General features: G+C 36.0%; 6 protein-coding genes and 2 long non-coding RNA genes across 18 annotated transcripts; 5 read left to right on the plus strand and 3 right to left on the minus strand.

Moving 5' to 3' along the window:
* Nucleotides 1–7705: 7705 nt before the first annotated feature.
* Nucleotides 7706–20526, plus strand: LOC106061789 (monocarboxylate transporter 13-like). The gene is made up of 7 exons (XM_056012772.1): nt 7706–7898; nt 10966–11195; nt 12726–12869; nt 13047–13781; nt 13916–13966; nt 14981–15176; nt 16051–20526. The coding sequence occupies exons 2-7, from the start codon at nt 10973–10975 to the stop codon at nt 16073–16075; spliced, it is 1374 nt and encodes a 457-aa protein (XP_055868747.1). The 5' UTR covers nt 7706–7898; nt 10966–10972; the 3' UTR covers nt 16076–20526.
* A 989-nt stretch (nt 20527–21515) lies between these two features.
* LOC106061788 (activating signal cointegrator 1 complex subunit 1-like) lies at nt 21516–41927 on the minus strand. 5 transcript variants are annotated; one of them, XM_056012773.1, is made up of 9 exons: nt 39846–39907; nt 36582–36726; nt 35333–35480; nt 31028–31240; nt 29670–29848; nt 29047–29183; nt 23313–23432; nt 22031–22223; nt 21516–21705 (listed from the first exon to the last, which is right to left on the minus strand). In XM_056012773.1, exons 3-9 carry the CDS (start codon nt 35442–35444, stop codon nt 21589–21591), a joined length of 1071 nt encoding a protein of 356 aa, XP_055868748.1. In that variant the 5' UTR covers nt 35445–35480; nt 36582–36726; nt 39846–39907; the 3' UTR covers nt 21516–21588. The 5 variants fall into 5 exon arrangements, with proteins under 5 accessions (XP_055868748.1, XP_055868749.1, XP_055868751.1 ...); XM_056012774.1 differs by lacking the exon at nt 39846–39907 and adding an exon at nt 38353–38724; XM_056012776.1 differs by lacking the exons at nt 36582–36726; nt 39846–39907 and adding an exon at nt 41713–41927.
* Nucleotides 41928–42225: 298 nt separating this feature from the next.
* LOC106061787 (uncharacterized) lies at nt 42226–76549 on the plus strand. Of its 2 annotated transcripts, none has more exons than XM_013219988.2 (16): nt 42226–42397; nt 55767–55861; nt 56207–56299; nt 57552–57680; nt 57791–57867; nt 58323–58405; nt 58867–62480; nt 62947–63346; nt 63545–63621; nt 63960–64064; nt 64278–64357; nt 65396–65447; nt 65865–66228; nt 66650–66845; nt 68103–68254; nt 68498–76549. In XM_013219988.2, the coding sequence occupies exons 1-16, from the start codon at nt 42250–42252 to the stop codon at nt 73258–73260; spliced, it is 10428 nt and encodes a 3475-aa protein (XP_013075442.2). In that variant the 5' UTR covers nt 42226–42249; the 3' UTR covers nt 73261–76549. The 2 variants fall into 2 exon arrangements, with proteins under 2 accessions (XP_013075442.2, XP_013075443.2); XM_013219989.2 differs by having other exon boundaries at nt 65865–66213.
* Nucleotides 76550–80916: 4367 nt separating this feature from the next.
* LOC106061786 (mannose-P-dolichol utilization defect 1 protein-like) lies at nt 80917–94228 on the minus strand. 2 transcript variants are annotated; one of them, XM_013219987.2, is made up of 5 exons: nt 94091–94228; nt 85066–85131; nt 84750–84882; nt 83432–83636; nt 80917–82625 (listed from the first exon to the last, which is right to left on the minus strand). In XM_013219987.2, exons 1-5 carry the CDS (start codon nt 94146–94148, stop codon nt 82383–82385), a joined length of 705 nt encoding a protein of 234 aa, XP_013075441.2. In that variant the 5' UTR covers nt 94149–94228; the 3' UTR covers nt 80917–82382. The 2 variants fall into 2 exon arrangements, with proteins under 2 accessions (XP_013075441.2, XP_013075439.2); XM_013219985.2 differs by lacking the exon at nt 94091–94228 and adding an exon at nt 86491–86881.
* A 4387-nt stretch (nt 94229–98615) lies between these two features.
* On the plus strand, nt 98616–129979 carry LOC106061785 (sodium-coupled monocarboxylate transporter 1-like). The gene is made up of 17 exons (XM_013219984.2): nt 98616–99010; nt 112719–112939; nt 113455–113523; nt 114345–114396; nt 114876–114943; nt 115503–115583; nt 116540–116613; nt 119582–119719; nt 121055–121190; nt 121552–121640; nt 122092–122207; nt 123899–123969; nt 124337–124423; nt 125343–125590; nt 125858–125958; nt 128269–128402; nt 129702–129979. The coding sequence occupies exons 1-17, from the start codon at nt 98893–98895 to the stop codon at nt 129837–129839; spliced, it is 1941 nt and encodes a 646-aa protein (XP_013075438.2). The 5' UTR covers nt 98616–98892; the 3' UTR covers nt 129840–129979.
* A 7589-nt stretch (nt 129980–137568) lies between these two features.
* Nucleotides 137569–204963, plus strand: LOC106061783 (peroxisomal ATPase PEX1-like). 5 transcript variants are annotated; one of them, XM_056011853.1, is made up of 27 exons: nt 137569–137753; nt 138618–138788; nt 151734–151883; nt 152390–152473; nt 154150–154264; nt 155006–155155; nt 156239–156398; nt 158381–158404; nt 161179–161217; nt 165525–166120; nt 166531–166664; nt 167707–167830; nt 168365–168572; nt 170047–170279; nt 174022–174192; nt 174918–175072; nt 175441–175618; nt 176470–176648; nt 177535–177669; nt 178066–178130; nt 179019–179078; nt 179204–179286; nt 181210–181313; nt 182111–182738; nt 183673–183806; nt 186984–187168; nt 204086–204963. In XM_056011853.1, exons 2-27 carry the CDS (start codon nt 138681–138683, stop codon nt 204168–204170), a joined length of 4287 nt encoding a protein of 1428 aa, XP_055867828.1. In that variant the 5' UTR covers nt 137569–137753; nt 138618–138680; the 3' UTR covers nt 204171–204963. The 5 variants fall into 5 exon arrangements, with proteins under 5 accessions (XP_055867828.1, XP_055867832.1, XP_055867831.1 ...); XM_056011854.1 differs by lacking the exon at nt 137569–137753 and adding an exon at nt 138287–138442; XM_056011857.1 differs by lacking the exon at nt 161179–161217.
* LOC129923051 (uncharacterized) lies at nt 141792–149856 on the plus strand. Its single transcript, XR_008774975.1, has 2 exons — nt 141792–144036; nt 149364–149856. It is a non-coding gene; the product is annotated as an uncharacterized LOC129923051 (long non-coding RNA).
* A 7095-nt stretch (nt 204964–212058) lies between the features above and the next one.
* On the minus strand, nt 212059–224790 carry LOC129923196 (uncharacterized). The gene is made up of 3 exons (XR_008775127.1): nt 224650–224790; nt 213631–213758; nt 212059–212952 (listed from the first exon to the last, which is right to left on the minus strand). It is a non-coding gene; the product is annotated as an uncharacterized LOC129923196 (long non-coding RNA).
* Nucleotides 224791–288358: the final 63568 nt, after the last annotated feature.

Genomic DNA, 288358 nt, shown 5'->3' on the forward strand with positions numbered 1-288358 from the left:
AAAAACACACACAAAACTACTTGCCCCAGACCTATGTCTGGGCAAGAAACGCCGAATCGACGATAAAAAAGAGGAGGTCCCAAAAAGCTGTGCCACCTAGCCATCATTTCTGGTGGTTAGATGCACAGAGGAGGGAAAAAGCCTGACCAAGTTGAGCCCTTTTATTATCTATAAGGGACTCAAGTCAGTAGTGGGAGAGCCCAAGAGTGTGTCTAAGCTACACAAAACAATGGAACTCCTTGTAGAAGTAGACAGCAAGACACACTCTGATGGGCTTTTAAGATGCAGAAGACTCTGTGATCTCCAAGTGGAAGTCATGCCACACAAGAGTCTGAACACCAGCAGAGGTGTAATCAGCTCTAGGGACCTACTGGAATGTTCCGAGAAGGAAATAGTGGAGGGCATTGAAGGAGTCACCCATGCCCGGCGCATTACCAGGCGCAGGGAGGGTGAGGAGGTCAAAACCGCCACTATTATCCTCACATTCGGAACTAGGACACCGCCAGAGTATGTGAAGGCAGGATACCTACGAGTTCCAGTGAGGCCCTACATACCTAACCCCATGAGGTGCTTCAAGTGCCAGGGTTATGGACACGGCGCGGCAGTCTGCAAGAGGAACACTGTGTGTGCCAGATGTGCTGGAGAGGGTCATGAGGACAAGTGCTGCACAGCCCAGTTCAAATGCCCAAACTGTCAAGCTGGCCACTCAGCCTACTCCAAGGACTGCCCTGTGTGGAAACAGGAGGTTGCCGTGCAGGAGTACAAGGCAAGAAACGGATGTACCTTTAGCCAGGCGAAATCGGCTGTACTGGCCCTACCCAAGGGCCAATTCGGCTTGACAAAGACCTACGCCCAGGCTGTTGCTAAGAAAGGAAGATCCATAGCCACACAGACGGACACATTGACCCCACCACCCCCTCCTCCTCCCCCAACTCAGAAGAAAACACCGCCAAAGAACACATATCTGAAGAAACAAGAAAGCCCTGTTGTCATGCTAAAGAACAGGTTCTCTGTGCTCGCTGATGAGAGCATGGAGACTGAGCAGCATGTCAAAACCAATACTCCGGGAGAACCCGGAGACATCATGTCTGACACAGGTTCTCCTCAGAGAACCCAGCCAGACACCCCAACCTCTACCGAGTTAGAGGTTGACCAACTCCCTAAGGGGAGAAATCAAAGCGGAGAGGATGCCCGAGGTGAGAGAGGAGGAAATAACCTCCGCTCTAACCAGAGGGATCTCCCCTCTCCAGAGAGAAAGACTTCCCCCAAAAGGGGGTTGTCCTCCTCTCCATCCAAACCCAAGAATAAAAATACCAAGGTCACTGGAATAAAGGGAAACCCCTCCGGGGGCCTCCCAAGGCCAAATAGCTCCAAGTAGGTCATCTAGAATAAGCCATGGATTCCAGAATTGTACAGTGGAATTGTAGAGGCCTCAAGGCCAATTACGAGGAAATGCAGCTACTGATGGACTCTGAGACTCCTGTAGCTGTCTGCTTACAGGAAACATTTCTGAAAGATTGCATCAGCTTCCGAAGCTACCGTGCTTACACCAAGAATGTTGAGGATGCAGAGAGAGCATCAGGTGGAGTCTGTATCCTTGTGAAGGATAGCATCCCCCATGAGAGGGTAGAACTACAGACCACACTACAGGCCGTAGCAGCTAGGATAACCCTTCACAAGGTTATCACTTGCTGCAGCCTGTATCTACCACCAGGCGCTCCATTAAACCGAACAGACATGGAGGACCTATTGAAACAACTCCCCCGGCCTTATTTAATCCTTGGGGATTTCAATGCCCATAACACCATGTGGGGATCCAACAATACCGACACAAGAGGTCGTATGCTGGAGGATATCTTCCTCCAACATGATTTATGCATACTTAATGATGCATCACCGACCTACTTGCACCCAGGAACTGGATCATTCACATGCATTGACCTCACCGTATGCGTCCCCGGACTTCTGGACGATTTTAAATGGTCAGTTAGCAATGATCTACGGGGAAGTGATCACTTCCCAATCATCATTACTAACAATCTCCCTTCATTGGGACGACCTCAGCGGTGGAAACTGAATAAGGCCGATTGGGAACAATTCCAAAAAAGATGCTCTGAGGATATCACAGAAAATATCCTCCATGAACAGAACCCAGCTGATACCTTTGCTAGCAAGCTACTAAGTATAGCCAGGAAAGTTGTACCCCTAACCTCTGCAAATCCAAAACGGCCTAGCAAACCATGGTTTGACACAGCTTGCAAAAGTGCTATTGGTGATAGGAAAAAACGACTGGCTGCATTTATAAAGAATCCTTCCCAGGAAAACCTAAAGCTATTCAGGATAGCTAGAGCAAAGGCTAGACAAACCATACGGTCAGCCAAAAGGAATTCCTGGAGAAGTTTTGTCGGCAGTCTGGATGCCAAAACTTCTGCTAGAGCGGTTTGGAAGGCAGTAAGGCGAATCAAAGGGAAAGAATCAAATGCAATAGGGCATTTGAAAAACCAAGGACGAACTGTCACGTCCCCCAGAGAAATAGCTGACTGCCTTGCATCCTCAATAGCAGAAAAATCATCCACTGCACACTACACGCCAGAGTTCCAAAAAGTCAAAACCAGGGAGGAAAGACACCCCATTGATTTCAGGTCAGAGAACAATGAAGACTAGAACAAACCGTTCTCGCTTGAGGAACTGAGGGAATCGCTGGACAAGTCACATGACACAGCGCCTGGAGAAGACGAAATCCATTACCAGTTCCCCAAGCACCTTCCCGAACCCTCATTGGCAGTCCTACTAGGGGTCTATAACTGTGTGTGGCAAACAGGCGCTTTCCCAAACAGCTGGAGGAAAGCCACAGTTATACCGATACCTAAACCGGGAAGAGACGGCTCTGACCCAGCTAACTATCGACCAATAGCACTAACAAGCTGCATCTGCAAAACCATGGAAAGAATGATTAACAGTAGGCTGGTCTGGTACCTGGAAAGGAATAAAGTGATCTCAAACTACCAGTGCGGATTCCGGCAGGGGCGGACAACAACTGACCACCTGGTAAGGCTGGAAGCTTATATTAGAAATGCATTACTCAGAAGAGAACATCTAGTAGCTGTATTCTTCGATATAGAAAAGGCCTATGACACAACCTGGAAACATGGCATTCTACGTGACCTGGCGCTTATGGGGCTTAAGGGACACCTCCCCCGTTTTGTGGAGGAATTCCTGAAAGATCGAAAATTTCAGGTCCGAGTGGGCAACTCCGCTTCTGACACTCATGACCAGGAAATGGGTGTACCCCAGGGCAGCATTCTGTCAGTCACCCTGTTCAACATTAAAATAAATAGCATCATAAATGCGCTGTCCCCTGGCATAGAGTGCTCTTTGTATGTTGATGACTTTGTCATTCTTACTTATGGGAAAAACATGAACACCTTAGAAAGAAAATTACAGTTATGCTTAAACAAAATTCAGGGTTGGGCAAACTATAATGATTTCAAATTCTCAGACTCCAAAACAGTTAGTATGCATTTTTGTAATCTAAGGGGACTCCACCCAGACCCTGAACTATTTATACACAAAAAGAAGATCCCTGTCGTGAAAACTACAAAATTTTTAGGCCTCACCTTAGATTCCAAATTTAATTTTCTCCCCCACATTAAGGAACTTAAGAAGAAATGCCAAAAGTCATTAAACATACTAAGAGTACTCAGCCATACGGACTGGGGAGCTGACAGAGATACCTTGCTGCTGCTCTATCGGAGTCTAATTCGATCCAAGCTAGACTACGGATCCATAATATATGGAGCAGCAAGGAAGTCGTACCTAAAAATACTGGAACCAATACAAAATGCTGCCCTGCGTCTCTGTCTCGGCGCGTTTCGTACATCACCTATCCCAAGTCTCCATGTGGAGGCTGGAGAACTCCCCATGGATATAAGAATGAAAAAGCTTGCAATGCAGTATATAGTCAAGCTAAAATCCAACCCCACGAACCCTGCTTTTGACTCCATATTTAACCCCACAGAGGTAGAATTATACAATCGAAGGCCTAACGTCATACAGCCGTTGGGCCTTCGAATGAAAGAACCCATCCAAAATTTAACCCCACCCATTGACCAAATCTCTAAAATAGAAACCCCTCAGAATCCTCCTTGGCTAATGAATAAACCCAAATTAAATTTATCCCTCCTTAATTTCAAAAAAGAAAATACAGACCCAAGCATACTACAAGTCCACTTTAGGGAACTGCAGGAGAGCTACGGAGATTGTGGCACCATCTACACAGACGGATCCAAAATGGAGGGAAAGGTCGCGTGTGCCTGCTCCTTTCGGAACAAAACAATCTCCCGTAGACTCCCCGATGGCTGCTCCATCTTTACGGCCGAATTGCACGCAATATTGCTTGCACTTATGGCCGTAAAAGCATCAGAAAGGAGTAAATTTATAATCTGCTCCGACTCCAAATCTGCATTGCAAGCTTTGGGGCGGATGAAGACTGACATCCCATTGGTACATAAGAGCCTGAAGCTGTTGGACCAAATAACAGCCGACCGTAGGGATGTCACCTTCATCTGGGTCCCCTCCCATGTTGGCATTGAGGGAAACGAAGCCGCAGACAGAGAAGCAAAGAGAGCCCTAAATCATGCGGTGTCAGGAACCCAAATTCCCTACTCGGACCTGAGACAAAGTATTGCCTCTGCCACCTATCGAGAGTGGCAGAACCGATGGGAGGCTGAGACTCACAGTAAACTCAGGCAGATTGTGGCGGATGTCAGGTGGCGGCCCACATCTAAGGGTCTGACAAGGCGTGGTAGCACAACCATGTCCAGACTTAGGATTGGCCACACCTACATCACGCACTCTTTTGTACTGAAGAGAGAGGAGCCCCCACTTTGCGAGTACTGTGACTCTCGCCTCACCGTGGAACATATCCTCGTTGATTGCCCCAGATACCAGGATGTCAGGGCGAAATATTTTAGAGCCACTAATCTAAAAACACTATTTAATAATGTCGACCCTGGGAAGGTACTGGGCTTTATTCGGGAAGTGGGGCTATCTACGAAGATCTGATTTCTGAATTTGTGAACATGCACTATTTACATTAGATTTTTACCAAATATTTAAATTTTTACTACCTTTACTATTTTAACTGTGAATAGACCTTGATTTTAATTATATGACTGTATAGAATCTGGCCCTTGTTGTTTAGAGAGAGAGTGGTCCTTGAGGGACTGCAGGCACGACATGGCCTAAATTGTGCCGATGTGCCTCAAATCAACAAATCAAATCAAATCAAATCATTGATGACTGTAGTTTGCTTTAGATTTCATATTAAAAAGGGAAGTTTTATTGTCAAAACCATCTGTTTGGGGGGGGGGGGTAAAATAAAAAATCAGTTGTTTTTTTAAACAAACTCAAAACCCCCTTAACTACGCTCTTAGAACTTTAAGTGTAATTTGTTTTGTTTTTCTATTGAAGAGATGGTTTTTAGCTTCAAACCCAGCTGGAGAGGGGGGGGGCTTAAACTCAAAACCAGCTGGAGGGGTTGCCTGGTCATGCGGTTTGAGCTCTGGACTGTCGTTTGGATTTATTGATGGTCCCAGGTTCAAACCCTGCCCGCTTCCATTCCCCGTCGTCCTGCAGGAGGTTTGGACTAGGAAGTAAACTATCTTCAACTCTGAAGGAACATCATCCGGAACATGTAAAACATTCCCAAACAAACATTCCCAAACTTAGAGCCATCTGGAGGATGGGAGTTTAAACTAGGGATTCAAGCAGATGCAAATTCGTTACATCTTTTGTTTCCCAGTCTCCTATCCTAATTAATTTTAAAATACAACGAAACCAAGGTAGGGTAAGACGTTCCGTGGGTTTAGGGGTAGACAGACCGTCTATGGAATGGACGTACCGCAGTGAATGAGTTAAGACACTCGGAACTAGAGGTAAGGTCCTCCGCATTTTACTTCCTACCACATTGGCCGTAAAACGTCTCATTGAAGAACGGTGTGAGAGTTGTTTAGAGTCTTTCTTCCATCCTTTTCTGTTTTCAACCTCAACCTCAATACTATATAATCTGTAGAGGGATTTTAAACTCAAAACCATCTGGAGGGTTTTTAAGCTTAAAGCTCGTAAGCTCTTGGCTACGCTCAAACAATCTGGTGAATGATGTATGCTTTAGTATTATGTTGAAGAGGGGGTTTTATCATAAAGAAATGTTGGTGGAGATTGTCGTTTGCATTATTCTTTTGTTTTGTTTTATAGAAAATGAGGTCTAGCTGCAAAATTTAACCCACCTTGGCTGCGCTCGGGCAAGTGATGGTTTAATATTAATATCTCACCTAAAATAATCAAAATCAAAGCAAAAAATCTATCACAAAATTCCACTCCCCGTGGGGGGGGGGGGTAGTCGAACCCCCAAGACCCCCCCCCCCAAAAAAAAAACAACAACAACTAATACGCCCATGGTGTAGGTACTTATATCACTGCAAGTGTGCTTCTAGTGGCCTGCTGGTCTACAAACTCCTGATTTTCCTCAGGTTTGACTCAAGTTTATAACAATTATAGGCCTATTATATATATATATATATATATATAGACTATATAAAGACCTATACATGCGGCCAGCTACATCTACCAGTGGCATAATGTCTTAATTTTACGCATGAATCCCTGACGCTTCTTTAGAAGGTATTGTTTGTTTGTTATAAAAGTTTAAGAACATCGTGATGAAGTCGAAGTGCATACTATATACGACAAGGAAGCCATCCTTTCTATTTCAGCAACGCACATTATAAACTATTGACCTTTAGAACTTATGAGTCTTTCCTGTGTTTGTTTTTAGATACTGGTAGATGGTAACTACTGTCAATTCGATGTTTTGTTGCTTTACATATGCTTATATGTGTTTTTTTCAGATTTGAAGATAATTAAATAACAGCAGTGGTGTAGCTATGGTGGGGGTGGGGAGGGGGGAGAATTTGAAAATATTACGCAAAATCCAGGGGCCCCCAAAGAGGTCAAGCCACCCCCCCCCCGGGCTCCAAATGATGGCAAATTCCTAGCTACGCCACTGTATAATAGCCCAAACCTCCAGAAGGACGACGGAGATTGAAATTGTCTAGTGAGCCTCTATTGCAATCAGCTTTGATTAGGACTGCATCGTCTGGGATGGGTTTATCTTTTTTTTTTTTTTTGCAATGACCAATTAAGCATAAGGGGTCCATACATTTTTTTTAAAATCTAGATATAGTATATATAGATATAGATAATATAAAGATGGATGGCTGCCTGGTCGTGCGGTTTGCTCGCTGGACTGTCGTTCGGATTTATCGACGGTCGAGGGTTCAAACCCTGCCCGCTCCCATCCCCCGTCGTCCTGCGGGAGGTTTGGACTAGGAAGTAAACTATCTTCAACTCTGAAGGAACATCCGAATTATGTAAAACAAACAACAAAACATTTTAGTTTAGTTGTTCATGCTAATTGGATAATTAAACTATGCTAAGATTGGTTTTCTTGGCCGATCCAGGCAACCTGTTCCAATACATCTAGAATACAAGAGAGATCTATTCTAGACAGACGAGTTATAATCTAGACAAGAATCTAGATTTTATCTAGCCCACGAGAGCAAGTCATGAATCAGAGAATTAATATATGGACGAACTAGGTTAATGATGAGGGTCATTTGAATCACTCACTTGGATATCCGTTTTTTTTTTTTTGAAGGGTCAGAAGTCACAATTATAAACAAGGATTAAAATGGCTGTTTACGTTACCTAATAATTTTTTAAATAAGCTGATTAATACATCTGTATCTCTATATATTCTAAAAGTGTTTACTTTCCCTCCTTTATTCCATGATATATTGATATTCTAGATCTACTTTAGTCTTTATGATATCTGACTGGTAAGTTACTAAGGTAGTAAGTAACAGTTGAAGTTTGAAGTTGAGGTAGTAACTCATGACATGTAATTCATGTATAAGTCAAATATTATAATTATAGTATAGTTAAGTATAGTATTGAAGTAAGCTAAGCCTGGCTAAGTCATACTAAGTCTAAGTAACTTAGACTTAGACTATACTAGTATACTACTATAGACTTAGCTTAGTAAGTTATTAGTATAATTAGTCTATTATTAGTTAAGTAAGTAAGTTAGTAAGCTAAATAAAGCTTAGTTTTACTAAGAGTAAGTCTTAGTACTGTAAGTTAACTAAGAATACTAAGACCTAAGATTTATCATAATTTATCATATGATTTATGAATGATTTACTGATTACTTGTAAGTTGTTTGAATAAATATTGTTATTGTTGGTCAGTTGAACAGATGTTGGTAAATGGTAATCATAATAAATAAATAATGGATATTAATTAAAATATTAATATTAAATAATAAATTCATAATGTTATTTTAATGTAGATCTAGTCATGCAGATCTAAATGTTAGATCTAGACTTTATTAATACAATTAATAGTATTAATAGTATTAATTTTGTAGACTAAGATCTACATCTAGATTATTCTAGATTCTGGATCTAGAGTCTACTCTAGACATATTATTCTATATTACTATATTTAACTATAAATCAAATGATATAAATATAGATCTATAGTCTATATTATATTCTAAGTCTAAGTAAATTTAATAAGTTATTTAGAATTTAGATCACAGTAATAATAACAATATCTATTCAGTCTATTCTATAATAATCTAAATCCTATTTCTAGATCTAGACGTAGAGTCCAGAGCAGGGGCAGACTGGCTATATGGGCAAAGGGGCAGACTGGCTATATGGGCAAACGGGCAAATGCCCAGTGGGCCGGTCTGGTCGCGATTTAAGAAAATTTTTTTTTTAATGCAGACAACTTAAAAAAAAAGTGACAGCAGCAAGACACAAAGGCCCGAACACGTTTTCTTGTTTTTTTAAAATTATTATTATTACAATTAATTTTTTTTAATTCAACAAGAATATCAAGAAAAATACACTATACACTGTACGTATTGTCATTTGCAAAACGTTAGACTGTACTTTCTGCTATGCACGAGCGGCATAGACTGCTTTGATGTCTTCGAGGCTGTGTTTGGCCTAATCATTTTACTGGTCGGCATGGACCTTTGATGGCGCTCCCATTTTTTTTTTGCTCCTTCCCTCCCCCGTATTCTGATGGTTCCATTGTCAGTTAACGAAAAAGAGGGATGAGAGAGGTTAAGTTAGAAAACATTGATATAACGCAGCAAAAAAAAATAGGCGCTACAATTAGCTCTTTAACAATACTTAGGCCTAATAGAAATTAACTTGAACACATACACACAGCCACAATATTGCAAACCGCCCAACTTATTCACAGCTCAATATGGGTATAAAGTTCTACTTTCTGGGATTTGAAAAGAAATAGTAAGTTTTTTTTGTTATTTTTAAAAACTGTATCTGTGGCATTTTACGTCTCGAGAGACGATCTTTTCCCTTTGCAACTTCTTGTGTGACTAAAGAGGCCAATCCTTGATACACAGCTGCGATCGCAGGTTGGGCATATGTGATCACCAGGCGCCGTTGCATTATCACCCTTCTTTCTGCTTCTGTAGTGTATGGCATCTGCAATCCGAGACCCTTCCTTTATGCTCTCTCTCCGTGTAGATCTATTCAGTGCTACTTTTTCCCCAGCTGCTAGTGTCGAGTTTGAAGAGCTTCATATCGTGTTTGCATACATCCGTACAACGTAAAAGTTGGCGACAAGCGGCTCTCCTGCCTTCTATTAGATTGCCATACAGAATGTCTTGTGGAAGTCGACCTACTGGCATTCTACGAACGTGGCCAAGTCAGCCAAGGCATCTGCTGCTGATAACAGAGCGGATGTCCTGGCATCCTGCTCTTTGTAGCACTTCCTCATTGGTTATCCTATCTTGCCACCTTATTTTAAAGATCCACCTTAAGCGTCAGAGGTGGAAGACATTCAGCTTTTTTTCCTGCCAGTAAGTTGACCAAGTTTCACTTCCGTATAGCAAGGTGCTCAACACACAGGTCCAGTAGACTAGGGCTTTAGTATTGTTAGTCAGCAATGTGTTGCCCCACACTCTTTTCTGCAACCGTGACATGGTAGCCATTGCTTTGGCTATCCTGTTGTTAATGTCTTTATCCAGTAGAGTGTTGTTGGATATGATGGAGCCAAAATAGCAAAAGTGATCCACAATTTCTAGTGGTTGGCCATTAAGAATTTATATAAGTAACTAAATATTTACACAAATTGCATAACTTGGGGAGTTAACAGCGCTCCCCCGGACTCCCTACCTATCCCTTGGCGGTGTGTACTGTCTTTCCACTAATTATAGGAAGAGAGTACTCTAGGCTAGAAAAAACGTTTGAAAAAATAAAAGATCAGAATGTAATGAAGATTAAATACATATACACACACACTAATATATATTATATATATATAAATTGCGGAGTGGGCTAAAAAAATCCCCTCCCACCGAAAATATATGACAGGCCATTTGTGGGCCGGTTTATATGATAATGCCCGGGCCGATTTTGATACCCAGTCCGCTGTTTTATTTTTAAATTTTGTACTAGACACTGATTGCTTTTTGTTTTGGTCATAGTTCTCATTAGGTTACATTTACTATTATTTATTAAATCCTTTTCAATTGAGGTACTAAGTTTACTTGTTGATTAAACTGATATGAAAATTATGTAATGGTGGAAAACAATATTTTATTAAGGATTTATGGAAAGAGGTTATAGACGTGGTTAGAAGATCTGGAATAGGCAATTGATAATGTTTACTTTTTAGAAGAAAAACAAATGTTTTATGTTTTTTTTTGGCTAAACTGTTTAGAATCATTTAACCTAAGCATGTATTTTTTTTCTAAATAATGCTCATTACTTATGAATGCAGTCCTTTCAGTTTTCACTAATTTGTATTTTAGAAATTGCCTCATTTTTTGAACTAGTTTTTTTTTTCTTATCTATCACCTAGTGCCTGAATGTTTGTGGTCACAACTCTAAAGCCATCATTGCCAATGGCGCGCCGAGATAGCGCTTGGCGCTGGGTGGTGGTGGGAGCAGCGTTTCTAACACAGTTTATTGTGTGCGGCATCACATACAGCTTGGGGGTCTTCCATGTTGTTTTTAAGGATATATTTTATGAGAGTCACTTTGATACTTCATGGATTGGATCCATTCTGCTCTATGTCACGGCTTTGTCATGTAAGTACTTAGTTACAATTAAACTGTAAAATAAGTTTAAGGCTTTATTAAATAAGTAATTTAATGCTATATATATATAGACACTTCCTTTCACAAAGCTAAGGCTCAGTCATTTTCATAAGTATTTGTTTAATAATATAATATCTAACAAGTGTAATATTCCAATCACACTTTAAAATTCTGTCACAAAAATTTAATAGAACCTCTTAATGAAAACATTTTATTATTATAACCGAACAAAGCTCTTCAATTTTTGTGTAACTTGTTTGCAGATTATCATTGATCCATGCCAACGTATCATGATGACTTAGATTATTTTCTGAAGCATTTGTACTATGTACTTTTGTGTGTTGCACCAGCAGGCAGCAGTTGTGTTTTTTCAATCTGTTTAAAACTTTTTTAGATTAATTGTCATTTTAGCTGTCGTGTTTGTAATGTTATTACAGCGCCTTGAGCCTACATTTTGTTTGTTAACAGAACTGTATAAATAAATTACTATTATTCACAGCCGCCTTATTTTCTCAGCTGTGTTAGGAAAAGCTGAAATAAAAGTAAAAAACAAAAAGACATATTGCTGGATATGCTGTATACAATTTGATTATAAGAGCATGTTTGCCTGGTCTGTGTTTGAACCCAATGTTGGATATTATCAGCCATAGCATTTTTGTTGTTCACAAGGAAAGCTAATGTCTTTAACTGTATAAAACTCTGATAAGTCTATTCAAAAAATTAATTCTAACTGTAAGCCACATCTGAAACATTACATTATAAATGAATTACATTATTTATTCTTATCTAATAGATATATATCAATAATTGTAAGATTATTTCATAATACACTGTCTAGTTTGCTTCTAAAGTTTCTTTTCAAACTCTTTTCAAAAGATTAAGACTAGACAAAAGATAATCTATCTAGATTCTATTATTCCATAATCTATAATCTATCTATATTATAATCTATCCAGAGTCCATCTATAGTATCTAGATAGTGTAGTGATTCAGGAATTTCTGAAGTGACATGTTGATAGATTAATAACATAACTTGAATTAGCTAGGAGATGAAATCAATGGGCAAGAGAGAGATGCTTGTTACTTGATAGAGTTAGGACATGTTTTTGCAAGGAAGTACTTAGTCAACATTGGACTGTTTCCCTTCATTGGAATTAAAGGATTTGTCAACATTGGACTGTTTCCCTTCATTGGAATTAAAGGATTTGTCAACATTGGACTGTTTCCCTTCATTGGAATTAAAGGATTTATTTATCTTCACCACCTTACATAAAAACAAATTATTATCATAGTATTTGTGTTTTTGAAAGTTAAAAAATTTAGTTATAAAAAACACTTTATGTTCCTTTGAGACCCAAATATTTACAGGACAGGTCATTTAGAGGTAATATGACTAAACATAACAAGAAAAACATAATAAATACTTTAAAAAAAAACACTTCCCATATATTTGAAAGTTTGTTTACATTTGAGAAAATGTAAGCTTATTTATGAAGAATATCTAACTTTCTTGCTCTATAGGCATTATGTTTCGCTTCATAACCAGCTACTGGGGAAGCCGGATTAGTGTCATATTAGGTGGCCTGCTTGCCTCAGCAGGCTTGGGGCTCTGTATGCTTGCCCAGGAACTGTTTCATCTCTACCTCTGCTTTGGACTTCTTACTGGTTAGTTGAAAGTCATTTCTCTATACTATATATTTTTGTCATGTTTTATTACTGTTTGTGTATAATTTATGCATATTTTTTTCTAGCATTGTAACAGTCCTATTGACATGAAAACAAAATGTTTTAACCAAATTAATACAAGTTCTTAATTCCTATATACTTTTTTTTTGTGTTCAGGATTAGGCTTTGGTTTGGCCTGCTCCCCTTCCATTGTGGCAGTAGAACAATACTTCATCCATGGCAGATTCCAAGCTTTAAGTATCGTTGTTGCTGGAATTGGAGCAGGAATCATAACTTTTCCAGTTCTCATTAGGCATTTGCTTGTCCATTTTGCTTGGCGAGGGACAATGCTGATTCTTTCAGGCATTGCTCTTAACCTATGTGTCTGTGGAATGGTTATGACACCACTGAAGTTTGACAAAGAGATAAAGCTGATGCCCTTGCTGTCATGCACTGCTCTAAGACACCCCTTGTTTCATGGCATGTGCTTTGCAAACCTGTTTTGGAGCTTTGGTTCAACAGTCATATACATGTATTTGCCATCCTATGCCATGGCTCAAGGATCATCTTTTGAGGCAGCTATATTTCTTGTCTCCTGCATTGGGATGTCCAGCTTTGCCAGCCGTATGATATTTGCGTTCATGGGACCAAACAGTACACTTGATGAAGTGACCTCTGCTTTATGCCCTATTGGGTTGGGCATTGTGGTGACAGGCATCTCCCCTCTGCTTTTTGAGGACTACACTGGCCAGATTGGCTACACCTTGCTTTTTGGCTTCTACAGTGGTTTCTGGACCACATTTCTGTCTCAGGCATCTAGAGAGCTGTTGGGACCAGAATACATTGCTGTAGGAAATGGCTATTTGTCCTTTATGATAGCTCTAGGAGCACTTTTAGGTGGACCTCTAACAGGTGACTTTAACAACACTAGCTCATAAATATTATTTAAACTTTATGCTTGAAACATTTATTTTTTTGAAGCAGACATTATGCTTTGTGTAGAAATCATTGGAAGCTCAATGTTTAGTCTTTTTTTGTTTTCACAGGCTTACTGCTGCAACATGAAAATGATTTTAAGTATGCCTTCTATCTTGCTGGTTTGTATACATTTTTTTTTACTCTTCTTTACCAATAGTTTCTAATGCACAAATCCTAACATTAGATGCAAATGTAAAGATTTGTAGTAGCCATTTATAATGTATTAACCCTTTCCTCCATGGGCACTGTTAGAGAGAATCAATTCCATAATCTAATTGTACATTGGAAAAAAAATTTATTTGAAATTAAATTTTCTCAATAAAACTTGTAAAAGTTAATTAAAAAGTGCAATGTTATGTCTGTAAAAATACAAACCCAGTAATCCACAACATTTTGGACAGATGTATTGCTTGTTAAAACACTTTCATGCATATTTTGTTCAAATTCAAATTTCATCCTTGAATATCATTTTCATTGTTAGAATTCTCATTCACTTGGTCAAAAATAGCCATTATAATCAATATTTTACATTGATGTATTACTCAACCTCTTCATTAAAAAAACAAAACAATACAAAAATTAAAATGCCAAAAGAAGCAGCTTGGAAAAAAATATGGTATTGTCACCAATACAAGCAATAACCATGATAAAAGGGGAAATGTGTTTAGTTGATAGCTGCTGTGATATTTATTTAGGATTTCAGTTGCAAAGAAAACTACAACCTTTGATCTATACCATTTCTTTTAGCTGCCCCAATACTTTTAGTTGCACTCATCTGGGAAAAATCACCATTAAAAATTTGATTTCACCTTCTTGAAATAGGTGCCATGGCTGCTTTTGGTCTTTTATGATTTAAATACAGACATAAACTATTGATGTAAAAAATGGAATTCTAAACAATTAAGTTAGGAATTTTAAATACCAATAGGGTTTACCAAATACAGGTAAAGGGAACCTGTGTAGCTTCATACAAAATACAAACTTTTTTTTTAAAACCTTGGCCTTGTAATGTTTGCTTAATTATGTTAATAAAAGAAAAAATGAAGTTTAAATTATAAAGATATTTTTTAGAAAACATTTTTTTAATTCTCCTAAATATAATAATTGACTAAAAATTGTTTTTTTTTTTCTAGGTGCCTGTTTATTGTGGAGCTCAGTTGTCATGGTGCTTTTCAAACTGAAGCGTTGCACAGCCAGACTTGATGCAGCATTCTACCCTGATGACACAAATGATACCATGAAGAATACAGAGCATAAAGTACCATTGATTCTGGATGAGATGGTTACCAAGGATGGCAAAACTTATTTTTTGGAAAAAGGCATTGTTATGTAATGATTTTATTTTATTTTTTTTTATTTTAATATTATAATTTAATAGTTTTTTTTTTTTTTTTCTTTGGCTCTGGGCTCAACACACATCATTATAACCATCTTTTTCCTTGCAAGGAATTGAGAACAATAGCTTCATTCAGCTATCAGTTTTCTGTAGTTGGGCATGTCTCTGAGAAAGATGGAATAGAAATCTATCAGTCAAGATGAAGCAAAAGGGCTAAATCTTTTCATTATCTCATTCTTTAGTCATAATTTAACATGATAATTTTAGTTAATAAAATAAATATTTTTTAGTTGCTAGTAAATAATAGATGTAATTTAAGAAATATAAAATGAAGTTCATTGGTGAGAAAGTATTTTTATATTGTGGGTCTGCACATTTGCTACCATGATAGCACAACATATATATATGTATAATTGTTTGTTTTTAAACAGGGTATACCTGATCAATTTATTTCTAAGACTACAGTACATAAATGTTCTAAAGTTGCAGTTATTACACTGACATGTAAGGCTTCAATTTTTGCACAAAAAAAAATACTTCAGAAATAAAAAAATTAAAACAAATTAACTCTTGTAATTAATGAGGGTAGATATAGTTTGTAAGATTTTTTAATATGATACAATAAAAGCAAAATTTTAATAATAGATGTATGTTACTAATGAATTGAAAGTGCTTGTTTTTTTTTTACTAAAAAGAACTGGGGTACTGAAAATAAAAATTTAAGGCTTCCCTTCCTTACTCTCAGAACAAATTGCTGCTCCATGATCCCGTAGTTGAAAAATATACTTATCATTTATCATAATGTGTTGACATAGATTCAAGTTGTCTTTGGTGATCTCTTGATAAATGTTTCTTTTTATTCCTCAGTGACAATGTGATTACTTGTGTTTGAGACAGGAGCCTGCACTGCTAAGTATTATTTCATACATACATATATTGTTTTGAATCACATACTATTGATACTACCAGCTTTTGAGGATATGCCTATTAAATCAGAAAAAGTCTTATAACTTAGTTGCATTTCAGGTTTGAATTGACCAGTAAATTTGTAATGAAGTTTGTTATGATGTAAAAAAAATTGAAAAACAAATAGTCAAAAAAGTTATTTTAATTCCAACTGCTTTAATGTTCATATCTGTCACTTGCCAAACATTTTTGTCTGTTCAAATGGCTGGTATAAATAGACATTTTTATTGTAAAAAATAATTCATCAAGCTTTTAATTTTCTTTGTGATATAAGTAAGCTTGTGAGATCATTTTTAACAGTTATATATAAAGTCTGTTACTTTCTAAGTTCATGATTTCTAGTCACCACCAAGTTGTCAACTTTCTTGGTTTTATTATTTTTTTCATGATTGTGTTTATTTAAAAGAGATTATTCTTCATTCTAAACTTGTCTTTATAATCATGCTCAAAGTATAGCATTTAATATGCACTTGTAGCTTTTCAGTTTTATAGAGTCTTATTTGTAAATATTTGTTCTAATACTAAATGCATTTCCTGGGAGCAAGATGTAAGGAACTAGAATTATTTCTAATGTTTGTTTCAGTACATTTTTTTTGTCAGTAGCCTCTAAGTTGGAGTAGTGTTTTGGGAAGTACTGAGTGTGCATAGCCTAAAGATTGATATTATGAGCATGCAACTATATTAACTTAATTGAAAATGTTTATGTAAACATAATTGTAAACGTTTTTGTAAACATCATTGTATAAGTTTATGTACACATCATTGTACATGCTCAACATAGTTTTAAAAAGAATGTATCACAAACTAAGTTTTTTGTTTGTTATAGGGTTATAATGAGGGCATGTGTTATTGATTGTAACCTACAAGCTCTGTGTGCCCTTCAAGTCTTCGATTATAGCTGTATGCACTAATGATGTTGCTAATGTGTAGTGCATGGTACTACATGTAAACTTCATTGGTTAACTTGAGTTTCGCTGTCTACTTTACTTTCAACCCTATTAGCTTATTAGTCAAGCACCCCCTTCAATATTCAACATTTTCGCCCCAGAAAACATTTTATTTTATACAACTCAGCACCAGAAGCCTTAACAACTCCATTTTTCTCATTACTTTTGACACACTAAATATCAAGAATATAACTCCCCTATAATTGAGCTTGCTTAGATTTTAAATGCAACAATGTTGTCTTCTGAAAATATAGACTAGTGCAAACATTTTTTTTTTGTCCTCTTTATTCTGTAGTTTAATGTTCTAAAAATATAAACTATCGCTGACTCTTAAAATGCCAACTTTTATTTTGTCTTGTTTATCCTGTAAATGTAAAGTAAAGTATCCCTTTCAGACCTTGCGATCTATAGGGCAGATTATTTAAAGGTCATCTGTTTCTGTGTTCCACAGTTAATGAGTGTCATGTGGCCAGTACAACAACCAACCACCTTTACTTTTTCCCAACTAAGCTGGGTGAACTCAGAGGCTCCCTAAATATCTACAAAATAAAATCCCAGTCTTCACTAGGATTTGAACTCGTTTTACCACTCAGCCATAGTGCCTCTATTTATCCTATAGATTAGAATTATTGTCTTTTTTTTTTACATAATTATTTCTAGTGTTACTGATTAACATTTAAATGCTTTTGTTTTTGTGTTGAAACGGTAATATAAAGCATTTCAGTATTGTCATTTAATAAAATATCAAAACATTTATAAATATGTACAGATACAGTATCTTCGGGAAATTAATTTTGCTCTAGTTTGCATTCAGTACTCTTGTATATTTAAGAATAACTTTTCATGAATTATACTTCTACATTATTGTTACCACTTTATAATAAGCACTAGAAGCAAATTTTAAAAAATTATCAGATGTAATATTTAAAGAAACATGTTTTTAAAATTTACTATATACATTTAATACATTTTGTCCTTTTTCTTTTATTACATAAGATGACAAAATTATAATTATGATTGCTATCATTTTTAGTGTATTTTTTATAATTAGCAATTAAGTATTTTAAGAAAGCTTTTTTTTTTTTTTTCACATTCGAGTGCCTTTTAAAACAGATTTAGTGTTAATGATAACTATTTAATTGAGTTTTGCCTTTTTTTTTAGTTGTTTTTATAACCAAAAATGGTATATGTCATTTCTGTTTTCCTTGACATTGTTAATAGTTTTTGTTGGGCACTGAGGGTTGTAAATATTCACAGATCATATTTATGACATGCATTATGTCCCCATTTTACAGTAGAATTGTGGTGACAAAATCTTCATGTTAAGTAGAGAAATGAGTCAAAGAAACATAAATATGCCCCCCCACCCCAATAAAACAACTCATAAAGAAAAAAAAACAACTCATACAATTAAAAGTAAACTTACAACAACAGTCACTCAACGGCCACAAGATTAAATAATTTACTAAAGTATATCACACCTCATTAATCATATTTTAACTGTGTTTATGTATACAAAAGTTTTATGTAATATTTGTATGTTAAACCTATTAATCACAGTTTATGAAGTTCATTGTATATTCTTTAAATACGTGTAGAAAGCTTAATCTAGTTAAGTCAACTATTGCATTTTTTGTCATTTTTACACATGTATCAATAATGAAATGTTTGAAAATGTTTATTTTTCGGAGCCAAACATCTCCGTTTCTCTTCATAGAGATTCCAAATGGTTTCACTTCTTATTTTAAAGTTTGGTTTAAGAGCTGTACATGTCATATCATAAATCTTGTTTACTGCTCTTCTTTATATTTTAGACATTATGTAACGGCTGTGACTATTGTCAACTAACTTCTCTGTAATTTTGAAACTTTGTCACCACTTAATGTTGAGATCAGAGGCATAGTCTACAGCAGTATCAGATACGTAGTTCTTGTTTTTAATTTGAAAGGCTCAGATAATATCTACTTACCATTGCCATAAGTAAAAATATGCAGCCAAAAGACTTGAACACATTGGAACAAGGCTGACTGTGGTCCTTTGTTTCCTCATAACTTAAAAGTGTTTAGTTTGTAGAAACATGTAGCAAGGTGGCTGACAAAACATCTTTTGTTTTTCATTGGCTGTTACTAATTTCTTGTTTTTTCTTTTTTTTTCTAAAGTTTTAATCTGTCATGATTAAGTTTTCTTTTCCTAAAAACTTGTTTTAATATTTATTTCTACATTTTTAAAATGTTTATTTAAATAATAATTTATTTATAAATAGTTATGAGTTAAGCTCCTGTAATTTTATCAGAAAAAAGATTGTGTGTAAATACAGTTAGAGTGTTTTATCAGAATTGAAGGTACTGCTTTGACTAGTTTTTCACTCCAATATGTAGCTTATTTTTTTTGTATGATAAATGTGCATGGAAAAAAGATTCAGCTCTAGAGGAGTCTATTAAAAAGTTTGTCTAGATAAATTGGTTGGGTTTAATGAAATAAGGGTTAGCCTAAATATAAAACACAACCTATGGTAGCAATCAAACTTGTATACATGATACATATTGGTATGCTCAAAATGATGTCAATTTATTCCCTTGTTATAGCATTGTGAATGAAAAATAGAGGACACAAAGAAATTAAACTCATTGCTATTTTGTTGTAAAGTTAAAATTTCTACCCAAAATCATTAAGTGTTCTCATATTTCATTGTTATTATATGTTATCACCCTGTATGGTACTAGTGACTAGTTAAGATAGTGATATAAATCCATGTGAATTTTTATTAAGATTTTGCTGTGCAACACAGAAAATGTTTTTGAATAATTTTGGAGTAAAAAAAAGACGAAACAAGTTTATTGTAATACACACAGAGTTGGCAACTAAACAGTCTGTACATTTTTTTTTATGTTTCCAGCTCAAAAGTAGTTAAGCAGTTTTTTCATTGAACTAGATCTACTTGTCTTAAGATAAGCTAATTTAACTTCTGTCTCCAAGCCACTGTGCAATTTAACCTATTCCAGTAATATACATTTATGAAAAAAAACATTCAAAGTAAGCAGAGTGAAAAATGTTGTATGCATGCATGAAATAATTGTCCAGGTCTTCCAAATTGTAATGATTTTTATGATTATCAGCAGTAGCTAAGATATTTCAGTTTCTAGAAAAGGTTTTTAATTTTTTACATGCTTGATTTTGTTTATATTGTAAGAAATAGTATGTTCATTTTTTCTTTGCTTCTTACTTTACTTCCATTTCTTTCCTAGAACAAATGTAAGGATTTTATTTACTTCTTGTCAACAGTTAATGCTTCTATGTACTATATAAATCAAGTCTTTCATATTGGCATCACAGTTCAATACAGCTTCAAGAAACATTAACAAAAATTCAGTTTTCAGATTTTTGTTTTGTAACTATCATCCTACAAATAAAACATTCTTTTGAAAATCACTACCCCCCCTTTTTTTTTCCTTTATGCTGTTTCCCTTAGGCATTTAAGGAATCAAGGATTAAATGTCTGCTGATTTATTGAGAGAAAAAAAAACAAAATAAAAGTCTTTTAGATTTTAAAAAATATGTTCTTTCTGCACATTGAAAATAGTTAACTCTATGATTGGAAAAAAAAATCCAGCAACATATATAGTTATAAAAAGGTTACTGTGCTAGTATCCAGAACTTTGGAGTGGGGGGGGGGGGTGATTTTGTGTCAAACCATAACCCTATGCATATAGCATCTGTATATATATGTGTGTGTGTAAGAATAAAAAAAAGCAGTGTTTCTCAACCTTCAGCGAAAAAAAACAAAAAAAGAAGTAATGTTGAGGCCCTTTCTCTTGATAGCTTGGAATTCTACTTGCGCCAAAAGCGTTTTGTTCCATTTTTCACTACAGAAAGGCATTTTCCTAAAATCTACAACTCATTATTCACCAGTGGGGTGATTTTGTTTCAAACCCTAACCTTATGCATATAGGTGCATATAGCATATGTATATATATATGTGTGTGTGTGTGTGTATAAAAATAAAAAAAGCAGTGTTTCTCAACCTTCGGCGAAAAAAAAAACAAAAAAAAAGTCATCTTGAGGCCTTTCTCTTGATAGCTTGGAATTCTTCTTGTGCCAAAAGCATTTTCTTGCATTCGTCACTGCAGAAACGCATTCTCCTGACATCTACAGCTCATTATTCATCCTATTAAAAAAGGACCCTTTAAATAATGTTTTACTTGAGAAATTTAATATGAATTTATAGGCCCTTACTACATTGCAAATGTAACTATTTTGAAGATACCCTACATATTTAGATTAAGGCTTTGGAATGCCCCTTCCGCCCCCCCAGCCAGTGCTGTGTTATCCTATTTTTTGATTAGGCTTATTGAAAGGTTATAAAACTGAACATAGTTGAAACAAGTGTTTGTCATTTAATAAATAAAAACAACACATAGCAATAGTTTAGTTTTATTACAATTTTAAAATAACATGCAACAAATTTGTTGCAGCTGATGATAACAAATATAAATTATGGTAACTCTATAATAGAGGCACTTTCATAATATCCAGATTTACTGGTAGTGTGGCGCTGAGATAGGTGTATGCTGTCAACACATAATGGTCCAAAATCAAAATCTTTGAATGTCTATAAAAAAAAAAAGATTCAAATATCTTGTCAAGGAATAAGATCATAAAGCTGTTTCTCTTGCCTGTGATTAATAATCTCATTTAACTATAAGAGGTAAAATGATTACACAATAACAATTACACAATCACATAGTGTAAGAATTTTTCTGATGATTTTAGAAATATAAAAAAACATTACTGAACATCTATCACAAAACTAACTACCAGATCTATTTATTACCATGTTAAATAACTCCCCCTTTTCACACTAATCAAAGCTAAGTATCTCAAAATGGCTTATACACTAAACGAAAAGAGTACAAGAAAAATGTAGGTCAAAGTACCCTAAGCATTCCACTGGCATCAAAAGATTCCCTAAATTTTGTCCCTGGCCTTGCAGCATCGAAAATTCCAGTGGGGTCTTTCCTCATCAGTGTATTGAGGACAGTCACATGAAGCTTAACTCTGTCATACTCTTTCTTCATTAAACCAGAATTGCATAGTTTTTCTGCTATGTAATCCACAATAGTTTGTAACCTGTGAATGTAAGCAGGTAATAGCTTTAAACATTTAAATGTTTTTAGAAGTGGTTTAAAAAAGTCATCACTAGATAGTAGTAAATAAGTGAAATAAAACAAAATCATTTTAATAATCATAAGGAGAGAGGTGGACCCTGATTTTTACATATCTTGCTCCTTATAAAGTGAAAAGTTCCCTTTTCAGAACTTGTGATCTATAGGGAAGGTCTACAGGTCATCTGTTTCTGTGGCCAGCAGTAAATGAGCGTGTCATGTGGCCAGCACAATTATTTCCTCTGCACTATTTTATAGCTATATAGTAATTTCGAGACTAACTCTGAAGATAAAAAAAATTGTAGACATTTGGACAACCTTGACCTGTTTTATTAGTTACTTAAAGACATCATAAATGTAACATATATGTGAACTCCTTGGCAAATTACTTCACACATATGGAAGCATATAAAATGACCTAATGTTTATTATTTTAAAAACAATTAAGAAAATTTGAACTTTATAACTTTACAAACTTTGATACTGTGTACCAGCAAATTTAAGCAACTCAGTACATGACTATATCTTTTAAGTCCAGCAAAGTGACTCTGTATCAAAGGTTTATTAAAGTATATCTAAATGAGGTCTTTATGGATCTTCTGTATCACCATTTTTTTTTTTGTTCATCTGGTCAGATTGGATGCAGAAAAGCATATTATAGAATAGAACATGCTAACAAGGTTATCAAGAAAGGCGATGCAGATGGTGTCTGAATGAACTCATATTTCCAAACAACTTAAAGACAGAGTTCAATTTCGACAGAAAGATATGGAGCTGGCTTAAAAATTAGGCATGTAAATAATATCTTCAAAAAGCTCTGAATGAAGAAAAGCCTGATTGCGGCACAACCACAGAGTTGAACAGATTAACAACTTGTTATAAAGATAATGTTTAAAAAAATTGCTTGCATGAGATAACATGCCACTCTTTAGTAGTTACCATCTATAGACCTTAAATTAAAAGGCTAGATACAATACTATTAATTAGTATAATACAAAAAATGTACACTTATAAGTCATCTACTTTTAAAAGTCCACATACATAAATTTACTACCTTTTACATGCTTCTCCTTTTTGAACCTTGGCATAAAGGACATCAACCTCAGTGGGGTCATCATTCATATACTCAAGCCCACAAATCTGTACTGTCAGACTTTTGTCTTGTAGTGTGGGTCTGAAGAAAATATCCATTTTAGAGATGTAATGTAATGGTCAGTGTGACATTCAGGTTTCAATATTAAAGTTGTGGGACATTTTAAAAATGTTCAGTTAAAAATACATGTGACTATTGCTAAGCAAAGCAAATGGATAAAAAACAGTGAATAATATTAGTGACATTAACTTTCATTTGAACTTAAGGCAGAGATGCCTACATCACGAAATGGAAATGTGTATTCCTAGACCTGGAAATGAGTATGTTGTGGGGCAAATGTGTATTTTTTTTTAATATAAAAAAATTTACTCCCAAATAATAGAAATCCATTAAATTTAAAGCATGTAGCATCCTGAAATGGAAATGTGTATTTTGTGGGGCAAATGTATATTTCTTTAAATAAAAAAAAAAATTACTCCCAAATAACAGAAATCCATAAATTGAAAGCAAGAAAGCATCCACGAAATGCTCTGTGGCATTTTACGTCTCGCGAGACGATCTTTTCCCTTTGCAACTTCTTGTGTGACTAAAGAGGCCAATCCTTGATACACAGCTGCGATCACAGGTTGGGCATATAAAATCACCAGGCGCCATTGCATTTTCACCCTTCTTTCTGCTTCTGTTGTGTATGACATCTGCAATCTGTGACCCTTCCTTTATGCTCTCTCTCCATGTGGATCTGTCCAGTGCCACCTCTTCCCAGTTGCCAGTGTCGATTTTGAAGAGCTTCATGTCGCGTTTGCATACATCCGTATAACGTAAAAGTGGGCGACCAGCGGCTCTCCTGCCTTCAATTAGATCGCCATACAGGATGTCCTGTGGAAGTCGACCTACTGGCATTCTACGAACGTGGCCAAGCCAGCCAAGGCGTCTGCTGCTGATAACAGAGCGGATGTCCTGGCATCCTGCTCTATGTAGCACTTCCTCATTTGTTATCTTATCTTGCCACCTTATTTTAAAGATCCGCCTTAGGCATCGGAGGTGGAAGACATTCAGCTTTTTTTCCTGCCATGAGTAGGTTGACCATGTTTCACTTCCGTACAGCAAGGTGCTCAACACACAGGTCCGGTAGACTAGGGCTTTAGTCCTGCTAGTCAGCAATATGTTGTCCCAGACTCTTTTCTGCAACCGTGACATGGTGGCCATTGCCTTGGCTATCCTGTTGTTTATGTCTTTATCCAGTAGAGTGTTGTTGGATATGATGGAGCCAAGGTAACACGAAATGCATCAATCCTAAAAGAAGACTTGTTAGAATATCAATAAGGAGATAAAAGAAACATTGACATATAGCACTGCAATATGCACTAAATGTAAAGTGCAATTAGCCAAAAATAAAGTGCTATAATGCTGGTGACAAGTCCATGAAGTCCTTTATTTTCACCAACTATAACATTAGCATTATCTTAAGTTCTCCAAGGAATGACATTCTCTTTAAACTGTTTATTTAACAGATTTAAGATATTTTTTACATGTACCCTTGTTCATTTTGGCACTAAATCTTATCTTATATAATACAGACGTTACTTCAAAAAAGAAGATGATTACGTCCTACGCGTCATGCATTTAGTCATGCATATTAACCAATGACTTAAATTCTGCCAAGTCACTGGTTTTCCTGGCTAGCTCAGGCAACCCATTCCATGCTCTAATAGCACTAGGGAAGAAGGAGTATTTGTACAAATTTGTCCTAGCATATGGGACGAGGAATGTGCCTTTATCTTTGTGTCTTTCAGAGTATTTTATTAAATTTTGTTTTTGTATTTGAAGATTATGGTTCAGTGTTTTATGTATTATTGCTACTTTACTTTTGAGCCTTCTGTCCTGAAGGCTTTCTAAATTTAGTGATTTTACTAAAGGTGTTACTCTAGTCAAATGTGAATATTCGTTTGTTATGAATCGCACTGCTCTATTTTGTGTCTGTTCTAGTTTCTTAATGTTTTCTTGAGTTGAGGGGTCCCAAACAGAGGATGCATATTCTATTATTGGCCTAACCAAGGTTAAATAACATTTTAGTTTTATGTTCTTATTTGATTTATAGAAATTTCTTTTAATAAATCCTAATGCTTTGTTTGATTTTTTTGTAGTTTCATCAATATGTGGATTCCATGACAGTTTTTCATTTATTATAACACCTAGGTATTTTGCGTTTTTAGTCTGTGTTACTGGTTTGCCATGAATAAGATAAGTGGAATTAATTTGTTTTAGTTTTTTTGTTACTCTTAACAACTGACATTTTTCTGGGTGGAAAGACATGCTCCAATTTGATTCCCATTTCTGTAATTCATCTAATTCTCTTTGTAAAATATCTGTGTCTTGTGTTGTTTTTATTGTTCTGTATATTATGCAATCGTCTGCAAATAATCTGACTTTTGTTCCTGAACTAATGAAATTTGGTAAATCATTTATGTAAATTAAAAATAGTAGTGGACCCAAGACTGTTCCTTGAGGTACACCTGAGTTTACTGTTATCGGTGTTGATTTAGAGCCATTTATTATTACAGTTTGTTCTCTCCCTATCAGAAAGTCTTTAATCCACTGATGCAGTGGACCATTAATGCCGAAATATTTTAATTTTTAAAGCAAACTATGGTGGTGAACTTTGTCAAAAGCCTTAGAAAAATCTAGTAAGATAGCATCTATTTGTTCACTATTATCTAAACCTTTTGAAAAATCATCAATTAGTCCTATTAGTTGTGTTTCACATGATCTATATTTCCTAAAGCCATGTTGGTATGGTGTGAGGACATTATGTTTGTCTAAGTGGTTTATGATGTTGCTACATATTATGTGTTCTAGGATTTTACATGTGATGCTGGTAAGTGATACTGGTCTGTAGTTTCCTGGGTCAGATTTTTCTCCTTTTTTAAATAGGGGGGTGACATTAGCTTCTTTCCAGTCCTTTGGTACTCTGCCCTGGTTAAGTGAAGCCTGAAAGAGTATTTTGAACACTGGGGCTAGCTCATTACTTAGTTCTTTGAGTAATCTAGCTGGAATACCATCAGGTCCAGAAGCTTTATTTGGTTTGGTGTTGGCTAATAGTTTTTGAATTCCATTTTCTTGTACTACTATATCTTCTATGTTGTCTACTTGGTTCAAATTCAGTAATATGTCTTTGTCTCCTGGGGCTGAGAATGCTGATGCAAAGTATTTGTTTAGAATGTTTGCTTTAGTTTCATTATCATTATGTATTATGTTATGTTCATCTTTTAATGGCGCTACGCCTGTTGTTTCCATTTTCTTAGACTTAATGTATGACCATAGGTTTTTGTTGTTGTCTTTAGATATTACATTGTTTATGTATTCACTCTGCAGCTGTCTGCTTACTTTTTGGGTTAAGTGTTTAATTTTTATATACTTTTTGTAAACTCTTTCTGCATTAGTTTCTTTAAATTTTCTATATAGGTTTTCCTTCTGTTTACAAAGCTTCTTTAGTCTATTATTAAACCAGCATTTATTTATTTTGTTTGATGTGTATTTAGTTGGTATTTGATTTTCTATAATGCTTTTAAGATGGTTTTTAATGAAATTCCAGAGGTCATCGACTGGTTGGTTAATGTCTTTTTCTAATAAGAATGTTTGTTGAAAGTTTAATGCAGCTTGGTGTAGTTGTGTTAGGTTACATTTATTCCAGAGTAAGATTTTTCTTTTGGGTTTTATATTGGCTACTGCTTTTATCTGACTGTGTATTTTTATGATCTCATGGTCTGATAGACCAGGGATAATATCATAATCAACTACTAATCCAGGTCTGTTGGTTAAGAAGAGATCTAATGTGTTGTTTAATCTAGTTGGCTTTTTAATGATTTGATCTAAACTTAGGTTGTGTAAAGTTTCTATGAAAAGCTCATTTATGTCCTTAAGGTTTTGGTGTTTATCTATGGTTAGTGTTTTCCAATTTATATCAGGTAGGTTGAAATCACCCATAATCCAAAAAACTGCATTTTTATTTGTCTCTTTAAGTGTCGTAATCTGATTACATAGTTCCTGCATGTATTCTAAACTAGAATTTGGTGGTCTGTAAATGCTGCCTATTATTAGGGATGTTGAGGTGGTATTAATTTTACAAAATGTTGATTCTATATTTTTTGAGTTAGGTAAGGTAATTTCTTCTGCTATAAGAGTGTTTTTTTATTGCTAAAAGAACTCCTCCATGATTATCAGCCCTATCTTTTCTAAAAATTTCATAATTACTATTGAAAATTTCTGCATTATAAATTTCAGGATGTAGCCAAGTTTCTGTGCCTGCAATTATGTCTGGTTTCTCACATTCTAATAAAATTTCTAAATCTGCTGTTTTGTTCCTAATGCTTTGAAAATTTATTATTAAGGTTTTAAGGTATTTTGGTGTTACTTCTTTAGTAGGTTTGTTTAGTGAGGCTGTTGTATTAATTTTAGTAGATTTAGGTTTAACAGGAGTGGATCTGAATAGTGGTTGGTGAGTTTGGTTTGGGATGGTGTTTAGGATGTTGTATGGGTTAGAAGTGTCTGCATCAAAGGAATCAAACAGTCCTGATGTAAACTGAGGTAACCCACACGGTACACAGTGCCATGATGCATCTTTGTTGCCTAAGGCATAATACACAGGTGTATTCATATGGAGACATGATGCATGGTACCATTCATCGCAGGTGTCACATTGAATGGCTTTCTGTTTCATGGTGCATACTTTTTTGCAGATGTTGCATCTATCTTTAGATCTAGGCCCTGGATTTGACTCTACATCTCCTGCTATTAATATTAACAGTGATAGGTATTTATTTCTGCTGTGTCTGATTGAGAACTTCCATTTGTGATGGGTAATCTTCTTTAATGTTATGGATGTGTATGTTAGGTTATTTTTTAAGTTGCTTTGATCTAAAGTGTGATGATTGATTATGACTGTTGTTTCTTTTTTAAGTTTAGTGTTGACTAAGGTAGATCTGGTTCTGTGTTCAACTAGTATGTATTTAGTAATTATTAGGATAAATAGCCAGAGCAATTTCATGATGACTGTTGTTGATTTTAGTTTTTAAAGGGGTCTAGTCTAAATCTAGTTTAAGGTTTACAATGCCTAATTTATGTCTAAATCTAAATTGAAAGCTAATTTACAATGACAAATCAAATGAAATGGTTTATTAAATTCAAAATATGGACCTAGACTAGATCTAATTCTAGATCAATATATTTATGTGTATAATTAACTATATAGAATATTACTATTAGTTATTATTAGTAGTATTAGTAGATGATTAGTAGATCTAAAGCCTTAATTAAAGTCTAAGTCTAACACTAAAACTAGACTAGACTGACTTGACTAGAATCTAGGTCTAGATCTAGTCCTAAGGGCTAAGCTAAGAGTTGTTAATTTGAATTAATTAGTGGAAAAAAAATGCTGAATTAAGTTAAATATATAATTTAAAGATATTAGTTTATTAGTTAAATAGCTTTTTTAATGAATTTGGTTTGATTTTAATACAACAAAACGAAAAATTTAACTCATCTCTATAACAGTAAACAGGGAGCAGCCATCTTGCCAAGAGCGCGTAACTCATAAATAAGCGAGATGCGTAGTAGGCATCTGTTGTAAGGCCTAATAATTAACCAGCAACCACTTTATCTCAAAATGATCACAACCAATTGAAAAAGGGTGACTTACTTTATTATTTCTTGGTCACAATCCAGTAACAAGTTGGTGGCTCTCCTTATGTCAGCATCACTGAGAAGCACAAGAGTCCCTAGGGTCAAGTGAAGCCTTTTAGGATTCTGAAATAGACTTGCATCAAACCCCCTGTCCTGGAGAAAAACAAATTTGGTTGCTTGTCAAGTTGGCCACTTGGCTCAAGTTTATTTCATTGTTTGACATCTACTGCTCCTAGGAAGGCTAAGATGAGCCCAATATCATTTTCTATTTAACTAATGTTTTCAGGCAAAATATGTGCAACTGCTTTTTATAAATGACATTACTTATATAAAGGTAATAAGGAATGAAATGCTGTCATTACATTCCAGTACACATAGCCTGATAATTAAAAACAGTGATACCCATCTGCAACCTGTTTCCCACTTATCAAAGAGGCAATAATGTACTGCCCTTGAGACAACACTAATGAGACCCTTGTGGTTGTAAGCTACGTACTTAAAGATAGATTTTTTAAAATTTCTAATGTCCAGCTAATTTTTTCCTTTTTAATGTCAAAGAATTTAATTTATTTAACTAATAATTTTTTTTTTATCGTATTGTTATTTTTAAGCAAGATATCAAAGTGTAAAATTCTTTACCCCACTGAATTTTTCTAACACTTCGGCTTTGAAATCTTCAAATCTCTTACAAATGTGTTCTGTGCAGACAGGAATAGACAAAAAATGTGTAAACGGCTGTCGTTGGCGTACAGAGTCCACTAAAACATCAATCCTTGTCTTGGCAGATATAACTCCTTTTCTGTCAGTGCCGTTGATAACTATTCAGGTTAAAATAAATAAATTAAATTTGGCTGTTAAAAAAAAGAAAGATTTGCACATCCAAATGTTGAACACTTTTTCACCTACAATCATGTTGCTCTATACTTCTCAATGTTGTAAGATTGTTAGTAAAATGCTCATCAAATTCTGGTGGTCTTAGGAATTTTCCCATAAACATGTCACCCAGTTCTAAATGCATATATACCTAGTGTCAGCTTGGAAAATAAAACTCCAATATTATTTCTTTTTTTTACAAGTCAATTCTATATAAAAGTAAAAAATTGCCCCTAAAGATTGCTTGGGAAAAGAATACTACTTTTTTTTTTCAATTCTTACAGTCTTACACACACATATCTACAATATATAACTTAAAGTCCTGATGACAGACAATCATTAGTTCTCCCATTTGCAGTGGAAAGATAAAATACAAAAAAATTTACCTATTATTACTTATATAATTAACTTGCACCTGGAACAACTAAGCCATTTTCAAGATCAAAACTGCAGCAACTAAATTTACCAAAAATTATATATAATATATTTCATTCATATTTATGTGGTACAGCATTTGGTATATATAAATCAGGAATCTCAATGTTATGGTGTGCTTGTGAGTTTAGAAAACAATGTAAAGTTAAACTTGGAGACAGAAATTATGAGAAACTGTTATAACAGACAGCAAGAGGATGATGGTGTTTTAAATTTAATTTTTTAACCATGTAGCATGTTATTAATGAGATTTGTTATAATCAAAGGTTAGATTGATATTAATAAATGAAAGTTATTCAGAATTTGTCATTCAACAAAAAAACATATTTCCCTAATGTGAGAACGGGTAAGTTATTTAGTGTTTTGGGTGAGCTATTTTGCGTTATTTTCTTATTTTCATGTTCCTTCAATAAGACTATAGTTTAAATCCAGGCGTAGATGTTTGATTTGAAATTCCAGGTTGTCCATGAGTCCACCCAGCACTTACGGGTACCTGATGTTAACAAGGGAAATTTAAGATTGTTGGTAATTATAATAGCCTTTAACTCAATGGCCGAAGAGCATAGAAACAGATAAACATACAGGGACTGAAAGAAACAGAATAATTGTGCAAATACATTTTAATAACATTTGTGAGCGAGACAAAATCTATTACTAAAATATTAATGCATGAATGGATTGTTGCTTACCAACTGTTTCATGTGTATCTCCCATTTTAGGAATCAGTATCTGTGTGTGGGTTTCTGTCTCTAGACGCCTTTTGGTTTCTCCTTTTTTCCCAATGATAAACTTATAAAAGAAGTTCGGGACTTCTAGTGACAGACTCAGCCCTCTCTTTGTCTCCACAATCTCTAGCGAGCTGTCACACAGCTCATCTCTATCCAGACAATCAGTGATGGGACCTTCATGAGAAAATAATACCAGTAAGAGGAATTTAGCAAACAATGTTTACATAAATTACATGCTCATAACAATTACAATACATTTCATATTTTAAAAAAATATGACAGCTTGTGAAATGAACATGTGGAATTTGCTTTAATGTAGTGGGAAGCGTGGTCGAGAGGCTAAGTACGCTTGAACTTGGCTTGGTTTAGCTATCTATGAAGGGCGCTTGAGGTTTGACACCTGACTTGAGCAAAGTTGTGTTTACTGAGCGCCTAAAGGCAACACGAAAACCTTCTCCTAGATTCCCCCCCCCCCCCTCCTGCACAAATGAGATTGGACCATAGCGCTCTGAGCAAGCTATTAGCATGAAAGTAGCGGCAGTAGCTCTATATAAAAACTATAATTTAAATTTATTTTAATTATTTATTTAATGTTTTAAATTGTTTGAATAAACATGGTTGGGTGGTCATTTGGTATGTGCTCTGGAATGTTTTATTGATGGTCCATTCCTTGCCATCCGAAAAGGCTTAGTCTAATTGTTCCCTCAGTTTCAATGACACAATTTCAAGCCTGCAATAGTTTAAAATGTGTTTGATGATTGTCTCGTTATATTGTCTGCTCATAGTTGTGACATATTTAGTGAACCCCAAATTGCATTATGAATTGAGTGATTTAGTACTCACAATCACCTTTTGCTGAGGTAAACTTACATGTTATTCAGTCAGTAGTCAGTATTGGAAATATTCTAAAACAATATTTGAGTTCAAACCCCATATATACCCACTACCATACTACAGATTTGAACTAGGCCATAATAATCTTTATTTCTGAAAAATGTCCAAAACTTAAAACTCATAAAATAAAACAAACTAAATATATGACCACATAAAGAATTGAATAATGAATTGATTACATCCTCCATTTGACTTTAAATCTACATTAATATTTACTTCAATATGAATATTATGTATGTTAAATAGTTTTGTTTTTTTTTCCTTCAAAATGGTTAGAATAAAACTAATCTGTTTACTGTTATGTGTGCATGTTAGTGTAAATGTGAAATGGTGCGAATGTGTGTTGAAAGGAGAGAGGAGAACCAAAATGGAGAAATAGAAACGAAATGGTGTTCTAGTGTTCATGGAAATTAAATGAGTTATAAAAGATGACGTTGTTGTTTTAGTGTTTTAATGTACTGTTCAAAGAGTCTCATCTTAAAAAGGAACGTAACAAGTGGCGCCCAACGTAAAGGTAAAACCTACGTATTTCTTTATATACAGTTGATCTCCTGTCAACAGACAGTAGAGATATTAAAGTCTAGATCTAGAAACAGAATATTATTCAATTCGATTAGTAGTAATAGAAAATGGCGGACAAGGCTGAGGTAGCAGCGTTGAAAGAAGAAGGGAGGTTATTGGAGCTTGAAGGGGCAGAACTAAGAAAATACGTACAAGAAAGGTTGATGGAGAGGGAGAGATTAGCAATAGAAAGGGAAAAAGAAAAGGAGAGATTAGACATGGAGGACAAAAGAGAAAAGGAAAGATTAGACAAGGAAGACAAAAGAGAAAGAGAAAAGTTAACTATGAAGGAAAAAAAAGAAAATGAAAAGTTAGCTATGAAGGAAAAGAAAGAAAACAAAAAGATTGCCATTGAAAGGGAAAAGAAAAACGAATTAGTTGCCATTGAAAGAGAGAGATTGGCGTTTGAAAAAGAGACAGCGGAGAAAAAAGTTGAAAACAGACCAAGGAAAAGATAGTGATAAAAGAAAGAGTGACACTACAGGGATTAAACTGGCAAAATATAAAGGCTTGATATTCAACGAAGACAAAATGGACATTGACATTTTTCTGAAAACGTTCAAAATAGAAATGAGAGAACTGGAATACCCTGAAGACAAATGGACATTCTGGACAGAATGAGCACACATTTCGATAACTGGATAGAAACCGCTGAGGTAGAAAAAACCTTTGACAGTCTAAAGACATTTCTCATGCTGGACAAAGTGATTTACGAGTGTCAGGAGGAATTAAAAATATTTCTGTTGGAGAGGAAACCGAAATCCATAGAAGACATAGTAAGACTGATAAGGGCTTATAAATTGGCACATCCCGAGAACAAATTATCTGGAGGCAATGATATAGAAGAAATAGTTGCCCTTAACAGAACATGTGAGACACAGAATAACTCTCACAAAACAAGGGAGACATAGGATAGACATTATAGAGGTGGTACATATGAAAGACAATATGATAGCCGCAACGGAAGATATCAAGGAAACAGACAGGAAAGAAAGGACTGGGAGAAAGGTAGAATAGAGCAAGGCTTATCATTGTCATCTGATAATGGAACATTGGAGATTTTTCAGACACTCATAGGAAACAAGGCAGCCAAGACCATCAGGGATACAGGGAGCACTATTATTGGAGTCAATAAGAATTTAGAGGAAAACCATGAATATACAGGTGAATCTAGGAAGTGTGTTATGTTTAATGGGAATATTGTACAATTACAGATTGCTAAAGTAAGTATAGACACACCATATTTTAAGGGGACAGTGGAAGCTTGTGTTGTAGAGCAGGGTGAGATAGATTTAATTATTGGGAACATTCATGGGGTGAAAATATGTTCAGTAAGGGAGATTGAGAATTGGAAGAGATATTATGGGATAAAGTCTACTCGAGGTAGAAAGGGGGATGTGGAAGAAGACATAAGATCCCATATATCAGATGACATGGGTGGCAGAGAGCATGAGAAGAAAGAATTAACAGATAAGGTAGAAAGCAATGCAAATGGAAGGAATCCAAATCAAAGTAAAGTAAGATAATCAGTGGTACAGGGAAAGCGATTTAAACCCACATAGTGACATACAAATCCATACATCTTATGCTTTAATTGTGGGAGAAGGGGGCATACTAGAAGACAGTGTCAACAGTTAAGCAGAGTTAAGGAATTAAGGTACAATAGTGGAGAGGTGTATATGAGAAAAGAGAGTGATATTAGCAGGCTAGTAAACAATACAGCTAGATCATTATGTAGTGGGATCACAATGGGACATCATTGCAAAGAAGGGAAGCGGAAAGGATGGCATGTCAATAATGTTAGAATGATAAAGATATGATTAGAAAAGGTGGGAATGATAGAAACAAATTATTGTTCTATTCTACAATGAATAAATATATGTGTGATGAATTGGATATTGTTGTTACATATTCATGTAGGTTAAGGCTACTGCTTTATAGAAGTTTAGTAAAGGCTACATAGAAAATGTAAAAGAGTATAAGTAGTAGAAAGTAGATACATAGATTTTGTACAATTTATTTATTTTTGTGTGATTTTGTTTGATTAAAATTATTATATTAAAATTACATTTGTAAGAAAATTATCGAAATGGTGTGGTAGAAATACATAAAAAGAAACGTCAAGACTAGAATCATTATAAAGGCCTGATAATACTAAGAGGTAAATAGCATTGGGTTAAATCTATAGTATTAGGAGTATTGTGAGTCATATTGTTGGGGATACAATATGCATGGAGCAAGGTGGACTTTGTTTGTGAACTATTTGATTGCGGCTGGAATGAGGGTGTTTTGTACAGGCATGAAATTATGAGTGGGGAGTTGTATTAATGAAATGTGATACAATTTTATTTAGCAAATCATTGATAGATATATGTTGACAGTAGTTGTGTCAATTGCTCATAATAGCAGTTATTAATGTGATGAATATAACTGTTTACTTGTTATAGAATTGTATTGGTATTAACATGACATTGTGTATGATTTTGTTTGGTTATTACATTATGGTTCTGTATGTTACAGAGAATTTAGAATTTTTTAAACTTGGAATAGTCTGATAATATATTCAGTGATTTGTATTTTGGACGTTCGATGTACATCGAACTTGTTGAACAAAGGGGGTGTTACGTGCGCATGTTAGTGTAAATGTGAAATGGTGCGAATGTGTGTTGAAAGGAGGAGAACCAAAATGGAGAAATAGAAACAAAATAGTGTTTTAGTGTTCATGGAAATTAAATGAGTTATAAACGATGACGTTGTTGTTTTAGTGTACTGTTCAAAGAGTCTCATCTTAAAAAGGAACGTAACATTTACCTTCAGAATACAGTTGTTCATCTTCAGGATTATAACTCTCACTCTCTTTAAGATAATTTTTCCTGTAAAGCCTGTTGCCGATTTGTAAAATGGTTGGTTTCAGAACATCCATATCAGGTGCTCAATTGTAAAAACCCATTTCAAATCACTGTGAACAAACAAATATTTTGAATATATAATATTTATATTATTATACTGTCATCCTGGAACCTACCAGAAAAATAAGGCAGTGGGAGTGGCAGGAATGATGAACCTTGAATAGAAGTTTTTGCAAAGAGATAAGAGACTCCTGGAAACTCTGGTAACACTCATCAAGAAAAGATTGTAACCATATCTAGCATTAGCAGTCCAGATAGAATAGAAGTAGATCTCCAAATATCTCATATCAAAAGTGAACCATGCTCTTATTGCTGCCTTCAAAGAAATCATAACAGTGCAGGAGGCAGAAATTACATTTCTTAGATCACGGCAGAAAAAAACCCAAGTCATTGCTTGAGTTCTGCCACAGACTATTTCAGGAATTCTCAATAGCCATCAGACAGGATCAAAGGGTAAAATGTTTTAAAGAAGAGATATTGAGAGATCAATTTACCTATGGAGTCAGTGATCTGTACCTTTGTAGGAAACTGTTTAAGGTTATAGCACAAAACTCCAAGATAACTTTTCATGCACTGATGAACTATGCCTTCAAGGGGAGAACCAGAGTAGAGATACATCTCGAGACCAAGAGCATTTGTCTGATGGTCTCTTAGCACAGGTATCAAAGTTGAAGGAACAAATTAAAGAGTTTAAAAATTCTAGGTAATACAGGCTGCCAAGACAAGATAATCTCAAGTGACCATCACAGTCAATGCAGACCTAGACCAACACACATGCAGAAGAAACAGCCACCAAACCAAAACTGACCAACAGCAACACAAGGGCATGTGTTGGCTAGGATGAAGAGATGGTTTTTCCCATAAACCACTCTATACCCATTGCTGGGGAATGGACATGTACTGCGTTGAAGTCTGCAAATCACCACAACACATATAGCTGGGATTTCATCTATTTGCAATAGTGAATCCATTGCCAGCCAACCAAGAAGTGCAACAAACCGATGAGCAACAAGTCAATGTAATTTAAACAACTTCACTTCAAGCATACCCTATATCGAGAAATAAAAGTAACTTCAAGGCTTGTCAATCACACCAGGTATGACAGATTTTGCAAGCCAGATAAATTAAAAAGAAACTATAAACAGCTTTACCTGCAACAAATATGATTTCATTCACCACTCTCTACCACACTACCTACAGCTTCTCAGACATCATGGATCGAGAAAGATCTTAGTATTAAATAGAAACCAAGCAGGCCACCCTGCATAACCAAATTATTCAGCATGTGTGTCATTCCTGAAGATGAGAAGATGATTATACTGATAAGAAACAGAAGTATTAATTCTTGGAAGCATGGCTGAACACCTTGTTTCAAGCTACTGGCAACTCTCATCACTGCATGTTGCCTGATCTTCTTCTTCGCAAGTATGAACAGTGATTTGCTTCCCTTTTGAGCTTGTTGCTGGCATCATTACTTGCTGTATGTGACGATTGTAATAGATTATTATTAAATTCACCATGCTGACACCAGTAAAAAAAAGACCTTTTCAGCAGTGAAAAACTGATTTAACTTTATAAGGTCTGAATAATATGATAGTTAATAGAATATATTAAATATAGATTATGAATATACTAAATATAGATTATGAATATAATATACTAAATATAGATTATATAATTCTACAAAGTAATAATGTTTTAAGACATAAATGTATAAGTAATTTAAATTTGTTACTTTTTTCATACTCTAGGCCTAGTGGCTTACTAGATCTATTTTATCACTAATATTAGATCTAATACTGATAATGTCATTATTTTAAAAGCTGAAAGTAAATAAAAAAAAAAAAAACTGGCCAGGAATGCAGATTTTATCCTTAAAATGCTGACGTTAAAAGCTGAAATTACCTTAACTGGCGTTCAAAATTAATTGTCAATATTTTATTGTCTAAGAATAATAAAATAGTAGATCTACTACATCTAGATCAATGTCTAGATTACCTAATCTAGATTAGTTATTCATCGAATGTCATTGTTTACATGCATTTTCGCTACCGTAAAAATATTTTACAAAAATATTACTAGCCAAATACAATATTAACAATACTAGTCAACCGGCGGAGTAGCATACGCCGCTATTTTGCGCCTGCAACCTATGTGACCGCAGTGGGACCCGCACTTTCATAGGACCCGCTCTAATTCAAGGTGTATAAATTTTTAAATTAAACCATTTTATAACTTAAAAGAGATTTCCTGCGCCCTCTTGTTGATTTACCAGGAGCTCCTGGAAATCTCCCGAAATCACAAAATATACACACAAAAAAAGTCCTTAAAATATACGGAAATATATTTGGACAAAAATTTTCATTTTGGGGTGTCATTCAATATCGAAAACGCCAATCTAACGCGCGGCATTATGCATCAGCCATAATTGTGCAATCTGGTGAAAGAAGCTTCTTGCGCCTCAAACAAATGAAGAATTACTTGAGGTCAACCATTCTCAAAGATAGATTGAAACATTTGGTAATTCTTGCTATTGAGCGTGATCTATGTAGGAAACAGAATTATTATGATATACTCTATGACTTTGCTACACGCAAGGTTCATAAAGTTAAGAATGGATTAAATGCATAGACGAATTTACTTTCTAATACAAACTCTTAAATTTCACTTATTATCCACTTCCCTACCCAAACTTGGCCCCACAATAGTTAAGCCTGGCCCTGCTATTTACATATATATATCTCAACGTCGTTCTTGAAACTTCCATTGTGTCTAAATGTTTAGAAAAATTGGTTAAAATGTTTCTTCTGAATGATCTTTGTAATAAGTTAGACCCTTTACAATTTGCTTACCAAAAGGGTAAAGGTGTAGACGATGCCATCCTAAATATTTTAAACTGTGTCTACAAACATCTGGACTTACCGAACACTTATGTAAGATTGTTCTTTATTGATTTCTCATCAGCTTTCAACACTATACAACTTCATTTACTCATTGAAAAGATGAAAGCGTTGCAGATTAGTCCATACATAATACTATGGGCTAATGAATTTTTGACCCAGAGAGCTCAGAGGGTTAGGGTAAACAATGTTATATCTAATGAACGCATAGTTAACACAGGGGCGCCCCAGGAGGCTGTGACATCGCCATTGTGGTTCATTTTGTACACCAATGATTTTCAATCCGATAGTTCTTGTTGCTCCTTCACAAAATTCGCTGATGATGCGGCTCTTCTTGCCCTGCTGTCTCAGAGAGCTCAGACGTAAATGAGTATTTCAAAGAAATAGAACACATTGAAAAATACTGTAAAGATAATTTTTTATTATTAAATGTAAAAAAAAACAAAGAAATGATAATAGATTTTCGAAGGGACAAGAAGCCTCAAGAAGGAAAATGATATTGTTTCTGTAGCTGGAGAGACTATTGAAATTGTGCAAACCTTTAAATACCTTGGTACTATCCTAGACAATAAACTAAATTTTACTGCAAATACTGATTATATCAGCAAAAAAGGGCAGCAAAGATTACGATTACTAAGAAAACTGTCCTCGTTTAATGTTAGCGAAAAGGCATTGGCTATGTTTTATCACGCTCACATCTGCAATATTTTAAGTTTCAATTTCACTGCCTGGTATGGCAATCTGAGCATTAAAAATAAAAATAAACTTTATAGAATCCTAAATGCTGCTGGCAAAATTATTGGCAAAAAACAAACCCCATTTGGGCAGTTGTTTGAGACAAACATCTATTAAAAAGGTAACAAGATCCTCGAAATAAAGAATCACCCTTTGTGTCAGGATTTTGTGATTTTACCATCACAAAAGAGATACAAGACACCGATAGCAAAGACAAACAGACACAAACACTCTTTTGTTCCCCTGGCAATCAAATCATTAAATAAGAACAATCTGGTATCTATAAACTTTGTCACATGTAAATTATGAGTGAGTCTGGTGTGAATGTACACTTTGGTTTCTTATAGTAGTTATAGTTATAATGTCAATGTTTTTTGTTTGGTGTAATGCACAAATTGTAAGACAAATTTCCTTACGGCTTACGGATAATAAAGATTATTATTAGTATTATATATAGATCTAGATTATGATAATTATCGATCTTGAATTTTAGACCTACTCTAATTAATCTAGATCTAAGATTCTAGATCTAAATCTAATCTAATAAATCTAATTATAATGTAATTTCTTGAAAATTATTATTATTAACAGTATGAAACAAAATATTAAAAATTCATCATTGTAATTTTTTTTTTTTCATCTAGAAATATAGATCTAAATTAAATCTACAGAACAGTGATTAGATCTACAGTTTGAGTCAATTTAGATCTAGACATCTATATCTAGATCTATCTTATGCCATGGCCATAGCCTACAATACACTACAGTACTACTACTTACATAGTGTAACTAAGACGACTAAGTGACTAGAGTTAGACTTTAGACTAAGACTAGTAGATCTAGATCTATAGGAAAGGCCCATCAGCGAAATGGCATATAAAGCGAACACCTCCCCGTAATTTTTATCCATTCTTATTTATTTCAAAAGTAACTGCAGAACTAAGAAAATGGTATTACAAAGAGTCAATTTTTATACATTTCCCACATAGTCACTTTCGTTTTCCCTCATAAAATAAAGCATAGCTGAAGGTCAAAGTTGACATGTATGGAAATTTCATTCTCAAAACGTTTCCGGATAAACGAGAATAGGTCCGAACTTATGGCGATTTTAAAGCACCAATGGACATCGGCCGAAATAAAATTGCATATTATACTTATAAATTGATGAGGAAATAGTTAGCTAGAATAGCTAAGGCTATTCATTCCGTTGAAAAATAAATATTATGGGGTGTTCGCTCAAAATGACCCTTTTAACTGAAAACCTATTCAGCGAAACCCCTATTATATAAGCTTAAAAAGCCATTAATAATAATTTAGTTACTGATTTAGTCTGTTTTCTTTTTGTCTTATCTATTGTTATTGTTTGTAAACTGAAATATTAAAATAATAGGCATATTTTTAACCTTAACCCAATGTCTTGGATTTCGAAGATTAAGGATGAGTGCATCACTACGTGTTTCGCATGACTACGCCCAGTTGCGACCAGCATATTTTCCCGCATTTTCTTTCCGTCTAAAATGTTTGACTCGCAGCTCTCCAACAGTCTCAGAGGTCATTTGCTGGCAGTTACTTTCCTCTATGCCAGTGATCTTAACAGCGCTTATACGGGGGGGGGGGGGGGGGCTCTGTTTTGCCGTCCTCCTTTTTTTTTAACTGGCTGGTTAACATCTTGTTACTAATTAATGATATTAATATGTGTATAAATGTTTAAAAGAAGTGCAGAATTCATTTTCACAGGGTTCCCCCACCATTCTGAGATTAGTATTATTAGGAGATTTCCAAGAGTTTTCCAGGAGAAAATATTCGATTTCAGGATCGGAAAAACGCGAACTATATATTTAGTAATAAATATAAGAGTTACCATATAATATAGATGTATAAAATTACAAGATCTCTCCTGAGCCTTTCGTCTCCATGCCCGAAACCCAAGCTGTTGTAGATCTGTCTCCATAACACCATCAATCCATCGCATTCAGGATCTGCCTTTGGGTCAATCAGCTTGTGTGTGTGTGTGTGGGGGGGTGAGATCGAGTTGATGGTGATTAAGTGCACTAAACAAAAGTTCTTTTAAAAAGAATAGTTGCAGTAACGAGAGTTTATGAAATGGAGAGTAGTACGACGTGGACTAGCCTATAGGAAGGTGGCGAGATAGAATTTTGTAGTTTCTTTCTTTCTTTTAAAAAAAAATAGATCGCAAGTTTCGTAGGCTATATATAGACATCAGTTACAAGCAGAGAAAGGAGATGTGGAGCACGAGAAAAGTGAAAACAAATTTAGGCCTAATGCCACAAGGAGGACAATAATTATAATGCTTCATGGAAGAAGTTAGATGATAGAACTAATTGAAGCATAATTTCCTATATTTTAACATGCTATTTCGCTATTTTTTACGGCCTTTCGCTCATTATGACTCCCGCGAAAATTGCGTTCGCTGATTAGGTCTGACCCCTACCGCAAGTTGACTTGATTTATAAATTTAATAGCTGATATGGAAAAAATAATCAAATTTAGTTTTATCGCCCAATAGCTGAGGAGTCCGCAGATGTTTTCATTTTTATTATAAGTTTAACCATTGCGGAGTTATAAATTCTAAACTAAACTGGGACAAAAGCGTTCGCCATTGGTCCTTTCCCATAGATCTAGTTACTTTATCAATGAAAAGCTCAATCATCGATGTGATGCTAAATTTATAATGCAGCGTAAAATGCATACAATGTAACAATCAAATACAATGCATGTTTTAATATTTTAAAGTTCAATTTTTCAAAATATATAGATATTCTAGATCTCTAGTCTATCAACAGTCTAGATTTATATGAAGCTTATGATAATAAAAAATGAATAATAATTAATTCATGCTCCTGTATAAACAAAATATAGAATAGTTCTACTCTTAGTTTTAAATAAATAAAAATGACTATCTGGCTAACAATGTTCTATTATTAGCATAATTGAACGCTCGCGCTGCCAAATGTATTATTTTGAAGATATTATACATAAAAATAGTAATAGCGCATTAAAAATTCAAACAAGAAAGAAATTGAAAGCATTTAGACAAGCCTTTTCCAAAACATTTTGATTGCTTGAATTTTTAAAAAGATAATTAGACTCTAGGTCTGTAAAACATTCACGACGATCTTATTAATTGTTGTGAGAGTTGGCAATATTAAAAGCACTAATAAACATGGCGTCAGTAGGAGAAGGCGACTGTCACAAAGACCCAAATTTTGCAGTTATTTGTTCCTTCTTTGACAAATACAGCTCTTCTTTAGGACTTCCAGAAATAAGCTATACAGAATTGCAAAAATATTTAGAGGATACAGATAGTGATGGTAAGATTTCATACATAACGACAAAATTGTTACATAATCATAATGATAGAGAAGTCAAAATCGATGCTCAACTTCAACAAATTTTATATTTTTAAACTTTTATTTTAAATTGAAATTACAATGCTTTTTAGTTTTTTTTTTTTATCTTTCTAGACTCTAGGTCAGTCTAAGACATAGTCACTGTGTCACATAGCATAGACTCGACTGATTCTAGAATAATCTAGAGATAATTGAGTATAAAAAATAAAAGATCTCACTTTTTCAAGCTAGATCTAGATCTATTCTAGAGTTGAGTAACTTACGTTTATGATTTTATCGAACAAGTTAAGCTCATTCGCCGACATTTTTTATGTTTGAATTTGTGTATCTCCGTAAAAATTAGACCTAGAAAAAAACTGATTGTATCTGTGAACTCCTCATCCATTTTTCTTAAAAAGTAGACATGTTTTATTCTATTACTACTCATAGTAGCTATGCGAAATTCCCGGATGTTGACAGTTTTACAATTGCGGGAAACCTGAGCGGCCATTTTTAATTTTTTTTTACTTTGAAAATTAGTGACAATGACTTTTTGCTTAATTAGTAAATAAAAAATGTTATTTAGGAATCCATATCGATTTTTTAGGTTTAAAATATACATTTTTAAATTAAAAAACTAAAAGAAAAAAAAAATAATAATTTAATGTAAATTTTTTTGGGGTTGAACTTGAGTGATAAAAATAGTTATTATTTGCAGAACTATTACAAGACTCGTATTGCTTCATTTACAAAAAAATATTGTATTTCGTGTAGATAATCCATTTTAACATAGTTCTAAATCATCTACATTGCTTTGTATGTCCAAGGTTTTTTTTTTCTCTTCATTTATGTGAGGTACCCAAAGTTCATTAATGTTAATATGGCGGCCAATGGGACTGACCTTGAATTTTTGCATTTACGTACACATCTTTGAATGAACAAATTGACACATTTTGTTCTATCATTATTTTTGTGTGTAGTATATGCATTTTTCTGTTACTTCTACATAAGATTTGAAATCTCTAGGCCCAAGGATTTTTAATAATAGCATTTCTGTCCTGCATGTAGTATCTACATTGCGAAAACAAAATAAGTTTCTAATTACAGTCACGTGACTACAGTGCACTAATTTGGCCTATTTTTTACTGTAGTCAGGTGTAAACAATAAAACATCTTCGTAATGAAAATGTTCTCTGGAATTCTAGATCTAGATTATAAGTATAGATTCTTCAGCCAGATCTACCTTAAGTGATAAGTAATAATCTATTGATTGCTCAAATGACTGCACAAATGTAGATTATAGATCTAATTTGTAGACTAATTAAATTTTAATTTATAAATCATAAATTGACATAGATCTAGATCTAATTAAATCTAATTATAATCATAGCTAGATGATAACTTCTTTTAACTAGATCTAGACTCTAGATCTAGATTAAAATTATAATAAATATAGAAAATAATTATAATTAATAGAATCTAAGAATCATATAGATAGAATGCCTTTCTTGCCTTGGGCCTTAGACTTATGACTTTTACTAAGTTATACTTAACTTATGGGCTTGGCCTTGAAAATACTAGGCCTAGATACTAGATCTAGAATAGATTCTAGATGAGTAGAGTCTAAGTGTAGACATTGTAGATATAAGTATAAGATATACTAGGTCTAGATCTGGTATCTTAGATCTAGATTAGATTGACTAGATTTATGAAGTTTTGAAATCAGATCTATTACTGGATCTAGACTTAGACTTAAGTTACAGTCAGTTACTGAGGACTGAGTGAGTTAGACTATTCTAAACAAGCTTTAGAAGACTTTAGCATCTAAAGTGACTAAAGAGCCTGCCTTTAGCCTTAGTGTAGACAGACTGTTGACTTTAAGTAACTATTCTAGACAAGCTTATGCTTAAGCTTAGACTTGACTTAGCCTTAGCCCTTGGGCAGGTCTTCGAGTAAAAATACTTTAATTTTTAATACTAAACTTTAGACTTTAGATCTAACTAGTCTTGTTTAGAAAGATAGATAGCAGATAGATAATATGCTAATTTAGATGGATTGAAAATAATCATCTAGATCTAGTAATGATATGCCTAATAAATATATCTAGATGTATTAAAAAGATAAGACTGTAATAAATCTAGTCCTAGAGTTAAGAGTAATTTATATAATCATAAAATAATTATTATCTATAAAAATCTTAGTCTAAAATAGTCTAAATTTACTATTTTTCTAGTTCTAGTCTTGTCACTATATTCTATGATCTATTTAGACTCAGTAGATACTCTAAAAAGTAAAAAAATAAAGTTTTCCCTTCAGACCTTGCGATCTATGGGGCAGATGATGTTACGGTCATCTGTTTCTTTGGCTAACGGTTAACAAGCAGGGTGTTATGTGACCAACTGCCTTTATTTTACCCAACTAAAGTCAGGTACCCATTAGAGTTGGGTGGACTCAAGGGCGTCCTAAAAATCCCGAAATTCAAAATCCCAGTCTTCATCTGGATTTGAACCCAGGACCTCAGGTTCGGAACCCAAGTGCTTAACCATTCAACCGCAGTGCCCCAGTATTTACTCTACTGTGATTTAAAAAAATAATCATTCAATGTGCAGATGTCTATCCTAGACTTTATAGATAGAAATATAGGAATAGGCAGTCTATATCCAGCTGTAAATCTAGATGCATATATATATATATATATATATATATATATATATATATATATATATATATATATATATATATATATATATATATATATATATATATATATATATATATATATATATATATATATATATAATACACACAGACACGCTCATGCTACACAGATTAATTTCTGTTTATAAATATTGTTAATCTTCAATAAATCAATCAGTAACAGAGTTTAAAACAATAAGGTATATAAAGGAAAAAAAAATAATACCAGCAAATATAGGTATGTTTCGTAAAATGTTCAGCAATACAAGCTATTTACAAGACACTTAGATATCCAGCCTCGGACGAATATCAAATTTTACTATCTGGTCATATCAGGCTCTGGCCGAATATCAAATAGTACTATTCGGTGCACCATTAATATATATATATATATATATGTGTATATATATATATATATATATATATGTTTGTGTGCTACTGTCCAAGTCTCCTTCGTCAGTTCATGTGTTGTTCTATATAGCTTTGTTTTAGTTTACTCTTCAGTTTTCATTTATTTCTTAATACATATATAAAATTGAATAAATTAAGAAAATAAAAAGAAAAAAAACAAATCCCTTTTCAGATCTTGTGGTCTGTATGGCATGTGATGTATAAAACTAATTTCTGTGTCCAGCGCAACGACCAACTGTCTTTACTATTCCCCAACTAATGTCAGGTACACATTAGAGCTGGTTGGACTCATAGGTGCCCAAAGATACCAAAATTAAAAGTCCCAGTCTTCTCCAGGATTTAAACCTCAGGGGCCCTGGTTTTGGAAGCCAAGCTCAACCCTTAACCCTAACCCTTATCACTCAACCACCGCACCTTTACAAATTACTAATGCTTTAGCCAAAATGCATTTAAGATGATGAGATTTTAAAAAAATTACTTAAAACTTAGCTCAGGAGCTTACCCAACTCATGAAAAAGCAATAATTTAATGGTTTAAAGTGTGTCGTAAAGCATGACTATTACTATCATTCTAGATCTATCATACTATTATATTTTCAAGCCAGAAATGAGTTATATCTTGTTTGGTAATTTATAATAAAAGATTCGTATATAGAAATAAATTTCAATTTATATATTTGCGTAACCTAGTAATATGTAGCTTCATTATATATCATATTAACCCATCATCATATCCAGTGCCTTAATTACAAACTCATTATTTATCCCTCATCAATTACATCAACCTTCTTCAATACATTGCTTATACTTTCATCAAAAATAATAATCAATTGAATGTCTTCTGATTCACTTATAAGTTGGTGAGTGGGGCAACTTCCTCAGGTCCAGAGCATAAGGGGGGACCCGTGATAGAAGATTCCCTTGTTTCTCAATCATTTTTATGATGATTAAAGGCCACTAAATAATATTAGCACACTGGGGCAAAATCTTACAAGCTGCAAATTTATTACAAAACAGTACATAATGTAGTCAAGCAGCCAACAGTACACTAGCTACGTAAGGTACTATATTTTAGATGTTTGTAATAAAAAGGCTGACAGTATAGAGGGGGTTGAGCCAATAAGTGTGATCTGGAACAGTATATATAGTTTACGCTTACTGCTTCTTGGCCCATATATGGCACTGGCCTGGGGCAATAAGGTCATTCATTATTATATATCTTCAAATTTACATTTACACACACACAAAAATTAAACAAATTAATAAAATATATTTAAAAAGAAGTAAAAAAAACAAAACATCCTAAGCTTTTTTTTTTTAATTGGTTTTTTAGCTATCTGATAATAAACATTAAAGAAATGAAATATGTTTTTGTTCTATTTTCAGAAAACATTATCCTATGTTAACGCATCAAAAAATATGCTTTTTTTTTAAAGCTGTTTCACCTACAACAATAAACTATATATATTATTGTTTGGTAAATAACAATTGCTTCAATAATCTACAATTTAAACAAATAAAATAAAGCAAAATAAATATTTAATTGCAAAACAAAGCATTAAGATAATACCGGATAGTTAAGAAAATTAGAAAAAAAATTAATATAAATAAAATATTATACAACAAATGCTTTTAGTAGGCACATCCTATGCTTTTTTTTTTATATATATATATTTAGCTATGTAATAAAAATTAGCGAAAAGTTACGCATTTTTGTTCAATTTTCAGAAAACCTCATATAGTATGAACAAAAATGCGTTAAAAAAAAAAAATAAAATTAACTTCTTGAGCGTATAGATATAATCTATATATCATTGGAAAGCTCAGAACAAGTGCTTCCATAATGTATTATAAAGAATTTAAAAATCTAAAAATAAAATAATATTTTATTACAAAAATAAATTATAATAATGTCATTTTTAGTTGATTAAAAAAAGAAAAAAAAAAATCTGCAAATAAATTTTATAAAACAATTGGATAACTTAATTAAGCACATCCTAAGCTTTAATTTGATATATAGTTTTTATCAAAGTGATGAAAATTAGCGAAATGACATACACTTTAGTTCGATTTTTCAGAAAGTCTCACTTCCTGGGATTCCATTGCTTCAATGTATAAGTGAAAACGCGTCAAATTTTACAACATTTTTTTATCAATTGGACCTATATTAACATTCTATACCTCGTTGGAAAGCTCAGAACAAGATCTTTAATAATTTACTATTAAAATTAAAAAAATAAAATTTCACAAATTTTTATCACATAGCTACTCATAGTCATAGTATAGTTAAACTTATATTTAATGTTAAAGTGGGTCAGGTTGATGATTTCAAAAGCTTAAATTATCGAACACTTATTTACCTTTATCTTATCTTATCGAACATATTAAGAACTTATCAAACACACGAGAGGCGGAAAACAGATTTTCTATTGAAAATGCATTTTTGAAGTTCATTATTCATTTTCTCCATATATACAACACCTGTGGTATATTTCCTTTTACTGATGGGTAGACCTATGTTTGTGGAAGCTTCTTGAGCAATATTTTTTTGAAATTCGTTTTTATAAGAAATTTGTGCATTAGTGAATGTCATGAAGTATGCAAAAAAAGACACACAGGATTTACTTTTGGATTTATGTGCTCCCCTTTGAAAAGGTAAGAAACATATAAACCTATATCATTACTATGAAATAATGCATGCTTACTGTTTAGAAATGATTGTTCTAAATGATAGAGAAAAAAGAAAAGAAATTAAGTTGTTAGTTTATCTTAAAAATAAAAAAAAAATAGCCTCGATGCCATTTCATAATTTGTGCGTCGTGAAACTATGCATACAATTTTATAAAAATATCATTTAAATGGTACCAATTTTAATTTCAAAACACGTTTATTTTTATTTCAGCAATCATAGTGTTTTATTTTTTATTTTTTTGGTGTATAAAAAAAATAAAGTTTTTTAAAAAAACATGTTTTTTTAAAAGCCCATCGGAAGTGTGTCGGGACAGTTTGACCTCATCAATTTTTTTCATCGTGCTTAATTTTTTATTCATTCTCGCGGAATAAGTGGAACCGACAACATCTATTAAGCCTTATCATAGACTGAAACTATAACAGACCATTTTTTTAAATAATATCAACTGCTTAGGTAAATATTTTACATTTCACTACGAGTGTCGTTTGTTTTCATTTCAAATAACATCATGACTCGGGAAATGCGTCCTTTTTTTTGCGCTGCCAGCGTGCGCGGATTTAGACTAGATCTAGACTAAGATAAAGATTTTAGATCTGGATCTTTGTTTAAATATAATTCATAGTAATTTGTTATAGACTTAGATCTACATCTTAACGTGAAAAGGTCTAGAGATCTAAATATAGTCACTTCTAGTTCTAGTAGTAGTACTAGTCGTAGCTAAGACTAAGTAGTAGATAGTGAAGTAGCGATGTACACACGCGTGGATCAGACTAGATCTAGATCCAGTCTAGTCTCTAGACTAAATTCACTAAATGTAGATCTAAAATTGTATATATCTGTGTCTAAATATAATAATATAATTCATAATAACTTATAGATTTAGGAAATCTGAGATGATTTAGAGCTAAATCTAGTCATTTCTAGTAGATAGTCAAGTAGCGATGCACACACGCGTGGATCAGACTAGATCTAGATCTAGTCTAGTCTCTAGATTAAATGTAGATCTAAAATTGTATATATCTGTGTCTAAATATAATAATATAATTCATAATAACTTATAGATTTAGGAAATCTGAGATGATTTAGAGCTAAATCTAGTCATTTCTAGTAGATAGTCAAGTAGCGATGCACACACGCGTGGATCAGACTAGATCTAGATCTAGTCTAGTCTCTAGATTAAATGTAGATCTAAAATTGTATATCTGTGTCTAAATATAATAATATAATTCATAATAACTTATAGACTTAGGAAATCTGAGATGATTTAGAGCTAAATCTAGTCATTTCTAGTAGATAGTCAAGTGGCGATGTACACGCGTGGATCTAGAATCTAGACTTGCTAGATCTAAGTCTAAGTCTAAATGTAGATTAGATCTAAGATTTTATAATAGATTCTATGTCTAAATATAATTCATAGTAACTTATATAATTAGGACTAGAGTCTATATCAGTAGATTTTAACGTGGAAAAATTCTTTTAGATGATTTAGATCTAAATCAAGTCATTTCTAGTAGATTTAAGTAGATAGTCAAGTAGCGATGTACACGGGCCACACGCTTGGATCAAGACCCTAGCCTAAGTCTAAATATATCTCTACATCTAAATATTATTCATAGACTTAAAACTAGATTTTAACATTGAAAAAATATGAGATCTAATTTATTCTAAATCTAGTCATTTCTAGATCTAGATCTAGTAACTGCGATGTACACGTGTAGATCTAGAATCTTGTCTAAGTCTAAATGTAGATTAAATCTAAGATTTTATATCTAAATATAATTCATAGGAGCTTATAAACTTAGGGCTTAATTAGATCTCTAAATCTAGAATTCTAGATCTACATCTTAAACTACTTAAAGTGGAAAAAATCTAGATCTAGTCGATTATACTATAGAGAAGAGATTCAAGTAGGTAGGATACTTGGTAGTTCTAGATTAATAGATCTAGATGATAGAGCTAGAATGTAGATATATCGGCAAAAACACTTTTTTTTTCCTTTTAAAGATCTAAATCTAGGCATAAATCTAATAGATTACTAGATCTAGAAAGATTAAATAATTTTGTAAAAACTATTAGCTGTGTAGGATAGAGACTAAATATAGATCTACTTATGGTTTATGGACATAGTTAAAAATAACAACAAACACATAGAATCTATAAACCAAATAAAAGTTGTTTTTATTTCTTTTCTCAGCAACAATTACAACAAATACAAAAATTGAGATCATATGAGATAGTAAACAGAATACATCATGTACTATGCAAAACCTATTATTAGGACTAAACTAATATCTATAAGCCTAGACTAGAGTCAGAGTATAGTAGTCTAGACCTAGATCTAAAAATTGATCAAGAACTAGAAGAGATCTAAATCTTGATAATATTTCATTTAATATAAGATCTTTTCTAGTCTAAAATTATACATCTATAAACTTTATCTAAAATTGATATTAGTTTGTTAAAACATGAAGATATAAGAAAAAAAAAAAAGACTTTTTATGGTAGGGTGGGGCGAGGGGGGAGGGCTAATTTATTAGTTATAAATATTTTTAAAAATTGTTTGTTTGTTTTTTCAAATGGTCTATAAATATACTTTACTTTGTGACATAGTTTTCTGCTAATAATATTGTGAATTTGTAAAATTCATGGAATATTGGACATACCCTCTGTGAATGATGGATTTTTCATTATTAGGGGTAAGTGTGTTTGATCTCATTTTTTATGGTCTAATACTTGTCTGATGATAATGAATGAACCATATTTGGATTCCTCTGTTCTTGGGCATTAAAACTGATATATAATATGTCAAAACTGATACTGGTTTTGTTTTTCAGGATGATTATAAAGTATCATTTGCAACCATTTTTTTTTACGGAGGAGGTGGGGTCTGGGGAGGCTAATTAATAGGCATAAATGTTTTAAGAAACTAGTTTTTATTGTTTTTTTCAAATGTTCTATAAAAATATTTTACTTTGTGACACATTTTTCTGTTAATAATACTGTGAATTTGTGAAATTCATGGATTTTTAGACATATCTTCTGTGAGTGATGAATTTTTCATTATTAGGGGTAAGTGTGTTTGACCTCATTTTTTCAAGTTAAATAATTGTCTGTTGCTTCTGATTTTATTTTTTTTTGAATTCCTCTATTCTTGGGCAATAAAATTGATATATAATATGTCAATAATAGCTAATTTGAAATTAGTCAAAAAAATGGTCCTAAAAGTAGAATGTTGAAAGCTCAATCTGTTTTCCGCCGAGAAGTATGCACAGTATGGTGTTTTAAAAGTGTTATAATCTTAAAATTTTGTGAAAAGTATGGTGTTTCAAAAGTGTTATTATATAATCTATATTTTTTTTATTTATATCATTTTCTTTTTACGCCATGTCAAGACAGACAGATTTTAGTCATTTTCACATGGTCCACATCGAAGGAATCTATCACTGATCAGCTCTGCTTAGAAACTGACGGTTCTAAGCCCAGTAACGCATTACCGTAGTACTTATTTAGGTCTAAGCTATTTTGAGACATATATAATAAGGCCATTAATAAATTAAATCCAGATATTATTTATTTGAGGGAGAACCTAATAAGCTTTGGTAGCCAATAGATAATCCCGCCCTCCCCAAGTTTACTTGGTTGACCTAAAAACAAAACATACGGTACGCGGCCCTACGTAACTAGCCGCCGATCTAGCACGCTCAGTGTATGTAACAGCCCAAAAGTCAGTGCTAGATATTTTTCGATCTGGGCGGGGAAGGGGGGGTGCTGAAAAGCTTGGTAGCTTGCGAGCTGTGTTACCTATAGATGTAGATAGATCCGCCCTCCCTAAACCACCTGGTTGACCAAAAAAACCCACAGTATTTTAGAGCACGCTTAGTATTTGTCACACACACACAAACAACATATCTATATATCTATCACGCCTAGTGTTTGTGACCTAATTAGCGGCTTGACCGTAGGTACTCAAATGATGGCTCCTCCCCCTTTCCCCTCAAGATTGTTCTTACTACAACTTTAACAATGTTTTGGGGCTGTGTTGGTGGCCTGGTTTACACCTGTGTGTTGGGCTATCACTGACCATTTTTTTGTTGTTGTATTTTAGTCTGGTGGCTGCGTTTGGATTAAGTCTTGAAATTTACGTTGTTACTTTGCACTGAAAACGTGTGAATGTTGGAGAGTGGAATTGCGTAAGAAGAAAGCGCGGGTAAGGGGGTGTAGGCAGAATAAGAGAGTGGTTAAATGTGTTATTATTATTATTTTGAGTATTTGTGATGTTTCAAAGGAGTGTCTTTGTATGTATTTGAGGCTGACGTCACATTTTAATGGTCGATCAATTATTGATGATCTCTTGATACAGTGTCTTGACTGTTTCTCTCCCCCCCCCCCCCCTTTTTTTTTTTTACCTATCAAAGACATTTTTATTTCAAAATACCATATCTACATTCTATACCTCCCCCTTAGCCCTTTCGTTTTATTAATATCTCTTCACATCAAGCACATGCTCTAGGTATTTCTTTATAACACATAATTCAGAAGTTAATAGAATGGGGCATCTGAAAAAAAAAACACAACTGGATATATTCTAAATTCATTGTTCCTGTGTTATAATGTTATATTCTAAATTCATTAATCATGTGATATCACAACAATGATAATAGCATCAAACTATATGTGTCATAAAATCAAGCTTTTAAAATGGGTACAATTAGTGCACTTAGTGCAAAAATAAACATCAAAGGGATATAACCCAAAGAAGACAAAATATTTAAATTATATATTTTTTAATTGTTATTTTTTTAAATGATGTAATGCAAAGTACAGGGTACAAAGTATCAGCTTTTTGTGGTTTACCATAAATGTGCTATATTTTTCTAAGTAAATAGATTTACATCGATATGCACTAATTGTACCCATTTTAAAAGCTTGATTTTATGACACATATAGTTTGACGCTATTATCATCGTTGTGATATCATAGGTTCAATGAATTTAGAATATAACACAGGAACAATGAATTTAGAATATATCCAGTTGTTTATAGAGTTTAGTTAGTAAGTTAGTAATTAGATCTAGTAAGCTCTTAAAAAATATTAAAATGGAACACTGTCAAAATCTGATTCATCATCATCATTCATGGAACACATCACTTTATTTGTTGTGTAGAAATAATTCATTTACTTTATGTTTGGAGCAAAAATCATTTTAGCACTGTGCATGTCCAATTTTAGATAAGTTCCTGATTTTTTTTCCATTTCTACAAAGCAGATTACAGTTTTTATTGTTTTAAGATTAGATTGTGATTAGATGGTATACCTTTAAGATTCTCTGTAACCATGTATGTAATACTATTATGTTTACCTTCTCAGGAAACTCACACTCATGTAAGTGTAAGGGATAAGGACTAGATTATGAGCCTGTTTGATCATATGATGATGGGCAAATCAAAATAAGCTTCCATTCACCTATACATAGAGACAATCCAATCACATTTACACTGTTAGCTGTTAATACAAATAAGAAAAGGAGGTGTTCAGCAAGATAATGAATTTAACTCATTCTTGTTCCCCAGACATGGCAATATTGTTATAAGAAATATTATTGGGGTTATTTAATCCATCATTCGTTCAATGAGTAATCATGTCCTACATCGAGATATCTTTATGAATGAAAGAAAAAAGTGTGGCCTTGAATTTGAAGCCAGATACCATGCCCACTAGAGGTGATCACACCAGGTGATTTGGCTACCTTAAAGTCCATAAAGATTTGTGTTTCTTTTTTAAAAGATGAAATTACCTGCCTTTAAAATTAAAGGAGTCCAAAGTCTGGGTTTGTTGCACACCTTGTTTCTAAAAGAAAAAGCCCAGACTGTCACAGTATATAAATATGGAAATTGAAGTTAAATTACAGCAGTGTTTTCCAAACTGTTAGAGAAAAGGTTTGGGAAACACTGGCCTACACTCCCTATCCCAGCTTCCGAAAGAATCAAATACTGTTTTAGTGTTGGACATACACATCAAAAGGATATAGCTCAAAGAAGAAGACATTTTTAAAAATTTATATTTTTCAAAATAATGTAATGCAAAATATAGATATAAATTATGTGAGACAGCTACTTGTAGTTTACCGTAAAACAGAGATATATTTGCCTCTTCCAACCTTATGTTCACTGCTCTGAGGTTCTCCATGAAGTGTTGCAAAATATAGATATAAATTATGTGAGACAGCTACTGGTAGTTTACCGTAAAACATAGATCTATTTGCCTATTCCAACCTTATGTTCACTGCTCTGAGGTCCTCCATGAAGTGTGGCGCCAAGTTATACAAGGATATCCCATTTTGTGCTTTCCTCATATTGGTCTCCATGTCATTGCAACTCATGGTATGCATTTAATAATTAATTCTGCTTGAGGACATGTCCTGCAAACCTCATGTGATGCTCATTCACAACCTAATTAAATAGTTGAGTCCCGTTTCTGCATAGGATTTCTTTGTTTTAGACCTGACTCCTAAATTACATCTTGGCCTGCTGAGCCAAATTTAGTCTTTTCTCAATTTTGGCAAATGACTTACGTGCCTTGCATGCATATGTTGCTGATTGATGACGATTGTGTTAACTAGGTGTTTTTTTTTTCTCAAGTCCAATAGCTTGGCTTGTCCAAGTAGGCCGGGGCCTTAGGAAAATTGATTGTCCCTGCCTATCCTATTCGGCATGCTAGGTCATGGTATCTAGATTTATAGTTATTTTTTAATTATATGCCATTATTGCAACAAATAATATAATTGTTTCATTAAAGATTCAATCAAAACATTGAGTAAATATCATCATAAAAATAATATTTATGAAGTTTTAAATCATTGATATTTAAAGAAAGAAGCAATTTCAAAATGAACTGTGAATGAAAAATAATGCAGCCATCAATAATCATTGTGTGAGTACTGTGACTCTTATCTCAATGTGGAGCATATCCTCCTTGATTGCCACAGATATCAGGATATTAGAGGGAAATATTTTGGAGCAGACAACTTAAAAACACTGTTTGGTTATTTCAACCCTTGGAAAATACTGGGCTTAATCTGGGTGGTGGGGTTGACAACAAAAATTTGATTTGAGATAGGGTAAAGTAATTGTTAATATACATTTTCAACAGATTTTTATTGGATTATATAAATTTTTACTTTTTAAGCTATGACTGGACCTTTTTTTTTTAAATAACTTAGCTGTTTAACATTTAGATCTTGAGCCATAAACAGAAAGTAACCCTTGAGGGTTTATGGGCACAACATGGCCTAAATTGGGCTGATGGGCCAAAAAAGCAAAATATCAAATATATTGTATTATCAAAAATTAGACTGGGTCCACATCTTTACCATAATTACCACCATGAAGATAATGTGTAAATCAAAAGAAATTTATCTATTTTTCAAATAAATACGCACTTTTAAGCCATTTTATGCATTATTTTTAGAACTTAGTTAGATTGGAATAAGACAAAATTCTTGTCTACCTCAAAAATCAAACTAAATATATGTATTAATAAATGTATTTTCAGTCTCCAATGTGTTAATTGATATTCATGTGAGATTATTGAGAAGGATTGGGAAATCTTCTGTGACTCCAGAACGCTTTGAAAAGAACATTATTAAGGTATTTCACTGCTAATTGCTATAAGTAATTCTATAAATAAAGTGTTCTGACACTGAAAATTAAATGTAGATCACAAGGTGAGGATGGGTTGTTGCCATTTCCATTTACTTTACCATTTAAGATTTTTTTATTTAGACTTATTATGAAGCATGGCTACATATAATTTATAAATTATATATTTTTTTTTAGCATATTGCTGTCATTTATTTTTTATATAAATGATACACTCAAAAGTGATAGAAAATTTAAAATTAAATTTAATTGATATATATAAATTAAAAGTAGTAAATTACATTTTATTGTGATACCTTGAAACAAACAATTATTAACATTTCATCCCTTCAGTTTATTCATCATTATTCTGAATTTGATGCATGGGAAGTTGAGAGTTATGGATACAAACATGCAAAGCTGGATACAAAGCTTCGAATTCTTAAGGTAAGATTATAATAAAATCTCTTATGAACTGTATTTATTTTTTTGTTTTATTATTGAAACCAAAATAAAATTATTTATTTAGTTATATTAAGAACTAAAAGTCAGATGACTTAACCCAGTGAGAGAACATAAATCTACTTGGCTAAGTTTCAGCTCTTATGTAATTAGTAGTCTGTATTTTATTATGATCAGATAAAGATAAGAATCTAATTTTAAAAAATCTGTTAATGTATCAAATTAATTTAGATGCATTTTTCTTTCAGATGTAGCCTACTAACAATTGTTAGAGTTACAAGCTCAATGTTGTTTTTTTTTAATAATTGTATTCTGTTCTTTTATTATTTTTCTCTTTAATTATTTTGGACCATTATGGAAATAACACACGATTTAAAAAAAAAAATTATCAGTTGTTAAGCTATCATGTTTTTGTTTTTTTAGTGAAATAATAATCTAAGACTCAGTCTCCAAAAAAAAAATGTAGGCCTTAAGTGTGTACTGCTGATTGTAAAGTATATTTCTTATCTCACAGCCTCACACCCCTGATCTAAAAAAATATTGCATTTATTGATTTTTTCCTCAAACATTTAGATTGAGACAGTTGAGGTTTTGAAGTTGGTTATTAAATTGAAAATTCATATATGTGGGCAAGAAAGAGATCTAAGTTATATGAACTGGATTTCATTAAGTTTGAGAAAATTGCCATTGAGAATTTTTTTTTTTTTTTAGAGTGGGAGCTTTTACTTGCTGACATTTGGCTATTATGACATGTAACCTATCATTCTAAAACTCTATACTGAGAAAAACAATTAATCAAATACGCTTAATTTCTTTTAAAAAAAATGTTCCCAGAAAATATATTTGATACAATTAAAGTATTAGATAAACTTATATTATTTCATCCAGACAAATGAAAATGTGGTTTGAATACAATGTGTTTTTCTTCAATATCTTTACAATGGACAAATAATATACAGTTAGGACAGTGCAGTGATGGATAACTTAGACTTATGTAAAGATTATAACTAATAGCTTACATGAACCAAAAATGCAGTCAGTAGCTCTTTTATACTTCTGGAAAACAAGGAATATCCTTGCAAATATGGAATTCGACTGACTTGATATCCATTTAATTTTTACTTAACTCTTAGGCCTACTCTATGTTGCTCTTATGTCTAATATGATTCTGTTATGCTCATTTTGCATTCTAAATTAATTTTTCCAAAGATATTAAACTAAATTATTTTGTCCAAAGAACCTTCTGGAGAGTCAGTTTGATTACAATGTCAAGTTCAAAGAGAAAGTTAATGAAAGTAGTGCCGAGGACATGCGCTTTCTACCCATTGGCAGAGATAAAGAGGGTCAAGCTTATTGGTATTTTTTGGTAAGGAGTAATGACTAGCCTTATCAGTGTGGGAAATACATTTCACTTTGTTGTTATTAGCAGCAATATTAGTTAACAAAAATTTACAATAAAATAATACTATGTTCCAGGATAAAGACATGAACTTACTGGTGTACAAAGAAGAGCAGGATGATGATGCTGCCAATACTTGGCAGCTTGTTTGTAGGTGAGTTGACACTATTCATGTTTTTGAATTCTTTACATTTTGAATGGAATAGTTTTATTATTTTTTTTATATCATAACCCTTAAATGTTTGAAATATTCAGTGATTGATCTTTCTCAACAAAACTGCCTTGTGGAATTAAGGTGTACTTTAAAAATATATCACCTTGGAAAAGTCTTAATGTGTTGAATTGAAAGAGTATCATTTAACTTAGCACTGAATACAAATCCAGTTAATTAATATCATTTTGAAGCTGAATTCAAATATTTAATGACACATCTTTGAAAAACTGTAAATGTTCTCTTAAACTAGGGCTCCTAATTTTCTCTTCGTTAGTGAGTCCATATTAGCTGTGTTTCAAGTTTCCCAAGTTTATAAAAGCCTAATTATGAAATAAGTTATTTCTGAATATAACAGAAATTTTCCATGTTAATAAGCATTGATGTTTATTTTTCAGTGACAGACAAGATCTAGCAAAGCTGGTAAACTCTTTACAAAATGACAATCGTAGTCAAGAAGAAAAGGATAAACTTAGTACAGGTATGTACACTGTATTTTATCCATTGCATATCAAAATTTGACTTTGCAATCAATTCTCTGCTAGAACTTTATTTGACCCATTGAGAACTCTTATTTCTTACTAATGCTAGTTAGAATCAAGGAGTTCATTTAAAGAAAAGAAAGAACTTTTATCTCCATAATTATTTTCCACGTCCATTTGTACATTTTACCCTGTTTTGATAAAACTTCACTAACATGTTTGTTTAAAATCAGAAAACATTACTTTTGGTGTAGAATTAAAAGGGAATCCATGCTCTTTTTATAAAACACAAAATTAATTGAATTTAGTGGGGTTAAATCAACGATGATATCTTTAATTAGGAGAGAAAGAGTTAATATCAATTTTCACTCCCTTCATAATGTTTTTTATCCACCATATATTTGTTACACTATCATCTGAAAAATGAATGCTTTATTTTATTCATATTTTCTTATTGCAGCTGATTCTCCAAGCAGCAAAGAGGGCAGCCATGAAAAAGACATAGATAGGAAAGAATCTATTATAAAAGTTGAAGAGAATGGTTGCTCAGAAAGTACAATTCCAGTAGACAGTAAAGAAAGATTCATTGAAATAAAGATACATAAATGTGACTCAATAGATGCTTATAAACAAGAAAATCCAGAACCTAAGACAGTAGTTATGAAGAAAGAAGTGGAGGATATAGTTGTTAAAGCAAGTCCAAACAAAGCTAAGAAAACTACGAAAAAAACACGTGAGAGAAATGGAACTGCCAATAAAGGTGAGGCTAGTCTGACAGGTGCCAGTGATGTCCTTGGTCAAAGTCAAAATACTTCCTCTGTTAAGGATAGTGCAAATGGACCAAAGACAGTATGTGAATTGAAAATCTTGAATGAAGTGATAGACTTAAAGGAAACGAATGAAAAGCAAGAAGTTACTAGCTGTCTCTCGATAGCAGAGGAATGTAGTGGCTCACTTTTATTGCTGCCATCCAACCAAGAAGCAGTTTTAGAAAAAGTTGATTCATCAGTCGCTGAAACTCCTTGTGCTGTAAAGGAAGTCACAGACATTAGAAATGAGACGCAGAAACCTCTAGCTACTCATAGTCCTGAAGATTTAAGCATATTTTCTAAGTGTTTAGAAAAAGATAAGGGGGACAATCTTTCATTAAATGAGACAAGCAGCAGTTCAGTCTTATGTGAAGATTCATCAGTGTCAGGCCAGATAAGTGAACAAGTACTAGATCTGTCTACAAGTGTAAATACACCTAAAATTGTCAGGGAACAAATTTCTGACAGTCAGTGCTTAAGTAAACTTGACGAAACATCAGTTGAAATAAAAATTTCTGAGGTGACTGCTGGAAGCTGTAACAATGATGACTGTACCACTTTATGCAATGAAATGGGTAAGATAGATTTTACAACCAAAAGTAAACAAATTACACTTCCAGAGACAGGAGTGGATGAATCAGTCAGAGAAGTCAGTCCATCTACAGCCCTACCCAGAACTGATCAGACCTCCTCAGAAGCAGAAACTAACACTGATTCTATGTCTGCTAAAGAGGAACCTAGTTCTCAATCAAAACTCTGTAAAACTATCCCTGTTAACATGCTAGCAGCCAATGAAGTAATATGCCCTCATACTAACAAAGATCCTCCTGATAAACAAGATGATACAGAAAACATGAACAATCATGAAAAGCTAAGTCAGGACAAAAATGACGTGGATTCAGTGCTTGTAAATATTAGTGATAAATCTTGTAAAAGCAATATTGAAACCCAGCAGTTAACCGTATGTATAGATAAAGAATCTGATAGTAATAAAATAGATGAACATTTGACTGGTGAAATGAGAGAAGAAAAAAGGAATTTAAATGTAAGTGGTACTAAAATAGTTTCAGATGAAGAAGGAAAATTGGCCACTGATGTATCAAGTGATAAAACTAGTAATATTAATGAGGATAATAAAGTAAAATTCTCTGATAAGCCTAATGAAACCTCTGACATCCATGATAAAAAATCTGAAGAATTATCTCCTGAAAAAAGTACAGAAATATGTGCTATTAAATGCAGCAAACATTCTGAGACCTGTGTCTCTGTTGAAGGGAACCCAGTTGAGCTCCATGCTGTAGAGAATGATAATTCTCCAGAAAAAAATTCTGATGACGCATTAGTGCCAGAGAAGTTGAAAGAAACTTGTGTTATTTCTGGCAAAATGCCCACTGAATCTGAAGAATTTAAACCAGTTGAAACACCTGATTTAGAAAAAAATAAAACTACTGAAGTAGTTCCCTCAGAAAATGTATCTGCTGAGGTGTCTGCTAGGGAAGAAAAGATATCTACTGATGTTTTTGTTTCTGAAGAAAACAAAAGTACCCAATTTTATCTTCTAAATGCATCTGTTCCTGAAGGAAACATTTCTGAAATTCCTACAAAAAATATAGCGGCTGAGACATCTGTTGCAGAATCTATTGATGACTCTGTTCCCAAAGAAAATGTATCCACTGATGCATCAGTTGCTGAAGAAAATAAATCATCTGAAGTTTCTGATCCCAAAGTTATTGTTTCTTCTGATGCATTAGGCGCGGAAGAAAGCAAATCTACTGAAGCTTTTGTTCCTAAAGAAAATCTATCTACTGATACATCAGTTGAAAAAGAAAATAAATCTACAGCTTGGGCTTTTGACAAAGATGTATCAACAGATACAGTAGTTTCTGATGACAATAAATCTATTGAAGCTTTTGTTTCTGAAGAAAATAAATCGACTGAAGCTTCTGTTTCTGAAGAAATTAAATCTACTGAAGCTTCTGTTTCTGAAGAAAATAAATTGACTGAAGCTTCTGTTTCTGAAGAAATTAAATCTACTGAAGCTTCTGTTTCTGAAGAAAATAAATTGACTGAAGCTTCTATCTCTGAAGAGACTAATTGTACTGAAGTTTCTGTTTCTGAAGAAAATAAATCAATTGAAGCTTCTGCTGTTTCTGAAGAAAATAAATCTTCTGAAGTTTGCATTTCTAAAGAAAAAAAATCTATTGAAGCTTCTGTTTCTGAAGATAAAAAGTCCAGTGAAGCTCTCATTTCTGAAGAAAATAAATCTACAGAAACTGCTATTTCTGGAGAAAATAAATCTACTGAAGCTTCTGTTTCCGTAGAAAATAAATCTATGGAAACTGATGTTTCTCTAGAAAATAAAGCTACTGAAGCTTCTGTCTCCAGAGAAAATAAATCTATGAAAACTGATGTTTCTGAAGAAATTAATTCTACTGAAACTTCTGTTTCTAAAGAAAATAAATGTAATGAAGCTTCTATTTTTAAAGAAAGAAAATCTGTGCAAGATTCAGTTCCCAAAGAAACTGTTGAATTAAGTAAAACAATTGAGTGTTCAACTTCCGAACAAAAGGAAGCTAATGCCAATGTCACTTTTACAGGTAGTGATAAAATTATTGACATCAATAGCTCAACTGCATTAAATTTATCCAAAGCTATATCCAATAATACAAGTAATACTCCTGACACTATAGCAAAAGTAGATGATTCTATAATTGTTAAGAGTGAGAATAATTCTCAACTGGAACCAGAGGAATCTGCTTGTGAACATGAACCTCTCTCTCAAAAACAGGTCAGTAAATCAAGAACTAGAAAACCAAAGGTCTCTAATAAAAAGAATACACTTGTAGATGGGACTTTACTAGAAACGAAGACAAATGAGACATTTACCCAAGAATCCCAACAAATGGCAGGGGGGGAATTACAGAAATCTTCAGGTAATGAGCCTCACCGCAATCTCAAAAGAGCTGCCCCTGAGCCAGGTAGTGATGACTTTGTTGATTCTGAACCGAATGGGAAAAAGGCAAAGCAGGCTGTAAAGAACCAGAAATCTAGGCGTGGACGCAATGCTGCTGCCAGAGGCCTCGCTGCCAAAGTAGCTGCTGGTGATACAGAGAGTGATGACAGTGAGATCCCATTGTCTGAAATAAGAAGCAGAGGCCAACTGAAAGCTGCACGATCTAAGGCTGGCAATGCAAAGACTGTTGGTAACAATAAGGGTCAAGAAAATGATGTAGAAGAAAATGCTGCTAATGCCAAGCGAGCAAAGGTAAGAAACGCCTGAAGTCGTTAAATATGCTTGTTGTTTTATATTAGAAATGAGTACTGATAAATGAACCAGTGCATTCTAGTTTTAACATCTTATTAAATTTATTGGAATAATCCTGCAGTAGTTTTATGTTATTAGTTTGTTATTATTATTAGGATACTGATAATTTTAAAGAAAAAAGATTTTATTTATGTATTATGCATTTTGGATTATAATAGATGAAAATTATAGAAGAGAATAAGTTAGAATTTTTTTCATATTTTAAAAGATATCTAAGAGAATTTTTTTCATATTTTAAAAGATATCTAAGGTGAATTATTGTAGAAAAGTTTAAATATTTTTGCAAGAGTTAAGAGCTATTTTAACAAAACTGTTTAAACAATGTAATTCATATTTACTTATATCATTATATTTACTTTTACATTATTTTTATATTAATATGAAGCGTTTTTTTTTTGTTTCTAAGAAAAAAAAACCTGGCTCCAGCAGTGAGCCAGTCACTGAAGAGGAAGTCACTCCTGCTAAGAAAGGTCGAAATCTAGCTCAATCATCTGCAGCTAAGAAGAAAGCAACCAAAGTAGCACAAAGTAATAAAGCTGCTAAGAAAAATGAACCCAAAACTTTAGCCAAGGATAATGAGGAAGAGAGTGGTGGGCGTCGTCGCAGCCTGAGAGTCCAACAGTTAAAGGCTAGGAGACCTCCAACACCTAGCTCACCAAGTGAAGTTTCAGAAGATGAAGATGAAACTGAAGGAGAAAACTTGGACAAGGATTTCTTTGACTCATCATTCACCCCTGAAGAGGAGTCAGGAGATGAAGAATTTAAGCCCAAAGGGAGAAATTTTCAGAGGCAAGCTGCAAGAACAGGTAGTCTTTTTTTTTCCCCTTCTTTCATCTCTGTGTAAATGTGCCACAATTATGTGAAAGAATATATTGTATGCTAAAGGATATTGGACATGAAATGTTTAAAAAAAAAAACAGTCACCTAGACTTTGTTTGCACTGAAGCATGCTTCTATGTACTATCAATTATTTTCGTTTCTAGCATTTCCCTCTAATTCCACAGAGCATGTGAATGATGAAGAGGTAGTCAATGATGACACACCCTGTGTGAAGTGTGGAAAATATAATCATCCTGAAATGGTAAATTTTTACTTTTTTTTTTTTTTTGAGTTTACATTTTTTTGGTTGCTAAGTAAAAAAAAAGAAAAGAGACTTCACATTTTTAAAAGGCTTTGAGATTAGAACTCTTTATTACCTTGCAGGGGCTTTTGGCCAAAATGTTCATTGTTAGAAGAACATAAAGCTGCATTGAAAATACATATTGCATGATCATATTTTAATGGGATGCCTCTAAAAACGATGCCTAAATTCAAACTACAGGTTTTGGGTGAAAAGAACTCTTTAGGCAGTGTAGAGAACAGGGTAGTGGCAGCACTATGGTTAATAAATGCTTACATGCTTCACTTCCTTCTCGTTAGATTCTCCTATGTGATAAATGTGATGCCGGTTACCATACTGCTTGTCTGAGACCTCCACTCATGCTTATACCAGATGGGGATTGGTTTTGTCCACCATGTGAACATGTATGTATAGAGAAGTTTAGAATTTTGTTCCTGATATTTATTATATATTTATCTCACTTATATTGTATTATAAGGAGGTTTACAACATTTTTTTCCAACTTTCTTACACATAAAAGCATCTATTTGATTTGTCTAGGAAATACATTTTTTTGTTGTGTATGCTGTCTATCTCAAAGTGTAAGGAACTAATTGATATTGTTATTGTCTCTGTAGTTGATGTTGATCACCAAACTCCTTGAGTGTTTACAAGCCTTGGATAATGCCATGAAAAAGAAGGACAGATTAAGTAAAAGGTATTTATTTTCTTAGCATATTAATGATTTTTTTAAGCACACCATACATATATGAAATGCCAACTTTGAAGTCAGTATATTTATGTTTATATATAGTACTAGCCTGACATTGCCTGTGTTTACTAATCTAGTGGATTGGATTTAGATGTATGTTAAACTCAGCTAATGATCCTTTCAAGTTTTTTCTCTTTTGCTACAAAAATAAAATTAGTTTTGCGAAAATGGGTTTACCCGAAACCGATACATACATATCTATTAAAAACGAAAAGAGCGATAGCTTTGTTAAATGAATGGGATTATAAAGTAAACAATTAAACGAAATAATTTTAAGTATGCGATTCATGAATGAATATAGGCCTATCTCAATTTGATCAAAATATGAAATGAATGGACTATAATTAGTATGTTCATGTGTTAAAGTATAAAACTATCTGTGCGAAGAGAAGTTATATCATATTAGAGTTTTACACCTAGGCATGGTATTGTCTAGGGTATGAATGTTCGTCAGGAAATCTGTAGTCACAGATATAAGGAACTAATTTATGTAAAGAAAATGGTTTTGAAGCACAAATTTGAAGGTTAATTTTATTATATAATGAAATCAATGGACCTTCCTTTATATTTTCATCTGTCAAAGTAAAAAACTATCTGGGTAAAGTGTATTTCTTAAAATTAGATTTAGATCTAAATCCTTTCGATCTTTTCTCATGTCAACATTGTAAACATGGCCTAGATCCATAAATACTATAGCTTTAATAGAGTCGGACAACTTTATTTTTTTTAGGGTCTTTGTTTGTTTTAGGGCTACAATACATACAATATGGTCTAAGTTAGTACCCAAGGAACATTCCTGCCAAGTTTTATCAAGATCAAGTGGTTTTGATTTCTATTATTCACATACAAACATACGCCTTACTTTATACTTTATAGTATAGATATTTTAAGAAAATCCTTTAAACATTTTTTTTGGTTTACAAATTTTAAAAGTGAATAAAAATTGAAAAGATTTTGACCTATAACAATTTTTTTTTTTTACAGGCAGGAAAGATTGGCATTTGTTGGTATTAACATAAGCAATATTCTACATGGGGTAAGTATTTGTAATCGTAGTAGACCTTACAATAATGCTAGTTTTTACTAAACTAGGCAAGCACAAAGTTGACTCTGAACAATTATTTTCTTGTATATATAAACATTTGGGTTCTGTAGCATACTTTACAGGCATCATCTAATTTAACAGATTTGCTTTCTATTAGTGAAAAAATCAACAACATAAATCTTTCTTCATGATGTTGACATGAATTAATTCTGTTTATATTATGATCTGCTTTGATATAGAAATGTTTTAGCGTAAGCACAAAGTTACCAATTTAAAGTTTTATTTTAGTAGTTAGTCTCTGTTTACTAATATATATGATTAAATACTATAATTTATATAAATAATAGGATTTCATATATTTATTAAGGCATCAAGTGAAAACAATGCAATTTAAAAACTGAATTTCAGGATCGCAAATCTTATACCCAGGATAAGAAGTTAAAAGAAGATCAACAATGTCAAGAAAATGAAGAAAGTGATACCCAAGAGGATTCTCAAAGCTCATCATCTGAATCTGAGTCACCTAAGAGAACCTTCAGATCCGAGCGACTGGCGCTTAGGCAAGCGCAAAAAAGGTCCAGACATGAGAAACATAAGCAGCGCAGATCCAGGCATCCTCAGAGCCCTGACGGTGAAGTTCTAACCAAACGCACATGTCGGTTGAGAAATGCTGTCAGCTACCAGTTTAAAGAGTTTGATGAGTTGATAAGCAATGCCATTGAAGACGACAAACCCTGCAAACGAGAGAAGCCTCCAGGTCAGTATGTTACATGTATGTTATTTTCTATCCTTGGTTTCTTTTAATGTAATGGTATTTGTTTTTTTTAGACACATGTCTAGCTACAACCTAGTGAATAATCAAAGTCTTTAAAACTCATGTATAGATTGGTAATTAATTATTAGTTTATCAGAAAATCTTTTAAAATTTGATTTAGAAAATGAGAATGTTAGAGTAATTTTGATTTTGGAAATTATTAAAGCTGTATAATGTGAAATACAAATTTATTCTTATTATAAATTAGAGAAATATGTATTTGTAAACCCAAATGATAGTAAAATATTCAACATGTATTGTATTATAATAATATTTATTTTAAAAGCTTCAAACATGGTTCTTGTGTGTTGTCAATGTGTGTTTCAAAATGTCCAACCTAAATGATGTGAATTGCATAGATTTGTTGCTTTGTTCTCAGGTATAAGAAGAGGCAAAGATATGTCCAACATACTTGGTGCCTCTGATGAAGAGGATGAGAAAATTCGCCTACGTGATGGAGATACTGGGCCCCCCCCACCAGTTTTGAAGAAAAGAACCAAACGTAAGCTGACTAAACTGGACAGTGATGAGGAACCTGATGAAGATGATGACAGTGAAGAGTTCAAACTCTCAGAGTAAGTATGTTTAAAAAAACACATTTGTATGACCTTCATGTCATAGAACTGATGAAGTGACCTTATTCTTTGTTATTATGTGTAAAACAGGATACTTTTAATTGGTATCACTTTTATAGCACAGTTTTGTGGATTGCCCTGAAATTCTCAGTCATCTGATTTTTCAGAATAATTTTAAGACCCAGTCTTGTTATAGCAGCTTTTCTCTACTGGGGTCTAGGGGGGTGCCTTGAAATCCTGACAAGGGTCAAAGGTGGTTATTATTGTTTTTTTTTTAATGATAAAAATTCAGTTCTATTGGCATTGTTTTTATAAATAAATACCTATGTTTAAAAAAAAATTAAATTACTAAATGACAATGTCATTTTCTATAGAATTGACTTAAATCATTTTAATATGCCTCTGAGTTTTTCTGATGTGAACATTATCTCATAATAAAGTGATGAATTATGAAGTTCTGTGTCACGGTCAAAATAGTTCACTAAATGTACCTTATTGTACTTGAAAGAATGAATACAGTGCATGAAAATATAGTAAACATGAGTCAGGTATGACCAGAAGTAAGTTTGTTTGAGAGATTGAGAGTTTTGTTTGTTTGTAAAATGTTTTACATGTTTCGGATGTTCCTTCAGAGTTGTAGATAAGTTACTTGCTAGAGTGGGCAGGGTTTGAACCCTGGACCATTGATAGGTCCGGGCGACAGTCCAGCACGCAAACTGCACGACCAGGCATCCATCCGTGTTTTAGTGAGTTGGAAAATTTTAGTCACAAGTATGTGGTCAAGAGAAGTTTGTTAAAGAATTTTAGTTGAACAGTTGACAGTAGTTAGTCAAGGTTGAAATGTTTTAGTCGAAGAAGTAAGTTGAGCCTTAGTTGGAGTTGAAATTATTATTTGAAGTTTGTAAGTTGAAATGATTAGTTTTATATGAACTGAAGTAGTGAACTTAGTGTGATATGAAAGTATTTTCAGTGAAACATTGAAACTTATTATATTCATCAACATCTTCATGAAAAATGGATTTTAATAAACTTCATATTTATTATGTTCTACAAGCTATCTACTTTATTTACATTTTGCAAGTAGTTCCTGTAATTGTCAGTACTGTGATGCTGCTTATGAATGGCAAACCTATGAGAAATAAGCTTATGAGCATCCAGCAAAATTAATGTAATGATTGATATTCACTTATATCATATACATACTGTTAGCATGTTTTTAAGTATTGGAAACATTTATATTTTTAAACATGTTTATAGTGAGGAAGACAGTTCAGAAGCAAGTGATGCTGAGGAAGAAGAGGATGATGCCAGCTCTACCAACTTGGACTCTGGAGATTGGAAACCAAAGAAAACCTGGTACAATAGCAACTCCCCTTCACATAGACCTAAGAGGAAAGCTAAAAGTTTTGGTAAGTGCTGGAAAATGTGTTTCTTTTGTGATGACTACAAAATGACTCCAGTACTTTACATTAAATGTTATTTTTACATGAAGGGTTTAAATTTTAATACCTTATGTTAATCATTTATAATGCATGCCTCTTAATTTTTTATGGTCTCTTAAAGAGCACTTAATTTTGATAGTAAACTTATGGTTTAGTCTTCTGTAGAAGGAAAAAAAAAAGATGTTAATAGATATTTTGATTATATTTCAGTGGTGGATGATGATGATTATGAGAGTGATGAACGCTGCAACAAAAGACGGTCTACTAGGAACTCTAATCGAGGTCGCGTTCATTACAATGTCTGGGACTCTGAGGATGAGGAAACAGAAATAGAGCAGAGCACCTCAGATTTTTGTTCTGATGACTCTGACTCATTCAGTGGCAAGAAAAAGAAACAGAAAGCCAAATCTGCAACTGCGAAAAAGAAAGGAAAAGTCAAAGAAGAGGAAGGAAGTGATTCACAGTCAGATAGTTCAATAGCTCGAAGAAGAAAACTCCTCAGAAAGCTGGTGAAGAAAAGAAGGAAAGATACCAGTGAGAGCCCTGACTCTGAAATTGAATCCCAAAAGAAAAATGAAAAAAGCTCAAAGAAAAAAACAAAAAAATCCAGTTCTGAAGACACTGATTATAGTGCCACAGAAGATTCAGATTCAGGGGAGTCCCCTAAATTTAAAAAGAAAAATGTTTTGAGATCTTCAGATGAAGATACCGACAAAACTGTTGACGAGGATGCTGAAAAGTCTTTTCCTCTTAAAGAGGAACAAAAACCTGTTGAGGCTGAGCTGGAAACTGTACCAGTTAAGAAGAAACCGTCTCTTGAGGTTCCTATAACTGAAGCACTTACAATAGAAGTTCCCACCAAAGAAGCCCCTGCTGAAGAAACTCTCAAAAAAGAAGAAATCCAACCAAAGCCTGAAGTTGTGCCAAAAAGTAAGCCTAGAATTGGTCCAAAGTCTAAGATGAGACAAATGAAGGGGAAGAAGAGAAACGAGCAGCAAGAGCCAGGGAATGCTCCTGTTGCATCAGAGGATAATGTGCCTGACAAAGTTAGAAAAGTGAGCGATGAGGAGGCCGAGCGCACAGAAGAGATGAAATTCGCAAAGGCCAGCACAGTAAAAAAGCCTCCTGCTCGCCGTCAAAGAGGCAAAAGTAAAGAATGCTTATCTGAGCCTGGGCAACTAGAAATTAAACCACAAGCTCTTGTTGATAAAAATTCTGACAACTTACTGGTGGAGCCAGAACGACAAGTCACCAAGAAAAAGAAGGTTCCCAACTTTTTAGATGTTCCTTCAGGAGGAGAGGACAGTGATGACCAAAAATCAAATAAATCCCAGAAATTGTCTTCTGATAGTACAGAAAAGGATACCTCGAAAGTTGACTTGGCTAATGTCAGCACGGTTCCCCAGGCCCCTGTTGAATTACATTCTAATTATGGTGGCTACCCTTATCCAGGTCAGACAAGTCACCCACACCCCATGCAGTTTGCACCCAATCCTGCTCATTATCACCCATCACACTCTCCAGAAGATATGTCTTCATTCTCACACGAGCATCCACCACCTCATTCTGGACAACCACACTCTTCACACCAGAGGCCGATGATAGGACCCTCCCGACAGCCTCCTCCTCGCTTTGATCACCCCCACTTCCCCCCTTCCCATGTTAGCATGAATCCCATGCATCAGATTGGGTCCCCCATGAGACATCCTATGTATCCTCCTGGTGCTAACACTAACCCTGCTTATCACTTCCAGCCTGGAATGAACCAAGGATATCCAACTCAGGAGCCTGGTGAGGTTATCAGTCAAGCACACAAGCCAATGGCTCACTCTAATTACTCTCAACATAAACCACCTCCTCCTCCAGGAGTTATGGCCCACTCATCCATGCAACAGAATGCTAGCTTCCACATGCAACAGCCAAATGATATACCTACTGGTTACATGCAAAATTATAGTTCAAATAGAATGCCACTCCCCAAAGAAACTGCATCTCAAGGTAGGCGTGAAATGGTGCCAGGGAATGCAAGAGAGATGGGCCCTGGAAATATCAGGGAGATGGGCCCAGGAAAAGTAAGAGAAATGGCTCCTGCACCCAGAGAAACTGGATCAGGAAATGCAAGAGATATGGGCCCTGGAAATATCAGGGAGATGGGTCCAGGAAAAGTAAGAGAAATGGCACCTGGTCATAGAGAAATTGGACCAGGAAATGCAAGAGATATGGGCCATGGAAATATCAGGGAGATGGGCCCAGGAAATGTAAGAGAAATGGCACCTGGTCATAGAGAAATTGGACCAGGAAATGCAAGAGATATGGGCCATGGAAATATCAGGGAGATGGGCCCAGGAAATGTAAGAGAAATGGTTCCTGGACATAGAGACATTGGACCAGGAAATGAAAGAGTCATTGGCCCTGGAAGTGCTAGACCTGAAAGAGAAATAGGCCCAAGTGGTGCTAGAGATATTCATTCTGGTTCTCTTAGAGATCTGGGCCCTGGAGAATCCAGAGACATGGGCCCAAGTGGTCCTAGGGATATTGTTCCTAGTAGTGCCAGAGACATGGCTCATGGGGGTCATAGAGAGATGGGTCCTGGTGGACTCAGGGAGATGAGCCAAGGAGGTCCAAGGGAGATGAGCCAAGGTGGTCCAAGAGAGATGGGTCAAGGAGGTCCAAGGGAGATGGGCCCTGGCAGTTTAAGAGAGATGGGACATCCATATTATGGTATACAAACACCTTATCACAGCATGCATCAGCATTATCCAGGTCACTACCAAGGTGGAATATCAGGTCACCAAATGTCTTCACCACTAAATAGCATGGGTCAGATGACCAAAAATCTTGGCCATGAACATAGTATGCCTCAATCTTTTTCACATATGCCCAGTACAGATGGAAGCAGAGAACAACATTCTACTATGGTTTCTCCTCACAAAGTAGAAACAGAACAAAAGCAGCGATACACTCCAGAAAAATCAGAAATGAATAATGTTAAAAAAAATGAAGGGAAAGAAGGGAAGCGTTCCAAAGCTCAAAACAAATCCAAACCTAGAATGAAAGTCACTAGCCCTCCGATGGGTGCTACGGAACCAACTGCAGCTGTTACCAAATCATCTAAGTCTGGCATGGGAGATCAAGAGGGAGTCACAGATGAAAAAGATGTACATAGATCAGTCCCTATGGGTGATGCAAATCTCAGTGTACAGCCAGGTGTAGCAGGGTATAAATCACTGGAACAGGCTTATGGTGGCCCAGGGCATATGCCACCATATCCAATTCCTTACACTGCACACAGCCAGCCTCACTCTTTATCGATGGCCCATCCACCCAAGCATGCCTCTTTCATGCCACCAAGCGCTCATATGCCTCCAAACCATGCTCCAACATCAGGTTCATCACCTTTTAAACCTGAAATGGGACAGGTCAGTGCTGACATCAAGCCCAACATTGTTGACAACAAAGGTGAAATTTCAAAACAGACATTATCCCCAACTGATCAAAAGCCAAATGTGACCTATACCACCAACCCACCACAAAACCAAGTTAAAGGTCCCACTGAGCCTACCTCGAATCAGGTCAACCCAGCAACCATGCCATATCCACAGAGATATGCCGGGCCACCAAATGTTCAGGGCCCCAACCAAATCCCAGCTCATGGGCATTATCATTATCCTGGGCCCTATTATCAATCATATGGTCATCCACCAGGTCAGGCTATGCACCCCCCAAACACCTGGCCTCAGAATATGCCGCCATATGGACCTAGGATGGGATCACCAAATGCCTATCCCTATAGTGTACATTCAGAGGCCATGAATCAAGGCTATAATATCATGACAAAAAATGCCCCACCTAGTACCAAAGAGACAACTGCCTCTAACCCAAATACCACTAAAATGAACCCAGAAGCAATGAATGCACAGTTTTCCAAATCACTTAGGCAGTCTAATTCTGGAAATGAAACAGACCACTCTACTACAGAAAAAATGGATAGTCAGAACCCTCAGAATGCAAACAAATCAAGTGAAACCAAACCACCTGTTGAGGGTGAGCTAGCCAAAGATCCACCAAAAGATCCACAGCATCAAGTACCACACACAGCAGCTCAGCTACCTCATAGGCCAGTGCCATCTCATTCTAGCTCATCTTCCAAGAGCTCAGATGTTTTATCCTCAAGTCAAGCGGAATCCCTTTCCACCTCTGCACCATCTGGTCCAAAACAGCTTCATCATTTAACAACGGCAGTTAGCACTGCTGCCATGAACAGCTGGGCCGAATCCATGCATTATCAACAACAACATGGTGTGAGCTCCTGGCCAGGGATGAATGACCCTAACCAGATTAGAATGATGCAGTCTTATGCAGCTTCAGGCATGATGGGTGGCCCTCACTATCCTCCTAAATTTCATCAGCAGCATGTTCATGGTAATGTTCATCCAGATCAAAAAATGGGCCACTCTGATGGGAGGCTGATGGGTCCTAATGATGGTAGACCTATTGGCCCTACTGAGAGCAGGCCTATGGGCCCTGGTCCTTATTTGTCCCAAGGTTATCAAGGATTTGAAGGTGGCTACCCGCCTTCCAATTCATTATCTCAGTCTCAAGGTCAAGACTATTCTCGGTCTTCTCAAAGGCCTGATTTGAATAGTAAGCAAACTTTGAAACCACAAGAAGATTCCCTCAATCTCAGCCTTGACCAAAGCCAGTCAGGAGATGATCTTGCAGCTGAATCAAATGCCGCATCAAAACCTAAACGTGCTAAAACACAGAAAAAGTCTGCTAAGGATGGCAGTGGTTCCGGAAGGGTTAGATCTGCTAAAGGGCGTGGAAGAGGCAGGGGGGGATTTATGATTGACAATCTCCTGCAGGCTCGTGGCATTGAAGGGGAAGAGGAAGGTGAGGACAGCGGGGAGATGAAAGACATTGTTAGCTATGTGACCACCGATGAATATTTTAAGCAACAGACAAGTTCTTAGTTCAGTTTTTGGATGCTTAGAAGAAAATGTGTCTAACCAGTTTTATCACTGGTCCTTGTGTTTAAGGATTTGCTATTCTACTGAATTTGTGTCCATATACCATTGTGTACATAATTTTTGTCACAGAAACATATACATTTATATTATTACATAATAGAAAAAATGTTTATTTTTACTGTTTCTGCTCATGAGTAAATTTGAAGTATTATTAATGTTACCTGAACATTGATATCCCTGTCTTCTTATTCTAGTATATATATATATATATATATATATATCCATAAGTTTTCTGTGTAACAAGGCTAGTTTAGTTTGCTACCCTTGACTCAATTTAAAGTTTTGAGACTCAAATGGGAGCATTTTAGTCTAATTGTAGCACAATGAATCCATGTATTATAGTTTTACTCAACAAAGTTGATGGTTGTTTATGTGTGTGTATTGATTAATAACACTAGAACAGAGAATAATGTCTACAATGATTTATACTTTAATGTCAAATTTTTTGCTAGTCATAATTTGTCATTTTGCATATTTGTAAAATGTCAGTAACCATAAGTTTGCATTTTTAGTGTTGATTTGTGTGTAGAAGTTGCTTGTAGAAGTTCAAAACTTGACTTTGAATAAATCAGTCGTACTTAAACAGGGATGTAGTGTTTTTTTTTAATAGCATTAAATAAAGTAAAAATAAATACTCTTGTCAGTTTAAAATTATTTTTGTTTTCACTTTGAAATATTCTACTTCTATAGAAAATGAAATTGAATGTATACTGAACAAAATGTTATATACTGTATTTATTATTGCCAAAGTAATTTTTTTTTTGGTAATATACTTTGGGAAAATGTTATTTACCAAAGTGACTGGTTAAGAACTGTAATTACTGAGGCCTTTTTAAAATAAAGGTTAAGGATGGGTGTAGTACATGACTAGGCAGACCCACATCTAATGCTGACAAAACTGTTGTCCACCGGGGGTCTGCTTAAATTCTCTTTTTGACATCTACACTTGCCATCGGTCAACCTTGTTGTATCTCTGTGTTGATCTGAATAGACCAACCTTTTGTGGACTCCTGAGTGTAGTTATGGCCATGGTGATTGTTTTGTTTTTTTTAACTCTTCTGGAAGCCAATGGGGTAGTTTACCAAGTCACCATTATAAAATTATATTGTCTGGTGAAATTGTTTTTGAACTAATTTTATGTTACAAAAGCATTTTCTATCTGTATTTAAATGCTGGTCTGTGTGCTGGGTGACAGGAATAATTTGGAAAAACATTGAATTGATAATTTTATTGTTAATAAATATTTGAATCATATTGTTTTAAAAGCAGATGAGTTTTTACTAAATATGTGTGCCCTCTATCTGTAAATAGATTTTATAATAATATTTTGTGTTTGTTTTTTGGAAACTCTTCTACAATGTAATTATTATTATTTTCTGCTAGATGAGATCCTATTGGTCTGAAATAAAGTACAAATTTATTTGTTGTATTTAAATTCCTTTCCCCTCTTCTTTATAAATAACTTTCTGTTGAAATGGATTTAGGCAGGACCTATCTTTAAGTTATCTTGCTTAGTGCTAGATGCACAGTTGAACTTTGTCAAGCTACTCTACCTGAATAGCCTGTTATTTTCATGATTTTCTAGAATCCAGACTGATAGCTATCTATGATTAATAAAATATGTTATCAAACATCAGGTATTACAAACAAATTAGATGATCTAGTGAAATTGGATACAATTAAGTTTGATAGTAGATGTCATTTTAAGATTTAAAAAAAAATCTTGAAGAACTAATTAGATGAACGAAAAACAACTTGATGTTGTAATTTTCCTTTGTACCTGTATACAGTATTTGTCTTACTTGTGTCTCACTGTAACTTGATTATGACAAAATAACTTGCTTATTAAATGAATTATTTGATTGGGACATTAAATAGTAATCAACTTTTTGATTTTGGAAAGCATCATTACTTTGGACCTCCATTGTTGAGAAATCATTTCAAGTGATTGAACAAATACTTACATAGATTAATTGACCTAAGTTTATCAGTTTAGGCACACACACAAAAATATTAGGTTTATACAATAATTACACATAGAATACAAAAATATCCAATTATTCTACTTCAGTGGTATATTTCAGAATTAATGCCCATTTCTCAAAAATATTTGATCAAATATATATGGATAAATAGATTTTTTTCTCTCACCTTTCTGAAATATATTACTGTACCAAAATATTTATCTTAAAAAAAATTGTATATTGCAAAGAGTAAATGAACTCTTAAACTCTATTTTATTGATTGAATAATTTACAATTTGGAAAGAGGTTGGCCAAAATGATACATTGAATGCTGAGATGATGTGAACAAAAATCCTCCTTAAAGCTGTGAAGATGTATTCCATTCAACCAGAATTGAATCTATCTGAGAGCATACCCCATTGATAACCAATAAAGTTGTTTTTTTTTTATTAAATATTAAATTATGTATAGAAATGTGGACTGTGAGTAGGGAATGGTTTCAGATCTTTATATTTGAATTTATTCCTTTGGTTTCAATTTATGTTTGGTTGTGCTCGCCCAGTCCATTCTTTTTCTACATTAAGTTTGTACATATTGTACATAGAACAGTTGGTCATTACTCTGATAATTACAAAAAGCTATTGTTTTTTTTTTTTTTTGAAGTATTGACTCATAATTTGAAGTTGTGCAAATTTATCATTTTAATTTATCTCATTTCTACGTCCATACAAAATGTAAATAATGACATTTTAGTAAATTTGATTTGTATCTCAATGTCCTAGTTTAAAGAGTTATGTTTATCTCACATTTGGATGTTTTGGGGGTTTGCAAAGATTAGATTATAAAAAGAAAGTATATATTTTTATTTTAATACATGTACATAACTTGATGTTTTATTATTTTTTGTTTATATACTGTAAATGTAATGAGGATTGCACATCAATCTTTATGATTTGACATGTTCTTGCAAGAACATTTTATTTAAAAAAATAAGAAACCTAAAAAACAAACTTAGTGGTCCAATGTATTACTCTCCTGCTAAGAATCACACAAAAAGAAACCCCCTTATGTGGGTTAATTTTTGTATAGACACATTAATAAGAGCCTCTGATCCAATGTACAGTTTTATTTTGCCCTCTTCAATGTTGTCATTAAAATGCTTTTTAGAAACTTATTTCTAAAAGAAAACCAAACTTTGTAAATAAAATGGATAACTTAGATACTTGCTGTTGTTGTCTTGTATATCCAAATAAAATACAGTCCTTCAATCTACAAGAGTTGATAGTCTCATGTCTTAGGTAGAAGTAATAATGAACGTAGCATATATTTATGTTAGAGAGCTGGAAGACTAAGCTTTGAGGTTGAACAATTTGAGGTATTTATTGTGACTGAAGGGCATTGGATTATCTACACAATGCTCATATTACCACAGAAATCCACTTATTTTAAAAGAGTTTCAAAGAAAGATCTTAACTTATCAAGTGTTTGTTTTAATATAAAGTTCTCATTCACTGTTCAAAAACATATACACAAACCCATATGCTAAAACATACGGGTATTTCAAAAACAGCTATATATATATATATATAAGGGGAAAAAATACTAATTGGCCACACAGTGAAAACCCTGGTTTGATCATTTGAAAATATATATAATTATCTCAGAAATGTTATTAGACTTATTTTTTTTTTACAATACCTAGACTCTTTATCTATTCAAGTCAAAACTTCATAGAGGGTGGTTGGGCAGAAACTGAACTCTGATTTCAAAAACGGATTTAATGATTTTTTCTAGAAATGTAACAGTGAATACTAGCTTGTTGGCCAGTGGCGTAGCATCCATGGCGCGAAGGGGTTCAATGAACCCGGGCCCACGACCATTTAGGTGAAACTACCATGGGCTAGGGCCCTTCTATGCAACATAAGCTCTAGCTTAGGGCTTCCAAGAAGTATTTAGTAGTTACATACAATATCTGGACTAATATGGGGCCCCATATCTCAAAAGACTCTAAGGCATTTTCAAATCTAAATACGACACAGCATGACGCATGGGGGTTTCTTATCGCCTTGTCCATTGACTAATGACCAATTGTGGCCTACCCTACAATGCAATTTTGTAAAAAAGTTGGCTAAAAATTAAAAACTTTCCTTAAAATATTGAACGTCATATCAAACTTTATATTAACTTGTGTTTCAGCTAGAGTCAGTGTAAGGAACTGCTTCCATCAGGTTGATTGTAATTTGGTGACGGCGGGTTGGTGGTGACGTTTGGGTCCCAAACTCTCATTCTTTCTTATGTTTTCCCTCTAGGTTTATATTAAACGTTGATAGTATGACCTTTTTTGTTTTCTGCTTTATTTTAAAGTATGGATTTTTTTTCTCTATTACCATAAATCTAGTTTTAGACTTAAAATAGGTATTAAACAAGAAAAAGAAACATCCTATTCTGTTTGTTGCTTATAGAAACATTAAAGATGTTGACTTTTAACTACTTATCGTGACTGTATTGGGGAGGAGGTTTATAAAAAAAAAAATATTCTAAGATATAGTGACAATTACATTTATCGTGAAATAGTGTCTTTCACTTGAATGGCTGCTTGTCGTCTGGTAGGCCTATGTGCTATAGGCCTAGACTGTCATTCGGATGGTCTCGGGTTTATACCCTGACACAGCATCAATGTTGTTTGTTTTCCAACCGAATCGTCAAAAAAAAAAAAAGATAGGCCTACTAATGACTTCACTTCATCAACAAGCCTGCCTAACAAAATGACAACACGACTGAGAACGGTAAATGATGTAAACAAGGAGCACATTGAAGAAGTTGACAGTTACTGACTGAAAGTAATTCATCGCATAGTGAATGTTAGTTTTAACTGAAGCATGCAACAACCTTTCATTTAGTGGAGTATCGTTTAGGTGAAATAAGTAACAACGACAATGTCTTAGAAGAAGGCCTACATACATTCTTAAGAAAAAAATATATAAGCTTCGTCCCACAGATTCAAAACGAGATATTTATACCTCTTGGGCTATGCAATTTAGCAAAACACCTAGAGGAGATCCAATCTGTGGAATTTTTCTCTATCATGGTTGACAGCAGACAAAGAAAATTAAATTTTATTAACCTAGCATTATTTTCTGACATTGTTTTGTGAACTTCGAGGACGAACTACCCAAAGAAATAGCAACCAGAGAGTCAATTGTATGTTTTTATATTTGCGAGAACCAGAAGTCTGCAAGACTGACTGAACAAATGCTCTAAGTAATAAAATCGCACAAATTTTCATACGATACCAAGGTAATGATGTTTTTTTTCAATATGAGCGAACAGTACAATAGCCTCAGTGGCGTAGCTAGGGATTTTGGGGCCCGGAAGGCTTGACCTCTTTAGGGGCCCTTGTATTTTATCTTATCTTATATAATACAGACGTTACTTCAAAAAAGAAGATGATTACGTCCTTCGCGTCATGCATTTAGTCATGCGTATTAACCAATGACTTAAATTCTGCCAAGTCACTGGTTTTCCTGGCTAGCTCAGGCAACCCATTCCATGCTCTAATAGCACTAGGGAAGAAGGAGCATTTGTACAAATTTGTCCTAGCATATGGAATGAGGAACGTGCCTTTGCTTTATCTTTGTGTCTGAGTATTTTATTATTATATTTTGACATGCAACATCCTGACATTAGATAAAGGCATTTGATATTTAATGTAAAACAATTTTCGGAAACTCATTTGGGAGACCCCTCAATAGGGGGTCCGGGGGGATTTTCAAATTTGGACCCCCTTCCCCCACCCTAGCTACGCCACTGAATAGCCTCCATGTATTGTTTCAACAAAAGCAGCCACTTGCGCAGTATGTTCACTTTGCCAAACAATACTTAAACATAGGGCTGTGTTTAAGAACTTGCATTGGGATATCTTTTAGTAAATGTACTGATACATACAAACTACTGGATTTCTTTGTCACACAAAATATGTCATACGGGGGGGGGGGGGGGGCATCAACATATTCTTCAACCTAGGCCCACTAGTACCTTGCTACGCCACTGTTGTTGGTCACATGGGGAAAACTCTAGTTTGGCCATTATAATTTTTCAAAGCAATGCCCCTGGCCTAATGGGAAGCATCGTTTGTACAAGGAGATGATGGTGTCAAAAACACCGGATATCTGGTTTGAGCTCAATTTTGTTTTTAAATTAATTTGTTAAAATTATTTATTTTAATTTACAAAATGGAGGTATTTGTCTTTTTAAAAATTGTATTTAAAAATGTTGTTCTTGTTTCAACACAGCTTAAGGAATTACAGCACGTGACTCCAGCATGTGACTCAAGTGTTACTTTGTATTCAGTAAAAAAAAAAAGTTGAATAAATACTTAGATGTAGGCCCTACATGAACATTTTGCGCAGGAAAGTTTCAAACCCCATTCGCTAGCTAAATCATGAACTGGACTGTTAATAGAAGAACCTGATTGTGCAAAGCTCACTGGAAAGACTTCATGCAACTATGCAGCATTACAAGAATTAGGCTTGTCTTCGAGTCCTGAGATTAATGAGGAATGCAGTATTTCCTGTGGATACGTAGCCCCAGCTGTGACCTACATATTTTACCACATCCAGCCCAGGCATACCCATTGTCGGGAAGCATTACAAGAAATGAGATATTATAGATCATCATCAGTTTCATAAAGATCAAAGTTATTTTTTTATAAATAAATAAATTATTTTTTTTAAGTTACTTGTTACTATTTAATTATTGTGTTCTTGGTTTTATGCACACAAAAATGAAAAGGAATGGATGGTTTAAATGTTGTTCCTTGCATTACTTACAAGCACATTAAAAAAATTACAGCCAACCCTAACCCAAAACCTGTTCTGTGTAACCCTTTCACCATTTTCATTCAACAAAGCTGTTTCAATTTGTTTAGAGAAGTAACTTTCAGTTATTTAAATCATTTCATTAACATCTGGATTATTAATAGAATTAACAATTCTACTAACTATTTGTTAATATAAATGCAACATTTTAAAGGGACGTGCCTAGTCACATTTATAGGTTTAGACTGCTCTAAAAAATGCCCGACATTCTTTGTGGAAAGTAAATGTGGATGGTTTAAAAGTTATTATTGCTACAAAAACTGTGTTAAGCTTCATATCACTCTGTCCATAAGATCATTACAATTCCAACTTGACTTTCACAGTGAGACCAGAACAAAAACTTGACAATAGGAATATATCATGGTACCCCAGTTTACATGACTCTAGGACCTTTTGAACACTTTACAATTAGTATTGAATGACTCTTTGATAATATGCAGCTTGCACCATACCTACAAATTTCAGCTTAGAATACCCTGGACGGTACTTTAAGGATATATGTAAAGTACAGTTCCCCTTTCAGACCTTGCAATCTATAGGTCATCTGTTTCTGTGGCCCATGATTTCCCCAAATAATGTAAGGTACCCATTAGAGCTGGGTGGACTCAGAGGCGCCCAAAGAACCCAAAATTAATAATCACAGTCTTCACCAGGATTTCAACCTAGAACCCGGTTCAGAAGCCAATTGCTTTACCGCTCAGCTACAGTAACCTTATATAATGTGTAATAATTTAGAATAATTATTTAAAAAATATATATATCTTTTTAACAAATTTTAATTTGTATGATTTTGTTTCCAGTCAACAATTCCTAAAATCTATGTCATGATCAATTCAAATAAACATGAATCACAAACATAAAACAAAGTTGTAAAAAAAAAAATAACATACAAAGTTAACCAGAATCTCTATTAATGTTAACAAGCAAAGAACTGAACTAGATGCACATGTAATGGTATAGCTCTGAAAGAACTAGTGAAAGTTTGTTTCAACTTATTGAAACAGGAATTATTAGTACCAGTATATTTAAATTTTTATATTTCCAGTAATGTAACACAAACTAAATTTATAAAAAGAAAGCATAATTTAAATACAGTTGATCCAATTATGATGACAACAGTTAACAAAGGTTTCTTGATGACTTATAGCCCTCACCTATTTGTACATTTTTAAATAACTACTATTGAATCTAATTACAGGATGGTTTTCTGGGTTTAAACTGCATTTTTGAAAGAATCATTAATTATCCATAAAGTGAAAAACAAATAACAATCTTTAACTTATGTAAAAATGTCAGTTTTAATATGAATACGGTGTCAGGTAACAGTAAAACTAATATTAAATGTCCAAATGAAACAGGAGAAAAAATTAATACATACATTTATTCAGTGTTTGCACCTTTAAGAAATCAGTTGGGTTTGTTTTGTTCATTATTTGTTACATTAAAAAAATAACAGCAATATGACACATGTACAGTTTCTTTCAAAGCAAGTGATCATAACTATTGAAGACCCATGAATATGTGTCATAGTGCCAGAGATGTAAGCCCATGGTGGCCAAAATGCTAAATTTGAATTCTAGCCAAAGCTTTTTAACTTTTTAATAATTCACAAATGTTGACAACAGTGATGGGAGACTATTGAGCCTTATTTAGCTGTCTGATCTCAAGAAGTCTGCATGGTTGTGTGGTATGCGCTATGGTCAGTGGTCTGATGATCCAAAGATCAAACCCTTCCTGTCATCTGCAGGAGGTTTGAGCTAGGATTTAATAATCTTTATCTTTAATTTTGAAGGAACATGTAATACAAAACAATACTTTTCAGTATAGTAGAATAATTAACCATTATTCTCCCTAAGTCATTTTTTAGAAAATCTTTCAAAAGTGTGGGTAACAAATTTGATTGAAGTTTGGCTCATAGAAGAAATTGATTGAATGCACTCATATGACCATGTATATGTTAATTTTGATGTGGTTGTAAGTTCTTGGCTATATTAAAATAGACAATAATATGATATGACAAAGACATTAACAATAATAAAAACCAACAAAGCAATACATTTGAGTATATATTTTTTTAAAATCTGGAAGGTTTTACAATAATTTAAAGAAGATGCATATGATATATACAATCACTATTAAAATAATTACATGCTAATTAAAAGGATATAATTTATAACTGATGGTAAAATTTGATATTAAAAATATCTGGAATGGTTCTGTATCACTAGGAACTTTTCTTACTCTGTTCTTGTGGACTAGGTGTGGTATTCCAATAATAAATCATCTGGGCAGCAATAACGCCATTGAACAGAGTGGCCACACAATAGGTGATGACAACAAACATGTCACCAGTTTCTTGGACTGAGGTGAAGATCCTAGCTATAGAACCCAGAAACAAGAGATAAACTGTTATAACAGAAAGCTGTCCAGTGCTGCCATTGTTGTAGTTGGATACTGCTTGAATCATCTGAAATAAATTTATATTCCTTTTTTTTAAAAAGTGATTACTCAATAAATGTTTGTACTAATGACTATCATTGACTAAACAACTTTTTTCAAAAAGTAAGTAAAGTAATTGGTACAGGTATGGAGGAGTGGTGAAGGAAATGGTGAAGTACTTGGCTTTCAAACTAAGGGGTGTCAAGTGAAGACTGAAATTTTGAAGCTGAGATTTTTAGGATGCCCATGAAACTCTAATGGATATCTGACATACACTGGAGCAGTAAAGGTGGTTGGTTATGGTTGGTTGTTGTACTGGCAATGTGACAGTCTTGTTAATTCAGCCATAGAAACAGATGAGGTTTACTGCCTTTACATCATAGATAGCAAGTACTGAGAGGGGTACCTTTACTTTCTCTTTTATTGGTGCAGACATGATATTGTAAAGTTCCCACTTTCAGACCTTATGTCTATAGGGCAGATGATGTAAAGGTCATCTGTTTCTGTGGCCTACGGTTAACGAGGCATGGTAAAGAGGAAACAAAAATTAGAGATTCTTAGTTATAAACTTTTCCCATTTGCTGCATAAAAAAATTACTGTTTAAACCCAGCATGTAATGTAAAGTTTATTTTAGTGGCCATTGCTTAACAAGGGTGACATGTGGCATGCTTACCAACAAACTTTACTTATCACTATAAATGAATTTTCTATTTTAGAAAAATCTCCACTGACCACTCAGTTTTAAATGATCTCTAATGTATGAAATACATACATACTATATGTTGGTTCATGTGATAACTAAATCTTAAGTGGAACTTGTCACTTCTACTTACTTTACTAAAAGAAACCAAGACTATATTTGCTCCTTGTAAAACAACCAACAAGCTCATGGGAGCAGAAGGTGATAAAAGAAATGCAAGGGTTCCTGCATAAACTGCCACATAGACTAAACCCTTTGTTAGCTGATTAGAAAATGCCAGCACAAGGAATGCAATGATACTGGTTTGTATTGCCAAAAATATTGATTCTCCATACGATCTATAAGAAAAAAAGATATTGACATGATTTTTTATTTCACTTTATGCCCACACCTTAAATATTTTCTGGTAACATAGCTCCTGTTTTAAGACAAGAGAAAGCAAAATTATCTGAGATGATAAATAAAAAAAAAATGTGGCAAATACAAATAAAGACAAAACAAAAAAATCTATGTTGCATTCCCTTTTTGAAAAATACCAATGTCCTTTGTCTAAAATTATATCTTCAGATATAAGCACTAGCTCTCGATAGCTCCTCATGGCTGTTAAGCTCTGAGTCTCAAGATTTGAAGCAAGAAGAGTGGCCAGGGCGAAAGAGCGCCGAACCAACAAAAGTTGAGAGAAGCAGGTCTATCTGCAACTGACCTAACCCACGCATGTGGCTGACTTTTTAAAGTGAGGATTGGACTTTACAGCCATCTTTGAGTCCATAGGAAATGAAAAATGTGCTCATCTTCGACCATGAAGGAGGAACTTATATATATTCAAATGAATGATAAAACCACTTGAGCAAGCCAACCAATAGGACACAAAGCATTGTACTAAATTAACTTTGAAAATTGTATATATCTAACTAAAACTGCATGACTAACCCACTATTCTCCCATGTACACCTATTTATTTTCTATATTGTTTCCAGAATTCTCCAATTATTCTTATGCTTTTTATTTATTTTCTCATTTAATCAAAATGTTAGTGCCTTAATCTTAAACTTTGCATTATTTTTTTTTTTTTACCTATCAGAGATTCTTAACCTGACTTTGTGCAGACTATTCTCAAAACAATGGTTTATGAATTAATGTTTTGCTGAATCCAGACTGCATGCAACCAAATCATCTGCTAGAACAAATGCTCAGTTTATTACAGTAAGTTTCTTATGGTGGCAGTAGTTTTTAAATTGATTCATCTGTGATTGATATTAATAACTTTACACATATTAAGCAACTATATAAGTATTCTTAGGCACGTTGAAAAGACATTTTAAAATAACCTTTAACTTTTTATACTTGAAATAATAAAAACAAACTTTAAAGAAATGTATTATTAACTTAATAATGCCTTCAATATAGAATGTTAGTCTGCATTAAATAGAAATTTCAGATAAATAACTCACGAGAAGGGAAAGTTATGTCCTTTTCCATAAGCCCAAGTAGCTGAGATGGCAACTAACTCAAATGTCACGCTTGGTAAGCTGATCCCTTCACCACTCTTAGCCTTTAAAATCTTGATTAGTTGGGGCACTTTCACTGTGATAATAACAAAAGTTAGTTGATAAATATACATTTCATTGTGAGGCTTCTTTCAATAGTCAAATATTGAAATACATCTTATTTTTCAAGTTTTTTATACTTGACATTAAATTTAAGTAAAATTAAATTAAAATAATAAATAAAAATGAGATTCAAAAAATAAAAAGACAATATACAAACCAATACATGAACCACAGATGATAGCATATCCAAGGCATTTGCTTATCAGAATCTTTGCACACAGAACTGTGACAACAAGAAAAAAAATTTTAACACATGGGCTAAAAGTGTTTGCCAACATGATATGAGTGTTTGCTAACATGAAATAAGTGTTTGCCATCATGATATTATAAGTGTTTGCTAGCATGAAATAAGTGTTAGCCATCATGATATGAGTGCTTGCTAACATGAAATAAGTGTTTGCCATCATGATATGAGTGTTTGAAAAAAAAAAGACATGAAATAATTGAATCAAGATTCAATGTCAATGATCATGACATGATGTCATTATGAATTATGACATTGAATGATTTGAAATCATCATTATCATATACATTTATTTTCATGATATTATGATCATAATCATGATGATTGGGGTCATTTGAGCCAAGAAATTTAGTTCAGCTCAGAAATATATTCAAATTAAATAACAGAGTCTACCAGAATTTTATTTTTAGGGTCTTAGATCTAGTCTTAGAATTAGATCTAGATTTGGTTGCACCTGACTAGACACTAGTCTATTCATGATTCAAAGACTATTGTCAATGTAAGAATGTTACAGTGTGTAGACTGTAACTGTAGAGATCTCAAGTCAAGAGTGTCTAGCTGCTAGCTCTAGACTCTAGTCAAGTGACTAGTCTATCTATATGGTCTGAAACACACACCTATAGATCTATTAGATGTAACAATAGGTCTGTCTCACTGTCTGTAGTCTGAAAGTTATGTCTAAAAGATAATAGATCTACATCTAAAAAAATAATAATCCATGATTAATGAGGATAGAAGTGAAAATATCAAACAAGAATAATGAGTAGGCCTAGAGGTACTAGATGAAAACAAATGACAAGATTGAAACCCAACGAAAGTCCTGCATATCTTGGAATAACATGAAATGATGAATAAAAAATCTGAATTCATATATAATTATAGATGCATCTAATTTGAATATATTTCTGAGCTGAACTAAATTTCTTGGCTCATATTATCTTTTAGACATAACTTTCCAACTACAGACAGTGAGACAGACCAATTGTTACATAGATCTATTCTATAGGTGTGTGTTTCCGACCATATCTTATTTTAACATCTTCGAAGGACGACAGGGGTTAACGCGCCAGCGTTATACCATAGACATCTAGCTAAACAAATCATTCATACTATTCATACATTCATAGTACTCAAGTATGCCTGTTCATAGTAATAGTATCATCTATTTTATTGAAAAAGTGTCAGCAGTTGGCAAAACTGAACATCAAAATCATTGACTTTGACATATCATAGAAAATAGTACATATATTTACATATTAATTATTTAATATTATGAGAATGATAATCTGTTGTTAATGATTAATCATCATAAATGATTGATAATGAAATGAGAAATACCGTGCAAAAAATTCAGCTTAATGAAAAATTCCTCGTAGCATTCGCCTGGTGCAATTAATTTTAGCCAAGTTGCTAAGAACGATGGGATTATTGTACTATTAGTTGACATTTCTAGATTTAGGTCTATATAATTGTTAACCAATGTAATCTAGAGCTAGATTAGATCTAGATCTAGACTAGATTAGAGTAGACTATCTCAGTAGCAAGACTACCTTCTTGGATTGCCTACTTTCGTTTTTATACGTATACAGTATACAGTTAATTTTTTTAACAACCAAAAGATGCCAACTCTGAATTAGATCTAGTCTACAGACACTGTAACATAACAGAGCTGTTAGATCTAATATACCCTAATATAGATCTAGATAGATCTATTATCTTTTAGACATAACTTTCAGACTACAGACAGTGAGACAGACCTATTGTTACATAGATCTATAGGTGTGTGTTTCAGACCATATCTTATTTTAACATCTTGGAAGGACGACAGGGGTTAACGCGCCGGCGGCCACGGTTCGAACCAGTGATAATAACTGATAACTGATAACGAACGTGACTTAAGTCCGATCCAAAGCCAGGATGCATCTATAATTATATGAATTCAAATTTTTCATTCATGTTATTCCAAGATATGCAGGACTTTAGTTAGGTTTCAATCTTGTCATTTGTTTTCATCTAGTAGGCCCTACCTCTAGGCCTACTCATTATTCTTGTTTGATATTTTCACTTCTATCCTCATTAATCATGGATTATTATTATTTTTTTTTACTATGCATTCAAGCATGGTAAAGAAACATCAACTTGCAAAGAAATCTTAGTGGAATTGAAAATAACGCTAGAAGAAAATACGACTTTGATTCTTAAACTCAAGATTTTAGCTTATTGAAATATATATAGATATCGATCTACGTGATATATATATATATATATAGACCTATATATTGCCCACACGAGCAATAAAAACAAATTATAGAAGTTATAGAGCGATTGTTTTTCTTCAATAATGAACCACTGACCCCGATCGCCTAGCAGCGACCAGGTACCAAACTAAAACAAAATTATAATCGACTATAATTTTAATTCTTTGTATTTGTAGCTGTAGAGATTGTGTAATAAAAACACTGGACTTATCGATTTTCGACACTGATGCAGCCCGTGAGATTCGTTTCGTAAATTTCTATGATCTCTTAACAGACAATAGGCAGCAAAGTATAGTGTTATTAGGCCTACTGTGTCCTACGCCGAAGCATACAGTGTCGACAATGAAGAAGACAACAAAGTATAGTGTTATCACTGTGTCCTACCCCGAATGGTAGAAGTTCTTCATATCGTGCTTGTCAGCAAATTCCTGTATTGTTTCCACTTTCTTGCTAATCCAGGTATTTTGCATTTGGCGTAGCTGTTTTGCACATTTTTGCGGATGTTAGTGAATGCATCTTTAGTGGACTGGGACTTTGGGTTGTTCAGACACAATTTGTGGAGCTTGTGCTTTTCGTCTAATAGTTTTCTGATCTCAGTACTGTTTTCATCAAACCAGTCCTGATGCTTTCTCTCCATAGGACCGAGTATGTTTAATGCTTTGCTATAGGCATTCGACACTGTTAGCAGAGAAGTACTCTGGAAGATCATGTCAAAGTATGGCTGTCCACAAAAATTCATAACCATGGTGAGAATATTTCATGATGGCATGAAGGCTCGTGTCCAAGAAAGTGGAGAACCATCAGAGCCCTTCGAAGTATCAAACGGGGTAAAACAAGGCTGTGTCCTAGCACCTACACTGTTCAGTATCATGTTCTCCGCTATGCTGACAGATGCATTCACAAATAGAGAAAACAACGGGATAAATATATCATACAGATTTGATGGTGGCCTATTCAACCCGAGGCGGCTTAAAGCAAAAACAAAAACAAACGCAGCAGAAATCAGAGACTTGCTATTTGCTGTCGACTGTGCCCTAAATGCCTGCTCTGAAAACGATCTGCAGAGCATCGTCAGTGACTTCTCAAGTGCATGCTCAGACTTTGGCCTTACCATCAATACGAACAAAACTGAAGTCTTATATCTACCTGCTCCTGGGAAAGCCTACTCGGATCCAAGCATTACTATAAATGGACAAGATATAAACGCATAGGACAAATTCACATATCTTGGCAGCACACTCTCCAGAAATGGAAAAATCGATAGTGAAATCGACCTGCGTATCGCCAAGGCCAGTGCATCCTACGGCAGACTGTCTACAAATGTCTGGAACAGACGTGGTATCACCACAAACACCAAGCTAGGGGTCTATAGAGCCGTCATCCTCCCTACATTGCTCTATGCCTCAGAAACATGGACAGTGTACAGTAAACATGCAAAGAAACTAAACCACTTCCACAGGACATGTCTGAGAAAAATACTAAATGTCAAATGGCAAGACAAAATACCAGATACAGAAGTCCTTCGAAGAGCGTGTCTGCAAAGCATCCACACAATCCTGATGCAGTCCCAGCTGCGATGGGCAGGTCACGTCTACAGAATGGAAGACCACCGCATCCCTAAACGACTCTTGTATGGCCAAGGAAAGCGCTCGCTAGGTGGTCAAAGAAAGCGCTTCAGGGACACCCTCAAATCTTCTCTGAAGGCGTTCAGCATAGACCCAAGCACCTGGGAGACAGAGGCACATGACAGAGCATCATGGCCTCGCGCTGTGAGAACTGGCGCACAGGTTGCTGAGGAAAAAAGAACAACGCTGGCAGAAGAAAAAACGCCAGAAAAGAAAAGCAAGGCGACACTAGCTCCAGCTGGAATAACCTGCCCAGTGTGCGGCCGAACATTCCGGGCTCACATAGGTCTCACCAGCCACATGAGGAGGCATAAAACCCCAGTGCAAAGCCCTCAGCCCCCTGGATGACAATGTGGTCATCATCGAACCACGATGGACGAACTATATATATATACCCCGAAGCATACAGTGTTGACATTAAAGAAGACAACAAAGTTTAGTGTTATCACTGTGTCCTACCCCGAAGCATACAGTATTGACATTGAAGAAGACAACAAACTATAGTGTTATTACTGTGTCTTACCCCTCAGCATACAGTGTTGACATTGAAGAAGACAGCAAAGTATAGTGTTATCACTGTGTCCTACCCCGCAGCATAGTGTTATCACTGTGTCCTACCCCGCAGCATAAAGTGTTGGCATTGAAGAAGACAGCAAAGTATAGTGTTATCACTGTGTCCTACCCCGCAGCATACAGTGTCGACATTGAAGAAGACAGCAAAGTATAGTGTTATCACTGTGTCCTACCCCGCAGCATAGTGTTATCATTGTGTCCTACCCCGCAGCATAAAGTGTTGGCATTGAAGAAGACAGCAAAGTATAGTGTTATCACTGTGTCCTACCCCGCAGCATACAGTGTCGACATTGAAGAAGACAGCAAAGTATAGTGTTATCATTGTGTCCTACCCCGAAGCATACAGTGTTGACATTGAAGAAGACAACAAACTATAGTGTTATCACTGTGTCTTACCCCGCAGCATACAGTGTTGACATTGAAGAAGACAGCAAAGTATAGTGTTATCTCTGTGTCTTACCCCGCAGCATACAGTGTTGACATTGAAGAAGACAGCAAAGTATAGTGTTATCACTGTGTCCTACCCCGCAGCATACAGTGTTGACATTGAAGAAGACAACAAAGTATAGTGTTATCACTGTGTCCTACCCCGCAGCATACAGTGTTGACATTGAAGAAGACAGCAACGTATAGTGTTATCACTGTGTCCTACCCCGCAGCATACAGTGTTGACATTGAAGAAGACAGCAAAGTATAGTGTTATCACTGTGTCCTACCCCGCAGCATAGTGTTATCACTGTGTCCTACCCCGCAGCATAAAGTGTTGGCATTGAAGAAGACAGCAAAGTATAGTGTTATCACTGTGTCCTACCCCGCAGCATACAGTGTCGACATTGAAGAAGACAGCAAAGTATAGTGTTATCACTGTGTCCTACCCCGAAGCATACAATGTTGACATTGAAGAAGACAACAAACTATAGTGTTATCACTGTGTCCTACCCCGCAGCATACAGTGTTGACATTGAAGAAGACAGCAAAGTATAGTGTTATCACTGTGTCCTACCCCGCAGCATAGTGTTATCACTGTGTCCTACCCCGCAGCATAAAGTGTTGGCATTGAAGAAGACAGCAAAGTATAGTGTTATCACTGTGTCCTACCCCGCAGCATACAGTGTCGACATTGAAGAAGACAGCAAAGTATAGTGTTATCACTGTGTCCTACCCCGCAGCATAGTGTTATCATTGTGTCCTACCCCGCAGCATAAAGTGTTGGCATTGAAGAAGACAGCAAAGTATAGTGTTATCACTGTGTCCTACCCCGCAGCATACAGTGTCGACATTGAAGAAGACAGCAAAGTATAGTGTTATCATTGTGTCCTACCCCGAAGCATACAGTGTTGACATTGAAGAAGACAACAAACTATAGTGTTATCACTGTGTCTTACCCCGCAGCATACAGTGTTGACATTGAAGAAGACAGCAAAGTATAGTGTTATCTCTGTGTCTTACCCCGCAGCATACAGTGTTGACATTGAAGAAGACAGCAAAGTATAGTGTTATCACTGTGTCCTACCCCGCAGCATACAGTGTTGACATTGAAGAAGACAACAAAGTATAGTGTTATCACTGTGTCCTACCCCGCAGCATACAGTGTTGACATTGAAGAAGACAGCAACGTATAGTGTTATCACTGTGTCCTACCCCGCAGCATACAGTGTTGACATTGAAGAAGACAGCAAAGTATAGTGTTATCACTGTGTCCTACCCCGCAGCATAGTGTTATCACTGTGTCCTACCCCGCAGCATAAAGTGTTGGCATTGAAGAAGACAGCAAAGTATAGTGTTATCACTGTGTCCTACCCCGCAGCATACAGTGTCGACATTGAAGAAGACAGCAAAGTATAGTGTTATCACTGTGTCCTACCCCGAAGCATACAATGTTGACATTGAAGAAGACAACAAACTATAGTGTTATCACTGTGTCCTACCCCGCAGCATACAGTGTTGACATTGAAGAAGACAGCAAAGTATAGTGTTATCACTGTGTCTTACCCCGCAGCATACAGTGTTGACATTGAAGAAGACAGCAAAGTATAGTGTTATCACTGTGTCCTACCCCGCAGCATACAGTGTCGACATTGAAGAAGACAACAAAGTATAGTGTTATCACTGTGTCCTACCCCGCAGCATACAGTGTTGACATTGAAGAAGACAGCAACGTATAGTGTTATCACTGTGTCCTACCCCGCAGCATACAGTGTTGACATTGAAGAAGACAGCAAAGTATAGTGTTATCACTGTGTCCTACCCCGCAGCATACAGTGTTGACATTGAAGAAGACAGCAAAGTATAGTGTTATCACTGTGTCCTACCCCGCAGCATACAGTGTTGACATTGAAGAAGACAGCAAAGTATAGTGTTATCAATGTGTCTTACCCCGCAGCATACAGTGTTGACATTGAAGAAGACAGCAAAGTATAGTGTTATCTCTGTGTCCTACCCCGCAGCATACAGTGTTGACATTGAAGAAGACAACAAAGTATAGAGTTATCACTGTGTCCTATCCCGCAGCATATAGTGTTGACATTGAAGAAGACAACAAAGTTTAGCTCACGTCTAGGATTTATGAAGGCGCTGTGCTCAAGGCAGACAATGTAATTATGATGTCCTGTTAATAAATACCTGTCCTCGTTGAGTTGCCTTCCCGAGAGTTATGACAGTAGGAAATCCGTCATTCCATCGAAATAGTCTGTCATTTTCAAGCAAAGTCAAACTTGAAAATAATTTATCTATTTCCAACTTTGCACATGCATTCTATACTATTTCGTGTAGAAAGATGCTAAATAGCTTAATTAATTTGTTTGGTTTACGCGTTTCCGATATTCTTTTAGATTTGCAGATAATTACATTCTAGCCCAAACCTCCTGCAGGACGGCAGGAGATGGCGACCGGAAAGGATTCAAACCATTGTGACCATTGAAGTACAATCCAGCGCGCATACCACATGACCGGGTAGCCTTTGTAGCCTAAATAGTAGCCTATATAATTTCTACACTAGAATAGTTTTCATCAATGTTCTTCGAGTTAAGGAGAGTTTTTGTTTCTTTTAACTTCAATGTAGAGGCTATATTGCCATGTACAGTATAAGGAAATCCAGGCGCTCTAAAAAAAAGTGAAATAAAATTGGTCATAAAAATGCCCATTTATAAATGTGCATACAACTGAGATTAAGAAAGTTGCTTTTGTTTTACCAGTCCATAACACCGTCAGCGCTACCTCTAGTTATAATTTATCTGTGGCATTTTACGTCTCGAGAGATAATCTTTTCCCTTTGCAACTTCTTGTGTGACTAAAGAGGCCAATCCTTGATACACAGCTGCGGTCGCAGGTTGGGCATATGTAATCACCAGGCGCAGTTGCATTTTTACCCTTCTTCCTGCTTCTGTTGTGTATGGCATCTGCTATCCGAGACCCTTCCTTTATGCTTTCTTTCCATGTGGCATTCTACGAACGTGGCCAAGCCAGCCAAGGCGTCTGCTGCTGACAACAGAGAGAATGTCCTGGCACCCTGCTCTTATACTAATAAAGAAAATGGGTGACTTTATTAGTCAAGGTCATAGGCCCATTGATAACAGTAATTTGTAACTGGTAGATCTAGATCTAATGCATTGCCGTTGCCCATTACAGTGAACCCAAACTACGGGATATGCCCGACATCCGGTCCCCGAAACATCTAAACTTTTCCCGACAGTTCACACTAAAGCCGCACCATGGGGTTAATATGTCGTCATCATCTAGTCCAGAGATTATGCAAGAACAAAATACATAGGGCATAGTAATAGCATAATGTGATTTCTCCAATTGCATTAAAACAAACATATGCATTTAAACGAAAATTCATATGCTGTCAGTGGCGTAGCATCCATGGCGCAAAGGGGTTCAATGAACCCTGGCCCACGACAATTAGGGGCCCACGGTCTCTGGTGTAGCATCAGTGGTGTGAAAGGGTTCAATGCGCTTGAGTCAATGACTCAAGACCAATACTGGCCCACAAGAGAATTGGGGGATGACAACAAAGTGAAAAAAAAGCACTTATGTTAAAACCGATCTAAAAAAAATAGAATCTAAAAAGATCCTTGAAAATGTCCAATATATTTTCAACTAAAGTTTGGATAGTTTTAATGCAAGGATCACTATAAGCCTGCACCCCCCCCCCCCTTTTTTTCTATCAAAATCTGGAGAGAAAAATCACCTATGCATTTTTAATAAAAGTACACACCACCTTTTAAAATGAATAAATTCTATAAAATGTACAGTCGAAAGGTCTAAAATCATGAAGGAGCAACTTCTTGTTAGTAGGCTACTTTCAATACAATTTTTACTATAGGAATTGTCAGAATGTTAGATCTAGCCCTACTAAGTTTAACTAAGAAAGACTTATATCTGGATTATATAGATTTTAGATCAATGTAAACATTTCATTTACAACGATTGCAATAGGTCAAATATCAATCTATAGCGACAAATGTTTAAAAAGTTTACCTGATGGACACTCAACACTGCCTAACCAATTGGTTCGTATTCGTGATAGGATGGACATATGGGATTAGAAAATCTTATAATGGATTAAAATAATTATAATAGACAATGTAAGAAATGTTCTTTAAAAATGTGGACTCTTATTTGTAATTGATTCTTAAACAAGAAAAACATTAAAAAATACCTACTTTATACAAATTATAGAGTTTATTATTTTTCTTAATAACAAATGAATATTACATAGAAAAATGGAACATTTTTTACCCCACCCACTCCCTCCTTTCCGAGAAAGAACCCTGGTTAAGCGAATGTAAATACATATACTAAACATCTTCTTTTTTGAAGTAACGTCTGTATTATATAAGATAAGATAAGATAAGATTATAATTTTCTTTTAGATCTAGATTTAGAACACGATGCGAAAAAATGTTCCTGAACATTAATTTATTAAGTTCCATGATTAAAACATGCTTGAATGAATGCGGAAATACCAAAAAAAACAACAACAACAAAAAAAAAAAAAAACAACTAATTTCTCCAATGCTTAATAATTATGCTAATTTTCATTTTGGGGGGGGGGTGGCGTTCAAGAGATTGAGTAGCCTTTGGTGACGTGATGACTCGTGAACTTTATTTTACAAAATAAAAACATTATCTCACTACATCGGGTGCACCTTCTCAAAGCTAGCCTCCCATGAATCACATTCTTCTTTCTGTCTTTGTATTTCCAATCCTCAAACACAAGCATATCAAGCATGAGGTAGCCCACGTTATGGTGTTCCATACAATCATTAAGGTAAGATGGTCTCTGGTTTCTTATTGTGTTCCATACAATCATTAAGGTAAGATGGTCTCTGGTTTCTTATTGTGTTCCATACAATCATTAAGGTAAGATGGTCTCTGGTTTCTTATTGTGTTCCATACAATCATTAAGGTAAGATGGTCTCTGGTTTCTTATTGTGTTCCATACAATCATTAAGGTAAGATGGTCTCTGGTTTCTTTTTTTTTTTTTCAATTAAAGCATTTATTCAATATAATTTTAGAAGAAACAATCAGTTCACAAGTTTGACAAATTTAACACTTAAAAAAAGGATCACATTTTCAAAAAATAGATATGCTATATGAATATGGGTTACATATCAGTTGATATAATAAATAAAGCTTGTTTTCGAGTCCGAAGAGTAATGAGAAGTGCATTATTTCACGTGGTCCCTGCTGCAACCTACATATTTTGCCACACCAGCGCAGACATAACCATTGTCAGCCGGTGGTCGATTTCTATTATCCTTTCGCTGTCAACGTCTGTCCTCGGCAGTAGATTTTCTTTTGATCTCAAATATGTATTTCGCGGCCTTTGTAAGTGATTTCCAGCTGTCTCGTTCCGAAGCCGCCAGATATAATGTCAATAGGTGTGACTGGCAACACTATTGCAGACTCCTTGGCCCACCAAGGAGGGTAGATTCCACCCACGGAACAGGCTGTACGTTTTCACCAAGCTCTGGCTATAATAAAAAACAAAACAGAAATGGAAAAGTGGTTTTAGTGCTTGGACAAGTTCCAAAAAGCCCGCGGAGTCTATGGCCAAATTTCGATTCACGGTGCCCCCGCTGCGGGGAAGAAGAGGAAACCATGCCTCATATTCTATTTGACTGCCCCCAGACTTGGTGATCTCCATCTCGACAGGTCTGGGAAACCAAACGTTCTCGACCTGTATGGTGACGTGTACGCACTACGCAAGACAGCAGGGTTTCTGTCCAGGGCTTTTGCAAGAGAGGATTTGAGCCTCTCAAGCCCTCACTCAAATGGAGTTTGATGATGATGATTGTCAATAGTGGTCAAAACTTGGACACGTATCTTGAAAACGGCTCCAACAATATTCCAAAAAAAAAGTGACAGTTGATATAGGTCTATATTGTTGGGAAAAGATTTACAAGCTCGTTGACCACCCCTGGGAAAACTCTACTTGACCGTTATAATTTTTCAAAGTAAAAAAAGAAAAAAAATTAATTTGGCTAGAAAACAAGAAAATATTTTTATTGAACGGACTATACCGGTATTTTATAAAAATTATATAGTTCTTTTAAAAAAGCGCTTCATTTAAAAAACAACGTTTTTGAAGTTATTATAGATACCCTTGTATTCAAATAGAGACGAACCCAACTTTAACACTGTCAACTATTTGTATTCCAATAGAGACGAAACCAACTTTAACACTGTCAACTATTTTTATTCCAAGTAGCCCAAACATGTACTTCGTAATTCACATAGCCTATATATTTTTTGTTCAGCGCCATTATGTTTATTTACCCCGTGTCGCCTTCAATATGTGAGGCTGTTCTTATGAAATTACAAAATAAGCCACGTCCATTTTTATAATTGGCAACGTCAATGGAGACGCACGCACCTTTGCAATATCACTATTTCAACAAACACAGTTCTTTGGTCGTGCTTGCGAAGATGTACAGAAACACGTAACTTGCAGCAAATAAAAAAAAATCCTAAAGTCTCTGTTTAAATACCAATCATGTGATGTATGCTTGGCTAAGCTGCCTAAAATAAGAAACAATACATTTAGCAATAATAATCATTAACAAAAAAGAAGAAAAAGCCGCAAAAATCATTGACATCGCCGCACCGCTATCTAATAATATAAGGAAAAACTGAAATTAAAAAACAAAGAAATAAGAGAATTTAACTCTTGGAGATTAAGCTACTATGGAAGTTATCAAAAATAACAAAATACTCTGTTGATATATCAGCCGAGGAGATTATGACAACTGACCTCGTTTCTAATGACATCAATGCAAAATAAATTTAAAACAACAAAGAACATATTCGGATGGCGGAGGAACTCCTCAATACTGTGAAGAGACAAAGGCTGAGCTGGTTTGGTGATATTGTAAGACATGACTCATTGTTAAAAGTCATCCTTCAAGGTACAGTGGAGAGAGCACGAAGAAAAGGCTGGCTGGACAACGTACAAGAATGGACCGGCCTTTCCCTTCATATCCTGCTAAAAGCATCTGCTGACCGAGAAAAGTGGAGGAATTCGGTTATGTGATCTGTCACATTACCCCTACGACTAAAATCAAGGGACAGATGAGAGAGATTGTTAGGATCAAATCTTTTATAAACCATTATCTTATCTTATCTTATCTTATAAATTTCCGATGTTCCATTCAAAAGGGTAGTTAAATACGTCCCATGTGTATACGTGTGTTAATCTAGTCGTGCACATGAATTTTAATCTAAATCTCTTGTATGTCATTACATTTCCAAGCAAACTATTCAATGACATAATGGAACCAGGGAAAAGGGGGCACTTGTACGAAATTGTCCTAGCATATGGAATAAGAAATATGCCCTTATCTTTTATCTTTATGTCTTTCCGAGCACTTGTTGTTCTGCATTTGCAAGTAATGGTTCAGTGTTTAAGGTATTAATGGTACTTTACATTTTAGTCTGTACTTAAGTGTCACTATAGTCTAATTGGAATAATTCATTTGTTTAAATCTCACAATTCTATTTTGAGTCTGTTCTAGTCACTTAATGTGTTCTTGAGTTGAGGGGTCCCAAGCTTCTATCCACTCCCTGTGTCTGACACAAAGCTAGAACACATTATTTCTCCCAGTTCTCATTCTCAGATCAAGCTGAAACTTTGCACAATTACTTATTGTCAAAGACAACACACGAATCAATAAAAAAAATTAACCAAATAGTTAATTAATTAGTAGTAATTAATCAATTTTGTTTGTTATCAAAAAAGGAAATAATTATTATAGTATTGTGATATATGGTTTTAAAATGTGGATTTTTTCCCCTTAGATAAGTTTTTTCTTTTCTAAAGTATCATTAAAAATATTTTTCTTGTTTTTGAAATCATAGTGCATCATACGCACTGAGTTTTGTGTGTTTGCCATATATTTCCTTGCATTGAACACTTGCTAGAAAAAAACTTACGAGGCAGATTTGCCCGTGAAACCCTACCAATTGTACACAACAAACTTATAGAAAAAAACTCGACCAATTGTTGCCTACATGGAAGACTTGCCAGAAAAATTTGATAAATCTCCTAAGACTTTACATGGCGAGAAAATGTTTACTCTGAATATCTATTGGCAAGACATTTGTAATAACACGTATCAGTTGAGGTGGGGGCAGACGTACAGTAAAGGCGATGAAAAGTTCTCAGATTCCCAGTTATAAGCTAAGATTCTTTAGCGCATTACGGAATTGATCGTTGCAATATATAATAACTCTGGAAATAGGGTTCAAACCCAGTTAGTAGCAAAAGCCTACATCCCACGACTTGGCAGCCGTCTGAATAGTTTGTTTTTTTAAAGTAGGCCTACTTTTTCGTAAAATGTCTAAGCTAACATGTAGATGAACAAAATAACCTACTCAATGAAACAAGTCCTATGTATGCCAAGGTACGCATCACAAATTACAGACGGCATAACACTATTACTTATCACTTTAGACATAATTCGACACGTTCCAAAAACTCAATTAAAGAGCTTAATTTCTTAACTGGTTTCTTTTGCATTGTCATCCCACGAGCCTTCAGATGGGAGCTTTTAGTATTGTAAACGTGTTTCTAGTCTCTAACGAGGTTACGTTACTATGCTATTCAAGAAGAGCTGATTTATTATACACGTTTACTGATATAGTTAAACGCGCTATAAAACGTGAAGTCTGTATGTAATATGTGTGCACATTTCTGAAAGTCAACGCTTTTGTTTACAGTTATAAATTAAATGTCGTTTTAATAATAAACTTGACTAGGACAAAAATCTAAAATAAAATGGTTCAGCATCATTTCCATGTGGCTGATTTTGTGGTGTTTGCCTTGACTATCGTGATATCTGTCGGCATTGGTATTTACTATGCTTTCTCTGGCGGACGTCAGAAAACCACATCAGGTAATTTTCTAGCTTTTAATATTTGCGTGGGGGGGGGGGCACTGTGCTAACTATGAGCATTGTGATATAACAATAATTACACAACAAACATCGTGAATCACAATTCAATGGACAAAAATAGCTTTTTTTTTCTCCATAAAACACTTTTAAAAACAAACACACTCACGTCATTCTCTTTAAAGACATGATAAAATAAACATGCTTAATTTGGCTAACACATCTAGCGAGAAAACCTTTTTGCGCTAGATGTGGACTTACTTAGGACTTCGGCGCATTGGGCGGCAAGCTGTCTCCACTAAGATCTGTCATTGGCAATGTCTGAAGCCTCCTACCACCTGGTGTCCACTTTTCTGAGGTCCTCCATGAAAGTGTAGCGCCAAGTTTTACGAGGAAGTTCCTGTTTGCGCTTTCCTCCTATTGGTTTGAGTAGTTCATTTTGTCGGAGAACATGTTCCGCAAACCTCATGCGACGCTCTGTCACAACCTCATTAAGTGTTCGACTCCCAGTTTGGCATATGATTTCCTTGTTTGAGACACGATCTGTGCAACTGACTCCCAAAATCCATCTCAACCATTTTTGTTGAGCCACATTTAGTCTTTTCTCAATTTGGCAGATGACTTCCATGTCTCACATGCATATATTGCTGTTGAGATGACGATTCTGTTAAGAAGGTGTATTTTTGTCTCAAGTCCAATGGCTTGTCCAAATAGGCTGCAGCCTTTGGAAAATGCTCCCTGCCTTTCATATTCGGCACGCTACATCATGGTAGACAACCCCATCGTTTGTTACGATGCTGCCATGGTATGTGAACTAGTTCAAATCTTCAAGCTTTAACTCGCCAAGTCTGACGGGGGCATCCTTTGCCTTATATCTGAATCGCAAAATTTTCAGTCTTATCCAAGTTTTTGCGGAGGCCAATTTTGGGTGCCTCTCTGTCTAGGCTCTCCGTCATTTCTTGAATGCATTTATTTGTAGCCCCGAGTAGTGCAACCTCATCGGCGAAGTCCAAGTCCGTCATTCGGTTTTGTTCACGCCATGGAATACCAAAGGCAGTCTGGTTCATTGCTCTCCTCATTATGCAGTCGATGGCTATGAGGAAGGTAGATAAGATGCACCCCTGTCTCAGACCTGCTAAAAAACTAGGTTTTTCTTCTTCTGTTTTAATGCAGCAACTAGATTGACTGTATAGGTGGAAGATAATAATAATTAAAAAATCTGATTTATATAACTTAATATAACCGCTGTTTTAACTAACATAATGCAATCTCAAGAGTTAAATTTGTTTTTGTTTTTTTAAAAACCTCGCTTATATTGTTTCCTTTTCAGTTATATTTTTTTCTATATTTCTGTAAACACATGATCAAAGTTATAAGGCTTTAATCTACTCTTCTGGTCTTACAACTTTTACGGGTCTGCTATCGAGGTAAAAACAAGCAAAAAAAGAAAAACTAAAAAAAAAAAGCTTATCTAAGGAAAAGAAACGCTAATTCTGAAGATTATTATTATTATATCCTTTGTATACTACCTTCATGTTTATAGCATGCTCAGAGCGCTTTTGGTCCAATCTCTTTTGTGGACCAGTTGGGGGGGGGGAGGGGGTATCTAGGAGTTGGTTTTCCGTGCTGCCTTAGGCGCTCAGTAAACACAACTCTGCCCGAGTCGGGTGTCGAACCTCGAGCCCCCTTCATAGGTAGCCAAGCCAAGTTCAAGCGTACTTGGCCCCTCGACCACGCTTCCCAGGGTTTAGCTCCCTTTCATTATACAAAACAAAATTAATTAATTAGGACTAATTGATTCACTTATTGGTTATATTTTTTATTGATTGGTGTATGGTCATCGACTATGAATAATTGTGTAAAATTTCAACTTGATTTGAGAATAGGAAGTGGGAGAAAAAAACATTACAAAACGTAATACGGGGACTAAATCCATATTTACATCCACATCTTTCATTAAGTAGTATTTATTCCTCTTATTTTGAAATCAAACAAAATAATCAATCATCAATAAGTAAGTAGCTAATTGGTTAATATTTTGATTGATTCATCTCTTGTCAGTTACACTGAATAATTGTGTAAACTTTCAACTTGTTCCGAGAATGGGGAGCGGGAGAAAAAACTTTTTTTTACCAGACAGACAGACATACAGATAACAGACAGACAGAGTGAGTTGATATAAGCTTTGTAATAAAAGTTGATGAGTCTGAATTTGAATTCATGCCTCACCAATGAAAGGCCGACGTTTTGTGCCACCGAGCTATTTAAATACTTATATAAAAAATAGGTTCTATTAGTCTATTGTTACTTTACAATTTTTACCGAAAGATATAATTCTCTAAATTATCTGTATATATGATTCTCTACGTCGCCCAACCATGCGGGACACCACGCACGCACACTATGATTGGACAGGCTACATACGGCTCTATATTGGGATATTATATAAATATTTCATTGCAAATCGGTTCAGAGGAAGGCAAAATAATTTAATTGCTACTGTCAGAATCACCTATTGTAATCAATAGTAACAGTTATAGTTATTATACCATTTGCCGGTTAAACTAATTTCCAGATGAACCATTTGGTGGATACATTTATTTGCCGGATAAACTAATTTCCAGATGAACCATTTGGTGGGTAAATTTATTTGCCGAGTGAACACATGTTCAGATGAGCCATTTATCGGGTGAAATAGTTTTCAGATGAACCATTTTGCTGGTGACTTAATATTTAGATAAACCTTTTGTTCAGTGATTTAATTTCCAGGTGAACCATTCATTCAAGTAAACTAGTATTCAGATGAACCATTTGTCATGAACGAATAGTCGTTGAACCAGTTGTCTATGAACCATTGTTCGTGACCCAGTTTTCACCCCCCCCCCCGTACCCTATTTTCAGACACTGAATCCGACATGATCAGATAATCGTCGTCTATCAACATTGATATCAACTCACTCTGTCTGCCGGGTCAAAAGTTTGTACACGTTAGTTCTCCCACACCCAATATCTGATCAAGCTAAATTTTGGCACAAGTATCTCTTTGACCTAACAAAACAAGAATCAATAAAAAAGTTAATTAACTATTGATAATTAATTATTTACTTAATTATTTTGTTTGGTATAGAACAAGGGAAAGAAATTGTACTGACTAATGTAGTGGTATATGCTAAATAAGTCTCCTTTAAACTATGTAAAAAGAAATATTTGGCCGCTTTAAAGTTTAAAACTAACAATAGATAACTATAAAACCTTCAATTTTCATAACCGCCACCATGAAACATTGGTTAATATGTTGACTTGAGAAGGATTAAATAGGTTTCAACCATCGAGTTCGAATTTCGGCTGTTCCAACTTATTTTTTTTTATTACTCCTTCCGAAAAGCGATCTCGGTAACCTTCACACTTCTTTCTCCCACTCCCCTTTCCAAACTGATCCAAGTGATAAAATCATAGCATATTGAGAAAACTAAAAACATGAAATTGCGTTAAACAAAAACAATTGGTACAAATATTTCTAATCGCACAGATTTATTGTTGTTAGTCTAGATCTATTACAAATTTAATGACATGACTGATTCAAACTAATTGATAAAACTTCACTTAATATAAGCTTATATTTTTTTAGAATAATTTTTTATAAATAATGTTCTTGTTAAATAACTTCTTCTGTTTCCTTGTCTATCTTATTAATGAAAAGGTTAATTTTTTTGGCGGCAGGAAAAGGGGGGGGGGAGGTTTGCGAAAGCCTTGCTAATAGTTGAAATCTGTATCTATATCGACATGCCGACATTCAAAACGAATTTCTCTAATTTGACCCCCCCCCACACTGAATCTCTCAATATGCATCCAAATATTAAAATGTTCTTGTTGCCACTGAATCTCTCAATATGCATCCAAATATTAAAATGTTCTTGTTGCCACTGAATCTCTCAATATGCATCCAAATATTAAAATGTTCTTGTTGCCACTGAATCTCTCAATATGCATCCAAATATTAAAATGTTCTTGTTGCCACTGAATCTCTCAATATGCATCCAAATATTAAAATGTTCTTGTTGCCACTGAATCTCTCAATATGCATCCAAATATTAAAATGTTCTTGTTGCCACTGAATCTCTCAATATGCATCCAAATATTAAAATGTTCTTGTTGCCACTGAATCTCTCAATATGCATCCAAATATTAAAATGTTCTTGTTGCCACTGAATCTCTCAATATGCATCCAAATATTAAAATGTTCTTGTTGCCACTGAATCTCTCAATATGCATCCAAATATTAAAATGTTCTTGTTGCCACTGAATCTCTCAATATGCATCCAAATATTAAAATGTTCTTGTTGCCACTGAATCTCTCAATATGCATCCAAATATTAAAATGTTCTTGTTGCCACTGAATCTCTCAATATGCATCCAAATATTAAAATGTTCTTGTTGTCACTGAATCTCTCAATATGCATTCATATATTAAAATGTTCTTGTTGTCACTGAATCTCTCAATATGCATTCATATATTAAAATGTTCTTGTTGCCACTGAATCTCTCAATATGCATCCAAATATTAAAATGTTCTTGTTGTCACTGAATCTCTCAATATGCATCCAAATATTAAAATGTTCTTGTTGCCACTGAATCTCTCAATATGCATCCAAATATTAAAATGTTCTTGTTGCCACTGAATCTCTCAATATGCATCCAAATATTAAAATGTTCTTGTTGCCACTGAATCTCTCAATATGCATCCAAATATTAAAATGTTCTTGTTGCCACTGAATCTCTCAATATGCATCCAAATATTAAAATGTTCTTGTTGCCACTGAATCTCTCAATATGCATCCAAATATTAAAATGTTCTTGTTGTCACTGAATCTCTCAATATGCATCCAAATATTAAAATGTTCTTGTTGCCACTGAATCTCTCAATATGCATCCAAATATTAAAATGTTCTTGTTGCCACTGAATCTCTCAATATGCATCCAAATATTAAAATGTTCTTGTTGTCACTGAATCTCTCAATATGCATCCAAATATTAAAATGTTCTTGTTGCCACTGAATCTCTCAATATGCATCCAAATATTAAAATGTTCTTGTTGCCACTGAATCTCTCAATATGCATCCAAATATTAAAATGTTCTTGTTGCCACTGAATCTCTCAATATGCATCCAAATATTAAAATGTTCTTGTTGCCACTGAATCTCTCAATATGCATCCAAATATTAAAATGTTCTTGTTGCCACTGAATCTCTCAATATGCATCCAAATATTAAAATGTTCTTGTTGCCACTGAATCTCTCAATATGCATCCAAATATTAAAATGTTCTTGTTGCCACTGAATCTCTCAATATGCATCCAAATATTAAAATGTTCTTGTTGCCACTGAATCTCTCAATATGCATCCAAATATTAAAATGTTCTTGTTGCCACTGAATCTCTCAATATGCATCCAAATATTAAAATGTTCTTGTTGCCACTGAATCTCTCAATATGCATCCAAATATTAAAATGTTCTTGTTGCCACTGAATCTCTCAATATGCATCCAAATATTAAAATGTTCTTGTTGCCACTGAATCTCTCAATATGCATCCAAATATTAAAATGTTCTTGTTGCCACTGAATCTCTCAATATGCATCCAAATATTAAAATTTTCTTGTTGCCACTGAATCTCTCAATATGCATCCAAATATTAAAATGTTCTTGTTGCCACTGAATCTCTCAATATGCATCCAAATATTAAAATGTTCTTGTTGTCACTGAATCTCTCAATATGCATCCAAATATTAAAATGTTCTTGTTGTCACTGAATCTCTCAATATGCATCCAAATATTAAAATGTTCTTGTTGTCACTGAATCTCTCAATATGCATCCAAATATTAAAATGTTCTTGTTGCCACTGAATCTCTCAATATGCATCCAAATATTAAAATGTTCTTGTTGTCACTGAATCTCTCAATATGCATCCAAATATTAAAATGTTCTTGTTGTCACTGAATCTCTCAATATGCATCCAAATATTAAAATGTTCTTGTTGCCACTGAATCTCTCAATATGCATCCAAATATTAAAATGTTCTTGTTGCCACTGAATCTCTCAATATGCATCCAAATATTAAAATGTTCTTGTTGTCACTGAATCTCTCAATATGCATCCAAATATTAAAATGTTCTTGTTGTCACTGAATCTCTCAATATGCATCCAAATATTAAAATGTTCTTGTTGCCACTGAATCTCTCAATCCAAATATTAAAATGTTCTTGTTGCCACTGAATCTCTCAATCCAAATATTAAAATGTTCTTGTTGCCACTGAATCTCTCAATATGCATCCAAATATTAAAATGTTCTTGTTGTCACTGAATCTCTCAATATGCATCCAAATATTAAAATTTTCTTGTTGCCACTGAATCTCTCAATATGCATCCAAATATTAAAATGTTCTTGTTGTCACTGAATCTCTCAATATGCATCCAAATATTAAAATGTTCTTGTTGCCACTGAATCTCTCAATATGCATCCAAATATTAAAATGTTCTTGTTGCCACTGAATCTCTCAATCCAAATATTAAAATGTTCTTGTTGCCACTGAATCTCTCAATCCAAATATTAAAATGTTCTTGTTGCCACTGAATCTCTCAATCCAAATATTAAAATGTTCTTGTTGCCACTGAATCTCTCAATCCAAATATTAAAATGTTCTTGTTGTCACTGAATCTCTCAATATGCATTCATATATTAAAATGTTCTTGTTGTCACTGAATCTCTCAATATGCATTCATATATTAAAATGTTCTTGTTGTCACTGAATCTCTCAATATGCATTCATATATTAAAATGTTCTTGTTGCCACTGAATCTCTCAATCCAAATATTAAAATGTTCTTGTTGTCACTGAATCTCTCAATATGCATTCATATATTAAAATGTTCTTGTTGCCACTGAATCTCTCAATCCAAATATTAAAATGTTCTTGTTGTCACTGAATCTCTCAATATGCATTCATATATTAAAATGTTCTTGTTGTCACTGAATCTCTCAATATGCATTCATATATTAAAATGTTCTTGTTGTCACTGAATCTCTCAATCCAAATATTAAAATGTTCTTGTTGCCACTGAATTTGATGTAACGTGAAATACTACACCAAGTTGATCTTCGGAATCTAAGACAAGGCCTTAATCTACAGAATCGAAGATTTAAAGTCAATACTTTTATCTTGGGTATCGAAGAAGAATCGAATACAATGCCGTAATATTCGTAATCGATGTTTGGAATGGAATAATTGAAGACAAAGCAGTGAGTGCATGTAACTGCGGTGTATTCTATATGTGGGCATGATTTCTTTTTGTGGTTATTTTCCACTGTAAATGGTTAATGCTGTGTTATCTACCTTAAAATTGGTCTAGCAAGGTATCTATATGTATGTTTAGTGTATTTTCCATGGGCGTAGTCTAGATTTTTTCCAACCTTGATAGATAGATAAACAGAGATATTGATATATACTCTAAATTTACGTAACGAATGTTCATTACAGCCAGCTTTTCATTTAAACAGAGGCCTTTCTGTAGTTAGTGAAAGGACAGTAGATAGTGACAGTAGATACACTTTCCTAGCAAGCAAGGGAGTCTTGTAGAGCTGTGAGCTTTCATTGTGGTATTTAAAAAATCGTTTTCTGATGCGTCTTAAACGCATTATCCTGTTATTCTTAAAACGAAAAATCGTATGTTAAATATAAAATCTGTTATTCACTTTCACTTTATTAAGCAGTCCAGAGAGAGGTAGAAAAACAGACCAATGTGTGACATGTTTTATTTCAAGTAGAGTTGAAGTTTTGCTTTAGTTTTTTATTTTACTGGAAAAGGGATAGGGGTAACTTCTAAACCCCTTTGGATACGTTTATGGAATTTGGTAGCTAAAGTTTTTCTGTTTTAATTGGATTGTTCGATGGTTTTAACCTCCGAATTCTCATTGGCTACGCTCATAGGGCTTTGGTGACGGATGTTTTTCTATAGTCTTAGTGGCGGGTTTGTGTGTGTGTGGATAACCTCAAAATCCCTATTTGGTGCGCTCATGAAATTTGTAACTCAAGTAGTGCTTAATTTTTTTTTATTGGAGGAGTATTTTAACCTCAAAACCCCACTTCGCTACACTCATGAAATTTTGTTGTGAGCAGGTCAGGAGGCGCTGAGTGAGAGATACCTATTATCTGCTGCTCAACATTAAAATTTACCAACAGTAGGCAGATGTTAGCGCTACTGGGTGGGCTCATCTGTGACACCTCAGTCTACGACCAAGGGGCTAGAGTCGCCTAAGTAACCAGACATACTAACCTAAACCAAATGAAAGCACAAACGAAACTTTAGTTTAGGATAAAGAAACAAAACGAAACTTAATTTACCTAAAAATAAATCAATAGTAAAATATAATATATACACTACATAGAAAACTAATACTAACCCTCTAAATCTACGACACTACAAACACCAACAAACTAACCAAACCAACTACCTAACTAAATCACTAAAACTACTACCCTAGACCTAGATCTACACAAACACACTACAATAAACCAGTCTAGATCTACAATATCCTACTACTATAAACAACTCTTAACTAAAACTAAAACAAGAACATCTTAGTATTCACCAAGAACAGAAACAGACTATAACTAACCACTAATGTCTAAGGCAACACTACACTTGTTAATTATGATCTAGGTTCACAGTCAGCAATAAACAAACAACAACCATTAGTGTCATGGCGGAGAATGATACTTTATTATATTGAACGCGTGCACCTTTGCGCACCATATCAACATCCCCTTTTCTTTAAAAAAAAAAATAAAAAAAATAAAACATTTCGGGGAGTATCATAGAAAAAAATAAAACTAAACCACAACATAGACAAGTAAACGTAACATACATACGCTTCAATGAATATGACACATATCACATTTAAAAATCAACATTCAATTGTTCATTAAGACACATAGTCATTGAATCTTGTCGGTTTCTTCAACTGATTTGTTGGTCGCAGGGAATGATGAGTTGATGAGTGGCGAATGTGTTGATCATGAGTTCTATTGTCCTGTATATTGTCATCAGTATCGGGGAATATATCTTCTTCTGTTTCTCTGTTCGGGTTGATATGCACTCTGTTTCTTTGGTACACTGCACCATTGTCACCTCGAATAATGTAAGCTCTCTGATTGACTTGAGACTGGATTCTTCCACGTCTCCATGTAGGGTCATTAGGAGATTGGAAATAGACCATCTGTCCAGTTCTCAGCTGACATAAATTTCTTGACCTCTTATCATAAGATGTTTTTACACTCATCTGACGTTTTTCTTTCCTTCTCATAATGTTCTCTTGACATGTAGAAATCTTAATGTTACTCCGTTTGTTTGGTATCAGTGTTCGAGTCATCCGACCAAAAAACATTTGAACTGGGCTTAGATTTGTGTCTTGCCTTGGAGTATTTCTAAATTCCAGAAGAGCTTCATAAGCATCTGACTTTGATTCTCTAGATTTCTTCATTATGTTCTTCAAAATTTTAACTGCTGACTCAGCCTTTCCATTGGATTGATGGTGTCCTGGAGAAGATTTCAAATGAGTCACTCCCCATTCCATCATAAACTTGGAAAAATATTCCGATGTGAATTGAGGTCCGCTATCAGATATACAGACTTTGGGCACCCCATATCTTGCAAATAAAACTTTCAGTTTCTTTATAATTGCGTGTGTTGTTGTCAACTGCATGTTTTCTACCTCTATGAAATTTGAATAATAGTCCACTATAACTAGATATTGTTGGTCACACATTTGGAATAAATCAATTCCAATCTTGTCCCACGGATTAGAACCTATTTCGTGCTGTATTAATTCTTCTCTCTGATTTGCTGGTTTATTTTTCTGACAAATGTAACATGAGTTGGCTATTTCCTTTATTCGAGCTGATAATCCAGGCCAGAAAACTGTTTCTTTTGCTCTTCTTTTCATTGAGTCTACTCCCAGATGTGCTGCATGGAGTTTTTCTTCTATTTCCTTGCGAAGTGATATCGGAATGATTATTTGTTCTCCTTTCAACAAGAGTCCGTCTTCGTATGTTAACATGTCTCTTAGTGAAAAATATTGTTTGAGTTCAGGTAAACTATTATGTTTGTCTGGCCATCCATTTAGGATATATTGAATAAGTGTTTGCATTGTTCTATCTTTCTCTGTCTCGATTCTGACTTTCTCCAGCACTGCATCTGGTATTGCCAGTCCGACTGTATTGACACAAACATCAGGGATATCACTCTTTTCCTCTGATGGGTCTCTACTCAAAGTATCAGCTATGAACAAATTTTTTGCCTTTGACATATTGAAACTGGATATCGTAACGATAAAGACGCATCATTAGACTTTGTAGCCTTCTCGGAGCAGAACTGAGTGGTTTTTGAAGGATGTTTTCCAGTTGTTTATGGTCATTCTGAACTATAACTGTCCTGCCATACGTATACTGGTCAAAACGTTCCAAACCAACAACCACTGCTAACAATTCTTTTTCAATCTGTGCTCATCTTTTCTGAGTATCAGTTAATGATCTAGAAGCATATGCTATTGGACTGCCATCTTGTAATAACGCTGCTCCCAACCCATTTTGGCTACTATCTGCTTGTAATGTAAGCTCTTTGTTAGGGTCAAAATATATCAATGTGCCATGAGTCGATATTTTCTGTTTAATCTTGTTGAAAGCTCGTGTGCATTGATCTGACCAAACAAATGGTGTGTTCTTTCTGATCAACTCTGTTATGGGCTGTAAATCTGTCGACAAGTCTGGAACAAATCTTGCAAGATATTGAACCATGCCACAGAATCTTCGGACTGATGAAATATCTTTTGGAGCATTCAAACTCAAAATCGCAGATACTTTGTTCGGGTCTGGTTTTATTCCTGCTTCTGTAATAATATGACCCAAAAAATTAATCTCAGCTGTTCTAAAAACAGACTTTTCGTGGTTCAGTTTAATCTTCTTTTCTTGACATCTCTTCATCAGCTCTTTTAGGTTAATATCATGATTTCTGAGTGCCTCTTCTTTTGTTCTTCCTCTTCCTACCACTATAATATCATCAACGTAATTGAAACAGCCTTTCAGTCCTTCTAGTGCTAGATTTAATCTTCTCTGAAAAATTTCTGAACTCACTTTCAGACCAAATGGTAATCGTTTCCATTTGTATCTAAAAGGGGTTATCATTGCTGTCAAATTAGATGACGCTGTGTCTAGTCTGACATGCCAGAAAGCTTCTTGTACATCCAATTTGCTGAATATTTTGGCATCGTTCAAATCTGCCAATATGTCATCTAAAGTAGCAAGATTATAGAATTCCCTTAGTAAAACTTTATTCAGGGCTTGTGGATCTATGCAGATCCTAATTTTTCCATTAGCTTTTTCCACAATTGCCATCTGACTAACCCACTCTGTAGGCTCTATCACTGGTTCTATGATTCCTCTCTGCACTAGGGTCTTTAACTCCTCCTTAACTCTTTCTTGTAAAGCAATAGGGATCTTTCTACACGGCAGAACCTTGGGCTTAATGCTGCTATCAATTTTTAAAGACACTTCTCCTAAGTCACCCAAATCACCAGTAAACTTTGGACTACAGTCTTCTTCTTGGCTATTCACTACTGATGCTATGAACCTATCTTTATTGACTTTGATTAACTTCATTTTTGTTAAAGTTTCATGACCTAGAAGGCATGCTAGATTATTTGGTACAACTATATATTCCACCTCAAATGTTTCGTTAGTTTTCTCATTTCTCGTCGTTAGAGTGGCTTTCCCTATGGGTCTCATTTCAGTCTTATTCCACATTAGTAATCTTTGCGTTGCCTTTTCTGATTCTTATTTACGTATTTTTCCTGGATGGTATTTACATCAGCTCCACTATCCATTTGAAACCTTACACGGTGACCATTTACTGTCATAACTGCTGTCATCCGTTTCGTTTTGTGGTTCTCCAAAGACATCACCCATTCATTTTTTACCATCATGACATCATCTCTTGTGTCCGACTGCAGCTGTCTTTCATCGTTAGACCTATCATCTGACACCTGCTGAATTTTCTTTTTGCACATCACAGCAAAATGATGTCTCCCCTTGCATGCTAGGCACATTTTACCCCATGCAGGGCACTTTTCTTTAATGTATTCATGAATCCTTCCACAATACCTGCATTTACCTTTCTGAATGTTTATTCTTGAGGGTGTTGATACTTTCTCAATGATTGGAGGGTCGGCTTGTATTTGTCTCAACTGTTTGTTGGCGGTTTCGTATGCTCTGCAAATATCTCTGCACCTTTCCAATTTGAGACTACTATCTTGTAACAATTTCATTTTGAGGCATTCATGTCTAATACCAAGAACTACTCTGTCTCTAATCAAGCTATCTTCCAGGCGTTCAAAACTACACGTTTTTGCAAGTCTTCTCAAATTTGTTATGTACTTTTCAATGTCCTCGCCTTCTTGCTGTTCACGAGTATTGAAAACATAGCGCTCATAAGTTTCATTCGTTTTTCCAATGCAAAAACGTTCAAATTTGTTCACTATTTCTTCCATCTTTCTTTCTTTTCCCTTCTCAATTTCAAGACCTTCATATATGTCCATCGCTTTTGTCCCTATAATTGTTAGAAAGGTGGCCACTCTGACCTCCTCTGATTCTTCCGACAATTTAGTGGCTAACTCATAGTTTCGCCAGCTCCGGTGAAACTTTTGCCAATTAGCGGCCATGTTTCCTTCTACCTCGAGCGGCTCGGGTACAGGAAGGAAATTTGTAGCTGCCATTGTATGGCGTAACCCTTTACTTGTTGCCTAATTATTATTGCAAACAATAAATCTTTATATTCTGATTAATGATTACCTTTGATCATTAATACACCGCTGCCACCATGTTAATTATGATCTAGGTTCATAGTCAGCAATAAACAAACAACAACCATTAGTGTCATGGCGGAGAATGATACTTTATTATATTGAACGCGTGCACCTTTGCGCACCATATCAACAACACTAGTCACTACAGAAACAAAATATGAAAATAACACTAAATTTCCTAGCCTAGATCTACACTCTACAGCTTGTAACAGCAGCAATAACACAGCAGTAATATTCAGCAGCTAAAAGCAGTAGTAATAGCAAACTTACAGGCCGTCCCAGGTACAGAATAATAAAATAATTAGACGACAGACCACAAAGATCTTCAGCTGTCGCACAGACAGATATGGTACTGACCACTGGTCAAATGTACACTCAACTGTTTTTAAGACAGCATGTAATACATCACTTTTATACTATCCCGCACTAACCTATATAAATATGCGGAAGTACAATTATAAAATCTGACACTAACTTATAAAAATAAAATATATAAAAATAGATCTAACCTATACAACAAAATACATATAAAACTAGCTCAGGGAGCGCAAGCTCACATTGTGATTGTATTTTTGCTTTAAAAAAAACAAACAACTAACGTAAAACCACAGGCACCAAATTTAGTGATTTTTGTCTTTGCAATTATATTTTATTTAAACTCTGTGGCTCTATATTGTTCCCATTGTGGTTTAATTATGGCTTTGACTAGAATTCGAAATAAATATGGTTCTTATAATAAGACGGACAGGCACGCCTTCCCGATGAGAAAATCTAATTCTGAAATTCGATTTCTTTGTACAGAATACCTCGTGGGAGGCCGGACCATGAACTTCATTCCTGTGGCCATCTCGTTGATGGCCAGCTTCGAGTCGTCCATCATGATGCTGGGCTTTCCCGCCGAGACTTACGTCTATGGCATTCAAAACATCATGGCCTCACTGGGCTTCTTCGTGACCCAGTTACTATTTATAGAATTTATAGTACCTTTAATACATCCATTGAAGATTACCAGTGCTTATGAGGTAAGAGTCACAATATGTTCATTAATCTATAAACCACTGGCATGCATTTGTTTGTGTTATTGTTTCTTCTGTTATCATTTTGCCATTATGTCCTAGCGACTGTAACACACTATACAAGAATCGCTTCCACCATCACTAATACTGGCTATTCGCTGAGGATTGGTAGAATATATATATATATATATTTAACAGCTCAACATTTAGGGAAAAATGGAATGCTTATGTTTCCCTGACCACCAGTTTTGTTTGACGCAAGCCTCATCCAAATGTATACAAGAAATGACTGCATCCCTTTTTGCAGATGATCCTTCTACTTCTCTTATTGTAGCTGAAATAAGACACAACTTCAATTCTGCTGGCTTTCATTCAAACAGCTTTCTTCTATATTGTTTTACAGACATCTTAATACTTTGCGATTCTATGATATAGTTTTATTTATTCTTGTATTTGTGTAAAATTTTGACCGATTATATCAACTATTAAATCAAAAGAAATATACTTATTTATTTTTGCAGTATTTAGAGCTTCGATTTCAATCAAGAAGTGTTCGATTGCTGGGAACACTTATGGGAGTTTTAACATATGTAAGTTGTATTTTACAATGACAATATTGATAGGAAAACTTTTTTTATAATGATAGTAGTGCTTTATTCAACTAGCATTAAAACAAAACACTTTGTCTTCACTTTGTGTGTGCCTGTGGTAACTAGCTAACATATACGTCGTAATTGTATGGAGATGGTTTAGGATTTTGTAAGTAAGAGATATATCTAGCTCGGGGTAGCAGTTTTTGAATGTTTGGATACATTTTCGGATGTCGATCCAAACGATTTGGGTGACGTCTGGTGAATGATCTTCTGGTGAATGTGATTTATTCAATTAGTTATCGTCCTTACTTGTTTAGATCTGTTTGTAGCTCGGCCTGCGAAGGCATTTAGAACTTAAGCCTGAATCATTTATTTTACGCGTTTGAATTGAAGCAATGTAATAGAATCATAAACATTTGTTTAATTTCATTGTTACTTTATAGTTTATATCCTAATAATAAAGACACCATGATTTCTAATAAGAATTTTAAGCCTTAACCGGAGTCCTTCAAGTGTACTCAGGTGAGGCCTATTCAGCTTCAGCTGGGTTGTTGTCTGGGTCACGTGGATTTCCATAAGCAGCCACGGTAAAGTGTAAATTAGTTTCGTCATCCTGATAGCCTTCTTCTCGGAAAACTGTATAATTCTTCTAGTACAGCAAACAAATTGTACATTGAACATACAGGTTAATCCTATCAACGTTTAAGAATAACCGAGGCTATCAGAATTATATAGTCATTATATGTCTGTCTTCTTATTGCAGCCTCCCATTTCGATGGTCTAAAAATCACTGTTTATATTGTTATTCCTGTTTACAGACTTGGTATATGGGCGTGGTTTTGTTTGGACCAGCTGTGGCTTTGGAGGCTGGTAAGTAACTGCACTGTAAACTGTGTACAATGTCAGTTATGGAGCAGTGCAGTAACGCACCGAAACTTTAAACTTTGACTTTAAACCCAAATGTTAAAATTGACTATAAATCAAAGTACTACATGCAATAGTAAATGAATGAATGTTAGTACTATTAACAGATTAGAATGGACAGAGGCGTGGCGAGCATAACTGACTCTCGGTGCCGGAGGCTTTATTGGCACCCCCTCCCAAGAAACATGTTTTAGCTAAGGTGGAGATTTTGAAGTGGGTGGGGAAGAATAAATAATAAAATGATACCCCCTCTCTTCTCTAACCAAAAAAAAAAAAGAGTACAAAGTAATATAAAGAGCTCGAAGAAAATATTTAAAATGTGAATTTATTACGTTTTAATCCTAGAATTGATAATTGAAATTGATACTAAACAAATTATCGTAGATTTACGTATGAAATTATATATTTTGTTTGTTTGTCCCCAGTGACTGGCTTTTCACTGTGGAGTTCAATCTTCGTCATATCATTTGTCTCCGTCGTCTACACAGCTATAGTAAGTAGGATGTGTCTCCTATAGTAAGTAGGATGTGTCTCCTATAGTAAGTAGGATGTGTCTCCTTTAGTAAGTAGGATGTCTCCTATAGTAAGTAGGATGTCTCTTATGGAGTCTAGAGACGTTACTGCAGAACAGAAGATAATTACCTACTATTTGTATCCATACGTTAATCTAGCCGTGTTTGCTAATTAAAGACTTAACGTTTAAAAAGTCATTGGTTTTCCTGGTTGATTGAGGCGACCCGATCCATGCCCTAATGGCAGTGGGAAAGAAAGAGAACGTGTATGACTTTATCCTAGCATATGGAATAAGAAATGTGCCTTTATCTCTATGTCTTTCTGAATATTTTATTATGTTGTAATTTTGTATTTATGATTTATGGTTTAGTCATTGTTGTATCTATTATTGATACTTTACTTTCTGAGCTGAAGTTTAGTGATGTTATTATTAGTGTTACTCTAGTCAATTGTGAATTTATATATTTAACCTATAGGCTTTCACGATTGTTTGATTATTACTAAATTATATATTTATATTTTCTTTTGACTCTTGTCAGGGTGGTTTAAAAGCTGTCATATGGACAGACGTGTTTCAAGCAGTGGTCATGCTGACAGGGATATTCGCAATACTTATTAAGGTCAATCTACTTTAAAAGCATTGTCATTGCTGCTAATTAATTATTTTTTTTGAATTGTGCTGATTTATAGCTCCTATTTTTTTTAAACATATTTCTTTTCATTGCACTATGTGTTATATACATTCTGTGTATTGTGTAATGTTCTGATTATGATAATAGATGATGCATTGGTAGGTATCAAAGTTTATTTCACGCGGACTAATAAAGCCGTAGGGCCTTCTGTGTGATAAAGTTTTGCGTGGAAATACCTGCCTTCCCGTTAATTCTGGTTCTTCATACACAATAATCATACACAATAATAAACCCAATGATTAATTCTGACCATAACCCCTAGTTGGGCTTCGATATAATAATAATAATAATAATTATTATTATAATATAATAATAATAATCTTTATTATCCGTGAGGAAATTTGTTTTAATTAGAGCAAACATTTGTAGGCTACGATAGCAAACAAGATTTACGGTCATATACCAGTTTCTCTTTAACACTACATGCGAAATTTATATAACTTAGCTACATATTGTTCAACGATTTATTTGCCAAAGGAACCAATTAGTTTTTGTGTCTATGTGATCGGTGTCTTATATCTTCTTTGTGCTTGTAAGATGTTTAAATCATAAAGAAGAGAGTGATTTTTTTATGCTTAAAATCTTTACAGCTTTCTTAGCAATGTTTTTCACAACTATGTGTCCAAGTGCGGTTTGTTTGTTTTAAGCCGATAAAAGATCTCGTATCGTCTCTTATGAAATACAGACGATACTTCAAAAAAAAAAAAAAAGAAGATGATTTCGTCCTGCGCGTGTTCCTAGTTAATCTTGACATGCAAGTTAATCAATGAATTAAATTCTGCTAAGCCATTGGTTTTCTTGGCTGACTCAGGCATACTATTTACTATGTGTAACAATGCTACAATTAAGCAGTAGGCATACGTTATTGTATTCTCCTCTTCTAGGGGACGATTGACTCCGGTGGACCTCAGGCAGTTTGGGACAAAGCTTATGATGGAGGCAGATTGAACTTCTTTAAGTACGATATGTTTCATTTATCTTTAATAACTTACACATGCAATTGTCATAATAATACGTTTTACCATCAACTAGGTATGATTTTATATTGAAGTATGGGTATATATATATATATATATATATATATATATATATATATATATATATATATATATATATATATATATATATATATATATACAGTGCTTTTTTTAATAAAAAAAATAGGTGCCGGTACTCAGTGATTAGGTGCCGGTGCTCAGTAATTGATTGCCTAACTTTTAACTACTAAAAATTAATAATATACGTTAAAACACAAGAAAAGTAATATTTTTTTTCAAAACGGTGCCAGTACGCCGTACCGGTGCGTACAGTCACAAAAAGCCCTGTTTATTGGCCTGTAGTATATATATATATATAGATAAGGTACATTTCACAACTTATCCACTGTTATGTTGTTATGTGTAATTTGTATTTGTCGCTAGATTGGATGCCCTTCATAGGCGTAGCCAGGATTTTTTTTCGGGGGGGGGGGGGGGTTGGGGTGGGTGGATATTTTTTCTCCCCCCCCCCCGCGAAAATAAAATTATATGTATTTATGTGTGTATGTGTACATACTTTTTATTACATTCTGACCCTTCATTCTTTCGGAAGACGTTTATTGTGCCCTAGAATAGGTTCTTCCATGAGTTAGTGGAAAAATTGAAGATTCGCCATTACTAGCAAGAGGATCTGGGGGAGCGCTAGGAGCTCTCACATCGCGGGGCGAAGCCCCGCCGCCAAGCAATATTTCTGGTATTGAAAGCCAATAAAATGCATTTTCTGAGGTATCTACACTGCATTTTCCTGCTATTAAAAAGTTTTATTTTAAAAACCTAACGTGCTATTCTTACTGACTTAGACACTCCCACGCCGTTCGGCGCATTTGCTGTTAAGCTGTTTCCATAAATTGTAAATTCCCCGCCATTACTAGCAAGGGGGTCTGGGGGAGCGCTAGGAGCCCCCCCAGCGCGGGGCGAAGCCCCGCCGCCAAGCAATATTTCTGGTATTGAAAGCCAATAAAATGCATTTTCTGAGGTATCTACACTGCATTTTCCTGCTATTAAAAAGTTTTATTTTAAAAACCTAACGTGCTATTCTTACTGACTTAGACCCTCCCGCGCCGTTTGGAGCATTTGACGTCAAGCTGTTTCCATAAAAATCTGTCACTGGTAATGTCTGAAGCCTCTTCCCACCTGCCATGAGGACCTCCATGAATGAGTGGCGTCAAGTTGTACTAGGATATCATTGCAACTCTTCTTATGCGTAATTCATTTTGTCCCGCAAACCTCATGCGTCGCTCTCTCACAATCTTACTAAGGGGTCGACTCCCAGTTCGGCATAGGATTTCCTTGATTTAGACCCGATCTCTATAACTGACTCCAAAAATCTGTCTTGGCCATCTTTGTTGAGCCACATTTAGTGTTTTTCAATTTCGGCAGATGACTATTCACTGTAGTTTATTAATGGAGCCCTGCCACTGGTAAAAATGTGTAACCTCTCTTGAATACGCTCTTGAAATTAAGTGATTGTAGTTTGCTTTAGATTTTATATCGAAAAGAGAAGTTTTATCGTCAAAATCATCTGTTGTTGTTTTTTTACCTCAAAATGCTCTGTAGGGGGATCTTGTAGCCATCTGTAGAAGAGGGGTTTAAACTTAAAACCCTCGATTGGATTGGCTACGCTCAAATAATTTCAGTGTGTAATTTGCTTTTTTTTTTATATTGAAGAGGTATTTTTAGCATCAAACCCCCCTTAAACTCAAAACCCCTTTTGGCAACTGCATATTTAGTGCGTAATTTGCTTTTTTTCTTACACTGGCGGGGGGTTTAAACTCAAAACCCCTTTGGCTACGCTTATATATTTTAGAGTGAGTAATTTGCTTTTATTTATATTGAAAAGGTTTTTTTTAGCTTCAAACTCCACTGAAGGGGAGTGTAAACTCAAAACCCATTTGACTACACTCATAACATTTTGAGTGTATAATTTGCTTTGTTTTTATTATTAAAGAGGTATTTTTTACCTTCAAACCCCGCTGAAGTGGGGTTTAAACTTAAAACTGAGTCAAAACCCATTTAGCTACGCTCATAACATTTTGCGTAATTAGCTTTTTTTTATATTGAAGAGGGGGTTTATCGTAAATTTTAGAGGGGGTTTTAAAATCAAAATCTTTCTTAACTGTGCTCTTGGCATTAGGGGATTTTCGTTTGCATTTTTTTTGTTTTGTTTTATAGAAGAGGGGGAGTTAACTACAAAAACCCCAGGTAGAGGGTTTAAAACTCAAAACCCCTGGTAGGGGGTTTTAAACTCAAAACCCCTGGTAGGGGGTTTTAAACTCGAACCCCTCTGGTTGGGGTTTTAAACTCGAACCCCCCTTGTAGGGTTTTTTAAACTCAAAACCCCCTGGTAGGGAGTTTTAAACTCAAAACCCCTTTGGTTGTGCTGGGGCAAGTGATTGTTTAGTATTAAAAACTCAACTAAAATAAACAAAATCAAAGCAAAAAATCAGTCATTCAATTCCGACTCCTCCCCTTCGGGGGGGGGGAGGGATTTCATTTCGGGGGGGGTTTGAACCCCAAAAACCCTCCCCTGGCTACGCCCATGATGCCCTTTATTGTTAGTCGCCTTCATGACGCTATTGTAATGTTGGCTTTAGCTAATAATATATCTTTAAGAAATAATCTTACACACTGAATAGACACACATCACCGCTAATATAAATCTTCCAGTTAGAGCTTTATAGTGTTTATAGTGTTAGCTCTCTTTATCGCTGATAAAAACTCCATAATTTCTTGACAATTATGTGAGTCCCCTGGATCTCAATCCATACTTCTAAATCTATATAAATGAAAAACTTCAATAAATCAGCAAATTGATTGCTTGTATCTTATATACTCTATGTTATATTATAGCACTCGATCACTTTTACTCATGCTTTCTATAATCATCAGCTTCGACCCGGACCCACGGACACGTCACACATTTTGGAATCTCTTTGTGGGCAATATCATTCGATCCTTTGGTCTCGGCTTCAACCAAAGTACCATCCAGAGAATCAGCAGCACCAAAACACAGGCAGAGGCTAAACGGTTTGGACAGTTTGTCATGTTTTCATTGCGTTAATACTGATTTGAAATGTCTCTAACCATCTTTTAGTACTGCGACTAACGTTAGAATTATTTCATTAAATATGCAGGTAAGCCACAAGCTATTAAAGTTGCTAAACATAAGTTAGACTAAAAGTAAACATAAAGTAGACATTGAGATAGACATAAGGTAGACGAAAAAGACAGAAAAAGCGATGGGAGGACAACATTAAAGAATTGACGGGCCTGCCATTGAGAGAGGTTCTAAACAAGGCAAAAAAAAAAAGGGAGGAATGGAGAAAGACAGTCGACAAATCTTGCCTGGTGCCCCGACGGTCCAACATACTAAGGGATAGGTAAAAAAAAAGGTAAAAGGTAAACGAATTGGTAAACATAATGGTATGCGAATTGTTGAATAGGAACATAGCCAGACAAGAAGGTAAACGGGTGTTTAGAGTGGTTTAGACATGGAGGAAGACAGTATTTAGAAGTAGCTTGCATGTAGACATAAGTGTGAAGGTTTGTATGTCTACAAGAGAATGGACATGTGGGTAAAAGAAGTGGACTTGTAGGCCTAAGTAGACATGAAGATAAACATGCCTTTAAAGTATTCATTACTTAACCATTTCATCTAGTAAACAAACGTTGACATCTATGACTTTTTGTTTTGGCGATTGAATATACTCTTGTATATATTTTCTAATTATTTTATGCTGCTAAGAACTATTGAAATTTATTTTATTACAGCAAGGGTCTAATTTTCCCTGCAGATATTGTAAAACATAATTTTTAAATAAAACTCTATCTTATTAAAACTAATTGTGTTAGGTTTATCTAGCGCCTACTATCTTAAATCAAAGACGAAGATATTAAAAAAAAAAAAAAAAACCTTTCTTGACATAATGAGTTAATTCAATGTAGTAAAAAAAATCACATTCTTCCCTCAAATGAAAGCTACATCATGCCAATCTACTTTGTATGTTCCCTGTTTTAATTTAGACCATTTGACCACGCGTGTATGAAGGCAGATGTTTTCTGAAGATCATTTTGCTCAAGACCTTAGGCGTCTTGCTATAACTTCTTAATGTCCGTGCTCTATTTTGTTAAATAGATATTGTGAAAAGGGGAAGCAGCTTTACGGAACAAAGATCTGCATCCTGTGACCAGTTCTGGGATGGGGTTTAGTCTGATGCTGTTTTGGTGTCTCAAAAGTCATGGTCTAACAATAATTGCAAATGTATATAACTATATGCTGCGTTGAACATTTCATGTGTTTCAATTGCGATGTTGTTGATTTGTTTGGCCTTTTATGGTCGTAAATTCCAATGTTGTCTACAGGATGTTGTTGATTGTAGCGCCATGTTTCCTCATCTCTCTGTGCTTGGCGAATTACGAAGGTATCGTGGCTTATGCTTACTACAAGACGAAAGGATGTGATCCCTTTGAATCGAAGCAGCTCAGTGATCCAAATCAGGTAAATGAGATCAATATTTGATCCGTAGTCTTTGTTCTCGGGTACAAATGGTGCCACGATTCTTTATGCCCAAGAGAGGAATGGAGGCAAACCCTTTAATCCTGAAGACTCAGGCTTATTTTTTTTTACTGTAAGTTATGATTGAGTAGCTTATTTCCTCATCAAAATGTCTTCTAAGAAAGATCACTTAATACTAACATTTTCCCGAAGAAGGCTACGGTTAAGCAACCCAGAGGTCAGATCTGGAAGATATTTTGTTTTCACAGACATTTTTTTTAGTCACTCGACCTAAATGTTTTCTTTGTAGAGTAAACACAAATATTCTCGAACTTTCTGTTAAAAGATTCTTTTTTTTTTTCAGATTATACCTTTAATTGTTATGGATATTTTTACCTATCTGCCTGGAATGCCAGGGCTGTTTTTGGCTTCTTTATTCAGTGCATCACTTAGGTAAGGACATTGTTCTTTTCTTTTATACACGCATATCCCCCCCTGCTCTTCCCACTGTCATCTGGGATATCTGGAAGAATGTTTTCGTGCGTCCTTTAAGCGCGCAGCAAAAACTCAGCACGATTGAAGTCCCAATGAAATATTCCTTGCCTACACCGCCATTCAAACTGTCATTCTGTTATTTAGACTGAAGTGTAGCTATTAAAGCTTCTAGATTAAAAAGATTTACAAACACAATTTGTTTTCACCGAGACACCTTCCCAGTAAATTAAAATCAAGCAAGTAGAATGCAATTTATAGCATCTTGTCTACTTCCAGACTATTAACATCTACAATAATTTACCCGTTGATGTATCAACCAAAATAAACAGAAGCGACTTTAAAAAAACCCAACTTATCTTCTTTCTATTATGCTTGTCCTATATTAACTGTCTAAGATTGTCCATTGCAGCACGTTATCGTCAGGTCTGAGCAGTCTCTCCGCCTTGTTATGGGCTGACATTGTACATCCAATTGTTGGTCCTCGAGTATCCGAGTCTAAAGCGACGCTAATAGCCAAGGTTTCTGGTAAGTTCCTGTAGAACAGTTATAACCATATTAGAAAAACTTTAGTGGTAAGGAGTTCGTTTTATAATCATCGGTGTAGATTAGTTTAATAAAACTCATGCCAGTCCCCTCCCCTTAAACCACAGTAACATGCACACTATACAATACATTTATAATATATACGCAAAGCCCCTGACACACTCATCTATCACTAATTCTCCCGATTGCGGTAAAAGAACAAATAAGCAAATTTAACCTGTCATTAATTGCCTTGCTTCTAAAACAACTAGACCATTTCTACCATCCGAACCTCAGCGGTTAAATTGACCGAAAACGATATTTTATTTGCAATTTAAACTCAATGTGTTTTTATTTAAAAGTACAATATTAAACTTTTTTCTGTCTTTAAGCAATATTGAAACTCTTTTAGTTTGTACATTTCAACATTAATGTTTGACGCGTATTTTGTAGACATTGTATACAAACAATCATTTCAAGTCTCAGCTCCTACAAATGTATTCGCTATTGCCATTTAGTTTCCCTACGAGCGTTTCGTTTCATTCATCGCTTCCTGGGTAAGGAATAAATGAAATCCCTTATTCTCTATCAAAATAATATTTTAGTTCTGAGTGCATATATTGCATTGTTATATACGCATACACGCACACTCACACTCCGTAACACCATGACAGTCACATAAACTGTTTTTTGAACAAGTATCCTTTTCATTTACCTAATATTTAGTCATGAGTCAAACTTCCCCTCTCCCTCCAAAAGCTTGTATCATTCAATATTTGAAAATAATAATAATTAAAAACAACAACAACAACAGCAGGATATAACACTGAAGCTATGTTGTGCTTTTGTTATCGGTCGTTGACTTTTAGTACCAAACTGCTGGTAGACAACTAATCCGTAGTAGGCGTAATATAATATATCTGAACTAATACACTTGAAATAACTTGAATCACTTCCTTATGAACTTTATTTATATAATTTTATTTAAAATATAGACAAAATCAAGTCATTATGACATAAAATAAATATAATAGATTTAAGTTATAATATTTCTTAACAAAATCTAGCTAACTACAAACCGTTGAGTCTCATGTTCTGGAGTCGTCTCCCCTCCCCTAACTAAGACCAAGTGACGACAATGACTATGTTTTTTGTTGTTGTTTTTTTTTTTGGAAAAGGGCGGGGGGGGGGGTTATCAAATGAACTGTAATGAAGACATCAATATTTAAATTGATTTCTATAACAGAGAGATGAAAGGAAATAATGACAGAATGAAGGAAAGAAAGAAAGTAATCAGTGAGCGCTAATGTCGCTGCAGGTTTCATAACACAGGCTTAAAGAAATCCATATTTTACTTTCGGTTCCTTTGCTGCTTTAGTTCTGACTAGAGAATGTTTTAGCTCAACATGGTCTTTATTTTTTTACTCTTGTTATTAGCGTTGACTAATTAGCTAAAGTGGACTTTCTTTCTTGTAAATGTTGTACATATCTGCATTAGATAAGGCCAAATGTGCAGGTTGCAACTAGGTTTGTTTAGTTATGTGAACAACTGCGCTCATCCTTAATCTGACATCTAGAAATAAAGTACGTTGTGACATTTTTCGTGTTTTCAAATCACGAATAGATACAGCATCTGACTTAAATATGAATTTCTTACATGGAAAAAGTATAATTATCAATGATTCTATTTCTAGTGTGTATATTTGGAGTATTGGCATGTGGAGTAGCCATTCTCGTATCACAAGTTGGAGGCACATTGACGCAGGTAAGACACATTTACTGACTTGGTTTTAAATTTAAGGTGTAAACTTTATCCTTAAAGAAAACTGAATAGTAATTTTTTTTTTAAAGTATACAATTCCTTGTCATACAGAATACACTAGGCACTAGAGGAATACATGGATATGGGTTAAGTTTTACTGTTAGTAAGTTTTAAGCATTCCTATAAAATAACCCGTGAGACACTAAGTTCTATAAAACTGGCTGATAATGTATTTTAGAATAATTGTTCTGCAATCTATTTACATATTCCCTATTTTGGCTATACATGTATTTACTTACTATATAAAATCTTGTTTTAAGATAATAGCATAATGCCGTTTGTTTAATGTTATGCGTTTGTGGTTCATTAGATTGCCGGAAGTCTGATTTCTGCTTTTGCTGGACCTCTTACTGGCCTGTTCTTTATCGCCTGTTTCTTTCCTCGGATCAAAGCAAAGGTAAGCTAGGTTTCCATAAAGATGGGGAAGAGCATTGTATCTGTGGTCAACAATGTTAGGGTACGATGTTAGAGGACGAAAATAATTATTAAGACGATACTCTATAAACCAAAGGGCATAATCTGATGATGCGACAGTCGGTAAGTGACAATGGGGTTTGTAAAAAAAAAAAAAGAGACTTGTTTGGCGCTTCAGAGGTGTCTAACTCTAATTGAGAATAAACAGAGAACCGTCTTGACTATGACTGTGTGATTTAGTAGCCAGTGCGCTATGAACTCAACATAATGGGAAATCACAAAGACGTTGAACAAGGATGTAGTATGGCTTGCGCGACTGCCTACCACTCGCAACACTTTTAGGGCTCCCATTAAAGATTGTTAGACTTAAGGACGTCCTGAGATTAGAAATCCCAGACTTTAAGGGTAAGAGAATATAACGTGTGAACAATGGAATATTCATAACTTTTTAAGTGAGCTCGGCTGGCCATAGAGACTACAGACTTCCCTCTCCAAGTTATCTACCAATACTTGCCACTGAGTATAGATGTTTGACTTTCCTCAACTTCGTTGAGGTCCATGAGGAGTTGGAGGTTTATCCTGTTTAACTAATATCAGTGATTGTTTAAAATATCATTCAAATACCTTGTTTCCATCGTAATATTTTTTTAGTTAGATAATTACCATAATTACATAGTGTTCGTGTTTTGTACACTTTCAATGGTGTGTGCACGACCTGTGTCAGTTTGTAGTGAACAAAGAGAAAGTGTGTGTTTGAAAATAATAAAGTAAATATCTCACCAAGGACTTGGCTAATCCAAGGGCAAACGTTAAAGTAAGCTACTAATTGTTTCTATACTAAATGAAATCCGAATCTTACAACGACACAAGGTGCCGTTCTTGATGAGATGTATTCATTGCAGGGAGCTTTCTTCGGCGGTGTCACGGGTTTGACATTCTCTACTTGGCTGTCAATCGGCATCACATTTTCCAAATCTGTCAAAAAGACGCCATGGCTGCCTCCAGCATCCACAGAAAACTGTCCGGTGGACGGGGCGATCCTTAATACTACTGACTTAGCAGATGTCTATGGTGCGGTCAACGTGACTGGTTTTAACGAGGTGACGTCTACTCTGATCTGGAATATAACATCAGCCGCTATAAGAGAACCGTATGTTTTACATTTTAAAATATATCTTTACTATTCTTTACTTCTATCTATCTATCTATCTATCTATCTATCTATCTATCTATCTATCTATCTATCTATCTATCTATCTATCTTTCTATCTATCTATCTATCTATCTATCTATCTATCTATCTATCTGTCTGTCTGTCTGTCTGTCTATTTTTCTGTCTGTCTTTTTCTGATATGCTTGAATAATGTATAGTAACACGAACTTCATGTAGACCTATACACATTTAATTTTTTTTTAGGGAAGGCATAGAAAAGTTGTACACATTATCATATAACTGGATATCTATTATTGGAACATTGACTACAATAGTAATGGGTCTATTGTTCAGTTTGGTAACAGGTAAACTTTACTAAATACTTTGAATAAGACCCTCCCCTTAGCATCACATATACCTTCATCATTGAGATGATCACATTGTTTGCCTTTTTTTTTTAACCGAGCTTATATCAGCTCATTCCGTCTGTCTGTTTTTGTCAAAATCTTGTACACGTTATTTCTCCCACTTCCCATTCTCGGATCAAGCTTAAACTTTGCACAATCATTCATTGTCGATGACAACACATGCATCAATACAAAATTAAACAATTAGATAATTAAGTAATTACTTTTGTTTTATGGGGGAAAATAATAGATACGGCAGCGACTGAACAGTGCTCTCTCTCCTCCCCCCTCCCCAAAGCGCATGCAAGTTAGCAGACACGTAACTTACGCTATTGTGTAGGCCTACAGTTGTGGTTGATTAAAACTAATGATGCAATTCGACTTAATAGGCTACAAACGAGTTTTTAAAAAGTATTTTTATATTAAACTTGTTCTGAACAGCCTATTGAGCGTAAAAAAAGGAAGAAAAATTACCAAATACATTCATGTGTAAATCTAGTCGGTCGTGTTAGAGAGTTAAGCTCTACAAAAAGTTTGGTTGATCTGACTGATTCAGGCAACCTATTCGGTATGTTAATGGCGCGTCGGAATTTAAAAAAAAATGTATGACTTGTCCTATCATAATGAATCTCTTTTATCAGTGTCGCCCTGATAGACCAACAAAATGTACTTACCCCTTATCTCCCATCCAATTAAGGATTCTAATGGAGCGTTTTAAACGCCAAGCGTCTCCCTGCGTTTTAAGCTTCAGAAAGTCATTCATTCCTGGTGTCTACCATACACTATTTCTCCTAATAAGAATAGCGCGGGTTAAAAAAAACATAATTTTAGTAAGAGAGTGTAGGGCTAGCCAGGCACTAGACGATGTAGCCTGTGTCTGTAGTGGGCTTAATCATCCTCGTGTTCAGCCGAGACCAATCGCCTTAGAAGGCCTGAACACTGACTTGCAAGAGTCGACCGATTTTAACCAAGAATTTCTCTATGAAAAATAGTGCTCACATATCCTGATAAATAAACACAAGAAATAAATTCTATCATTTAGAGATCAAGAAACTTTTTTTTATGTTAAAAACAAGAAAAACACAAAAATACATTAAAAAAAATAACACAAAGCTTATATTAAGCGTACTTGATTCAATTAGTTTGGATCAGTCATGTAATTTAATTAGTAATAGATCTATATAGTTCGTCCATCGTGGTTCGATGATGACCACTTTGTCATTCAAGGGGCTGAGAGCTTTGCACTGGGGTTTTATGTCTCCTCATGTGGCTAGTGAGACCTTTGTGAGTACGGGATGTTCGGCTGCACACTAGGCAGGTTATTCCAGCTGGAGCTAGTGTCATTGGCCTTGCGTTTCTTCTCTGGCGTTTTTCTTCTGCCAACGTTGTTCTCTTTTCCTCAGCAACCTGTGCGCCAGTTTTCACAGCGCGACGTCATGATTCTCTGTCATGTGCCTCTGTCTCCCAGGTGGCTGGGTCTACGCTGAACGCCTTCAGAGAAGCTTTGAGTGTGTCCCTGAAACCTTTTCTTTGACCGCCTTGCGAGCGCTTTCCTTCGCTTAGTTGGCCATACAAGAGTCGTTTAGGGATGCGACAGTCTTCCATTCTGCAGACGTGTCCTGCCCATCGCAGCTGGGACTGAATCAGTATTGATAGATCTAGAAAACAATAGAAAAGCATTGATAAAAAAAAAAGGGGGGGGGGACGACCTGATTTCGAAATCATGTCACAAGCCTTCTCAGGCTTCTGAAGCCAACACGGTAACCCCTCTGCTAGTGGAGAACCTATGAGCATGAACGATTGCAGAGTTATCTACTGTTTCTAGAGTCTGGTCCTAGTTTTCATGTTGTGTTCACTCAGACGACGATGTATAAAGGGGACTAATTCAGCGAATACCACCACTTCAGTCCAATACAACTTCTTTCCTTTGTTTGAGATACCAAAAAAATAATACTTAATTACCAATAATTTATTAACTAATTAGTTAATTTAAAAAAAATTAATTCTTGTGTTGTCAGGTAAAAGAAATTATTGTACAAAATTTCACATTGATCCGAGATTGGGTGTGGGAAAAATAACGTGTACAAACTTTTGACCAGACAGACAGACAGACAGAGTGAGTTGATATAAGCTTTGCACAAATATAGGTCTATATTGCAAAATAATTTTTTAAAAGGTTTACAATTTTTCTTATCCAATGTAATTAAAATGACCAAATGACAACTTTTTGACTAATGTCATTTCTGCGTGTACCATGTGGAAATGTAGGTATGAATAAGCCTGGAGATGTTGATCCTAGATATTTGGCCAGTATGACCGACACTGTATTCATCTTTATCCCTGTGTGTATTAGGCGTCGCATTCGTTGCATTGGACCACAGTTCATAAAGGATGAATACAAAGTAAGTTGAGCTATGTGTTTGAAATATAAGTTTCTCATAATGACAGTAGAGGGCGCTTACCACACTGTTATGTTAATTCAACTCATAAGAATCCTTGTTGCTTTTTTTTTTTTTTTTTACAATACCTCTATTCAATTACGAACTTCGTGGAAACTTCAAAAACCTAAAACCTGGGTGGGTGGACGCGATTCTCAAAAAAGCGACCATTATTTTCTTAATTAAAAGAAATTTGACAGTTGCTGTATACTGGAAATACTATGGAAGCTCCGCCCGCCCAAAAAACCCTGGGTAACAGAGGATATACTCCAACTCTGTGACAAGCAACGGGAGTTTAAAGGGAAAAAGTTGTCCGACCCAAAATATGTCCACGAATACAAAAGCGCCAACAAACGGATTAGAAAGGGAATGAAAGAAGCGAAGAAAAAGTGGATAGAGAATAAGTGTCAAGAAATTGAAAAGGGACTAAACAGGAATGAAAGTAAAAAAAGCGTACCAACTAGTGAAGGACTTCACTACCTCAAAGCATGGAAGAACTAACACAATACAAGACAAAAACAATAAATGTTAAACTGAGGAAAAACATGTGTTAAAAAGATGGACGGAATACTGTTGCAGAGTTATGTAACTTTGAAATCTCAGGAGATACAGAGATACTAAATGTCTCGGCTTTATCCAACATAGACGACTATCCGATTCTTCGCTCGGAAGTAGCTTCAGCAGTAAAAGACCTGAAAAAGGGAAAATCGGCCAGAGTTGACAACATTCCTGGTGAGCTTCTACAGGCGGGAGGAGAAACCATGATAAACGCACTCTATACGATTAGTAACAAGATCTGGCAATCAGGAGAATGGCCCAAACCCTGGACCCAATCACTCATCATCACCCTTCCAAAGAAAGGCAATTTACAACTCTGTCAAAACTATCACACCATCAACATCATAAGCAAAGTACTGTTATAAATTATATTAAACCGACTAAATCCGATAGCAGACAAAATCTTATCAGAAGAACAAGCGGGTTTTAGACAAGGTCGCAAGAATCTAACATTCATTAGTTACTAAAAGAAAAATAATCGCTTTATAAGTGTATAAAAGAGGTATTGGCTTTTTTTTTTTAAATGTATTTTAAATGGTTTTCTTGTTAAATCATCAGAATTAAAGGCTAAACATTTAGTTATATGTAGTTCTAGATATCTTTTGGATTAAAATATCTGATTTTTTTTTCTCACTTCCCAAAATAATACATTTCTATTTTTCTTCTAAGGTTTTTAAATGCTATTTTCTATATCTAAATCAACAGGCAAGATTCCCCGATCCTACTAAAACGCAGACGATGTTGCAGACGGCTACTGAATTCAAACTGATTGTCACCAACGGTGATGAAAACCTTGAGACAGAATTTACAAAACAAACAGATGAGCTTCTGCGGAAGTCCTGAACTTGATCTTTTAGTGTTTGTCTTGTAGGAATACAAATTGATACGCACATTTAGATCTAATGTATAAAATATATAATATGTAATGACATTCCACAAACTCAAAGTTTCACTGAACATAATAAATAATGAAGCTGCCAAAAGATGTGTTGAGCTTTTGGTATAACTACAGTAAACAAAATGTGCGATGTCGTAAACAGTCGAATGCAGTAGAGATACCAAATGTTACGATATAATACGTAAGGCAGTGTTTCCCAGACTTTTCCCTTAACGGAACACTTCGCACATTCTGAGTATTTAGTGGAACACTTTGCTTTTTTTTTTTTTTTTTTTGAGAGATAAATTCACGTAGTGCCTACTAATTCGAGAAACACTTATTCAGGCCTCGCCGAACAATGGGGTTCCGTGGAAAAAAAATTTGAGAAACACTATTATAAGGTATCAACTGTTCTTAATAGTAGCCTACTTGTAGGTATATGACACATAATTTAATTACAGCGCTGTACCACTATCTCATAATCTAAGAAAAACAGAAATGGAAAAACAAAGAAAATATGTGAACCTAGGCTTGGAGATGAAGCGTTTATGGGAGTTACCTAAAATAACAATATATCAACCGAGAGAATAGAGACTAATGACTTCGTAGTCACTTTGGCGGCCTTAAACACCCCTAAGAAGATTTGTGTTACCAGTCTGAGGTCTATACTGCTGCAGGTCTACAACATCACCAAAGAATTCCTCAATGAATACTGTCAAGAAGACTACAATGAATTTTGTTTCCTTTTAACGAAGCTCGACCATGGCAGTGCCAGAGAATGAAAACTAGTTCATTTCTACAAAAATATTCTTCATTATCCTTGAGAAAATTCGTCTTACAATTGTGCATCACAAATAATACTACATTATAAGCACACAAAATATATTCAGACGTGAAATTTACTTCAGGGGGTCCAGGGTTCGAACCCTGGTGAAGACTGGTATTTTTACATTTGGGATCTTCAGGGCGCCTCTGAGTCCACCCAGCTCTAATGGGAACCTGACATTAATTGGGGAAAGTAAAGTCGGTTAGTCGTTGTTCTGGCCACATTACACCCTCGTTAATCGTAGGCTATAGAAACAGATAACCTTTACATCATCTGCCCCACAGACCACTAGGTCTGAAAGAGTAACTTTACTTAATGAATATATAATAAACAACAACTTGTAATTGAAAAAGTACGTTAAGTTTGATAAAAATTCATTTTGAAAGATTTAAACTTTAAAAGAGAAAAATTAATTTTACTATTATTATTTTAAAGCCAATGATTTTTTAAATTTTATTTATTAATTTATTAATTTCAACGATGAAAACAAGACTTGAATATTCCAGGTCCATTGGTGAATTCGATGGGGCCGCCTCTGGGTTTGTGTGATAACAGAAACTCTCTTTGTAGTCTTGTTATTTGAATGATTTCATTGCTAAAGGAACAAAAAATTTCTTGCCTGTTTTTTTTTTTTTGTGTGTGAATTGTCTTGTGATGAAAAAATGTAGAAATAGTGACTCAGGGCTAATAATTCCTCTTTAAACACACATTAAAACTGATATTATTGGTAAAGATAGTTGAAACATAGGTGAAGACGAAAGCCATCCATCTCAGTGGCGCTACAGCCAATGAAGAGCTCTGGCTTTAGCACATCTGTTCTTTTGTCACAGATAAATAAATAAAATACTGTAGACATTGATTAATAATAACAATAATAATAACAGAGACTGTGTTTATAAACGTAGACATAAAAGACTATCCTTTTTTATTATGTTACTTCCTTTCAATACTTTCTCACAAAAACATTCGCACAAACAATGACGCAATATAAACATATTAGCATATCCTTCCTTTTAAAGTTGTTATCACATCCTTCCTTTTAAAGTTCTGAAGACTGATATCTACTAGGAACTTTAACAATTCGACCACTTCTGGTTGTCTTGACTGGTACAACAAGCTCTCTAGACGTTGGTCTATAAATGTCTGTTTCATTTCTTCTAACAGTTTGCTGTTCGTTGTCTTCATCGGTATTATAGTACACAGAGATGTCTTCATCAAAACTCTTGTTCAAAAAGCGTTGATTTCTTCTGTAGTTTTTTCCATCTTTTTTTCTTTATGATGTAAGATCTGGGTGATGAATGTTTTTTAACGACAACTGCCATGTTAGTCCTAGACGAACTCTCACCTTCTCTCCGACAGAGTAATCTTTAGGTAGTCTTGCTTTTGCATCGTATTTCTCTTTGCTTTTCATCTGTCGTTCGTTTAGTTATGTCACTGCATTTTCAGCTACAGATGGTTTCAATAGTTTGGGTTCAGTTGGAATGATGTCCCTGAGTCTTCTACTCATCAGCAGTTATGGTGAATACGGCAGTCCACTTATCGGAGTATTTCTATACTCGAGCATAGCGAGATATGGATCTTTCCCACTTTTGTATACTTTGTTCAACATCTGCTTTACGATTTTTCGCTGGTGAACAATCTTTGCTCCTCCGTTCTTTAGCATTCTTCAAAGTAATCTATTCCTTTTTATTTCATATAGCTGCTGTATTTCTTGGTTGGTGTGAGTCCTCCATCTGGTTTCCTAATGTATGGCACGATACATTTTTCTTTCCCAAGTGTTTAGCAGATTTTTTTTTGTCAGCGTCCATTTTTGCAAGCATATATGACTACAGGTTTGATGATTGCTTAGTAAATTGTTTTCTTATGTTTCTTAGATATAAGCTTGCTTTTAAGTATGTGTTGTGTGTTATAGAAAGTTCTATTGCCTGCCGCTAGTTGTTCCTTTACTTCTGACATTAGGTCATTGTTGGAATGTATCATGCTGCCTAAATATCTAAACGTTTCTACTTGTGGTTATTAAGAAACGTCTTCTTTAAAGGCTCTTTTGAATCGATGTTGTTGACAGACTACAGGATGGTGATGATGAAGCCTTTCGTCAAATATTAATACTTAAATTTAGAAAAAAAATTGTCAAATATTTTTTTTTTCAAAATTTATAAGCGGAAACTCTGGAGCTGAATCTAAAGAGTTTTTGTTAATAAGCTTGCCTAGCCAGCATCTAGCACACAGGTCATTGTGTTACTAAACATATTTGATATTATCTTCGAACTGATAACTATACCAAGTCCTAGATCTATATACAGTAGCACATTTAAACCAATAATTTTGTAAGGATGCCTATGCTTAACAATTTACAGTTGCTGCAATGAGTGACGACTTCAACTCTTATCAGTGGACAATGTGTAAAGGCATAGAGCCTACTCATAAGTATAGCTATGTGCTTTTAATGGGGTGTTTCTCAGAACCTCATTTATTGCTTAAGGTAATAGGATGTACACTATAGATTATCATATGCTCTTGACAAATTAAAGAGGTAAGTTTATCATTGCTAAAATTAGTAAAAGTATAGTAGCTGTCTTGCCTGCAATCAGTGTCATCACATTCTGTATATTCAGATTTGGTCAAACTTAAAATTACCAGCTAGAAATATTCTTAACGCAACAGATCGTGTTTAAATGAACAATAATTAAAGTGAGAATTTAACTTTGAAAGTACTTTAAGTTTTTGTCCAAGAGTAAGCAAAATATCTAAAAAGATTTTTTTTGAAAGTTTATTGAAAAGCAAAAGTATCAAGATGCAAAGCACCCAGAGCACTTAAACATAATTTGCGAATACAGAAACTTATATAATATAGACGCAAGGTCGGTCCTAACAATTGCGGGGCCCTATGCGGAATGGACCTAGTTTGCGTAGGGAAAAGCATGATGTCAAAATTTTAAGATTTTGTATTAGAAAATACATTCATCTTTGCAATAATTTTTTATTTAATAAAAGCTCACAATGCCATTATTATTTAATGGCATCCCAAAATGACGATTTTGTTTATTTTTCAGTAGATATTTTATGAGTTTTCAGGAGATTTTAATAATTTTAGGAGATTTCCAGGAGGCCCTGGAAAATCGGGAGGCCTCATAACCCCTGATATTATACATAATTTATAATTAGTGTAATTAGCGCGGGACCTATGAAAGTGCGGGGCCCACAGCGATCGCATAGGCTACAGTGGCCTAAGGCCGGCCCTGTACAGACGTTACTTCAAAAAAGAAGATGATTACGTCCTACGCGTCATGCATTTAGTCATGCATATTAACCAATAACCTAAATTCTGCTAAGTCACTGGTTTTCCTGGCTAGCTCACTTTAATAATTAACTCTTATAACATGATATATACCTTAATAGCATCGTAAATAATAAGTTCTTATGCTAATAAAATGTAAACATTGATGAGAGTATGCAGTCAAATGTAAAATTATTGCCACAAAATTTTGCTACTTATTAAATTTGAAAACCCAAATAGAAAACAATAGATAAGAACTCTTTCAATGTTTATGTATTTAATTGCATTTAGCTACTTTATTTTTTTGGTGTGTGTTTGGGGGGATTGGGGTAATATAGCTACTCCTTCTTGATCGAAGATGCACACATTTCTCTTATCTTATGGACTCGAAGATGACTTTTAAGTCCAATCTTCGCTTTAAAAAGTCGGCCGCATACGTGGCATGGGTAGGTATGGTCAGTTGCAGATAGGCTTGCTTCTTCTCTCAGCTTTTTGTTGGTTCGGCGCTCTTTCACCCTGTCCACTCTTCTTGCTTCAAATCTCGAGACTCCGAGACTCACTGCTTCACGCCATGAGGAGCGATCGAGAACTAGTGCTTACCAGCCGTGAATGTCGATGTCGCACTCCTTGAAGGGGCGATTGAGAGTGTCTTTGTAGCGCTTGTATTGACCTCCATGGGAGCGCTTTCCAGCACACAACTCCCCGTACAGAAGTCGTAAGTCGTTTGGGAAGGCGATTGTTTGGCATAGGATCATCAAAAAGCTTAAGGCCAGTGATGCCCTAAATACAGACCGCGGGCCAGATCCGGGCCGCGACATGGTGTTATCCGGCCAGCCCAAACATCGGAAAAATGTAGAAATTCACTCAAAAAAGGTTGAAAAATGTATCTGTCACTTTGTTAGGCTCTCTGAATTTTTGCGCAATTATTTCTTTTACCCGACAAAACAAGAAACAATTTAAAAAAAACAATTAGTTAATCAACCATTAGTAATTAATTCTTTTGTTTGGTATCGAACAAGGGAAAGAAATTGTACTTGACTTATGTGGTGATACAAGTTGAACTAGTCCCCTTGATACTTTGTAGAGAGAAAGCTTTAAAGTTTGAAACTAACAATTGATAACTATAAAACAAATTTCAGCTTGATCCAAGAAAAGACATGTACAAACCTTTTACTAAACAGACAGGTAGAGTGAGTCCTTCAAAAAAAATACGGAGGTCATTCTCCAGAAGTTCCGAACGGAACTAGCTCAGCTCCATAAATCAATTTGAATGACTATAGTCCCTTAATGTTGTCGACCATTTCACGCACCTAGGAAGCACGATGCTCTCTCAATGTAATAATTGATATGTGATTAATTGCAGGATGGAGGCAGATGTTTCTAGCATGTGTGTCGCGTGCTGTCCAGATACTTAACTATAAGTACACAAACTACTTGCTGGCGTCACAATTAATACGTTAACTCCTAATGCCGAATACGATGTTTATTTTACGTGATATGCAATAGATGAAATAGTATCAATGATGTAAGATAGATCATATTCCTATGGACTTGATACAGTAGATAAATATGTCTATAATCCACACATTAGTATTGCTCTGAGTCCTGGGTGCTCTATTAAATGCATCTAGGCCTCCACGAACGCCCTCACTTTCAGGAAAACCAGATCACCGGTGTGAACAATATAGAAACACTACTTACCATTCGACACTGCTGAGCTAGGTCGGATACTTATCCTTCGTGGGAGAAGACAGCATGCCAAATGCGATCTTTTTTAGAAATGAGCTTAAAGGAAGAAGGCGTAACAGCTTAGATGTGCCCCAGTCAGTGTCACTAGGAGGTGACACCCATCGCAGCAATGGGACTGCCTGAGTTTCCAGCCTGTAAGAAATACCGGCGCAAAGTTTCAGTTTTCCTGGCATCCTTTATTGTCCCTTGCACCACCACACTAGATACATCATCGTCCTTTTCCTGACGTTCCGTGGCAATCTGAGCAACAATTGCATTACCGTTATTATCTTCAACTATGTCGTAGTAATAAGAGTCGTCCATAGATAAAAAAAAATAAAAAAATTCTTAATTCTGTATCTGTAAAAGTTTCTCACTTCCGACAACTGCTTTTTTTAAAATTCATTTCTTTGGTTCTATTGCATTAGGCAGCAACCACAGCTCTCCACTATCTGTATGAAGGTCGTCATTACAAGTAGCGACAACTCTGAGGAACGGTAACGGTAAGCGATCCTTTCTTTCTTTCTTTCTTACGACAAGCTCTTACTTTGAAAGCCTTATGGGGGTTATGGATCTTTCTCCATTTCCTCTTATGAAAATGGATAGGCCAAGATAAGGGTTGGAAAATATTTAATACCAGATTTTTCCATCGAATTTGTTAAATTTAGAGAATCTTGTAATTTTTACGTTGGCCTTATTCAGGGGATAAGTAGCCTAGGACTTATTTCACTGGAAAGATCTAGCGCTTTAAAGATCCTAATTCAGGCGCTATTTCGCTCATCCTGGCATAGAGGAAAGTAGCTAGCAGCACAGAAACTGGCCTCTGAAAGGTTTGGAGAACTCTTACGAAGGTTGCAAGACACACATTTTTAGCGCTCCCCCCCCTTTCCAAAAAATAAATCTCTTGTTGAAGACAGCCGCAGAAGACGCAAAGAAAACTTAAATAGACCCAGGCGGACAACGGCTTTGTCTGCATCCTCAATGTGGTAAAAGACTTGTTGATCATGTTTCCCTTCCGTATAGCAAAGTGTTCATCACACAAGTCCGGTAGACTAGGGCTTTAGTATTGTTAGTCAGCAATATGTTGTCCCACACTCTTTTCTGCAACCGTGACATGGTGCCCTATTGCTTTGGCTATCCTGTTGTTAATGTCTTTATCAAGTAGAGCGTTGTTGGATATGATGAAGCCAAGATAGCAAAAGTGATCAACAATTTCTAGTGGTTGGCCATTAGTGTTTACTTGAGGTGCAGTATTTGTGTTCTGAACTAGTATCTTATTGACTAATATTTAAGCCGAACTTTGGCGAGCAGCATGCCCAACTTATTTGTATACTAAATACATTTTTTCTCTTTAAAAAAAAGTATTTTTTTAAAACGTAGTGGTTAGTATGACAGAACCTACTTAACTTAGCAATACAAATGTAAAGAAAATTTTTTTTTGACAAAAAATCTAAAACCATTTGCATAAATATGTAAAAAAATATGGTAGCCTACATAGGCCTAGTCATATTTCCCCTACTAAAGAGCCTCCCGTGTTTGTTACTATTAATAGTGAATAGTTGTAAAAGTGGTGTATTTTTATGAAAAAAAAACTGCTTGCATAAGTGATTTAAAAAATTAGATTTTTCGTTTTTAGAAAAGAAAAAAGTAGCCGTTGCATTGGAACTTTGAATGGTCTAAAATATTATGACTATGATGTTGGATTTTCACTATCGGACAGACACTCCACACAAAACTAAAAGCTTCTTTTCCTTTTCGGTGGCCGCTAAAAATGGTGCAAATAGATCTAATCATAGTTGGCAATAAAAGAACTTTAACTCTTGATGAGTAATAACCAACGGAAATTCCCAATTTCCCATTATAAAAATCAGTAAACAAAAAGTTATAATAGAAACATTCAGATCTAGATCTATCTAGATCTAGAATCTAGGGTATAGACTTATATCTATGTAGACTCTATTTATAAATCTATACATAGATACACACTAGGTCTAGATCTATGGTTTACATTTAGCTAGATTTGATTTTGATCTAATCTGAATCTCACTGGTATCATTTTTTAATTTTTATGATTTTCCCAGCTCCAGTGTCCACTCATGACATGAGTCGACATGACAATTGACATGTTCATGATTATGTTATTTATGATGATTGTCCATTCAGTGCCATACTAGATTCTATATTATTATTACTATAAATACTAATATTAATAATATTATCACTATCATTTATTTTATGACATTGACATATCAATTAACAAAAATAGTAAATATATATAATATAATAATCTCCACCAACCATTACCATTTCGGCATTTGATTGTCGTGTGATTGTCCGTGCCAATCAGTTACAATTGTCATGTTTTTCTTTAAACTTTAAGTTTAATTGTTTAAATTTTAATAATAATATGTTTTCTGCCTTTAGAATTTAGTAAATTGGAGAACTCTTACGAAGGTCGCAAGACACACATTTTTAGCGCCCCCCCCCCCTTTCCAAAAAATAAATCTCTTGTTGAAGACAGCCGCAGAAGACGCAAAGAAAACTTAAATAAACTTATTCTTAAATTTTTAAATTTACAATCATAATGATGATGATGAATCAATACAATATTACATTCAAATTTAACAATCACACTATCTAACATCATGCAATGGCTCTGTAAGTAGTGTAAGCATAGTCAAGTTATCAACTGTATAACTGTAATATAGTGTAAGAACTGTAATCACAGTAAAAGTAATGTGAGTTTCACTATTTATGAATTTATATTAAGACCTCTAGATCTTACTCTAGATAGATCTAGACTCTCTAGATCTATATCTGATTATGACTGATTATATCTAGCTAGAAATAGTCAAATACTATATAATAATAGATCTAGATCTATAATAAAATATATTGTTTATATATATATAGATTCTAGATCTAGATTAGAACTTTTTAAAGCTTCAAGATCCAGGATAAGGTCTTTTTCTAATAATGAATACCTCAACTGTCATATTAAAATTTGGACAAGAAAAAAATTGCTTTTTACATCTTTCTGACCGAGTGGGTCGATCTTCCAACACTGCCAGTAATCATCATGAGGTGAGCTCAGTTTTTTCTTATTAGATCTAGGATCTAGATCAGGGCTGGCGAACCTATGACACGCGTGCCCAAGGTGGCACGCGAAACGATTTTGTGTGGCACGCGACGACGATGATATTAAGAGATGTATTTTTTGGAAAAATCACGGATATCTCAAATTACCATAATTAATAACGTTCAATTATTTCCGAGAACTCTAAATAATATGGAAGAAGCGCTAGTGGATCATATTCCATATAATTTTTTCATATGACTGTGTTTCATTTGGGGAGCATAGGGCATAATAATTTTTTTTCAAGACTAATCTCGTATTTGAACGAGATCTCCTTAGCTTCCGCCATTTTGTTGATACTGAAAACGTGTCGGTCTTACATCGATTGCTAGCGTTGCCATCAATACATTTTTATCAGAATAATTACCATAACATGTCATTCTCAAAAATAAAAAAAAGAAAACTAAATGAAGAAAGGAAGTGGCAGACCTTTTCAAGAGTGGTGGACTGAAAGATATGGAATGATTCAGAGAGAAAACAAGGCCTTAAGTGCCATGTGTTTGGAAAGTGTTGTTTGTCGGACATCATCAGTAAAACATCATTATGAGTCCAATCACAGCTGGCTTTTAGGCAAAAGCGAGGATGAGCAAGCAAAAAAGAACATATATCGCGTGAGTTAAAAAAAGCGATTTCACAATCCAGTTCTTTTGTAAACTTTGTTAAAAGTTCTTCTAACTTAGTGGCTGCAAGTTTTGAAGTTTCAAAAATTATAGCTAAGCATGGAAAACCTTTAAGTGACGGTGATTATATCAAGGAAGCAATGTTAGAATGTGCGTCTTATTTGTTTGAAGACTTTCAAAACAAGGATAAAGTCATACAGAGAATAAAGGATTTGCCAATAAGCCGAAACACGGTTAAAGCGAGAGTTATGAAATTGCACGTTAATATTCAAGAACAAGTAAAGAAGGATATTAATGCATGTCAAGCCTATTCTATTTGCCTTGATGAAAGTACTGATGTGACATCGTCCGCTAGACTGGCCATCATTGTCAAATATAGCAAATAATAATACGAAGTTGCAAGGTTTCGGAAAATTAGACAGGCTTTTGACATCTTGACAGCATTTGAGAAAAAGTTGAAGATTTACAAACGTGACATAGAGAAGGAAGAATTAAAATATTTTAACAAACTGAAGAAATTTTATGATGATTTAAAAGTTCATGATACTACCGGCAAAGATTATCAGAAAAGATTGTTTTTAGAGATAATTGACACAACTGCTGAACAATGTTCACTCGTTTTGAACAATTTCGAAAATTCGAGTACACCTCCAAATTTATAAAATATCCAGATACAGTAGATTTTGAAGCTCTGGCTTTGACCATGTTTTCTTGGATGGGATTACACGACTTTGAAATGCAACTTGTTGAGTTTCAGTCCAGCGCAATTTGGAGACAGAAATTTATTGACTTACGAATACGACTTGAATTAATTGAACGTGAACGGTTAAATGGATCATTAGAACCTCAGATATTAGCAGAAATGAGATTCTTCAAGTTTGGAATGACCTGCCTAAAACTTTCAATTCTCTGATAAAAGTAGCAACATCCATTCTGTCAATTTTCTCATCTACTTACTCATGCGAACCTTTTTTTTCTACAATGAATTATATTAAATCAGATGCCAGAAGTTGCTTGACCGATGAACTAAGTGCGGCGTGTGTAACTTTGAAGAATACACGGTATACACCAGATATTAAACTGTTATCGTCTACCACACAACAGCAGAAGTCGAACTGATTGACCTGCCCTAAGACTTCAAATCTGTAGGTCAGGATAATAAAATTGAATAAACAAGTAATATTGTTACTAAGCTGTTTTTATACATGCAGTTGACTTACTGACTGTAGCACTTCTTTTATATAGTGGCGTCACTAGTAGACCTACTGGGCACGCAACAATCTTCATTGTTTTTAAATTGAAATTAATTGGCACTCAGACTGAAAAAGGTTCGCCAGCCCTGATCTAGATTATAATCTGGATCTATAATAAAGTAAATCTATAATCTATAGATGATAAATCTTTAATTTTAATAAAATCTAAATCTGTCTGACAGACACAAGGATGTAAAAAATAATAATTTTAATATAAATCGTGATATGAATTATGACATTATTTCCACATTCTCTTATCAGTCTTGGTGTTTGAATTTATTACTCAGAATGGAGATATCTATTTTTTAAAATCTCAGACTCAGTAGATGTAGATAAAATAGATCTAGAAAAATAGAATCTCAGAGTTTTAGTTCTTCTAGGTGGCATTGCGTTCTCGTGTTATATAATTTTATGTCCAGATCTATGGCAGGGGCTGGGTTTGAACTTAAATTGGCACCATTATAACAACAGTCTAAAGTGCATAGATCTACCCTTGACCAGACCTCATGTCACTAATGTTCTAAATCGGGGTAGAGACTGAAAAGATGTTAACATCAAAAGAAATTTTAATACCAGTGCCATTCCTCTAAAGTCTTAGTCTTAATCTTTGGAGAAAAAAAAAGAGAAATTGATCCATGATATTATGAACCTTTCTCACTCAATTGAATAAGGCCGTCTTTTCTTGTTGTTCTACAGACTTACTAGAGATTAGAGCCTATGAACCTTAGAAAATAAACTGACATTATATATATTTGTAAAATGGTAGATAAGAAAACAGATCTAGATGTCCTCCAAAACAAATCATCTAGAAATAAAACATATATTATCATCAACAATACACCCCAATAGAAAGAAAACTATATGGAGAGCTCCCTGATTTGGAAACCACTGCACAGTCCATCTCATATATTGGTCTAGTCAGTGCTTTTTTTGTATAAAAGTAGGTACCGGTACTCAGTGATGGATTGCCTAACTTTTAACTACTAATAAGTCAATAATAAATGTTAAAATACAAGAAAAGTAATAATTTTTTACCCACATTGAAAAAGGTGTCTGTACGCCATACTGGTGTGTACTGTTAGACACCTTATTTATATAGGTTAGTTATTTTAGTTATTTAGCGACGCACCATAGTAGACGCATATTGAACGGGACTAGTGACGTTTGGGATATGTTGGGTTAGAGACCGGAAAATCAGTTAGCGTTAGAACATTCCAGGGTAACGACGTGTTTAGTGACAGAGACTTCTACTGTGGCCTTTTATCATAATAAATATATATTAACTTGTTCATCATCGTTGACTACATCTCTTCACCTGTTACAATTGATGTGCCAGTTCTTGTTTGTGTTGTTGGTCAACTACACGTAATACACCCGAACAATTACACCCAAACGATTGCAGAGTAATTGGTTGACTTCAAGACAGCCTGAACTAGCAACATCACAGTGGCGACCCCGAACCTCGAAGCCGGACCCCTGTTGAAGCCGAACATCGAACCGGACCTCGAAGCAGAACGTTTACTCAGGTGAGGGTCGTGCACTCGAAGATATAAGATTTCATCGGAGTACGGCTGAACACAGCAGTATCACAGAGTGACTTTGTTCTAGATCTACAAGCAGTCGTCGCCTGTTTGATCGCACGTTCAACGAGCCGTTAACTCAGGGTGACCTTCGTCAGGACCGTAATCATCGCAACGCCTGATCTTCATATGCTGAACCGACCTACAACCAGAGAAACCGTTCATTCATAACGGGTGAGAGATCGTTAGTGAACCTGTTGGACATATTTTTTCTTCGTCATAGGAGCCACATTGAGTATCAAGTTTTACCTCGTCAGTTTCGAGAAGGACAGTTTGCCCGCTGTCAGAAGTATTGTGAGTACTACAAGTTTGGTAGCTAACTAAATCGAAATCGCTCTGTCGTCTTACCCTTGGAGAGATTCTTGTGGAGCAGTTTGCTCATTGAACCGGTTGCTTGCCACGTTTATAACGGTCACTGTGTTTAACCTTTGGAAGGTTAGTGAAGTAATCTTTATCAGTACTGAACATTGATCTATCTAGTATTCGTCGGTCTAGACCATACCTAGACTTGTTAGCAGTGAAGTTGTGGAAACAGCTACATCCACTTAATTTCGTTGAAAACCGTTAGTCGTATAACGGAACGTCGTCGGAGGTGACCTTGGTCTCACCTAGTCTACATTGGACAGTTTGGTCTAGTGAAGCAGAGTACAACAGCAAACTTCGTCGTACTACCAGAGTAGCAGCAGAAGCAGTGAACTATTTTAGAGAACCGTTATTCGTCAGCCCAGATCAAGTCATCGTCGAGAAAGTCGTTATTCGTCAGCCCAGATCAAGTCATCGTCAAGAAAGCCGTTATTCGTCAGCCCAGATCAAGTCATCGTCAAGAAATTCGTTATTCGTCAGTCGTCCAGATCAAGTTGCCGTCAAGAGACTGTTATTTGTCAGTAGTCGTCTACACAAGTCAAGTCATCGCCAGAAGAACCGTTAACCTATTCGTCAGTAACTGTATACACAAAGTCGTCGGAACTACACATACGGTCATCAACAGTCGTCGAAGAAACTGGAACATTTTGCTGTGGCATATCAGGACATCTGTGGCATTACGTGGGATACTGGTAGCACCGGAGAACAGAGTCAGAACTGGAAGAGAGGCAGTGGAATTTGTTGTGATCTAACATATTCGGGAGTCCGAACAAAGGGATCTTTCTTATCAAAAGCTAAGTGCCATTTTTCTTATTAGTATATGTTTAGATTGCCCTTAGAAATAGATTTTGTCTAAATTTGGTACGTTAGCCTGAGTAAAATCAGGTGGTGCGCCTTAAAACCCGTCGGGGTAGAAGACGTAATTTAGATGAAAAGCTATATTATACGTTTAGGGTTGTAATTTGTTTTGTTTGTGTAAACGTCATATCCGTTGTTGCCTGGTTACTTCGTGACGTTATCATTGTGTGCCATATTGTCACATCCCAACCCATAGTGATAGTCTCATTTAATTATTTCATTTGTTTATATTATTTTAAATTATTTATTTTTATTAATTTAATTAGATCTGTATTTTTTTTTTCACTTAATGATAGAAAGTGCGGGTAGGATTCTTTTACTGTGAATCAGACTAAAATAATTTTAGTTTGAGCGGTTAAAATCAAATATGATTTTGCCATGAGAATAATGCCGAAACTGGCTATGTAGTCAAACACTATCGTCTGGCTAAATTTAGATCTGCAAATTGTTGTACATCTCTTTGGTACAATTTAATCATCTAGACTCTAATTTGAAATATTATTAATTGAAAAATGAATGAAGGTAGTACATTCTAGATATATGTATCTTGTTGAAGATATATTTGACATTGTATACACATATTTGTTTCGTATGGTTAAATAGAACCATAATCTAATCTAGATCTAGACTCTAGACAGTCTTTGAATTTACTCTAAACACTTCACTGTGACTTCAGTCATACCAGATTTTAAAATTGATCATAGTTATTCATACTAGATCTAAAAGTCATAGTGCTCTTGATAACTATAGATCTAAATAGTATTATTATACATACTATAATATACTAGATTTAAATTTGTGTGTAATACTGGACCTAATATACAGATTTGAATATAACCATAATAACTCAGACTAGATTTACACATTTACTAAATCTATAGATAGAGACATAACACTTAAAACTGGTATAAAAGTGTGTAAAAACTTTTAAAGTATAGCCATAACCAATATAGGCTAAGTAAAAATATATATAAAATATAAAACACAATGGCTACATCATCATATGTGGACCTTAAGGAGGTTAAGGAAACAGCTATGCAGGATGGAAAGGCCATGGAGTTAAAAGGAAAAGACTTAGCCGCTTATGTACAGCAAGTTGTGAGGGAAGAAATGGAACGTCAAGATAAAATAAGAAGGGAAAAAGAAGAGATAGAAAGACAAGAAGAACATCAAAGACAAGAGATAGAGAGGCAAGAAAGGATCAGAAAGGAAGAATATGAAAAGCAAAAAGAAGACCAAGAAAGGCAGAGAGAGCATGAAGCTAAAATGGAGAAGATGAGATTGGACGCAGCACAAGCCAGAGCCCAAACTGAACAAAGAAATAACACAAATAACTCAAATAATTATACCACTCAAAGAGACAACCCTAATTCACAGACATGGCTAAAGAGAAAAATACAAAGTTTTGATGAACAGAAGGATGACATTGGTGATTTCCTGAAAAGATATGAGGCAAAAATGTCTACATTTAATATGCCTGAAGAGGAATGGTCTGAAATACTGATAGACTTTGTTCATGGTCAAGCTCTAACAATATGCCAAAATCATGACCATCATATTGATGATAGCTATCAGGTTTTAAAAAGAGAGTTATTAAATGCATATGGTCATAATGCTACAACTTTTAGAAAGAAATACTTTGACAATATACCATCATTAGGAATAGAACCCCAAACTACCATTAATATGGAAAAGGATTTTTTCAATAAGTGGGTAAAATTAGAAAAAGTGAATAACTCTTATGAAGGATTAAAAAATTTTATTCTAGTGGACAACTTTGTAAATAAATGTGATCCTCAGTTACAATCTTTTATTAGAGAAAGAAACCCAAAAACTATAGATGAAATAACAGAAATAATGAGAGTATACAAAAATGCCTATCCAAATAAACCATTTTCTGATAGGGATAAGAGCAAAGTAGATTTAATAGGATACACCAAAGAAAATGTTGATAGAAGTAGAAATAGAAACAGATCAAATAGTGGAAATAGAAAATATAGTGAAATAACCTGTTTTAAATGTCAAGGAAAAGGTCATATAGCAGCTAACTGTAGAAGAGGGAATAGTAGGTCTGGAAGTAGAAATAGATACAATGAACAAAATAACAGTAGATATAGGAGTAGAGATAGGAATGACAGGGAAAATTACAGAAATAGGAGTTACAGTAGGGAATACAAAAATAAAGGTACAGATAGGATATATTTCATGGAAGGAAATAGGAACAATTTTGCAGTGTACCCAGGGTTTGTAGATAGAATTCCAGTGGAATTAATCAGGGATTCAGGTTGTAACACTTTGGCAGTAAAAACTAAATTTGTCAAACCTCATTGGTATAAAGGGTTTACTAGGAAAGTAGAATTAGCAGATGGCACCGTAAGGGAATTTAAAGCTATAAGGGTGTACATTGAAACTCCATTTTTCACTGGTTATTGTGATGGCATTGCAATACCAGAAATGAGATATGATATGTTAGTAGGAAACATAAAAGGAGTTAAAGAATGTTCAAGAAAAGAATTAGAAGACTGGCAAAACAAATACAAAAACATAAGACAAAATCATGGAAACATAGAAACACAAAATATAACAAGTATGGTAATAACAAGATCAATGGATAAAAAAGATGAGAAACAGGAAAATACAATAAATGTAATAAGTAATGATAAAGAAAAAGAAACCAGTAATGTAATACAAATAGAAAATACAGATACTAAGGAAAGAGAGATAGAAAATGAAACACAAAATAGTCTTGAAACACAAATATCTCAAAGTGAAAAAGAAACAATACCCAAATTTGCATTAGAACAAATGAATGACAATATTATTGGAAAAATTTATTCAAGAATATCAGATAAAAACAATAATAACCCAATGGAGAAATTTTGTATAGAGAATAAAATATTATTTAGACAAACAAGTAATGATAACAAGAAAATAAAACAACTTGTCTTACCACAGAAATATTGGAAAGATGTTTTAATCATGACACATGATAATAATTTAGCAGCACATAGGGGAGTAAAGAAATGTTATAGGAATTTGTCAAAACAAGTATTTTGGCCCAAAATGAAAGCAACAATCAACAAATACATAAACTCATGTGACATATGTCAAAAGAGATCTAACAAAAGCCTAGTGAATAAAGCACCTATTCAAGAAATGGATGAACCTACAGCACCATTTCAGAAAGTATCTATTGATTTAATAGGTCCTTTAATTCAAACTGAAAATAATAACAAATACATTTTAACAGTAATAGACATGTTTAGTAGATACCCAGAGGCAATCCCATTATCAAATACAAGTGCAGAAAATATCATTAATGCCATAACTCAAAAAGTAATTACAAGACATGGTATACCTAAAATTATATTGAGTGATCAGGGATCTCAGTTTAAGTCAGAACAATTTAAGAAATGGACTAAACAATACAATATACAACACATATACTCTTCGGTTTACCACCCGGAGAGTAACGGTTTATGTGAACGATATGGTGGATCATTAAAAAGATCACTAACAAAAATAATTCAGAATAATCAGAACAAGTGGGATCATTACATTAACTATGTACTATTTGCTCATAGAAACAACATCCATGAAGCAACACAATTTTCACCATATGAAATAATACATGGAAGAAAACCCAGAGATGAATTAGATGTTTTTAAAGAAAATCTAATAGGCAATGAGAATAAATTAAATAATGACAGTGAAACAACAATCACAACAGAATTGAAAGAAATATGGACTCAAGCATATAACAACAATAAGAAGTACAAACAAAGTGCTCATGAGAATATAAATAAGAAAAGACAATTGAAAACACTAGAAGTAGGAAACAATGTATTAATATTAATAAATGACCTGAAAAATAAAATTGGTAAACAATGGAAAGGTCCATTTAAGGTGATAAAACAAATTAGTGATGTGAATTATCAAATTGAAATAAATGGGAAAATTAAAACATATCACATAAATAATTTGAAACTGTATCATGATAGAGAAGATGAGTTGATACAAAACATTCAGGAGGAAATAGAAAATAAATTTTCAGAAAGAGAAGAATGCTTGATGATAATAACAAATGAAAATCACAATGAAAATGATATTAAGGAAATACCTGTAATAGAAACAAAAGAGAATCAAACTTGGCAAAAGATTAATCTTAATAATTTAACTAAGGAAATGTCAAAAGATATAACTAAAATAATACAGGAATACAAAGAAATTTTTTCCAGCATACCAGGAAAAACTAATATTATTAAACATGACATTAAAGTAACAGACACAAAACCTATCAAGCTTAAGCCATATAGAATACCGCTACATTTACAAGACAAAGTAAAGAAAGAAATAGACAATTTACTAGAATCAGGTATAATTGAGCCATCAACATCTCCTTATGCTTCACCAATTGTGATAGCCAAAAAGAAGAATGGAGATATAAGGTTATGTATTGATTATAGGAAACTTAACAACATCACAGAATTTGACCCATATCCAATGCCAAATATAGAGGATATTTTACATAAATTAAATGGAGCAAAATTTTTTACTAAATTAGATTTAACTAAAGGTTATTGGCAAATACCTTTAACAGAAAATGCAAAACCTTACACAGCATTTGTAACACCATATGGTATTTTTCAATGGAATTATATGAGTTTTGGATTAGTAAATGCACCTGCCACATTTAATAGAATGATGAACATGATAATTGGAAACAAAGAAAATGTTATTTGCTATTTGGATGACATATGTATTTTTAATAATAGTTGGGAGGAACATTTGGTAGATGTAAAAGAAGTATTCAAAATAATAAAAGAAAGTGGACTTACAATTCAAGCAGAAAAAGTAGAAATAGGATTGGAGGAAATAATTTTCTTAGGACATAAAGTAAATAACAACATGATTAGCCCTATTGAAGATAACATAAAGAAAGTACTTAATATTGAAATACCTACAACAAAAAGACAAATTAAAAGCATATTAGGAATAGTAAATTATTACAGAAAGTTTATAAAAAACTTAGCAGAAATAGTGAATCCACTAAATGACTTACTTAAAAAAGGAAAACCTCAAAAAGTAGTTTGTAATGAGGAATGTGTGAAAGCTATTGACAGAATTAAAGATGTTTTTAGTCATGAACTAATATTAAGACTACCTGATAAAGACAAAATATTTTATGTCACAACTGATGCATCTGGTAATGCTATTGGTGGTTGTTTAATGCAGAACTATGATAACTTACATCCTATATTATATGTAAGTAGAAAATTGTCAGAGGCAGAGAAAAAATATAGTGTCATTGAAAGAGAAGCCTTAGCTGTAATATGGGTAATTACTAAGCTAGAGAGTTATTTAATAGGAAGGAAATTCATATTATTAACTGATCATAAACCTATTCAATATATACAGCAAAAGAGCATGAAAAACAGTCGTGTTTATAGATGGTTCTTAGCACTACAGGAATATAAATTTGAAGTGAAAGCTATTAGTGGAGCTGTGAATATTGTAGCTGATTTATTGTCTAGAATGACATTGAAGTGAAACAGTTTTGTAAATAAACTATGATTATATTGATTATGTAATATATATTAATATATTGACACCATTTATATGTTATGAAAAGGGAGATAAGTAAAGTTGATGTTAAGCATTTAAAAGTAAGTATGGATATTTTTTTTTGTGTGAATCATTTCATATATCATTGACGAAAGTTAGTTCTATGGAAAAGGGTGAGTATAAAAGAAAAATGGACAAAAGCGTATAAAAGGGTGGTAAGAAAAAATGTATTGAATGTGTAAATAAAGTCTGTAATTGTTTTTTGAAATATTGTATTTTATCAGATTACTGCCAGTAAAGAACATTTGAGATGTGTAGGACATGCCCATAAGATGCCACATTTTCCTCCATGATGAACTGTGTACCAATGAAGATGATTCTGGAATGTTATGAACTGTTATGAACATTGACATGAATATGAGGAACTGTCAAGATGAAGATGTCAAGATGAAGAGATCAAGATTTTATGTTTGTGGTCTTCCCCTTAAATTGAAAATGCCCTTGTAAGACTTGACAGTAGTGGAAAAATATTGACATATTTTTTTTTCAAGGGGGGGAGGAATCTGTTAGACACCTTATTTATATAGGTTAGTTATTTTAGTTATTTAGCGACGCACCATAGTAGACGCATATTGAACGGGACTAGTGACGTTTGGGATATGTTGGGTTAGAGACCGGAAAATCAGTTAGCGTTAGAACATTCCAGGGTAACGACGTGTTTAGTGACAGAGACTTCTACTGTGGCCTTTTATCATAATAAATATATATTAACTTGTTCATCATCGTTGACTACATCTCTTCACCTGTTACAATTGATGTGCCAGTTCTTGTTTGTGTTGTTGGTCAACTACACGTAATACACCCGAACAATTACACCCAAACGATTGCAGAGTAATTGGTTGACTTCAAGACAGCCTGAACTAGCAACATCACAGTACCATCTGAAAAAAAGCACTGGGTCTAGTCATCTGAATGCTCCAACATAAAAATGAGAAACATGTTGTAGCCCCTAAATAACATGAGCTAAAACATTATTTTGTATCCCCATATCAACATGAACTAAAACATTATGTTGTAACCCCAGACCAACATGCCCTAAAACATGTTGTAGCCCCTGAATAGCATGAGCTAAAACATTATGTTGTATCCCCAGATCAACATGGCTTAAAACATTATGTTGTATCCCCAGACCAATGTGGCCTAAAACATTATGTTGTATCCCCAGATCAACATGGCTTAAAACATTATGTTGTGTCCGCAGACCAATGTGGCCTAAAACATTATGTTGTATCCCCAGACTAACATGGCCTAAAACATTATGTTGTATCCCCAGACCAATGTGGCGTAAAACATTATGTTGTATCCCCAGACCAACATGGCTTAAAACATTGTTGTATCCCAGACCAACATGGCTTTAGATAATTTAGAATCTAGACCTACATCATCTGATACTCACCCTGGACCATTGAGACCATCCAAATGACAGTCCAGTTTGCATACCCCATGACCAGGTATTAGGGGTTTTACAAAGCAATAATTAGCCTCATGCTGTTCTATGTTTGTTTATAGACCCAAGTTTAGCAAGATGACTGTTAACTCCATTTGATCCTGCTTAGCATTTCACATCAAAAACTCTTTTTGTAGCTAGAGAAAAACAGTTTTGTAAAGAAAGCTTAAATCAGTAATTTTGTGTGTGTAAATGTTATGTTGGATTGTTAAACCTAAATTATACAGTTAAAATTGCCATTGTTTATAGAATTCTATTTACTACATTTAAAAATTGATCCAATTAAAAAATTTTTTTATTAAAGTAATTTGAACCTTCATGATTTGTATTGAATCAAAGAGGATATATGGGAAATTTTTATAGCAGTCTGATATTTTTTTAACTTTACTAAACTAAGTCTTTTAGCATATAGTTTAATAGGATTCAGTCGGTTCAGTTAAAGACTTAAAAAAACTTGTACATTTTTCTATAATTTGGCCTAGATAAATATTTATTAAGGTTACGTTGCTATAAGCCTTTGAGAGTAAATGCTACAGAAAATGCTGGATATCAGATACCAGGTAATGAAAACAAATGATTTTGTACTGTTACAAGTCAGCACTCTGGCTGGCAAAAAGGAGGAACTCCTACCAAATATTGTAAAGAGATGAAAGCTGAGCTGGTTTGGTCATTTTGTAAGACATCACTCACTGTCAAAAGTAGAATGTAGGGAACAAGAAAGGGTTGTACAAAGAAAAGCTGGCTGGATAATGCAAAAGAATGAACTGGCTTTTTGATATCCTACTAAGAACAGTTGCTGTTGAATTTCCCTGTTGGGATTTAAATCTTCCATGTTTGGATTTGAATCTTCCCTGTTGGGATTTGAAATTTGAATCCTCCCTGTTGGGATTTGAGATTTGAATCTTCCCTGCCAGGATTTGAGATTTGAATCTTCCCTACCAGGATTTGAGATTTGAATCTTCTCAGTCAGGATTTGATGCCCTGCTTCAATCCACTATACAATTTATTTTTTTCATAAAATAATATTAGTCCTAAGCCCACTACGACTTGTTTTTTTGTTGTTGTTTTTTCTTCATCTAGTCTTATTCTACCATCATACATTTATTTTGATTGATTATTTTTGTTGTCTTGGTTTTCTTCTCTACAGGTGATTGTATATGAGACAGAAGTACCATCTGGACAGAAAGCTTATTTCACAGTCGTGGGCAACAATGTCGAACTCAATTCTGGGGACACTGTAGAATTGAGTAAAGACTATGCCAGTAAACTTGGATTCAAAGAGGACAATGAATTTCCTGTAATATTTTAAATTAAGTTTTAATTAGGACATGTTAATATTAAGGAATAATGCTCCCCTTTGAATTAAATTCTGAACATATTTTTTTATGTTTTTTGATATCTAATGTGATTTACAACAAATTCTTTGTGAATTTTATCTCAAATTTCCAATGGAAAGAAAACAAAATTTGAAACACTAACATTCTCCTTCATTTAAATAAAAAAATTAAATAAAACAATGAATGATAAGAAAAGATGTGTATGTGCAATATGAAGAGAGAAATGTGTACTTGTATTGTTTTGTGCAGAATGGAGAGAGGTGTTTTAAAAAGTATGACATCACATCTCTGCTACTCCTTCTCTAGATTGTCAGCTAATTTCTTTTTCTCAGTTTCTCTTTTTTTTTTTAATAAACTGTAATGACACAACATGGCCTACTAATTGCTTTGTCAAAAAACAAAAAAACTTCAATACATTAATCTTTTATATATGAATTAAAAGGACTGAGTCTAAATGTTATTTCAGATGCCCTTAAAAGCTTTGGGTCAAATTCCTTCCGCCAAGCGTGTCCTGGTGGACCCTTACACAGTGGATGACTGGGAACTCATTGTAAGTACAGAAACTTTTTTTTAGCACAACCTTTGTTTAGAAGAGCACAATGTATACATTAGGTTCTAAGAACAATTAGGTTCTGTCTCACTTTTGTTCTGAAGCTGGCTGATTTTGTGTCATGACAATTTTGGAGATAAAAAGTTTTAGATTATATTTGTTCATTTCAATGATACACATCTAATTTTGCTAATTTTGCATGTGTTTTTGTGTTCAATATTTTGGGGTGACTTACTTACTAAGACTTAGGTCCTCCCATGCCATTCGGCCCATAGGGCGGGAAGCTGTCTCCACAAAGATCTGTCACTGGCAATGTCTGAAGCCTCCTTTCTCCTGGTGTCCCCTGCTCTGAGGTCCTCCATGTAAGTGTGGCGCTAAGTTATGTGAGGAAATCCCTCTTTGCGCTTCCCTCATATTGGCCTACATGTCATCAAAACTCTTGGTATGTGTACTTCCTTTTGTCGGAGAACATGTCCTGCAAACCTCATGCGACGCTCTGTCACAACCTCACTAAGTATTCGACTCCCAGTTCGGTATAGGATTTCCTTGTTTGAGACCCGATCTATATAACTGACTTCCAAAATCCATCTCAGCCATTTTTGTGTGTGTGGGGGGGGGAACAATACTTTTCTGACTATTAGATTTTGTATTTCAGTTTGTTGTATTATCATTGTTATGTCACTTAATATCATACTATTGCAAGGGTTCCAGTATTGTTCATGTGACTTTCCAGTTATACATTTCAACTTTTCTTCATTTTCTTTAATTAACCAACACATTTTAGCCTGCGTTTATATTTAGCATTGGGAGGAATATTATTTTTTTCCAAATATTAATTTTTCTTCCAATAGGCAAAGTCATTTTAACTTAGATGTCTATTACTTGAGAATTATTTGTTTCTGTCTCTGTCTTCTAGCTTTGTTTTTTTTTTTTTTAGTTTATCTGACCCCTCTGTCCCCCAGTCCTATGTGCACTATACCTATTTATACATACCTGAATTCTGGGGAAGAAAATTGAGTGGGTGAAGGTCAAGTCTGGTCACTAACTGAGATCTGACTGAAATAGTAATATGACACCACAGTGCTGTAGTGGGAAGTGTTGCAAAGGAGTGGTAGGAGAGGCAATTAGCTAGTAATTCTTTTCCCAAAGATATACATCAACTGTCAAATTTCTAGGAAAATCATCAGAGCCATTTGCTTGACCCATTGCAGGTTCCAGTTTCTATAAAGAGTTTGTGAGCTGAAAAGAGGAGGCATAAAAAGGTGGCAATGTAAAATCAAAGAGATTCTCAAACCCAAAATGAGATGTTTTGCATTGCAGCCATTTTTTGTTTTAAAGGGACCAAATTTTATGCTGGATTTTTATTTGTAATAAAGAGGGCTTAAATTTCATGCATGTTTACTTAGAAAATTTGGAGTCTAATGATGCCATTTAGTGAATTTAAAATCTCACTGAATCATTATGTTTGATAAAATGTAAACAAAAAAAATTCCAATGTTTAAAATCTTAATCTATCCTAGTTTTATTGTTACCCAACTTTTGCTATTAAAATCAACCTGCAAACAGCTTTCAGAAGAACTAAAATGGTTGAAATATCTCTGGGCACATTTTGTGGGAAAGTTTATTTATGATTGATGTTTAATAATTTTGATAAATGTTTTATCTTTATTCAACAGTCCAGTCAGCCATCACTAGTTGAAAGTCAAATTTTAAATCAAGTCAGAGTTGTTTGGCCTGGACAGTTACTGCCAATCTGGATCAAAAAATATATGTGCATCACTCTGAAAATAAGTAAGCTTTTGATTTTGTACAAATATCTCTCTTTAATTACATAATTCATACATCCTTTAGAAATACCTAAAATATATCCTTTAGAAATGCTTAAAATACATACTTTAGAAATACCTTAAAAAAAGTCTTTTAGAAATACCTAAATTACATCCTTTGGGAAAACCTATGATTTATGGAATTAAAAAAAAACATCCTATGAAAAACACCTATGGCAAAATCTTCATTAAAAAATCTAAAGAAATTTATTTATTTTTAGTAAAAAAAAAAGGTCTTTTGATAAATAATCTATTGTTATCTGTTGTAAACTTATTTTTGTATGACAAACACGAGAATTCTTTGAATGAATTCCCATGTGACTGTGTATAATAAAAGCTGTCAACAATAATTTTAATAATACTATATTGCATAGCCATCAAATTTGGTGATAAAAAACAAACAAAATGGATGGTGAAATCTGTTTATACTTCTGTTGAAATGGTCACTTCACTTCAAAGCAACTAGAATATGCTGCCACCAAGCTATTTCTGACGTTGAATGAAAAATAACTTGGCAACTGTTTTTACACTTTCATTTATTTTTTTTTTGTGTGTAATAAATAAAAAAAATTCATATTTTGTTTTTTTTAACAATTATTAAAGGGCTAATGGATTGATTAATCGTAAAATACAATGATTTTTTTTTTTCATAAATGAATGATTAAAAATTTGTTTTTTCTAAGCTTTACATAATATTTTGTTACAGGTAGCATAGAACCTGAAGGACCTTGTGTGCTCCTGGAACCAAATTCTGAAATTATTATAAACCAAAAGAGAAGAATGATCAGTGCACCCAGTACACTTGGCATACGACATTCTCCATCCAATGAGAATGTCAAACGATGGGATTCCCTAGGTTTTAATTTTTTTTTCTATCATTATAATTAATATGTAATATATTTATTCTGAGTATAAAAAATGATTTTAAAGTATTGTGGGCCTGCATCTAAATTTATTTGACATGCTTCATTCGATAAGATTGGTAAACATTGGGATTCAAGTAATCTTATATTTATATTACAATATAATGCACTTACAGTAATAGAAGCAATATGACTAGTGGAGCTGTAACACCAATATAATCATTAAATTCTTAATGTTACTTTGGGTTTTTAATGTATAGCCTTGTGTAGAGCATGTATCGTAATTAAGTATCACAACAAGTATTAACATGCACTGAGCAACGCACTTATTAGCAGACAATACATTCATTGATAGCAATAAATAACTGGACAAGTCATCCAGCCATAAAGGCGTAGTACACAATTGAACAATCGTTTCAAGAGCAAAATTACAAGTCCATCTTCTGAATACACTTAGAGTTATATGCAATACTAATTCATGACTTACATCAAATAACTTCAGTAGAAAATATGTGTCCTTCCTCTCTAAGGACCAAGTTACAACTGATCAGAATCTCATTATCACTCTCTCACTCAGAGCTTTTTCTATGTGCAAAGGGCATGCTTTATGCTAGGTGACTAAAAATCACTACATGTCACAATGAGTCTCAAACAAGAGTCCATGCACAAAATGGTCAAATCAGGCCTATTCTACAAAGCTGTTGATGGAAATGACTGTCGATATCTGATGATGGGTAGGACGTAATCATCTTCTTTTTTGAAGTAACGTCTGTAATATACAACATAAGATCTGAAGTAGAAGCAACTTTATTAAAAGTTTGGTTTCATACTAGAAATTGTTCAATTTAAGCATTTGTTACAGTTATTGCTTTGAAATATTTCAAATATTCAGGTGGACTGTTTTACATGCAAAAGTCAATTATAAACTAAAACTAACTAGTGAAAGTTATTTATATGTTTTATTTTTAATTTGCTTGAATAAAATATCTGTCCAATAGCAAAGAGTTTTTTCTTTTAATATCTTTCAATAAAAACTTTGTTTACTAAGTGGACCATTAATCTCTTTGACCCTGCAGACAATGGATTAGATACACTGGAACCAAAACCCTTGCACAGCCCCAGCAAAAGTCATAATGATATTACCAAGCGAAATTTTCGCAGACGAAATGTCACCAATCCAGAGAATCGATATAGCCAGACAATGCATAGACAAACCTCTGTCATGAGTTGGATGAGGTAAGTGTCTCCTTTTTTTTTAATGGAAGGTGAAAACCTTAGTTTCAAGTGTTGATTCGATAAAATCTAGTTAATTGTGTAAATCTCCTGTTCATGAAAATTTTTTTAGTGCCTCAGAAATCATTTCAAACTGTTGAAAATAACAGCATTAGCTGAATCTCTTCATTGTATTTATAGTTTCTATTTTCTGAACACATTTTTTATTTCTTGAATGAAAACTTCAAAAAGTTATGTTATCATGAAAAATGTCAGTCATTAAGAGTAACAAAAAAACTAAAATAAAAACAACTTATTTTATTCATGGTAAACCAGTTATACAAACTAAAAACTGAAAATATCTAGGTGTAGTAATAAATGAAAAGTTATCATGAAATTACCATGTTGATGAAATTATAAAAAAAATCAAGCAAAACATTATGGTTTATTAAAATAATTTTTTACAAATCAAATAAGAACATAAAACTAAAATGCTATTTAACTTTAGTTAGGTCAATATCAGAATATTCATCCTCTGTTTGGGATCCCTCAACTCAAGAAAACATAAAGAAACTAGAACAAATACAAAATAGAACAGTGAGATTTATAACTTACGAATATTCCAATTTGATTTGATTAGAGTAACACCATTGGTAAAATCTCTAAACTTATAGACACTTCAAGACAGAGAATAAAAAGTAAAGTAGCTATAATACATAAAGAATTGAACCATAGTTTACAAATAGAAAAACAAAACCTAATGAAATGCTCAGAAAGATACAAAGATAGAGACGCATTTCTAATTCCTTATGCTAGAACAAATTTGTATGTGCTATTTCTTCCCTTGTGCCATTAGTTAATGGAATGGGTTGCCTGAAACAGCCAGGAAAACCAACCACTTAGCAGTGTTTAAGTCATTGATTAACATGCATGACAAGATTGACACATGAAATGCAGAGGACTTAATTATCTTTTTTGAAGTAACATCTGTAATTTATAAGATCAGATGAGAGGACATGACACTGGTACTAAGCACCATACACAAAGTGATTAATCCATCAGACCTTTCATTGAAAACATATTTTAGAAGACTGATTAAAACTAGCTTCAAATGTTGTTGTCCCCTTCAGTAATAGCATGGCTTTGGTTCATCTCATAGTGATGAGATGAACGCCTGGGCATTAGCTATGGTTATTCTTGCTCACACAGCAATTCCACCATCTTCAAGTAGCTATTGTATCCAACAGGTATAACAATAAACCAATATACATTAAGATCAGCAGTGTTTCACCTTCTGTCAGAATGACAGCACTGTAAAGGTCACTGGCTGCTGAATTTTCTTCAGGGTTGACTCTTGAAGCCTTTCCTATGTTTGGGTAAAGTCACAAGGCAGGGGAGGTTTTGATTCAGATCTTTCATTGTCCTGGTTAAATGAACTTATTTACAATTTCTGCTAATTAGGTTAAAACAGTTTCTTAGTACCTGGCCTAGTATGGTAAATGACTACATACATTAAAGATTGGTCTTGATTAGTTATAATTTTAATATGTACATACTACACTATTTGAATCAGTGTTTTATTTATATTTTATTCACCCGGATTAATTGCTTTAAAAGGAGTGTCCATACTTTTAAATAGTATAAATATTATCTTAATATCATTTTGCAAACTTTTTTTTTTAATCCATAGATAGTGAATATAAATTAAAAAAAAACTAATTCAATAAAATGGTTCTTGTAAAGGATTATTATGATACTTAAAAAAATAAGCATATACAAAAGAAAGCACAGAATTTAAAAGAAGTCTCAGAATTTAAAAGAAATCTCAGAATTTAAAAGAAATCTCAGAATTTAAAAGAAATCACAGAAAACACAAAATAAAAATAACAACATAGAACAAATAAACAAAAAGTTTTGTATGTTTTTCTATTAACATTTTCAATGCAAGTTTGAAAGTTTACTGGTGACTGTTTTTTTTTTTTTTTTTCTCTTCTAATAACTTCTAGACTCTCCTTGTATTTTGTTACCAGGTAAATGTCTAAACATTTTATTTCAATCTAAACAGTCAGACAGTGCTATTTGAACAACTTTTGTTTCTAACATTCTACTTTTCTTTTTTTCAAAAACTCATCTGCAGTTTCCTTTTGAGCTCCTGGGATCGGCTTATCTAAACATTATCATTGTCATTTAAATTATATATTCATTGAACCAGGTCAAAGCTGCAATAAATTTGGATAACAAGACTTTTGACTACACTCTTTTTTGGTTGCCCAATAATATTTGATAACAGGAGGTCTTGAGCTATGCTGAGAGTTGGCATGTTGTAATTATTGGCATGGCTTGCAGTCATGAATTGACAATAAAAAAACATGTTATGTTCAATAAAAAGTAAAGTAGCCCTTTCAGACCTAGCTTTCTATAGAGCAGATGATGTAAAGGGGGTATTATGTGGACAAAGATAATGAGGGTATCATGTGGCTGGCACAACAACTTATCATCTTTACTAATGTCAGGTACCCATCAGAGTTGGTTTGACTCAAGGGTATCCTAAAAATACTGAAATTCAAATTCCCAGTTAACACATTAGAACCCCAGAGTCTAGGTTCAGAGGCCAAGTGCTTTACCACTCATCCACCAGACAAAACTAAGTAATGGGAACTGTTCAACAAGTTAGACTTTAAAAATGATAGAGTGATTTTGAATTTGTTTTACAAACTATTTTAATTTTAAAGTTCAGAAACACATTCATTTTTTTTTTTGGCTGTTGAAATCAATTTTTGCATGTAATTCAATGACATTGTTTGCATGTTTGTTCCTTTATTTTTATATAACTGTTTTTTGTTTTCTTTGCAAATGAATTTTATACTGTGCAGCCTGTCATTGATCCTTTATTCGTTGAATATTGCTGTGTACTGAGCAATGGTGTGAGATTATGTTACAGGCCAGCTGTACTTACACAATACATTATTCCCAGGCTCATACCTGTATCTCATTCACAACAGTGATCTTGAATTAAACAATAACAGACTTTGTGATAGAAGAATGAACATACGTGTCAATTTCTTCTCAAAGCTCATTTAAGTTAAATAACCTAGATCTCATACGGCCATTATATAACACAATTGCCTTTCAAATTGTGCTTTAAAAAATTGTTTCTTTATGTCCATACAGTATACTTGCTTGATTCTAAAGAAAAATACGGCAAAAAAAACATGTATGCATTCTTTTACACAATATATAAAAATATATACAAAAAATGTAATTTAATCTTGTTTTAAAAATGGTAAATATATATTTAAATAAAATAAGCAAATTTTAATAATACTAAAAGTATGCTATAAAATACCATAAATAGCCTTTTCATTTATTTCAAGCAAAATAGTGAAATTGAATTTTGCAATTTCATATATTTTGGGTCAAGACATTGCAAAACTTTCTATTTTAGTTTGTTTAAAAACAAAATGTCATCTGTATATGCATACAATGCCAAAGCAGGTAACTTTAAAATTTTTTGCTTTAATTAATTTTACCTTGAAACTATTCAAATTTATATTTATAGCTTTTATATAGTGCTACTTTCATGCTTATAGCATGCTCAGAGCGCTATGGTCCAATCTCATTTGTGGATCAGTGTGGGAAGGTGGTATCTAGGAGAAGGTTTTTCCGTGCTGCCTTAAGGTGCTCAGTAAACACAACTCTGCTCGAGTTGGGTCTCGAACCTTGAGCCTCCTTCATAGGTAGTCAGGCTAAGCCAAGTTCTAGCTTACTTAGCCTCTTGACCACGCTTCTCACAGTATTATTGCATGATTTTTTTGCTTTGAATTAGTAGAGATGAATCTTTGTGGTAATAACTTCAGGAAGTTTACTTTTGCATGTAAAACAGTTCACCTCATTGCTTGAAATATTTCAAAGCAATAATTGTAACAAATGCTAAAATTGAACTTGTAAGTTTTGTTGGAAGTTAATTTATGGGCCTTGGTGACTCTACCAACCCTCTCTTAGTGTCTTCTTAATCAATCGTTGTGGACAGTTCTTTGTGATGTTCATGTACAGGCTGAATAGGGTTGGACTTTTCTCTATATACAATCAATCCCAAGCTAATCCTCATTAAGGCCAAGTGCATTAAGAGTTGACCGTTCCATTTCGTCATTGGCATAAGTTGTTGACTGTATCATCAAAAACATATTGTTAAGACATAGGATTGAACTAAAGAAAATAACTCACCGATTCTCAGATTGCTGGTATCTCTCTGATAGCAGAAGCACACTTCAACTATGATCAATCAATATCCCCGATAAAAAGAAATAATGTCACAATCTCCAAATCAAATGTACATATTCCGATTCACTAACACAATAGAAAACAATCCTCAGTCAAGAAATCCAAATTCATAACTAAAGTTTCTTAATACATTTACATACTAGTTAAGGTCATTTACGCCCAACAGCATAAACAAAAATCACTCTACTTTGCATGTGGAGAAAATGGTTAGTCAGGGAGGAACAGGGTTACAACAATATGTATCTGGACAAAAAAAGAGATGATAGTTATGATGATGTTTACTTACCAGTACATTCTAGTATGATGATGTTTACTGGCCAGTAATTTGTTTTTCTTTCATTTGTCATATTGTTAAACAGTGAGACTGTGAAATAGTGAAACCTAAGACTGATAATTGCTGTTTACTTGTTGAATATGAAGCTTTAGAGTTTAGCTGTTTAGTTGTTTCTCACCATTTATGAATGTATAGACTAATGTAGTCATTTGGAGAGCATTGAGAATGATTGTTGCTGATTTATTTCAGCACTAGATTTAAATCATGTCCGCAAGGCACACTGTGGTGGTGAGTAACTTTTCACCAAACTGGTAGTGTACGAAGTTTTTTCCCAGGCTTAATGTTTTGACGTATCCCTGACTAAATTGAAATTATACAATGCACACACATTTGATGTTATAGAAACCAACTAGATCATTTTACCATGTACTTAGTTTTAAACAGCTTCATTTCATTTTAGTTCTTAATTTTTTTTTAACAAGTTCATGGACTTTATTTAGCACTATGTGGTTCTTTTTGGTTTGATGTGGCTTTTAGTATATCCCTCCTCCATCACACCTCCACCACACTCACTCACTTTTTGTTTTGATGAAAGGAAATTGTTAACATTATTCTAATAAAGCCGTACACTCCAGTCACCTTCACTAGCAGTGGAGTAGCCTTTAAACTTGTCATCTCAACGTCATTTAGTTTCGTGTCAGTACATTATAAGAGAAGAGAACTATATCCACTGTCCATCACATACATTCCAAATTAATCTCAATTAGTCATCAGGACTGTTTGTCCCCTTTAAACAAATTATAGACTGGATTTTATTATGAGTTTTTTTTTAATCATTGGCAGCAGGTTTATCTGTTCTGTTACTTTTTGCTAGTTTTTTTTGAATAGATTGTGGGTTGGAATTTATTTTCTGTTGTTTTTTCTTTGCAATCAATTAGTTGACTCCGAAGGCATTGATTTGTATCTGTACATTTATCTGAAAGCTTGGTGTCCTAGGACCTGTGTTTCACCCAATGTAATAATGTATCATGTATCTAGATGTGTTGGTCCCCTTTAGTTGCAAGATTATTTGTTTCAGATTGCACATTATGTGTTTATCTTGTATGTTCTATTTATATGCCATTGCTTAGAAGCTTTTGATTTTTTGATTCCATATGTTTTAATTATTGCTTTCATCTTTTCCATGTATTGAATTTTCAATGTTTACTATTTTGTTTATTTGCATTTTTTTAATACTTTTTTTTTTTTGTGCTTACATTTTGGATTTTGTTTTCTTTCTGGTCTCTTACTTTGTAATTAGACTAAGCATGGAACCTCTTACTTTTTATAGTGGTACCCTTTTATATACATTTGATTAGTGAGGACAAGTTCAGCATAGATTGTTTATTTCCTACAAGCTAACTCATTTTTTTTCTTTTTTTTTTTAGCAAGTTCTATCTTCTTAAGTTTAACTCTTTGACTCCAAGATTATTTTCCACATTTGGACAGAAGAATTTATTTCACCCTTTAGGAGTGTGTTACCATGCTTTGATTAAACTTATAATACTTTTTTTTTTTGTTTGTTTTTAGAAAATGATGTATTTGGTATTGAATTAAAGGAGAATACGTGTCATTTCTAAGTATCACAAATGAATGTTTATAAAAAAAAATATTTTAATATTGGTTTATAAAAATGAAAACTTACAGACTGCAGAAAAGTCTGCAGGATCTATATTTAGACTTGATCTAGGTAAAATTTGAAGAATCAAATATTTATGGCTCCTTCTGTCTTGGAAGACAATGGATGTGCCCAGATGAGTCACTGGTTTTAGTTTTTCTTGAGAGGAGGCAGAATCTGGTGTGACTAATCAAGCCAATACTGGAGCGGCAAACTTTGTCACAGTTTGTGCATGTGAATGCATCTGTTTTAGGGCTAGCTTTCTTTTTCTTTCTTTTGACTATGGCCTCTTTGTTTCTTTTGCTCTCATTGAGGTTCATACCAGCACACATCAGTCTGTCTTTGTGCTGTCCTGTCTTGAGCTATTTCTTCCTACATGCTTTCATTGATGCCTGTGGTTCTCTTGTCTTGCTAGCAGACATCTCTGTAGGCTAGTCTTGGGCATCCCTCAGCAGTCTCAGCATAGAGGATGTCTTAAGGAATTCTTCCATCTGGCATGCAGGTGATATGTCCAAGCCAACTCAGGCTTCTCTGTGTGAAAAAGCATTGATACTGTGCATATTGGTTTATTTCAAACATCCTGATTGGAGATACAATCCTCCAGGAGATGCATATTATGCATCCCAGGCAGCGCAAATTAAAACTAATTAATCTTTGCTTTAATCTTTAATTTTGATACATCTATGTTGACCAGCACTCTTTTATTTATAAAACACAATTTAAACACATAAAATAGAAATCTTGAGCTAATTATCCATATCACTACCATTGAAAAAATTAAAACTGACCAACTCTGCTAAGTCGTTAGTTTTCCTGGCTGATTTAGGCAACCCATTCCATTCTCTAATTGCACTAGGGAAGAAGGATCACTGGTACGAATTGTTCTAGTAAATGGAATAAGAAATGTGTCTATTTCTTTGTGTCTTTCTGAGTATTTCATTAGGTTTTGTTTTTCTATTTGTATGTTATGGCTTAGTGTTTTATGTATTATAGCTACTTTACTTTTTATTCTTCTCTCCTGAAGTGTCTCTAAATATAGTGTTACTCTAGTCAACAGCTCTAGCTCTAGTCTAGATCTAGGAAATATATGTACCAAACTAATGAAAATGACAATATTTATTCATATTTAAAAAATTGTATGTAGCTTATTGAAAAAGACATTAAATGATTGTCTAGAGTTCATTATCCTAAAGTGCTAGCATTCAGAACATCAATCTAAAGAGCCACTCTTTAAAAAACCTTCATGGTAAAAACAGTTTTTACCAAATGTTGAGCAAAGGGAAACTATTCAAGATAATGTTTTAAGCACTTGAAAACATATACAGGAGAAAAAAAATAATTTAAAGCACTGATGAGCCCAAACGTGTATCCACACATTAAGGCTGGTTTAAATCAATGCTGGAAGCAACATTATGGAGTCAGAGAGTTGAAACAATAAATAAGTTTATTTAATGTTAGATAGTCCATTTATTTAGCTTTGTTAACTTTATTGAAAAAGTTATCATAACCAAGTTAAAATTGAGAACTTTTTATTTCTCTGATTATTTAAAACTATGTTATTAATATGACATAGTTCAGTTCACTTCAAACACTTTTAACAATTTAACATAAAACAATGTTATCAATGTGACTGCCAAGTTTATAATTTTGAATTTATTGTTTGTAAGGTTTGTTTTTCTTTCATGTAGATTATAAACAATATAATCAATTAAAAATAAATAATTTTTTTTTGCTGAAGTATCTCCCCTTATTTTTAGTAAAAAATATTAAGATTGTTTTGCCTGTAAAATGTTTTTCTTTGTTACAATTAATGATATTAACCATTGTAATCATAAATACATTTTCATATTGACTCAGTTAAGCAATCTTTTGTGCACATTTGTACTTTGGATGCTTTATGGGGCAGTTAAATTGTAATTTCCAAGTTTGATGTCATGCTCATTGTAGTTGGTTTGAAATCTGTTTTTCCCTTGAGCTTTGTCTTCTGCTCATTTAATTTGTTTCTTTTTTGTAGGAGTTAATGAGCATTGGAAAGGACAAATTATTGAAGATTTCTGGATCTGGAATATTGTTTCGATAACTATATGTATAATTCCATTACGAAAGTTTTTTGTTGTTATTTTGCTAGCATGTCTTTTATAGACTGCCCATGTTTCATAGGCAGAGATCAAGTCTATGTACATTTTCAATTTTATGGTCTTGTTATTCCCATAAGTTTGCTCAGAATCTACTAAGCAGCACTGCCTCTTAGAAATTCTTTTATGGTGTCAAGGCATTTCAGTCTTCGCAATAGCTAGTGAGGCCTTTTTGTTCAGCTGCAAAATGGGCATGCCACAGTAGCTGATGTATTGTGGGATGTTACTATTTGTTCTTCCAGCATAAAATTATCTTTATTATAAATTTGTCACACTTGAAAAAAGCTATGGGCACATAATTATTCAAAAAGCATTCATCTTTACTTGTAACATCGCCTAATGCTTTGATGGTTTCTTTATGCTTTTATATATTAATCTTTTCCAAAAAAAATATTTAAGTGGTGCTAGTTTCACGATTCTCAAGATTTTGTAATTTGTAAAGTGATCATTTGTTTGATATGGAAGTTTTCTTTCACTCTTTGAATTGTATGTACTATTTGTTGTACTATTGCAAAAAATGTTTAATAATATACCATTTATCAATTGTTTTTAAATTTCTCATTTAGTTTTTACAAAAATAAATTCTTAATTCACTTGGTTTTGGTACTGTAATCAAGTCTATTCCTTTTATTTCTACATTTAAAATGTCATAATCCCAAATTTGGAAGATCAATCAAAATGCTCCATTGTTTTGGTATGCTCTAATTTCACTTGATAGATTGAAGTTTTGTATTCACTGAATGACATACTTATAAGACTTTTTTGCTAAAGGATTTTTTTTCTCCTTTAAAACTTTTGTTTAGGGCATTTTTCCAGCAGCCTCCTGTGGACCCTAAAAAGTCTCCAGATGCAGGGTCAGCTATAGATTTTTCCATGAGCAAGCAGCCATCTAGAAGTGGTGTCCTCAGAGTTCAGCCAATGAAAATAAGGCACAGGCTAGACCAGAGTTTTCCTATCAATAAATCGGCCGTCCATCAACAGATAACCACAAGAGTATCCTCAAAAGACCTGGGAAAGGTTGAACCCAGCCCTGTCAATAAGAGCCACTTTAATGTCCCTTATGAAATCTTTCAGCCATCTACAGTATACGTGGATGCAGAAAGCTCAAAAAATGAACGCCTCCTGCACCCGTACGTACCAGTGCTGCCCTCTGTTTTCATCGCTAGAATGAAGAAACTCCCATCTCCGGCTGAAAAAGCACTTAAATCAAGCAAGAATGTCACCACAACCGCTGGGCAGGGAGACAACCCAGAGAACAATGGCCAAGCTATAGAGGCTTCCAATTTCAATGACGGGTGTTATGTCAGGGTGGTTGCGATAGACAGAAAGGCTGGTCTGACAGATAAGCTTTGGCTTAATGCAGTCGATGAGGTTCTAAGTGAGCAGCCATTATTATTTGGTAAGTTTGTATGTCTGTGTCTGTTTTATAGCCAAAAATAGTTTATTGTCACGTCTTGATCTCACTACACAAGTTTTATATATGGAGTCCTTGCATTGGCAATAAATAAAGTATCTTTTGAGAACTTGCAAGATGTTCAATTTACCAATTTCCTGGGCCTGCAATCAAAGAATGGGCTTTATGTTGTATGCTAACTACCTTTAGTTACAAATTTTTTAAAATTTATTTTTTAATCTGATCTTTATATAAATATTTGATTTATTTTCAAAACCTTTGTTTTTAGTAACATTTACATCTGTAATATCAATATTTTATATCATTCATTTTAAATGTTTAGCTCTAATTTTTTTAAAATTTATGTTTATGCTACTATTTAGTTTCACTACAAATATTCAATTTGTATCTACCAGGTCATGTCATTATACCAGACTCTTTGAGGGGCCAGTTAAAACTAGAAGCTACTAGTTCTGTTTGGTTAAAAACTGGTTCATTTGAACCAATCATACTAAAAAAAGTCAATATCTTTTGTGTGAAAAGTGCTCTTGTAAGTGAAAACATTTTTAAAGTGAAATATTTTGTTAGCTGGTGTCTCGAAACAGTTAGAAATGAACATGTCCCTTTATATATATATTTTAAGATAAAAGGAATAAGTAATTTTCTAAAACAGAAGTCTTTTAAGATAGTGTTGTGTTTAAATGTATTTCATTAACCTTATTAAAGCATAATTATTTTTTTTTTACACTGAAACCTGCTACTTTTCTTTGACCTTTACTTCTTTTATTACAAAGAAATCTTTTATATCAAGCTAGCAATTTATTTTCAAATGTATTAGAGACTAGTTCAACAAGAACATTGAAAAACTTAGAACATTGAAGAATTGAGAAAAAAAAGTATTTTATTTGAGGAAGCTTTATAAGTCTTTGCAGTGAGAGGAACAACATTTCAAATATTGAAAAAATACCAACATGTATTGATTAAAATAATAAAATTAAGATGCTTGAAACCTGATCTGTGATAACATATTTTCATGGGGTAACAAGAAAAACAAACAAAAAACTTTAAAAGTAAAAACAAAGCTTATACGAAGTGTAACTGTATCAATTAGTTTGGATCAGTCATGTAATTGAACTTGTAATAGATCTAGACCAATAATAAATCTGTGCGATTAGAAATATTTTTACCAATTGTTTTTTTTGTAGCACAATTTCATGCTTTTAGCTTTCTCAATATGCTATCCTATCACTTTTTTAGACCAATTTGGAAAAGGGGGGGGGGGGAGGAGAAAGGGATATCTGGGTGAATTTGGTTTACTGTAATTGATGTTTTACCAGACAGAGTGAGTTGATATAAACTTTGGTGACAGTGAATGAGGTATATGTTTTTTCCCAGTTCTGATTTATTATGTCACCTACGCTACACTACACTACACTACGCTACACAATAACTTCACTGGTGGTTAGCTGTGGTTGACCCAATTTTTTTTATGCATTAAAAAATGCTTTTTGATCTGAAAGTTTTTTCTAAGCTAGTCTAAAATTGAAGTTGATTTATTGAATGATTGATTGAGTTAATTAATTGATCTGCAGCCCAAAGGTGTGTCCCTGGACTCTCTGAAGGCTTCTTTTGTTCATTACATCAAGCAGTGTGCTGATATCAAGCATCCTATTGTAGTTTTCCAAGGAATGTTAATTAAGTTTATGACCATCATAGGTAGGTTGCAGCCTTTACAACTTCACGTCTTAGTTTTGCAGCTTTCTCTAGTCTCTTATTTGTCAGATCTTTAGTTACAAAGTTATTGTCTTCCTTTATGATATCTTCAATTTTGTTTCTATATTTGTTGTATTGATGATACATGACTTAGTTACATAATGATAATGAGCTACATCCCCAGTCCACTTATTAATACCTTAGGTAATGTCATTTTAAAAAAAAATTGTGTAATCTTTTTGGATGGAATGTGGAATAGTTTGTTAATATCTTTTTTCTTATCATGTTTTAAGCCAAATTGAAGAATCCACATGAAAGCTATTAGTTAGAAGCTATTCATCTTTTACATTGTTAGTTTCAGTTTGTGTCATAGATATAAAAAAAAGGACACATTCAAAATAGAAGTGTTTTATTTTATGTCTGTGTTTATTTGGTTCATTTTTACGTTGAAAATTAGTTCACTCTTTAAAAGCAATATTTAAATTGTCTAGTTCTAGTAGTGTATAATGATTTAGTTGTATTCTAAATTTCCTGCAGGGACACCAGTAGAGGTTCAGCTAACTTTCTCTGGGGACAACCCAGCTAATATAAATGACTTCACTTTGTTGAGCGAAGCCAACATTGATTCTGTATTGTTGGTTGTGGAACAAGATGACAAGGCTGATAAGCTAGGGGTCATCAGCAATATCTTACCTTCTCAGCCTGTTGATCCAAAACCTTTGACTAATAAACTTACAAACTTAGGGTAACTGTTTTTTTTTAATATATTATAGCTTTACTAGTCACATCATGCTATCGGGTTGAGTTTTGACTAATTGCCTGGGGTCAGATTATATTTAATGTGCTCCTGACATCAAATGTGTTGTACACGTTTCATGGTGATTATTTCCCTTAAAAATGATATGAACAGAAACTTTGAAAATGGTAATGGATTTAAAATGCTTCCAATGGCATGCATTACAAACAGTCTCTGACAAGCAGACCAACTCCTGGCCTTCACATGCTCAGTGGAACTGTTATCACTGATAGTAGAAGGAGCAAAGAGGAGCAACTGGCATCTGAATCAGTAAGCGTTTGCCTTGGCTGGCTATCCACCTTGTCACTATATCCTAACATTGTAAAGGCTTTGGGAGGGACTTGAGGAAAAAATTAGGAGCTGTTGGCGCACAGGCAGTGTGCAGCACACAGTGCTGTACACAATGCTGTACACAGTAATGCTCACAGTGCTACATCCTGGCAGAATCTGCAACACTGCTGAGCTAAAAAAAAACTGTATCGTTTATTCCCATTTCTTTAGACATTTCAACTTCTTGGAGAGTGTGGAACTTCTGTGTTGGTGACAACATTCCAACCATAGCCATTGCCCAGGTTTTCATCTCATTTCTATAAAATGAACCATAGTTGTTCAATAAATGGAGTGGGCCAACAGATCTAAATAACTGTCAAAAATAAAAATTAATTCTAAGAATCACTACAAAATAGAATGATATGCTCAATAAAAGTACATACATATTGAGCCTAAATGAAAAGCAGCGCCAGGGACCAAGTTTTTTAAATGAGAGAAAGTAGTGAATTCAATGCGAGGAAAATACAGGATTGTGCTGACCGAGGCTCGAAGCAGTGACTCCGGAAATGACAACACCACCTAGCAGTAATGCACTGCCAAGCGAACTAACTTCTAGACAATCGTAATGTCCAAAAATATTCTGCTGGTCCAGAGTCATTTGTCTGTATGCAAATTACCACCCCAGTGGTCAATGGTCAGATGCCCCAGCTAGCCCCGCCCCCCACATTGCCACACAAATGTTGACTAACAATTTCAAGAGAGGTGACATAGACAGCCGTTAGGCATGTATTAGACAAACAATGGCTGTATCTAATTGTGTTATCACTTGCTCCCTGGTGCTGCTTTTCATTTATGTTCAATAAAAGTTTTTTATTTTTCTAAAATATTAACTATGTCAACATTTCTATTAATAACTTCAAAATAACAATAAAACTAAGCCAGTTGGTCTTTAATTTTATATCTGGGCCATCAATGCTTACATCAGAGAGTTTAACTTCTGTTGCAGTTATTCTCTAGCATCTTTTTTTTTTTTATTGCCTGCTGAATTACAGGTTAGGCCAGATGTGAGTGTAGATGTGAGTACCAAATAAAAACACCAGGTGAAACAAACTACATAGCTATTTAGATATTTAACTTTTTTTTTCTTCTTCAGAGGAATGGATGAAATTATTGATCAAGCTATCTCACACATTCATGCATGTCTGGGTGTGAGACCTTTGAGCCAGCACAACTTTTTGCCTCATGTTGGACTTTGCCATGGTTTCTTGCTCATCACCGGGCCCAATGGTTGTGGCAAGTCATCTGTGATCAGAGCCATTGCAGCCAAGCTGAGTGACCTGCCGGTATTGGCTCATGTTAATTATGTCGATTGCAAATCTTTAAGAGGTCAATGAAAACTTTAACTTATTTTTTTTCTTTTTGTTCTATCTTATCGCCATATAAAGTTTAAAAATGTACCCCTTTTAGACCTTGCAATTTATACGGCAGATGATGTTAAGGTTTCTATGGCCAGGTTAATGAGCAGGATGTCATGTGGACTGCACAACGACCAACCGTCTTTATTTTCTCCAACTAAAGTCAGGTACCCATTAGACTGAGTGGACTCGGGCCCCCAAAAAATCCTGAAATTAAAAATTCCAGCCTTCAACAAAATTAGAACCCAGGACCCCAAGTTCAGAAACAAAGCACTTAACCACTCAGCCACCGCATCCCTTATTAGTATAGCAGCTTTTTACAAATGATAAATTTTATATATGACGAAAAATACTGTGTTTTAATCACAGATGAGAAAACTATGTTCTTTTTGTTTCTACAGGCCTTTTAAGATTAGTTTTCTACTTAAAATTGCTAATTTTTGTTTTAATATTATGCTCAGTTTTATAAATAATGTGACTGCTTTTGTTTTATTAGTATTTGTAAAATTAAAAATGTTTTGAGTGCATTTTATTTGATATAAGATGAAAAGTTAATGATTCAGAAAAGATAAATAATGCTATAACTTAGCTAAATAACCTCAACGAAAGGATTATAAAAATAACAAAATAGAATGTTTAATAACCAAATAGGAAACTAGATCTAGAATTACACTAATCACATCACAAGCGTCGTTTTCATCTCTAATCATCGGCCATCTTGACTTCTTCTCCTATTTCATGTCCCTGTCCTGTGTCTCATGGTGAGCAGTCTCACACCTAATGACAGCGTGCATTATAGAGTCATAACACTGCCCCCTCCTTAAAACTGTTCGTCTCGAACAAAGTTTGCCCCGCCATGATAACGATGAAGCCGATCCACGTGAACAACCTTGAAGCTAGACCGTGGAGTCTTCTGAATTCAGTAGACCACATCGTTGATCCTTTTAACGACTAGATATGGACCTTCCCAGTCTCTTTGGAGTTTTTGGGATCTACCTTTTCTTCTCTGGGGGTTATATAGCCATACCAGATCGTTTTCCTGAAACCCCGAAGTATTTGCACGTCTATCGTATCTAGTCTTCATTAGATCGCAGTTATTCTTCATTGTCCCACGAGCCAGAGAATGTGTTTCCTCCAGACGCCGTCTAAGATCGTTGACATACTCAGTAGCAAGGACTGGTGTGTCTCTCGGAAGTCCAAATAGCAGATCACTTGGTAAACGAAGTTCCCGGCCGAACAACATCTTTGCATGGGTATATGTAGTAGAGCAATGGATAGAACTCCTGTAGGACATCAGGAACACTGGAATGTATGCATCCCAGTTGTCCTGTCGATCATCGGTGACCTTCGACAAGTATTGTTCTAAGGTACGATTGAACCGCTCTACCATTCCATCTGAATGCGGGTGTAGTGGTGTAGTGCGAGTTTTATTGATGCCAAGCACCCGGCACATTTCCTGAAATACTCTAGATTCAAAGTTCCTGCCTTGATTGGAGTGTAGCTCCATAGGGACACCAAATCGACTGATCCAGTTCTCTACAAGCGTTTCTGCTACCGTTGTTGCTTCTTGGTTCGGTATTGCATACGCCTCCGGCCATTTAGTGAAGTAATCAAAAGTTACCAATATGTACTTATTTCCTCGTCTAGTTTCAGGAAATGGCCCTGCCACATCGATTGCAATCCTTTCAAACGGAACTCCAACCATGTATTGTTGCATTTGTCCCCTTGTTTTGCGTGGAGGGCCCTTTGCGGCTGTACAGACGTTGCATCCCCGGCACCATTCCTCTATATCCTCTCTGTATCTGAACCAGTAGAATTTCCGGTGAACCTTATCGAGGGTCTTATTAACACCCAAATGAGACCCACTGGTACCATTGTGAATTTCCTGTAGCACCTCAGACACTCTGCTTTTCGGTAATATAAGCTGAAAACGCCTTGATGTGCCGTCAACGGATTCCCAGACCCTTCTTAGGACACCATTAATGATGGTTATTGAGTCCCATTGAGCCCAGTATGCTTTCGTGGCAGCCCCTTTTTCAGAGATGTGCTGCCACTCGGGCCGTTGTCCAAAGGAGGGGGCAGTGTTATGTCTGATATAGGGTCGCCGTTCGTCTCTAGTCTCTTCCACCACCCTTCTGACCAGCCGTGCAAGATCCTCCTCCTGGGGTCGTCTTTCGTCTATAGTCTCCCCCACCAGTCTTCGTACCAGCTGTGTAGGATCCTCCTCCCGAGCATCTATCGTCCGGCTGTAATAATTGGCCTTCGCTGAATCCCTAGCCGCTTCGTAGGACAGAGCATAGATAAGAGCTTCACTTACTTTCCGTTTTCCACTGATTCGGATGGCTTTTTTTAGTTCCGCATCTCGCACTCCATCTATGAAGGCATCTGTAACAATAACATCCACAAATTCTGGTGTTGCCGATGGATAAGCCAGACGGGCAAGACGCTCAATGTCCGCCGCTAATTCCTGTAGTGTCTCTCCACTCTTCTGCTGTCGACTTTTCAATTGTACTCTAAACACTTCCTGTAAGTGTTCGTCGCCGTATCGCAGTTCCATTGTTTTGACCATGGCATCGAAGTCCGTCTGGTCCTTCATTGTCTGTAACAATTCGGCTGCCTTGCCTCTGAGTGCCAACACCAGACCAGTTGCTTTCTCTGCCTTTGTATTCCATCTGTTTACTTTGGCCGCCGCTTCAAACTGCAATCGGTACACCGACCAAGAAACAGAACCGTCAAACACCGGCGGTTTAGTCTTCCCAGCCATTTCATTCACAGTGGCCCCAGCATCTTGTTTCTTTTCCAGCTCCACCTTCATTTCACTATGTAGTAGTTGCATTTTAGAATTGAAATCCTCTAGCATTTGGGACCTTAGCTCAGTTACATCATTTCTTAATTGTTGTTTGGAGTCATCTATATCCTTCTTCAATTCAGTCACAAATGATTTTATAGAGCCCAGTTCATTACTCTTCTTTCATTGAGTTTCCTATGTCAGTATTTGTTTTGCCTTGTTCTTGTATCATGTTCCAAAGCTCCATCAAAGTCGGCTCTATTTCAAACTCATCGGTCTCCGGGTCCTGTTCTTCCTCTATCATGCTTTGCCTAAGACGCTCTATAAGTGCCTCCTTGTTGCCGCTCACCTTCAGCTCTCTACCTCTGAGTTCATGTCTAAGTTCTGGTAATGACAGTTGACTAAGTGTTTTCTTAGACGCCATCCAGTATTCAAACGTTGATCAACTAAAAACAAAACTTATGTTGATTTACCCGAAAATGGAATCGTTCAATGTCCCACACATAGATCTAGACCTTCTTCTCCCCTTTTGTTGAGGATCCCACTTCTGACACCAATTGCTATAACTTAGCTAAATAACCTCAACGAAAGGATTATAAAAATAACAAAATAGAATGTTTAATAACCAAATAGGAAACTAGATCTAGAATTACACTAATCACATCACAAGCGTCGTTTTCATCTCTAATCATCGGCCATCTTGACTTCCTCTCCTATTTCATGTCCCTGTCCTGTGTCTCATGGTGAGCAGTCTCACACCTAATGACAGCGTGCATTGTAGAGTCATAACAATAAGAAATCGAGAAACCTGGTCTCTTTAAAAAAAACAACAACATAGAAACTTAAAACCAATATTATTCTTTTTTACACATTAGCCATCAATGTCTCTATCATAGTATTATATATATTACAAATTTTAATTTAGGGACTCCACTGCCCATTATAAAAAGATCTCTGGAGGCACAGTTTGATGAGTCAGCATGGAGGGAGCCTTCACTGATTCTTTTGGACAATCTTGACAGCATTGTGCCTGCCCCAGCTGGACCTGAAATGGAAATGAGTGCAGAGACTATCATTGCCTCTAAAGTGTCCCAAGGTTAGTGATGAGAGACTAGAATGATTGTATCTCTTGACATTGGACACAATCAAAACAAAGCTAAATGGATACTAATATAAAAGGTCAAGGGCTATCTAAATCACACAGACGCAAACTTTGTTGAAAGGGGGGAAAAAATGATCCCAACCCAAATTGAAATACCAAAACATTTATTTGCAAAAAATATATACAAATATCAATATTTTAACAAATAACATAAGTAGAGTGGCATTTAAGCAATTTTAATTGGAATTGTGTAGTAAAATCTTTGAAATAGTGAATCTTAATTACTAAGCAGGTTTTCTATATATTTACAATATTAATTAAGAATATATATTCAGAAAGTTAACTTTCAAGAATTTGGAATCTGGATTAAGCAGCTAAATTCCCCAACTTGGCTACATGAAGAAATTTATCAATTTAGGATTTTCAAGAACTAAGGGTTTGTATAAATTGTATAATAAGAAAGTTCTGTCAGCCTCCAAGCTACCATTTCCCATGATTCCTTATGTTTTGGGTTTGATAAAATTTTCACATTATGATGGTTTATCATGATACTATATGGGAGCCAATGAAGCTGTTTTCTAAACAGCCATAGTTAAAATGTTATTTTTTTTAATGATGCTCTTGGGTGAAGCACTAATGTTTTCTGGGTGATCTTGTAGACATGTCTATTTTTTTATTTACTGCCCAAAAAGTAATTTTTTTCTTGTTTCCATCCACAGTTTTGCAAGCTATCATCAAATACGAGATAGAAAACAACAGCAGAATTATGGTCCTTGCCACCAGCAAATCTAGGTCATCATTGCATCCTTCACTGGTCACCACTCAGGGAATACATTTCATTCAGAAGACTTTGGACATTGGCTTTCCTAATAAAGTATTCACTCATCAATACATTGATGATCAATGTATCATTGTAACAAATGTGTGCATACTAAGATCATTCAGTGATGCCAACTTCCTTCTTGACATAGTTAAATTGTATAAAAATACTTTTTTATTGGACATTTTAATTATTTATCTTCATATTCTAATTTGGGTTTTCATATTTACTGCTCCACTTACCAATTAACTTAAAAATTTAGTTTTGTTAATGAAATTCACCATTAAATAGTAAATAATCTTAGAATATGTTTGACCTGGTTCTTGAATATGAGTAAATTTTATTAAAGTGATTTTTTTAGTGTCCAAACTGAATTGATTATTTTGCAGTGTCCTAACTCAATTGGTTATTTTGCTTTTAAGGCTACCAGGGAAAAAATTTTGAAAGCTGTGTTAGCAGGACAGTTGGGTCTGTCACATAAAAACAGTCAGTGGCTGGAGCTTAGTTTACTGGCTGCAAAGACAGAAGGTTATGTGGCCAGGGACTTGGAGTCATTAGTCAACATGGCCATCCACAATAAACTTGTTAGAACCAGAGAGGGTAGGACCAAATACATTCTCTGTATGTGTCCCTTTGTTTTCCACTTTCCAGAGTTTGTCTTTTTGTATTCATGCAACACTTTAGACTCTAAATTCCATCCACAAGTAATAGACCTTTCAGACCTTGTGGTCTATAGAGCAGATGATGTAAAGGTAATCTTTTTCTGAGGCCTACGGTTAACAAGGATGTCATGTGGCCAGCACAATGACCAACACCCTTTATTTTTTCCCAGACTAATGTAGGTACCCATTAAAGCTGGTTGGACACAGAGGTGCCCGAAGATCCCGAAATAAAAAATCCCAGTCTTCACCAGAATTTGAACCCCAGACCCCGGTTTGGAAACCAGCGTTTTTTACTACTCAACTACAGCGCCCCGTGTTATAGCTTTAGCTATTCAGTTATTGAAACACTTTCCATTTGATCTTTCTTTTTATATCTGTTTATTTCTTAATCTTCTATATGGTCAAGTGTTTCTCTAAACCAAGGAATCTTGAGTTTAAATCTCAGTGAAGACTATGATTTTGAATTTCAGGATTTGTAAGATGTATGTAGTCCAGCCAACTCTATGGGTACCTGACATAGCTTGGGGATGTAAATTTGGTTGGTTGTTGGGCTGGCACATGACACCCTTGTTGACCCTTGGCCATAGAAACAAGCTTAAAATCATTGAATGCAGATCTGAGACCTTTTTTTTTTTACCTTAAATACTAAATAGTGTTTTTTTTAAAAACCTATTAATATAGAAAGGTTTGGTAATGTAAATAATGATAATTCTATTTCAAAAGTATCTTGCTTCTAAACATGTTTAATTATGCAGAACTTCAAATTCAATTTATTTCTGCTGCCTCTAGCTCCTAAAAATGGCTTACTCTTGACATTTGATGATTTTGAGGATGCTTTGCATACTTTCAAGCCTGTCTCCGTGAGACACATTCAGCTGCACAAACCTGGAGAGCTTGGATGGTCAGATGTCGGAGGACTGGCACATGTCAAGACATCCCTTGAAGAAACTTTAAAATGGCCTTCAAAGGTTGGTCACATTTTATTTGGCAAACAATGTTATCAAGCTCTGCAAAGTCCAAAGCTACCTTGATGCTTTATAAGCATTAGATTTACAAGTGAGGCTGCTCATTAAATTTACTTTTCTTTATCAACTTGAGTTTACCAGTTTCTGTGATCTAAATTTATTGTGTAGCCAATAGCCACTACAAGGATCAACCATCTTAACTTTTCTTAGCTATTGATCACACTACATCAATTTAACATGTTTTATTGTAAACACAAATCATGGCTGCATTTGTTGTGTTTTTATAAGGAAATTTTCTTGATTTTGTGTATGCATAACAACAATTCAAGTCTTAAATAATTAGTTTTTCATTTTGCCAGAGCTCTACTCACTCAAATAAATGTTGTTGTTTTATTTTCAGGTTTAATAAAAGACAAAAAAAAAAAAAGTATAAATAATCCAGTCCCCTAAAAGTTTGGCTTTGTTTTAAGCTAGAGTCTTAGACTCTAGCATTAAGCTTGGGCTAATCTCAAATCAGCTAGTTCTTGTTTCAAATGATGTAAAGAAGTGCCCTTTCAGAGCATGCGGTCTATAGGGCAGATGATGCAAAGGTCATCTGTTTCTGTGGCCTATGGTTAATGAGGATGTCATGTGGCCAGCACAATGACCAACCCTTTACTTTTCCCCAACTAATGACAGGTACCCATTAGAGCTGACCAAAGATCCCAAAATTAAAAAATCCCAGTCTTCACCAGGATTCGAACCTGGCACCCCCTGTTCAGAAGCCAAGTGCTTTAGCGCTCAGCCACCCCGCCTCCTTTCAAATGATGAAATGTGTACAACATATTGTATGCTATTTGGTTTACCTCTTCTCTTTCACTATATTTTGTTATATCTTTGTTTTGCTAAGTACCCAGAGCTGTACAATGCTTGTCCACTTCGCATGAGATCAGGGATACTGCTGTATGGAGCTCCAGGAACTGGCAAGACACTTCTGGCTGGCGTTGTGGCTAAGGAATGTGGACTTCATTTTATTAGCATCAAGGTACACTAACTTCATAAATGTGGCATTTGAAAATGCTATTTAATAGAGAACTTAAAATTTAGTGTTTTTTTTATCCAAATGTTTACATTTTAAAGTGAGTGTTGTTTACTTTCCTCTGTGAATTTCTCCTCATGTACCACACTGATCACTTCAGAGATAAAATAATTTAATTTCACTTACAATAGACATTCTATTGGCTACATAATTTAACAAATGATATTCTACCTAGTAAAGATATGTCTCAATGATCTTCACAACATTGAAGTAATTGTCGTATTTTTGACATTTTATGTTTTCATATTTTTATCTTTATATTTACTTTTTGAAATATTATACAGTAACTTAAACTACCAGGAGTACAAACAAGTTTTTAATTTATTTTTTATTGATTTGAAGGGTCCAGAACTACTGAAAAAGTATATAGGTGCTAGTGAACAGTCTGTGAGGGAGCTTTTCATTAGGTAAAATATATATAGTTGTTTTTTTTATATTATGAAAAGTCTTATCAAGCAGATATTCTAATTTGTAATATAAATTATAAAGGCTAGACTCATTTTTTTGTTAAAAGTGAAACCTGTAAATAAAACAGACAATAGAAGTGTCTTTCTTACAGGTGAAACAAGTGACTTCTGTTTACAAATTAAAAAAGTGACTTCTGTCTTACAAATAAAAAAAATGACTTCTGTCTTACAAATTAAAAAAAAGGACTACTGTCTTACAAATTTAAAAAGTTATTTTCTATTACAGTTAACATGGGCTCTTCACTTTCTTTCAATGATACCATACTTTATCCGTTCATTCTATGGTATGAAACTATTCCATGGTTGTTGAAGAATGTTGTACTTACCAACCTTGATACAATGTCTCCACAGGCTGTGACATGGCACAGTCCACATTTATGAAACAATTCCATGGTTGTTGAATAATGTTGTACTTACCAACCTTGATACAATGTCTCCACAGGCTGTGACATGGCACAGTCCACACTTACAAAGATCCTGTACATAAGTTTTAGGAGAGGAGAGAATTAACCATCCAACAAATTCCACCTTGCTCTCAGAAGTTCATAAATAAATCTTTTCACAAGTAGCTGGTTGTTATATGCATCAACACAAAATGCATAATTAAAATGATCTCATAACAAGAGAGAGCTGATCAATTTTAAAGAAAAAGAAATGAAATATTATGTTATGTATAATGTTATTCATATCATTATTCAGGAAGTAACTGTTAAAATTTTTTTTTTCAAATAAGTAAGTTTATTTTCCTAAGTGGCCATTTTGAATAGGGCTTCTTTGTTAATTTTCATTGCTACTTTTATGTTGAAAAATGTATTGTTTGTGTTGCAGAGCCCAAAATGCCAAGCCGTGCATACTTTTCTTTGATGAGTTTGACTCAATTGCACCCAAGTAAGTTATTTCATTAATTTTAATATTTACATTCAATTGAGTTTTAAGAGATTTGTTTCAAACATTGTCCAAAATCAATTGATTTGAAAGATCTATAAATATAAGCTCTACTTTGTTGTCTCCAGGCGTGGCCATGACAACACTGGAGTTACTGACAGAGTAGTGAATCAGCTGTTGACCCAATTAGATGGAGTAGAAGGTCTTCAAGGTAAATGCTAATGTTTTTACTATTTTCTTTCTTTCTTTCTTTTTCTTTAAAACTTCAAAAACATCAACTTCAAATTTATAATTTTTTTTTTAAAGAAGTGTTTCTCAACCTGTTGTACATCAAAATTTAATTGGAAGTTTTGAGTTTTTTTCTTATAGAAATTTTTTTTAACAAAGTATTTGTAAACTTTTAGTCTTTTATCTTTAATCTGAAAAAGTCCTTCACATTGTGAAGAAGTTTGTTGGGGGTGGGGGTTGTCAGGTCTTTGGTGAATTATTATTATGAATTAATGTGTTTATGTATTAATAAAGTATATATTGCGAAATGTGTCTAGGTATTACAGTTATTTTAGAATTAAATATCTTGAATTTTCTTGTTTTATTGATATTAATTACTAACTTGTAATAAATTTAGGCCCGAGCTCAGCCAGACAGTCACACCATACACATTCAGTTATGCATAAAGTAATAAACAATGTGCATGATGATTTTAAATAAACTTATGAATTTAATACAATGAATTATATACACTGAGTGGGTATGAATGATAATAATGAGATGAGCTAACAATAAGGTATATAAATACTTGATATGAAATAATATGCTCTAATTCACCCCAAGTAATTGACTATTTCAATACAAATAATATAATCACTTAACTTCCATAACTCAATCAGTATGCCTATATAGTTGTCCAAATAACAACTAGCAATACGCGTAGAGCAATCTTCATTTTCATCAATAGTCCACAGCGAAGGTCACAATACCATCAAAGGCTGGAACGTTATAATCCAACAATAGGTCTGAATATAGTCAGCCGAAGTCTGGAACGGTACCCTCCGCCTTACCACCACACATCAGACAGAGAACTCCAAGATGAAAACTTAGTTCAATAGTCCAAGGCTAGAACCAATCTGAAGCCTGAAACTAAGACCTAAAGTAAGACCCTGTAGAGAGATAAAAGAACGGAGTCTTCTAATTTTCTAGTCTACAAATCGAATAACAAATACGATCGAATCAGATAGAATAATTATTCAATGGGAAAATAAAACTCACCCTACACAGGGGTCAAGATAATCCAATACAAGAATAATCTGAATATCAACCAAGACACAACAATAAGGCTATCCAGTATTGAAGTACAAGGCGAAAATCAGAGCTCCCTCAAAATACGTCTTGTCTCTAGACTACAAGATGGAAAAGAGATAGACAGACCGTCCACTACGTCACTAGTAGCGTGTGAGTATTAGTCAAAAAATTGATGACCAGTAACCAAGGGACACAACCTGCTAAACAAAATACTTGGAGGAAAATAAACACAATGACGTCATCAAACGTGTTGAACTCGGCATTATTTACATTTGATTGTCCTGACTACCGTATGCAGTTACTTTAGTAACTGCGACAGGGGTCAGGGTTTGAACTGGAGACTATTGAAATGACAGTCCAGTGCAGCACATATCACCATAACCAAGCAACCTCTTTTTCTTTCTTTATACCTTTTATTTTCTCTTCTCTCACTCTTGCATCCCCAATCTCTTCCTCTCACCTCTCCTCTCCCTCCCCCTCCGTGACTATTTTCTCCCTTCCCTATATAGTATCCTTTTGATACAGCTTATATTGTATCGCTACTTTCACTTTCATAATCAGTGCTGGACATCCCTCCATTACTCACTGCATAATTCATTGCAGTCACACAATACAGCACCTTCCGGATGACTTTGTACAATTCTCTCTTTAGTCCTGTGCTCACTGTAAAACTTATCCAGCCCATGAATGATTACATCAGGCTAGAAGCAATCGTCAGCTGTCCGCCAATCTCTTTAATTGTAAACTGGTATGTTTTTTTTTCTACAAGTTTGTTGAAACACTGCATAAGGTTTGATAAAATTCTCAAGGTTCTAGTGCTTTCTTTCTATTCAAGGTGTGTTTGTATTGGCTGCTACCAGTAGACCAGACCTCATTGACCCAGCTCTCCTGAGACCAGGCCGGCTAGACAAATCAATTTTGTGTGAAATGCCAAACATTGTAAGTAATAAGTAAAATAAAAAAGTTGTTTTTTTTAGAAAGACTATTCCTCCTGTAAACAGCTGACCAATCTTTGTGAGAGTGATGATTTTGCTCTTAATAACTAATGAATTCTTAATGACCATTCCATTCCAATATTTCAGTTATTAAACTCATTATCCTCAAAGTAAAACAAAAAAAAAGGTCCCTTCAACATTAAGTAACCTTTTGGATCATATCAATCAAGGCCTAGGAAACTCTGCTATAAGGTGGCTGTAGTGTAACTGGCCTAAGGTTGTGTCCATTGTGTGTGTTCATATTTCTTAAAGAATCAGTCATGTGAAATGTGTTTTTGATCTTTCATTGTTTACTGCAATCTTGTTGAATAAAGTCAAGATATTGGTAATTTTAGTAGAGTTGTTTCATTATAGTGGCTAAGACAATGAGAAAGAAAGCTGGCCTATCAGATAGCCCTAAAACAGGTGCATGAACTGTGGCCAACTCAAGAAAGAAAACAAAACTATTATTCATTTGTACGCCCGCCCCTCTTTTGAGATAGAAAATAGATAGCTATAGATCCCCCCATGTAGATATATATAGATCCTCCCATCTCTTTTAAATACAAAATCATTGTCTCTATCCAACTTTTAACCACAGCCAACTATTTTATCACATAAGATAAGGTCCTGTAACTCCCTTTATGCTTTCATACAGTCTTTACAGAGCTGAGAGTATTGGAGCTTGTTAATTTGATTTGAACCTGCATTTTTGTCTGCTTTACTTGACAGACTTCTCATCTTTTTATTGTCTCCTTTCAGAATGACAGGCATGAGATTCTGCTGGCTCTCTCACATAAAATGACACTGGGCAGTGATGTTGATCTCCTTGAGATAGCCCAAATGTGTGAACACTTCACTGGGGCAGACCTGAAGGCATTGCTCTACAATGCTCAGCTGAAGGCCATTCATGAGTTCACTGATGGTAATGACCTGGCCAGCTCTGTTCGTCTGAGAGGAAACAGTGTATTGTGCTCTTCCGTTACCCAGGATGACTCAAAGGCCAAAGTGAAGTTTCCTAACTCCAGGTCAGGAAGCTTTAATCATGAATCCCCATCACAAACCCAAACACCCATGACTCCAAGGAACAAGAAAGATGACTCTCCTAAAGCAAAATTCTCACCAACAGTGTTTAGTTTTAGCGATGATGACATTATATCAAAAATGAAAAATGATCCCACTGCTGGCAGTAGTGACAAAACGTTAGATATTGACCTGCATCTGCGTCCTGAATTTTCTTTATTAACCTCAGAGGAAGAGGTTGCAGTGATTGGCAAGGCTTCAGAATATACTAATAACACTGACTCTGCTAGTGTGTTTCCTGTGTGCAGTCAAGAGGAACCTATGAAATATCGTACACAAGCAAAAAGAAAGCGACACTTAGCAAGAGGTAACCTTTCCTTTAATTTCCAAAATCTTACTCCATTTTTTTTTCAAGTGATAAAAAATAAACTACGATTACTAGGTTAGAAAGTTATTTATTACTTAAATATTACAGGCTTGTAACTTGCAAGGACCTTACTGCAATGTCTGTTCATGATCTGTCAGTCATTTTAATGAATAACTATCCTGATCAATGTTAATTAAGAAAAGTAAAAATTTTTCTATAAATGTTTTTTTTTTTTTACATGTTTTGGTTGATCCTTCAAAACTAAAGTTTTTATGCCATAGTTCAAACTTGATGCAGGACAGTCTGGACTGGGTGTACTGCCAGTTGTTGTACCTACCTTAAAAAAATCAATATATTTTGGCCAATTTTGTGAAGATTACTCAAGTCACTGGCACAAACAAGCAACTTTCAAAAATTTCATTGAATGTACTCATTGAAGAGTGTTTTTGGTTTCTATTTTCATTTGACGACATACTTTCTCTGTCTTGCCTATATTATTGTTTTAATTAAATAACACTAAAACTATTTCAATATTCATGAATGATATGAAATGTTTTTTGTACATAAATATTCTCTTCTCAAAGTTTACTGAAATGAACAATACTTAGTAAAATAAAAATAAAATAATTTTAAATCTCATGCTGCTTAATTTTATAAGATACAGCTATCCAGAATGTCCACTGCTTTGGTATCCAGAATGTCCACTTCTTTGGTATCATAGGATGTAGCCACTTTGTTAAAAGAATATACAATTTTAAGGCTCAGGCTCGTGATAACCAAACATTAGTCTGAGTTGTCATTCTGAATAAAACATGTCTCCTCATTATCTATACATGACTTAAAACCAATCACTTTTTTTTAACTATCTTTTTTTTTTTCATCAACAATTTGTATAATAATAAATTAGTTTTTTTTTTTTCTACTTTATGAGCAGAAAACAAATTCAATAAAGACAAAAAGATTCAACCTGTAGATATTCCTATGGAAAATCCTGTGACTGTGTTCACTTCCTTGGAGCATGGCTTGGCTACACTGTCACCAGAAGATGAAGAAAGATACCTGGCTATGGTAGGTCGCCTCAGTCTCGACTGTAGCATTGTAGGAGGTTTAAAGAATACATTGCATACATGGGTAATTATATTCGCTCATTATTCTTTGCTGGCTACACACATAGGTGAAGGGAAACTCCAAATTCGAATCATGCTGCCTTGGGGATTAACCCATACATGGTTAAGTCTCTGAAGTCCTACCATGAGGAACAATTAGAAGCTGGTGACCTTTGGGCAGCATATAATACTACATTCTGATAAATCCTGTGACACCTCTGATCGCAAAGGGTTGTTTGCTGTTTATTCTCACCCAAAAGCTGTGTAAGGGGGGGGGGGAGGACTACTGTGTTGGTGACTTCATTCTGACCACAGCTTCAGCCTAGGCTTTCATCTTATCAGAGTTGTATGATATGAGCTATGGTTTTGACTGAAGGCGGCCAACTCAATATAGACAACTTTCTCCAATTATTTAAACCAGATAATTTATATATATGTCCTTGGACCTAAGGAAGAATCCAAATACCTGACCCAACAGGAAATACTCCTAATTTTTTGTTTTCTCAAAGATTTGTGTTTTACCTTTTATTTGATCACCAACATTTGTGTTGAACTTTTTAAAGTTGGGAATGAGTTCACTGAGATGTAAGAGGCTTGGACGCTGAGCTGTCAATAATTAGTGGGTTCAAATCCTGCTGGAGATTTTCAGTCTTGTTGCTAGGACATCCTTCAATCCAAGTAGTTTTTTTTCCATTTGCTGGAGAGTTAAGATGTTTGTCTTGCCTACTTGACACCCTAGACTATAGAAGTGAGTCACGTTTACTAACCTTGTCCTTGAGATACTTTGGATAATATCAAGAAGGAAATCTAAACTTCTGTGTTTAACTTAGTCCTACCACTCTGATAACAGGGATTTGTTTGAAAATGTACACCTATTTCCATGTTAAATAAACTAAGATGTGGACCATATGGCCTAGTTTTAATTAGGCAATAGTTAATGCCTAAAGAGGTCACCAGAGAGAGAGAGAGACTGTAACAAACCATCATTACTTTGACTAGAGCTAAACACATTTAAAAAAATGGATTATTAAATCCTATAAATAATACAATTACTTCCCTTGCCTTGTGCGTATGGTGGTTCAGTACCATTGAAAAGAAAAAAGTAAAAAAAAAAGTTATTTCCCTATAGCTATGTACATATATGTTATAAAAATAATCATGAAAATTAAATTATCATTCTGTTCCAACAAGAATTGTAAAATTAAGCAAGGTTGGAGAGGACTGCTTCATAACTGGAGTTACTAGAAGTAGGGTTTAATAGTTTTGTATGATCTTAAAATTAACAAGGTTACAAAGACAGTTTGTGTGGAAACACAAACTCAAAATCGGCTCCCAAAGTGGTCCACCCAGCAGGGGCGTAGCTAGGAATTTGGGGAATTGGGGGCTTGACCTCTTTGGGGGCTCCTGCATTTTGGGTAATATTTAATTTTTAATGTAAAAAGACACTCATTTGGGGGCCCCCCTCAAGTGTGGGCCCAGGGGGATTTTCAAATTCTCCCCCCTCCTCCCCCCACCCTAGCTACGCCACTGCCACTGCCACCAAGGTAGGTAAAAAGGAATGTTTCAATATTTTCAGAAAGAATATCAGAATGAGATTCTATCAAAGGCAAATGACAAAGAAGAATGGAGAAATAGACCAAGGGATAGGTGAAAGTGAAGGAGAAGTTCAATGTGAACCTGGCCTAACTAATGTCATATAAGGATTATCTCATTGATCTAATTTTTCTGTAAAGGGTCTATCTCTTATTCAAAGCCTCAAGGAAAAAACATTTCCTTTAAAAAAAAAAATCTCCCCTTCCTTTATTTAAGTATTCCATTATGAGTGATGCAGTCTGCAGTTCACGCAATAATAAGCAAAACTACTTATTAATTTTTGTTTTAAATTATGTTCCACTTATATGCATACTAAATAGATTTTTTCTCTTTAAAAATAAAACTAAACATTTTTTTTTGTAAATGACAGAACTTACTTAACTTAACAATATTATTGTAAAAAAAATTAAATTTTGACAAAAAATCTAAAACCGTTAATGAAAAAAATGCATAGTTGATTTTAAAAATTAAGTTTTTTGGTTTCAGAAAAGAAAAAAGGAGCCGTTGAATCAGAACTTTGAATGGTCTAAATTTTCATGATGACAGATTTTCAATATCTTTTCTAGTTTACGAGATCTGAATGGGATGGACAGACAGACCACACAAAACTAATAGCGTCTATTCCCCTTTCAGCGGCCGCTAAAAATGAGCTATGCTTAGATCTAATTCCATGACATTTAAGTTGCATGGTTCTTTTTTAACTTTGTGATATCAATCAAATACTGTACATCTGGTAGCATGAAACACTGCCTGTACAATTACTTAAGTGCAGAGAACTGTACTGAACCATACTGTTGTACTGAACCATGCCGCTGTACTGAACCATTCTGCTGTACTGAACCATGCCACTGTACTGAACCATACCGCTGAACTGAACCATGCCGCTGTACTGAACCATTCTGCTGTACTGAACCATGCCGCAGTACTGAACCATTCTGCTGTACTGAACCATTCTGCTGTACTGAACCATTCTGCTGTACTGAACCATTCTGCTGTACTGAACCATTCTGCTGTACTGAACCATTCTGCTGTACTGAACCATTCTGCTGTACTGAACCATTCTGCTGTACTGAACCATTCTGCTGTACTGAACCATTCTGCTGTACTGAACCATTCTGCTGTACTGAACCATTCTGCTGTACTGAACCATGCCGCAGTACTGAACCATTCTGCTGTACTGAACCGAAATCTGTTGTGCTGTTGTAGACTTTCTTTATAAAGGGTCACTGAAAGCTTTTGGAATAGGATAGCAATGTGTCTATGGCCAGTCCATTCTAGAAGATCACATGAGCATATCACGCGTGTCGAATAGCCGTTCTTTGTTGCAACTGACCTGTCACAAATGGCCAATCTACCTTTGCCTCCAGTTCATTTAAAACAATATCATTTTATTTAATGGTATTTTAAGCTAGTAGATGAATGTATCAATCAACAAAATGAATTGTATATTTAGACAGTCTTGGCCTGTTGCTGGTTGAATGTAAAACAAATAAATGAAACAAAAAACAAGTCATTTAACTTTTAATTTAATTCTTTGCTTGTACAGGTGAAAGAAATTCAACGCCGAGATGAAGATCTGTTTCAAGCAGCCAATGACAAGAGGCGTACCTCCTTACAGTTGGCATGCCGACCATCGAATTTGCTGGAAGTGAGGCAGAGTCATTTAAAAGAGTGTGCCAAGACCATGAGGCCCTCAGTGTCAGCCTCTGAGAGGGAGAGATATTGCCAAATGTAAGGTCACCCTTGTTTAATAGAAACACCTGCTTTTAAACATTTGACCAAGTTAGGTAGATTATGGGATTGGCTGGTTACAATAAGATCTCAATGCATGAAATAAGAATATCATATTTCATTTACCTGCTCCTGCCTGACTGACTAGACTACTAAACATACATTAAAATAATGATAAAGTAAATCTCTATGGGTGGTAGGGGTTAAAAGCAGAAACATTTTCCAGTTTTCTGATAGAATATGTAAGTATATTTGAAAGTAAAATCTCATTCTCAGCTATTTTGTAAGAGTCCCAAAACTCATTAAATATGAACATAGGACAATAGCATACTATGAGAAGAAAACAAAATGGAAGATTGTGTTATGGGCTAAGAAACATGAATGTAGTTTCAAAGCAAGGTCTTTTTCTACAACATTTTCATTAGGTAGTGACTAAACAATCAGACAAGCAAATAAAGGCCATTGGTTTTCAAACAAGTGTGAACATAAAGAATTGAAGGGGACTTTGCTGTTTCTTAGCAATGAACACATTTAAATGAGATTTTTATTTCTTCTTTTCTAAGTCATTAACTTCTATTTGATTCATATAATAGTTCCTCTGAGATCAGCAAGTTAGTTGCTCTGGAATATTATAAAATATTAGGTCAATGTAAAAAAACAACAAAAAGCAGAACAAAAACTTAGTCATGTGACCATGTAAAATCAAGTAACTTATGATGCCATGAGACTTCTTCTAACATCATGAAACTTGTATGTTCTTGTTCTTACCCTTGAGACTTCTTCTAACATCATGAAACTTGTATGTTCTTGTTCTTACCCTTGAGACTTCTTCTAACATCATGAAACTTGTATGTTCTTGTTCTTACCCTTGAGACTTCTAACATCATGAAACTTGTATGTTCTTGTTCTTACCCTTGAGACTTCTTCTAACATCATGAAACTTGTATGTTCTTGTTCTTACCCTTGAGACTTCTAACATCATGAAACTTGTATGTTCTTGTTCTTTTCCTTGACTATTTCTGGTAAGGGTTAGGAATCAAAATACTGGGGAGCTGGCCACACAATACCTGGATACTATTTGGACTTGGGAAAAAATGGATGAGCTAGTATAAGATGGTGTTTAGAAGTTGATCTACTTCAATATTCTTAATTTAAAAAAGTAGAAGCTCTAGCCAGTTACCGGGGAGCTTTTTAAGCCAAAATAGAATATCCAGAAATAAATTTGGTTTAAAAAATCGTCCTTTCTCCCCTTCTTTGCTTACCTGTGTGAACAAGAATGTGACACCTCTCCGCTCTCTCTCAGATGGTACCACAGCCACGCGCTATTACCTTTAATAGACTTGGCTTATTATACAGAGATAGTCGGGTTGATTGATGAAGGGGGTTCGCATGTGAACAGTTCAATGGTTTCAGCCTGAAGTTCAGTCGGGACACAAACCTGCTCTACCCATGTTGTAGGGGAGAAAACAAAAGGGGGAGGGGGGGACGCTGTTGTTTCGACTGTACCAATAATGTACTTCTGTGTACACACTAGCCTTGGTGTACGGGGCGTACAAATGAACCAGCAAGTAGAACAAAGCCAAACGCACACATTCTGGGCTGATCCAAATACACAATGAAAGTGCGGGAGGGGGAATACGTGCGGGGTGCTGAATGTTTGCATGAACTTCAGGGATCTCCCACAAAGGTCCGTAATTCGTTTTTTTTTTTTTAAATTATTTTATTGAGTTTGTGGTTTTGTTTTACATTTGAATGTGATGGCTGGAATGTTACAATCATTTCATTTGGTGTCAGCAAAATATGCAGCAGTTACTTTAGTTGAAGGCATTTTTGAACGCAAAAAATAAAAAGTGTGTGTGTGTGTGTTAGGATAGGGAAGGGTGTGTATTACTTGTATATAGATTGGCATGTTTTCAAATGTATCCTTACAGAATTAAGTGCTCGCCTACCCTCAGACACAATGATCCCTTGTTCCAAGTTGTTCGAATCATGTCCTCCGCCATCCCCTGCCGTCCGGGATGGACTTTTGAGCTCGAAAGTAAAAATCCTCCATTTCTAGGAAACATCTTTTAGTCCCCGTTTAGTTTTTTTCCAATTGCTTCTGAAGACATTTTGTTTTTAACAACACTCACAATTTTGATGACACATTCAACTTTCCCATTTCCCAGAGTAGTGTTACCAGCAGGGAGCCGATACAATTTTTGATATTCTCCCAGAATAGCGCTACCAGCAGGGAGCCGATACAATTTTTGATATTCTCCCAAAATAGTGTTACCAGCAGGGAGCCGATGCAATTTTTGATATTCTCCCAGAATAGCGCTACCAGCAGGGAGCCGATACAATTTTTGATATTCTCCCAGAATAGTGTTACCAGCAGGGAGCCGATAAAATTTTTGATATTCTCCCAAAATAGCGCTACCAGCAGGGAGCCGATACAATTTTTGATATTCTCCCAGAATAGTGTTACCAGCAGGGAGCCGATGCAATTTTTGATATTCTCCCAGAATAGCGCTACCAGCAGGGAGCCGATACAATTTTTGATATTCTCCCAGAATAGTGCTACCAGCAGTGAGCCGATACAATTTTTTGATATCTCCCAGAATAGTGTTACCAGCAGAGAGCCGATACGATTTTTGATATTCTCCCAGAATAGTGCTACCAGCAGTGAGCCGATACAATTTTTGATATTCTCCCAGAATAGTGCTACCAGCAGAGAGTCGATACTATTAATGATAAATTTGATATTATCCCAGAATAGCGCTACCAGCACTGAGCCGATACTATTATTGATATTATCCCACAATAGCGCTACCAGCAGAGAGCCGATACTATTATTGATATTATCCCAGAATAGTGTTACCAGAAGAGAGCCGATACGATTTTTGATATTCTCCCAGAATAGTGCTACCAGCAGAGAGCCGATACAATTTTTGATATTCTCCCAGAATAGTGCTACCAGCAGAGAGCCGATACTATTATTGATATTCTTCAAGTTGAAAGCGGGCGTTCTATTTCAGACCTGCTTAAGCGTGCAAGAAATAGCGTGACTAAAATAGTTGAATGGAAGAGTAAGAAACAAACAATGACCAAGGTGACATCCAAGCTTGTTACACACACCACTAAATCAGTCACCACACTGGCCTCACACTAACCCTATCCCTAACATGACCAAGGTGACATCCAAGCTTGTTACACACACCACTAAATCAGTCACCACACTGGCCTCGCACTAACCCTATCCCTAACATGACCAAGGTGACATCCAAGCTTGTTACACACACCACTAAATCAGTCACCACACTGGCCTCACACTAACCCTATCTCTAACATGACCAAGGTGACATCCAAGCTTGTTACACACACCACTAAATCAGTCACCACACTGGCCTCGCACTAACCCTATCTCTAACATGACCAAGGTGACATCCAAGCTTGTTACACACACCACTAAATCAGTCACCACACTGGCCTCACACTAACACTATCTCTAACATGACCAAGGTGACATCCAAGCTTGTTACACACACCACTAAATCAGTCACCACACTGGCCTCACACTAACCCTATCTCTAACATGACCAAGGTGACATCCAAGCTTGTTACACACACCACTAAATCAGTCACCACACTGGCCTCACACTAACCCTATCCCTAACATGACCAAGGTGACATCCAAGCTTGTTACACACACCACTAAATCAGTCACCACACTGGCCTCGCACTAACCCTATCCCTAACATGACCAAGGTGACATCCAAGCTTGTTACACACACCACTAAATCAGTCACCACACTGGCCTCACACTAACCCTATCCCTAACATGACCAAGGTGACATCCAAGCTTGTTACACACACCACTAAATCAGTCACTACACTGGCCTCACACTAACCCTATCCCTAACATGACCAAGGTGACATCCAAGCTTGTTACACACCACTAAATCAGTCACCACACTGGCCTCACACTAACCCTATCTCTAACATGACCAAGGTGACATGCAAGCTTGTTACACACACCACTAAATCAGTCACCACACTGGCCTCACACTAACCCTATCTCTAACATGACCAAGGTGACATCCAAGCTTGTTACACACACCACTAAATCAGTCACCACACTGGCCTCGCACTAACCCTATCTCTAACATGACCAAGGTGACATCCAAGCTTGTTACACACACCACTAAATCAGTCACCACACTGGCCTCACACTAACACTATCTCTAACATGACCAAGGTGACATCCAAGCTTGTTACACACACCACTAAATCAGTCACCACACTGGCCTCACACTAACCCTATCTCTAACATGACCAAGGTGACATCCAAGCTTGTTACACACACCACTAAATCAGTCACCACACTGGCCTCACACTAACCCTATCCCTAACATGACCAAGGTGACATCCAAGCTTGTTACACACACCACTAAATCAGTCACCACACTGGCCTCGCACTAACCCTATCCCTAACATGACCAAGGTGACATCCAAGCTTGTTACACACACCACTAAATCAGTCACCACACTGGCCTCACACTAACCCTATCCCTAACATGACCAAGGTGACATCCAAGCTTGTTACACACACCACTAAATCAGTCACAACACTGGCCTCACACTAACCCTATCCCTAACATGACCAAGGTGACATCCAAGCTTGTTACACACCACTAAATCAGTCACCACACTGGCCTCACACTAACCCTATCTCTAACATGACCAAGGTGACATGCAAGCTTGTTACACACACCACTAAATCAGTCACCACACTGGCCTCGCACTAACCCTATCTCTAACATGACCAAGGTGACATCCAAGCTTGTTACACACACCACTAAATCAGTCACCACACTGGCCTCGCACTAACCCTATCTCTAACATGACCAAGGTGACATCCAAGCTTGTTACACACACCACTAAATCAGTCACCACACTGGCCTCACACTAACACTATCTCTAACATGACCAAGGTGACATCCAAGCTTGTTACACACACCACTAAATCAGTCACCACACTGGCCTCACACTAACCCTATCTCTAACATGACCAAGGTGACATCCAAGCTTGTTACACACCACTAAATCAGTCACCACACTGGCCTCACACTAACCCTATCTCTAACATGACCAAGGTGACATCCAAGCTTGTTACACACCACTAAATCAGTCACCACACTGGCCTCGCACTAACCCTATCTCTAACATGACCAAGGTGACATCCAAGCTTGTTACACACCACTAAATCAGTCACCACACTGGCCTCGCACTAACCCTATCTCTAACATGACCAAGGTGACATCCAAGCTTGTTACACACACCACTAAATCAGTCACCACACTGGCCTCGCACTAACCCTATCTCTAACATGACCAAGGTGACATCCAAGCTTGTTACACACACCACTAAATCAGTCACCACACTGGCCTCACACTAACCCTATCTCTAACATGACCAAGGTGACATCCAAGCTTGTTACACACACCACTAAATCAGTCACCACACTGGCCTGACACTAACCCTATCTCTAACATGACCAAGGTGACATCCAAGCTTGTTACACACACCACTAAATCAGTCACCACACTGGCCTCGCACTAACCCTATCTCTAACATGACCAAGGTGACATCCAAGCTTGTTACACACACCACTAAATCAGTCACCACACTGGCCTCACACTAACCCTATCCCTAACATGACCAAGGTGACATCCAAGCTTGTTACACACCACTAAATCAGTCACCACACTGGCCTCACACTAACCCTATCTCTAACATGACCAAGGTGACATCCAAGCTTGTTACACACACCACTAAATCAGTCACCACACTGGCCTCACACTAACCCTATCTCTAACATGACCAAGGTGACATCCAAGCTTGTTACACACACCACTAAATCAGTCGCCACACTGGCCTCACACTAACCCTATCTCTAACATGACCAAGGTGACATCCAAGCTTGTTACACACCACTAAATCAGTCACCACACTGGCCTGACACTAACCCTATCTCTAACATGACCAAGGTGACATCCAAGCTTGTTACACACACCACTAAATCAGTCACCACACTGGCCTCGCACTAACCCTATCTCTAACATGACCAAGGTGACATCCAAGCTTGTTACACACACCACTAAATCAGTCACCACACTGGCCTCACACTAACCCTATCTCTAACATGACCAAGGTGACATCCAAGCTTGTTACACACACCACTAAATCAGTCATCACACTGGCCTCACACTAACCCTATCTCTAATATGACCAAGGTGACATCCAAGCTTGTTACACACACCACTAAATCAGTCACCACACTGGCCTCACACTAACCCTATCTCTAACATGACCAAGGTGACATCCAAGCTTGTTACACACCACTAAATCAGTCACCACACTGGCCTCACACTAACCCTATCTCTAACATGACCAAGGTGACATCCAAGCTTGCTACACACCACTAAATCAGTCACCACACTGGCCTCACACTAACCCTATCTCTAACATGACCAAGGTGACATCCAAGCTTGTTACACACCACTAAATCAGTCACCACACTGGCCTCACACTAACCCTATCTCTAACATGACCAAGGTGACATCCAAGCTTGTTACACACACCACTAAATCAGTCACCACACTGGCCTCGCACTAACCCTATCTCTAACATGACCAAGGTGACATCCAAGCTTGTTACACACCACTAAATCAGTCACCACACTGGCCTCGCACTAACCCTATCTCTAACATGACCAAGGTGACATCCAAGCTTGTTACACACACCACTAAATCAGTCACCACACTGGCCTCGCACTAACCCTATCTCTAACATGACCAAGGTGACATCCAAGCTTGTTACACACACCACTAAATCAGTCACCACACTGGCCTCGCACTAACCCTATCTCTAACATGACCAAGATTCTCTAACATGACCAAAGTGACATCCAAGCTTGTTACACACACCACTAAATCAGTCACCACACTGGCCTCACACTAACCCTATCTCTAACATGACCAAGGTGACATCCAAGCTTGTTACACACCACTAAATCAGTCACCACACTGGCCTCACACTAACCCTATCTCTAACATGACCAAGGTGACATCCAAGCTTGTTACACACACCACTAAATCAGTCACCACACTGGCCTCGCACTAACCCTATCTCTAACATGACCAAGGTGACATCCAAGCTTGTTACACACACCACTAAATCAGTCACCACACTGGCCTCACACTAACCCTATCTCTAACATGACCAAGGTGACATCCAAGCTTGTTACACACCACTAAATCAGTCACCACACTGGCCTGACACTAACCCTATCTCTAACATGACCAAGGTGACATCCAAGCTTGTTACACACACCACTAAATCAGTCACCACACTGGCCTCGCACTAACCCTATCTCTAACATGACCAAGATTCTCTAACATGACCAAGGTGACATCCAAGCTTGTTACACACACCACTAAATCAGTCACCACACTGGCCTCACACTAACCCTATCTCTAACATGACCAAGGTGACATCCAAGCTTGTTACACACCACTAAATCAGTCACCACACTGGCCTCACACTAACCCTATCTCTAACATGACCAAGGTGACATGCAAGCTTGTTACACACACCACTAAATCAGTCACCACACTGGCCTCGCACTAACCCTATCTCTAACATGACCAAGGTGACATCCAAGCTTGTTACACACACCACTAAATCAGTCACCACACTGGCCTCACACTAACCCTATCTCTAACATGACCAAGGTGACATCCAAGCTTGTTACACACCACTAAATCAGTCACCACACTGGCCTGACACTAACCCTATCTCTAACATGACCAAGGTGACATCCAAGCTTGTTACACACACCACTAAATCAGTCACCACACTGGCCTCGCACTAACCCTATCTCTAACATGACCAAGGTGACATCCAAGCTTGTTACACACACCACTAAATCAGTCACCACACTGGCCTCACACTAACCCTATCTCTAACATGACCAAGGTGACATCCAAGCTTGTTACACACACCACTAAATCAGTCACCACACTGGCCTCACACTAACCCTATCTCTAACATGACCAAGGTGACATCCAAGCTTGTTACACACACCACTAAATCAGTCACCACACTGGCCTCACACTAACCCTATCTCTAACATGACCAAGGTGACATCCAAGCTTGTTACACACACCACTAAATCAGTCACCACACTGGCCTGACACTAACCCTATCTCTAACATGACCAAGGTGACATCCAAGCTTGTTACACACACCACTAAATCAGTCACCACACTGGCCTCACACTAACCCTATCTCTAACATGACCAAGGTGACATCCAAGCTTGTTACACACACCACTAAATCAGTCACCACACTGGCCTCGCACTAACCCTATCTCTAACATGACCAAGGTGACATCCAAGCTTGTTACACACACCACTAAATCAGTCACCACACTGGCCTCACACTAACCCTATCCCTAACATGACACCATTATTATCATTAGCAGATTATGTAGGAGATAAATAAAGATATTAGTTTCTTTTTGTTATCTGTTGGCCTTGTGAATACTTTCTATCCCATTTACTGAACAAAACAATCTGCTGTTTAAATCTTGTTTGAAACATCTTTAGCAAGTATTGGTATATACATACTATTATACACTAGGCCAACTTAAAGGGAAACTCCGATGGTTTTGACCATTTTTGATATAATATGTGTTTTGATTTACAGATAATGAATATATTATTCTTTTTTTTTCAATAATAACTTAGTAATTGATGTTTTTCTGACGTAATTTTCCTGCGCATCCAAAACAGTCAGACATTCACCGGGTTTCTATGTGACGTCACACTAGCCTACTAATTTAATCTATTGACTAATTGTATAACGGGAAACCATACATAAAAGTTAACATTCTCGTAAAAGAAATAAATCTTTGTCTGTGCAGTTAGATCTAGGAGAAACAAATGCGTATTAAAAGTAGATTTGCATGCTTGACTAACCACGGCAGTGTGTATTTTCTCGCCTGACCACTCAACACACAACAAACACTATCGCTTGGTTGTCTTGTCATGACCGACTACACGTAGTTTAGACTAGCCTTCAGTCAGACACACGATCTATTTACTTCTTGGAAAAAGGAGAGGCTTAGATGAAAATGTTACTTTTTTTTCTTGAGTTGCTTATCCTAATGCTTTTAGATCTACCTATACATGTATTTATAACAGTACCATAGCTCTGGACTAGGCCGTCACTAAGCCCTAGAGCCTGTAAGAATGAAGCGATACGATTGGTTAAATCTTGTTTCCTTTTTAGTATTGCTGATGGAAGTGACGTATGCCTAACCTAAAAACAAAATCTCAAAGAACACCGTTTTTTGGGAGATGTCAAGAATGTACTGTCTAATTTATTAAATACCGGTATAAATGTTTCTAAGCATTTAAATACAAAATGGTAAAATGTTTACTACTACAACTTTTTACGAAGAATTTAAATATGTCAATAAATCAAATTTCAAAAACTATCGGAGTTTCCCTTTAAGACCCCTTGCACAGTACAAGGTTTTCGCCGTGACGGTAGACTAGCCATAGAGCGCTTTGAAACAACCAGCGCCTTGGACTCATTGGCCTACACGACTACATGCACGCTTTAACACTAAAGGTTCTGACCATTGCTAGAGCCCAGGCTTTCATCTCAATTCTATAAGATGATCCACTAGTCGCTTGGAATTGAAGGAGGCCATAGATATTATTGAAGGTATAAGCGCTTGATCATTCACTAAGGTCTGTTCGAATCTGCCCATTTTTATACACAAACAATCCCAATGCTATTTAGAGAGCAAAATATAAAAAATATTTTTTAAAAAGCTTATCTAAGGGGAAGAACTTCTCATTTACAGCCACGTAAATCATTACTGTAAGATGCATTTCCCTTTTGATATATATATATATATATAATTACCAATATTTAATTAACAACTTGATTAGTTCTTTGGTTGATTCAAGTTTTGTTAGGAACAATGAATATTTGTGCAACGTTTCAACTTGATCCGAGAATGGGGAGTGGGAAAAACAACATGTACAACATTTGTACCCGACAGACAGAGTGATTTTATTTAGGCTTTTGAAACATGTCCAACCTTTGGATGACATGTACAACATTTGTACCCGACAGACAGAGTGATTTTATTTAGGCTTTTGAAACATGTCCAACCTTTGGATGACATGTACAACATTTGTACCCGACAGACAGTGTGATTTTATTTAGGCTTTTGAAACATGTCCAACCTTTGGATGACATGTACAACATTTGTACCCGACAGACAGAGTGATTTTATTTAGGCTTTTGAAACATGTCCAACCTTTGGATGACATGTACAACATTTGTACCCGACAGACAGAGTGATTTTATTTAGGCTTTTGAAACATGTCCAACCTTTGGATGACATGTACAACATTTGTACCCGACAGACAGAGTGATTTTATTTAGGCTTTTGAAACATGTCCAACCTTTGGATGACATGTACAACATTTGTACCCGACAGACAGAGTGATTTTATTTAGGCTTTTGAAACATGTCCAACCTTTGGATGACATGTACAACATTTGTACCCGACAGACAGAGTGATTTTATTTAGGCTTTTGAAACATGTCCAACCTTTGGATGACATGTACAACACACGTCTACGTAGGCCCCAGAGGTGAACAGCTTTGAATGTTTTGATTTGATTCAGACATTAAAATGTTGAAGTGGACAAAACAAGGAGACGAAGAAAGATTAGTTGTCAATAGTAGGGTCTACTGAGTGTCTAGTCTTTATAGCACTGATTCTCGACTCTCTTTGTGTCTCGCATTATATCTCATTGTGTCTCATTATGTCTCTTTGTGTCTCATTATGTCTGTTCGTGGCTCCCAAATGTTTTATATAATCATTTTTGTTGTTGTTATTGTTTTAGTTTTTAGTAAAACGAAAAGCTTTCATGACTGGTCATATTTTTGTTAAAGATGGCTTACAAATCGTCCGTTGAGAACTTTTCTTTTTTTTTTTTCTCTTCCCGCCCTCTCCTCTTCACCTTTCTCATTTAAAATAAAGAAAAACAAATGAAAAGACCCCCCCCCCCTCCACGCCCATCCTTTGTCAAAGGAGATAGATCATCATAAAACAGGTTTGTCCAGTTAATGGTCAAAGGAGATAGATCATCATAAAACGGGTTTAGCCTCTAATGAACATTCTCACTACCCCGTGAACTGGGATTTCCCACCTGATTTCCTCCTGTTTGATTGTTGGCCCGTAATCACTGCCACAACAAATTGAACGCATCTCTGTCTGCTTCATTCTCAGCACTTGGAACAAAGGCATGTTTCTAAAAGGTTTTGTGCGGTTTAAAGAAAATCTTCAGTCGTGTTTCAAAAGCTTTGTTGTTTTATTTTTTTTTAATTTTTTGAATTCTCGTCAACACCGGAAGTGCCTCTATGACGTATGAATCACTTAGCAGAAGTCTTCTATCTACTGGAACAGTCAGGATCTTTCTCATGCCCCCATCCCCATGCGCCCAATCCATTGTCCGCCTTTGTGTGCGGCGCGTGGATGTTTCACGGGGGTGTCCGGTGAGAGTTAATTGATGCACTGTTTGATGTTCAGCCAGTACTTTGTACCTTCCACTTTGCTTGTGTTGACATCTTGATTGGTTCGCCTTTGAAGGATGAACTTTTGGGTTGTCTTTCTTTTTTTTGAAATCTTGTCAACTGGAATAAAAATATCGGAGTCACAATTAGGGTAAAGTGTATTTATCGAATTTCAAATCTGTAAAGCACCGATACGAAACATTTTACTTTGTGCGTCTTATGGAGATTATTGGTACAGACAAGTGAAAATGTTCGTTAGTTAGTCTTTGGTCAGAAACAGGGGGAGGGGGGCTGATTTTTGTATTCGAAGCCTCATTTCATTTGAATGTAAAACCTTTTTTTCAAACTCGGTCCATCAAATCGACGACATGGCCTACATTGTGCCACATGGCCTAAATTGTGCCACATGGCCTACATTGTGCCACATGGCCTACATTGTGCCACATGGCCTACATTGTGCCACATGGCCTACATTGTGCCGATGTGCCAGACATCAAAATAAAAAAATATACAAATCGCTGCATGGCGAATGTACCCCGTGATAACTTTCGGACCACTGCTAAAAACGCAAGTTACGAATGTACGGCCATATAACGAGATCCTAAGACTTGCAGGGAACAGTACCAGGCCAAAAAAGAAAAGAGGCAGAACGATAAAGCGATGGGAGGACAGTATTAAGGAATGGATGGGTCTGTCTACGGAATAGATTAATCCTGCAAAAGACAATGAATGGAGATAGACTGTTGTCAGGTCATGTGTGGTGCACCAACGGTCCAACAGACTGAAGGGACAGAGAGAGAGAGAGAGAGCAGAATGTACTAAAGATCTATCAGCATGTAGGTTAAGATTTAAAAGCATTATATTATTTCAGTACCTGCATTTGTCTAGCTATGTTGTTGTTTTTTGCTGTTTCCATTGCGTCACCGCCGTCTGCCTCCATTTGTAGTCAGATGAAGCGTATGTTAGACATTTTCGTCATAATTCAACACACTTCACCTAGCCTGTCTATTGTCACACCTGTATTCATTGATTGCAGGTAGAACAAAACGATATTCACAAGGTCCTATACCTTTTCATCGCTTGTTTTTCTGGGGTGGGAGGGGGGCTGTCTAACCCTTGCCTGTATTGATTCAATCTGTCTGAACCCTCCGTTGACAGGGACTCTTGACAACTTGACCAAATTCATTATGATATGCGTGATAAGCCAGTAGGTCTTTGCTTTCTGTTTGTACGATAAGCCTTTTGGTCTCTGCTCCTGTTTGACGAGCGACAGAATTGGGAGAATGGTGAAAATGAAAGGGAAACAACTCCCTGGTGGCACTGTCAGGTTATAAAAATGTTCAGGATCTGGTTGTCGAATGATTGGACGAACTATTTCATGGAATTTTTTTTTTAGTGTTCGTCTGTTTGAAAGGGGAACAACTTTTTTTTTTTTTTGCATACGCCTTTAGCAAAGCAGTCCCGCGAACAGAGAGTTTAATCTGATATTAACTTGTAGATTTACACTTCAAACAGAAGCTTACAATGTGTTGTTTTTACAACAGACTAGGGCTGTTGAGGTCTACCGTGGGGTTGGGAATCGGATGGAGTTAGCAGGGCGTTGAAACTCAAATCATCCAGTTTATTGAGAGTCCACTTAAACCTATGACTGAGCTAATCTACATCGGTCTATGTCAACTGAAGTTGTCTGCTCTTGTTGTAGATGTTACTATAGAGAAGGGGGGATGTGCATTGACAAATTGGGGTTAGGGGGTGGAGTGATACTCCCCATGAACTGCTCAGGATGATTTTTTTTTTAAAGTGCCATTTGTTTTTCTATTTCATCTGGAATGGAACATGTAGCCTGTGTTGTTTTTTTATCAATGAGGTCTGTTTGAGTTAGATTTAATTGTGTGTTTGTGATGTTCTGTGACGGATGGTTTCCAAGCGTGCAATGTCCCGGCCTATTTGGAAGCATTTTGGGGTGTTTTGATGTGAAGCTTGGTGTTAGATATGTTTTTAAACCAAAAGAATGCGCTTCGTAAACAGTTTGATTAGTGAGATAGAACAATTTTAGGAGGCAGTTTGTTTTTTTAAATGTTTCTTTCTGTGAACTACGTAGTCAAACATGTGTCGCTTTTTATTTGAAGGTAGTGTCAACTGGAACTGCATGTGTCGCTTTTTATTTGAAGGTAGTGTCAACTGGAACTGCATGTGTCGCTTTTTATTTGAAGGTAGTGTCAACTGGAACTGCATGTGTCGCTTTTTATTTGAAGGTAGTGTCAACTGGAACTGCATGTGTCGCTTTTTATTTGAAGGTAGTGTCAACTGGAACTGCATGTGTCGCTTTTTATTTGAAGGTAGTGTCAACTGGAACTGCATGTGTCGCTTTTTATTTGAAGGTAGTGTCAACTGGAACTGCATGTGTCGCTTTTTATTTGAAGGTAGTGTCAACTGGAACTGCATGTGTCGCTTTTTATTTGAAGGTAGTGTCAACTGGAACTGCATGTGTCGCTTTTTATTTGAAGGTAGTGTCAACTGGAACTGCATGTGTCGCTTTTTATTTGAAGGTAGTGTCAACTGGAACTGCATGTGTCGCTTTTTATTTGAAGGTAGTGTCAACTGGAACTGCATGTGTCGCTTTTTATTTGAAGGTAGTGTCAACTGGAACTGCATGTGTCGCTTTTTATTTGAAGGTAGTGTCAACTGGAACTGCATGTGTCGCTTTTTATTTGAAGGTAGTGTCAACTGGAACTGCATGTGTCGCTTTTTATTTGAAGGTAGTGTCAACTGGAACTGCATGTGTCGCTTTTTATTTGAAGGTAGTGTCAACTGGAACTGCATGTGTCGCTTTTTATTTGAAGGTAGTGTCAACTGGAACTGCATGTGTCGCTTTTTATTTGAAGGTAGTGTCAACTGGAACTGCATGTGTCGCTTTTTATTTGAAGGTAGTGTCAACTGGAACTGCATGTGTCGCTTTTTATTTGAAGGTAGTGTCAACTGGAACTGCATGTGTCGCTTTTTATTTGAAGGTAGTGTCAACTGGAACTGCATGTGTCGCTTTTTATTTGAAGGTAGTGTCAACTGGAACTGCATGTGTCGCTTTTTATTTGAAGGTAGTGTCAACTGGAACTGCATGTGTCGCTTTTTATTTGAAGGTAGTGTCAACTGGAACTGCATGTGTCGCTTTTTATTTGAAGGTAGTGTCAACTGGAACTGCATGTGTCGCTTTTTATTTGAAGGTAGTGTCAACTGGAACTGCATGTGTCGCTTTTTATTTGAAGGTAGTGTCAACTGGAACTGCATGTGTCGCTTTTTATTTGAAGGTAGTGTCAACTGGAACTGCATGTGTCGCTTTTTATTTGAAGGTAGTGTCAACTGGAACTGCATGTGTCGCTTTTTATTTGAAGGTAGTGTCAACTGGAACTGCATGTGTCGCTTTTTATTTGAAGGTAGTGTCAACTGGAACTGCATGTGTCGCTTTTTATTTGAAGGTAGTGTCAACTGGAACTGCATGTGTCGCTTTTTATTTGAAGGTAGTGTCAACTGGAACTGCATGTGTCGCTTTTTATTTGAAGGTAGTGTCAACTGGAACTGCATGTGTCGCTTTTTATTTGAAGGTAGTGTCAACTGGAACTGCATGTGTCGCTTTTTATTTGAAGGTAGTGTCAACTGGAACTGCATGTGTCGCTTTTTATTTGAAGGTAGTGTCAACTGGAACTGCATGTGTCGCTTTTTATTTGAAGGTAGTGTCAACTGGAACTGCATGTGTCGCTTTTTATTTGAAGGTAGTGTCAACTGGAACTGCATGTGTCGCTTTTTATTTGAAGGTAGTGTCAACTGGAACTGCATGTGTCGCTTTTTATTTGAAGGTAGTGTCAACTGGAACTGCATGTGTCGCTTTTTATTTGAAGGTAGTGTCAACTGGAACTGCATGTGTCGCTTTTTATTTGAAGGTAGTGTCAACTGGAACTGCATGTGTCGCTTTTTATTTGAAGGTAGTGTCAACTGGAACTGCATGTGTCGCTTTTTATTTGAAGGTAGTGTCAACTGGAACTGCATGTGTCGCTTTTTATTTGAAGGTAGTGTCAACTGGAACTGCATGTGTCGCTTTTTATTTGAAGGTAGTGTCAACTGGAACTGCATGTGTCGCTTTTTATTTGAAGGTAGTGTCAACTGGAACTGCATGTGTCGCTTTTTATTTGAAGGTAGTGTCAACTGGAACTGCATGTGTCGCTTTTTATTTGAAGGTAGTGTCAACTGGAACTGCATGTGTCGCTTTTTATTTGAAGGTAGTGTCAACTGGAACTGCATGTGTCGCTTTTTATTTGAAGGTAGTGTCAACTGGAACTGCATGTGTCGCTTTTTATTTGAAGGTAGTGTCAACTGGAACTGCATGTGTCGCTTTTTATTTGAAGGTAGTGTCAACTGGAACTGCATGTGTCGCTTTTTATTTGAAGGTAGTGTCAACTGGAACTGCATGTGTCGCTTTTTATTTGAAGGTAGTGTCAACTGGAACTGCATGTGTCGCTTTTTATTTGAAGGTAGTGTCAACTGGAACTGCATGTGTCGCTTTTTATTTGAAGGTAGTGTCAACTGGAACTGCATGTGTCGCTTTTTATTTGAAGGTAGTGTCAACTGGAACTGCATGTGTCGCTTTTTATTTGAAGGTAGTGTCAACTGGAACTGCATGTGTCGCTTTTTATTTGAAGGTAGTGTCAACTGGAACTGCATGTGTCGCTTTTTATTTGAAGGTAGTGTCAACTGGAACTGCATGTGTCGCTTTTTATTTGAAGGTAGTGTCAACTGGAACTGCATGTGTCGCTTTTTATTTGAAGGTAGTGTCAACTGGAACTGCATTTTTTCGTTCACGAGGGACGAATTTGTCCATTAATACCCTAAATATAGAGTTTACTACTCTCGTAGAGTACGGTAGAAGTTATGTAAAGAGCGTTAGAAGTTATGTGAAGTGTTTTGTGACATTTAAAGAGCGTTAGAAGTTATGTGAAGTGTTTTGTGACATTTAAAGAGCGTTAGAAGTTATGTGAAGTGTTTTGTGACACTTATTTAAAGAGCGTTAGAAGTTATGTGAAGCAAGTCATAGAAACAAATTATCATTTTAATACAAATTTAAACCATAGACACCCATAGACTAAAATCAGTTTATTTTCAATTTCACGCATTTTACAACATACGTGCAATTTTGTTTTTTTAAATATATATATTTTTTTTCATTTTGTAAATGCTTTGAGAAGCTGTCAATGATTTCTTGAGCTCTTTCTGTGTGTTTCAGCTACCAGAATTTCATGTCCTCCAAGACACAGCGCTTCGACAAGCCAGAGGATCATCGCGTGGGTTCAAGGACCACATTGGCTTAACGAGACAGTTGGCTGGTAGATGTACAGTACCTTGGCTGTGGACATCTTCAGACTTGGTGTCACCAAACATTTCTTGGCTATTTGTGCAATCTGTTGTCTGCTCACTTGGCAGGATTAGAAAGCAAAGCCCACTTTATCTTGCATTTCTTTGTTTAAATATTGGGATTAATAACTTGGATATACAAGATATAATGTGTGACGGAATGATTGAATGATAATTGGAATGTCAGTTTGAAATAAACTGTTGTAGAAGAGAGAGAGAGAGATTATATACATATATATTGTGTTTTGTATTTCAAAAAAGTAAAGTTCCTCTTTCAGACCTTGCAGTCTATAAGGCAGTTGATGTAAAGGTCATCTGTTTCTGTGGCCCTTGGTTAAAGAGGGTGTCAGGTGGCCAACGGCTAACCGCCTTTACTTTTCCCCAACTAATGTGAGGTACGCACTAGAGCTTGGTGCACTCAGAGGCGCCCTAAGAATTAAAATTCCAGTCTTTACCATAATTTGAACCCAAAACTCTCTGTCTGGAAGCCAAGTGCTTTACCACACAGCCACCGCACCTCCTATATATATATATTGTATGCTTGTTATAATTAATAATGATAAGGATTTTCATTTCCAGAGACTTTTGTTACCCATTGTGTTGAATTTTTGCTGTACATTTGGTTGACAATAGGACTTTCATTGTGTTTAAAATGACTTCTGTATGTATCGGGTAATTATGTTGATGATGACATTATGAGTAAAAGAAAATTAAAGATTTTTTTAAAGGCTCAAAAGTTTCTTACTTTGATTTGTAATAACGTGGAATAATAATGCATGTTGATAGGCCAGATAAAAAATCCCCATTCGATTCAGAACAGTTCCTACCATTAGGTTCCAGTTTCTTCACGGGTTCTAAAAAATTGGAAACAGGGTGAATGGGTATTTCAAAAAAGTCTCCAAGAATATCAATTTTTACTTTATGTTCACCCATGAACTAGCGAGTTTCAGGTGTAATATTAAGTTTGTAACATATTCCTATCAAATGCTAAACATATTTATTTGATACATACTGTAGATACAAAATCAATGAAGGAAACATTGTTTCTTACCTGTGGGAGGGGGGGGGGGATATTACAGATATTGAGTAATAAAAAAAAGGCAAATTGTTATTTTCACGAGTCCAATAGATGAAACACGGGGCATTTAAGGTAAATATTTGTTTTTTTTTTATTAATTCAAGCATTAATGAAGTGACATTTCAAAAATAAAATTTCAAAAAAGACTTTGTGGCTTGGTAGTCTAAGGATTAGTTGTCCACATAAAGGTTTCTGGGGGGGGGGGACTGACCTAGACCACTCGCTATAGAAGGCCTGGACACTGGCAACATCACAGCCTGTGGGCTAGACCAATAGCTCGTTGTCAAATCCCAGGTCTATCTGACTTGGCAATGAGCTACCGTACTGGTTTAAACTGCCCACAGGCTGTGACGTCGCAGGTCAGTGTTGAGGCCTGTGACGATTGGTCTCGCCCTGGCGAGAGTGTGAGTTGGCACTAGGAAGTGAAAGAAAAGATTGCTGCCGATGTCGTCACAAAGGACCAGAACTGAGTAGAAGCTTCTTGCGATGCCAGACTGTATCTTCAAGATCTATCTAGATCAGTGTCTCCCAAACTGTTTTCCGCGGAACCCTTGTCTCCCGCGAGGCCTGAATAGGAGCTCCACGAACTACTGAAATAATTAACAAGTGAATTAATCCCTCTTAAAAAGAAATAAGCCAAGTGTTCCGCTAAATGCTCAGAATTTACGAAGCCTTAAGAAAAAACAAAATCAGGTAATCCGTCAGTCTAGATGTTGCCAGTTCTCTATGTAATAGTAGTTCAAGAAGATCGAGCGGCCTGTCAAGTTCTTTTGTTCACAGATTCAATGGAGTCATTTCATTCATACTACTAGTGGAGCTTAACAAATGTTTTCATGTGATTTTGATTCTATCTGATGCAATAGTTCTTGTTGAATTCAGTTCACTAATGTATTCAGAATTTCTATTCTTGGATTTGTTCTGTGCTTAATTCATTTCCATGTCTTCTTGTCTTTACGATTTTCATATATGGCGGTAAACTTATAAATAGCAACATTTTTGGTGTATCCGGTGTGCAAAAATAAAGGACGTGTTGATAAGTTATGTTTATTTTAAAATAACAAACATATTTTGTTTGCACATTTTATCACTGCAGAATAAAATTTTTAAGCTATTCTGTTTAGTTGGCAATTTTGAAAATCAATATAGCGTCCTTGACATTGTATAGTTTATCGTGAAAATCTCCACTAGAAATAATTCTGGCTCAGTATTTCAAAAAGTCTTGTGGCTGAGATAATTTGACAAAGAAAAGTAGAGTAGAAGCTTGCTAATGAAGTTACAGTGACAGGTTACGGCTCTGAGTCATCCCAGTAAATAAATTCTGTCTCAATCTTGTCGCTTCCAAAATTTTATTGGGTTCTCGCTCCCCTATGGCCGCCCTCGTTTAATCCAACTTGTCATTGTTTTGTTTTCAAATATCCGCCCTTGAAATGTCGTGTCACCTTTTTCTGAACGCTGTCTTGTGGTACTCCAGTGACCCCCACAGGTTTTAAACATTCATTTTAGCCATGCCACTTCTCTTATGCAAACATACCATTGGACATTTGAGCGTATCGTATCACAGCACAAGGCATCGTATCTCTAGACCAGATTCACACGAGTCTCTCTCGCTTTCATTTCCAGATCTAGTCTACACGCCACAAAACCCTCTTTTGTTCCTGGGCTATTAAAAACTGAAAGCGGAAACGCTGAGAGCCCTTGCGCCTGGATAGATTCGTAATATTTCCCGCGTGCTTCAGCATCCGGGGCTATAGCAAGCATGTGTGCTCGTCAGACTGAAGTCATTAGCAGAGGCGGAACAGGTGCCGGCCACGGACCCTCCGAGTCAATTCGGTGCAAGTCTTGTTGACACAGGCGTAGCTTTGAACGCTTTAGAACGCCAAGATTTCGTTGGGGTAGCGAAGTTTGACAGGAAGATAAGAAACTCCGACCTATCTTTTTTTTTTTTTTTGTTTCTTTGCTTGGCGATGTGATGGAACATTAAGGGAGATAATAGATAAAAAAGTGATAAGAGGAGCGGGGGGATAAAAGGAGAAAGCATATAGTATGTATCATTCTTTAGACTGGGGAAAGTGGTATTAGTTGGATAGCATATAGTATGTATCATTCTTTAGACTGGGGAACGTGGTATTAGTTGGATAGAGTCAGCTTAGCTGCACATTTGAATATGATATGATAGAAATTTTTTTCTTGTTGGGTACAAGCTGCAACGTGGGCGACTCTGAATGTGGGTTACAGAACAAGTCGTTTTTTTTTTTTTAAATCAGACCGATCAGTGGCATTAACTTATCAAACCTTGAAATTGTGATATGACTGTACAGATTAAAAGAAAAAAAGTTTGTTATTCAGACCTTTTGATCTATAGGGCAGATTATGTTAAGATCATCGGTTTGCTTGTACAATGATTAACGTGACAGTGGCGTAGCTAGGGATTTTTTTTTTTGGGGGGGGGGGGGTGCGGCTTGACCTCTTTAATGAGATAATATTTAATGTAAAAACAAATTTCGGGCATTCATTTTCGGAATTTTCACATTTCTACCCCGTCCCCCACCCTAGCTACGCCACTGTAATGTGGCCAGATTAACGACCATCAGCCTGTACAGAGATAGACATGTAAACTACAGTGAAGAAAGGCTTCTATAAAACAGGTTTGATTACTAGAGCGGAGGAAAAGGAAGACAACTATTTTTTGCTCGTATGTTCGCTGCATGGAACGAGTAATTTTACTAAACAGGTAACTTCGAAATGTTTTGCCTAAGAAGCATAGACATGAAGCTTTCCTGTCTTCAAAGTATTGTTTTTAAATTGGTGGAAAGAGGCTTCAGATATTGCCAATGACATATCTTTGTGGATACTGGTTGCCGCCCAAGGCGCTGAACCGCGCGGGAGGATCTAAGTCTTCATTTAGTTGCTAGTTGTATTTCTAACAAGTAACATAAAAAAGTTGGTCTGGCTTATAATTTCTCATTCTATTTAGTGTAATGTTTCATTACTGAGCGAGCGTATTGCAACTAAGTTCTTCTATTAACAGTCAGCTAATGATTTCTACATAAGAAGATGCGCACATGTATGCACGTCTATTTATTTATTCAATTCGCAAAAGAAACAATTGAGTCGAGTGCGGGAATCCCCGTTGAAGTTGTGTCCAAAATTAAAAAAAAAAAGACCTAAGCCAAATCTAATATTTTAAGACGACTATATTTTAAACAAAAATCATAACATTCTAACCACAGTTTTCACTGTGTGGCCAGTTAGTTTTCCCCAAAATCTACATAAACTGGCAATTTTCAATGAAAATCATTAGAGCCATTTTCGAACTACCCGTCCAGTGTCCACTTAGGACCCATGAAGAGTTGGCAAAGCAATAGGAGGAATGTTCAAAGCATTCATCCTCAAAGACGTAGATATGAATATGCATTTTTTGTGTGGTTACCTTCCCATTGTATTTCGAGACTGGTTTAAAGATTCGGAAATTCCCTTTCATCCCAGACACTCTGGAAGTAATCTGCGCTTCTCTTCTATCGGGTGACCTTTTTCACTCCCCCTTGTGTTTCGCGGCATATCAAACGCAGGGAAGAGGTTCACTTGAGTGTAGAAAACAAACATTATTTCTTGTCATTCAGCTGTTAAAGGGGAGAAACAAAAAAGGGAGGAAAAAAAAAAGTATCCCTGCCAAAATAATGCATACACAATCTGCAGGAGTTAATTCCCCAATCGGTGCCATCACCTGCGGGCGAGCCGCCATTTTCCTCTGGCACAGGTGACGTAAACAAAACCGGCAGCTGATTGGCTGAATGGCAAGAGCGGAGAGAAGCGATGTACACCAGACGACCCGGGCGTTAATGACAAAAACCAAGCTCGGAATTCTGACGTTGCATTTTCAAGAAAAACAGATTCCAGTATTGAACATGGGGACAAGAGCGTCTTCCCACAACACGAAGAAGGGAAGTCAGGATCAGTTATAGGCCGACTTAATTAGGTACTGCTATCACTTGATTTTTTTCTCTCCCCCCCCCCTCTCTTTTTTCCCCTCCTTTTTGGCACGTTTATTTCCCTTTGATTTACTGCCAAACGTCTCGATGTACTTGGTTATTTTTTTTTTCTTAACTTTTTTTGTCCCTCAGATCAACAAACCGAGCAATTTCGTTGTTTCAAAAAGCCTCCTCGGTTTCCTCCAAAGTTCTTTCATGCCGGCCTCGAATCAAAAGCCTAAAGACCGGATCTTTCTGGGCGTCTACGACAATATTTGCCTTGCAAAGTACATAATTTGAGGTACAAAGTGCGTAATTCTCTCGACTTCTAGACCTATCCATTTCACCATGTTCATAATTCGCTGATTTGAAAACATTCAGAAGTCGTGTAGACTCTTTCATCCACCCGCTTCATCCACAGATAAGAAAATATTGGACTGGGTTATTTAAAAAAAAGTGTATGAGTCAATAGCTGCAAGAGAAATGTAAGAAATGTATTTAGAGAACAAATGACAGCCATTTCTCCCCCCCCCTTTTTTTTCCTACTTCCCTTTACCCTTTTTTAAATTCTAGCAAAAAATCCCAATTTGTCTATGATGCTTTTCTTTCTTTCTTTTTTTTTTTTCAATAAAAAAAAAAAGGGTGTACTATCATTGAGATGTGGAGCGCAGCCAGTTTCCTTTCTGTTTCGTCGTCGATTCATTCATAAAAATTTCTTTTTTTGTTTACGCTCTGTGATGTTCGTGTTCCGAAACTATGTTCTCCCACTCTTGTGTGCTAAGATAAACCTTCTCCACGATATATTGAAGATTGTCCACAGTCTAATATCTCAATAGTTTGGTTCATTTATGGCTGCCTGGTCGTGCCGTAAGCGCGCTGGACTGTCGTTTGGACTTTCGATAGTCCCGGGTTTATACCCTACCAGCTGCTATCCCCCGTCGTCCTGCGGGAGGTTTGGACTAGGAAGTAAATTATCTTCTACTCTGAAGGATCATCCGAAACATGCATAACATTTTACAAACAAACGAACATTTTTTTTAATTTTATGCATGATTTGCTCAGTACTCGGCCAACAGCGTAAAATATGACAAAAAAATCCTCAAACAAGTTCTTAAATTGACTTATAATACAAAATCCTGACGCAAATTGGCTTCTTCCATCTTTTATTGAGTGCCTTAGTAAAAAATATGTGCGGTCTATAGTTTGCCTACTGCCTAACTCAGGAAGGCCAGAACTTATTATCCGGCGAGTCTTATCGCCTAATAACTCCTAAATCATAACACTTACAGTAAACAAACAATTTTGAGTTTATTTAGAAAAAAAAAATGTTCGCGAACTTGTTCCGTTCAAATTAGACTAGATCCCTTCAGGCACCTCTCAAAAATCTGACCACATGTAAGAAACAAGCATTTAATTCTGTTATCTCCCCTACCATTTTCTTTATTATCTCTCTTTATATCCCCCTTCCCAGCATTTTTTTTTCTTCTTTGCTAACAGTCGTGTCTCTCTTCCCCAGTTCCTTATTTCGAAATAGGGGGGGGGGGAGAGAGACAGAATCCCAAGAAAGCCGAACCTCCGTTTCGTCAATTTGCCACGTCCCCCGTGCCGTGGTTGAGTGGTGACCCGATTGAACACCGGGGTGCTGATCTGTTTGTTGGGTTTCACCAAATCTAATTCCCAGTTCGATGCTATCTCCAATCGTTCTGCCCCCCCCTCACCCCCATAGCTCTTATTTGCCTGTTATCATGGAAACAAGTCGCCTTTAGCGAGGATTGTGCCGAAGAGAAGCTGGGAGACTGCCCTGGTTTGTTCACTCTCATTATAACCCCATACACGGGAATACAAGTGCTGGCTTGAACAAGGGGAGAGGGGGGGGGAGTGTTGGGTAAAGGAATGAGGAGGGGGCGCGGCCTGAAGTCTGCTCAGGGTGCTAAGGTCTTCGCGTTTTGCGTCTGGATGCGTCGAGAATAGGTTACAATTGCCGGCAAAATTAGCGCGGGGTTGTCTCCCTCCACTTTAGCTCTTGTGTCGCGAGGGTTAATGCGAGTGTTCGGCGCGTGCTTCACGATGCGTGTGAACTTCACGCACTTTTTTTCCCCCTTTTCCTGCTATTTTTATAGAGCCAAGGGGGGTAACCCAGAGGTGGGTGAACGAGTTTACAAATTGGGCTGTTGAAAGCCGTCCCCGGAGAAGTTTGTGTTTTAATGGTACGAAATTAGCCGATAATTGCGTCTCGTGTGAGGACCTCTACTGAAGCTGAGACAATTTTCTTGCCTTATATTTTTGTTAAATTAAATATTATGTCATGATCTCACTTTTTTTTTTCTTCTTTTTTTTTTTGTCTCCCTTGGTTAAAATTTAGCTGATGGAGCATGACAACTTCGAGGCGGGTCTTAAATATCTAAGGTTTGAATAGAGAACACACCCCCAAGATGTCATCGAAAAATGAGAGAGAGAAAGAGGGGGAAAGAGAGAGAGAGAAATGTAAAAAGTATTTGAACTCCGCCATATTCTCAAAGATGATGTTTCGAGCAATCGAAGAGCTTATCATTGCTCTCTTAAAACTTATCTTTAAACTTATCTTTAAACTTATCTTTAAACTTATCTTTAAACTTATCTTCTTGTAATTGTATTGTATTTACTAAACTAAACAAAGTCAAGGACGCTAAAGTGAACTTCAGGGTTGCTGACTAAATCTAACAAAATTTGGAGCTACAAACGAAAAGAGAAACTTGGACTGTGCAATACTCAAATGCGCTTAGGAAAAAAAATTATCCTAGCAATTGAAAAAAAAACAACAAGAAAAACATTATAAAAAAGACACTACCTCCTTTATGTAACTTCTTGAGAGATTGTTTTTCTCTTAAATATTAAAGTATATTAGATTTAAAAACATTTTTTTACTCCGTCCCCTTTCCCCCGAGAAAGAGTTCTGGTTAATTGAATGAAGATCTAGTACACTCATAGACATATACACCATTTAATATTCCAATAATAAGCATTTATATCTAGACTTGGAAGACATAATTTCATTTATTAAATTCTTGAATCAATAAAGCTTTACATTCGGAAATTCCCGAACGTATTGTCCTTACGAGAACGCGATAGACCTTTCAAAACCGATGTACGATCTAGACCTAGATTTAGTCTCTAGCCAAATTTACATTTATTTACTTTTACTTTGAAAAATTATAACAGACAAACAAGAGTTTTCCCTATATGGTCAACGAGCTACTAATTCTTTTCTCAACGATATACATTAACTATTAAATTTCTAGGTAAATCGTCAAAACCATTTTTGAGATCAGCGTCCAAGCACCATCCATGAAGGAGTGACTTGAATAAAGATATAGCAGAGGCACCCATTTAAAATTTTTCTATTCATAGAAATCCACCAAAAAGTTAGATGTCTATATCTTTACGCTATACACGAGAATCTCTAATAGAGTAATGGTTCTTTGGTTAGAACTCGTAACGAAGCCAGAATTCTTATAGATTACTTCCAACCCAATCCTCTTAAATGGCTCTAATCATCTTCAGTTGTCCGGAGCTCTTTCTTGCACGTTGCCCTCTACATGACCGTGGATCTCGTGGTCTCGTCGTCCATCAAGTTCAAGTCCGAAGGTCAGTGACTTTGCTGCGTCTATGTTCGTTAGTTTTCTTGTTGGTTACACGGGGGCTTCTCGTTTAGCTCTGTAAGAATTAGAAGAATTTTAGAAATAGAAAACAAATAAGAGCATGTCTTTCCACACAAAAAAGCCAATTATTTGGTGTATCAGGGCCGGATTTAAGTATGTGGAAGCCACGGGTAGGGTTTTTGTGGAGTTCCCTACACTTTTCGGAAAGCTTTGAAAATAAAGATCCTTTTATGAATATTGTGAACATTATGAATTCTTATATCTAAAAAAAAAAGAAGCCATATTTCAGAATATACTTTTAATCTCATTTTTTCATTATTTTTTAAATATTTAATTTGCATATTTTAGTCTAAAAAAAAGTGTATATTTTTGAGTTTGTGGAGGGTAAAGCCCTTAGTAGACGCACTGCCTTAAATCCGGAGCTGTACCGGTATTGACAAATTCCGAGCAAGCTACAACTACAAGCGGACACTTCTTAATCACGACATTGTTGCCACCCGAAGTAAGATTTTTAAGTGTTAGCGTTAAAAATTGGGAAAAAAATACTTAAAAGTTTCTGACCAGTCGAAATTCCGATTAACATATGGCATTCACATCTAACGAGCATACTCCAGACAGACACTTCTTAACAATCTTAACCATGAAAGTGTTGCCAACTGACGTAAGATTTAAAGTGTTAAAGTATTAGCGGTAAGAATGTGAGAAGAATGTCGCAGAGAAAACTAAAACTTACAATTTTCTGGCTCATCGAAATTTGGATTTATTTTTATTTCTTTTGGAGGTCTCCTTCTTGTGGAGGTGCCGAGCCCAGCATGCAATCCCCTAAATCCGGCCCTCAGGAGAAAAAAACCCAACAACAACCTAAAACAAATATAAACTGCTTGTCTTATTCAATGTAAACCAGTTAGTCAGACTAAAAACTCAAAAAATCTAGGTGTTGAAATAAATGAAAGATTATCACGAAATACTTTTTTTTTTAAATGAAATTATGTTAAAATGTTATAAAGAATTAAGGTTTATTAAGAGAAATTGTTACAAATCAAACAAGACCATAAAACTAAAATGCTAAATTTCGTTGGTAAAGCCAATTTAAGAATATTCGTCCTCTAATCATCTTCTATTTTGAAGTAACGTCTGTAACATATAAGATAATATAAGAAGATCCCTTGAGTCAAGAGAACACAAAGAAACTAGAATAAATATTCACAATTGATTATAGAAACATTATTAGTATAATCACTAAATGTAGAAACCCTTAAATAATAAATTAGCAATACATAAAACAGTGAACTATAATTAACATATACAAAAAAAAAAACCTAATAAAATACTCAGAAAGACACAAACATAATGGCACATTTCTTATTCCATATGCTAGGACATATTCTTATTAGAGCTCCTTCTCCCCTAATGCCATTTGTTAGAAAATGGAATGGGTTGCCTGAATCAGCCAGAAAAACAAACAACTTAGCAGAGTTAAAGTCAATGATTAAACATGCATGACTTGATTAACACAAGGATACGCGTAAGACGTAATTATCTTTTCTTTTAAAATAACGTCTGTCATTTATAAGATAAGAAGAACATGAGATTGTCTTTTCAACTATTTATCTTTGCCTTTATTTGGACCTATAGTCTAGAACTTGCAAACCAGGACACTTTCTTAATGTCTGCCCTCCTTGTGGGACTGACACGGGATCTCTCTCTCTCTCTCTCTTGTTGGTGTAAGTGTAGATCAGTTTCATGTCACGCTTGCATACAAGACAAAACAAAGTAGCACAAACATGTATCGGTCAAGTCAAAGTAAAGTCCCCCTTTCAGACCATGCCGGTCTATAGGGCAGCTGATGTTAGGGTCATCTGTTTCTTTGGCTAACGGTTAACGAGTAGGATGTCATGTGGCCAGCACAACGACCAATCACATTTACTTTCCCCAACATAAGAGTTGGGTGGACTTAGAGGCACCCTAAAAACCCGAAGTTCAAAATCCCGGTCTGCACTGAGATTCGAACCCAGGACCCCAGGTTTGCAAGCCCAGCGCTTAACCACTCAGCCATCGCGTATCATTTACATTTTCTAAATACACAGCTTATCGACACTTGTACACCAGATACTCCAAATATTGAACTGTTTATATTTATTCACCATTGATGAAAATCTTCAATTGTAAGCAATGACACTGAAATAAAACAACATCATCTCCTTCAACATTAAAAGAAAACGAAACCCAATCAACAACAGCGTTTCATCTTTATGAAAAATAGACAACAAAACAACAACAACAAAACAACACATCAAAAAGAACAAAGGGATCGAAAGAAGAAAAAAATATAAAGTAAGAAATATAAATTCAACAAATGAAAACAAACAAGGCGCCGTGGCAATTTACGCGCCTCATCACAAGGGCGCAAGTGACAGTTTCCATTCAGGCCATTGACAGGGCGCTGTCACGACGCTTCATCATTAACTGCCATTATAAGTCTTGTAATGAAGGAGCCAGCAACGAGTGCTTTTATCTCATAGCTCTTGGACTCATCAAAGAGCTGAAATCAGAAAGAACATAAATAGTTTGGAGTAGGGGTGGGGAGAGGGGGGGGGGACGTCACTCAAAGTATGAAAAACAAACACGTTCATTAATTGCTCCAGAATGGAATGTATTTAGCTCGAGAGAATTCGTTTAAATAACAGAAATACGGGGCAGCGAATATTTTAGTTTAATGATGAAATGTCTGTCATTTTTAATAGCTGCAATAAAAGGGAAAAATAAGACGGCTCATATGGAACGAATGTTTCCTTCTAGAAACCGTTCTATCACACAGTTTGATTGATATGGCAGTTCGGCACTTGTCATTCTTCCTACTATTCTAGTGGAAACATCGGCACTTTTCTTCCTACTATTCTAGTGGAAACATCGGCACTTTTCTTCCTACTATTCTAGTGGAAACATCGGCACTTTTCTTCCTACTATTCTAGTGGAAACATCGGCACTTTTCTTCCTACTATTCTAGTGGAAACATTGGCACTTTTCTTCCTATTATTCTATTGGAAACATTGGCACTTTTCTTCCTACTATTCTAGTGGAAACATTGGCACTTTTCTTCCTACTATTCTAGTGGAAACATTGGCACTATTCATTCTTCCTACTATTTAAGTGGAAACATCGACACTTTTAGGTCGAGCCCATCCGGTCTTCAAAAGTCATTAGATTTCTGTCTGAATGGTATAAACCGCCTGTCAATAGGGCTTGAGTTTGAATCCCGCCTCGAGCAGAGTTGTGTCTGCTGAGCGCCGAAAGTTAGAACAGAAATCTCTCAGATACCCCGTCTCTCACAGTTTTACAAAATAGATTAGACAAGAAGGCACTGCGCATGCTTATAGTAGGAAATTTGTGTTATAAAAAAAATAATTAAAAAAATAGACACCTATCTCATTGAAACGCCTTTGAAATCTTGTAACTTTTTCAATGAAGAATTTATATATAGTAAATTCTAAGACATTTATAAAAATATGAAACATGAATAGATTTCTACACAATTTTATTTCGTAACAGTTTCTTAAGAGTTTAGATGTTAAAGCTATTTCTATAAAGAAACACATCACTCTCAAGGGGGCCACTTCCAGGCTAATAACAAATAAACAATTTCTTCCTAATAGCTTACCACATTGAATCGCGGGTTTGAATCCCGGTTGAGGCACGCACTTTTTTTTCAGTAATTAACTTAACTCTGAAACGGCTTCACTATACGTCAATGACTTAAACTCGCTGGTTTTCTTGGCTGATTCAGGCAACCCATTCCATGCTCTAATAAGGATTAAGGAGTATTTGTACAAATTATTCCTACCATATGAAACAATATATGATATGTCTTTATCATTGTGTCTTTCTAAGTATTTCATTGGGTTTTGTTGTTGTATTTGAAGATTATGGTTCAGTGTTTTATGCTAAATTGTTACTTAGATTTTTAGTCTTCTATCCTGAAGGCCTTCTATATTTCATGATTTTATAAAGCTGTTACTCTAATCAAATGTGAATATGAATTTGTTGATGGTCACTCACAAAGGCCGTGGGATACACATTTGAGACCAAAAGAAAATTCGCTACCAGGGACAGACGCAGACGGCGAAAGGAAAATCTTGATCGACCACCGGCGGACAATGGTTATGCTTTCCCTGGATGTGGAAAAATAAGTAGGTCACAGATGGGGTTGCGTAGCCACGGGAAATACTGCATTCCTCATTAATCTTCGGACTCGAAGACAAGCCTTATTATGAATTTGTTATGAATTTCACTGCTCTATATGGTGCCTGTTCTAGTTCCTCAATATTAATAGTATTACTATTAATAGTAAATCGTTGTAAAATAGTCTGTCCTTGAAAACAAAACAACGACATACATATTTAACTTTAAAAACAAAAGAATTCACTTTCAGAAGTTAAAAACTCTTTACGTTGCTCATAAACTTTGCAAGCTGCTTGATGTCAGAAATTGAATTATCATTATCTTTTTTTTTACAAAGCTTATATCGACTCACTCTGTCTGTCTGTCTGGGCAAAAAGTTTGTACACGTTATTTCTCCGACACCCAATCCTGGATCAAGCTGAAATTTGGCACATTTTTTCTTTTACCTGACAACAAAGGAATCAATTAAAAAAATAACCGACTAGTTATTTAGTCATGGGTAATAAATTATTTTGTTTGGTATCTCCAACAAAGGAAAGAAATAGTAATCGGCTTAAGTGGTGGTATAAGATGAGTTATTCCCCTTTACAGATTGTCGCCCGAGGCTTATTACAAATTTAACTACATGACTGATCCAAACTAATTGATACACTTAATAGAGACTTTTTTTTATTTTGCTTGTTTATTTGTTGAGGTATAAACGTTACGGACAAACAGACAACACACAACTTATAGCGACGTTTCTCTTCTTAAGGGCCACTGTGACAGTACATTAAAAGTACTGTAGAACGTGTTTATCCTATGTATTCTTTATTGTAACTGTATTGAATGCTGTGTGTCAGAAACTAGGGTCACACAACACAAACGAAGCTTGACACCGGTTAACTTTGGTTCCATTTTATGCCCTCTCTTTCAACATGCCAACTTTTTGTTCTCACATTCTCGTGTATTTTGCGTCATTAGCCTGATGAAATGATCCAACAATAAGACAGAGCGTGAGGGTTAAACACAAAACGTCTTTACGTCCATGGACAGCAACAAAAAAAATAACGTTCTTACGGTAGCATTGAATTTTGGGGACCTTGCGGCTTTGATACTGTGCCGCCAAAAGAGAAAGACTCGTTCCATTTGAAAAACCACTTGTCTTGCATGGCGTCTTCCGTTGTTATTTTCTTGGTTTGTTCTATTCCATTTTAGTTCCAATGACCAGATCAATACGGTAAACGGCGATTAAACATGTCTAAATCTAGCCCAACCGTGGCAGGATCCCTGATTGAATTCACACCTTCAATTCGGGATTCATGAATTATTCTATTCACCTAAAGATCGATTCGCGGTATTGAACTAATTGTTGAAATGTCCAGCCTTTTGTTCACGGCATTCAAACGCGGGACAAACATGGCCAATACACAAGCCAATGGGGCGGGGGGGAAGAGGCTTGTACAACAGCGTCGAATGATTTCAGCTTAATGTAAAACTGATTGGATGACTAACAAAGAGAGAACAAAGATTTGTTTTTATTTTTGTTGTTGTCGTTTAGGACAAAGATTTATCCTGATGGATTTGACACGATGTTTAGGTGCATGCTTACAAAGTGATGTTGTTAGCACTGCAATCTGAAGCAATAGTAACAGATGGAGTGTCTAGCGAACCAGGAAGAAGGGACCTGGCCTATCTCTTCTGCATACCAAGCTCCAAGAGTTCTGCTTTAGCTCTTGTGTTGGAATTCTTTCAATGGAAATGTTAACATTGAATTCAATGAACCAATGCAATGTTAAAACACTTGAATACAATATACAGTGTACCCCAGTTCTTGACCATAATTCTTTCCTGAAACTTGTTCGAGCGACGGAACCAATGAAAAACAATGAAAAAGGATTTAATTTTAGTTATTTCACACCAGATGCAGTGTTAACATTTTTGTAACCCCTATTGGCGACGCGTGTATGATCAGCTGACACATGTGACACAGGCCAGTAAGACAGTTAAGCTTGCTATGTCGATGGACAAGGGGCCAAGGGATAGTGTGTAAGACATGACAGCGAGGAGACGGGACAGTTAGTCGGCCATGAAGTCGGTCCTGGCGGAGTCCTCGAGTGAAACGTACGAGTCCAGGATGAGATAGAGAGACAGTAGAGTGTAGTACGGTAGTACGGTGATGTACAGTGTAACATTTGTAGTAGTTGATTGTGTTGCCAATTTTGTCGTATTGGCTATTTGTATTTACTCATTAAAGTACCCGATTATTTTGGAACACTTTTTGTCAAGTTCTTGAGTTAGATGTGGTGTGTGTTGAGCAGTGTTTACAGAAAGCCTGATTAGAAGAGAGAGAATCATAACAACATGTATATCGTAAAACCATGTTTATCCATGTATATCCTAAAACCATGTATATTCACGATTTCACGTATGTCCTAAAACCATGTATATCCATGTATATCCTAAAACCATGTATATCCTAAAACCATGTATATCCATCTATATCCTAGAACCATGTATATCCATGTATATCGTAAAACCATGTATATCCATGTATATCGTAAAACCATGTGTATCCTAAAACCATGTATAGCTATGTATATCCTAAAACAAATGTCGAAATATGAAGTCAAGCATGTTATCTTTATATTTAGCAATATTGAAGATGAAGACCAATCGTCATAGAAGACCTGTGGTCCGTTTTTACCAATAGCTCGTTGGCACGTCACAGGTCGTGACGTTACGCCTGTGACGTGGCAAAGAGCTATAGGTCGAAACTGTTATGGGCCTTTTATAACGGTTCAACAGTCGTTATCAATGTCTTTTCTTCCCTCAGTTCAGGAAGGACTTTTTTTTAGGACCTGTGATTAAAGATTTTATATATTAATGCGAAAAAAAAAATAAAGTTCAATTCTTCGAACACACCAGATTACAACTTGCCCCCCCCCCTTTGCCTAATTTTTTCCCTCCCATTAGGGGACATCTCAAATATTACGTCTTAACAATAGGACCATATACATGTTATTACAAGAGTTATGCTCCTTTGCCTATGCGAGTAGCATCCCTTGACTTATCCACGTTGTTAGCCAAGATGGCGTCATAGTAAACATCGTATTTGAGGGTTAACTTTCAAACCTAATCATATTGAAGATAATTTACTTCCTAGTCCAAACCTCCCGCAGGATGACGGGGGATGGGAGCGGGCAGGGTTTGAATCCGGGACCATCGATAAGTCCGAACGAAAGTCCAGCGCGCAAACCAGGCAGCCATCCAGTGTCCTAATTTTTTACAATAAATATTAAATATTACGTCACTGCCATGTAATCTTTCTATTCACGTGGAGTCTAAAATACTAGACAGCATTGATCTAGATCAGGGGTTCTCAACATGTGGGTCGCGACCCCGTTGGGGGTCGATTGACGATTTGCCAGGGGTCGCCTAAGACCATCGAAAATATGGATTGTGTTTGTCTATTCTTCTATTGCTGTATGTGTGTGCGTGGGGGGGGGGGAGTCGCGGTAGAGTTGGGGGGGGGGTATAAAAAGGGGGTATAAAAAGGGGTCGCCAAGCTAAAAAGGTTGAGAACCGCTGATCTAGATGATGTTATAGATGTCTTTGCTGCACAGAAAGCACGACGTGAGGCGATATGAATTGAGTTTTGCCACTAGTGCATTATCTCGCCAATAAACCATTAAGAGTCTAAACGATTTTTTTTTTAATTGGCGAATGTCGAAATGCAGGGGCCCCTAAATAGGTCAAGTCCCCAGGCCCCCTAATTCCCTAGCTACGCCACTGCTTGAATGTAGTGAAGCATGTTGCCTTTCTGAGATCAATGAGGATTGAGTGTTGTCGAGACCCAGCTATTTGACAGACATATACAGTCAAATATCTGCCCATTATTGCAATTGTTATTTTACATTTAAACAGCTATTTTCAAGCGCACAGTTTAATTCTTTAACTTTGTTTTGTTACAAATTTTAATAAATGCCTCTGTTTAAACACTATTGTTGTCATACGCTAACACAGAACGTAGGAAACAATGGTATTGAGGATTTATTTCTTGGCTTGAAACAACACCCCGAATCGCGACCAAAGTTGTCAGGAGATCAAGATTACATTATGGAGTCTAAAGTCTCTCAGCTTGTGGTCCTCTATATCAACGAACAAGAGGCACTCTCTGTCTATTCATTCTGACTGACATAAGAGCAAATTTAATCTAGAATATCGTCGAATGGATTCGCGCAGCATTTTTTTTTGTTTTGTTTGGACACTTTTAGAGGATTTTATAGACCTACTGTCTTCTAGATATTTAGTGTTGGTCCGAAATGATTGTCTTAAATATGTTATATAGACGCATTATAATATTACTTTATATATTACATATTTACATGAATAAATCAATATTCTGATATTGTAAATCTATCTTAAGATTAATGTGTCCTATTCTAAAGTTCTTCTTTTATCCATCTGTTTTACAGCCAGTCCCGAAAGTCGTATAGTCAGTGCTACGGAAAACATTCATGCTGTTTCCAAATGCTTCGAGCTGCCATATTTGGTGCTGGTTCCACTTAGAATGAACTAAATAGTTGTTGTTGTTTTCACGAAGCTTATATCAACGCACTCTGTCTTTCTGTTTGTAGGGTTGGTAAAATGTTTGTACACGTTATTTCTCCCACACCCAATCTCGGATTAAGCTGAAATTTTGCACATATTTCTTTTACCCGAAAACGCAAGAGCCAATAAAATAAATTAACCAATTAGTTAATTAACTATTGGTAATAAATTATTTTGTTTGGTATCTTGAGCAAGGGAAAGAAATCGTACTTAACAGATGTGGTGCTATAAGTTGAATTAGTCCCTTTGAGGACTCTTGAAACCTGAGTGAACATTTTTTAAATGCATTTAAAAAACGATAATGTAAACATTCACAAACATTTCCCCTTCTTCCCTCCCTTTATACATCAGGTCCAGACAAATGAAGGACCATAGTGCATTGAAACGATATCTTAGTTGCAGGTCACTGAGGTCACGATGAGAAAGCTAAAAGCTAAAAAAAAAAAATTAGGTAAAAATATTTATAATCGCACCTATTTATTATGTCTAGACCGCTCTTCTGTAAGATGACATGACTGATCCAAACTAATTGATACAATTACACTTTATATAAGCCTTGTTTTGTATTTTGTAAAGTCTGGGGTATCTGGAAGAAGATATTCTTACTCTACACTACTCATCAAACACAAATCAGATCATTGATTATCTTTGGTGCCGGCCATTTTTCGTATGGCACGCTTTACTTCCAGAGCTGAGGCTCATGTTTTTGTCAGTGTCCATAGCTTTCTCGGTGCATAGAAGATGCCTTATTCATATATAAGTGAGGGCAAAATCAAAGAGAAAGCGATGGGAAGACAACAAAGAAAGGACAGGTCTGTCATTGTAAAAGATTCTAGTCAAGAAAAAAAGAAAGGAATGGAGAAAGACAGTCGACAGATCATGTGTGGTACCCCAACGTTCAATAGACAATGGATGAAGAAATAAACTTTTGTCGTCAAGATGCCAAAATGGCGAGAGAATATAGCTTTCATGTACGAGTCTTAATAGCTCACTGACTTAATGACTTAGTTTTAATAACTCACTGACTTAGTTTTAATAACTCACTGACTTAGTTTTAATAACTCACTGACTTAATGACTTAGTTTTAATAACTCACTGACTTAGTTTTAATAACTCACTGACCGGATAAATATTTTGACAAGAGAAGAAATATAAGTCTACATAGACCTAACCATGTATTCGATCAAATGTCTTTTTTTTTTAAATACAGAAGCGAGTTTCATTGTAATCGTACTCGCTAGAGTCAATAAAATCGAATACTGGATTAGAATTGGACCGAATCAAGCTGCAGTCCGTGACCTCACAGATACAACACGATACTCTGAGAGTTTCAAAACAAATCCTTACTAAATGCATAGTCAAGGGCCGGTAATCTCATTTATCCGGACTCGTTCTATGAGAGGGCTCTGATTGGAGACATTGCTTCATTTCTGTTTGCTCGCGACATTACCGGCTGACGTCTCACACTCGGAGTTCATTGCAGACGACACGTCTGCCTGTAATGAATATATCACTTCCGGACGTTTGTTGAACCATTTTTTTAAAATTATTATAACATGATTAAGGTTTAACCAAGGTAGCAGAGAACAGGTTTAAACAAAAATCAATCCCTAATTGATAATCATACAATAACTTCAATATGCCTTATACAAACTTATATTTTATTTGTCATTGAATAGGAATCATGAGGAAAAAAAAAGAACAGTTTGGGGATCGAACCGAGGACAATCAAGTTATTAGAGCCACGCACTATCAACTGAGCTAAAGAGCCTTATTAAATTTTAGCCTGACATAAATGATCCCATTTTTTACTTCCAATTTCTTCATTCCAACTTGCTTTGTGTTTTTACCGGTCGTTGACTTGTATCGCCAAACTTCTTGTAGACAACTAAACCGATGTAGGCGTAATGTATCTTAACAAATAAGACTTCAAATAACTTGAATAACTTCCTTTTGTGAACAAACTAAATAACACTTTATTTATAATATAGACAAAATCAAGTTTATATGAGATCAAATTAATGTACTAGACTTTAGTAATAATATTCTTTAACAATATCTTACTCACTACACCAACACAACCTTTCAATCTCACGTTCTAGAGTTGTCTCCCCTAAGACCAAGACGACAATGCCATCTATGTTGCATCATTCACAACTAACCTTTTCTCACCGTCACCATAGAAACACACACACACACTCCATAACACTTAGACTATAAAAAAAGTGTGAGCTTATAGTAGGAATTAAAAGAAAGCAACAAAACACACACGCACACACACACGCTCACAATGGAGGATCTGTGGACACATCCTCACTGTTAGGCCTTAGTGAATATAGTGTTATTAATACAATAGGTACTCATGTTACAGTGGCCAGGGGCAGCAAGCCCTGTCAGCGCCCCTCCCCCAACATCGTATCTTACAATTGTGCATGTAACTGATATTTGCATAAGAACATTCACCACTTATCAATACAAAAAACTGACACCTAATTTAAAACGAAGTTAACAAATATATATTCAAAGACACCGTTTTCACAATGACAGCGGTCTCACCTCTCAAAGAACGGCTGCACCACCGACCCCACCCCCTCGGTACGTCTCTGGCTAGTGTGTTAGAAGGAATTAGGATAAGGAATTCTAAACATTGAGATTCACTCTTGCGTTATTTACAGGATGAGACATATAAAATAGTGAGATACACAATAGAGAGGACACAGTAGAATGTAGGCTAGAAGAGGTTAGTATTGACTGCATGGTCACTACATGTATACCCGACACTTAACATACTACGAGCGAGAGAGCCTGTCTCACTTAGAACCGATGAAACAATTTCGAGATAACGACTTATTTATTTATTGGGATACACTGTGATCACTATGGAGTTACAAACTCAGTGTTAGTTTAACGTTATAATAAACGCAGATGTGTAGGCCCATAAGCACACGAATGTTACTAAGTTCATTTTATGAATACATACAAGAAAAATGGAATAAGCCGGCTACACAACAGGTCTAGTAGCAAACAATGAGAAGTCGATCATGCTTCACACACTGGGTCTTTTTCTTTACTTGCATTTCAAAATTGTGCGCATATCTACACTCTTCTTCCTTCCTATGTTACAAATCAGACTTCGTCTGCTTTCTTTTCTGGTTGTGCTTTTATAGCTGTGGGTCATCTATGATCGTCTGCAATGTCATTGCTTAATTTCGGGAGTTATTTCTCTTAGTTTATCTACAACATTTTTCAGAATTTGATCGCAGTATTCAGGGCTGGCCCTAGAAATTGCGGGGCCCTATGCGAAACTGTTAGCGCGGGGCCCAGTGTGGGTAGGGATAAGCAAAATGTCAAAATTTAGATTTTGTATTAGAAAATGCATTCGTTTTTACAATAAATTTTTATTCAATGAAAGCTGACTGCCGTTGTTTTATCGGATTGGCACCCCTAAATGTCAATTTTGTCTATTTTTCAGGAGATATGAGTTTTCAATAGATTTTTTTCTTATTTCATGAGATTTCCAGGACTTTTTTGTGTGTATATTTTGCAAATACAGATTTCCAGGAGGCCCTGGAAAATTTAGGAGGCTGCGGAGACCCTGTTATTATATATAGTTTATAATGGTTTAATTTAATAATTTCCACCCAGAATTAGCGCGTTGCCTATGAAAGTGCGAGGCCAATTGCAACCGCATAGGTTTCAGTATGCTAAGGCCGGCCCTGGCAATATTCATGGCTTTTTATGCCGTGTACATACGTTTTTGACATGTTTTAGTCAAATACAACCAATGGATCTCAAAGTCTAGTCATCATGATCGTCAACCAGTTGGTCATTGGTTGTTTATTCATTGTTCACACCTAACTATGGGTATGGACAACGGCAACTGTGCTTTCTACTAACAAGTTCTAAGAAGTACTGACCACGGTGAGAAATCCCAAGTATGTATCTCTCCTCGAAGTCTCCTCCTGATTTCTTCAGAACTCCAACATAGATGAGGTTGCGTGTCAATGTGTTATGCGCCAGGAGGCCTATAGACTCCGACTTCAGCCTGATTTTCTTTCTGGGTGTGCTCCCATAGCCTTTGATCATCCAAGATCATCTGCAAGGCAGCAGGTGTTTATTTTCGGAGTTTTCTCTCCTAGATGAACTGCTATCCCTAGCTAACGGGTTTCATCTACCCGGGTTTAGAGTTAGAGCGCCCTATACTCGCTTTTTGCAATCATTTCCCTGGATTTCTGAGATGTTTTTAGTAAATATTCTAACCACTGGAATACTTCACCTCATCCTCCATGACTGCAAACCAGTTGGTCCACGGCTGTTTATTTGCTATTCACAGCTAACCCTTATATCTAAGGGTCTTTCCCCTATCCACCTGGGAATTTAGGAAATTTAGGCACCGGATATTTAGGCACCGCGTATTTACGGATATTTAGGCACCGGATATTTAGGCACCCGGAAATTTAGGCACCCGGATAATTAGGCACCCGGAAATTTAGGCACCCGGATAATTAGGCACCCGGAAATTTAGGCACCGGATAATTAGGCAATTTTTGACAAGGCGGAAAATTAGGCACCGGATAATTAGGCACTCTTTAATTAGCGACCTTAATTTTGAAAGTAGTTTTAAAATTTTAACGTATATGTTATCCTTAGGCTATGGGCTATCGGTGACGTTATAATAAATAGCAACTATAACGATTCTAACTTAAGAAAAGCTGACAGAATGGGGAAAATGACAATCATGAGAATGTGTGGAAAAAAATGACTCCTGAGTCATTATATAATATAGACATCACAGGATTCAGGGGAGGGGAGGTAGAGATGATTCTCCGCTCATTGCTTCCGTCCATCACCAACCCCTAAGGTTGAATGGCTAGTTTTTTAAATGGATGATTATTCAATTTGTGTGAATATTTAGTTACTAATGTAAATTCTTATGATTAAAAAGTATTATAAAATATTTTTATTATGTCAGGGAGTGTTGGTGATATATATAATCGCATTCGCCCTATGTTTGTGGGAAAGGGAGGGGTCGTACTCTTAAAATGGGGTGGGCGGGGCGGGGGGCGCACACACTCTCACTTAAATGGTATGGAAACACAAAGGTGTTCAAATGGAAGTCTGGGGATTATATTTTAGAGGCCTTCCAAAAACTTTGGTAGACACATTTCTGTTAAAACCATCATAATAATAAGAACAGTAATAAAAATAATAATTTATATAAGGGAAATGAAGATAGTTAAATTTCATTGGGCAGTTTTGAAAGTTAGGGAAACGAGTGTTTTTTGTTGTTGTTTTTTTTAATCATATGTGTGTGTGTGTGTGTTTAATAATGTGTGTATAAAACATTTTTTGTCGTTGTTTTTTTTTTATTCATTCTGAAGAAAAAAAATTGTATAAGGTAGGCCTACTGAAAACAAAAGGAATGGAGGAATCATACCTTCTCGAAAATTGTAATAAATATATTTGGTTTATGATAGAGAAGGCGGGGTTAAATTGGAACATCAACAACCTTCTATAAGCAGAATACGTATTAATAAGAGACCAATATTTAAAAAAAATGATATTTAAATTTTTAACTCATCTGTCTTTTCCATAAACTTTTTTAAAATTTTCAAAACATTATATTTTATCGTAATTTCTAGCCGTTTTGTGATTTCCATTGCAATTTATATAAATATTATATTACATACATTTACATTATATATATATATATATATATATATATATATATATGTATATATATATGTATATATATATATATATATATATATATATATATATATATATATATATATATATATATATATATATATATATATATCCAATAAAAATTAATTGAAGGAGTGTTGATAATAGATATTAATGGTATTATAAAATATGTATTCTACTTTAGTTTATCAACATATTTAATTCCTATAAGTAACGCGCGCAAATCCACCCTGTTCATTTCCATTCCCACTATAAGAAGACAATTTTCTCCAGACTTCCATTTTAGCTGTTATGTTCAATGCTGTACCCTGCCCTGTACTCCAGTGTGTAGCCTTGAGACTCATTGCGTCATTTTCACGACCTAGTTCAACATCTATCCGCCACAAATCCTCTCCTTTAGTGGGAGTGCGTAGAGGAGGAAGAGCTAAGGTCAGGAAGCAATGAGAGGAGAATCAACTCTACCTCCCCTTCCCTGAATCCTGTGAGGTCTATATTTTATAATGACTTTTAATCCGGAGTCATTTTTTCTACACATTCTCACGATTGTCATTTTTTTTTCGTTTTGTCAGCTTTTCTTTTATATCATGATAATTCAGTAAGAATCGTTATAGTTGCTCTTTTTTTTTATAACGTCACCGATAGCCCATAGCCTAAGGATAACATATACGTTAAAATTTTAAAACTATTTTCAAATTTAAGGTCGCTAATTAAAGAGTGCCTAATTATCCGGTGCCTAATTTTCCGCCTTGTCAAAAAGTGCCTAATTTTCCGGTGCCTAAATTTCCGGGTGCCTAATTATCCGGGTGCCTAAATTTCCGGGTGCCTAAATATCCGGGTGCCTAAATTTCCGGGTGCCTAAACATCCGGTGCCTAAATATCCGGTGCCTAAATATCCGGTGCCTAAATTTCCAGATACCCCACCTGGGGACGCGCTTGGTAAAAGGTGGTAGCTCCCCCAAGTCTCCTCCTGATGACTTTCTCCTGTTATACCATTGACTGATTCCAACCAGTTGGTCATCGGCTGTTTATTCATTGTTCACAGCTAACTCTGGGTATGGACACGGCAACTGTGCTTTCTACTAACAAGTTCTAAGAAGTACTGACCACAGTGAGAAATCCCAAGTCTGTATCTCTCCTCCAAGTCTCCTCCTGCTGACTTTCTCCTGTTATACCATTGACTGATTCCATTTTCTGTCACTTCTCAACTTCGATCTAGATCTACATTTAGAAACATACACAGGTGATGGACGTAACAGATTTTATTTACTTAGTTGCATAGATCTGCGAAGATACATTTTTTAGCGTTAGATTGTAATTTATGTTCGTGGATTAGATTTTTGTATGAAAATTTGGGCCTAAATTTTGCTTTGTATCCAGGGCAATGCTTTTCAGTGTCGACGTGGCTCTCGAGTGGTCAATACAGGAGACGATTAGGCCAATAGTTAAGCCAAACAAAACGTTGGGCTGCCTAAGGACCAAGTCTATTGCAGTGGCTGGAATGGAAGAAAGCCCTAACAATCATATATGGCCTTTTTTTTTTGTTGTTGTTTATTTTGTTACAGTTTTTGACTATGATGTCGCAGGGAAGCGCCATTGTTTTTTAGAACCCTTGCTTTGACGGCAGTGTCATTCCTCTGTTAGATAGCCAGCTGACAACAGCACGTGCTACAAAAGTACTCAAAGACACTGACATTTGACGCAGAAGTCATTACCTTTGAAAAACCCCACCACCACTTTGAAGGGGAAGGGGCGCGGATGAATGTTTATTGTAATCAGCTGTTGAGAGGTCTAAACATGTTGACTATCTCCCTGTATTCAGTTTTTATCTTATTGATACAACGTAATCTATCTCCACAACTCATCTAGCTGGACTTTACGCTTGAAACAGGAGGGAATCATGACTAGGTGCGGGCGTGGGGCCGTGGGGGGGGGGGCGGGCAGCTCGATCTGGAGTGAGTACGAGTTTGTTTATTGCTATGTTCATTGTTGTCACCAAGGGCCCTAGGGATGTTCGGTTAATGGGGATTTATTGAGGCGTTGTTAACGCTTAGCGGGGATGCAGCAGTTCCACTGAGTCAGACTTCGCATAATAGCAATCGCCTGATAACTGCATGATTCGTTCGTTTTTCTTTTTCTCTCTATCGCTCTGCTTGTATATTTATAGCTAAAGATTGATTCAATTCTGAATTAAGAACGTGTTTAAATCAAACACATGACTTTGACAAGATAGAATCAGACCTGAAGATATATTAGAGTACATTTCAAACCAGATTAGTTTCAGTTCTTGTTTGTTCGTTAGACAGATATATGCACAAGGCATACGTATAGGAAGCCCTGAGGAATCAAAGTAAAAAACACACTGTTTGTGTGATCTACGTTTAAATCGTGTGCTTATGTAGGGGCGTGTGTGTGTTTGTGTATGCCCTGTGTGTGTTTGTGTGTGCCTTGTGTGTGTTTGTGTATGCCTTGTGTGTGTTTGTGCATGCCTTTGTGTGTCCTGGTTTACAACTTTTGAAAATGTACGTGTGCTTATGAGTACTTTTCTTTCATCTACGATTTAGACATCTGAAGCTACGCAGAGAGAGAGAGAGAGAGAGAGAGAGAGAGAGAGATGAAAACACATTTCACGCTATTATCCGAGATCAAAGACCCAGTCCACTCCTGGGATATCTTTTTTTTTTTTTAGTTTATGTTTTAAGTAATTGAAAGAAACAGACGGTAAGGATAGAAGTCTGTTATGACATTTCAAAGCTACGGACCAGAAGGACAAGAAACAGGGGGGGGGGAAGTAAAGGGAACAAAAAGGGGAGAGGACTGCATTGTAATGGGTGGCTATTGTCCTCCATTCACGGACACAATGGCTGAAGAGAAGGCGGAGTTGAATGAGGCCGTGGTGGGGGCAGGGCGCCAGGTCGGGACAAAGGTAGCAGTACGAAGGTAGAAACAATGACCCAGAATTATAGGTGTGTTCTCCATTGTCGTCTGCCAGATCGATGTTTAAGCTTGTCATTACAAAATAAAGTGATTTGTATGCGAGTGCGCCAGTTTGTTTGTTCACGAGTCATGTTCATTGTAGACCAGGAGAAAGAGATGAATGCGCCATGGAAAAACGTGCATTGTTTAATTTACATACCCAAAGGTGTTGGTTTGGGAACTGAACAGGAACCGAAGGAAAATAAAGAAAACTGAATCAATATTTATGGCCTAGGGGTGAGCAATGTAACAGTAGGCATGGGATAGGGGGTGAGCAATGTAACAGTAGGCATGGGATGGGGGAAAGGGGAAATGTCTGGAGAAGGGGGAGGAAGCCATGCAACATTGAGCATGGGGAGGGGGGGATTCTGTGGGGTATGTAACATTTGGGATGACTAGGACTTTTTACGCGTTAAAAAACTATCTTACAGATTAAAGCAGAAATAGTTTGTAATTAAATAGACTGTAAAACTGTACAAATGATCTTATCTTATCTTATAAAATACAGACGTTACTTCAAAAAGAAGATGATTACGTCATACGCGTGTTCTTAGGCATGTTAATCAAAGACTTAAATTCTGCTAAGTCATTGTTGTTGTTTTTCTGGCTGAGTCATAGACAATAACTTGTGGAGCGTTTTTTTTTCACATGATTACCACATTACATCACATTACATCAAATTACATCACATTACAAGTAGAACTTCAGGGCTCCAGAAATACATTTACTACGCATCTGTGCTGGAAGAAATGGAAAGCTTCTCCTATCTCGGCAGTATTCTAAACCACCATGGAGGAACAGATGCAGATGTCAGAACCCGCATTGGTAAAGCTCGAGCAGGGTTCCATCAGTTGAAGAACACCTGGGGATCTAGGGAAATAAGCACCACCACCAAGATCATGCTCCATTATTAAGCCAATTTACACTTTATGGAGCAGAGACCTGGAAAATCACCGTCACCACCATGAAAAAAACCCAAATAGTTATCAATACCTGCCTAAGGAGGATACTTATGATCCGCTGGCCAGACATCTCGAATGAGGAACTGTGGCAAAGAGCAAAACAGCAGCCCATTGAAGTAGCCAGAAACGCTGGAGATGGATAGGTTACACCCCCGCAAGTCTTCATCCAATATAACAAGGCAAGCCCTATCCTGGAACCCCCAAGGAAGGAGGAAGAGGGGACGGCCCAGGAATACATGGCGCCGCGATTTGGAAGCAGATGCCAAGCAGATGGGCAAGACGTGGGGACAGTTGAAAAGACTCGCCCAGAGGAAGCTGATTGGTGGCCTATGCCCCAGAAGGGACACAGGCATTGATGATGATATAATTCAAATCATTACCTACATTGGGTTTTTAACTAGAGATTCTCGCATGGAAGAACAAGCATTTTGTTTCTCTCTCGGCTTCTTGTCACATACTAGTCCAGTGATCCAGCCACCAACTTTTCACAGACTTGCCTTCAAGTAGCAATACAGATGACAGGTGCGAAACCGCAAAGAAAACAAATACGTCAATAAACAATTTAGGACGTAACCACAAACACACAAAAAGCATCGCGTTCTGTTTGTATAGGTAAAGTACTAAAATAGCGCATATAATCTCCGCAAAAAAAAAAAACCCAATATTAGTTTTAATGTACAACTGATTCCCCAATCGTTTCCTTTTATACTGTTTGATCTAAGTTTTAGTTTTGGTGAACAATCTAGATATAGAGTCGAAGAAGAATCAGCCTAAGTTTTAACTCTTTCTCTCCGCAATTATTTTCACGTTCCAATAAAATTATTAATTTCGCTCATGTGTATCTCAATAATCAGTTATAATTAAACTTCAATAACGTTTTTGTTTGTAATCAGTAAATGTTTTATTTGGTATAGAATTAAATAGGATTGCATGCTCTTTTCACTCAAATTTAATTTAAGTTTCTAAAACCAAAATATAATTTAATTTTATGGGGTCAAATCAACGTTGGTATCGTCAATTAGGTGAGGGTGGCATATTCTCTGTGAGCTATTTTTAACTTTCTTATTAGGTGCAAGAAAAATCTGCAACGATGCCAGTTTGGCTTGCTAAAATGACTTCAGTTATTATTAACGACCACTAAGGACAAGCAATAGTCTGTTGTAATGATACGTGGATGTTGTCTTGTATGTAGTCTCTAGTCACCCTATTGAGTCTAGACTAATCTCTTTTGTGCAACTGTGAAGGCATGAGTTGGCCTATCTAGCTAACACAACTCGGTAAATAAAGTTCTCCTTTCAGACCTTGAGATTTATAGGGCAGATGATGCTTATCTAATTCTATGGCCAACGGTTAACGAGGATGTCATGTGGCCAGCACAACGACCAACAGCCTTTACTTTCCCCAACTAATGTCAGGTGCCCTTTATAATTGTGTGGACTCAGGAAGGGCGTCCTAAAACTTCCGGAATTTCAAAATCCCAGTCTTCACCGAGTTTCGACCCCCGAGACCCCTACAACTCAGCTCGAGTCAAATTGAAAATCTTAGTCTAATCGGGATTCGAGTTCAAGCTCCCTCACTTAGGTAACCAAGCGGTTAATACCACTCGGCCACATACACAAGACCGTTTACACTATGAAGCTAACATGGCACTGTATCAGGAAAGAGAAGAACACACGTCTTTAGATGATGACAGGCATGATCAACTTCAGGTCCAAAAGAACCACAACGCAGTTCCCATTCATTCAAGCGTGTCCAACTCAACCATAACACATTCGTTAAGAACACAAAATGCGGGCTTGTAATCCATCGGGGCATGTCCAAATGATCTAACCGTAAAGAAGGCTTCAAACTCCACCCGTAGTATTGCTAGGATTAGGATAAGGATACTGCTCCTCAATGTCCTTTATATGCTCTTTTGCATCGCCCTTCTCTCCATCGGATGTTTTTTCACTGTCGATATTGGCCTCCTTTGTTCTCGATCATTTCTCTTATCAGCTGGCTGTCCATTACAATGACCTTTCCACCCCCCCCCTCCTTTCCAACCCCACAGCATGCAGGATGGTGAAACAGCAATATCTTTCCAATCAGTGACTTAAATATCAAAAAAGGTGTATGCAATGGAGATGGAAGCGTCTTTATTTTTTTTTTATTGGAGTGGAGAGGGGTTGTATCTCTTCCCAGCCAATCGGTAACCGAATAGTTAAGGGACATTTTTAATTTCAAAAGGTCACTAAACGAATTAATAAGCCGCTAGGCTATATGGCATTGCCACGTTTTGATATGTATCAGATGCCATAAAATGTTTATGTACCAGAAGTGTGGAGTTCTGCGCTTAACTCGCTGAATTCGAAGAGAAAGTCTATTATTAATATGTGCATCTGTTGTTACTATCATGTTACTTTTAATCGTACGGAGGACAGAAGGTTGAATTAATGAGTGTATTTAGTTTCATTATACCAGAATAAAGGAATGACTTGGTGACCAGACAGACGGTTGAATGTGATGCAACTAAGGAAAGATAAATAGCTTCGATCAGATACACATGGTTATAGATATAGATGGATAAATGGGATACACGTAGTTAAATATATGGGTGGATAAATGGGATACACGTAGTTAAATATATGGGTGGATAAATGGGATACACGTGGTTATAGATATGGATGGATAAATGGGATACACGTAGTTATATATATGGATGGATAAATGGGATACACGTAGTTAAATATATGGGTGGATAAATGGGATACACGTAGTTAAATATATGGGTGGATAAATGGGATACACGTGGTTATAGATATGGATGGATAAATGGGATACACGTAGTTATATATATGGATGGATAAATGGGATACACGTAGTTAAATATATGGGTGGATAAATGGGATACACGTAGTTAAATATATGGGTGGATAAATGGGATACACGTAGTTAAATATATGGATGGATAAATGGGATACACGTGGTTATAGATATGGATGGATAAATGGGATACACGTAGTTAAATATATGGATGGATAAATGGGATACACGTGGTTAAATATATGGATGGATAAATGGGATACACGTGGTTATAAATCTGTGGCATTTTACGTCTCGAGAGACGATCTTTTCCCTTTGCAACTTCTTGTGTGACTAAAGAGGCAAATCCTTGATACACAGCTGCGATCGCAGGTTGGGCATATATAATCACCAGGCGCCGTTGCATTTTCACCCTTCTTTCTGCTTCTGTTGTGTATGACATCTGCAATCTTTATGCTCTCTCTCCATGTGGATCTGTCCAGTGCCACCTCTTCTCAGTTGCCAGTGTCAATTTTGAAGAGCTTCATGTCGCGTTTGCATACATCCGTATAACGTAAAAGTGGGCGACCAGCGGCTCTCCTGCCTTCTATTAGATCGACATACAGGATGTCCTGTGGAAGTCGACCTACTGGCATTCTACGAACGTGGCCAAGCCAGCCAAGGCGTCTGCTGCTGATAATAGAGCGGATGTCCTGGCATCCTGCTCTTTGTAGCACTTCCTCATTGGTTATCTTATCTTGCCACCTTATTTTAAAGATCCGCCTTAGGCATCGGAGGTGGAAGATATTCAGCTTTTTTTCCTGCCATGAGTAGGTTGACCATGTTTCACTTCCGTACAGCAAGGTGCTCAACACACAGGTCCGGTAGACTAGGGCTTTAGTACTGCTAGTCAGCAATATGTTGTCCCAGACTCTTTTCTGCAACCGTGACATGGTGGCGATTGCTTTGGCTATCCTGTTGTTTATGTCTTTATCCAGTAGAGTGTTGTTGGATATGATGGAGCCAAGGTAACAAAAGTGATCAACAATTTCTAGTGGTTGGCCATTAACGCTTACTGAGGTGCAGTGTTTGTGTTTTGGACAAGTATCTTAGTCTTGCTTTGACTGATGTTTAAGCCGAACTTCTGGCAAGCAGCAGATAGTTTGTCAACCAGGGACTGTAGCTGAATATCAAAATCAGCCACAATAGCTGCATCATCAGCATACAGGAGTTCCCTGACGAGTAGCTTCCTAACCTTGGTTTTTGCCCGCAGCCTTGATACATTAAATAGTTTTCCAGAGGATCTTGTATGGAGAAACACACCTTCGTTTATGTCGATGTACGCATAATGCAGTAGACAGGAGAAGAATATGCCAAACAGAGTAGGTGCGAGCACACATCCCTGCTTGACACCACTGCAAACCTCAAAAGGTGCTGATTGGGCTCCATTGAATTTGACAGTACATTTAGTTTCCTCGTGAAAACACTCAATTAACTTCAGTAGTTTGGGAGGGCAACCTATTTTCCTCAGGAGTTTGAAAAGACCACTTCTGCTGACCATGTCAAAAGCTTTAGTCAGATCAACAAAAACAATGTAAAGGGGTCTGTCTCTCTCTCTGAATTTCTCCTGCAGTAGTCGTAGAGAAGATATCATTGTCTATAGTGGATCTACCACTCCTGAATCCACACTGAGACTCTGGGTAGACTCTAGAAGCTATCACTTGCAACCTGGATACTGCCACTCTAGCAAAGATTTTGCCCACTATACTGAGGAGAGAGTTACCCCTGTAGTTGTTGCAGTCACTCCGATCCCCTTTGTTCTTGTATATTGTGACTATAGTTGCGTCACGCATGTCCACTGGGATACCATCACTCCCAGGAGATTTTCTATTTTTTATGCAGTTAATTGCTTTTTTGAGGTCACTAAGGCTCGGAAGTTCATCTAGGCATTCCAGTACTGGAAGATCTGGTAGAGAAGCCAGGGCGACATCGTCTACTGTATTCTGCGTGGCATAGACTTCGAGGTAGTGTTCTGTCCATCGTTCTAGCTGCTTGGTTTGATCTGTAATTTTTTCTACTGATTTGGATAGAAGGGGGGGCAGGCTTAGACACTGTTGGACCCAGGGCCGCTTTGATGCCATCAAATAGAGCTTTGCTATTTCCTGAGTGGAGACTGTCTTGGATTCTGTTGCAGGTATCCCTCCAAAAGTTGTTAGCACATTTTCTAGCCATTTGTTTCGCCTCTTTATTAGCACTTTTGAAGGCCTCCAAAGATTTTGGATTAGGCTTTGTCTTGTGAGCGAGGTGTGCAGATCGCTTTTTCTCAATGCAAAGTTCCATATGTGCTAGATTCGCCTCAAACCAGTCTACATTTTTTGTGTTTTTGAGGCCCAAAGGCGGTGATTGCCGAACTGTAGATTACGTCTCTTAATTTCTCTCATCTGATAGAGATGCACACTTCTCTGGGTCACCTACATGGTTGACGTTAATTCGCCTAGTTCTGGGTTGAGTGGAAGTGTAAGCCTTCTTGAGAAGTAGTTTGATTTTGCTTAGCACTAGTGAATGGTCTGAGTTGCAGTCCGCACTATGGTATGAACGGGTGTGGATGACACTTTTCAGATCCATCCTTCGGGTGATGCAGAGGTCAAGCTGGTGCCACCTTTCTGAGCGTAGGTGCTGCCAAGAGACTTTATGGCGTTCCTTGCCAGAGAAGAATGTATTTGTTACACACAGTTCATGAGAGCTACAGAACTCGAGTAGCCTTTGGCCATTGTCATTGATTTTGCCAACACCATGAGGTCCCAAGCATTTTGGCCATGCATCATTTCCATCACCAACACGGGCATTAAAGTCTCCATTTATATAGAGGTGCTCGGATTTTGGAATAGGGTTATAAATATGGATGGATAAATAGGATACGTGGTTACACATTATGGATTTGGATAAATGGGATACACGTGGTTAAAGACAGTGGAGTCACTACTCACTAGGGTTAGTGTCAACCGGTGCGGTTAGCTCATGGTGTCACCCCTCCCCCTTTCAACTTTGGTAAAAACAATTCCCAAATAAAAGCTATTTATTATTTTTCTTGAACCATAATTTAGGAAACTTAAAGATTTTATAATCTTATTTTATACGATTTTATGATTAAAACATGATTTTCCGCGTTTTATATTTGCACCCACTTCATTAATTCAAATTAAAATGAGTCCAATATATATATATATATATATATATATATATATATATATATATATATATATATATATATATATATAATATATATATATATTATATATATATATTGTATGCTTGTTAAAATTAATGCCTATCAGTGGCGTCACTGAGGTCGGTGTCACCCAGTGTGGCCAGCTTATCTTATCTTATATAATACAGACGTTGCTTCAAATAAGAAGATGATTACGTCCTACGCGTCATGCATTTAGTCATGCATATTAACCAATGACTTAAATTCTGCCAAGTCACTGTTTTTTTTTCCTAGCTAGCTCAGGCAACCCATTCCATGCTCTAATAGCACTAGGGAAGAAGGAGTATTTGTACAAATTTGTCCTAGCATATGGGACGAGGAATGTGCCTTTATCTTTTGTGTCTTTTCAGAGTATTATATTTTTTTTTTTTGTATTTGAAGATTATGGTTCAGTGTTTTATGTATATTTGCTACTTTACTTTTGAGTCTTCTGTCCTGAAGGCTTTCTAAATTTAGTGATTTTACTAAAGGTGTTACTCTAGTCAAATGTGAATGTTCGTTTGTTATGAATCTCACTGCTCTATTTTGTGTCTGTTCCAGTTTCTTAATGTTTTCTTGAGTTGAGGGGTCCCAAACGGAGGATGCATATTCTATTATTGGCCTAACCAAGGTTAAATAACATTTTAGTTTTATGTTCTTATTTGATTTATAGAAATTTCTTTTAATAAATCCTAATGCTTTGTTTGATGTTTTTATAGTTTCATCAATATGTGGATTCCATGACAGTTTTTCATTTATTATAACACCTAGGTATTTTGCGTTTTTAGTTTGTGTTGCTGGTTTGCCATGAATAAGATAAGTGGAATTAATTTGTTTTAGTTTTTTTGTTACTCTTAACAACTGACATTTTTCTGGGTGGAAAGACATGCTCCAATTTGATTCCCATTTCTGTAATTCATCTAATTCTCTTTGTAAAATATCTGTGTCTTGTGTTGTTTTTATTGTTCTATATATTATGCAATCGTCTGCAAATAATCTGACTTTTGAAGTAATGCAATTTGGTAAATCATTTATGTAAATTAAAAATAGTAGTGGACCCAAGACTGTTCTTTGAGGTACACCCGAGTTTACTGTTATCGGTGTTGATTTAGAGCCATTTATTATTACAGTTTGTTCTCTCCCTATCAGAAAACCTTTAATCCACTGATGCAGTGGACAATTAATGCCGAAATATTTTAATTTTTTAAGCAAACTATGGTGGTGGACTTTGTCAAAAGCCTTAGAAAAATCTAGTAAGATAGTATCTATTTGTTCACTAATATCTAAACCTTTTGAAAAATCGTCAATTAGTCCTATTAGTTGTGTTTCACATGATCTATATTTCCTAAAGCCCTGTTGGTATGGTGTGAGGACATTATGTTTGTCTAAGTGGTTTATGATGTTGCTACATATTATGTGTTCTAGGATTTTACATGTGATGCTGGTAATTGATACTGGTCTGTAGTTTCCTGAGTCAGATTTTTCTCCTTTTTTAAATAGGGGGGTGACATTAGCTTCTTTCCAGTCCTTTGGTACTCTGCCCTGGTTAAGCGATGCCTGAAAGAGTATTTTGAACACTGGGGCTAGCTCATTGCTTAGTTCTTTGACTAATCTAGCTGGAATACTATCAGGTCCAGACGCTTTATTTGGTTTGGTGTTGGCTAATAGTTTTTGAATTCCATTTTCTTGTACTACTATATCTTCTATGTTGTCTACTTGGTTCAAATTCAGTAATATGTCTTTGTCTCCTGGGGCTGAGAATGCTGATTCAAAGTATTTGTTTAGGATGTTTGCTTTAGTTTCATTATCATTATGTATTATGTTATGTTCATCTTTTAATGGCGCTATGCCTGTTTCCATTTTCTTAGACTTAATGTATGACCATAGGTTTTTGTTGTTATCTTTAGATATTACATTGTTTATCACCCCCCCCCCCACCAAACACACACACACCCATCAAAATAAATTTAAAAAATTCCAATAAATAGTTACGTTAGTTTATTCTTTTTCTTGAATCAATACAGTCAGTTGATGACCTACTTTCATTGGCTGTTACACAAATGTAACATGAGTGTCAATTCTATTAAAAAAATCCCATTACTTATGACATCTATTCGGTAGTCATTGCATATTTCTCAATGCAATGTTTTAAAAATTGAAACACACTTAACACCACTCGAACCTGTTTCCTCTATTAGACTTTTAGACGGAAATTATATAACATTATGATGTGTTGCATAAACTTTAGCTACCATCTATACCAGAGACTGTACGTTTGATGCCCCCTTAGTGTTTGGTCTGGGGGGAGCTCTTAAAGCTCAAACAGCTGTCCAGGGAGGATCCCCAAGCCTGTATGCACTTTTTCTCCAGCAGATTGCAGGTCACATAAAATTAAGATAGGGTGGGACTGGCAGTATCTGAAATTTGAGAAATCCGACTTCATCCGAGGCAATTGTGCAGTGATTCTCAAACGTTAAATCCTGTTTTTTTGTAAATAATTTTTAAGTGGTTTCTGTAACCGAAAAAAATATTTCTGGAAATAGTATAAGAGGCCTCAGGTTCCCGCACCACTCAGTGTAGACCTAATCTGGGGAAGCGTTCTGAGCTTTAAACATTCTTTTTCTGGCGTCTTCTAACGCTGTTCCCTCCCGCAGATTGAAGAGCCCATGTCAATGTTAAAGTATAAACGAGTGGGACGTTCTGATAATGAAGTCTTTTCTCTAAGTCTGAGCGCATTATATTCATCCTAGTAAAAAAAAAAGGTCGCTCTAAGTCAGTCTAATAAAGTAGGAGGCAGCACAGAGAGGGATGTTCGAGGTGCATATAGGGCACGTATGTCTTAAGACAAGTGAAGATCATCTTCGAGTTCAGTAAGAACGTGAACTTTTACAACTTTTGTCACACAAAAGGTCGTCAAGCTAAAGGTGAAACACTTGAGAAAACTTTGACCATTCTGACTGGGCCAAGCCTAACGTGATGACAAGACGTAGCCGACTAATTAATTTGTTTAAGCATTTGTAATAATGTCGTTTTCATTGGATGATAAGCTTAAGTTTTATTTTTAACTACATTTTTAAATACATGTTTTGGGGAGAAAAAAAAGAGAGAGAGACCTCCTTCTGCTTACCTTCCACTGCCGTTTTCCTTTTTCTGTTAGCATGTCGCGCTAGACCGTTTGAGAATGGCGTAATGAATGATGAAAAATATAATACATTAAAAAAAAACCTAATTAGACATTAAGATGGCTGGATGGTCGTGTCGTATGCGCTGTGGACTGGACGCTATGCACCCACCCCATACTGCTCGAGGTTTGGACTAGTAAGTAATAATCTTCAATTCCGTTACATGTCAAGCAAAAACAGTTACACAATAATATACAGGTCTAATTGCCCACGCTTGCTAGCCAGGTTTTTCTGCATTTTCATTCTAGTTAATGACAGCACTTTAAAAATACGCTTTTTTCATTTGGTTTGAGACTTTCCATTTAAAACCAACGCTGTTTTAACATTTGTTACTATAGTTCTATGACAAGAATAGCGACTAATCTTCTCCATAGACCAAACTGAGTGGTCAAAAGACATACTTAAAGGCTATAAATAGCTCTTTTGATATTTTCTAATGGTGTGCAAAGTTCCAGGCATGTCCGGCACGTTCAATACCATCAAGTCACACAAGAGTCTCCTGCATGGCCATGGTCTCTGTTTTTTTTTTTCCCCTCTCTCCACAGATGGGGATCATGGCGACGCTGCTGAAAGAAAGTGACACAATAGGCTACAGCAGAGGCGGAACAAAGGGACAATTGTATCGAGAAAATGACATCTCCTAACACCTCTTCTAGATCCCCGGGTCTACGGGGCTTTCAGTCATTGTCAAACACACAGGCCATTAGTTGACCTTGCCGGGGCGGGCGCGCAATCACGACCAGATCCCGCGGCATTCAAAGTGACTATTGCAGCATAAGTTCGGGATGGGGAGGTGGGGGTCTCCATCTCCCAGTGAATGAACCTGGACTCGACACTGGGGCCCCCAAAGAGAAATAGAAGAATCAGACGAGAAGAGATGAAAAAAAACAGAAAAAAAAACGGGAGGGATAATTTCATTTCTGGAGCTCTTAGAGCGGGCGGTTTGGTAGTTTAATAGCTTGGCTTTACAGCGACAATTGACAACCTTTCAATGCCCGCTGGTATCCGAGTGTAAAGGGACAAAGCCTGGCTATTCTTTGCCATTGTCCCATTGAAATAATCGGAATGTTTACTAGCAGGGTACGAGGGATTGTTCGCGGTGTAAGGTGAACAATGGAGCGCCCGGGACACGGAGTTGGCACTAAATAGCACTACAATAGGATTAATAGAAACGTGACGTCATGTGGATATTTTTGTGTGTGTGTATTATTGTGTTGGTTTTGTTGTACAGTGAGAACCTACAGAGCTGATCAATAGAGATTGATGAAGAAACCATTTTCCACGTTTTTGTCATGGTCTATATAGTGTCGTAAAAGGTACTCTAGCGATAATGTAGATAAAATATACAACACAAAAGGACAGTGAATAGACTCCAGGGTTCCATTATGTTCCTTCCTATCAGTGGCTCTCACATGTTGCAAAAGATCCTACCCATGTTTTACAGAGTTTTAAAAACAAAATTGATGAGACGTGATAAAGAGATGTCTAGTTAGGATAGAATCTCAAAACAACAACAACAACAAACATTAAAAATACTTTAAAAAAAAAAAGACAATATTGTTTTTCTCTCACAATTAAAGAATGATAGATTAAAATAAAAAACAATGGAACATTTTCTTACCCCGCACCTCCCCCCCTCCCCCGTTTCCCAGAGAAAGCATCCTGGTTGAGCGAATGCATAGATCTACTGATCCAGTACACTTTATAATATGCTAGACTTTGAAAATGATGCGTAAAATTGTCCTAAACATTATTTTATTAAACTCTTGAATCAATAAAGCCTACAATTCGAAAATTCCTGAACGCGATAGTCCTTTCAAGAACGCGATAGTCCTTTCAAAGCCGACGTTGGATCTAGACCTTAGAATCCTAGGTATAGATCTTTAGCTAGATTTAAATTTATTTTTTTTTACTTGAAAAATGGTAACGGTCCAATTAGAGTATTCCCCATGTGGCCAACGAGCTGGTCATTCTTTTCTTACTGATAGACATCAACTGTTACATTGCTAGGAAAATCGTTAGAGCTGTTTTTTTTTAGATCAGCTTTCTAGGTTCCTAGATCCAGAATCCATGAAGGAGTGACTTGAATAGAGGTATTGTAAAATTGAATCTTTGAAAAAAAAAGTGGTGGGTCCAAATAGACTGCCAATGTATGACATTTTGATAACAGAATATTAGAATCACTGCTTACGTGGAGGTGGAGTCTGATATCTTGGTTGCCCGTTTCCTCACTTCTATCTTCCTCTCACTCTCCGTGTCCTCCCATCCCTCTCTTTCGCTTTCTCTCTACCTGTCTCTCTCTTTCTCTCTACCTGTCTCTCTCTTTCTCTCTACCTGTCTCTCTCTTTCTCTCTACCTGTCTCTCTCTTTCTCTATACATGTCTTTCGCTTTATCTCAACCCGTCTCTCTCTTTCTCTCTACCTGTCTCTTTCTTTCTCTCCACATGTCTCTTTCTTTCTCTCTACCTGTCTCTCTCTTTCTCTCTACCTGTCTCTCTCTTTTTCTCTACTTGTCTTTCGCTTTATCTCAACCCGTCTCTCTCTTTCTCTCTACCTGTCTCTCTCTTTCTCTCTACCTGTCTCTCTCTTTCTCTATACATGTCTATCGCTTTATCTCAACCCGTCTCTCTCTTTCTCTCTACCTGTCTCTTTCTTTCTCTCCACATGTCTCTTTCTTTCTCTCTACCTGTCTCTCTCTTTCTCTCTACCTGTCTCTCTCTTTTTCTCTACTTGTCTTTCGCTTTATCTCAACCCGTCTCTCTCTTTCTCTCTACCTGTCTCTCTCTTTCTCTCTACCTGTCTCTCTCTTTCTCTATACATGTCTATCGCTTTATCTCAACCCGTCTCTCTCTTTCTCTCTACCTGTCTCTTTCTTTCTCTTCACATGTCTCTTTCTTTCTCTCTACCTGTCTCTCTCTTTCTCTCTACCTGTCTCTCTCTTTTTCTCTACTTGTCTTTCGCTTTCTCTCTACCTGTCTCTTTCTTTCTACCTATCTCTCTCTTTCTTTCTCTTTTTTTCTTTCTTGATCTCCTCTCTCCCTCTCCCCTTTCTCTTTTTACTTTGCAAATGTAGATGTTTATGCTTATTTAAAACTCCAACTGTATAAAGTCATTGTTTTTCCAAACATTGTTAGGCACTAGGAAAGAACAAGTAGCTATTGTAGACTAAAAACATAGCCAAATATAGAAAAAGTGTGTTTTTTTCCCTAGTGTACATGTACATCTCTCAGTGAGAACAAAGACAGACCTTCTGGTTTATATTTACAACAATCGTGTCCCGCAACGAGACTCATGTCCACTGGTGACCAGTGTATGTTAATATAAGTCGAGCGCAATAGAATTTATTTCATAAAATGTGATGCTCATTCATTAGTTCATAACCTTCAAATCACGAGAGTACGGGTAATAGTTAACTATCAAACACACGAGACTTTCTGCTTCTTATTACTACGGTACAACTGCCCCTCCCCGAGAATAGAACGTGGGTGTAATAACTTCTACCGGAGTCTTTTGTTTTTCACAGACTCATGAATCTTTACATTGGATATTGGGAAGTAACTTCAATGGACGTGTGCCGCTATAAATACAATCATGTTATTATTAATAATTTAACACATCTACTTGAACTTGTAGAATGATTATAGAGGAAAATATATTTGTAACAAGACAGTACGCCATCTCTCACTTTACATAGAATTGAAGGGCGTGGTGGATGAGTGGTCAAACACTTGACTCTCAAGCCGATGGGTCTCTAGTTGGAATCTTGTTGAAGAATCGGATTTTGAGCTTCGGGATTAATAGGACGTTACTGCTGGGTATCTGACGTTGTGGAAATAAAGTCGGTTATTGTGCTGGCCACATGATACCCTCGTGAACCGTCGGTCATAGAAACAGATGTGCTTTATGTTAGGATTTTTGTTTCTCTTGTCCTAGTATCAATTATTTTATTCGTTACCCTACCGGAACTGACGTATTTCTCAATCAATAGTGTCACCCATAATGGTTCTATTTAGATTTGTATTGACCACCTTTGTATTGGCTCGTTCATAGACAAGTATTACATTATTTGTTATGAAAAATACATGAATTGAGATAAATAAAGGTGAACAGACGTCCCGACGTAGGCGTCACAGTCCCCCTTTGGACCGTCTGTCACGCTTTTCATAAAATGTCCGGCCGGGACGTCCAATGTCCCGCTTTTAATTTACAATCGACTTAATCTTTTGATTAATCAATTAAAATTGTATCAACTCTCGGCGTTTTCTTTGGGGGGCGCGCTGTCTGAGCGATAAAGCGACTTCCGAACCGGGGGTTAAACCTGTCAAGTATCTCAACCGAGCTTAAAAACGGCGCATTAAGTTTCTCTGTTCCCATACGAAATGTGCTGTTTTATTTTTTTGGCAAGGTACTGAACTATCCCTGTAATTCTTGCTAAGACTGCGCGCCATAGCAGTTTTTTTCTAATTTGCTTTTGCATCGAGTTATCCATTGCGTTACCATATGACATTCTCAGAGCTTTATCCAACCACTCTGACACATAAGTATGGATGGCTGCCTGGCCGTGCAGTATTCGCGCTGTACTGTTGTTTGGTCGTCGCGATGGTCCCGGGTTCATACCTGCCCTCTGCCTTCCCCCATCGTCCTGCAGGAGATTAGGGCTAGGAAGTAGAGTATCTTCAACTCTGAAGGAACATCTGAAACATTTAAAACATTTTACTTACAAACATTTTAGCGTTATTTACAGAAACCCAATGAATTTTATTACCAAGGTGCTTCCAGTCACAGCAGCTTTCGTTTGCTAATTGGCCTCCAGTAGCTCTCATGACAAACAACTTACTAAGAAAATACAGTCTTTAGTCTTTGGTATAAGAACAAAGTGCACGATTGGCGCTACAATGGTCCATTGACTTTCGTAGATCAGACTTTCTAATGAATAAAAAATACATCCGCGTTGTTGTTTTTTTTCAACTGAAACACGGGTTTTCTGACTGCCACCTGATGTATATGCACAGTAACTTATTGGGGGAAAAATGAAAATGAATACGTCATGGTCAAACTTCTGGATGCTGATTGGCCGAAATAACCGTAGAGCACATAAATTGGTAACATACAAACTAAGTCACATTACCAAACAAGGAATCAACAATTTAATCATTTTATATGTGAAGCCAAAAAGCCCATGTGCTAAAAAGGCAGTCAAAATGACAAATAATAAGAATATACAAATAATAAGAATATACAAATAATAAGAATATACAAATAATAAGAATATACAAATAATTCTTCTCACACACCCTCGTCCATTTTTTTTTCTATGGCGGACTAAAGTAACAGTATATTTCCTGTAGTATACTACAGTTTGAGTTTCAGTTTTGAGATTAAGCACATCGGCACAATTTAGGCCATGTCGTGCCCGTAATCCTTTAAGGATCGCTCTCCCTTTAGATAACAAGGGCTAAATTCTATACAGTTAAATCATTTACAGTACTGTTCGACTCTTTATTTACGAAATATTTACGAAATAAACGATTTTGATTGGTTGCTTCGGCTGCGTGTTTTTTTTTTTTAAATGCCAAGGTGAACTGTTAAACAGTGATAGCCTCATAGAATCGACTAGAATTCTGTCTTTATCGAAACTGAACGGTGTATCCAGTGGCGTAGCTAGGCTGGGGGGGGGGGGGAGGAGGGGGAGAATATGAAGATCCCGCGGGCCCCCACTTGAGGGGGGCCCCCAAATGAAATTTGTTTTTAAATCAATTAAATATTACGTCGCTGTCACGTAATCTTGCTTTTCACGCTGTTATACAAGTTAGTGACCCTGCTGCATGTATTTCACACAGATTATTAACACTTTCCGTGCGGGGTTAGTCTCAATTTCAAGGAGTAGCGCTGACTAGTGCCGTGTTACTCTCTGGAAGTACATAGGGTAGTTTATTTCATCATCCTTATCATATAAGAAGACATCTGATAAGAGCACTAAAAACAAAGGTGACCATGAACGTGTCAAAGAAAAGTATCACTATTCAGATGATTTATACAAAGATGCAGTAGTCGAAGAAGTGAAAATGTCTCTTGATGAGAGAAGTAGTGCTGAAGAGACTCCATGGGAATACCTTTTATCACTGTCAGAGAAAACATCTGAAATAAGTGATGATGAGTCAAGTGATGGTCTTCCTAAATCACTTTCTACAGAAGTGGAAGAAGCTGTTATTAAGTACAAAGACTTCGGATATATCCAGCCTGGAATTTTATCTGAGGAACTGCGAGCAAAGATTGTGTTAAAGGGTAGCTCATTTTTCCAAAACAAAGATGAACGGTATTTGTTTCCAGTAGAGTTTACCCACAATAAATCACGAAGTTTGACATCATGGTTCACTAGAAAGCTTCCAACAGGAAAAATTGCTATCGACCTTGGCTACTCACTTGGGATGTCTATTTTGTTCTCCATGTGTACTGTTTTCTGTGGCATCAAAAAAGACATCTAGTGCATTGAGCAAACCTGGAGTTGGTTTCACCAAATGGAAAAAACCTAAGAGACTGAAAGAAGATGAAGGAGTTCAGACAAGCTTTTTTGAAGAGGAAGTTAGAAGAAGAAAAGCTTAAGGCAGAACCAGATGAACTGTCACTTATGTTTTAGGCGCAAAATTTGAAAAAATCAGCAGTATTGGAGAGATATTCTGAAGCAAGTAGCAGCAGCTATTAAATGCTTAGCAAAAACAAACTCAAGCTTACGTGGTCACAACGAAAAACTGAATTCCTGTAATCCTGGGAACTTCCTAGCATCTTTGAAATTTCTTGCAGAATTTCTCGGAGTCTATGGATGATGACACGCTTATGAAAAACTGTGTTACTTTTTCCTGTTTAATAAAATACAGGCAAATCGCTTGTTCAATGCATTGTTGCATGAGCACTTTTTATCAATTAAGCATTGCCACAATCACCAATTCACATATTGAGGAAGCTGGCTTTATATGGAAACGATGTGTGTTCAAACCTTGCAACCTCCATCCAAATACTGCTACTCAGGCCACTTCCATTGCGTCATTTGAGAGATCATTCTCAAAGCTCAAGTTCATCAAAACCATCTCAGGAACACAATGACGCAAGAAAGGCTTAGCACGGCTTTAATGTTAGTGGAGTCACAAATACTAGACAGTATCGATATAGAGGATGTTATAGATGCCTTTACTGCAGAGAAAAAGCACGACGTGAAGCGATATGAATTGAGATTTGTCACTTGTGCATTATTTCACCAATAAACAACGCTATTTGTCATTAAAAGATTCTTAATGATTATTTCTTCTTAATTTTACTGATGTACTTTACCAATTTGAATGTAGGCTTATGTATTTATTAAGCACATTATCTCATGTCATGATGTCGAATGTCAAAATGCAAGGGGCCCCCAAAGAGGTCAATCCCCCCGGACCCCCAAATCCCTAGCTAAGCCCCAGGGTGTATCGAAACCAAAATGTCGTGTTAAGAGCTTACATGGTAGTATCATATAGATGCCATGAAAGGCTTCCAAAATATTAAGCTATAAGTCTAGTTTTTGAGAATTCGTTTGGTTTTCGATCCTGACGGTCACAAGGGACTATCCTATCGCGGGGTTCCCCTCAGGCGTGGGGCCCTCCTGAGGTTCTGGGCCTGTCCGGTTGCTTCACTTGCTACCCCCTAAGACCGTTACTGTTACGGATTTACGGCAGTGAGTTTACAAAGGGCCTTACCCTTCACAAACTCAAAGAATTTTTAAAACTAAAATATGCAATTTTTTTTTATTTGTTTAGGCTTCTTGCATCCCCGCCTATGCAATGGACTCGGTCCTTAAGCACCCAACGGGGTTTCTGTTTTACTTTCCTATTGGCCTAATTTTCTCCTCTATCGACCGTTTTGACCCGAGTGCCACTTTGCGGCTAAGCACTTAGTTGTCAACCTTTTGGACGCATGTTCGAATACTTGTGGTTTTAAATCTAGAATAGGGAAATTAAAGGCGGTTGGTCGTTGTCTTGGCTACACTGAATCCTAGTTAATAGTTGTCCGCGAACATTAGTAAACTTAGCAGCTCTGCCACTTTCCCTGGGAATCTATCGATTAAAAATTCGAATATTAAGTAGTGTAAATTCTAATATTAATAAGCTATTTTTATCTCTGAATGTTTTAGCTTGACATTTGCAGCAAGGCTTTGAGCGGGTCACGTAAAAATGATTTTGTTAACCGATCTAATTCGTTGATTTCTATTGAACTTTTTAAGACCAGCGCAAGGGCAGACAACCGATGAAAATCAAAGGGTAATTTCCCTTGCTTAACGAGACCGCGCAAGGAAGCACCATCTGTTGTTACAAGGTCCCCGAACATACAGCAAAAACTGGACATGGCGTCCATTTAGCGAGGACGAATTCGTGGTTTGGAATAAAACGAGGCCCAACCTTTGAAGGAGTAGAAAAGAAAAAAAAATAGAGAGACGCAAAAGTTTGTCTTTCAGTGATAGTCAATGATTTCAAGGGCGGATAGCGGTGAGGTTCTGGAGCACCGCTTCCGGTTAGTGAACTGAGTACATGCGCAGTGCGATGATTTTGTTACCGGAAGCGGAGATGGGCTGTCGTCTCGAGCCCTGAAAGCTGTCGATGCTATCAGGACTCCTGTTTTCGCAGTCCCGGAAATCGACTTTTAATTAATAACTGTGAATGTGATACAGAAGATCACTACTAGTTTGTCAACCATTGAATGGTCGTGTTTGCTTTAGAAAATGAAGAATTCTGATAAGAATAGATTTTTTTTTTTTTCAATTTCCTTTTTTTGTTCTTGGAACCATTGGTCGGCTTTATTATCAAGCACCTTTTTTTTTTCTTCTATCTTGTCTCACACTTGAAGAAATCGGGGGGCCGCCGACCCCTCCATTGCAACACCCGTCCCGCCACAGAGAAAAGAAAAACACTGTGGAGGTCACGGGTAAAGTGACTGGCGAGTTTGGCACAGACAGAAGTTGTTTGTACGGGTTAACGGGCACAAGACAATGCGGTGAATGGAGGAACTAATGACAAGAACTGGACATTGGTCAAACAATTGCAGACACTTGCGCCAGCAAGTGATGGATGTGCTAACATGAATGGAGAACCTTGGAGGAATAATACAAGAATGGACTGTCCATCAGATACGTGTCTTTTGTTCTTTGTTCATCTTTTTTTTGTTTAAATTGTTTTTATGTTATCATTTGATTCTCGGCATACTTACGATGTAGTTGTAGTAAGTTACAGTAAACAAACAGTACTGGATACGTGGAGGCCAACATTCACTGCTTCATGTTTTATGCGCATGCTTACTATGTTTATCTCACTCCAGAGAAGGACAAAGGGGCGTGTATACTATTTTTTTTTTTATAAACAGAGCAGATACTTTTTAACACCAGGAACATAAGGGGGAAATTAGATTACAACATCACATAAACTTTGGGACAGACAAATAAATCAACGCTGACGCACAATAAAAGTAATTGTTACTATAAGATACATAGCGAACTTTTGGGTTAACATAAAATCCTAAGAAAATTTCATGATTTTTACAAAGCTTATATAAACTCACTCTGTCTGTCTGTCTGTCTGGCCAAAAGTTTGCACTCGTAATTTCTCCGACACCCAATCTCGGATCAAGCTAAAATTTTGCACAATTATTTATTTTACCTAACAAAAAAAAACAACAACAATTAGCTAATCTTAAACAAGAAAAAGAAATAGTACTTGACCAAAGTGGTGGTATAAGCTGAATAAGTCCCCTTTATATTAGGTTGCCTTCTAAGGCTAAGTGAACACAAACATGATATAGAAACAATAGATAACTATACAATCTTCCATGTTCATAAACTCTTCACTAGCAGAGTGGTTACAATGTTGGCTAGGAGAAGCATGAGAAGGTTTTAGCTCACAAGTTAGAAATCAAGGTCGTTCCGTTTTTTTAAATTTTAAATACATTTATTATTTGTATAAATGCTTTTTTCTTCTTCTTCCTCGTTCTCATTGTTATGTTTGAGCGTTCAGATGACTAAACCAATATATGAGATGAACTGCGCAGTGGTTTCCAAATCAGGGAACTCTCCATATAGTTTTCTTTCTATTGGAGAGTTTTGGGGCCTGTGTCTTGTAAGGGCCTCATGGTAAAGAGAAAAGTTTTGAAGGACATGGTCAGCATTCTCTGGTGACACTCCACATCGGCAGATTTCACTGGTTCTAATTTTGAGCTTCCGGTACATATGCTGTCTCAAGCTTTTAATTTTTAGTCTAGATCTATTACAAATTACATTGCATGACTGATCCAAACTAACTGATACAAGTACAATTACTACAAGCTTTTTTTTTTAAAAAAGTATTTTTTATATACTTTCTTGTTTTAAGATTTCAACGTGACAGACGGAAGCAAGGACACACTGACGGACAGACAGACAGAAAGAAACAGTTCTGATGAATTTCAAATAGATGTGGATATGTAAACAATGAGCAGTTATTTCCTGCTCTAGACATTTCTTGTTGGAAAGAGCCAGGTTTAATAAGCAGGCAGCAGAACTGAGCCCAGATTGATGAGACGTTAGTAACATCCAATTCTTTCTCTGGAGAATGCAAAGTTTGAATGAAGACGTGAGTACAAGTAATAGATCGAGCTAGGCGCTGCCTATAAGACAGTTTTCATTGAGCTAAGTGGACTTAATTGTCTATCCTTGTTTTCTAATTGTGTAGTGTACTCTCCCGCATTCCTTCACTGTTTTCTAATGTCAGGCTCGATAAGCCAGGATTCAATTAATAAATAATTAATCACGTGGAAAGAGTAGAAGTGATAGTAGACATTTTGTTTCTATGTAACAATGTAGAAATATTTCATTTCTAAGTACAAAATTGTTCTACTTAATGTTCTCTTTCGGTCTATAGAGCAGATGATGAAAGGGTTATCTGTCCCTGTGGCCATCAGTTAACGAGGGTGTCATGAAATGATGTGACCAACATAATGTCCAACGGATTTAACTTTTCCACAAATAACGTCAGTACTTTTAGAGCTGGGTGGACTCTCAGGCGTCCTAAAGATCCCGAAATTAAAAATTCCAGTATTCAACAGGATTCGAACCCGGGACCCTTCGGTTCGGAGGCCAAGCTCTTCATGAATCGGCCAGCGCGCCTCCCTAATCTCAGCAGCATCTACTATTTTATTTTGAACCATTTTAAGTACATGCTTTGTGAATAAATTTGATTTCCTCGTGAACTGATGAGATACAACATTTAGAGAGTAAGAGAGAGAAACAAAGAGAGACAGAGAGAGACAGAGAGAGACAGATAAATAAACAAAGGGAGAGACACTGAGAGAGAAAGAAAAAGAGAGAGAGAGGGATGGAGAGAAGCAGAGAGACAGGGCAATACAGAGAGAGAGAGAGAGAGAGAGAGAGAGAGAGAGAGAGAGAGGGAATCAGAGAGTACTAGTTTTATTAGACATGGTCATTACACACAATTATCTCACTCTCCAAGAGGCCCCCCCTCTTCCTACCCCTCCCCCCCGGGCTATCATTCAACGGCCATACACACAATCGCCCACACAAATATACACACAGAGGAAGAATTAAACCAATTGTGCAAGTGGTTCGGGTTAAAGAGCTGCCCCAGCTGCATGTTAACGAGACATTAGCGACGGGGGCTTAGCTCATTAGTTGAAACAACGTGATGAGACACTTAACGAGTGTCCGGAATAAATTGTTAGCCATCAATGTAGAGTGACCTCGCTGCACCACGTGACAGCAGAGACCTAGATCATGGTTGGTCATAAACAGAGACAAGGAAACAATGGCTATTTCATTCTAAGCCAGCAATTCGAATTGTAATTTGGGAAAATCGTAATGAACAATGTTATCTAGATAATCTATATATATATATATATATATATATATATATATATATATATATATATATATATATATATATATTCTCTTCTTTGCTCGAGAGTTTGGACGAGAAGAAGAAGTAAAGGAAAGATCACTCTTTTATTTCTGCGGATAGAGTTATCCCACGAACTTTACGAGCCTTGCGTGTAGCAAAATCATACAGTATATCATAATAATTCTGTTTCCTACATAGATCACGCTATAGCATGAATTAACAAATGTTTCAATCTATCTACGAGAATTGTTGAACTAAAGTAATTCTTCATTAGTTGAAGGCGCGAGAAGCTTCTTTCACCAGATTCCAAAATTACGAGATAATGCCGTTTTTTTTTTTTATCGTAGGATTGGCATTTTCCTTATTGAATGACACCCCAAACTGACAATTTTTGTCTATATATTTCAGGAGATTCGTATGAGTTTTCTAACGATTTTAATAATTTCCGGTTATTTCCAGGACTTTTTCGTATATTTTGCAATTTCAGGAGATTTTCAGGAGCTCCTTGTAAATTGACAGGAGGCCGCGGGAAATCTGTTATAAGTTATACAATGGATTAATTTATTCATTTATACACCTAGAATTAGCGCGGGTCGTATGAAAGTGCGGGGCCAACTGCGGTCGCCTAAGTGCGGAGCCCACTGCGGTCATCTAAGGCCGGCCATGCATACTAGTGGCGTATGCTACGTCGCCGGTCGACTAGTAAGTATTCATTGTGAGCTTAACGCTGTCTTACGAGACAAAGTGATAGCTTGGGTCAAGTCTTAAGTGTCAACGTAGACAACTGTTATATCTCGTGTGTTCACCAACACTAATCTGACGTCACGAAAAGCCATCTGTGGAATACAAGAAAAAGAGTTCTGAAGAAGTTTTAAAGATTAGGCTCAAGTGATTCTGACTGGTGTAGAATGAACAATGTCCTTTACAACAAAGACGTCTGATTTAATTGATGGATAAAAAATACAAGCCACTTTAAAAAAAGCTTTTGCATTTTCGTAAATGCTATAACTGGCTCATTGCGCTCTGGTCCAATCTCTTATAACAGGCTCATTGCGCTCTGGTGAAATCTCTTAGAACAGGCTCATTGCGCTATGGTCCAATCTCTTATAACAGGCTCATTGCGCTATGGTCCAATCTCTTATAACAGGCTCATTGCGCTATGGTCCAATCTCTTATAACAGGCTCATTACGCTATGGTCCAATCTCTTATAACAGGCTCATTACGCTATGGTCCAATCTCTTATAACAGGCTCATTGCGCTATGGTCCAATCTCTTATAACAGGCTCATTACGCTATGGTCCAATCTCTTATAACAGGCTCATTGCGCTATGGTCCAATCTCTTATAACAGGCTCATGACGCTATGGTCCAATCTCTTATAACAGGCTCATTGCGCTATGGTCCAATCTCTTATAAAAGGCTCATGAGGCTATGGTCCAATCTCTTATAACAGGCTCATTACGCTATGGTCCAATCTCTTATAACAGGCTCATGATGCTATGGTCCAATCTCTTATAACAGGCTCATTACGCTATGGTCCAATCTCTTATAACAGGCTCATTGCGCTATGGTCCAATCTCTTATAACAGGCTCATTACGCTATGGTCTAATCTCTTATAACAGGCTTCATTAGGCTATGGTCCAATCTCTTATAACAGGCTCATTACGCTATGGTCCAATCTCTTATAACTGGCTCATTACGCTATGGTCCAATCTCTTATAACAGGCTTCATTAGGCTATGGTCCAATCTCTTATAACAGGCTCATTACGCTATGGTCCAATCTCTTATAACAGGCTCATTGCGCTATGGTCCAATCTCTTATAACAGGCTCATTACGCTATGGTCTAATCTCTTATAACAGGCTTCATTAGGCTATGGTCCAATCTCTTATAACAGGCTTCATTAGGCTATGGTCCAATCTCTTATAACAGGCTCATTACGCTATGGTCCAATCTCTTATAACAGGCTCATTACGCTATGGTCCAATCTCTTATAACAGGCTTCATTAGGCTATGGTCCAATCTCTTATAACAGGCTTCATTAGGCTATGGTCCAATCTCTTATAACAGGCTTCATTAGGCTATGGTCCAATCTCTTATAACAGGCTCATTGAGCTATGGTCCAATCTCTTATAACAGGCTTCATTAGGCTATGGTCAAATCTCTTATAACAGGCTTCATTAGGCTATGGTCCAATCTCTTATAACAGGCTTCATTGGGCTATGGTCCAATCTCTTATAACAGGCTCATTACGCTATGGTCCAATCTCTTATAACAGGCTTCATTAGGCTATGGTCCAATCTCTTATAACAGGCTCATTGAGCTATGGTCCAATCTCTTATAACAGGCTTCATTAGGCTATGGTCAAATCTCTACTGTGGACCAATGGGTAGAGGTGTTAGGAAAGGGAATCAATTAAAAAATTAACCAATCAGACAATAATTGGTAATTATTTATTGTGTTGGATATCGAAAAAGAGAAATAAATTCTAAATTCTTGAGTGATATAGTTGTAAGTGCAGAGTTCTTCTCCTTAGAAAGTATTTTTTTTTAATTATATTTTTTATATTTGGCTTGGTTCTGCTCTACGTTTGGGCAGTAAATAAACTTATTGTCATGGTTAAAAAATGTCTTCGTTCTTCACTCATCTTACTAGTGGAGGAAACTCAAGTGTGAGTTTATTAAACCTAGAAAATCGAGTCGAGTCGCGAGATAGCAATCCATTTTGACAATATTCTATCGCACCATGACCAAAAAAAAATTAAAGAGATTTATAATACGACCGTTCTGTGATTATGCTGCAATCTGGTACACATTTATGATATCTTCCTTACCTATCAGACTGAGAACCTTTGCTTGGGGTAGATGGGGGCCCCTCCGACGGCCTGTCGTTCGCGTTACAGCTTTTTCAAAACGACATACTATCAAATTACAACGTGGGAGCCTTTTTAATATTTTTTTGTCCTTTTATTCCATCGTACTTATCAAACAATAATGCAAGGGCGGCTTAACGCCGCTGCGGACAACTCTCTCATCTTATTCAGCGCTTATCTCCCCCTTGTGTTAGGGGATATTCCCCGCATGGAGGTGAAAGAGTTATCCTCACTCGCGGCTCTTAAAGCGGACACTCCCTCCTCCCTCCCTCTCTCTCTTATCACAACAGACAATTAAAATGACAGGCGAGATTTTTTTTCTTTACTTGTGTCTAGGCGTGCAATCTGAGACTGTTGACGGCGAGGGCCCCTAGTCACAACTTCACAGCCCGTTTCATTTTTTTTTTCTTTCATTTCGCGAAAAAAAAAAAGGCGAACGGACGAAACCCTTAACAGCACGGGCGCCCCATTCATTCGGCCATGATGATACCATCGGAGAAATGAACAGCCCGCCTTTTCGTGTTTTGTGACGCTTACCAGTCTTTCTATTTAAAAACCTATTGACTTTCCCGATGCGACTCCGATAGCGGCAGACAACTCTAAATCACTAATATCTTTTTTATTATGCATTCATCTCCCTTTTTCAGTCCTTTCTTTAAAAAAAAGTCATAACATTTAAATGTTGTAAGATTATTTTTAGATCGTTTTATTTTGGATGGAAGAAAAAAAAAACATTAGATATAAACTTGTTTTGTCTAAAATAAAAGAAAATTTAATGACATAAGACTAACAATATTAGATCTAGACTCCTGTACAATGTTTCTCAAACTTTTACCAGCGGCATTCTTAGACTCACTCTACAGTCTACACAAAAAATACATCTATTTCGTTCGCGTAACCTCCTCTTTTAGCTAGGTGCAAGCTCCCTAAGCGGGTCCTGGGCAAGGCCCCGTGCCAAGCATTTTTCTACGTTCTGAGCTGTAGAAATTCATCATCATATTTTATACAGTACACAGTTCATCATACTTGCAATAATTAGAGTTTATGACAAACAAGCGAAAAAAAAATCTTGTCTAAGTGGACAACTATTTCTCTCAGTGATTTTACAAGTTATTTCCCTTTTTCAATAAGAAATTTTTTATTTTATTATCAATAAGTAATTGCCTAATTGCCTAATTGTTAATTATTTTTTTTACTGATTCGTGTTTTGATGGTCAAAGTTTCAACTTGATCCGAGAATGAGTGTGGGACAAACAACGTCTACAATTATGCAAGGGGACAAAACCCCACATATTTAGCCAGGTATCTAAATACAGAAGAATTAATGCTCCCTGTTGGTATTAAACAAATAATTAATTACCATTTACTAATTGGCTAATTGTTTTGTTTATTTTTTTGTTTGTTTTTTAAATGATTGATGTTTTTTTTAGGTACTATAAATAATCGTGTAAATCTTCAACTAGATGTGAGAATGGGTGTGGACGAGATACTATGTAAAAATGTTTAGCAGACAGTGAGTTGATATAAGCTTTATAAAAAGGTATTAAAACGTGTTCAGACCGACCGTTACGCATATCGAATGGGATGTAAGAAGAAGAAGGCAGCACTGGCTTACATGTAAAAGTCATTCGAGGTATTTGTATTTGACGTGATCATCGTAATATCATCTTCGTCTTAAGTAAGACGTCTTTTAGCAGACCTTCTTTTCACTGTGACGCTGTACAACTAGGACAATCAGTGCTAGAAATGAGACAGTGTTGACGAAAACTGAAACAAAGTCAAGAATAAACGTGTTTTGAAATGTCTTCAAAGTTTCCCATCGATCTTGTTGAAGACGTCTCCCGGGAATGCGGTAGACAAATCTGAAAGAATCTACTCTAAAGATAAAACAATATCTCTTTCCGTAAAGTATTTCAATGTCTTGAAACATTATCATGTAACTGAGTCTGAGTTGATATTCGAACATGGATTTATAAATACAACTTAAAATACTTTTTTTTAAAAATTCCCTTCGCAAAGTAAATCATCCCCCCCCCCGGTTGCCAGGACGTCGCATCCTCCTTTTTTTTGGGGGGGGGGCGCTCCAACCCGCAGTTTGAGAAACGCTGCCTATATTTTTGCTAATATTTCAATGGTAGTTTAGTGTAGGCCACGTGTTCTTTCGCGCATGAGTGAAACATAAAATGTACCAAAGAAAAGAGAGACCATAGACTTTGTAGATCTAAATGATCGGACTTAATATAATAGTCAACGAGATTTATATTTTGTAATCGTTTCTTTATCACCTGGAGCTTGGAGTCAAACAATATCATGTACATTTGGTTATGCCGTGGGTTTGCACACATTGCGGAATCAGAGGGAAAAAAGAGCCGACTGCTTGGCGAATCCAGGAACTCGTCTGGACCCATCAGAAGAACTGAATACTTACGTCAAACAATCAAACAGGCCAGTCGAATGGTGGCGGCAAGACAAAAAAAGGATCACGCAACATTGGTACGATTTAGTACTTTACACTGCCCAATCGGAGCCAACTTTGTTAAGTAAAGTAAAGTTCCCCTTTAAGACCTTGTGGTCTATAGGGCAGATGGTGTAAAGGTCATCTGATTCTGTGGCCTACGGTTAACGAGGGTGTTATGTGGCCAGCACAACGACCAACCGCCTTTACTTTTCCCCAACTAATGTCAGCTACCCATTAGAGCTGGGCGGACTCAGAGGCGCCCAAGGATCCCGTAAATAAAAATCCCAGTCCTCACCAGGATTCGAACCCGGGACCCTGGTTCAGAAGCCAAGAGCTTTACCGATCAGCCACCGCGCCTCCAAATTTATTTATTAATAATCGGTTTAGTTGTACTACCTTTTTGAAGTTACAATAGACGGCAAAATTCAGATTTTGGCAAAGTAACTTACATCAAGTTACATCACACGTATTTAAAAACAAAACAAAAAAAAAAAAAAAAGATTACTCACTCCATACTTTCGAAATATTTCCGAATAGCAGAGAAACATTTCGTAATTAGAGAATTTTCCAAAAGTGACGCCAGCAATACCCTCGTTTTGAGTCGACATGGCGGATTTGTGCATACAACTAATTGACCTTTTACTCTTTTATGAATTTGGCGCCGAAATTGTCTTAGATAGAAACAAACTCTTTAAAAAAAAAGGGGGGTCTTTCAGCAGTACAAAAAAATACACGGATTGGAAGGGGGCATAAACAGAGAGGGGCAAGGTCTGAGGAAATTGAATTGTAAGAATTGTTGCAGAGTTGTGGGACCTGTTCATCGCTACGTGTCATTTGATTTTGTCCCGGCGGGGACCGCCTAATGAAGTCAGCCCTCGCTACCTTGGGCTATCTAAGACAATTAAACCTAGCACTTTTGTCCGGGCCGGACGGGAAAATTGAATTATGCCATGAAAACGCTTTTTATTTTCATCCGTAAACGGGGGGATTCGATTGTCGCCGGCATTTATTTGTATTCCAAATTGTATAATCGTCTGGAAAGGCGTGTCCTCCTGAGTTGTGGGCCCTTGAATGTCTTCAATTATCTGCAAGATGATGAGATGTGGAGAAAGGAAAGTGAAAAAAAAAAAGAAATGGTCAGCTCCTCAGAGAGAACGTGACCGGAGTGACAAGGACGGCACCTTTTAGAAACCAAATGAAAGGAAAATGTGTGCTGACTTTGTGTCTCACTCAAATATTGTATTTAAGCTTTTTGTTTGATTGTTTGTATAGCAGTGGCGTAGCTAGGGTGTGGGAGGAGGGGGAGAATTAGAACCCCCCCCCCCCGGGCCACCATTTGAGTGGGGGGGGCCCAAATGAGTGTTTTTTTACATAAAAAAATAAATATTACGCAAAATGAAGGGACCCCCCAAAGAGGTCAAGCCCCCCCCCCCCCGGCTCCCAAACGATGGAAAATTCCTAGCTACGCTCCTGTTGTATAGAGCCGTTAAGACCCCGTGACCGTATGCAATTACTGGTACTACTGTAAGTCTATGTACTTCATAACGATATGATAAAGAAAGCCTTTGTTCTGACCACAAAGGGAAGCAAAAAAACAAATATTTTAAATGTCAGATTGATTGTTTTTATTTAAAAACATTTTTTTTTCCTGTAGAGAACCTAAAACTCTGTAATCATAAGGGATTCAGTTTGATTATTATCTACTTCTTAAGTGACATTGTCAAGAAAAACAATAACCTTAATCACAAAGAGACGCAACAAAATACATTCTGAATGTCAGACTGTCTATAAAAAATATATATTTAGATACATATAATACATCAGACAAAACACAAGCAGCACTGACAAAAGGAGACATTAATACAAAAACCTTTTTTTTTTTAATTTTAAATTTAAGAATAAAAATATTTTAAATGATCTTAAGAATCTTGACGATGCCAACATTTTAAATATGCAATGGATATTGTACTGTTAGCGGCAGAGACATTGTACATAACACATCTGCAATGTACATTATAACAATACCTCCTACACAGTTTATGCGGCTATATGAACCGTAGACAGTGGCGTAGTTAAGGATTTGGAAGCCCGAAGGGCTTGACCTTTTAAGTGGCCCCTGCATTTTGACATTCGACATCACGACATAAGGTAATTAATTAATAAATTAGTCGAGATTCCACAATGGTAAGATATATAAGTAAAATTAACAAAAAGATATCATTAAGACTGTTCTAATGAATAATACTGTTTATCGGCGAGATATTGCACAAGTGACACAACTCATATCGCCTCACGTCGTGCTCTCTGTGCAGCAATGAAATCTATAACCTCGTCTTCATCAATACCCTCTATTATTTGTGACTCGACATGAATAGCAATATTACAGGGCAGTTTCGTATTATTTAATATTTAATGTAAAAAAAAAAAATTAAACATTTATCTGGGGGAGGGGGGGGGGCGATAACTTTCGAATTTGGACCCCACTTCCCCCACCCTCGCTACGCCACTGACCGGTGACTCTCTACTTCTTTTGTTTTCTTATAAACATGTTGAATATCTGAAATAAAACACCGAATAGAAACGAAATCCTGAATTATTCTTTTTTTAATGACACATGACACAACGTGAGAGCTGCTGAATATTCTTGTTTCGGACGAAATTAAACCTGTGTCTCTAGATCTAATTTTGAGAAAAGGTTTTATCAACTTACTTTGTTTGTATGTACTTTCTTTACCAAGGCTACCATAAGAGATAAATCTACAAAACAACATCTTATAAATTTGTGACGTCATTTTGAAATTAATCTAGACGTGCATGTCAATCAGTGGAACTAATTAAAACTATTATTAAATCATTGGTTTTCTTGGCTGATTCACACAACCCGTTCCATTCTCTAGTGGCAAGATGAAAAAAAAAAGAACGTATATGGATTTGTCCTAGCATATGGAATGAGAAACGTCCTCTTATCTTTCTGTCTTTCTGAGTAGTTCATTTGGTTGTGTTTCTGTATTTGTAAGTTGGTTCTTTGGTGTTTTTTAAATATTATTGCTACTTTACTCTTGAAGTATTTATTTATACTTTACTTGCGTAACAGCCTAGTGTACTGGGGAAATGTCATCTAGTGAAGTGTTGGTTGATTTTGACCGGAAACAGATTTACTTTCATACTTTTATTCATTCGACTCTTTTGAATACAAAATAAAAATATGCATTAATAGAAATGAGAATTCTTAATCTCAATCTCCCCTAGGAGAAATATTTCTTCCATAGTGTTGGAGGGGCGGCGGCTGAGTGGTAAAACGTTTGGCTTTTGAACCGAGGGGGTCCTGAGTTCGAATCCTGGTGAAGACTGGGATTTTTCATTTCGGGATCTTTAGGACGCCTCTGAGTATCTAATGGGTGCCTGACATTAGTTGGGGAAAAGTAAAGGCGGTTGATCGTTGTGCTGACCACATGACACCCTTGTAAATAGTGGGTCACAGCGGGACCTTTACATCTTCTGCCCCATAGATCGCAAGGTCTGAAAGGGGAACTTTATACCTTACACTTACTATTCTGTGTTGCTATGTTATGCTTTGCTTAAAATTGAATTCTCGCACATTACAAGTCTTTATCTAAATTTTTGAAGTCAACTGATACATTGTAAAACTTTCACTTTTCTTTAAGGAAACAAAAAAATCTCCATTTTCATTTTTCTACGACAGTCTAATGGTCAGGAAGCGATTTTTTTTACGACACTACGGGGCATTTTATTGACACTAAACAATACGGCTGTTGTCCGGTTATTGTCCGCCTATTGTCTTCTCTTTTATTCACGGTCAGCGCGGCTAAAAGTACAGCTCCATTATGACCAGGAGTCCTGCAAAGTGGAAAGAGTGTCCCTTTATCAAGTAGGCCGTTCTTTTTTTTTTTTTTTTTTTATAGCCGCCCAACATCAGACCAAGCCGAGCTGAACCAAAGAATTGACCACAGGCTTGACCACACATTATAATCTCAAATCTCGGTTTACCTCCCCTTCCCTCTTTCACATTTGTGAAGAAAGAGGGAGAATAGGGAAGGCTACTCTAGAGGCGACAAAATGGAACAAAGATCCGGAGTCTCGTCTAAGCCCACTTCGCATGCAGACCTCGGTTGGATGTGGTGCTGCTTCATTCAGTCTTATTGAACCCTAGCTCCTAGTTCTGAGTGTCACTTTCTTCAAGTATGGACACCGAATAGTTGTATTCAAGTTTTTATTTTAATAGTGTTTAAATTCTTGACAACCTGTTGTCTTACAAAAAATATTGGTGAACTATTAAAATTGTACGCTGGTAACGCGGTCATACATGCCTAGAGTATTGCCTCCTTTGCAAAGGGTAATAATCCATACAATAAATAATTTCAAATATTCGTTTATGTCATCCTATAAATAGCTGGCTTGATGATGAATCAATTGTACGAAATAAAGGAAGTATTGATTTGTGCTTTTTTTTTTTTAAAGATATTTGATCATTTTTGTCCGCTTTTTAGGACACTGCATAATCAAAATTTCTAATCTCTTCCGTTAGTAGCACATACTAATTTCATTATCAGGGAATCATTAGATTTTCACTCTAGACATTTAGTTTCTTTGGAAAACAATGGGCAGCTAACTAGCGGTAATAAATGAGATTTAATACGAAGATCAACTGTCTACGAATTGAGACATTCTTCAAATTATAGCTCAATTCGTTTTCATTTAGTTGGCAGCAGAGACAATCTATTTAGCGTCCTTGACATTGGTCACATTTTCTTGAAAATCTCAAATATACATATGAATCAAGTCTGTCTAAGATCTGACGACACGTGAATTATTAAACAACAACAACATGTGCATTTAATTAAAAAACTGTGTTTATCCCTGTCAGACTATCAAGCACGTGAAGTGCTAAATATGGAAGCAAACATTCAATTAGAAACTAACAATACTAACAAATGGACCTCGTTCACCAGAAAGAACAGTCACGTGATGACCATTGATAAAACAACGAAAAATAGTGTCACGTGATAACCATTGTTGATTCAACTTTGGTCGTAAGTTGTTTAGAAGAGTTATGGAAGCACGTGGCTCAATGCTGCTTGTTTACCATTGGTGAATGAGGTCCATTGATTTTGAAAAATCTCTATTCTTAGTATTATGACGCTCATAATTATAAGTCCTCATTAATGCAAGTATATAAAAAACAAATATTCCTAATTCAATAATAGGAAAATTAGGGCCCCTGAGGTTGTTTTTTTTTTACCATCAGAATTTACCAAGAGTGACACTAAAAATAGTTTGACTTTGATAAAGTTTTTGAGAAGTTCGCAATGACATGGGGGCCAATACGAGGAAAACGCAAAGAGAGACGTCTGTGTATAAATTGGCGCCACACTTTCATGGAGGGCACCAGAGCAGCGGACACCATGCGGAAAGAGGCTTCAGACATTACCAGGGACATATCCCTATTGAGACAGCTTGCCGCCCAAATCACTAAACAGCTCGGGAGGATCTAAGTAAATTGTCAAGCTTGAAAGAGAGAGAGACTTAGAAATGTAATGTGTGTAGTCCACTCAAACCATTCTTATGTGTGTGTGTGTGTGTGTGTTAGTTGTTCTACATAGATCTCATTGAAACTGATAAGCGTGACTCTATAATAAATGTAACGGTAGCTAGAAAAACAAAATTCAATGCAATGCAATTTTACAAAGTACATTTAGTCGATAATTCAAATCTTTGATTTGCTCACGTAGTCTCTCCTTTAATGTACGTACTCAATAAATAATAAGTGTGTGTTGTTTTTGAACAATAATTGTGTGTTATTGAACAATAATTATATGCTATTGAATAATAATTGTATGGTATTGCTAAATAAGTTATATTTTTGAAATATTGCTTAATTTATTTTTTTTTCTGAAAATATTTTTTTTCTCATTTTTTTTTATTTGCACTGACTCCACCAACACCAAAGTACTTTAAAAAAAAAAATGTCCAACATTCCCCCAACCCTTCAATAACAGCATTTTACCTTCACAGTGTGGACGCCCTTAAGAATCCTTTCAACCAATTTGAAGAAAAAAAATCTAATGAACTGTACAGATTTCTCGCGTGGAGATCCCTAGCATGAAACTACTTTGGTGACTTCACAGTTGGACAAGTCCGCGCCACTTCCTCCGTGAGTTCTTTGCGTGAAGCCCACCACTTTCATCGTCCGCGCCAAGTCAAACAACAAAATATTTTTTAAAAGTGCAACGATTCTTCTGCTGTCTTTTTGGTAAGCATATTATCCCGCCCACCGACACGGGCGCCTATACATTCTGGGAGGTGATGCCGACTGTAGGACAAGTGTGTGATTGCTGAGGCTGGGCGATAGGTTGTGTAAAGGAAGGACCTGGCGAGCCAGTGCAGACCTCTGGGAAAACACTAAAACATTTAGCTCACTTGAGACTTTTTTTTTTTGACGACATTAAATCGAGCATGTCGAGGAAGTAAAAAAATTTAGAAAAAGATTTTATATGGAAATTTTATGTCACAATAACTGTGAACTGCGGGCGTTGTACAATATATGAAACAAAGATTGTGGAAATATTATCACAACATAGGAAACAAAGATTGTGGAATGATTAGCATTAGAACAAACAATGACTTTCTGTTGGCAGTTTGCACAACGTTTCAAATAGTTCTCTAGATACAGGACAGTAGAAAATGGCGTCAGCTCTGAAATAAAGGCGAGCTAAACGAAATATATCTGGTTTCTCTCCCTCCAAAGCAGGAAAGGACTGGCTAGATGGGCAGTCGGACTAATGCCTGGTGGGCCGGTACTCAAATGGACTGGTAGGGCCGCATGGATGTCACGTCACTATAGCAGGCATCAAATTGTTAAAGGTTTTATAAAACCTTATAAAAGGGCCCTTTGATATTTTGAGCGTTGTGTTAAAAAAAAATCTTTCACAGACTCCACAGCAGACCGGTCCTAGGCCACTTCAACCTTTCATGGGTTCCGCGCTTTCATGGGCCCTGCGCTAATTTAAGGTGTAATTATAAAATTGCAAAATATATACGAAAAACTCCTGGAAATCTTCTGAATTTATTAAAATCTCATGAAAACTTTAAAATATCTCCAGAAAAATTGACAAAATTGTCATTTGTGGGTGTTATTCATTGCGAAAACGCAAATCCTACGCGCGATAAAAGAAAAAAAAAGGCATTGTCATCTTTCATATAATAAAATGTAATAATCGGAAGTTCTAATACTTTATTTACTATTATAGTCACCGGCATATAAATATGCCATTGATTACAATGTTCGCAAAGTACAGATCGCAATTTTTAACTTAGTAAAGTCGATTCTTTTTCTTATACAAAATCTTAATTTTCACTTATTATCCTTATTCCCACGCAGACTAGGCCCCGCGCAGCCAGTTTCGCATAGGGCCCAGCAATCGCTAGGTCCGGCCCTGCTCTACAGTGTAATACTATTTTACTCTAGTACATTTTCCAAAATATTGTGATAGTCTACATCTGTAGTTAGTGCTACAAGTAGGCTTCATCAATTTAGGGCCTACACATTTAGATATTAAAAAGCAACACTGTATGCATGCATATCAAAACATTATCAAACTTGACATAATGACTTTGAGGACAGGTAGATCTAGAATTGGGTGCCCATCATATAATATACAAGTTATGGGCCGGATATAGAAATGCCCGGGCCGATTTCGACACCCATTCCGCCCCTGCCCCAAAGCACATGCTAACTTTTACCTGCGTAGTGTGTGGAAGGGAATGTCTTTCCAGAATAAGGATCTACAGTCACATGAACCATTGTCAGCTCTACAGTCACATGAACCATTGTCAGCTCTACAGTCACACGAACCATTGCCAGCTCTACAGTCACACGAACCATTGCCAGCTCTACAGTCACGTGAACCATTGCCAGGTCTACAGTCACATGAACCATTGCCAGGTCTACAGTCACATGAACCATTGCCAGCTCTATAGTCACATGAACCATTGCCAGGTCTAAAGTCACATGAACCATTGCCAGGTCTAAAGTCACATGAACAATTGCCAGGTCTAAAGTCACATGAACCATTGCCAGGTCTAAAGTCACATGAACCATTGCCAGGTCTAAAGTCAAATGAACAATTGCCAGGTCTAAAGTCACATGAACAATTGCCAGGTCTAAAGTCAAATGAACCATTGCCAGGTCTAAAGTCACATGAACCATTGTCGCTCTTGTACTGAAAGAGGCTTGTAATAATAGAGATATCGAGAATAAAAAGATATTGTCTATGAACTTTGACAATAACACAAGCTAAAAACAACAACAAAATCCTAACACAAACAACAAAATAGTCCGGTAGCAGGAGCGTAGTATGTCGGCAGGGTTCAGGGTGCCCATTCTTTTACCAAACACACTAGCGCGCTGGCGCTACTTTTCAAAATGACTCCAAATCCAATGATCTATTGAAGAAAAAAAAAGTTTTAAAAACTCAACAATATTTGTACGTATTCTCAAAAAGATTTATCCACAATGAAACAATATTCTCGGTTACGCCCTTGCCAATCACGGACATTAAACACTAAGTCATAATTTTGGGTAATTGCGTGTAAGGCCCTAATAGGTTTCGTTACCATCACTGTTTCAAATAACCAAACATTGTTTTTTTTTTTTTTTTTTTTGATTTTGTAAGCCAGCCCTTTATCCAATAAATCAGATCTTGAAGATAGGATCCTCGTGCGGCCCTCATTATGCCTCCATCGGCGAATTTCCTTCAAGCGTGGAGCGTAAAGCGCTGGGGCCCCGATCTCCACGAGAGGATGTTAAAAAAAAATAGGTCTTTGTGCCCTATACAACAGTATGTCATGTGTTTCCTTTGTGCCATCCGGGTGCCCCGCTAATGCAACTTTGTATTGGTATCTTATTGCTTTGACACTAAATACAGCCCTGCACTCTTTGTGCTGTCTCGCGGGCTCCCACTCGGCTGAATGTAGCGACGTTATACGACGCAAACTGCCTCTTCGTTATTATTCTAGGCTTGAAATAATAATATGTATAAAGGGAGTCACTCGTTTTGAATATGTCAGCTTGTGGATACTAAAGGAGTTTGTTAAAGAGCATCAAAAGGGGCCATAACACACCGCTACCTCTTTTTTTTTCTTATTTGCAGGTATAGTTAACCATTTGGAGAGAAGGAGGGGGGTGTGAAGGGAGCTGGATTTTTTTTTCCCTAAAGGGCCGCGGACGACTTCTCAAGAGTAGCTTAGCAGCTGGAGTAAGGGCCCTCGACGATTGTGTTGATAATTCACATTTGTTCGGATATCGCTGTAAGGACATGTTCCTGTATTCTCATGATGTAGTCAATCAGGGGCGGCTAGGCGCTTATTAGTAGGCGGATTGGTGGAGGAACAATACATAGTAAGTGTGTGTGTGTGTGTGTGATGTAGCTATAGTGTTATAAATGTACACACTAGTATAAATAAAAAGCGCAGAAATGTTTCTTTGGTTTTGGCGGGAGAAGAAAATTCTAAAAAATATAGACAATGATTTAACAGAATATAATATTTTACTTCTTAGCGCACAGAGTAACAATGTATAGTTTTATTGAAATTATAAACGTGGCCGAGTGATCTACGGCGTTTGTAATTTGCACCAGTCTCTTTCTTGGCGTGGGTTCGAATGCTGCCGCCACTTTTTGTTCCACTGGACAGATGGAAAAAAATGACGAAAAAAAAGTTGATACCTCGCTGGGCACATAAAGAAACAAGGTTACACAGTTTGTGTTTCCACGCAAACTCACAATCGGCCCTTGAAGTGGTCCACTCAGGAAGGTAAAAAGGCAACTTTCAATATTTTCAGCAAGAATATCAGAAACTATGAACTAAAAACTATAACCACAACCCTATCTCCGACAATTGGGAAAGGAAGACAGTTGTTCTAGTGAAACTATAAATAGCATTTATTCGATACGATTAATTGGTATATAGCTATATTTATGTTTTATTTACTGTTACATGTTTTTTATGTAAACTGTGCAATTAAAGAGTAACAAAACATTCCACCTAGGTGTTAAAAGTAATGAAAAGTTTTCATTGAATGCCCATATTGTTGGAAATTATTAAAAAAAAACAACAAAAAACAAAGCATTAGGGCTTTTAAAAAAAAAATTATAAATCAAACAGGAACATAAAACTAAAATGACCATATTAGAATATGCATGATTTCGTCATCTTATTGGGACCCCCAACTCAAGAAAACATAAAGAAAATTGAAAATAAAAAACAACAAGCAATAAAGCAGTAAGAGTCATAACAAATTAATCCTGACATTTGTCTAGAGTAAAATCACTAAATTTTGAAACACTTCAGGCAATACATTAAAAAGTAAAGTTGCAATAATACATAAAACATTAAACCTTCATTTACAAATACAAAAAAACACAACCTAATCAAATACCCAGAAAGACACAAAGATAAAGACATATATCCTATTCTATATGCCAGATATTGTATGTACAAGTGCTTGTTCTTCCCTAATGTCATTAGAGTATTAGAACGGGTTGCCTGAAGCAGCCAAGAAAACCAATGACTTAGCAGAGTCTAATTCTCTAATTAATATGCACGACCAGATGGACACTTGGAAGCACGTATTTTCCAGCTTTTAGACAATTTAAAAACTTGGCTTGGTATTTACAAGTATAAGACATAGATAATGAAGATTAACTCAGCTAGTTTACAACCCAATAACTGCCCCTTGCAGAATTATTCACCTACTTGGGTAGATTAAACAGGTGGAACAGAATCAACAGATGCTGATGTCAAAAGAATAATTGGAAAAGCAAGGTCTGACTTCATACACCTCAAGAAAATCTGGACGACAAAAGAAATATCCTTGGCAGCAAAGATTCGTCTTTTAACTCTAATGATAAGGCCGTTTTTATTATTACAGAGATTATATCAACTCTCTCGTCTGTCTGTCTGTATGGGAAATAATTTGTACAAGCTATTTCTCTCACACCAAATCTCAGATTAAGCTGGAGTTTTGCACAATTATTTCTTTTACCTGACAACACAAGAATCAATAAAACAAATTAACCAATTAGTTAATTAACTTTTGGTAATTAATTATATTGTTTGGTATCTTGAACAAGGGAAATAAATCGTACTTGACAGATGTAGTAGTATAAGTTAAATTTGTTCCCTTGAGGACTCGAGCCCTGAGTGGACATTTTTTAATGCATCTGAAAAAAAAACGATCATGTAAACATTCACCAAGATACCCCCTTCTTCCCTCCCCCTTTCACGACTGGTCCAGACAAGTGATACGATCATATGTTATATAACTTATATATAATAATATGACTGATCCAGACTGATTGATACAATTATAATTCACATAAGCTTTTTTTTTAAAGTATTTGTTTAAATGTTGTTCTTGTTGCTATATGGAGCCGATACCTGGAGACAAACTAAAACTGACATTAGGAAAGGGCAGACTTTCATTACCAGCTGCCTGCGTAGAGTCTTTCACATCCGTTGGCCAGAAAACTACAGCAACAGTGACCTCTTGCAAAAAGAACACCAACCAAACTCCTGTAGAAGAAGAAATCAGAAAGAGAAGATGGAGCTGGATAGCGCAGATCCCCAACCAGCATCACAAGCCAAGTGGAACCCACAATACTAGAAAGTAAATACGGGCTGTAAATGGCCTGTAAGTAAGTAAGTTAATGAATGCTACAGAGATATTTGTTTTTTAATTTTCTTATTTTCATAAATAAAATTCATTACTTTTTGTGTTGTTTTTTTCCTGTCCTCATCTGTATATCCGTATCAAACTTGTCTGCACGCGATTATCTACCGTCATCAACAAGGAAGCAGCAACAAAGCGCGTGCCGAAAATGCCGTCACTGGGAAGTAGGAAGCAGGCGAAATCTATTATCATGCCCAGAGAAAGGCCAAACAATGTCGTGAAAAGATTCATGTGGTGAGGGTTGGGGGTGGTGGGGTTGATAGTAATTAAAAGATAATACAATTACAACAAAGCGAAACGAAGACAGGACGATGAAATAAAGGAAATAAAAAATGCCATGGAGAAAACGAAACCAAATGTATTTATTTTTCTCTTGAAAGTGAACATACAATATGTGTAGAAGTGACGTGCGAGGATATAACAGAACTATCAGTTCATTAGGCATTATTTTACCCTAGGGGTGCACAAACTACGGCCAGCGGGTCATATCCGGTCAATGACTCAATGCTGTCCGGCTCGTCGAGACTTCTGAGTCACAGAAACTCAGTTCCCATATTGGATTTATATGGCCCTCAGCCCGAAAAAGGTTGGCCACTCCTTTGCTTTACCAGTTCCAGAGCATTCAAGTCTTTTTAAGTTCCCCCCAAACTGTATTACAGATCTAGCACTCGTCTTTGTTCTCGTAGCGTATGGAGTTTATGACCTGTAATCTATTTCGGCAGGTGATGACTACACTTTAGGATAAATATGAAACAAAAAAATATGAAAAATGTTATGTTATGTTAATTTATACAAATCGATGCCTTGGGAAGGATTTTTTTGTGGAGAGCCTGCATCTTTAGAACGATGTAATCAAATACACATTATAAATATTAATAGGATAAAAACAAATTGCCATATTTTTAAAGAAAGAATTATAATAGAATGTCATTTACCATCTTTAAAAACAATATGAAATCCTTGGTCCTGACTATGCACTCACTGATTAGAAATTCACAGGCGGCGTGGACAATAAAAGCCTAAAACACCAAGCCATTTTCACCATCAAAATTGCAGCGTTTGGCGATTTCTTCCTAAGATGTTTTTTAAAAGCAGACATAAAATGTCTTCAGTACAGAACTATATTTCAATTCGCTTTAAGCATTTATTAACATTATTTTGCTTCGTAACTTTCTTTCATTCCATTTTTTTTAAATTTATGTTTATTTCTAAACAGATCTAGGGCTTAAATCAAAAGCTTTAGATGTAAACAATTATCAGAGGAAATGTGAGATATTTTTCTTAGATCAGTGTGATTATCTGTATGAAAGCGTTTCTCTCTCTCAATTTCAATATCATTTGAAATATTAGTTGATACATTCTGGACTATATATAACAATAATAGGCCTACTAATAATAATTTAATTTATAGAGCGATGTTAACAAACCAAATGTAGGCTCAGGGTGCTTTGATAACATTTTAAACATAAACAAGAGAGCTACAATGACAAACTAATCTAAAAAAAGTTTTGAACAGATAGGTCTTAATGTTATTGAATGTAGTGAAGCATGTTGTCTGTCTGAGATCAATGGAACTATCATCGAACTATTAGACTTCAATACACGAAGAGACTATACAAGATTCTTGAGATTATGATAACAGTTCCTCTTTCAGACCTTGCCATCTATGGGAGCAGACGACGTAAAGCTCACCAGTTTGTATAATCGACGGTTAACGATGGGAACATGAGGCCGACACAACGACCTATTGCCTTGACTTCCACCAACGTATGCCAGGTACCCATTCACGTGGTTTTTAGTCTTCACGTCCACCCTTATAGGATACGTCTCCAGACGCGAAAATTGTTCTCCCTAATATGTTTCAGAAGCTCCCATATTTATACGCTGCTAACAAAAGTGACACACACATTTTGTACCAAACCAAAAGGAAATTGCAGCTAGATAGATAGAATGGAATCCTTTTAGCCCTCCCCCCCCCCCTCACTAGACCAGGTTGAGGTTGTGGTTAGCATAGTAGGACATCAAACCAACAATGTGGAATAAATTTGTGATGTAAAAACTCAGCATAGATTACTGTTATTCCCAATTTTACTCTGGCACGGTCTGCAAAAGAGCCCACAACTCAGCAGTGAAAAGCTAGCTAGATGAAGAAGACGGCTTAATATTTATTAATGTTTCTGAACACTTCAACAAACGCTGTATTACTAAATAAAGAAATGACCATTAGTAAAATACTTTAAAGTTATTTATATTATAAATTGATATAATTACTATTTATTTACATTGGTATTGAAACGCTGTAGTGACATCTAAGAGCTAACTTCCATTTATAGAGTTCGTACTACAATGAAGGGATTGCATCGGTTTATATTTCATTTTGATGTTATTCTTACGCCAGAAATAGGAAGATACATTTTCATTCCTTCTGTTTGTTTTTTTGACATGCTAGCACAAACCTCCAGCAAGACGGTCCTGAATGGCAGAGGTATATATGTATGTATGTATGTATGTATGTATGTATGTATGTGTGTGTGTATGTGTGTGTGTGTGTGTGTGTGTGTAAATCGATCTCAATAACATATTCCCTCGTGTCAATTTTTAACAAGATCCTTCTCGCTTTTTCTCTCCCTCCTCTGTCGCTTCAATTGTCTATAATGCCCAATTTTATTCCTGTCTATATCGTCTCTTGTCATTCTCTCTTTCTCTCTCTCTCTCTACCTCTCTCTCTCTCTCACTCTCTCTCTCTCACTCTCTCTCAATTTCTCTTAGTCACAACCGGACGGTCACAAGAAGACTAAAAGAAGAGAGAAAGAAAGAAAAAAAAAAAAGATTTTTCAATTTTCTCGAGAACAATGGTCGAATCAGCTGCTATACAGACGCTGTTGATTTCCTTGCATGGGCCAACAATGCCCCATGAATAGGCGTCGATTTTCACTCAATGGATCGTATTTGTCGCGTTCGGGACATTATGTCGCATGAAAGCCGCGTTTTCCCTTATGGAGACATTCGACATTCAGCCTCATTCAAGAGCACGCTGGGAAGGTTTTGTCCCCTCTCTGAATGCTTGCTTTCCATCCGAGTCCGAAGCCTTTATTCCCCACTTCTATGATTCGCTTGTTATACTAAATTACGGATCGGGCGCAAAAGAAACGGAACGAATTAATACTATTGAAACTGCTAAGAAAGACATTATAATGAATAATATTCGTTTTTATGTTCTCTGTAATAGGGCGTCTATTCACATGAGTGCCCCCGCCTTTTCTCCCCCTTCCCCCCCCCTGGTACATTCACCCACAATTCCTTATTCCATTTTATGTTCGACTGGCGGTGTCAATGAGGTAGGAGTTGTATTCGCGGGAGAAAAAGATGGGGTGTATATTAAAAAACGCTTCGAAGTGTGGCGCCAATGCCTTCGTGTGGCTACTTTAGTTGAAAGCAGGTATCGGTGAAGCTAGGCAAATGTCACGGCGGCATTGTGAAGTGCTTGATCCACTGTGGCTACCACACGCAGCTGTTGGCCTTGTTGTGTTACGTCACGTGTTAAGTCGCACTGGGAGAAGATGCAGAAGCAAGAAACATCCCTCCTGGGTATACATAAAATGTGCATCGATTTGTAGCCTACTATTGGAATCGTTCAATTAATCGCTCAAACCAACCTACTTGCCTACCTATTACACAACCTACTTGCCTACCTATTACACAACCTACTTGCCTACCTATTACACAACCTACTTGCCCACCTATTACACAACCTACTTGCCTACCTATTACACGACCTAGTTGCCTATCTACTACACACTTGCCTACAAAATGATATTATGATGTACCACACATCAGCACACCTGCCTATGTCATATAAACTATTGTACCTAACTCATTTGCTGTCCGTCATTACATAGACTTCGTTACATATTTCGTTGGTCTGTTTTAATCTATATTAGTTTGTGTATCAGTCTGTCATTTAAAAATCAATGTAAAAATTAAATCAATATTCATATTAAGGGAATTTTTTTTTTCCAAATTTACACTTTGTTAGATATCGGTTGACTTCGTTATATTTCGTTTCCTTTCGTTTGATTCCGTTTAACTTCGCTACATTTTTTAAAAATATTTGATTGAAGATAAAAACATTATACAAACAGTGAAATGGCCGGCCTTATGCTATTTGATTTTTTAAAAATATATTCTCCATTTATTCACGCGGTGGCTGAGTGGTTAAGCGCCTACCCTTTTAACCTGGGGTCCTGGGCTCGAATCTCGGTAATTACTGGGAATTGATTTACGGGATTTTTAGAGCGCCCCAGAGTCCACCCAACTCTAATGGGTACCTGGTTTGGTTGGGGAAAGAAAAGGCGGTTGGTCGTTGCGCTGGCCACATGACACCTTGCTCGTTAACCGTTGGCCATAGAAACAGATGCCCTATAGATCGCATTTCTGAAATGTAAGTTTACTATTCTCCATTCAAATTTTATCTTTAAAAAATTTTAAAAGCTTGTTTTTGTTTTTTTTTTAATTGTTTTTTTTTCGTATTGTGCAATATATTTGACAAAACTGTAGACCTGTCCCTTCCCGACTCTCTCCTTCTACAAAGAAGTTCCAATCTTATGGAATGGAATCTAGTCTGCAAAATTCGTATTTTATTATCCAAATATAACACTCTTGCTTTTAAGAAAGTAGTCCAAATTTGTTTTTTTTTAGTATTTATGACTATCATATTTTGTTGATTAAAACATCGCTCTAATGTTAGCCGTCCATTAAAATAGGGCTGACCACTCTACAGATCAAACGCTATCCATTCAATCCTCATTGGAAATTACTCCCGCGGAAGTCTGTTTCCTATCTCTTTAAATCTGAGGCGCCTGCCCTCCCCTCCCGGCTCCTCCCTCCGTCTTTTTTTTTCCTCCCAAGACTTCCCCCTTTTGTCATTCTTTGACAACCAAACATTGTGTAGTAAACATGTGTGTCTTAATAGGTGTTAGGGAAGTAAGAGACGAAACAATGTGACATTATTTCATTTAGGAAACGCCTCTGATTTGACTAGTAAATTGTTATATAGTAGGACTTGGTGCTAAAATGCTTGCTTTCAAACAGAGTAATATCTAGTTCAAATCCTGGTGAAGATTACAGTTGTGAAGTTGAATTTTTTAGGGCGCCCATGAGAAAGAAAATGACTTGAATTGTAAAACATATAGATGGTTGGTCGTTGTGCTGGATTCTTGATACCCTCGTTAACTGTCCGCCATAAAAATAGTTGAAATGACATAGACATTAACCTGACATAAACATATTCTTACATACGCATATCCCTAACATAGGCATATCCCTGGCGTAAGCTTAACCTGGCATAGGCACAACCAACCTAGGACTATCCCTGCTGAGAAAAAAACAAACAAATGGAATGAAATTTAAATCCAACAAAGATGGTCACCTAAAATTGAAAATTAGTTTATGTAGATCTCGATGGATTCTATAACTACAGATAACTATAACAGTCGATAACAATGGTGGATGGCTACTGTCAGTCGACAACTATGGTGGATGGCTACTGTCAGTCGACAACTATGGTGGATGGCTACTGTCAGTCGACAACTATGGTGGATGGCTACTGTCAGTCGACAACTATGGTGGATGGCTACTGTCAGTCGACAACTATGGTGGATGGCTACTGTCAGTCGACAACTATGGTGGATGGCTACTGTCAGTCGACAACTATGGTGGATGGCTACAGTCAGTCGACAACTATGGTGGATGGATATAGTCTGTCGACAACTATGGTGGATGGCTACAGTCAGTCGACAACTATGGTGGATGGCTACAGTCAGTCGATAACTATGGTGGATGGCTACTGTCAGTCGACAACTATGGTGGATGGCTACAGTCAGTCGACAACTATGGTGGATGGCTACTGTCAGTCGACAACTATGGTGGATGGCTACAGTCAGTCGACAACTATGGTGGATGGATATAGTCTGTCGACAACTATGGTGGATGGCTACAGTCAGTCGATAACAATGGTGGATGGCTACAGTCAGTCGAAACCTATGGTGGATGGCTACAGTCAGTCGACAACTATGGTGGATGGATATAGTCTGTCGACAACTATGGTGGATGGATATAGTCTGTCGACAACTATGGTGGATGGCTACAGTCAGTCGATAACAATGGTGGATGGCTACAGTCAGTCGAAACCTATGGTGGATGGCTACAGTCAGTCGACAACTATGGTGGATGGATATAGTCTGTCGACAACTATGGTGGATGGATATAGTCTGTCGACAACTATGGTGGATGGCTACAGTCAGTCGACAACTATGGTGGATGGCTACAGTCTGTCGACAACTATGGTGGATGGCTATAACCAGTCGACAACTATGGTGGATAGCTATAGCCAGTAGACAACTATGGTGGATGGCAACAGCCAGTAGACAACTATGGTGGATGGCTATAACCAGTCGACAACTATGGTGGATAGCTATAGCCAGTAGACAACTATGGTGGATGGCAACAGCCAGTAGACAACTATGGTGGATGGCTATAACCAGTCGACAACTATGGTGGATGGCTACAGCCAGTAGACAACTATGGTGGATGGCTACAGTCAGTCGACAACTATGGTGGATGGCTACAGCCAGTCGACAACTATGGTGGATGGCTACAGTCAGTGGACAACTATGGTGGATGGCTACAATCAGTTGACAACTATGGTGAATGGCTTTAGTCAGTCGACAACTATGGTGGATGGCTACAGTCAGTAGACAACTATGGTGAATGGCTACAGTCAGTGGACAACTATGGTGAATGGCTATAGTCAGTCGACAACTATGGTGGATGGCTACAGTCAGTAGACAACTATGGTGAATGGCTATAGTCAGTCGACAACTATGGTGGATGGCTACAGTCAGTAGACAACTATGGTGAATGGCTATAGTCAGTCGACAACTATGGTGGATGGCTACAGTCAGTCGACAACTATGGTGAATGGCTACAGTAAGTAGACAACTATGATGGATGGATATAGTCTGTCGACAACTATGATGGATGGATATAGTATGTCGACAAGTTTCGACAACTATGGTGAATGGATATAGTCTGTCGACAACTATGGTGAATGGATATAGTCTGTCGACAACTATGGTGGATGGATATAGTCTGTCGACAACTATGGTGGATGGATATAGTCTGTCGATAACTATGTTGGATGGATATAGTCTGTCGACAACTATGGTGGATGGATATAGTCTGTCGACAACTATGGTGGATGGATATAGTCTGTCGACAACTATGGTGGATGGATATAGTCTGTCGACAACTATGGTGGATGGATATAGTCTGTCGATAACTATGGTGGATGGATATAGTCTGTCGATAACTATGGTGGATGGATATAGTCTGTCGATAACTATGGTGGATGGATATAGTCTGTCGATAACTATGGTGGATGGATATAGTCTGTCGATAACTATGGTGGATGGCATTCTTTTAGTGGTACCACTTGAACGTAATGGTGTGAATGAAAAAAAAAAAAAAAAAAAAAAAAAAAAAAAACTTTTTGCATATAAAGAACTTTTCACTGTAGTCAATTGGAGACTTGACACTCTAGAAGTGACGCCCTAGAAGTTTCCTAGGGAGAGAAGATAGAAGTCTAAAATTAGAGCTAAATGATCATCCAGAGTCTGTCATTGAAATCTTCCAGTGCAATCTCCTTTGCTTCCTCCATATGCCATATTGGAGCACATACGCACACTTACGCACAAAGGCACAGTCCACTAAGTCTTGTATAATTATGTTTTCCTATTCAAAAGAGTTAAAAATTGAACCAAAAAAAAAAGAATACAACCCTATTTTAGAAACAGCGAATTTAAATGAAGAGGGTGAAAAAACACACACTGTATTATTGTTTGGTATTTGTTTTCAGGTGAATAGAATCTATAGGCAAGCACGCATTGGCCTCTCGAGTGGATGGAAAATTAAAAAACAATCTCTCCCTTTCTTTGTGACGTTGACTGCTTTTTTTCCCCCTATTTCTTTCTATTCAAGTGGCGTCTCAGTTCGTGTCTCGCGGACATATTACGTCATCGGGGGGAAGGGAATACAACGTACATATGTATCATTTATTGTCATTTTTTAATTTTCCCTTTAAAAAAAAATATTTGATCTAACTAAATTCTCTCCCCTTTATACAACGGCTTGGTGTGTAGTATAATGTGGCAACAAGAAAGACAATGCCTTAGCAATAACGGGCCTATTGAATTGACATTGTGTTTCTCTCCCTTTTATCAATGAACAATACTTTTGAGTGCATTCGCTTTAGAGCTAAAGAAATGGTATTTTGTTTTGTTTTTGAACTATAAAAAAAATACTGTAAAACAGAAACTTGCCCAGACCATCGATTCCAGTCCTTTTTTTTTCCCTCTCTCTCTCTCTCTCCTCTTTTGTTCGTGCTTTTTTTTCCCTTGTGTTGTTGTTTTCCTAGTTCATTGTAATATCCTAGCGAACAGATCCAAAACGCTATTATGGTGAATGGCAATCGCGCGACAAATGATTTGCTATTCTCACGACATTTTTCCCGGGCATTATTCTCACAATTCTTCTGGCAATCTCGGGGGCTGAGCCACCCGTTGTTACATTCTTTCCAAACGACAAAAAAACTTTTGTCCCGCCGCAAAAGAGAACACATTTTTTTTTCCTTCCTAGTACGCCTCGCTCTTTTTGTTGCCGCTTTATTCTTTGGAAGAGTTGTGGAGAGAATCGGTGAGGCTACATAAAGTCAGGAGGATAGACTGGGAGATGGAGAGAGGCTACATAGAGTCAGGAGGATAGACTGGGAGAGATATTCTACGTAGAGTCAGGAGGATATGGAGAGAGGCTACATGGAGTCAGGAAGATACAGAGAGAATGGGTAAGATAGGCTACCTAGAGTCAGGAGGATACAGAGAGATAGAGATAGGATATTTAAAGTCAAGAGGATACAGAGAGATGGAGAGAGATAGGCTACCTAGAGTCAGGAGGATACAGAGAAATGGAGAGAGGTAGGCTACCTAGAGTCAGGAGGATACAGAGAGATGGAGAGAGACAGGCTACCTAGAGTCAGGAGGATACAGAGAGATGGAGACAGAGAGCTACATAATGAATAGTCTACATCGAGTCATGGGGACAGAATTATAAAAGAAGAGAGAAGAAACAAGATTACAGAGAGTTTGTGTTACACAAACTCAGAGGCGGCCCCCGTCGAAGTCGGATCCCTGTCGGATCTGCATATTCGCAAATAATATTCAAGAGGTGATTTAATTTTGATGGTCAAAAGTTATAATGTTTCAAAGATTCATTAGCCGTAAATTTAAATTAAATAAAAAAATGTAGATTAGTTTTAGTATATTAAAACATTGCAATATTGATCAAAACGTTTGGAAATGACAATCTACACTTTTTTTTACACTTTAAGTTTAGAAATTGAAATTCTTAATCTTAATCTAGTCTATTTTAGTCTTAACTAGATCTAGAAATTGTAGATCAAGACTCTAAAATAATTATAATTAGAATATAAATCCAGATCTAGATATACTGTAATAAAAATCTAGATCTAGTTTTAAAAATCTAGATTAGATCTAAATCAAGATATCATTCCTTTTTTAAACGCGAGTCACATAACGAGGCTTAATAAACATTACTATACCGAGTTCTTTTTTCATTTCATTTAAAGAATTCATTCCATATGACGTCAAAGGAAAAAAAAAACACTACGTCACACGGCCTAGCTAGACTAAAAATCGTCTTCATCATTACGAGCCATTTATCGAGTGTTCATAGACATTGGTGCACCGAGTGCGTTTTTTTAGCATTTCATTTAAAGAATTCATTCCATATGACGTCAGAGGAAAAAAAAAACACTACGTCACACGGCCTAGCTAGACTAAAAATCGCCTTCATCATTACGAGCCATTTATCGAGTGTTCATAGACTTTGGTGCACCGAGTGCGTTCTTTTAGCATTTCATTTAAAGAATGCATTCCATATGACGTCAAAGGAAAAAAAAAACACTACGTCACACGGCTTAGTTAGACTAAAATATGTTTTCATCAATACGAGCAATTTTTTCGAGGGTTAATAGACATTGGTGCACCGAGTGCGTTCTTTTAGCATTACATTTAAAGAGTCATTCATATGACGTCAAAGAAAAAAAATTCCATTACCTCACAATAGGCTAGTACCGGTACCATAAAAAAATGTCTTTATTTACACGAGATATTTAACGAGGGTTCATAGACATTGGTGCACTGAGTTCTAATAGAATTTATTTAAAGAGGATCAAAGCCGCATTGTTTTTGCGTTTTGTCTGTCAGTCGGTCTGTCCGTCATCTTGATATAAAAAAAAAACAACAGCTAAAAGTTATTAAAAATTGATTAACCTTTATTTTACGTTTCAAAACATCGCAATAATTTTTAGGTATGAACACAATTGAAAAGTTTATATAATAGATTGTTCCGGATGTTTGTATAAATAGTAAAAGAAAAAGAGAATTTCAGATAAATGTAATACCGTTAATTAATTTTTTTTGGATGGTCTCGTATAAAAATTAGATGTACTACAGCCATGTGGAGAGATTTTCATACCTTACTTTAGTGTTTGGATTCTGTTTTCCTTAAAAATCGGAACATAATATTAACGATAATTAGATTTTTTAATGTTTTAGGTAGAAAGTTAAATGTACTGTAAGAGAGTAGTGAGTTAAAATATTTTTCATAAAAATCCGTAAAAACATTATTTCGTAAATGAGAAGATTATTTGTTTATTAATTAGAAGAGGGAGTTCAAACAATTATTTGGCGTTAGTAGATTTTTAAATAAATTCGGAAATTTCTGGCGACGATTTGTAAGAAACAAAATCCGGAACTTTCTTTATTGATTACAAAACTTCTATGTTATGTTTTAGCAAGAAAATAAAATGTCTAAAAAGTAATTTTCAGTAATCAATTCTAGTAAATTACTTTTTTTTAAAGCCCTGAACAACCTATTGTCGATATTTTTAAAATTTGTTTAAAGATGAAAATACGGAACAATTTGATATTGATAACCAAATTATAGTGACGCATTGTCAAATAATATAAGTGTAATATTAGTAAATTATGCGATTTTAAACAATCATTAGGCATAATTCATGTTTTATAAAACAATATCCGGAACATTTTTACACTTAATGAAATATAAGTCAGTATAGAGATTTTGATTTAGCATTAATATGCTATTTACATAAAAAACGGAACAACATATTATTGATAATGTGTTTTTGCAACGTTTAAGCATGGAAATTGAATGTAATATAAATTAGAAGAGCAAACAAACATTTGTTGGGGTTGATTAGTTTTGCACAAAAAAATCCGGAACAATCAATTTTTAGATACTTAAAACTATTGAGATGTTACGGGAGGAACATTAAAGGGTAAATCAGATTTTCAATAGCTTTTAGAGTTCTAGTTTTTTTTATCTAATCGTGACGGACAGACCGACCAACAGACAAAACGTACAAAAATAATCTTCTTTTATTCGGATGAGGGCACTAAACAAAAAATAAATAAAATCTGATTTTTTTTTTAAAGTTTAAGGAATTGGTTTAGTACCTGATCATGTAGCGACGTTACGCTACTGCACGAAAATCGCTGCATAAAAAGTCCATTAAATAAAATGTGTGTGATATTTACATACAAAATGCATTATTAGCCTTTATAAACAAACAGAAATGTTTTCTTTTAATTTTAGCAGCTAGTTGACCAGAAAAAACATCTATAACTATTATTTATATTTGTTGTAAACATTTCCTGTACATTTTTAAAATATATTTGACTTAGTGATACTGAAAATACACGAAAACTGTCTATCTTTGTTAGCATATTGTAACATTGCCTCCCTTACATTTACGTAATTGTTTTAGAATTGGTGTATTTTTATGAAAAAATCGCTTGCATAATTAATTTTATAAATTAAAAGGTTTGCTTTTAGAAAACCAAAAGTAGCCGTTGCACCTAAACTTTTGAAGCCGCATTTAATGATGAAATAATATTTTTCATATCTCTTCTAGTTTTCGAGATCTGAGTGTGACAGACGGACAGACGGACAGACGGACATTTTGCACAAACCTAATAGCGGCTTTTTCCCCTTACGGAGGCCGCTAAAAAAGACTGATGTTTTTTATTAAGATGAAAAATTCTATCCGAGCAAGTTTTTTTCGTCCAGTAAACGAGTCTTGAAAAGTTGGTGCTCACGGCCAGCGTGTCAGACGACAGGGTTTGGGCGGACGACTCAAAAATTTGAATAATTAAATCATTAAGCAAAGTTTATATAGAGGGAGGGGGCGCCGCGATACTCTCTCTACTGAATATCTCACCCAACATAAACTTGTGTAGTTTTTTTTTTCGGTTGTATATCCTCCTCAACGTCCCCCCCCATTTTTTTTTGTTTCTTCTACTACGCCCCCCCCCCTCCCAGTTTTCTATTTCCAAGGCCTATCTTGGATGCACCTAAGAGACCACGAGCGCTAGGTACACGACCATTCATAATACCTGGCTAGGATTAGTGCGGAAACGAGGCTCGTTTAAAAGAGGATTTACAGGTCACCTCAATACATGCATTCAGCAGGGGGAAAGAAATGGTGTACCTGAATTTTTGTTTATCGGCCTATTTATCTGTCACTGGGTCCATTGTAGAGTCAGGAGGTTAGAGGGAACTAGACAGAGTCAGGAGGATACAGAGAGATGGTGAGAGTGAGCTAAACAGAGTCAGGAGAACAAAGAGAGATAGGTTTTAAGAGTCAATAATTCCCCCTCCCCCACTGTCTGCTTTTTAACCAAAAAGCAAATTAAAAAAAAAACATCACACACACACACACAAACAAGTAAAATATTTTAAAAAATATTAAAGAAAAGCTAATAATAAGTGAAATTGTAATAGAAGTAGACAAACAACAATAAATCTGTGCTGATAGAAATATTTTTAACAATTCTATTTGTTTAGCGTTATTTCATGTTATCTACGTCAATGTCACCTTGAACTAAAGATACTAGCCACTGTGCCAGCGAAGTGCTTATAAAAATAGAAGGTTTTATAGTTATCTATTGTTAGTTTCAAACTTTTAAGCGACAACCTAATTCTCTACACAAAGTATACAGGGGACTAAATACATTTCTTTCCCTTGTTCGATACAAAACAAAATAATTAATTAAAAACAATTAATTAACTAATTGGTTAATTATGTTATTGATCGCCGTACCACTGTCCCATATTATAAGGAAATTGAAAAACAAAGAAAGTATGAACACCTAAGTGTAGAGATGAAGTGACCATGGAAGTTTTCCATAGTAACAATTCTTTCCCCCTCACCTATCACCTAATCTGTTGGACCTTTATAATACAATACAATATCTGTTAACCAGCTTTCTCCATTCCTCTATGCCCTTTACCTTGGATAGAATTTCTTTCACTGACTGTCCTATCCATTCTTTGATGTTGTCTTCCCATCGCTTTCTCTGTCTTCCTTTTCTTTTTCTTACTGGTACAGTTCCTTGAAGGAATGTCTTTGCGAGACCTGGGGACTTTGTGATGTAGCCATAGAGTTTGAGTTTACGTTTTTTTCACAGTGGTTAGCAGGTCATCGTGGGGTCCTATAGCTGTACTAATCCTGTTTCTAATCTCTTCATTCGTGCTTCGGTTTTGTAAGTGACACCTAGGATCGGAAGCATCGTAGCTCCATTGCTAAGATCCTCTTCTGGAGATGTTCAGTCAACGTCCAAGCTTGGTATGCATACAGGAATGTGGCCGTGACCAGGAAGACATCTGAGACAATAGGGCGTAACATCCCATCAACAAGCTCCAAGGTATTTAAAGCTATTGACACTTGTCAGCATTTCGCCATCAAAGCTGATGTCCCTTGTTAAAGCCCTGTTGACTATTGCTCATGATAGCCCATTGTATGCAAATCAATGCCAAAAGTAACAATATACCATGTTGTTCACCATTGTTGTATCAGCCGAGGGGATAATGACAACTGACCTCGTCGAAACCCAAAGCATTCTTATGAGGATCCTCATTACCTGTCAGAGGGCAGTATTGCTGCAGACCTGCCACATCACCAGAAAATTTCTCAGTGGTCACTGTTAAAGGGAGACTACAATGAATTTCGTTTCCCTATAACGAAATTTGACACTGGCAGTGCCAGAGAATGGAAAAATTCATTTCCATAAATAATAATAATAATGGGTAAGGATTCTCCTCCTTATTACAACTACTCACCAGAAGAGGTTCTCGAGACTACTGAACATCTGAAAATAAATAAATGCTGGTTTAATAAAAGACTAAAGAAGCTTTGTAAACAAAAGGAAAACCTATATAGAAAATTTAAAGAAACTAATGCAGAAAGAGTTTACAAAAAGTATATAAAAATTAAACACTTAACCCAAAAAGTAAGCAGACAGCTGCAGAGTGAATACATAAACAATGTAATATCTAAAGATAACAACAAAAACCTATGGTCATACATTAAGTCTAAGAAAATGGAAACAACAGGCGTAGCGCCATTAAAAGATGAACATAACATAATACATAATGATAATGAAACTAAAGCAAACATTCTAAACAAAAACTTTGCATCAGCATTCTCAGCCCCAGGAGACAAAGACATATTACTGAATTTGAACCAAGTAGACAACATAGAAGATATAGTAATACAAGAAAATGGAATTAAAAAACTATTAGCCAACACCAAACCAAATAAAGCTTCTGGACCTGATGGTATTCCAGCTAGATTACTCAAAGAACTAAGTAATGAGCTAGCCCCAGTGTTCAAAATACTCTTTCAGGCTTCACTTAACCAGGGCAGAGTACCAAAGGACTGGAAAGAAGCTAATGTCACCCCCCCTATTTAAAAAAGGAGAAAAATCTGACCCAGGAAACTACAGACCAGTATCACTTACCAGCATCACATGTAAAATCCTAGAACACATAATATGTAGCAACATCATAAACCACTTAGACAAACATAATGTCCTCACACCATACCAACATGGCTTTAGGAAATATAGATCATGTGAAACACAACTAATAGGACTAATTGATGATTTTTCAAAAGGTTTAGATAATAGTGAACAAATAGATGCTATCTTACTAGATTTTTCTAAGGCTTTTGACAAAGTTCACCACCATAGCTTGCTTAAAAAATTAAAATATTTCGGCATTAATGGTCCACTGCATCAGTGGATTAAAGACTTTCTGATAGGGAGAGAACAAACTGTAATAATAAATGGTTCTAAATCAACACCGATAACAGTAAACTCAGGTGTACCTCAAGGAACAGTCTTGGGTCCACTACTATTTTTAATTTACATAAATGATTTACAAAATTGCATTACTTCAGAAACAAAAGTCAGATTATTTGCAGACGATTGCATAATATATAGAACAATAAAAACAACACAAGACACAGATATTTTACAAAGAGAATTAGATGAATTACAGAAATGGGAATCAAATTGGAGCATGTCTTTCCACCCAGAAAAATGTCAGTTGTTAAGAGTAACAAAAAAACTAAAACAAATTAATTCCACTTATCTTATTCATGGCAAACCAGTAACACAGACTAAAAACGCAAAATACCTAGGTGTTATAATAAATGAAAAACTGTCATGGAATCCACATATTGATGAAACTACAAAAAAATCAAACAAAGCATTAGGATTTATTAAAAGAAATTTCTATAAATCAAATAAGAAAATAAAACTAAAATGTTATTTAACCTTGGTTAGGCCAATAATAGAATATGCATCCTCTGTTTGGGACCCCTCAACTCAAGAAAACATTAAGAAACTAGAACAGACACAAAATAGAGCAGTGCGATTCATAACAAACGAATATTCACATTTGACTAGAGTAACACCTTTAGTAAAATCACTAAATTTAGAAAGCCTTCAGGACAGAAGGCTCAAAAGTAAAGTAGCAATAATACATAAAACACTGAACCATAATCTTCAAATACAAAAACAAAATTTAATAAAATACTCTGAAAGACACAAAGATAAAGGCACATTCCTCGTCCCATATGCTAGGACAAATTTGTACAAATACTCCTTCTTCCCTAGTGCTATTAGAGCATGGAATGGGTTGCCTGAGCTAGCCAGGAAAACCAGTGACTTGGCAGAATTTAAGTCATTGGTTAATATGCATGACTAAATGCATGACGCGTAGGACGTAATCATCTTCTTTTTTGAAGTAACGTCTGTATTATATAAGATAAGATAAGATCTGCTGTACTGGAATAGGTCTATTTTGACCGACAAAACGGTAGATTTTAATCACCATGATCTGCTGTTCATCAATAAAAAAAAAAGCCTCTACCATTATTGACATCGCCGTACCACTATCTCATAATTTAAGAAAAACTGAGCTGGAAAAACAACAAAAAATATGGGAGATAAAGTGTTTATGGAAGTTATCTAAAACAACAATATACCCCATTGTTATATCAAAAGAGGGGATAATAACAACTGACATTACAGAAACCTTCAAGGCCCTTAACATTCCTAGGAACATTCTCGTTGCCTGTCAGACGGTGGTACTGCTGCAGACCTGCCACATTACTGGACAATTCCCATCTGGCATGCGAGTGACATGACCGAACCAGTATAATCTAATTTGTTGAAGGAGAGCATAGATGCTGTAATAATAATAATAATAATTCCTAGAAACATTCTCGTTGCCTGTCAGACGGCGGTACTTCTGAAGACCTGCCACATCACCAGAAAATTCCTCGGTGGAAACTGATAGAGGGACTACGATGAATTTTGTTTCCCTTTAACGAAACTCGACCCTGGCTTCGCCAGAGAATGAATACTCGTTCTTTTATAATAATAATAATAATAATAATAATTATACATGGATGATCTAAAGCTATATGCAGAAACCGAGCAAAAATTACACACCTTAATCAAAACGGTAAAATGCTTTAGTGACGATATCTGTATGTCTTTTGGCCTGGATAAGTGTGGCATCATAAGCATTAAAAAGGGCAAGGCAACGAACACCAACATTGAATTTGAAGGCATCGAGGAATTGAACTCCGCCTCTATTTATAAATATCTTGGAATAAACCAGAATGCCAAGATAAACCATAAGAAATTAAAAGAGGACTTTCTTGGCAAATATAGGCAAAGAGTTAATAAAATCCTCAACACCAAACTGTCTGGCAGTAATCTCATCACTGCAATTAACAGCTGGGCCGTCCCTGTGCTCCTTTACACGTTCGGTGTGATCAAATGGACTGACACCGACCTACATGACATTGACAGACTCACTAGAAAATTACTAACCAAGTTTCGATGTCTACACCCCAAGTCCTCCACCATAAGGTTATACCTGCCCAGGAAGGATGGGGGTCGTGGATTGCAGAACATCTTCAAATTGTGTAAGATGCAAGTTTTAAAAATACGATCAAAACTGCTCGCCTCCAGCAATAAATTAGTTTCCTTCCTACGGAAATACGACTCCGATGCAACCCCTCTGAACCTACACAATGCTGATGTCAATATCGGTTTGGACGACGTAGGGCATGAGATTCGCCAATGGGAAGAAAAAACACTCCACGGAAAATTTCCGGCTTCATTACATGGGGACAACATCGACAAGGCTGCTTCCTTAACATGGCTCAAAGCAGGTCATCTCTACCCTGAAACAGAAGGCTTTGTTACAGCAATACAGGACAGAGTAATCAGGACAAAAAATTACGAGAAGCATATCCTGAAACTCAATGTTGTCGACAAATGCCGAAAATGTGGAAATGTGGGCGAGTCGATTGAACACATTATGGCAGGATGTCCAGCCCTATCAGAATCAGCCTACCTAGGTCGCCATAACCAAGTTGCAAAGTTAATACACCAACACCTGGCTTTGACGTACAAATTGATCGGTAAGGACACTCCCCCTTATTATAAATACTCTCCGCAAGAGGTTCTCGAGTCTACTGAACATCTGCTGTACTGGGATAGGCCTATTCTGACCGACAAAACGGTAGATTTCAATCGCCCGGATCTGCTGTTCATCGATAAAAAAGAAAAAACCACTACCATTATCGATATCGCCGTACCACTGTCTCATAATTTAAGAAAAACTGAGATAGAAAAACAAAGAAAATATGGGAACCTAGGCTTGGAGATTAAGCGTCTATGGAAATTGTCCAAAATAACAATATACCCCATTGTTATATCAACCGAGGGGATAATAACAACTGACCTCACAGACACCTTCAAGGCCCTTAACATTCCTAGGAACATCTTCGTTGCCTGTCAGAAGGCGGTACTGCTGCAGACCTGCCACATCACCAGAAAATTCCTCAGTGGAAACTGTTAAAGGGACTACGATGAATTTTGTTTCTCTTTAGCGAAACTCGACCCTGGCAGCGCCAGAGAATGACTACTCGTTCATTTCTAACATAATAATAATAATAGTGATAAATATCATAATAACAATAATAATAATTATATTATTATTATTATTATTATTATTATTATTATTATTATTATTGTAATAATAATCATAATATCTAAAATAACTTAAAGCAGAGTTCATGAATCAGCTATTTGACTTGACGTACTTCTGACACCAGGTGTAACAAACGAACGAAGACAACGAAAATATTGTCCCATTGTTTTTAGATTCTCTCTCTCTCTCTCTCTCTCTATGTATCTCTGTTACCACCCTCCCCCATCCGCAGCTCCGTCCCGCCCTTGTGAACTTGCCCCCGAGAGTTAATCAGAACAGAGTTTATGAGGCAAATTATTTCAACAGTTTTTAAGAAAGTCAAAAGACCGGAAC

Source organism: Biomphalaria glabrata, chromosome 15 (assembly GCF_947242115.1).
Source record: "Biomphalaria glabrata chromosome 15, xgBioGlab47.1, whole genome shotgun sequence".
Lineage (NCBI taxonomy): Eukaryota > Metazoa > Mollusca > Gastropoda > Planorbidae > Biomphalaria > Biomphalaria glabrata.

Coding starts and splice junctions, on each gene's coding strand:
- LOC106061787 (XM_013219988.2), top strand. CDS start 42,250: ATGGCGTCAGTAGGAGAAGGCGACTGTCACAAAGACCCAAATTTTGCA. Junction 57,681..57,790: donor AAGCTTATTGGTATTTTTTG/GTAAGGAGTAAT, acceptor ACTATGTTCCAG/GATAAAGACATGAACTTACT. Junction 65,448..65,864: donor TAAGCAATATTCTACATGGG/GTAAGTATTTGT, acceptor ACTGAATTTCAG/GATCGCAAATCTTATACCCA.
- LOC106061785 (XM_013219984.2), top strand. CDS start 98,893: ATGGTTCAGCATCATTTCCATGTGGCTGATTTTGTGGTGTTTGCCTTG. Junction 113,524..114,344: donor TTATGGGAGTTTTAACATAT/GTAAGTTGTATT, acceptor TCCTGTTTACAG/ACTTGGTATATGGGCGTGGT. Junction 122,208..123,898: donor GCTAATAGCCAAGGTTTCTG/GTAAGTTCCTGT, acceptor TTCTATTTCTAG/TGTGTATATTTGGAGTATTG.
- LOC106061786 (XM_013219985.2), bottom strand. CDS start 86,599: ATGTCAACTAATAGTACAATAATCCCATCGTTCTTAGCAACTTGGCTA. Junction 83,637..84,749: donor GGACATAACTTTCCCTTCTC/GTGAGTTATTTA, acceptor TTTTTCTTATAG/ATCGTATGGAGAATCAATAT. Junction 82,626..83,431: donor TCTTGGTTTCTTTTAGTAAA/GTAAGTAGAAGT, acceptor AATTTATTTCAG/ATGATTCAAGCAGTATCCAA.
- LOC106061783 (XM_056011853.1), top strand. CDS start 138,681: ATGAATACCTCAACTGTCATATTAAAATTTGGACAAGAAAAAAATTGC. Junction 166,665..167,706: donor TTTGTGTGAAAAGTGCTCTT/GTAAGTGAAAAC, acceptor ATTGATCTGCAG/CCCAAAGGTGTGTCCCTGGA. Junction 181,314..182,110: donor TGTGTGAAATGCCAAACATT/GTAAGTAATAAG, acceptor GTCTCCTTTCAG/AATGACAGGCATGAGATTCT.
- LOC106061788 (XM_056012776.1), bottom strand. CDS start 35,444: ATGGATGTTCTGAAACCAACCATTTTACAAATCGGCAACAGGCTTTAC. Junction 31,241..35,332: donor TGAACAACTGTATTCTGAAG/GTAAATGTTACG, acceptor TTTCTCATGAAG/GTCCCATCACTGATTGTCTG. Junction 29,849..31,027: donor AGATACACATGAAACAGTTG/GTAAGCAACAAT, acceptor TAACCTGAATAG/TTATCAACGGCACTGACAGA.
- LOC106061789 (XM_056012772.1), top strand. CDS start 10,973: ATGTTTGTGGTCACAACTCTAAAGCCATCATTGCCAATGGCGCGCCGA. Junction 13,782..13,915: donor TTTAGGTGGACCTCTAACAG/GTGACTTTAACA, acceptor TTGTTTTCACAG/GCTTACTGCTGCAACATGAA. Junction 15,177..16,050: donor TTGGAAAAAGGCATTGTTAT/GTAATGATTTTA, acceptor TTTATTCCTCAG/TGACAATGTGATTACTTGTG.